This window comes from Lynx rufus, unplaced genomic scaffold, assembly GCF_022079265.1.
Source record: "Lynx rufus isolate CCGP_SWC_20201006 ecotype Redwood Valley unplaced genomic scaffold, mLynRuf1.p SCAF_3, whole genome shotgun sequence".
NCBI lineage: Eukaryota > Metazoa > Chordata > Mammalia > Carnivora > Felidae > Lynx > Lynx rufus.
Genome location: NW_025814845.1, coordinates 117,024,985 through 117,236,800, shown reverse-complemented (window position 1 = coordinate 117,236,800; position 211,816 = coordinate 117,024,985). Strand labels below are relative to the sequence as shown.

The window sequence follows — 211,816 nt, the reverse complement described above, 5'->3', positions numbered from 1 at the left end:
ATCACAGAGATGATTAAGATGGAACCATACGGAGCGCCTGGGTGGCTCAGTCCGTTGAGCGTCCGACTTTGGCTCAGGTCATGATCTCACGGTTCATGGGTTCGAGCCCCACGTCGGGGTCTGTGCTGACGGCTCAGAGGCTGGAGCCTGCTTCGGATTCTGTGTCTCCCTCTCTCTCTCTGCCCCTCCCCTGCTCATTCTCTGTTCTCTGTCTCTCAAAAATAAATAAACATTAAGACGGAAACATACGGGTGGACCCTAATCCAGTATGACCAACGTTCTCATAAGAAGAGGGAATTTGGACAGACTCCTACAGAGGGAAGATGATGTGAAGATGCGGGTAGAAGCTGGCCGCCTATCCGCCAAGGAGAGAAGCCACAGCAGAAGCCATCCCTGACGACACCCCGATCTTGGACTTCTAGCCCTCAGAATTGTGAGAAAGTACATACCTGTTGTTTGAGGCCCCCCGGTGTGTGGTGTTTTGTTACTACATTCACACAGATGGTAGACAACCCCGGCGAAGTGAGGCGCATGTTGCTGTGAATAGGCACAGGGACGGTTTCACAGAGGAGAAAGAAATGTGGGCCAGACATTTCAGCGCAAACCTCTGGGTGGAGATGACCACTGAGCAGCACCTTGAAGGAGGGCACAAGTGTCGTCTGAGTGAGAAAGAGAAAAGAGGATCTGCTCAGGGTGGAGGAGGAAAGCACAGGAAGACAGCTGGGGCTCTCAGGGTGCAAGACACTCTGCCCAAGTCTGCTGCTCTGGCCGGGTGCCCAGAGGGAAGGGGGGCCTGTGAGGAGCGGCGTGGGGGCAGCAGCGTCCACAGGGGATACCACCAGCTGGGGCCGGGGGCGCACTGGGGTCTCTGAGACGCCCTTACACAACAGCTGTCTCTGGCCTCTCAGAGAGAGGTGCCTTATGTGCTCACCAGGAGGTTTCCCATCTGTTCTCTTCCCTGTGAAAACCGACAGCCAGGATCCGCATGGCGCCTCTCCCTTTTGACCTTTTCCCATTTAGAGAATTGTTTGGTTTCTAGTCTCACTAGGACATAAGGCTTAAAAGTGAGTCCTGTCCACTAAAGCCTCTATTTGTAAGTCAGTCCAGCAGGGGGTAAAACTCCCCTACTTGAAAAGAGATGTCTTTGCCTCATCCGCACAATGACGGTAATTTTATGTGTCAACTTAGCTGGGCCCTGGTGTCCAGATATGTGATAAAACACGATTCTGGATGTTTCTGTGAGGCTGTCTTTGGCTGAGATTAAAATTTTAAATTGAAATTTGTGGACTTTGAGTAAAGTAGATTACCCTCTGTTTTGTGGGCAGGCCTCAACAGATCCGTTGAAGGCCTTAACAGAACAAAGACTGACTTCCCCCAAGTAAGAAGGAATTCTGCTAGCAGACTGAAAACTGCTATATTTCCCTGACTCTCCAACCTGCCGGCCTACTCTAGAGATTTTGGCATTACCAACTCCCCATAATCACGTGAACCTGTTCCTTAACATCAACCTCTCTCTCTCCATGTGTAAACACACATGCACACGCACACACACACACACACACACATACACACACACACACACCTCTTTCTCTCTCTCTCTCTCTCTCTCTTTCTCTTTCTCTCTCTGTTAGCTCTCATTCTGTGTAAAACCCTAATACACCAACCTCTCCTTGTGCCCAATGTCCCCCTCTGGTTATGAAGTTTAGGAAATCGCCACCGAAGGAGCTAACTGAACGTGTGGGAAACAAGGTCTGCTGAGCCAGCATGGTGTCATCCCTCTGAATGGTTCTGCAAAACCGTGGCACTGAGGTATGATGAAAGAGGAAAGGCCCTTCATCCTGATTTCCTGATGCTTGAATCAGCAGGTCATTTCTGAGAGCCAGTCTGGGGCCCAGGCCTTGGCTGGACCTACCTATGGACCACACAATACAAAGGGCCTGCTTCACTCAAGTCTTCTCAAGGGACAACACTCCTGAAATGCCTGAAGAATACAAGAAGCAAAAGGATCCCTCTCAAGGTGTGGTATGTCATGGGTCTAAGACAAGTCATGAGAGTGTGCTCCTGTGGGAAAGACCAATGGTCATGCAGGAGTGTGGAGGAAGGAGTGGGGAAGCAGAGGCTGCCTTCTTAGAAGAGTTGGCATCATGCTGTGTCTTGAATAACGGTGTCGGGACTATGTGGAGAAGAGCCAGAGAAGATCTTTGCTTGGTTGGGGAGGGAGGAGGCGGGGTGATGGCAAGAGCTTCCAAATGCCTGACTGCCAGGCAGCCAAAGCCTCAGGTGTGCCTGCTTTAAACTGTATTCAATTTCAAATTTAATATCTATTCCCATGAATTCCAATGTCCTATTCTGTGAAGCCCGTAACAAGGTATTCCACCTCGCGACCTAAAAAATTCAGAAGGAACATGGATGTAATACCAAAAACGTGGATTTCCTGATGCATAAATACATGAAGTTGGACCACAGTAGAAATTCTCCTTAAGAACGATAAGTGACTGAATGCAAAATACCCACTCTTCTAAGATGGTTTTTCTCTTCATAGGCAGTTTAGGCTTAAAAGCTACCACAGGGGAGACCTTCAGGTATGTTTTTCTGCCTGACCTTCGGAACTGGAGGAGGATTATTATGAGCTCTGTCCCGACCCTTAGCCCACGGCTTGGGCATCACAGGGCAGGACCACAGCTCAAGTTCCTGTATCATGTGACCTTCCCTACGCGATTCCCCCATCTCCTGGCTTTGCACTCTGACTCCTGATATAAAATCTCCCTCATGTGCTTTTTTGCTAGTCTACCAGCTTTCCTCCCTGGTTCTCCCTCAGTTCAGTTTGAGATTTTGGACTCTACTTTTCTTGATCCTGTCATTCTGCATAAGGGACAGCTACCTCCTTGCTGGCAGAGTGGAGCCGGAAACGCTAATGCTCACGTTTAGTTCTGTATACCTTTCCTCCAATCATAAGGATTCAGGTGCACATTCCTGTGGTTTTGAGTCATTCCTAGGACTGACCGTAAGAAAAGTGTGGAGCTGGGTGCTGGAAGGGGGGCAGTGAGGCAGGGAAAGTGGGACATTCCTGGGACCTTTGAGAGATGTTGCAGTAGCAAAGTGCAGGCAGTTCCTTCCCCTGAAACCCTGAGGTCTCTTGAATCCCTGACACACTGGTGACTCCTGTCCAGCATCTTCCAGGGCCCCCGAGCCAGTGGTATCAGGAGACACTGAAGGAAGGAAGGGGGTGGGGGCCTTGGGAGAGAGGGAGAGAGAACGACAGGCAATGTTGAAGAGCTTTGGCACTGAGAGATTACCAAGGAGAATCAGGATAGAGAGTTTTGTTTTTACATTTTTCTAGGGAATTACCAGGAAGTAGACCATTCCTGCTCTGTCAAGACAGAATATGACTGAAGGAGAGTGAGAAATGTGTCTTCCCAGTGATCAGATCTGTGCAAATATCAGCATGAGCAAGAACACCCATGGGTACACACGGAGAGAACCAGGCAGGCAGGATGGGGTATGGTTGGATGATGCCATCATGTAAATTATACCAAAGAGCAGTTTTCTTCTTAAAAAACAACAAAAAAAGGCATTTTCCATACTGGTAAAAATGTGGGAGTTGTTTGTTTCGGTTTTTACCATGAAAGAGAAGAAGAACTGCGACTTATATCTTGTAACTTCTGACTCTAATTCTTGGTATGATAAGACTGACAATAGCGGCATCCGTGTCTCTACTGGGAAGTCGTTGGGAAGGTAACAAAGTCCTGTACTCTTTCCTTTCCTTTCTTGTGATATTAGGGATGTGTTGCTCTGGATTAGGTAAAGGAAACTGCATGCTCATTAACTCTGGTCTCCAAGCCGCGATCTTGCTGGTTTGTGGAGCAGTGCTTCAGATTTAGGACCTGGGGTGCCTGGGTGGCTCAGTCGGTTAAGCGTCTGACTCTTGGTTTCAGCTCAGGTCATGATCTCACAGTTGTGGGTTCAAGCCCCACATAGGGGCTCACAGCTCGGAGCCTGTGCTGACAGCTCAGAGTCTGCTTGAGATTCTCTCTCTCCCTCTTTCTCGGCCCCTCCCCAACTGGCGTGCTCTCTAAATAAATAAATAAACTTTTAAAAAGTCAAAACTAAAAAAGATTTAGGACCTTAAATTGAAAGCAGAGACATGGTTCACAGCAATATTATTTACAATAGCCAAAAGGTATAAATAACTCAAATGTCCATCAGCAAATTTGGTATATACATACCGTAGATTATTATTCAGCCATTAAAAGGAAGAAAATCCTGACACATGCCACAACCTAGGGAAAGCTTGAAATATTATGCTGAGTGAAATAAGATAGGTATAAAAAGACAAAAGCTGTACGACTCTACTTAGATGAAGTAACCAGAATAATCAAATTCACAGAGACAGAAAGTGGAACAGTGGTTTCCAGGAGGTAGGAGCAGGGGAGAATTGTTGTCTAGTGGGTATAGACTTTTAGTTTAGGAAGACCAAAGATTCTGGAGGTGGATCGGAGTGGTGGTTGCACAACAGTGTGAATGCACATAATGCCATTAAACTGTATACTTAAAAATGCCTGACATGGTAAGTTTATGTTATGTGCATTTTTCCATAATAATAAAAAAAAATTTTAAGGCTTTAGAGTCCAGATGAACCTGAATTCAAATCTATGTCTACCATTGATGAGTGAGATGACCTGGATCACATTTTTTTAAGGCTGTGGGTTAGTTTCCTCATTTCTAAAATGGCAATAATAATACCCTTCACAATGTTATTGTAAGGGTAAATAGCACAACACGTGTAAAACCCTGAGCCGGGTTTTACATAGAAATGTCCGGTGAGCATTGCTTTATATTATTAGCTGTTCTCTGCCAGGAGAACTGAAACATCTAAGAGGAACTGGCAATGGGTTGCAATGCTCTGCTCTGCTTTGAGTTTGAGAAATAATCTACTAAGCTATGCAAATGTTCCTTCACAAACATTGGAGTTATTCTAAGAAGCAGGAGAAAACAGTTCCAAATCAGAAAGGGCTGGACACTTTGAGCAGGAAACTAGACACAGGAAAAAAGGAAACATATCTTAAAATGCAAATAAACATTACTTGCAATGATGCAAAGTGAACTTATAACCATCTCAGTGAAATGGAGAAATCCTGAAAAGCATCTAGCAAGCAAGAGTCGGTACATGGCAATTAGTTGCCCAGTGCCCTTTAACTTAGGCCCTGTTTAATGTCACCACTGATGGTCTGTTTAGTTAGTAGGCACTCCATTGTTTGAGTTTACAAAATGTGATATTTCTAAGCTCCTACAAGGCTGGCTTCTCTGTCCTACTTTCTCTCTAAGACCTTAAGTTACCCAAACATAGAAATTTTTTTTTGCTTTTTTGTAGATTAAGGTTCAGGAAAACAACCTTTTAGTTTTAGGGAGAGAATTCTGTTCTATTGTTGGTTACTCTGTAAGTGATTGTTTATTCCTGATGAATTTAATTTGACTGCCAGGAGTTACATTTGAGTAATAGGGAACTCTGCTTTTTATCTGTAATCATCCCTTTGACTACACCAGTCAATGTCCTGCCTTTGGCCTTTGCCACTATGCTAATAGCTCTCAGCTCCACCCTTGGTCTTGAACAAGCAGTAGCCCCATGTCCCCTGGGAGTTGCTATGGATGGATGGATGGATGGATGGATGGATATTCTACCATATATCAAACACAAGAGGATCCAAACTGAACCCACCCGTCTCTTTGCTAACCAGCCCACCCCTACAAGGCCTAGGTCTCCAGTTTCCAGGTGGGAAACCAGGACCGCAGCATATGACTGATGCACGGACCAGAGCACCTGGCAGAGGGGCCCATGGGGGGGCTGAAATCCAACCCGCGTCCACATGGGCGACTTTATCCCCTTATCACAAAATCCCAGGTCATAAGGGGCCTAAAGGACAATCGCAGATACCTTTGTCTGTGAAACCTTTCTCTTCTCTTTGTGTCACATCCAATTGGTTGCCAAGTCCTGGAAATTATACCTCCTCAGTAATTCCCACATCACTATTCTCTGAAAAGCCCTATTCAGGCCCTCAGTTCTTCCGGCCCTAGACACAAAGTTCTTAATTGAAGGGTATTGAAAGCACCTCTGGAGAATGTGAGTCAGTAGACGTGGAATGGGGCCCTGGGCTCTACAGGTGACTGGGATGCAAGCTCTGGTTGAAAATGACAGCGTCCAGCCTCTGCCCCCTCAGTCATCCCCAGCTCCCCCACCACGGTGGACCATTTAAAGACCATGGCCCAATTCATCTTCACTGTGGAGCTGACACCACTCTCTTGACCTTTAGGATGGAGTTTAGTATCACAGCAGTACTAAACCACATACTCTTCCCTCCCAAAGATCACAAAGGATGAGATTAGTGATGCAGTTGGAGAAAGTGTTTTTGTAATACTTTAATTAGGAACTTAAGTGATCTGTTTTCAGTTGGCCAGACATTTGTTACTGAAGCTTCTTTCTGTCCCTGCCATCACCATCCTCTGTCACCTGGACCCCTGAAATAACCTCTTACTGGTCTCCCTGCCTTCTGTTTTACTTCTTACAAGCCATTCTCTGCACCATAATTAATTAAACCATTCTGGATATAAATTCTAACAACCTCGTTTAAACTAACAACTAACAACTAACTTTGTTTAAACCTTTAAACTAGCAACTAACCTTGTTTAAAACCCTCCAGTGTTGGGAGTGCCTGGGTGGCTCAGTCAGTTAAGCCTCTGACTCTTGATTTCGGCTTGGGTCATGATCTCACAGTTTGTGAGTTCAAGCCCCACGTCAGGCTCCGCACTGACAGTGTGGAGCCTGCTTAGGATTCTCTCTCTCCCTTGCTCTCTGCCCCTCCCCACTCATGCTTTCTCTCTCTCTCTCTCAAAATAAATAAATAAATAAAAACTTTACAAACACGAAAACAAAAACCTTCCAGTGTTTTCCCAGTGCCTTGGGATAAAGTCTACTCCTAACAGGGCCTTCTCAGAGCTGACCCATGCTTAATCCCCCAGTGGCATTTTCCTCTTGTCCTATTGGCTCAAGAACTTGATGGAGTTATTTTAGGCCTTCAAGTGCTTCATGCTTCTTATCTCTGCATCTTTCAACACACCATCTCTCTACCTCAGACACTCTCTCTGACCTCCCCACCACCACCCCACACTTCCACCTGACTTACCAACCCTCAGCTTTCAGCTCTCAACCTTGAACGCTTGCCCACAAGTCCCTCCCTGACCTTCTTTCAGAAGTAGCATTTTTACAGCCTGCTCGGATGGCATCTCGTCTTGTATCATATTAATGGCTCCTTCAACACCTGTCTCCCCCAGTGGATGCAAACTCCTGGAGGGGAGCATCACCCATAAATTTATTGCCACCCTACTCCATGACTGAGGTTGACATGGCTAGTGGTGAATACATATTTACTAAAATAAAAGAGATCAGCAGAGATGTAAAATATGGTGGTTGTCTCTACCATGTGAATCAGTTAAAGGAAGAGTATTAACATACTTTAAGCCTTTCAGATGTGCTAGACATTTCTCTAGGGCCATAGAAAACAAAAGAATACGATGAGTTCTCTGAACTCCAGGAGCTGACAATTTCATGGAGGAAATCTATAGGTAAATGGTAATTATAATGCAATCTTTTTTTATGTTTATTTATTTATTTTGAGAGAGAGAAAGCAGGAGAGGGGCAACAAGAGAAGGAGAGAGAGAATCCCAAGCAGGCTCCAAGCCGTCGGCCAGAGCAGGATGCAGGGTTCAATCTAACGAACTGTGAGGCCATGATCTGAGCCGAAATCAAGAGTCGGACACTTAACCAAATGGGCCACTCAGACACCCCGGTAATTATAATGCAGTTCCAAGGTGACTTCAGTAGAGGTCATAAAAGTGCTTATAGTTATGCATATGAACCCTGAAAGAAGCAATGGTCTAACTGTCTAAAACAATGATTCTCGAAGATTGGCCCAAACTATTCTGTAGCTTTTGATTTTTATTCTTAAGGGCTGCCTGGGATCTTCACCCAGCTCAACTACTTTTTAGCCATGTAATTTGGAGTTAAGTTACCTGACTTACTGTGTCTCAGATTCATAATTCCTACCCGTACAAGATTAAGAAATTAATGAACTGAAGTATTTAGCTCAGTACTTTTCCACATAGTCAGGGCTCAAAAGTGTAAGTTTCATCATCATTATTATCAAGACTTGCTAGTTAGAGTAAGTCTCTGAGAATTAATAAAAGTCAGCATTTGTAGTAAAAATTATATTCTGCAGTTTACTAAACACTGTGATTCAGTAGACTGGTTGCTAGGCAATGCTTGTTACTATATCAAAGTTCCTAATGCCCATGCACCCCCACAGGATGGGATGGGATTCCTGCTGTTCTCAGGAGGCACATCTTGTCATCAGTGTTATTCTGACATGGTTATATTTTCTACTGTGGCTCTTTTTGTCCTTTTAGTCAAAAAGTTCAGCTTCCTTGCTATCCACACAGTTTATCATCACTTGTCTAATTAACTCATGTATTGTTAAGCAGTTGCATTGACATTTTGGGGGCTTATAACTTTCTAAAAATTATACTTTAAGATAGATATACAGCACATTTCAAATTTAAATGATTGTACTCCTATTGGAAACATTAATGGGTAGACAATCCTTCCACCTCCCTTTTCCCTATAAATTTTCATTCCTATTACTGAAATAACTAAATTATTTTACCAAGACAAAAATGAAGTGGACAATGTAGGTGGCCCAAAGGGTCTCTTGCATTTCTTGAATAGATCTGAGTCAAAAATCTTCAAAGTGAGAAATAAATGATTACACATACACACGTTCCCCTCCCCAATATGCTTAAAATAGTGTCCAGCACATAGAATGCACTGTATTATTATTATTATTATTATTACTATTATTATTTAGGAAAATATTTTTTGAACTTAAAAAAATTTTTTTAATGCTTATTTATTTTTGAGAGGGAGAGAGAAAGACACAGAGCATGAGCAGGAGAGAGGCAGAGAGAGAGAGACACAGAATCTGAAGCAGGCTCTAGGCCCTGAGCTGTCAACACAGAGCCCAGTGTGGGGCTCAAACTCATGAACAGTGAGATCAAGACCTGAACCGAAGTCGGGCGCTTCACCAAACCGAGCCACTCAGGTGCCCATGAACTTTTTTTTTTTTTTAAACTAATAGTGCCCTTCCAAAGGTGGGCTGAATAAAGACCCCAAAGATAACCAGGTCATAATCCCTGGAGTCTTTGAATATTACCTTATGAGGAAAAGGGGTCTTTGTCAATGGGGTTAAATTAAGGATCTTGTGATGGGGAGAGTACTGTGGATCATCCAGGTGGCCCTAAATGTGATCACAAGTGTTCTTCTAAGAAGAATCAGGGGAGGTTTGTAACAGAGAGAAAGGAGTTAGTGTGAGGGTGACAGAAACAGAGGGAGATTTGAAGATACTAAACTGAAAGCTTTGCAGAGAGGCGAAGGGTCCAGGAACCAAGAGATGCCAGAAGCCACCAGATACTGGAAAAGCCCGGGAAACAGTTCCTTCCCTAGAAACTCCAGAGAAAGCACAGCCACCTTCACTTTAGCCCAGAGAAACTGATTTTGAACTCCTGGCCACCGGAACTGTAAGAGAATAAATGCGTGATGGTTTAAACCACCATGTTGATGGTAATTTGTTATAAAAGCAGGCTTAGGAAACAAATACACGTTATTTTCTTTAAGTTAAATCTTTTTGAGGGGCGCCTGGGTGGCGCAGTTGGTTAAGCGTCCGACTTCAGCCAGGTCACGATCTCGCGGTCCGTGAGTTCGAGCCCCGCGTCAGGCTCTAGGCTGATGGCTCAGAGCCTGGAGCCTGTTTCCGATTCTGTGTCTCCCTCTCTCTCTGCCCCTCCCCCCGTTCATGCTCTGTCTCTCTCTGTCTCAAAAATAAATAAACGTTAAAAAAAATTTAAAAAAAAAATCTTTTTGAAAGATTATATTGTATCTTATATGTTATATTTTATTACATCTTACCAGAAACAACCACAAAACTTGAAAAATTAATGGAAGCACTATTGAGTTATAAAAAGAAAGTTCAGAACAGGCCTCAAGTTGGAAAACCATCTACTCTTTTTCTCTGTAAAGGTGCTAGAAATCTTTTGGAGAAAAAATTCTCAAATTTTACTAAATACTCTTTGGAGGGGTTAGGTGGAGGAGATCAATGCAATTGGTTACTCCAGGAGGCACATACATGTGTGTTTCTGAGATAAGACCAGTTACCTACTCTAGAAGGGTTTGATAGATTGCAAGTATTGCCTTTTCTTATTTCTAAAATTCCAGCTTTATTAAGGTATAATGTATGTATAAAACTGCAAGGTATTTACGATGTGAAGTGGAGATTTGAGGGGTGCCTGGGTGGTTCAGTCAGTTAAGTGACCGACTCTTGGTTTTGACTCAGGATCGTGATCTGGCAGTTCTCGAGTTTGAGCCCCGCATCGGGTCCTGTGCCGACAGTGCGGAACCTGCTTGTGATTCTCTCTCTCTTTCCCTCTCTCTCTGCCCCTTCCCTGCTTGCTCTATCTCTCAAAATAAAATAAATAAATAAATAATCTTCAAAACGGTTAAAAATAAATTAAAAAAACAAAGCGGGGATTTGATATATGTATGCATTGTGATAGGATTCGTCTCCTGCAGTTAATTACCACGTCCATTTACCGACATACTTATCATTTTCTTTCCTTGGTGAAAACTTTTAAGTTCTCTACTCTCAGCAAATTTCAACTTTATGATCACAGTGTTACCAACTATAGTTACCGTGCTTGACATTAGATCCTCAGATCTTATTCATCTGATAGCTGAAAGTTTGTCCCCCTTTATGACTTCTCCCTGTTTCCCCACCCCCAGTTTACGTCAACCACTTTTCTATTTTCTTGTAAAATACTTATATTCTATTATAAATGAAAATCATATACATCTAATATCTTCAAACTACTACTGCATCCCATCATCTCATTTGAAACACACAACACTAGACGCAGCAAAGAATGTACCCATTCTACAGATGAGAAATCCATTTTTACCAAACGCGGAAAAAGGGATGTGATGTGCATCACAGAGCTAGCAAGGAGAGCAGCTGAAAGTCTCCTTCCACTGAGACATTCAAAAAGGAAGGCGCAGGGACGCCTGGGTGGCTCAGTCGGTTAAGCGGCCGACTTCAGCTCGGGTCACGATCTCGCGGTCCGTGAGTTCCAGCCCCGCGTCGGGCTCTGGGCTGATGGCTCGGAGCCCGGAGCCTGTTTCCGATTCTGTGTCTCCCTCTCTCTCTGCCCCTCCCCTGTTCATGCTCTGTGTCTCTCTGTCTCAAAAATAAATAAAACGTTAAAAAATTAAAAAAAAAAAAAGGAAGGCACAAAACATGCATGTGTGGCTCCCTCAGCTGAGAATCCTTCCCAGAGCAGAAGAGCACCTGTTCTTACAGTGCATAGGAAGGAAGTGGAAGCACTTGACTGGGAGTGGGGTGGCAGGAGACAGATTTTTACTTCTGTGTTCTGAAGGTTGATGCAAATGAGGGAAAGCCTACAGAGCAGCCATAAAGCAAAATGGAGCCCTTCAGCTGGGCCACAGAGCCACCCCACTCTTGGGTCCCGCCTCCTCCGTCTGCACTCCAGCTGAAAACTGAACTGATGCGTGCCTTTTCTTTGTCCTGAGAAGCGACAGGGAACCAACCTTTATTGGCTGTATCCGTCTATGCTGACAGCTGGCGTGAGTGTTTTGACTTTGTTCTCAAGGACCAGTCCTCAGCATAGCAGCTGTTTGAAAATTCATGTGTGGAACTTGAAATACTAGTTTTGATAACCATTAGCATAGAAGAAAACCACAAAGTTGTGAAAAAAAATCCCTTAAGAGAGAAAAGCAGGCAAATGTAGGGTCAAATTACTGCAGGGTCGTGAAAAACAGTGACTGGGAAATGTCAGGGGATTCGGAGAGTACCCCGAAGCTCGGGGCCCTGAACTCTATTTTACGGTGCGGTGTATAGTGAGTTAAGCACCTGGTCTTTGAAGTCAGATAGTCTGAGTCCACCTAAATGTTCATTCATCCTAGCAAGATTGATTGTACCTACTGTGTGCCAGTCTCTGCATTCATGGTGCTCACATTCAGGTGGAGAAAGACAGATGACAAACAGATGAACAAGCAGATCTATAATTCCCTCTTCCAGTAAATAGTGCAGTTTTCTATTCCAGCTCCCTGGGAGACGAGTCAGGAAGGTAATGGGGCACATAGGACAGGGTCTGCTAGCCCATTGTGAGGGCTCCAGCGCTTACTCTGAATGAGATAGGAACCTATTGGTGGTTTTGAGCAGAGGCGTGATGCAGTCTAATATTTTAAGAGGATCGCTTTGGCTGCTGTGTGGACAACAAACTGAACAGACCTAGAGCAGAAGGAGGGAGCTCAATTAGGAGACCATTGCACTAATCTGGGTGGGAAGCAATGGTGATTAGGCGGGGAGGCAGCCTGGAGGTGGTAAGAAGTGGTTGGAGCCGGGACTTACTTTGATAACGGTAGAGAACAGGATTTGCTGACAGATTGGGCAGGAGGTGTGAGGAAAGGAAAGACCTGAAAAGTGACTCCAAGGTTTTGCCCTCAGGGATTAGAATAGAGTTGCCATTCATTGAAATGAGGAGGATAGCAGATTGGGGGGAAGGTGGGAGGGGGATCAGAGTTCACTTTTGGGTATGGCTCCAGTGACTTTGAGGAGACTGATAGATAGCCAAGCGGAGATATGTCAAGTTAGCAATTGGTCGTCACAACCTAGAGTTCAGGTCAGTAGTCCAGGCTGAAAAAAATAATTGCTAAAAGGAAAAATAGGGCAGAATTTAGAGATAAAGATCGATAAGGGTGGGAGATCCCACTTGTAGATAAGAGAGTTAAAGAAAACCCAAAGAGGTGCTGTTTGAACTGAGACCTGGATGGAAGGAGGGAGAAACCCATGTGTCACCTGAGGGAAGGAGAGTCCAGGTGGCGTAACCAGCGTGTGCTCAGGTGTCAAAGCACAGTGTGCTTGGCTTTTTTTAGCAAGAGCCAGAAGACCAGTGGGGTGATCAAGAGACCACCTGGCAAGGATACAAAATCAGAGAGGTAGGAAGAGATCATATCATGAGTTCAAGCCCTTGCTCAGCCACCTGTTACAAGTTTGACCTTTAACAAATCACTTAACTTCTCTAGTTCCATTTTCTTTATAAATAGAGGTGGTAATGGAACCAGCCCAGACAGGACCTTGAAAGGATTAAATGAGATAATGTTTATAAAGTGCTTAACACAGTGCCTGCAGCCTAGATTACATTTACAGGGTGTTTATACCTTTTTTTTTAATGTCCTACAGTATTTCCTGGAGGTACATAGGTACATCGGTTTTGGGATGAAGAATTTTGTCCCACCTGGAAGTTTAGATTTTGTCGTTGGTGTTTCACTCCTCGGTCTCCGTTCCACTGGTCCGGCTGGCAAAGATGCCTCTCTAGTAGCTCATCCTTGACAACCACAGCCACATATAGCATGTCAGCGTGGACAGGGAAGTCTGAAAGATCCACAGTCATTAACTTGAATGACGGATGGCTGGCTGCATATTCATCTAAACCCTCCAGCTTCTTAGCGGTAACCCTGGCTGTCCCTTCCATAAGCGGCCACACCAGGGCTGGCAAGACATCGAGTTAAGTCATCCCTCACCCACACTGGTTCTCACTAAGCACTCAGCAAGAAACCCAGTCACCTCTGGCCTCAACTGACAATATTAGCGTCCACCCAGAGTCAGTGTCCCTGGAAGTTCCTCCTACCCTTCTTCGAACCCTTCCTTCGGTTCTCCTGAGCTGCCATGGGAAGGGGACAGTTAGAACTCAGGTTTGCTATGGTTCAGTAAAAGCTATGCTGGGAAAATGCATTTTCTCTCATCAAATATAATCTAAAAACCCCACTATAATATTCTGGGTATGCCCTGATGCAAAAAGGATATGCAGGAAGAACAGAAATGGTTGAGGAAGGGAGAAAGAAAAGAGCCCAGAGAAAATGAATTTTTATTAAGTCTTACCTAACATTTGAGTCAATCATTCAGGAAGACATCAATCAGATAATATGCTAATGACTATAAGCTAGCCATGGGGTTACCACACATCCTCCACCATGCTTCATTGTGAACCACGGTTGTTCTTTGTCAGGAGAGTCTGACCATTGCACTTCCAGCAGTCAGTGAAAGAGAAGTGAAAACGAAGGAGGGTTGAGAACAAGTCAAGAGCATGTGGAGGTTGGGAGAAGCTGAAGGCGAACAACTCTCTGACTGTCAAGGCTAAACAAAGCTAGGCTCCAGTCAAAAGGGTAAGGGCAGACTTCATTCAATAATAACAATTGTAATAGAAAACAAAGTCCAGCATGAACTGAACTCAACTTGGCTGAAACGAAAGACAGGAGATCTTTTGAAGGCAGGAGGTGTTAAGGGAAAGACACTGAGGGTTGTAAAGGGAGTTGGTCCATGTGACCAGGCCATCCGCGTTCGTTCAATGGTGCTTATCCAGAGAAGAAACCGACTTCTCCTATGTTTATGACAAAAGGCATAAGTCTGAGCAAGGTGTGCGCCGGACTGCAGCAGAGAGTGACATTACCTCCTTGAATGTTTCCATTTCAAACAGACAGCTCTCAGGTCCTTGAAAAAAATCAGTTCCCAGTGGTAGAAGATTTATGTCTCAAAGGGGTAGAGAGAGGATTTATAATTAAAGTTGTCGAAAGTAACTGTTGTGTGAGGAAATTCAGTGGGCTGTCTGCCTATTACCAGTTTGGCCTGGAGCAAATGGTGAATTCTTTTGGCAGCACTGAACTTTCTCAAGCAGGCAGGCATCTTCAGGGGGACTACAGTCATCCTAGGGATATAGCCTTGAGCTGTTAGATACTATGCCAGTGTGTGTTCAAGTCTCTTCATGTGTGTGTGTGTGCATGCGTGTGTGTGTGTGTGTGTGTGTGTGTTTGCATGCCTAGAAGGCCAGGCAGGTGTGGGGAAGGAGGGAGTCTGCAGTTTTTATAGACCGAGTTTGAGGCTTAGTCCAGAAGTGAGCTCAGAGGAGCCTGACTAGACTTTGGTCAAGGTTTTTACTGTGATCCAGCCACAGAAAGTTTTCAAATGCCTTGATTTCTATCTCCTTAGGCCTATAGTTTTAGTCAATGGTTTTGTGAGGACATAAATGGATACTAAGCAGAAGGAAGAGATTAATCAAAAAGGGGAAAATGAGATGTAGGAAAAGAGGAACTTGCAGAAAGGTCCTCTGGCAGCTGGCCAGTTCTGTTGGGCGTGTGCTTTCAAGTCGGACTAAGTGATGAAATGTTGACTCCTTTTTGCAGCCTTTCCAGATCTGAGACTTTCCAGTAGATCTTTCAGTCTTTCACTCTACAGGGGAACAGAGCATAGTTCAGATAGATAGGGCGGCTCTAGTGCCCTCAAACAGTAATCCAAAGACTGGTGGACCCCCTGGAGTTTTGGCAATGGTTCTCCTAGACAGCTTTAGTTCCTTCCATTTCCCCCCCTTCTCACAGCTAAGAAAACTTGCTGAATATCAAACTGTCTCCATAAGTTCAAGGATTGTGGCATGGCCCAGGCTAAGGCACTGGAGGCCAGAACTGGAGCTGACCTGAGGCCACAATTAGGTCAGAAAGAAGTGAGCGAGAGCCCCATTCAAAACAAAGTCTGGGTAAAGAAAGCACGCAAGGAGGAACAGACAGCTGGGAAAATGGAAAAGATCTCCCTGGGTCTACTGTGTTGGAAGAAGAGGCATGGGATATGCCTAAGAGCCCGGAGGCTGGGAAGGAAGACTTTCTTTAAAAACCCAACAGCTGGGGGGGCGCCTGGGTGGCTCAGTCGGTTAAGCGTCTGACTTCGTTCGGTTCAGGTCATGTTCTCACAGTTTGAGCTCCACATTGGATCTGTGCTGACAGCAGGCGTGGAGCCTGCTTTGGACTCTGTGTCTCCCCCTCTCTCTGCCCCTCCCCCACTTGAGCCTTCTCTCTCTCTCTCTCTCTCCCTCCCTCCCACCTCCGTCCCTCTCTCTTTCAAAATAAAGAAACATAAAAAAAAAAAAAGCTCAACAGTAATCAAAGAGCTATTTGAAAGAAAAGCGGGATATTACCCAGTAAACTTTCTGAGTAACAAAACTTAGTCCTGCATGGATTTTTTTTTTTGACTCAGATTGCAGTTTTCATCCTCGCTAAAATATACACAAGGTCAACACAAACCAGTCTAGTCCCTTCTGAATCACTATTTCCCAAAGTGACTTCCATGGGATTCTAGTTGTGTGGAACACATCTAGGCACTACAGAATTTTCAAAGGTTCATGTGCATTGCAAATCTCTAGATAGAAGATAGATATGGTCTGCAATCTTCCCAAACTCTTTCTGAGATGTACTAGGAACTGTCAATCTAGAATTGTCAGAGGGCAAAAATTAAGCAAGAGCATTTATATGAGATCAAAGAATTGCAATTCAGGGTACATAGATTTGGGTAGCAACCCAAATAGTGTTCCATTAGGGAGCAAAAGTCAGAGGTTTTTTTAAATAAAAAGGAAATGCTTGTATACATTGTTTACAAAGAATTTTTGGTTGGTATTGGTGGCAGAAAGCTAATCTTGACTAAATATAATTGGTTGCCAAGGCTATCACTAAGCAAAATCTCTTACTGCAGCAAGTTATAGGTGTTCGGGTTGAGTCCTTGGAATATTTGTGGTTTGGGCCAGTTCAAAAGTTCACGGATCTACCAGTGAGAGTTTGCATAAGGCCCTTCTAATGACCACCCCACTCTATTTTAAAACCCCTTGACATAAATGACCTCATTTCATTTCACCTTTCAACGAACAAAGAACTAAGTACCTAGAATTAATATTCCAAGGATCACTTCTGAAGAAGTGATTATATGCATGTATAATCTCCCATTATTATCCTGTATTTTATATCCTTTCAATGAAGACAGTGTTCTAATTAACTGCAGTATGGAGAAACAGCCTCCTGAGAAAAATGTTGTAAAATATTTTCATCAATAAATTATTCCTTATGTATTAATTAGGATATGGGTTTAGTTGCTGTGATTGAAACCCAAGTTTATCTTTCTCTTGTGTAACAGTGTAGAGCTGGTGTGGCAGGGACACCAGCTATCTCAATGCTTAGCTATCTCTAGGACATTACCACCTATTGTCTCAGATGAACAGCATGTCCACATTCCAAAGAACAGGTTGGAGAAAAAGGATTTAAAGACATGTCCTAGAAGTAGGACACACTATTTCTCCGAATATCCTGTTGGCCAGTACTTGGTCTCTTGGGGGTTCTATTGCTGTAAAATAAGGGAATATTTCAATTATCTATTGCTATGTAAGAAACTACTCCAACACTCAGTGGCTTAAAACACAACAACTTTTTATTATCGCTCACAACCCTAAATTGAACGGGTGATTCTTCTGCTGATTGCCCATGTAATTGCAGTCAGACAATGGCCACAACTATAATGTCCAGCATGGCTTACTCATATCTGTGGCGCCCTGGCAGGGATAGCTGGAAGGCTGACTTCAGCTGACAAGCAGGGACAGCTGGACCTTTCTCTCCCAGTGTAGATTCAAGATCTCTCCCTTTCTACAAGGCCTTACCATGTGGTCTCTCCAGCAGAGCAACCAAACTTCTTAAATGGCCACACAGGGCCCCTCAAAGTGCAAAATTTTAAGTTCCAGACCTTCCTAAGGCATCGGCCCAGAACTGGTACAGTATCACCTCTAGTAACATTCTGTGGGTTACAACAAGTCATGGGCCCACCACAGATTCCAGGGGAGTAGAATGATAAGGGCATGGATACTGGGAGGCATGGTTCATTGGAGGTCACCACTGGAAGTGGTTATTGAGCGCATTAGCTTTCCAGGGCTGCCAAAACAAAGTACCACAAACTGCATGACTTAGAAAACAAAAACTTGGGCACCTGGGTGGCTCAATCTGCTGTGTCCAGCTCTGGATTTCAGCTCACGTCATGATCTCACGGTACATGAGTTTGAGCCCTACATCAGTGCCGGAGACCAGCTCCAGCAACCAGGGGTTCCCAAAGAATGAACGGCGTTGGCGAAAAAGTGAAAGTGTGGAGCCTACTTGGAATTCTCTCTCTCCCTCTCTCTCTCTGCCCCTCCCCAGCTCTCTCTCTCTCTCTCTCTCTCTCTCTCTCTCCGCCTCTCTCTCTCTCTCAAAGTAAATAAATAAACATTAAAAAGAAAATTAGGAAAAAAAAAAACCTACTGTCTCATGGCTCTGGAGACTAAAAGTCCAAAATCAAGATGTCAACCAGGTTGGCTCCCTCCTAGGGCTCTGAGGGGAGGCTCTGTTCCAGGCATCTCTCCTTGGCTTGTGGATGACTGTCTCCTCCCTAGGTCTCTTCATATCATCTTCCTCTGTATTTGTCTCCATGCACAAATCTCCACTTTTCCTAAGGGGACCAGTCATCAGATTAGGGCCCACTCTAATGACCTCATTTAAACTTGATTATCTCTGTAATGACCCTATCTCCAAATAAGGTCACATTCTGAGATCAGGATTCCCCCATATGAATTTGGGGGAGGACACACTTCAACCCACAGCACCAAAGAATAACTAATGGTTTTTGCCATACTCCATAATACATTAATAGTCTACCTCCCTAACAATGTGTTCATAATTATTTCCTCCTTGCATTGCTCTTTCTGTTATTTCTTGAAAAAAGAAGTCAGCCATTTGAATGTCTTCTCTATTTTTTGCAGTGTATGGTATATTATTATAAATCAAGATTGTCACTGCCACATAAAGTCGACGTCTCAAAAAAGGCAGGAATATCCGATTCTTACTTTGTTTCATCTTTTCTGTTAAACAAACTCATCCTCAGTTTGGAAGGGAGTAAGAGAACTTTTTTTTAAGATTGTATTTTTAAGTAATCTCTACACCCAATATGGGGCTCAAACTCACAACCCCAAGATCAAGAGTCACATGCTCTACCAACTGAGCAGCTGGTCACCCCAAGAGTCAGAGAAAATATTAACCTTAAAAAAAGGTGATAAATTTAAGAGAAAACCTCTAAATCAATCTTGTGCCCCAAAGGAATTAAGTTTCATCATTCTGAAAGAACATGTACAATGTAGAATAAATTATCCTGTTGCTATAGTTACTTGATTATATCAGGTCCACTTGAGCCAGTCACAGTGGGTGATGTGTCCGAAAGCAACATAAATCTAACTCCAAAAGTGAAGGTAGTTAACTTCTTGGGAGAGTGTCTTTGGTACAAGTACTTTTGAAAGCAAATGAGCAATAATCTGTTCAGCTACAGCACATGTTTTTATAACATAAATTAGCTCTTTTTTAATGTTTTTTGTTTATTTTGAGAGAGAGAGAGAGAGCGAGCAAGCAGGGCAGAAGGAGAGGGAGAGAGAGAATCCTAAGCAGGTTCCTCACTGTAAGCATGGAGTCTGACGTGGGGCTCAAACCCATGAACCATGAGATCATGCCCTGAGTCAAAATGAAGAGTTGGATTTAACTGACTGAGCCACTCAGGCACCCCTAACATAAATTAGCTCTTACATGATTGATAAATAGAATAATGATGTCAGTATAATGAGAGTGTGATGTTGGGTCATACACAATTTTTCCTAAGCAAAGAAAGCTGGAAGAGTGGAAATAGCATTAATAACTTTTTAGAAGAAAGACAAAAATGCTCAGATCAACAGTTGCACACAAGCCAGAGTCTTTTCAGCCCCATCAAACAAACAAATGATATCAGTGCCCACATCCTCCCTTCTTCCCCTGAGAGGGACATCCCCATCTTTGCATAGGTCTGGGGTTGTGACAGGTTACACTTCCTGTGTCCACCCTAAAGAAAGCCACCTTGCCTCAGAGCTTCACTTTTAGCTGCACTTTGATGGTGTTTTGGTGCATTTTAAATATCTCCTTTAGGTAGCCTCTAGCCTTGAAGATCTACCTTCCTGGATTGTTCATAGAACAATCTATGTAGCCAGACCAAACCTATATCAGAATAGGCTGAAGGTCAAGCCTGGAACAGGAGTGACTGAGGAGAGAAAGTTATTGTTTTTGTTACTGCTCTGGATATAAAGCTACATAGACTTTGAGTGATCTGCCCCGACCCACTTTTTCCCATAAGTGCCATTATTTGGGGAGCATGACTTTTCAGAAAATAAGATTTCTCATGAATGACTATATCTACTGCTATACACAAAATTGGCAATTCTTTTTGTTAAATGTTTTTATTATGTATTTTTGAAAGAGAAACAGAGTGCAAGCAGGGGAGGGGCAGAGAGAAGCGGGAGACACAGAATCCGAAGCAGGCTCCAAGCTCCGAGCTGTCAGCACAGAGCCCAATGTGGGGCTCGAACTCAACGAACCTCGAGATCATGACCTGAGCCGAAGTCGGACACTTAACTGACTGAGCCACCCAGAATGCCCCCAAAATGGCAATTCTACTAAAATTGCAATTGTATTTTGTATATGCCCCAGCATGTCTGCTTTTCAGAATGTATCTTTGAAAACTACTCTTATGTATACACAGGAAATATCTATGAAGACGGCCACTGAAGCATTGTTTGAAAGGGTATCAAATGTGGCAAGTAGACTAACTGTCCACCTCCCACTGGGGAAGTGCTTAAATAAAATGTAGTATATCCATACCATAGAATATTACACAACAATTTTTTTAACACAGCAGTAATATATGTAGACCTAGAAGGAGCTCCAAGACATAGTGTCATGTAAAACAAAATAAAAAACAAAAATAAAGCACACATAAAAATATTATGTATTTTCCACAGTTGCTTGTATACATATGTATATGTGTATGGACATATGTATGTGGGTTTATGTGTGTGTGTGTATATATACACACACACACATACACATGCATACATCCAAATACAGGAGATGAAAGATCTGGAAGAACACAATTATCTCTAAGGTGGAAAAGAATCAAAATGTGAAGATGTGGAGTGGTTCAGGGATGGTTTGGCTTCCTTATAGTTCAATATTTTTGGCAAAGAGACTATATTCTTATATACATTTGTTAATGTTTATTTATTTTTGAGAGACAGAGAGTCTGAGGAGGGGAGGGGCAGAGAGAGCCGGAGACACAGAATTTGAAGCAGGCTCCAGGCTCTGAGCTGTCAGCACAGAGCCTGACACGGAGCTTAAAGTCATGAGCCATGAGATCATGGCCTGAGCCAAAGTCAAACACTCAACCAACTGAGCCACCCAGGCACCCCTCTTTTTTATACTTTTAATAAAAATCCAAAGTTAAAAGGGAAGAGATGAAGCAGAATCCAGTGGCTAAAAGCACAAAGTTAGGGGCCAGATTGTGAGTTTGAGACTCAGATTCATAATGTTCTGCCCATGTGACCTCGAGCTGTATAGCTTCTCTGTGCCTTTGTTTCCTCAACAATAAAGTAGGAAAAGTAACTGTGCCTACCTTATAGGATTATTATAGAATTAAATTATTTTTAAACCACTTTAAAAAAAATAACTGGTGCACATTAAACATGTTTGTGAGTTATTTTTAAGTGTTTAAAATAATAGGTCAAAAATTTTTTTTTCAAAATATAAAGGAAAATAATACAGGATCTGTTGTGTGAGAGTCCTTGATATACAGTCATTGGGGGAGGGATAGGACATCACCACTCATGATGAGCTAAAAATCCTCTCATGTTTGACTTGTTCTTTTATTTCCTTCCAACCCCTTCCTCCTACCTGAATTTCCCTTTCTTGCCTTCTCCTATGGAGAGGGGTCTTTCCCCTACCTGGGCTCCTTTCCTTTGATATCTCCACTCAGTATTACAAAGGCCTGGTAGCCAAGGAACAAGCAAAGGACCTTCAGTAGGATAGAGGGGAGGGGAGGTATTGTAAATACATTTCAAGTTCTTTTTTCACCTTTTCTCACCTTTGACACACTAACAATCTTGTCTTTTCCAAGTGTGGTTGGCAGATGCCTCAATGCCAAAGGTACCAGAGCTGTTAATGGAGCTTCTGCAAATGCCAGAAGAAGCAATAGAAGTAAGTTCTTTCTAAGTCCTACCAACCTGCTGGGTGAGGTCACTGGAGTGCACAGAGAAGTGTGGGGGGAAAACAGAGCAGCCAGCTGAACTTCAGATGCACTCCACAGCCTTGTCCCAGGGAGGCTGCCATGCCTATCATCCGTCTCTCCATCCCTCTCCCTCCTCCTCCCTTCTCCCCCCCCCCTTTCTCTCTTTCTCTCTCTGTCATCTCCACCAGCCTGGTGGAAGGAGAAAGGGCACCCGGGGGCCTCCTCTACAGCAGCTGTTTGTAAAGAACAGGAGGATCCCTCTCCTGTCCCATCCTGCGTCCAAGTGAAGGTGATGTGCCTCAAATCCCTCCTGTCTGTTGCAAGGGGGTGAGCAAAGCAGGGAAAGAACACTGAGATGGAGAGAAAAGCCCGTTTTAGACCCTGCCTTACATTCCAACCCTTCCAGAGCACTGGTCCACTGGAAACAAACTAGCCATTGCCAGCAGTGTTCAGAAGCCATTTAGTTTAATCCTTCATGGGTATTTTTTCCTGATTTTTAGAGAATAATCTCACCTTATTTTGCATAATTATGTTTTACTACAGTACTTTTATATTTACAGGATATTAAGCTAATTTTTAGTCAGAAAATACTATATATATTTTAAGTGTTTATTTATTTTTGAGAGAGAGAGAGAGAGAGAGCAGGGAAGGGGCAGAGAGAGGGAGACAAAGGATCTGAAGTGGGTTCCCCACTGAAAGCAAAGAGCCTGATGTGAGGCTTGAACTCATGAATCATGAGATCATGACCTGAGCCGAAGTCTGATGCTTAACTGAGTCACCCAGATGCCCCAGAAAATACTATCTGTTTTTTTAAGTTTATTTTGAGAGAGAGAGGTAAGGAGGGAGGAGCAGAGAGAGGCAGAGAGAGAATCCCAAGCAAGCTCTGCTCTGAGCCCAGTTCTGGGCTCTATCTCACAAACCATGAGATCATGGCATGAGCCAAAAATCAGACACCTAACTGACTGAGCCACCCAGGTGTCCTTGTTAGAAAATACTGTTAATCTTAAGTATTATTTATGGTTTAACTTAATGGGGTACTTATTCTTTAACTTTTGTATGCAATCTGATTATCCTTACCAGTTTATTTAAAATGTTTATCTATTTTCACACTGGAAACAGAAAATGTCCTTAGAAAGGAACCGATACCAGTCACACTCCAAAACTGGGGATATACCATCTATATACGAGTTGGTCTTAAACAGGCTCTTTCGTAATTCAAAGAAGATCACCATAGCGATCTCAGTGAACACCTAACTATAGTTGGATGGGACACACTGAATGCTGTATTTTGAACCATCTGGGTCACTTAAGACACTCTCAATCAAGCATCCCCAAAGGAGATGCATGGAAACCATTCAAATGATTTTGCCATTTTGTTCCCAAGATCATTAATTTTCCATCTGGAGATTGGTCTACATGTCCAGGCCAACCCTGTAACGTAACAGGCTGGAGGTCAGTCCTGTAGAAGGGGTGGGCTGAGGAAAGAAACAGGCAGCAACATCAAAACAAAAATGGGGATGCGCATTCCTGATGATGGGTCTTTAGGTCATTGGCTTTTCAGGGCTGTCAAGCCAAGGACCTCACTCTTGAGATTGTCAAAGTGGCGAGGGACCTGAGCTGGCCCTGGAAGATGTGTCTAGCATCCACAGCCGTCATAGCTGACAATTTCTTCAAAGTTAAAGAGTCTTAGAAAGACTAGCAATTCATAAAGGAGAAGCATGAATGAATTTCTTTATATTTTATTTTTTAAAAAGATAGCTACCCTTACACTGGTTGTCTTCTCTTATGAGTCATCAGTGTTCTGATAATTAAAGGTAATTTTTTTTTTAATCTAAGAACTAGTACTGAAAATGGGCTTAAGTACAAACCCAACTCGTCAGTTTATAGGGATAAATACTTCATAAATATTTCGTTCGGTTTTATCTTCTTAAACTAGCCTTTTTTGCCATATTCATAAATCTTAATTTAAAGAATCCTCTAAGCAGATGGTGAAATAGAGATGTCTTTATTTAATGGGCCCTATCATTGGGCTTCAAGGTTTGGAGCACAAATAAAGAGTCCCCAAAACGTAATTTCTCTGAGCTAATGAGGTTTATTTTTGTTGTGTGTGCTACATATCATGGATACTCCCCTTGTCAAGATGCGGGTTGGTGACCTTTAGCTTGGGCAAGTCACAGCACTCTATAACACCCATTACTGAAGCCTTGATTTGTTCTTCAGAAACATCACAACAAGGGCAAGGCAACTCTCACCTTCCCACCCCTCCACCCCAACCCCAAAGGGGAAATGAAAGAGGAACACATACCCTGATGGAGTGGAGAAGGACCAGAGAGTGCATGCATGGCCCTACATGCAAATAGCTGTGTGTGCTGTGCAGTGACTGGCTTCAAATCAGTGTCCTAAAAACAAGGTATCTGTTCCCTCTCTTGGTTACTCAAGGCCAAGCAGTAAATGTACTTCCCAAACAAGATACCTGCCATTTCACCGAATTACAGTAACAGCTAACATTTCCTAAGCTTTTCCTAGGTGCCAAACACTGTTCACAGCATGCTATACGAGTCTCAAGAGAGGTTAAATAATTTGCCTAAGCTAGCCCAGCTCATAAGTGGTCTGGCTAGGATGTGAACGCCGGCACTGTGACTGTAGAACCAGACGTTTTTACTCTTTATATTCTCCCTCATTTAACTTCTCTTTACCTCAATGTCTTCAAAACGATAATAACAATACCTTATTATAAGGATGCTGTAAGGAAAATAAATAAATAAAACACCTGACACACTTTCTAGTACAGGGTAAAAGCTCAGTGAGTGTTAATTGCCAAGAACAGTAGATAATTTGCCCAAAGTCACAGGAGTAGGTAGCTGAACCAGGACCCCAGCCCGTGAGCCTGCTCCTGGAGTTCATTCTTCACACTGCCCACCCTGCCACTCCCAGCCAGTGACATCACGGGTGGAGTGCCCAGCACCCCACCTGGCACGAAACAAACACTCAGGAAATGTCATTTGTGTCCCTCTCCCACATCTCCCTCCTCCTCACTGAGGGATGAAACATGCATAGCACAGAAACACTCTTATTTAAGCTAATGACCAATCTTGAAAAGAGAAGCCTGATTCAAATTCCACCTCATACTTCCTTTCTCATGCTTACATAGATGACAAAAAGTACATGCGATATAAGTCACAATTTTTTTTAATTTTTTTTTTCAACGTTTATTTATTTTTGGGACAGAGAGAGGCAGAGCATGAACGGGGGAGGGGCAGAGAGAGAGGGAGACACAGAATCGGAAACAGGCTCCAGGCTCTGAGCCATCAGCCCAGAGCCCGACGCGGGGCTCGAACTCACGGACCGCGAGATCGTGACCTGGCTGAAGTCGGACGCTTAACCGACTGCGCCACCCAGGCGCCCCAGTCACAATTTTTTTTAATTAGTTAATTAATTCACTCATTCATTCATTTTTGAGAGAGAGAGCATGCGCTCAAGCAGAGGAGGGGCAGAGAGAGGAGAGAACGAATCCCACATAGGCTCCATGCCCAGTGCAGGGCTCGATCTCACGATTGTGAGATTGTGACCTCAGCTGAAATCAAGAGTCAGACAGTCAACCAACTGAGCCACCCAGGAGCCCCAGAAGACACAATTTTTAAAAATATATTGTATATTTGGCTTCATCTTGCTTCCCTATTGTCACCTTGCTTTGCTGTATTAAAACTACCAGGGTGGGGGCGCCTCGGTGGCTCAGTTGGTTGGGCGTCCGACTTCAGCTCGGGTCATGATCTCACACTCTGTGAGTTTGAGCCCCATGTCGGGCTTTGTGCTGACAGCTCATAGCCTGGAGCCAGCTTCAGATTCTGTGTCTCCCCCTTTCTCTGCCCCTCCCCTGCTCATGTTCTGTCTCTCTCTGTCTCAAAAATAAATAAAAACATTTTTAAAAATAAAAAAAAAAAAAACTACCGGGATGGAATGTATCCCTAGTTAGTCATGATGCATCATCTGCCTCGTGTCAAACAGAACGCTTAGATTACTCATATACTCACAGTTAACTACATTAGACACACTGCACATTTCATTGTGAAATGACAGCATCTACTGTAAGCATGAACATTCAAGTTTTAGTTATGAAGGAAGTTAGTAACCATGTAATAAGTATTTAGCAATAGTGTACTTCTAGTTTTTTCTCCTTCCACATATTGTGGAAGACAATCACCTGATTCTATCTTCTGATTTTCTCCCTGTGCTGGAGTCATCTTTAAAATCATAAGAAGGCACCTGGGTGGCTCAGTCAGTTAAGCATCCAACTCCTGATTTTGGCTCAGGTCATAATCCCAGGGTCGGGGGATTGAGCCCCGTGTCAGGCCCCCCATGTTGAGTGTGGAGTGTGGAGCCTGTTTGAGATTCTCCCTCTGCCCCTCTCCCCAGCTCACACATTCTCTCTCAAAAACAAATCAAATAAAACCAAATCATAAGGAAATCACTCTAGCCTTCTTGGCTTATCTACGTTGTGAATCGAACTTTAAATACATCCACAGAAAATTTTTAGCAGCTCAAAGTCTCCAGGAGAAAAATAACACATGGTTCTATTCTTCACCACTCTCTTATCTCTTGTCCCTCCTCCACTGCCACCTCCCTAGGTCAGTCGGGAAACATCTCTGGAGTTGTAATGATTTTCCTGGTGTCCACCATCCCCAGGACACCTGGACACCCCCTGCTGTCATATTTTAAGAATATGCATCTAGTGTAAAACCTGTTATCTGGTACGGCTTAGCACCCAAACACTTTGTTTCATGCATTGCACATACACCCATATGTACCGTAGACCCTTTGACCTCTTGAGAGGAGAGGCCATTTTGTTGGTTTGCATACACAGAGGCTATCCTGGTCCAGTATGTGGTAAACACCTATGAAATTCTTTAAATCATGAAAATATCCAGAGCCATGCGGCTCAGTATTGGTATTATGTTTATGAAACACAGTCCAGTTAGCAAAAGTAACGAAAAATAAATCGTATTTTTTACTCAAATATCTTGTAGGACATTAAAAGAAATCCAAACACGTTATCAACAGCAACACTTACTGAAACTCCCATTCTTCTCTTATTTGCTCTTTTCTCACCCACAGCTGCTCCAGTGCAGCTGTCCTTAAGCCCCTTTCCAGAAGAAGACACTCTGTCCACCTTTCAAGTACCCACTGTTTTTCTCTACTTCCTCAATAATTTACTATGTGGATGGATTTTGCCTCCAGTCCATCAAGAAGAAATCTTTCCATAGACAGGGAAACTGGGTTGAAAATGATAGAATTTGGGGCGTCTGGGTGGCTCAGTCAGCTAAGCGTCTGTCTTCAGCTCAGGTCATGATCTCACACTCTGAGTTCGAGCCCTGCATCGGGCTCTGACAGCCTGGAACCTGGAGCCTGGAGCCTTGAGCCTGCTTTGAGTTCTGTGTCTCCCTCTCTCTCTCTGCCCCTCCCCCACTTGTGGTCTCCCTCGCTCTCTCTCTCTCTCTCAAAAATAAACATTAATTTTTTTTAAAGAAAATGATAGAATTTTTATTAGGGTCCTGAAGAAGGGAGGAAATGTATAAACCCTCCTCCATTCCTAATTTTATCCCAACACAGTTATAATAATAAAAGAATTTCACCATCAATTCACGTGAAGAAGAGGGGGAGGGGAATGGAGATAAATCATTGCTCTTATAAATTCTCCAGTTACCAGTGCTTCTGAAATCCCATCATATTCTATTTCCATTTAAATGTATACATAATATGATATGTATGCATACGCATATGTATGACTGATACATGTACATGTAGCCTATGCAATAGAAAGTTTTTGTAGGTCTCAACTACAAAAGTTCTTTCATGTATGCATTTTCTTTGAAATCTTGCAGCCATTTAAATTTGGTATCATTGGCCAATTTAAAATGTAAGAGAACAAAATCATACTTTAAGTTAACCTACCCAAAGTCATACCTTAAATCAAGTGTCCTTTCACTATGCTTTGGCCTGTGGCTTTCATCCCATTGGTATGTTTATTTTAACTCTCTCTATTGAAATAAAACTAATGTTACAGGTATTGTGTCTTATCTTTTACACCTATTATGCTCATAAGTACTTCTTGAATTCTTAAGTATAATTAATCCTCAGGATTTGTGTACTATTCTACAGTATATCTGCCTACTTGAATACTGAATGCACCCTTTTACCCTGTTAATTCATTTTAACATGAATTAACATCTTTTCGGAAGTAGACTACATTGTGTTAAAGATGGAAAAGAATATCTCAGTAAAGAGTTATTTGTTCTCTTTGTATCAGTGGGAGAAAAATAGGAAAATCAGTCATGGTGTGCTAGCTGAATGAACATCTGAAATGTTCTAAAACTTGCCCGTCAAACTGACCAATTTCCTAGTTGATGAGAAGTGCTTTGTGGAAGCTAGAAAGGTATTGATATTTCACAGACCCTATACAAATAGCTGGTGTGGTTAGTGAGCTTCTTTAGCTGTGACTACTAAATACCAAACAAGAAGTCAATGTGGTCAAATGTTTTAAGCCAACTCAATGAAAAATATCAATCAAGCCAGTTATTTATTTGAATCAATTTGTTGTCAGATTAACAAGAAGGAGTTTGTCAAAATAGCTGATCCACATGCAAACTGAAAAAGTTGTTTGAAAGAGATTATCTCATTTACAACAAATATCCTTCTGTAAGTTGTTGACATTATTTTCAGGGCAAATATGGGGTTTGGCTAACATATATACTTTAAGCTTCATTAAAAGGCAGAAAGTTGACTCCATTCAGTTTTAGGAATAAAACCTCATTTTATGAAGTATTAATTTTTAAAAAGAAAACCATATATACTATTTGAATTGTTCACGGGGTCTGATTACCTGGACTATATTTCGTTAGATCAGTCTAACTTTTAGATACTATTGAATGCAGTGACTATTGACATAATTTTTTTCTAAGCCAGGAAACTATATTAGACTGAACTCAGTGCTATCCAAGTTTACAAGATGTTCTAGAGGGGGAAAAAACTGTGATTTATTTAATTATAAAAAGTAGAAATTTACCAAAGTCATCGCTGCCCTTTCTTATTCTCTAACAAAGTATGCAAATATTCCAGTTCTCAAACACTAAACATGTTGCAAATGCTGAAAAATGCCTGCCGTACACAAAATTCATTTGTCAGGGAAAGAAATCTAACTTCCCCAATTCACATTAAGATTTTCCAAATTCGTACAACTCGAATTCAACATTCAATTTGCTATAAATTCACAAGTTGCCTGGTTGACACCATTCAAAACAAAGTATCTTCATTATGCTCACATGATATAGTAGGTCAGACAGCAATTTTTTGTAGGGTGCAAAGTAATGCTTCTATCTGTGCTTTATTTAAATGCAATATTCTCTCATATATGCGTGCTTTAAGTTGGGCATATCATTGAAGTTGGCCATTGTCGAGGGAAGTCATTTTAAACAGAGGAAGGACCCGGAGGTTTGCTCTAGGTTTCTTCCCCTTGATTTTGCAACGCTTAGCTCTGGCTGCCAACTGGCCTATTTCACCACCACCCTCCCCACACATCCTCCCTGCCAGCTGCATCTTGGAGCTTTCCAGGGACCAGAGCCCACTGGAATAGTCAGGTTGGGTTACATTTTTTATTCTTTAGAGTTAAGAATGCTTTCCTTGAAAGAAGGTGTGCCCCAGATTTTAGAGCTAGCCCTAAACATACTCTGGGAGAAAAAGCCTCCTTTTTTGGAGCCAATATTTGCATTACTAAGTTTTGTTAGGAGTCTGATCTTTTTGGACAAAACACAGGAAATTCTTTTCATGCTGAAAATGGAATCTTTGCCTTATTTGCTATTTTCCACATAAGACCTCTACTACCTGTGTACCTCTTCCCTGTTTCCTGTGTTAAATATGTGCTTATCACCGTACACAGTAATTACAGGGACAGGTTCCAAATCTGTTTTGCAAATGTCCAAGTTTTCAAAAATTATGATAAAACATACTTTCTTCATAAAATTCAGTGTAGTAAAATTTTAAATTTACTACCCTCAGGGACATACTGCAATCTCAATTTCGAGAAGAGAACAATGAAGGTTAAAGGCAATACAGGCTTAGATGTCAGGCCACTGGTTATGCTCAGCCGCTAGCTAAGAGTTAATTTTCTCTGACACTTGGCTTCAGCAGGAAGACAAATCACTGCTTATCCTGTGCCTTCAGATCAAAACAGTAAACTTAAAATGCCTGAGGAGAAGAATGAGCCGTGTGTTTACACATCTATCAGCCAAACAAGATTGTGAATTCCAGGAGAGCAGACTCTGTGTCTTGTTTCCTGCGTGTAGAACTCGGCCTGCCTGAAGGTAAGGGGCAATAAATGGATGAATGAGTGAGCATTTACCCAGCTCTCGGGGTAAAGACCTCTCCCTTTCCCACTGTATTCTTACTGCTCCTACTGCAAAGGGGTCCTTGGGGTTTGCTTCCAGAAAGCAAACAGACAGGCAAGCAGGCAGGCACCTTTGTGCACTAAACCCTGAGTGAGGAATAATATCTAATATCGTATGTACAGAGTCCACCTTTAGTCCCAAGTCCAGTTTTCTCCAACTACCAGTTTAGCGAGGAGAAAGTTCTGGTTGCTGTGAACAGATGTCAGACTTGTTAGACACATTATCAAATTTGAACTGTTCAATTCCAAATGTATTTTTTAAAATGCCTGTGTGCCAGGCACTGTGCCAACTGGTTAGGAGACAAAAGTAAGTTATGAGAGAGAGAGAGAGGAGAAATTGAGAGAAAGAGAGAGACAGAGAGATGCCTGTAAGTAAGGGTTCAGAGCTGAGGGAGCCCAGAAGAGGGATACTAAGCCTATAGATCTGAAAGAGGCTTCCCGAAGGTGATGACTCTTCTGCTGAATGTCGAAAAGATGAGGTAGAATTATCAAAGCAAAGTCATGAAGAAAGAGAATCTCAAGCTGGGGACACACCTTGAGTAGAGGCGAAGAATCTGGAGTCAGCGCGAAGCAAGTAGATGTCAGCGACCAGCTCCTTATTGCCCGAGCTTAGAGTGTGAGGCTGGAATGTGGGGGACGAGGCTGACGGAGAGATAAGAACCCTCCTAGACTAGGCTGAGACTTCATTTGGAAAGCTGTGGTGAACCACTAAAGGACTATAAGGGCTAAACTCACTCATCTGAATTACTGTGTGTCCTCTGACTCTCCCTTTGACCTCTCTGTTTCCTCATCCTTCACCTCCGTGTATTTCTTATGCATGCTGAGTGTCCTTACCACGCTTCAAAAAGCACTATTAGCAGAAACATGGCCTGCTTAGGCAATCAAATTTTTCCCCCCAGAGCCTTTGTATATTATCATATGGAACAAGATCACTTCCAATGCAATATGGTTCACAGGCTAGACTGCTCTGATAAAATTGAGAACATTCACATGGAAGACGCCAAAGGCCTCAGTCATTACATTCAGATTTTATACTTAACAATTCACCTAATCCCATCAAAGAGGAGAAAAGAAAACAAATTTCACTCCAAAAAAAAAAAAAATGAGCAACGAAGTCTTTCAGGACACTGCTTTATTTTTTTATTTTTTATTTTAAAAATTTACATCCAAATTAGTTAGCATATAGTGAGACAATGATTTCAGGAGTAGATTCCTTAATGCCCCTTACCCATTTAGCCCATCTCCCCCCTCCCACAATCCCTCCAGCAACCCTCAGTTTGTTCTCCATATTTATGTCTCTTCTGTTTTGTCCCCCTCCCTGTTTTTATATTATTTTTGTTTCCCTTCCCTTACGTTCATCTGTTTTGTCTCTTAAAGTCCTCATATGAGTGAAGTCATATGATTTTTGTCTTTCTCTGACTAATTTCACTTAGCATAACACCCTCCAGTTCCATCCACGTAGTTGCAAATGGCAAGATTTCATTCTTTTTGATTGCCGAGTAATGCTCCATTGTATATATATACCACATCTTCTTTATCCATTCATCCATCGATGGACATTTGGGCTCTTTCCATACTTTGGCTATTGTTGATAGTGCTGCTATAAACATGGGGGTGCATGTGCCCCTTTGAAACAGCACACCTGTATCCCTTGGATAAATGCCTAGTAGTGCAATTGCTGGGTCATAGGGTAGTTCTATTTTTAGTTTTTTGAGGAACCTCCATACTGTTTTCCAGAGTGGCTGCACCAGCTTGCACTCCCAGACACTGCTTTAATTTATTTGTTGTAGATAATCTTGCATGTTCTGGAAACAGTGAAATAAGAGGTGTTTTATGATCATATGTCCCAGTTGATTCTTTGTAGACCCAGGATGATGGGAGAGAGGTATGTGGTGGTGAGAGAACATGGAGGCCACAGCAATATCAGCTTCAGAGTTAATGACCTACTTTTCTCCTATCTCTTGCTCCAGTTCTTACCTCCTCATCTGTTTCTCTTGGTGCTATCAGGAGCATAAATGAGGGCTTTGGGAAGTGTGAAAGGCGAGGCTGATTAAAAAATATGTAGGGGTGCCTGGGTGGCTCAGTCGGTTAAGCGTCTGACTTTGGCTCAGGTCATGATCTCGCAGTTCACGGGTTCGAGCCCTGTGTCGGACTTTGTGCTGACATCTCAGAGCCTGGAGTCTGCTTCAGATTCTGTATGCATCTCTCTCTCTGCCCTTCCCCAACTCTCAATCTCAAAAATAAATAAACATTAAAAAAATATGTAGATACTCTGAAGTTCACTTACCATGTGCTTTGGACTGAACTGTGTCCCTCCAAAATTCATATGTTGAAGCCCTTGCGTCCAATGTGACTGTATTTGGAGATAGGGCCTTTAAAGGGATAGTTAAGGGAGGATGTAAAAGGTGGGACCATGATGCATTGGACTGGTGTCCTTACAGGAAAAGAAAGAGACATGAGAGATATCTCTCTCTGTCTCCTCGTGCACGGAGACCATATGACCAGATAGCAAGAAAGTGGCTGCCTGCAAGCCAAGGAGAGAGATTTCACCAGAAACCAAACCTGCTGACACCCTGATTTGGACTTCTGGCCTCCAGAACTAGGATGAAATAAATGTCTGTTGTTTAAGCCATGCGGTCTGTGGTATTTTGTTATGGCGGCCTGAGTGGACTAATTCAACAGGGTTATCCCTACATTTCATGTAACCTCTGCCTTGCAAAATTCAGAGTCTGGCCCATGCTGGAGTAGACTGGGAATATACACACTTAGGTCCTTTTTCCGAAACAAACAAAAAAACAAAAAAAAAAAAGTCTTCTTTAAGTGTATAAGAAACACACATGGGCATAGTAAAATGTTCATATAATACATATGGGATTTGAGGACACTTAAATTCTGCTACTCATCCCAGACCCTCATTCCTGCACTCCTCCATCCCAGAGGCAACCACTGGAAAATATCACTGCTAACACACTAGAATATAGACAAATGAATAGACATAGATAACCGCTCTTTTTATAGAAGTTAGAACATGCTACATATAATGTCCTGAATCTTGTTTTTTTTTACTTATCAATATTTCATGTAAACTCATTTCATAATAGATATATCTGTAGAGGGGTTTCGTATTTTAAAAGTTATGATTTTTAAGAATATAGCACAATTTATATAACCTGTCTTCTGTTGACAGGACATTCAGGATTTTTTAATCTTTGTGCTTCAATACAAATAATACCACAACAAAATATTTGCACATTCATCTAAAATACATTCTTAGAAATGAGATTCTGGTTCAAAAATATTTGCATTTTTAGATGTTGTATGTTTATTTTATAGAAATTGCCAAATGCAAACATTCTTCTGACATCTGGAGACAGCAGGAGGCATTTAGTTGGCTCCCAGGCTGTACCTCTCCGTGACGTCATTATCAAAGGTCTTTCCTAAACAACCTGCATAGTCTAAATGCCATATGATTAACCTGAACTTGACCAAGGGAATCAACCTGGAATGCTAGGTCACAGAGGAAGTCACCTGATCTGCTGAGCAAACAGGCCTTCCCTCTGTTATTACTCATGCCTCTAGGACTCTTTCCTCTTCCAACCTGCTGCCACGTGAATTGCTGTAACTCAACTCTTCAGATTCTTCTCAGTTTCTACCTAGGAAGAGAAGACAAGGGGAATAAAAATTTAAGGACTGTGTTTCACTCCCACACCCTAGGGAACATGCTTAGTTTTCTTTAATAAGCCTTGGGGAGAGAAGATTATTTTCTTGAGAAAATGTTCAATGTATTCATTGGCACTTTGAACAGAGCTGGACTGCTTCAGAGGATCACACCAGTTTGGCTCACGTGAGTCAAAAGTATTTCAACTTTTTATTTTCTGTATTCCCTCTGTGGAGAAGGAAAGTGCTGAGAACCATTTGCACTAATAAACTCTTCCAAAAGACCTGAGAGCATGAGCATTTTCCCAAGTCTAGATATTTTCCCTCATACAAGTGGATCCCCTGGAGAAGTGACAAATAAACCCTGATCAAGTCTTACTAGATTCATGTGATGTTTTATTTTATTTAAAAAAAATTTTTTTTCATGTTGGGCTGCCTGCATGGCTCCATCGGTTGAGCATCCGACTTCAGCTCAAGTCATGATCTCATTGTTCATGAGTTCGAGCCCCATGCTGGGCTCTGTGCTGACAGCTCAGAGCCTGGAGCCTGCTTCCGATTCTGTGTCTCCTTCTCTCTCTGCCCCTCCTCCACTCATGCTGTCTCTCTCTCTCTCTCTCTCTCTCTCAAATTAAAATTTTTTTAATGTTTATTCATTTATTTTGAGAGAGAGAGAGAGAGAGAGAGAGTGCAAGGGGGGAGAGAGGAAGAGGGAGAGAGAGTTCCAGGCAGTCTCTTCTCTGTCAGCACAGAGCCTAATGCTGGGCTCGAATTCATGAACTGGGAGATCATGACCTGAGCAGAAGTCGGACACTCAACCAACTGAGCCACCCAGGTGCCCCTAGATTCATGTGTATGTTTTAAACCTTGATTTGGTGGTTTGAGGTACAGAAGCACCAGGGGATTTGTAGTTTACTAAAATAACCACACATTCTAGTCCATTCAACAATCCATAGGGGCCTTCCTGGGCTTTTGGAACATTTCTCCTTTTGCTAAAATTATTTTGCGTTTAATGTTACTTACCATTGGAAATAAACATCATCTGAAATGTCTTTGAGTGAAGTTAGTGGGGTTTTCTGATCCTTCAGCTTGAAGTGTCACCTCAGAGAATGCTAATGACCCTGACTTAAGGACACACAACACATGGCCTTCTCCCTCTTAATGCTTATCCCAGTACAATTTTATTTTATTTGTTGATTAATATTTAAATCCTACTTCCTATGAGCTTCTTGAGGGTATAATAGTATTTGATTTTCTTCAACATGCATCTAGTACGTCTTTGCTAACAGTTAGTAGATTCACACATTAGTTATAAGCAGAGTCCAATAGTGAATGCAGGATCATAAGGGTGATTTGGGGCCCAACGTAAAACTGAGAGGTGAGTTCAAATCATCTCTTAAATTAGAGAATGGTGTCAAAGAATGTATGAATCCAGGACTGAAAGCCCATTACCTAGATCTCACAAATATATATTTAAGTAAATCCGTGGTTTGTCTAAAAGAAATAGCCTCCTGCTAAAGTACCCTTGTTTGATCTATACCAGTGGTTCCCAGAAGTGTGGTCCCTGGTTCAACACCACTGGGAAACTTGCTGGGAATGCTCATTCTCGGGCCTCAGTCAGACCTACTGAATCAGAAATTCTGGAGGAGGGGCCTACCAGTCTCTTTTAATAAGTATCCAGGTGGTTTTGGCATACAAAAATTTGAGAATGACCTCAGTCATCTGTGTATCATCAGATAAGATACACAAATCTTATCACTTTCAAATGATAGAAGGAGGCAGACGCATGAAAACATGGAGTCTAGGTTTCTTGCTGGAAATGTAAACAAAAAATGAAAGAAAGAACTGGACCAAAGTCTGCACAGAATTTTTAGCTGTGTTCAACAGTTCAACAGTTCCCTGCCTTGGAGACAGCAGCCCCACCACATTTTCAGCCTCACTGACATCACTGTTTTTGTACAATCTCATTTAGGGCCTTGCCTATCTGCGTACAAAGCCCTGAAAAGTCCCTCTCATACCAAAGATGATCTGAGAATAATTGCACGACCTAAAAAAATTTATTGAGATAATAATATTGAGACAAATAATGTATACAAAATAATAGTGATAACAGTCAATATTGATAGAAAAGAAGTAGAATAGAATTAAGAGTGCAGGCTAGGTTTAAGTTGCTTGGTTTTGAATTTTGACTCTATCACTTCCTAGTTGCATGACTTTGATCAAGTTATTTCACTTTTTGTAGCTTTGTTTCCTCATTTATAACCAGGAGTTCAATAATAGTTTATTCAGTTCCTACTTCATATAGTCACTATGAGGATTAAGTGAAATAATATATATGGCCTTGGCACATGGTTCATGCTCAATAAATATTAACCATATAATATACAGAATGTGTACACACACACACACACACACACACACACACCCTGTCTTGCCCCCATGGCCTCCCCAGGTTGAATCCCAGTTAGTGCGACAGCAGAGCTCTTGCCGTAAGTTTAAAATATAACAGATGGCCCGGGGGTGGGGGTGGGTGTCGAGGCGCCTCGGTGGCTCAGTTGGCTGAGCGTCCGACTTCAGCTCAGGTCATGATCTTGCGATTCGTGATTTTGAGTCCCGTGTGGGGCTCTGTGCTGACAGCTCAGAGCCTGGAGCCTGTTTCGAATTCTTTGTCTCCCTCTCTCTCTGCCCCTCCCCTGCTCACACTCCGTATCTCCCTCTCTCTCAATAAAGAAACATAAAAAGAAAATAAAAATAAAAGGTCTAACAGACGGAGTGCCTGTGTGGCTCAGTCAGTTAAGCACCCGACTGTTGATTTTAGCTCAGGTCATTATCTCATGGTTTGTGAGTTCTAGCGCCATGTCAGGCTCTGTGCTGACAGCAAGGAGCCTGCCTGGGATTCTCTCTCTCCCTCTCTCCCTGCCCCTCCTCTGCTTATGCTCTCTCTCAAAATAAGTAAATAAACTAAAAAAAAAAAGGGAAAAAAAGGATATGACAGAAAGAGAACTGGGTGCTCTTTTGGGGAAACTATTAGCTTCAGTGAGAAGACATGCCCAGCCTGCTTTCCCTGCCCCCTCAGTAACACACATCATAACATGTTGAAGCAGGTGTAACCAGGAACTGTAGTCAATGTGTCTCTGGTGAGAAGGTGAACCTCCCAGAGGCAGAGAGGGGTCCAGAAATTTGTCTTCCCTTTCTCCCCCCACTACGCCATTATCAGTAAGAAATAAAAATTACCAGCAGGTCCAGAAGTGGTCCCGTGGCTGGGAGAAAAGAAGTCAGAAGGACGTGGAGTGACTCCGGGGTTGGGTATGGATCCAGCTACACCTTGGAGGTCACCAATGCCAAAGAGCTGAGCTGGTCCTGGCTGACAAAGTCTGGTGACTATCTGAGGGACTGCCCTGAGAAGAGGAAGAATGCTCAGATAACAAGCAGCCAGAAAGACAAATGTTCACTCTGACTCTCTTTGAGCTTTTTAAAATGTTTATTTTTGAGACAGACAGAAAGAGAGACAGAGTGCAAACAGGGGAGGGGCAGATAGACATGGAGACAGAATCCGAAGCAGGCTCCAGACTCTGAGCTGTCAGCACAGAACCCGTTGCTGAACTTGAACCCAGGAACCACAAGATCATGACCTGAGCCGAAGTCAGACGCTTAACCAACTGAGCCACCCAGGTGCCCCTCCCTGAGTCTCTTTGTATAGCGGCCCCTCAGCAAAGAGGGGGATCAACTCCATAACAGTACAATGTTGGCAAACCACATTTAACAAGACAAATCTATCATAACAAACAGGCTAGGGAAAAAAAAAAAACTATTAAGATGGCATTAAATGCCCATATTTTTTAGCTGTAAAAAGAGGTTCTAGAAGACATCTGTTTTCAAAATATGTCAGATTCATCAATGTGTGAAGCAGCTGTGCCAGTAGGTGACCCTTCTGTTTAGGAGACACTGTGTCTGCGTTGGCAGCAGCAGAGGAGAGGTTACCACAAATTTCACATAGGAATCCTGTATCCCTTGTAAAGGGGAAAATTTAGAATCACTCACATCGGCTGCTTCCCTTCCAAGTTGGAGCAAGATGCTGGGGTGATCAGCGAACGTTTCATACACTATCACGATCTTTCCAGGGCCAGGTCTGCACATACATATATAAGAAAGTGGAGCATGAAGAGATCTCTTTCCTCCACCCAGCCCTGTCCTTGCACACCGTAGGGGAAAGAGGCCCTAGTCACCTTCACTTTAACTCTGCATCGGGAATAAGCAACAAAGAAATCTTCCAAATACAGGTGCACAGCCATACTGTCTCAATATAGCACCTGGCTGTGGAAATAATGATGTCTCTTTGTCCACATATGCTTATATGCACAGATTGATATTTGAAAAGATGTTCCCCCAAAAAGCCAATTGTTATCTCTAAGTGGTGATATTTGGGGAAATTCTCCTTTCTCTTTTATACTTCTCTATCATGCTCAGTTTTTAGAAAAAACATTTATCATGTTTATAATCTGAAAAATGAAGCTATTTTAATCTTGGGGGAAAACATTATTGTGTGTGTTGAAAGCCTAAAATGTAATAAAAGTGCAGAGTCACATTACTATGTTGCACCCTAAAAACATAGTGAAAGGCACTTTCATGCAAACATAATAGATGAGGTTGTGAAGAAGTATGCACTGTCCATGCTGCTGGGGGGAAGAAGTGGGTACAATCTTCCTGGGGAATAATTTGCCAATGTGTGTCAAGAGCATTAAAAAGGTGCATTCTAGAAGGTCCAGAAATTCTACTTAGGAATCTATATTAAGAAAATAGTTAAGGGGAGCCTCAGGGATGGCTCAGTTGATTAAGCGTCCGACTCTTGATTTCAGCAAGGTCATGATCTCACAGTTCATGAATTCAAGCCCCATATTGGGCTCTGCACTGACAGCAGGGAGTCTGCTTGGGATTTTCTCTCTCTCTCTCTCTCTCTCTTTCTCTTTATCTTTCTCTCTCAAAATAAATGAATGAACAAAAAATAAATAAACAAATATGCAAAGACATATAATTAAACATGTTCATCACAGATCTTATAATATTTTATTTTTTAATTTCTTTACCATTTATTTATTTTTGAAAGACAGAGAGAGACAGAGCAGGAGCAGGGGGAGGGCCAGAAAGAGGAGAAACACAGAATCTGAAGCAGGCTCCAGGATCTGAGCTATAAGCACAGATCCCAATGTGGGGCTTGAACTCATGAACCTTGAGATCAAGACCTGAGCAGAAGTCAGATGCTTAACCAACTGAACCACCCAGGTGCCCCTGTTTATAATATTTTAAAGATGCAAATAATTATGGCAGCTGAGTTAAATAAATGAAGGTACATCACATAATTAAATAATATGCAGTTAATGAAAGTAATGATATAAATGTACATTTTTTAAATATCTGGGGACGTGTTCACAATATTGTTATGAACAAAAGCAAGACATAAAAATTTGCCTGTAGTGTGAACCCATTTCTGTTTAAAAAGAAAAACACACTACATAACCTGTATACTTACATTCTTTTCTTTCAGCTTATCTGTTTTGTCTAATTTTTCTACAATCAACATGATTTACTTGTGTGATTAGAAGTTAAATAGCAAGAGGAATATTAATCGAAAATGTTCAAATTTATAAAATAGTTTATGTGATCTCCTTTACACACACACACACAGACACACACACACACACACATTTTATTATACTGATGGTTACTCATTCCAGGTTTTAATAAAGCCTATACATGATCTGGTACCAGCTTCAAGGATAGCCATAAAAATATTTTTAGAGTTGGCTTAATCAAATGTAATCTCTAATATAGTACTGTTTCATTTAACCACCAACCAGCTGTCTTTATCTACAATTCTGTGATTTTCTATTGGCACATCTGAGATAGATTTTCTCATTTCTTTCAAAAGTTTTCTTAATTGAGACTTCATGTTAAAATCCAAGGGTCACAGTTTGTAGGGAAGGTTGCATTCAAAAGGTACATATTTTAGTATTTTAAATATGTGCCTCCCATTTCGGTATTCTTAGGTGAGTGAGGGCTGGTTCTGTATAAAGGAAGAAAGAAGAAATTAGGTTTTAAAAAGTTTCATTCAGGGACAGAATGTCTAAGCTTCCAATTTGATTGACTGAGTCATTCCCATTAAAAGCAAACTGTAATTTTCATTGGAATAGAAATCAGTGTGATTTAACACATCCCTTTTTATGGAAGATTGCATTTCACAGCCTATAAGAAGATCACAAGTGACAAAAAAAAAAAAAGCAAAATTCTCACCAGCACAATTTTATCATGAAAATGCCTATTTAGGTCTATATTTTATACAAGAAATCAAAGACGTCATTGAAGGGCAATACATTCTGTTAAAGAAACCTCAGTGATAAACGCCTGACGAGAGTATTAAGAGCCTTGGGGACAAATAAAGAGTGAGTTATTTTTTTGACTTTTCCCCAATTCTGATAAAGATAGCTCAACAGCCAGCTCTCGTGCTTATTTTTTAAGAATTAAGTGATCTGAATTATTTCTCCCTTGGTCCAGAGAATAAGTTTGCTTTCCCAGTTAATGTTTTATACCTACAGTTTTTCAAAGATTTGCAGTGTTCAGATTATTTTCTGTTTTATAATCTGTGGTCTGAAGCTCTGAGAGGCTGAAAATTAAGAGGTAAAGGGTTTAAATATAGTTGATAATTTGGGAGTTTGAGTGATACGTTGTTGTTTGGTGTTAGTAATGATGCCTAGATATCCCTCTTTCTTTTAAATCATTTAGTCAAATATATGAAAATGATTTAAAGATTTGAGATTCAAGATAGAATATAGTATTTCTCTTGTAAGAATGCTGTCAGTATAATAAAAAGACAGTTCTCTTATTTGAAAAGGAAACTGCAGGGGTGCCTGGGTGGCTTAGTCAGTTAAGTGTCCAACTTCAGCTCAGGTCATGATCTCACAGTTCATGAGTTCAAGTCCCATGTCAGGCTCTGTGCTGACAGCTGAGGGCCTGGAGCCTGCTTTGGATTCTGTGTCTTCCTCTCTCTCTGCCCCTCCCGAGCTCACGCTCTGTCTCTCTGTCTCAAAAATAAATAAACATTAAAAAGGAAAAGAAAAGTGCATTTTTCCCTTGAATTTTTGAATTAGAGAATCTGTGTAAAATTGACCATCTTTTTTTTTTTTCATAACATTCATGTGTGTGAATCAAAGTATTTTATTTCAAAAAGATCATTAAAAATATTAGTTCTTATCCTCAGAGGAAAATAGTTGTATTCCTCTACTTAAAAAAAGAAAAGCCATGGGGTGCCTGGGTGGCTCAGTCGGTTGAGTGTCCAACTTCGGCTCAGGTCATGATCTCAGGGTTTGTGGGTTTGAGCCCCGTGTCAGGCTGTGGGCTGTCAGCTCAGAGCCTGGAGCCTGCTTCGGATTCTGTGACTCCCTCTCTCCCTCTGCCCCTCCCCCACTCATGCTCTGTCTCTCTCTGCCTCTCAAAAATAAAGAAACATAATCAACAAATTTTTTTAAAAGAAAAGCTTACTTATTAGGTTTATAGGCACATGAGTAATTCAGAAAAAAACACTATTATTGCCGATATCAATGTTCCAGTCTGCTTTTTACTTATATTCACGTGTTTGATACTAATATTTGTGTTGATTTAAAAAATCCTGTTGATGGTGGGGTTTTTTGCGTGTTTTTAACAAGCAAAAAAATGGACAAATTAGTCATTGTCAAAAGACCAGCGTGACTGTGGGGAAAAAACCATCATCCTTAAAAGGAAAGAGGAGGCTATTTCACAATCTTCAGAACACACAGCTATATACCAGATTAAAGAGTGTTTGCCTTTTTGATATGGCTGCTTGGCTTACACAAAACAGGGGAGATGTCAGACATTTCCCAGCTAATGGAGTAATCGAAGGCCAAGTAATGTGTCAATGCTCAGTGACTGATTTTACAATAAAAATGAACCTACAGTGAGACTTTGTGAAGTATCAGTTTCATTAGATATGCCCACATACATAGCTGCCATGTCTTGGTAATCTCACCAAATGGCAGCCAGTCATAGGCTGGGCAGCAACCTAGTCCTTGGATAAAGAGATAAGGTGAGCCAATCCATTTCCCTCTCATGAATTAGAGCTCTGAAATACCTAAAGATTTTAGTTAATGGTGGGAGCTATGGCTTGAAAGCAATGACAAAAGATGGAACCAGAGAAACTTTCGTGAGCCACATACATGCTTAAGTTATAAGAAACAGAAACCATGGGTGAGGAGGGGACACTGGTCAGTGAAAAGAATATACTAAAATGTGTAAAGAAAAGCAGAGATTCAGAGACAGACAGAAGGCGAGTGGTCGAGCAAGCAAGAGAGGGGTTGGTCCCAGAGCTTCTCGAAGGTTTCTTGTACTAGTTTAGTCTATGTGAACCCTTGCAATAACATCTTCCTTCCTTCCTTCCTTCCTTCCTTCCTTCCTTCCTTCCTTCCTTCCCTCCTTCCTTCCCTCCCTCCCTCCTTCCCTCTTCCTTCCTTCCTTCCTTCCTTCCTTCCCTCCTTCCCTCCTTCCCTCCCTCCCTCCTTCCCTCTTCCTTCCTTCCTTCTTTCCTTCCTTCCTCTCTCCCCCCCTTCTTTTCTCTGGTAAATTAAATTATCAAAAGGGTCAAACCACTAGTAGGCTTTAGAAGAAAACAAAACAAAACAAAGTATGTTACATTCATGCAATATAACATTACAAACAAGAGGATATAGTCTTAAGAAAACAAATTGTCTGTAGCAGGTTACCTAGTGGAACTCTGTTGTCCAGGTTTGTCCACAGCCCTCTCACCTTATTTTGGTAATAGATCTTTGATTTTCCTTTGGGGACTATCCCACACCCACTGACCTGTCACCTCTGCCACCACCTGTCCAGGCTGGGCATGAGACTCAGTTCTAGCCAATCAGTGGATCCTGATACTCAGACCACAGTCATAGATAGATAATAGCCATGACAGCATTATATAATTTTGAATCACTTTAATTCTAAAGAAAAATGTGACAAATAATGTGTGGAGAAAGAAGGAAAAGGTGCAGTTAAGATTTGGGGGCTTATATAATAGCAAAAAATAGAGACCTAAATAAAAGACCAACTTCCAAACTCTGCTATTAATTACCTAAGTGACCTGAGTCAAGCCCTTCCCTTCTCTGAGCTTCAGTTTCCTTGTTCATGGTATGAGGAGTTCAACGCAACTGTAATCAGGGTCTCTTTTCCTTCCTAAATCTCTAAGCCTTTCTTAAATTTAGAAATTCAGCAGTCAAGTCCGCACCTCCACTTTGGGCATTTTCAGAAGTGCAGGTGCTACGCCTTGGTTTATGACAATGATCTTTTCACAGTCTTGGCCCTCAGGGAACTTGCAATGGATGATTTTGAAGTAGGCCAAAAATCTCCCTTCCCTTCCCTGCGGTCTAAGCTTTTGACCTTATCATTCCCAACCATTAAAACTTGTCCTCTTTAATGACAGTTAATCAGGAAACGAATCTCTGTGACACCTTGCTTCATTTTTTTCTCCCCTGGAGACTTCCTGTCTTCTTCCCTTTCTTCATTCCAGGAACACTGATACATTTGACAGAGGTCATCGGGCCACATGGAAAGAAATGATGTTTTATTCATAATTGATCTACAGAGCGTCTCAGAATTCAAAAGGTGGACCGATCCACTAAATGGAGGCAGGGTAGTTCTATTACAGATTCGAGGTATTTTGAAGGATCTTCCTCCTCAATGTGCAGCATATATAAGGATGGTCTTGGCTATGTTCAGCCACTTAAAGTTGAAAGAACCCAACTGTGGCTTCTGTATCATCAATTAGCTCTATTACTTGCAGACTAGACATTCAGGTGACTGGTTGATCTAGTTTTTCCAGCTGGATTAGCAGCTCAGATCCAGTGTGAAGGTCTCTTCAGATATCAAAGCTACTGTAAAGTCTTGGATCTTTGAAGCAATGATTACCCTTCTTTAACCCAACCAGTAACCCTTCTTTCTACCTCCCTGGACACTAGAAATTCCAAATACCCTACTGCAGCTCCTGCCCTTCCAGGTTGGATAAGGAAAGTACGGGCACTTAAAAAATGGTTCCTGTTAACATGTTACTTTTAGCTAGGAGACTAGGGGAGTAGTTGGCACTTTCTTACTCCCCTGGGTGAATTCTCTCTGCAGAAACTAGAACCAAATTTATTACTGACTTGCCCACTCTTGGGGCTGCTAGAATTGGGAGGTGAGAGGGTGTGGGCAGAAATACAGTGCTCAAGACTCTACAGTATTTCCAAGGGTGGTGCAAATCCCTAGAAGGCAAAATGAAGCATTTATTTGTAGGGGCGAGGACAGGGGGGAAAATACACCACTGTGAAGATGAAAAGCAGAAAATGTGGAAACAGTGTAGGAATGAGGGGGTAAGAAGTTCCAAAGACAAATTTACTACCCTCACAATTTTGTTTCAATCAGATCTACCCACTAAGCAGTAAACTCATTGATTGCTCCAAGGGGTGGGGGGCATAAGAACCTTATCTGGGTTGACTTTTCCAAGTGGGGAAGGGGAGAGTAGGAGATCTCAGTGAGACACAAAGACTGTGGTATCATTTACCCCTACCTTACCTAGGCATCTGTTGAATGCTTTTCTTCCTTAAGTGGTTTGAGACAATCCTTGGACTTAAAACCAATGAGAATGAATTGAATGTTAAAAATACCCACTTCACTGAGGAAGTGATTGGATTAATTAGATTCTCTTTGTGTTATTTTTAGTTCTGGTATATTTGATTGTCTTTTTTTTTTTTTTAAACAAAGCTACACTTTAGCAAGTGAGCAGTTGGCAGTATGAGATGAGTGAACTGCCATAAACTCTTTGTAGCTTCCCTGATTCTTTGCAATGCCTGCCACTACAGGTTATCACAATTCATTATAATAATAGAAACCCCTATTTCCTGGAAAGAATGTGCTCTCTTTTTTTTCAATTTTTAAAATGTTTATTTATATTTGAGAGAGAGAGAGAGAGAGAGAGAGAGAGAGAGAGAATGAGTGGGGGAGGAGCAGAGAGAGATGGAAACAGAATCTGAAGCAGGCTCCAGGCTCGGAGCTGTCAGCACAGTGCCCGATGTAGGTAGGGCTCAAACTCATGAGCCCTGAGATCATGACCTGAGTCGAAGTCGGATGCTTAATGGACTGAGCCACCCAGGTGCCCCAAGAATGTGTTCTCTTACAAGAAACTAGAAAATAGTTAAGGACTTAAATTTTTTTCTCCTTTTGGTGTCGAATCTTGCTCTCAAAACAAGTTTTTGTAAATTTGTTTTGGTTTTTATTGTTAATTTTACATTTAATCTTCATGAAGGCAAGGATTTTTATATGGTTTGTTCACTTCTTATCCCCAGGGCCTACAGTATAGTAGGCATTCAATAACTACATGTCGAATGAATGAGTGAGTGAATGAACCCATGAATCATAAGTAAATAGCACTTTGGTACCTATCAATACAGAATGCTAAGCTAGGGTTAGGGTTAGGGTAGAGCTATCAAGTCACAACTTTGAGCAGTATGATGACGACATTCTAAAAGACAATATGAAGGCACTTAGACTTTTAAAAAATGCTAATTACACAAAATGAAGGAATTTTTATGGAAGCACTTCAAAACATTAGAAGTTATATAAATATATTATTAAACTTTTGCATATGTATGATTTGCAGTCTTAATGTTTATTGTGTTTGACTTGCAATTGATTCTACTAGTAAAGGCGATGTGCTATGGCCAAAGATACCAAGTGAGATTTTCGAGTCTCTGTTAAATATGTGAAGTTTGCACAAATACCTAGAGGTCTGGTATGTTTCCTGAAGAGGCAGAAGATCAGGCGATGTGATAAGGTAAAGAGACACTTCCATTCCATCAGAGTTCACTGGGGAGGAAACCAACAGCACAGAGGCGGCCTGTGTTAAAATGGCTGGGATACATTCACTTTGCCATTTGAAGGAATTCAGCAGTACAGACGAGAGCTACATAAGGAAAAAGCTCAAGTCCACACAAGAAAGTCTTATCTGAATGCTTTGCTCACTTGGAAAAGAAGAAGTCTAGGACTGTCCAACTTCCACAACAAAGCAGAGCTTTGGTAAATTCCCATCATCTAGGAAGTAGAGCCTCTTTTTGCTAAACTAGCTATCTGCAGATCTCCTAGGTGTAAAAAAGAGTGAAAAAAGGTCACCAGATATATAGGTAGATGGGCTGTGATCACAGGTCTTGAAGTATTGGGGGAATGCAAAAACCATCTAGCGATAAAGCTTGTCTTTGTTGGGGGTGGGGGGGGGCGTCTGGGTGGCTCAGTCGGTTAAGCTGGTCTTTGTTGTGTCTCTGAATTCAATGATTAAAAAAAATTTTTTTTATTCCATCTATTAAATGTGAATATATCCGTGAATTCTGGCATTCCTGGTCCTCGGAGCTCCAAATGCCTGAAATAGGAACGGCTGTAGTGTGAATTAGTTGGCCTAAGCTCTTGGGCTGCTTCCAACTTCGCTACTGCTCATGCCCCACAGGTCAAGGAAAGAAGTGATGTAATGCACTTAGCTGGGCCACTTTAATTACAATGCAATGGGGAGGAGGAGGGGTTACAGGCGGTGACAAGTTTAGCGCATGACTTGCCCTGGGATGCAGGAAACAAAAACACGGACAACCATTGGCTGCGTCCACTTCCGACCCGGTATCTAGCTCCAAGTCTGGAACCTTGAAACACTTATTTCCTGGGAAGAGGGGTGGCGCTAGCCCACAGAGCGTCAACCATAAACATACAGCACACACACACACACACACACACACACACACACACGGAGGCTGGCAGCGTCCTCCCCGCTGAGATGGGCGTGGGGCCGAGCGCTTGGCCCACGGTCCCCAGAAGGTTCCCCCAAAGCCCGCCACAGCAGCCGGGCTCAGCGCTCGGAGCCCGCGGAGGACCCGCGTCCGCGGAAACTGGTGTCACTCGGGCCCGCTCTAAGTGAGCCGCGCTGGCGTCATTCATTCGCAGTGTCCGGAGCGTCCTTCCAGCTGCAAGCGGGGCTTCGCCGCAGGTGCGAGTGGCCCCGACGCGGAGCGTTACCGCGCGGTGACCTCGAGGGCGCGGAGCGGCTAGAGACTGAGGAGATCTGGAGCTCGGCTAGGTGCTGCTGTAGCAGCCGCGCCCCAGCCCAGCTTGGCGCTCGCCGCGGGGCCGTGTCGGCTGCAGGCTCCCGCAGCCCTGCTCGCCGCCGCCGAGCCGGATCCCGGGACTGAGCGCCACCACTTCCTCCTCCTCCCGCTCCTCTTCCTCCTCCTCCTCCTCCTCCCGCTCCTCGCGCTGCCGTGGGCCGGAGCCGGGCTGCGGGGCGGCGGGCCTGGGCGTCTGCGGCCGCGGGCTCGCGGGGGGCGGCGCCGCCGCGGGGAGGATGCTGCTCGCCGCACCCGCGTCCTCGCCGTCCTCCCCGGCCGCCCGCGGGGGCTTTGTTGTGGCCCGGCCTCCGCGGACCTCCGCCTGGTGAAGTCGCTCTTCGCCGCCGCACCTAGCGGGCGGGAGGGCGCGCGTGTGCCCGGGAGTGCGCGCCTGTGCGCGCCGGTGTGTGCAGGACCTGACCCGCGGGCCCATTGTGCGTCCGCCCGCGGCGCCCGGGAACATGTGGGTGAACCCCGAAGAGGTGCTGCTGGCCAACGCGCTGTGGATCACGGAGAGGGCCAACCCCTACTTCATCCTGCAGCGGAGGAAGGGGCACGCGGGCGATGGAGGCGGCGGCGGCGGACTAGCGGGTAAGGACCGGCGGCCAGTCCCTGCGGGAGGGGCCGGGAGCGCTGCGGCGCCGCCCGAGGCCCTAGGCTGCGGGCGCCCGGGACGCCGCCCGGTCCCCCGGGGCCGGGCGACCCGCCCCACTTTGGTGAGCGGAAGACCTCAGGAGTCCTGATTTTTCAGTCTGTGAAAGAGATGATTCTTCTCTGACCCTGTCAGGCTATGGGGCCCTTCGAGTACCGGGTGCCCCCTAGGTGGGTGATGTTGATGAGATTGGAGGTGGGGGAGGGTGGGGGGAGCAGCCCTTACGAATTAAATGCAGCACTTCTTCCTACCTCCCCACCCTCCTTAAAAATTATCGTTTTATATATGGGCAAGAGAGGCAAAAGATGGTTCATTTTGACTTCATTCTCTTTACTGATCATGGCAGGATCAGGTATAAAATGCTCTTTTGTTTTCAGGGAAGCAATCAGTAAGAGACTGGTGTGGTCATTTCCTAGATTAGTTATGACTGAAGAGAATGAATAAGGAAAAAGGATATTGTTGTTGTTGTTGCACCTAATAAGACCTAAGAAAGCAAGTTACCTGATTGTGAAACGAATTAGCGCTATAACTGCATTTTAACTAGTTTAACTCAGTCACTTACCCGAACCCCCTCACAAGGTGTTATTAATGCCTTATCATTTCGGGATTATAAAATCAGACCAATATCCCAAGTAGTGCCCTATTAGAAAGGTCTTCGTTATTGACTCACGAGTTTGCTTGCTGGGAGATGACCATTAATCTTGAACTCATACCATACTGGAGAAATTGGACCTTCCCCTCCCTATGGTGATTAGAGCGAAGAGAACTGGGATACTTTTTACAGTGAAGAAGTTAGTTGGAGAAATAGAAGGGAGAGGTTTAACCAGGAAAGAGATTGCAGAAAAGAGATGAACCTTGACCTCTTCAGAGTCCAAAATCTATCACCCTCTGGGAGTTTGCATGCTAGCTAAATTGTGGCTTTCAAAATGCCGTGCTATGAACTAAAAATTCTCGATGTGGTACGTATTTAGTTGAGATTGTAGTTTACAGGCTGGTTTTCTCAAGATTAAAATTCAAGTGGCACATTTTATGGCATATATTGGTTTGAAGGATCTTGCTAGTATATGGTATGGCCTATGGCTAACCTGATTTTTCTATACATTTTCTGCCATGAAAGAGAAGGCAATATGCAGAGCTCCAGACCCTGTTCTGGAAATTCTGATTAGTGGCCTAGAATCAGAATTTTCCAGTTCATTTTGTAGAAGTTGTCTAACTATATACGCTAATATGTAGCTTGCATATCTAAAACTGGGATCAGCTCAGATTGTCCTTTTTTAAACCTAAAACAACAATATAAAGTAGATAGTTTATTATATTAACAAAGAACATTTCCTACCTGAGGCTAACTGTCCTACGCCGTGTAACTACTGTGTAGTATTTATTTTCTAGAGTCATTTGCAATAGATTATGAAAGATTCGGAGACGCAGAACCTTCTTTTCCTAGTTAATATTTTTATTATGTTCCTACTGACTCTTAGAGCTATAAGTAACCATAGCCTGCTTGGAATCTCATTATTGATAACTCACTTCAGAAAGAAAGTTACATCTTTTTAATTGGAAAATTGTCATTATTGCACTTACTTCAAGAATAATTGAGATTATCATCATGAGTAAAAATATTACTGCCAACTAAGGCTCTTTTCAACTAACATAGGAAAAATGTCTGCTCTGATAGATTGGTGCCACGTTAAAGGTAGCAGGGACATTTTAGAAATCCTTGTACTATGTGTAGTATATTTGGATCCTAATGTGAGTTCCTTCATGCATTCATTAACGTACTAAATCATTTAACAAATATTTGTTGGTAGTGCCTGAAGTGCCAGTGTCAAGAAGCTCACAGCCTTGTGGAGTAGACAAGTGTTTATAAAATAATCATAAAAATTCATATAAAATTGCCAATCCACAGGGTCCCAGCAGAAAGCAGAATCAAACCTAGTTCAGATGAAGAGTTTCTTGAAAAGACAACTTAGAAAGGTGGGGGCAGGGTCACCAGAACCAGTGAAAGACACAGTGGTGGGGGGGTGTTACCATCCTAGGCGGCAGGAATGAGGTTCCTGGAAGCCTTATGAGCTGGAGCCAGGCAGGAGGAGCTTTGGGCCTCTGGAGACACAGCCTCCCCAGAAACACAGAGCACAGCAAAAAGGAAGTGGAAAGGACATGCCTGATTTCTCTCCTCTTACCCTGCCAGCTCCTGCCATTGCCTTTCATCAGTAGAACCCAAGAGAAGCCAGGTGGATAGGATGTCCTGGTGATCTAGTCCCAAGGGATCAGCCTCCCAGGGATGGATCTGGGAGGTGGGGGCAGACTGAGAATGACCAGTACTAACATCGAAAGGAGAGGAGCATGATGTTGGTCACTCCACTCAGAAAAAGAGGATGGGAATGGGAGCAAGGCAAGTTTCCCTGAAGAAGTGACACTTGAGCTGAGAACTGAAGAAAGAAAAAAATTAGCCTGTGAGGAGCGAGGGAAGACCAAGTGTTGGGCATCAATTATCGGAAATTTTCTGGAGGATCTCAGGACCATTATATAGTGTGCATTATCTGGGCCAGTGCACCATTGTCCAGTCCTTAAATGGATGATGGTCATAGGATGATGAGGGGGAAACTTGCTCAGGAGGAGATGGCCAGGAGTGCTCAGTGGTCCACAGTCCTTGGTAAGATAGTAGTGCAAAAGCTATAAAAAATAATGGGTCATAGTGAAGACACTTGCTTTTTTTTTTTTTTTAAGTTTACTTATTTATTTTGAGAGAGAGAGGGAGAGAGAACCAGTGGGGGAGGGGCAGAGAGAGGGAAAGAAGAATCCCAAGCAGGCTCCATGCTGTCAGCTGCTGGGCTTGATCTCATGACGGTGAGATCATGACCTGAGCTGAAATCAAGAGTCAGACACTTAACTGAGTCATCCAGCGCTCTGCTTTTTTTTTTTTTTTTTTAATTAAGCTATTTTCTTCCCAAATTCCAGGCAATATACATAGGTTCTCAGGCAAAGAAGGTTTTTTTTTTTTTAATTTTTTTTTTAACGTTTATTCATTTTTGAGACAGGGAGAGACAGCATGAATGGGGGAGGGTCAGAGAGAGAGGGAGACACAGAATCTGAAACAGGCTCCAGGCTTTGAGCTGTCCGCACAGAGCCTGACGCGGGGCTCGAACTCACGGACCATGAGATCATGACCTGAGCCGAAGTTGGATGCTTAACCGACTGAGCCACCCAGGCACCCCCAAAGAAGTTTTTTTATTGTAGATGCATTCGATGTATTTATTTAACCTCCTCTGAGATTTCATACGTATACAGAAAAGTACACAAAATAAAAGATGCGGAGTGCAATAATTTATCACAAAGTGACACCTTGCAACTAATTCCAGGATAATAAATAGAACATTGAGCCAGAAGCTCCTCCTTGTAACCCTCTCCCATTCACTACTCACCCTCTCCTAAAGAGAAAAAAAACAAAAAACAAAAACCCACTATACTTGTGTTTTGTGGTAAACACTTTAGTGCTTTTCTTTAGAGTTTTTGGTTGTTGTTTTTTTGGGTAAAGAACATATCTCTTTAAATACATATTTTGGTTTTGCCTGTTTTTTTGAGCAAGGGATGAATATAATCAGAGTGTGTATTCATGTGTCTGGATTCTTTGTTCAGCATTGTGTTTGTGATATTTACAAATGTTGTTGCTTGTGGCTGTAGTTTATCTTTCTGTGCTATACAGAAAACTATTATATGAGTATACCGCAATCATTTGTTCATATTTATCCACTGTGTTGTTGGTGGACCTTGGAATGATCTGTTTTGGGGCATTGAAGGTAAGGTAGCTCTGATCTTTCTTGTGGGTGTTTCTGATGCCTGTGGGCATACATTTCTTTTTGGTCTGTCCACAGGAGAGTAATTGCTAGCTTATAGGTTATGTGTATCTTTAACTTTAGCGGATAATACCAAACTGTTTTCCAAAGTAGTTGTACCAATATACTCCCACCAGCAGCATATGAGAATTTCCCTGGCTCCGTATCCTTGCCAACATTGCGAGTCTTTGTAATTTTACCTTTCTGGTGGTTTTGTAGTGATACCACTTACTTTTTCGTGACTAATGAGGTTGAGCACCTTTTTGCATTAATTGGCCATTTGAAATAGTCTGTGACATGCCTGTTCAAGTCTTTTGCCCAATTTTCAATTGGATTGTTTGTCTTTTTCCTACTGATTGTAGGTATTTTTAAAAAATATATTCTGAAGATGAGTTCATAGTTGGTTATCCATGTGGCAGAATCTTCATTTGTTGCTTGCCTGTTTACTCTCTTAAGGATGATTGAAGGTTCTTAATTTTAATATCCAAATTCTTTATAGGTTCCATTTCCTTTATGGTTAGTGTTTTATTATGTCTTGTTCAATAAGTCTTTTTCCAGATTGAGGTTATAAATGTATTATCTTCTAGAAACTTTTCAGTTTTAACTCTTACACTTATTTATTTTTGAGAAAGACATTTATTTATTTTTGAGAGAGACCTGCGCGTGTGTGCACGTGTGTGCATGAGTGGGGGGAGAGCCAGAGAGAGAGGACACAGAATCTGAAGCAGGCTCCAGGCTCTGAGCTGTCAGTTGTCAGCACAGAGCTGGTCTTAGGGCTCTAACTTGTGAACCATGAGGTCATGACTTGAGCCAAAGTTGGACGCTTAACCGAGTGAGTCACCCAGGTGCCCCTAACCCCTACATTTATATTTACGATTCACTGGGAATTAATTTTTGCATATTGTGTGAGATAGTGGTCAAGGTTTATTTTTTTTAAATGTGTATGGACATCCAGTTGCCCCAGCATGATTTATTGGTAAGTCTATTCTGTTTCCACTGCTCTGTAAAGCTACTTTGGTCATGACTCAATGCTCACACATGTGACAATTGATTTGCTTGGGCACTCTAGTCTGTTCTTTTTGTCTACTAGAATATTCTTGCACCAGTACCACACTTTAGTTTTATAATAAGAGTTTATATTCATTTGATCAAGTACTCTTGTTCCTTTTATTTTTTAAGAGTTTCTTGGCTATCTTTGTCTTTTACATTTACACAACATCTTAGAATCAACTTATTAAAGTTCCACCAAAACAAAACAACAACAGCAACAAAGATTTAAACTGTTGGGATTTCAATTGTAGTTGCATTGTGTCTATCAATAAATTTGGGCAAAATTAATATCTTTATAATATCAAGTCTTCTGGTCCATGAACATGGTATGTTCTTCTATTTATTTAGGTCCTTTAAAATTTCTCTCGATGTTTCATAGTTTTCTGTGTAGAGGGATTACACATATTTTGTTAGATTTATTAGTAGATATTTCATATTTTTTCACCTATTATATATTGTATCTTTTTAAAATTTCATTTTCAAGGGAGCCTGGGTGACTCAGTCAGTTAAGTGTCCAACTTCGGCTCAGGTCAGGATCTCATGGTTTGTGAGCTCGAGCCCTGCGTCAGGCTCTGTGCTATCCACTTACGTAGAGCCTGGAGTCTGCTTAGAATTCTGTGCCTCCCTCTCTCTCTGCCCATCCCCCACTTGTGCTCTGTCTCTCTCTGTCTCTGTCTCTGTCTCTCTCTCTCTCTCTCTCTCAAAAATAAATAATAAGCATTAAAAACAAATTTTAAATTTCATTTTCTAATTCTTTTTTGTTGACCTCTAGAAATATAGTTGTTGTGGTTTTCTATTGACCTTGTATCCAGAACTTAGCTAACTTATGAAATGAATTATAGTAATGTATCTGTAGATTCTTTTGCATTTTCCACATACACAATCATATCCTCTAAGAATATTGAGTTTTATTTTTTTCTAATTTTTATGCTTTTACAATTTTTTTCTAAGCTTTTTTTGTACAGGCAAATTATATAGTGTTGAATAATGTGTTGATTGTACATGTCCCCTTCTTTTTCCAGGTCTCAAAAGAAAGACTCAACATATGGTGGTTTTGTAGATATTTTTTTTTCACTTTAAGGGAGTTCTTATTTCTCTTTTGCCAAAAATTTTTAACTAAATATGGATGATGAATTTTTTCAAATGCTTTCCTACATCTGTTGAGGCAACCATATGATTTTTCTCTTTTATTCTGTTAGTGTAGTGACTTACATTAATTGACTTCCAAGTGCTTAACCAAATTTGCATATATAAAAATAATCCAGCTTGGCTGTGATATATTATCTTTTTTATGTGTTTATTAGTGTCACTTGCTCACCTTTTATTTAGGAATTTTGCATCCTTATGAATTGGTAGTATTGGCCTGTAATTTTTCTTTTTCATAACATTCTTGTCAAATTTGGTATCACCATTATACTAGTTTTAAAAAATAAGTTGGAGAGAGCTCACTTTGTTCAATTTTCTACAGATGTTTGTGTGATAGCAGTATTATTTCATCCTGACATGTTTGGCAACATTCTCTGGTGAGGCAATCCAGCCTTGAACTTTTATTCATGGGTTTGTTGAATGGTATGACAACTATTCAAATAATTTAAAATTTTCTTTTATTGTCAGTTTTATAATCTATTTCTAGGACTTATCTTTTTCATCAGGATTTTCAAATATGTTGGCATAAATTTGTGAATAATATTCCCATAATTTTAGTGTCTGTAGGATATACAGTGGTATATATTTTAGATGTGCATTTTATAAATAACAGAGTTGATTTTTTTTCCCTAATCCTGCTTGAAAATTTTTGCCTCCTAATTGGATTATTTAGTCAATGTACATGTGACTTGGGTTTAACTCTACTATCTCATTAAGTGCTTTCTTTTTTTTTTTTTTTTTTTTTTTCTCTATTTTTTCTTCCTTGCCTTTCGGTAGGATATGGGATTTTTTTTTTTTTTAATGATTACATTTTTAAGCCTCTATTAGCTAGAAGAAGCTTTATATTCATTTCACTATTCTTATAGTGGTTACTCTGGAGATTTTAATGCATTCTTGATTTATCAAAGTATATTGTTCATTGGTACTTTCATTTTATTTTATTTTTTTAAATTGGTACTTTTAATCTTTTCCCAGATAACACAGTAACAAAAGGGTACTTTAACTCCATTTATCCCCTGACCCCCAACTTATATGCTATTGTTTTAATATATTTTAATTCCTTATATATTTTAACACTAGAACATATAATTACTACTATTTTTATTACTACTACTACTATTTTTATTATTATTTTTTAATGTTTATTTACTTTTGAGGGAGAGAGAAAGAGCATGAGCATGGGATGGGCAGAGAGTGAGGGAGACAGAGAACTGCAAGCAAGCTGTCAGTGCAGAGCCCTATGTGGGGCTCGAACTCATGAACCTGAGGTCATGACCTGAGCGGAAATCAAGAGTCTGATGCTTAACCCACTGAGCCACCCAGGTGCCCCAATTACTACTATTTTTAAAAGTCTCTATTCAGTTACATTTCCACATACGTTTACAGTTGTTTTGTACTTTCTTCTTCCATTTTTGTGTTCTTTTCTGGAATCATTTTTCTACTGTCTGAAAAAAGTCCTTTTCTGTTTCTCTTAGTGAGACCCTGCTCCTGAGAAATTTTCTGTTTTTTATGTCTGAAAATGTCTTCATCCTACTTTCATTCCTGAAGGATGTTTGTGTTTTGAATGGTTGGCAGTAATATTTTTGTAAGCAAGGTTAAGGTATTGTCTGATTTACCATTTACTATGTTAATTTGCTTCTGACTTTCTACATGTTTAAGATAGTGTTCAGATTTACCATTTTATTTACTTCTGGTTTACTATGTATTTATTTATTTATTTAGGAGTAAACTGTCACTCTGAATTGTTATTCCTTTGTAGGTAATAGTAACATGTCTTTTTCTCCAGCTGCCTTTAAGGTTTTCTCTTTGATTTTGGTTTTCTGAGGTTTTACTATGATCCAGCTATTTGTGAATTTTTAAAAATCCTGCTTGGTGTAAAGGACTTGTTTCAATGGTTTTGTAAACTTTGCATCCACTGTTGCTGTAAATATTGCTTTTCCCTCATTCACTTCGTCTTCTTTTCTGGCACACCCATTACATGTATATCAGATCTTCTCATTGTATCTTCTATGTCTGTTACCTTCTGATTTTTACTTGCTTCACTTTGGTTATTTTCTTTTGGTCTGTGTTTTTTTTTTTTTAATTTTTTTTTTTTCAACGTTTATTTATTTTTGGGACAGAGAGAGACACAGCATGAACGGGGGAGGGGCAGAGAGAGAGGGAGACACAGAATCGGAAACAGGCTCCAGGCTCTGAGCCATCAGCCCAGAGCCTGACGCGGGGCTCGAACTCACGGACCGCGAGATCGTGACCTGGCTGAAGTCGGACGCTTAACCGACTGCGCCACCCAGGCGCCCCTGGTCTGTGTTTTAATGTTCGATCTCTTTAACTACATTTAAAGCCTGTTAAGCCTGCCCATTCTGAATAACTTTTTCAATTCTAAAATTTCCATTTCACTAATTTTTATAAATTCCAGTTATATATCAAAACTCAACATTTTTAAAAATCTGTCTTAGGCATGGCTAGCATAGTTATTTTATAGTCTCTGTTCACTCCAATATCTTGAGCCCAAGTGGGTTTGTTCTGTTGTCTCTTGTTTCTCCCGGTTTTTGCTCATGCTGTTATGTCATCCTGTGTACCTGGCTACTTTTGATTATGTACTGGACATTGTACTTCTACTTTGCAGAAGTAATCTGAAGTAGAAGATGATATAGGAGAGAATTTTTTTTTTCCTGCCAATTGCAAATCCAACTCACATTAGTTTTAGGTATTGATATGCTTCAAAGCTGAGCTTTACCCTGAGTGGTTTTGCCTACTTAGATTCACACTTATGATTAGGTTGTAGGTCTTGAAGGTCCCAAAGCAAAGAGACTGGAGCATCATTGCTTCCCTACCTGTTTGACACTGATTCCTGTCCTTGTCTTCATATTCTCTGATTCTGTTAAAAGCACATCCTGACTTTCAGCCACTCCGTAGCCCTTTCTCGAAGAGGCAAATGCCTCCCAAAATAAGAGCTGCCAAAATAGAGCTCTTCTCTCTGAGCTGTTCTCTTTTCTAAGTGAAGTCATTTCTATTTTTTTAATTCTTTGATATTTTAAAGTGTATTTTATCCCTTTTGTATAGGCCTCAGTAGCAAATTACCTTACATACCATTTAAGATGGCTGCTATTATTATCCCCATTTTATAGAAAAAAGAAAGTAAGATGTTAGAGAGATTGCATGACTTGCCATGGGTCTCACAGCTAATAAATTAAGGGCCTATTAGATTTTGTATTTATTTATTTTTCTTTACAAGACTATAGTAGTGTGGACTATCCTTATTTTCCTTACTATCCTCCTTGAGAATCTATTAAAAGCTATTGACTCTATCTCCAGAAAAATGAAAACACCCCCAAAATTTTCAGGAATTCCGGGATCCCTGGCAAATTAAGACCATACATGCTTCCGGTTGGAGGATGTCACCAAGAGATCAACGCAATTTCTCATCATACGCAATCAGAAGTGTAATATCCACCATAAGCTATTCTGTCAGAAATGTGTTTGAGTACCAGCTGTTTGGAGGGCTGAACTTTATAAAGATACACAAGAAGGAAAAGGCAGGATTCTCTTGCTGAGCCCTTCATTACTAACCTAGTGATCAAACCTGTATGAATAAATTTGGGAGAGCTAAGAACAGAGGCATGGAGATGATATTAGTGCAGACCAGGGCTCTCAGATTGTTTCCATTGGCGATTCAGCACTAGACTGTCCAGGAATTGGACTTTTTGCATCACATGAAGACCTTTACAACTAGGGAAATGCTCCATTTGCTAACCGATAAAGGAAACCAGATTGTCACCCAAAAATATGCCTCTTTGACTTAGAAATTATTTTGAGCTGGAAGCAATTAAGAAGCAGTAAACATGGAAAAAGCTCTCCCTTTTCTGCCTAAAGGCGGGAAATAAATTCTCCTTTACCTACTCTTATCAGCCCAGAGAGGCACCAGAGGAATCTGTCAACAAACCTTGTTAAACTAACCCTTATCTTTCTATCTAGTTAAGGAAAATGAGGACGATCTAGCTCTAATTGCATTACTCCTAGCCAAAACCCCTTTTTCTTGTCAATGTTTCACAAAGTATTGTTTCTTTGACTAAAGGGTATCAAAGCTTCCTGCTCTGGCCACTTCTTTATTTCTTTATTTTCTTAGGGTTTTTTTGTTTTGTTTTTGTTTTTTAAGTTTATTTATTTTTGAGGGAGAGAGGGAGAGGGCACAAGCCTGTGATCAGGGGAGGGGCAGAGAGAGAATCCCAAGCAGGCTGCTCTGCACCATCATTGCGGAGCCCCATGCAGCGCTTGAACCCAAAAACCAATAGATCATGACCTGAGCTAAAACCAAGAGTCAGAGGCTTAACCGACTGAGCCACCCAGGCACCCCTTTTTATTCTCTTATGAAGGCCTCCTTGTACATGCACAAATTCAGTAAAATTGGTGTTTTTCTCCTGTTATCGTCATCAGTTTGGTTTTCAGATCCAGCCAGTGATCCTAAGAGAGTCAAGGAAAATTTTTCCTCCCCTACATGAACAAAGAACTCCCAGTGGTGAGAGAAATAATGCTCTTTAAGCCCTCACCTAACAGGTGCCTGCTTTTAGGGTAAATGCTTTCACCTTGCTAATTTGTAAGTACTGTGTCGACAAAGTTACTGGTTCCAAGCAGCAGTAGACGTTTTTCTTTGTGGATTAATTATACATAAGCAAGTAAAACTTGTTTTAGTTCCTAACGAAGTTTAATGTCGTAACTGGTGATTCTGTGTTGGGATGGGCAGTCCTCTATAGTGATGTATGGGGTTGGCTCATAATACATAACAAGTGCTACTAGCAAGGAGCTTGATTAGACAAAAGCAGATATTTCTTGCTTGTTCCATGAATTCTTCCCCATCTACTTGTTATTACGAACTTTAAGAGCATTTCATCACAGAATGATTTAATCACCCATTCCAGTTTGTCCTGAGACTTTACCCTATTCTGCAAAGAAGTTGAAGAGTGAATGCATGTAATTTACGTAGGATTTGAGGTGGCTTTTGAGGTGGTCTTCTGGGTTTTTGTAAACTGGTCTGAAAGGGTACTGGGGGTGGCACCTGGCTGGCTCAGTGAGAAGAACGGGTGATTCCTGATCTCTGGGTCATGAGTGTGAGGCGCACATTAGGGGCAGAGATTACTTATATAGATAGATAAATGAATAAACTTTAAAAAAAAAAAAGGTAGAGAGGGGAATATTTATTCCAAGATTCCTTTCATAAATTTACAGGGTTGTGACTGACCTCCTGTTCTAGGGACACTGAATATACTTTCCGCTTTGCTGTCTTGTACAGGATTCCCACTTTATGAAGAGATCAGGTTCTTTTTTTTTTTAATGTAATTTTTTGTGGTTGTTGTTGATTTTAATTTAAATCCAAGTTAGTTAACATACAGTGTAATAATGATTTCAGAAATAGAATTTAGTGATTCATCACATATAACACCCAGTGCTCATCCCAACAAGTGCCCTCCTTAATGCCCATTGCCCATTTAGCTCTTACCCCCACCCAGCACCCCACCAGCAACCCTCAGTTTGTTCTATGTCAGAGTCTCTTATGGTTTGTCTCCCTCTCCATTTTTGTCTTATTTTTCCTTCCCTTCCCCTGTGTTCATATGTTTTGTTTCTTAACTTCCACATTTGAGTGAAATCATATGATATTTGTCTTTCTCTGACTCATTTCGCTTAGCATAATACCCTCTAGGTCCATCTCTGTTGTTGCAAATGGCAAGATTTCATTCTTTTTGATCATGGAGTAGTATTCCATGATATATACACCATATCTTCTTTATCCATTCATCAGTTGATGGACATTTGGGCTCTTTCCATACTTTGACTATTGTCGATAGCACTACTATAAACTTTGGGGTGCAAGTACCCCTTCAAATCTGTATTTTTGTATCCTTTGGGTAAATACCTAGTAGTGCAATTGCTGGGTCATAGGGTGGTTCTGTTTTTAAGTTTTGAGGCGCCTCCGTACTGTTTTCCAGAGTGGCTGCACTAGTTTGCCTTGACATCAGCAGTGCAAAAGCGTTCCTCTTTGAAGAGATGCGGTTCTACATTGTGGGATGGTTCCTATGCTGGCCCACAAAAGCCTGTTTTGTCCTTTGGAACTAGGCAGCTTACACCAACGGCTGTGGTAGGTAGCACCTTGAGTTCTGGGTCTTGGAGACTAAAGGCCAGGCAGGCTTCAAGGCGCAGTGGAGCGTAAGGAATGCCACAGGCAAGTTAGAAAACCACCAGGATTGCTCTTTGCACAACTTCTTTGTGTTCACTACCTGCCTGACTGGGCGTTGGTCTTTTCCAGTCCTTCCCTGGGGAAGTAGACCACAGGGTTCAAATCCCAGCCCCATCTATTATCAAGAGATATGATTTGGGAAGTTTCTCTTCCTTTCTGAGCTTGATTTCCTTATATAAGATGGTTTAATAATCCTTTAGCGTCTGTTAAGAAGATTCTATGAGTTAAGTTATGTAAAGTACAGGAAGCATAAAGAGCCATTCATAGATGATGGCCCATCATTGTTCTACCCCTGCGATGATCTCCAGTAGGTGTTAGAAGGCGGCTGACTGGGAACTAATTCACACCAGTGTGTGAGCTGCTGAAGAGTCTGCAGTTTACAGAGACATTACATTTTTCAAAGGGTGCTGTTAAAGCAAATGGATAACTGTCTGATATTTAGGCCACTTAAAAAGGTTAAGGCATAGTCAGGGTTTTTGGAAGATGGTAATTTTTTTTTGAAAAGGTAATTTGTGATCGGCAACTTTAAATTGTTTCTACATGCCGGCCTTTTTTCCTCCCTCTCTCTCCCCCTTCCCTTCATGGACAGGCACATTTTAAGAGCTCTGCCAGGAAGCCTAGTACTGTCTCCCACCCTTCTCCCTCTCTCTGTCCTTCTTCCCTCCTCTCTCCTTGCACAAATGATTCTCTCTGACAGTCTAGGGACAAGACTGGGGTGGGAGGCAGAGAGGAGCCATCTTTTCTCTTTATATGTATATATAGTTGATTAGTTAACCAGGAATTTGTAATTTAGAAACGTGGGTTCTAATGGTTAAACCAGAGAGAATGGTGAAGAAGTCCTTAACCTACTTTCCTCATTGTTTTCCCTTCCTGTCAGATGTATATGCATTCTAGAGAGCTCAGAGGATAGGCCAGTCATTTTTAAAGGTGTTCTGAAATTGCCACTGGCTTCTAGCTTGCTTCAAATCTCCTTTCACACTTCTGCTGTTAGGTTATTTACCTGTCCTTTCAATAGAGCTAGATTTCCTAGTGTGAGATCCATTCAAGGAATCCATTAAGGTTCTTCTGACTCTCCTCTGGAGATCTGCATTAGAAACTGTCATTTAGATGAATCAACTGTTTCACTCTGTGTGGGTCCTAGAAGCACAAAGGTAGGTGGGTGACTGTCTAGTCCAAGAGTTGAGGCCTGTGAAATGCACTCTCCCTCTCAGCTGCATTGTTCACAGCCTCGCTGGGCAAGTATAAGTACTTGCTGGAGGGAAGGTCAATTCCAACTTTAAGGACCAGATCTCTGTTTACACTCTGAACAACAAAAAGTGAACTCTGTTGATCTCATTTAGTTTTCTTCTAGATTACCTGCGTGTAATACTTCTTAATAAGGAAAACTATTTACATCGCAATAGTACCAATGACTTTTTTAAAGCTTTGTGTTAACCTAGGAAACAAGGTAGTCTTTAATAAAAATAAGCAGGATTTAACAGACTTATATTTGGACTCTTTAATTAAAGCATAAAAAGAAGAAATCATGAATTCATTTACTGTCTTTCATTCCACTGGCATTTTATAACATTTACTTATCTATTCCTATAGTAAATAATATAAAATACACTATTTCTTTTTTTTTTTTTAATTTTTTTTTCAACGTTTATTTATTTTTGGGACAGAGAGAGACAGAGTATGAACGGGGGAGGGGCAGAGAGAGAGGGAGACACAGGATCGGAAACAGGCTCCAGGCTCCGAGCCATCAGCCCAGAGCCTGACGCGGGCCTTGAACTCACGGACCGCGAGATCGTGACCTGGCTGAAGTCGGACGCTTAACCGACTGCGCCACCCAGGCGCCCCTAAAATACACTATTTCTAAAAACATCTTCATAAGATTTCAGAGCTTCGTGGTCTAAAGCTAAATTTCAAAGCATTGTTATTGTGGTCATGCTTTTTAATTAACACTTGATTCATATATATTTTTTATTAATTTTACAAATGTCATAAAATTTAAAGGCAGAGAAGCTAATATTCGCTGAAATCCTTCTGTGGTTTAGGCATTCTGCTGAGAACTTCACTGTATGTCACAAATTTGATTTTCGTAGCAACCCCGTAGGTTAGATATTCCCTCTATGATAGATGAGGAAACTGAATGCTTTGAGAAGTTAAGTATCTTACTTGAGGAACCCTGCTACTAACAGAGCTTGGATTTGTACTTGAGTTTGGTTGAATTTGGAAAGGGAGAAGGGAGATAATAAAAAAGGAGAGAGGAGGCTGAAAATGGAATGCATCCTTTGGAAAGCTAAAGGAGCCAGCCCCGGTCTTAGATATACAGTGTTGAGTGTGGAAATGAAGGGAACAGGTGGAGCAAGGCTGCACTCCTGGGTTGTGACATCACTGCCTAGCAGCTCTCAAGGGTTATGCTTAAGTGACTGTGTATACCTGGGTGGGAAGCCAAACATCAGCTCTGGATTTTCCTTTGGAAAAAGGTTTCCAAACTTTTCTCATTTCCATTTTTCTTGTCAGCTGTCTTTGGGACAACAATATGGAGCCGTCCGTTCCAGGTTGTACAGTCAAGAAACATTGAACCTTTGGGTGGAGGACCAGACAAGGGCAGAGCCTGTTTATATGAATGAATATTCCGCAAAGACCAGTATCCATGTTGACTGTGAATGAGGTCAATCTCAAAACAAATTATGGCCACCAAGGAGGAAAAATGTGAACTTGACATACAGCATTGGCTTTTTGTTAATGTAATTTGTGTCAAATGTCATAAAGAGTTTCTTTATTTAGTATCTACTTTTCTCTTTGTGGATATCAAAATATTACGGAGTTTTTTTATAGGATAATACTCCTCAGCCTTTTTCTTGTCTTTTAGAGACACTTAAGCTGGTGGGGATTTCAGGAGGTCCTTGAATGGCCGGAAATCATATACTAAACTTATGGAATTCATTAGGAATGTGTATTTTTCTAGGGCTGAGGCTCCACCAGTTCCATTAGCTACTCAAAATGATTGTGAATCAAATAAATGAAGAGCTAATACCCTAGAGTCTTGCCTTTCTCAACGGTGAATTTTGCACCAAAGCAATTTTCAGAAACATATTGTTGTTGCTTATACCAGCAATACTATAAAGTGTAAGAAGCCTTATGCCATTTCCAGGTAATTCTGTTGCTACATATTGTTTAAGCAATAGTAATACATCACTGTCTTTGAATACAGTGTTTAAAATGCTGGTGTTCCTTTTACTCTGATCCCGATACCCCGGTGTGGGACCCTTCAACTATAGCTCTCAGTGTCTCCTGGTGGGGAAGACCCGAGGGGTGGGTGTGTGGCGTGGGGGAGGGGGCAGAGAGGGAGGGTGCTGGCCGTTCCTTCCCTGTAGATGCTCCTGTCAGGCAGCCCTGTCTGGGATGCTCCGTAATGTGGGGCACACAGGTCTCACAGATAACTCCCCTGTTTTTCCCTTATGAATTCTCCTTCTCTACAGGTGAGTGGAGAGAGGAATGGAGTCTAAATACAGAACAGTGAGTTGACATTTCCCTTTCGCTCTCTAAAACTCAGCTATCAGCCTGTCGTTGTGCAGATCTGAGCAGATGGCATGGCTAATCATTACAGACCTTGCACTCCAGTTCACTTAACTGCCAGAAGGCTGATCCTCAGAATAAGAACTGCAAACCCCTCTTTCTTCCTATTTCCTGCAAGATAGGAAGCTGTTTTGCAGCTGGACCACCTCTTGTCTCTCAGTCACGTCCTGAGATTATTGCCTGACTGTAACCTGTGATCTTTAGGAAGAGGGTGCCATCCGCCCTCTGACTTTAACCATTTATCTGCTCTCTTCTGTTTATCTGAGCCCCCTGTCACCTTCCTCCTCACTCTATCGGGGATAAAAGCCTCTTTCCCCTCTTCTGGCAACCCCATCTTCGTGGCACATTCCATGGAGCTTCATAAAGGCCTCATGTCATTTTGTTTTTGAAAAGATTCACACATTATAAAATGCAAGTTTCTTTTTGAAGCCCTGCTAATTTTGTCTATATGATGCTAACCTCAGGATGTGTTTGACCAAACAAACACCCTATGATTTTTCCACAACTAAAATAACTTAGGCTGTACCCTTGATAGGAGTATCTGTAATGTGCTGTGTTCTGTCTCCCCTTTCTTAGCGCCAGTAGAAACTTTGGGTAGTAGAGGGCACCTCTTTACTCTTTTCGTGTTTTGTGGACATTTCAGTTTGTCACTGGGACTGTATACAATTGGATGTTACAGCTTTGCTGAACTTTAGCATGTGTGTTTTTAGAAGCCTCTTGCAGGTTTCAATTTCTGATGTGTTTATAACCCACATTTTCAAAGTTTAGAGGAAGAGCACAGGATTGTTAAAGTCTTTAGACGAATACTTTCTTTTCCTTGTTCTTATTCACTAACTAGATCCTTGTCTTAAAGGATCCCTAGGGGCGCCTGGGTGGCTCAGTCGGTTAAGCGGCCGACTTCGGCTCAGGTCATGATCTCGCGGTCCGTGACTTCAAGCCCCGCGTCGGGCTCTGTGCTGACAGCTCAGAGCCTGGAGCCCGTTTCAGATTTTGTGTCTCCCTCTCTCTGACCCTCCCCCGTTCATGCTCTGTCTCTCTCTGTCTCAAAAATAAATAAACGTTAAAAAAAATTTTTTTTAAAAAAAAGGATCCCTAATGAGGAATGGGAGAAGAATGGGAGAGAGTATTTTCAAAAAGCTTAGGAAATGAGGATAATCATCTCTGAAAGGGCCTTGGAAATGTCTTTCAAATAGAATGTAAATGTCACAGAGAATATCTCTCCCGATTGAGATTGTTTATGGCACAAAGAAAGAATTTGATAAAAAGAAATTCTGTATCTATCATTTGTTGTGAATTATATCTGTAGCATAAGAGTTTCAACATTTTTGGTGGTTGCTATCTGAAAGGGATTTCTGGAATGGAAGGAGACCCAGCAGTGCTGTCTCTTAAATGTGTGGCCATGATTCTTAACTTCTTTGGGACTGTTTTCCATCTGAAAATGGGGATGATCCCCCCCTAACCACCTCACATGTTCATTGTGAGGGCCAAATGAGAAACTGAAAGTGCCTTGGAAGCCAAAAGCACTGGTCAATTTTAATAGGTTATCGGGATTTTGTATTTCCAAGGAAGTCCTCTCTTACCGAAGTATCCTTCATCATCTCAGCCAAATCAGGGAAACTGCAGCGGTGGTATCGCGTATCTCCTGGCAAGCCATCAGCTAGCATAGCGACAGCATGCTGACCAATTAAAAACAGCGCACAAATAAGACAGGCTTGCCCACAAGAGCACACGTTCATTTGAAAGAAGGAAGGAAAGGGAGGGAGGAAAGAAGAGAAGAGAAAGGAAAAAGAAAAGAAAAGAAAATGTCTGCTTTCAGTAACTGGGATGGCAAATTGTCAGTCCCTTTACTTTTTCAATTTTTTTTTTTAACGTTCATTTATTTTTGAGAGAGACAGAGGGTGGCGGGGGGAGGGGCAGAGAGAGAGGGAGACACAGGATCCAAAACTGGCTCCAGGCTCTGAGCTGTCAGCACAGAGCCTGATGTGGGGCTTGAACCCAGGAACTGTGAGATTATGACCTGAGCTGAAGTCTGGCACTTAACAGACTGAGCCACCCAGGCGTCCCAGGCCATTTACTTTTTTTTTTTTTTTTTTTAATTTTTTTTTTTTTTTCAACGTTTATTTATTTTTGGGACAGAGAGAGACAGAGCATGAACGGGGGAGGGGCAGAGAGAGAGGGAGACACAGAATCGGACACAGGCTCCAGGCTCTGAGCGGTCAGCCCAGAGCCCGACGCGGGGCTCGAACTCACGGACCGCGAGATCGTGACCTGGCTGAAGTCGGACGCTTAACCGACTGCGCCACCCAGGCGCCCCTGCAGGCCATTTACTTTTTAAATCTAAGTGAAACTGGCCGACTATTCCTTATTTCCTTGAGAGTAGATAGTACATTATTTTCACATCACACACTCCGTGATGCATTTCCATGTACCTGGTTATGATTTCATTCTGGGACAGTCAAAGTGGGAAATGGAGAGGAAGCCTGCCTATGCGTTCTTAGGTGGTCCTTTGTTCAGGTTGCCTAGGTACAATCAGGGAGAGTCTGGGTTTATGGAAATGAATGTGTAAATGCACGTAGGAAGAATTTAATATTATTTAGTTTAAAGTTGTTGAGTTGTTTGCTGAAATTTGACAGCGAAAATGAAGATCCAGGCATTAAGAGATATCAAACTTCGAATCTCTGCAAAACCCCAGAAGGATCTAGGAAACATCTCTCAGAAAGAGAAATTTCTCTGGGAAGACTTTTTGTTTTCCCAGGCAAGTCTGATCTTGACACCAGCTAAATAAAGGAGGGATTAGTACCTGGATGTTTAATAACTCCTGGCATTTTAATTATTTTTTAAAGTTTATTCATTTATTTTGAGAGAGAGAATGAGCATGCCCCTAGGAGTAGGAGGAGGGCCAGAGAGAGAGAGAGAGAGAGAGAGAGAGAGAGAGAATCCCAAGCAGGCTCCACACTGTCAACACAGAGTTCGACCTGGGGCTTGATCTCATGTACTGTGAGATCAGGACCTGAGCTGAAATCAAGAGTCAGAGGCTTAACCAACTGAGCCACCCAGGCACCCCTAACTCCTGGCATTTTAAACTCCAATAATGATTCTTGAAGGGGAGTGAGAAAGGAGGGAAAGGATACTGCCTATACAGTAAAGGTCAGTTTTTAAAATGTTAAACACTTCAGAATATTCTCTGTTGCACAAAGAAATTTTTCCCCAATATTTTGAAACATATAGCCCTCTCAGCCTGTTTTTTTGTTTTTCCAGCTTTAATAGAGATGTAGTTTATGATTATCGAGACACATTTCATTACTGTGAATAACGATTGTAGTTTTTTCTGAGTGCAAGGTGGTAAGTGGAAACTGGCCTCGTCCCCAGTGTCAGGGAGACAGTGAGTGATGGGACCGGGGCAGATTGGCGAGTCTGTACCCTGTCCAGATAGCTAGCCACAGGCTGTTATTTACACTGGCAGTTGTAGTGTACAATTTCACCATGATGCCTATTATTATAATTTACAAATAGATGCTGTTGGTTGGAATGTGCCAGTAAGAATGTTCGTTCCCTGCTATTTATTCAGCAGCTTTGAAATTTACTCCAAAGTGTTGCTGATTCAAATAATCACACTTTCCATAGAAAATCTGGTTTCCTGGTAACAGTGAGGGAATTCTGGGGCTTGGGGGAGGGTTATGTCCTATGATATGAACAGCTCTGGAAAGACTTGAATTCTGTATCAAAACCAGTTTTAACTGGTGATGGTGTTACCTGACCAAGATGCGATTTTATTTCAGCTAATGAAATAAACACTTAATGAGTTGAGATGGGAACTGAGCAATGTTTTGTTTAGAACTTGGGGGTCATGAGTGAATAAACAATAACAATGTCCTAATTGGGAAAGGTGTTCTGATTTCCCAAAGACCTTCTTGTATTTGAGACATCTTATATTAGTGTCTAGGCACAACACATTTGCATAACTGAATAAATTTGTAGCTGTACAAAGATACCTGTTAGTGTTTGGTTTTCTTTCCAAACAAGACCTATGAGAAGTGTCTAACAAGGATAAGCCATTGACCATGGAGACTTGCTGTCCTGGAAGTCAGCTGGAAAAGATTAAGGTATAATCTACCCCATGCCCCTAAGTCCCATTCCCCTTTAATAACTTAGAGCCCATTACTTATTATACATTATTCATACATTCGTCAGTGCTCTTTTGAGTTTATATTTTCAACTGGTACTCCCCTTAGGGACAATGGTGTAGTGTTTAAGAGTATGGGCTTGTGTTTAAGAGGATGGCTTTGGAGCTGCTTCCTAGGCCGGGCCTTGTGCACTTAGCAAAAGGTGTCCCTTCGGAGCTGTGTTGCTGGGAAGGCACAGCAGCCCCCTCCCCCCCCCCCGCCCCCCCCCCCCCCACCCAGGGCAGAGCTGGGGCTAGACTTCAGCACCACCCATTCCTCTTATCCCGATCCCTGTTTGCAATGCATACATTGCTCAGAGACATAGAACTGCCCTGCACTTGAGTTTGAAATCCACTTCTCACTTCCAAGCTGGTGTGATTTGGGAAAAATTGCATTTCCCTGCCTCAGTCTTCTCATCTTGAAAATAAGGGTAAAAGTAGTACTTGCAGTGGGGTTGTTTACATTTATGAATGGAAAGCATTGAGGACGGCACTCGGAACCTAGCAAGAGCACAGCAAGTCATGGCTGTGGTTAAGAGGAGTTACAGAATGGGGAATGAGGATGGGGGGCTTCACCCCATGGCACTCAACTCCATTCATTAGTAGATGGTTTCCATTACCAGGAAGAAATGGAAGCTCAAAGCAGCCATGTTTCTTGCTGGATTCAGCCTTGAGCTCCAGAGCACCAGTTAAGAAACATTTTCGCTTCATGGTGTAGTGCAAAGAGAGGTTTTGGAATAAGAAGTAAACTTGGCTTTGTGGCCCGATGCTGCCAATTTCAATTTTTTCATACAGGTATGAGGTGAGAAAGAGAACCGCTCTTCGGGATTTTCACTAAGATCAGACGAATTGTGAATCTGGATGCACTGAGGTACTTGGGAGATGTCTAGCTTGGTTTTGTTTTGCTGTGAGGTTGGTTGCACTGGGTTTTAGACCGGGTCGTCTTCCACGAAACAGGCGCCAGCTTGCAAACCATTTATTTATCCTCTTATAAATCAATCACTCTGGTGATTTCAAAGGCTTGGTTTTTGTTTTCGTTTTTTTTTTTTTTTTTTTTTTTAATGGGTTAGTCAGAAAGAAATGTCTGGATTTGGGCAGTGAGACTCCTCATAATAATTCATGATCCTAATAATAATAATGACAATGCGTCATACCAGTTGAATACTTACTGAGAGTCTGGCACTCTTTTTTTGACCATCACAACAACCCCCAGAGTATCACTTACCATTATCCCTACTTTTTGGTGGAGGGGATTGAGCCTAAGGTCACTCAGCCAGTCAGTGCTTGAGCTGGGGGTATGTGAACCCAGGCCTTGAGTCCACCTGCTGGAACACCCTGCAGCCCACCTCCTTTTCCCTTTGCATTTCTGGAACCTCAAAAGCAAGTTTAAATGGCCCCATGGTCTGGGTAAGAATGTGGCTGGCCCTCTTTGGATCAAGGATAGCTGTCATTTAGCTGGAGTTCATTGAGGACAGGCAAGTACTGCTTGATTGATAGTTTAGAAAAGCAGTTCAAAGCCTATTCAGGGTGGACAGTGATTGTTTCACTGCCTGTCTGCAGTGTTCTCCGTTGTGGGGTGGAGAGTACCCATCATTCGCATTTGCCACCTGTGGTGCTCGGCTCCTTACCGTTGTGTGTTGCTGGCTGTCTTTGGTGTGCAAGCAAGATGCATGTCCTATTTCTTGTTGATGTCTCAGGTAGACAGTGCCATCAGATCCATTATTTGTCAAGGTATCTAACATTTGATTTTGCCCGATTCCAACAGCTCAGAGTGGAGGCCTTCTTCCTGACCAGCTGCCCTTGTTCTCACAGTGGCCAGCTCGCACACACCAGGCTGTAGGAGAGGCGTTAATTGTCAGAGTGGTCTGATGAGGAAGAGCCACTCATGAGAGACCTAAGGAGCCTTGCTAATCAAGTCAAGAATTGAACACTCAGGGGCTCCTGGGTGGCTCAGTCGGTTAAACATCCGACTTCAGCTCAGGTCATGATAGTACAGTTTGTGGGTTCGAGCCCTGCCTCAGGCTCTATGCTGACAGTTTTAGAGCCTGGAGCTTGCTTCAGATTCTGTGTCTCCCTCTCTCTCTCTTCGCCCCTCCCCCCCCCCAAAATAAATAAACATTTAAAAAATTTAAAATAAATATTTAAAAAAGAATAGAACACTCAGACAAAGCCTTTTAGTGCCTCCACTAAGAGTGGGATTAAAGGGTGAAGCTCTGTGAAGTTATGGGAAGAGACCAAGTGGGTGAATGTTTTTTTCTGTCGAAAGTACCCAGGAGTCTATCTGGAGGAAGACATAATCTCTGCCGCTCATGAACACAGATTTTTGGCCCCATAGAGGTCACAACAAAGTGTCTGGGCAAGTCAGTGATGTTATCCCTCCAAAACAGAGTGCTTGCTCAAATCCCAAATGAAATAATTGCTCAAAAGAGACACTTTTCCGAAGGAACATGCTAAAGGATAAAATCCTATTGCATCATTCTTTTTTTTTTTTTTTTATTCTACTTTGAAAACCAGGAGGAAGGAAAAGTACAGCTTTTTCCATAGGATAGAAGTTATCACCTTCCCTGGTGCCTTCCGTGGGTCCTTGGCTGTTGTGATGGACAAGATGAAATAGGGAATATGGTTGAATGCATATTCCACATGCGTATTTCCAAATCATCTGAATCTTCTGGCAATAGTTAAATCTCATTAAAACCGGGAATTTGTTCAAATCATGCATATCCCTAACATCTTACGGGGAGAGCAAATTAGCTCTCACCCTCGTTGCTTTTATAAGGGCTTTACTTTCAGAAATCCCCTGAGGTGGTTTCACTGTGTGGTCTCTGTTGTCAACAGAGAGAGCCAGGAGGCTGCCAGTTAATGGCACTTCCATAGCTATGGTGAATGAGGACTGTGACATAGAGAAAATGCAAGAAGGAGGAAGGTACAAAGGGGAACAAAGCAGTGCCAGCAGAATCTGGTATGGAACCCAGAATGGCAGTAAACACTCCCATTTATTTGCATTACATATGCCTAAATTTTCATTAGAGGAAACAGATTCCCACCTTTTCTAAAATGGTAACTTAATCGAATTTAATTTGGCAGAACTTTGGCAGAACTGTTAACTTTCTCCCCATTTAAAGTAAAATAAATAAATACAAACCTTCATGTAGCTCAGAAACTGCCTGAACTCGAGAGAAACTTGTTTCCTTTCCCTCTTAGATTGGATGGTGGCCAACATTCCGGACTGATGTTGAACTTGGTATGAAAAGAATGTGCCTGAAGTATATAGCCAGTGACCTTTATAAGCACTGTACCATTTAATGGCAAAGTGTTTACCACCTTACATTCTTTATTAACTTAAGTCCAGTAAAATCTACTTGTTTTAGCTTTAGTCTTGGTGACCGGCCAAATGTCAGACTGACCTCCCTGTAATGTACCTGCAAATGCTTTACAAATAAATGCACACGAAGGCTCTAAAAATGGTACTGTATCAGAAAACTATAATAAAGAACATTGTATGTGGAGTAAGATTCTAATTAGAAAAAGGGAATAAATATATACTAGAGATATAAAGGAGAGGTCAGCTGATGTCTCAGGTGGAGTCTACCAGCACGTGATACTTGGATGAGCTCTTTTTTGCCTTTTCCCTGTTTTTACTCTCTGCTAATTCATCACTCATTCATTCATTTATTCATCCATTCACTCACTCATTCATCCATCAAACAGGTATGAGGTGCTTACCACATGTTAGGCACTGAAGATGGAAAACTATATGACGTCATCCCTACCCTTGAGGGACTGGATTCAGCAGAAAACTGCACAGATGTTTAATGCTGAAATCAGTTTCTTGGTTTCGGTTCAGACTTAATGAGGGAGACTTGGAAATGCAGATTGAAATGTATGTGCCCTCTATGGAGATTTGTTATTTGTACTAAAGGGGGATTATGTCAGGGATCATCCACACTCTCATCCTAGCCCATAGGTGGTTTGAGACTTTGCCCCAGGCTGGAATTTGGAAACCCGGAAGTGGGTGCCAGAATGTGGCCAGGCTGTTCCACAGCTGTGGACAGTGACACAAAGAGGGCATCGAAGGTGAAGGCAGACTCAGGGGCCAGAGCCTGACCCCTCAGAGGCTTGAAAATCAGGGCGGAGTCTTCAACTGGAGCGAGGAATAGAGGCACCATCTCTCAGACACAGGAACTGAATACAGTTGTGATGTTCACTCTCAGCCTGAGTTCTCTCCATAATTTTTAAATTTGATATTTTCATCTTTATTGTGATGTTAAAAATTAGTAGTACGAATAAAATAATCTTAGTAAGTTTATTCTGCGTTACTGGAGTGACCACCTTCTGACTGACACCAATTTTAATGCTCAAGCAGCACTTGGATTTATGTCTGTGATAATTCCATACCAGTGTTTTAAGCCATTGAGAAAAGTGGCAGAGGAGTTTTATACATTTAACCGGAAGAAGGTCAGATGATTTGACAACACACTGCACAAATGTTTCCTGAATTCGAGGAGAGAAAAATGGTGGTAGCATCACCACATTGTGTAACAAAAGGTAATGAATGCAGTATGGTGAATTCCCCGAGGACCTGTATGGTATTCCTGATCCAAATGGCAGTTTAACTCAAACAGATAAACCTCAGCTTTCCATTATAATGTAGTTATTTTAGATTTTTATTTGTTCTGTAATTTTCCTGTATTTAATTTGGAAATACCTTTTGGTTTTAGAACCGTAAATGAGCTTTCAGGGTAAAAAGTTTATACTTGGTTCTGTGCTTGTATGTCTGTGAGTAATGCCATTTTAAGAAAAGGCACTATTGGAGATGAGTGTGTGTGAGAATCTTTTCACTTTTAAGGTCCATGTTTGGGAAACCATATAAGACAGGAAGAGACTGCAAATGATGACTTTTAGTGGCTTTCCCTCAGGCATCCCCTAATTCTTGAGGTTATTTATTAACGTTCTCAGTAAAGAACATCTTCAACACAGCCGAGAAGACATGTCTTAAAATTTAAATAAGTTTTGGGGGCGCCTGGGTGCCTCAGTTGGTTAAGCATCTGACTTTGGCTCAGGTCATGATCTCACGGTTTTTGAGTACAAGCCCCACATCAGACTCTGTGCTGACAGCTCAGATCCTGGACCTTGCTTCAGATTCTGTGTCTCCCTCTCTCTCTGCCCCTCCCCTACTTGTGCTCTGTCTCTCTCTTTTCTCTCAATAAATGTTAAAAAAAATTTTTTTAAATAAAATGTAAATACATTTTGAATAATAATACATTTCTTTGATTTGAAGATCCAAAGATATTAAAAGGTATACAGTGCAGTATTTCTCAGCCCTGTTACTCCCTCTTGGTGACCACTGTATTCATGTTTTGTGTATCTTCCCCAGATCCTTTTTTGCATATACAAGCAAACACTGGTATATAGCTTTAGCCCACCCTTCCTTCAACTCCTTGTACAGAAAGGTTTTTCTGCACCTTACTCTTTTCAGTGAACAGTGTATCTTCCTATATCGGGGCACAGAATGTCGCCATTCTTTTTTATGGCTGCCTATTATTCCATTATATGGCAAACCCATCATTTATTTAACCATTCCCCTATGAACAGACCTTTATGTTGTTTTCAGACATTTACTATAAAACTAATGCTCCAATAAATAACCTTGTAAATGTTATTTAGCCGAGTGAAACTTACCTGTGGAGTAGAGACCAAGAGGTGAAATTCAGGGCCATTGGGTACATGCATTTGGAATTGTGATACGTGTTGCCAAATCACACTCCCTTTGGGTTTTACTGAGTCACACTCTCCTAAGCAGTGTATGAAGAGTGCCTGTTTTCCCAGTCTTGTTATAAAGAGAATGTGTTACCAAACTTTGGATTCTTGCCATTCTGATAAATGAAAATAGTATCTCAGTATGTTTTTGATTTGCATTTCTCCTATAAGTGATGTTGAACATTTTTCATATATTTATAACCTATTTCTAGTTCCTCTTCTATAAACTGTCTGTTATTGTTCTTCGCTCGCTTTCTATTGGGCGGCTGCTCTTTTTCTTACCGACATTTAGGAACTATTTATATAGTAAGGACGTGGGCTCTTTGTGATCTGAGTTGCATCTTTTTTTTTTTTTTTTCTGTCTGTCTTTTGACTTAACTTAGGGTATTTTTGCCATGTAGAAATGTGGGGTTTTTTTAAAAATGGTCTCTGGATTGTGAATCATAGTTAGAAAGGCTTCCTACTCCCAAACTCAAAGGGAGTTTTGAAAAGACCTTCAAAAATATGTGCTCACCAGGGCTGATTCGGTCACCTCTCTGGGCTACATCAGAGCCAGGTGACGATGGCACTTCCTGTGGCACTTCTTATGTCATTCCTGTCTATTGCAGAGCTTCAGGGAGCTGAAGCTGGACAAGGATATTTCAGTTGCCTATTGAACCAGTGATAGACCCACTCCCTCCTTAGCCTGTATCCTGTTTCTTTTTCTTAGCACTTTTTGAGAGAGTGGTAAGAGAGAAGGGTAGAGCAGAAATGGCCAGCTGACCCTGGAAACTGCACAGTGACCTTGCATTAATCGGGCCTGTTTGGTCGTATTTCACAGATATAACATCACTTGCTATTTTGGTGACTTTTATTATCTTAAATTTTTTTTCAGAAAGTAATGTTGCCTATACAGGTGAAAGACAGCATTTTGATCATTAAATTTGACATTTTTGTGGAGCCTGTATGTTAAAACGTTCTCATCTCAATAATTCTGAAAGCCCGTCCAGATTGGAAGGAAGCTGTCAAAGACTGGGACGTAATGATATAAATCAGTTAGTTTGAGGCTGGGTCTGTTGGTGATGCCTTCTTCACAGTAAGTCTTTGCAGGAAGGCCATGATGATTAAGTTGTGGCACATGGACATCCTTTTATTTATGTCAGTCACCCAGGGTCTTGAGAAGAAGAGCTGAGAGTACACAGCATATAAGGGGTAATTACTAGGACATATTAGACTTCGTAATTCAAGATACCATAATCACTCAGACACAGCAAGGCCTTTCTCACTGGAAAGGACTCTAATGAGTAGGTACTGTGCTTTCCATCATGCAATCTAATTTGATGGTCTAAGAAAAAAAGGAAAGCTCACCCCCTCCCAAAGGAAGTTGAAAGAAATAAAGAGGAGAGAGGAAAGCAGGGATGAGGGGAGGCATGAAAGATGATAAGAGAGAGCCCAAAGAGTAATTAGCCATAATTCAATGAACAGGGAGGAGAATTGCTGGCGAAATCCAATGCTGTGAGAAGGAAAGAAGGAGAGAAGGAAAGAATGGGATTCAGAGGCACACCTTGGAGAGGATGAGAATGACATTTCAGACAAAGTGGTGATGAGAGTCTTTTCAAAGTAATAGTAAAAAAAAAAAAAAAAAAAAAAAAAAGAAAACCACCAAATAAATAACAGCAGCATGGAGCGGAGAATAGTCATTTAATTGTTTTAATAATAGCTGAAGACCGAAAGGTTTACAGTGGCATCACTTATAAGAATTATCACTAGACCAGAATCATAGTGTTGTTATTTACCACATTAGTTAGTCCCCACTAACCAAAGGCTTAATTAAGAGCAGTATAGCCTTGCCATGATAGCCCCACACCAGACATCTGGTAAGTCAGTGTGTAAACGTTTGCTGGGTGAATGAATGATTGAATTGATAAATGAATGATCTGTTTGTGGCATGCTTAGTGTGACCTAAGTTCAGACTGAGTAAAAATATTTATAGCTTTGGCTTTATTATGATAGTAATTTATCTGTTCGTAGAACCAGGTGGAAAGGTTAATGGAAAGGATTTCAGTAAACACACTCAATGCAGTTTATATTTCCACTGCTCCTATATTTCTGAGGATTTGTGTATTTTATAGGAAATGAGTAGAGTTGAAAAATGATCAGTGATCGATGGAATTTCTCAAATGACCAAATACGTGTTTTAGTCACGGCATTTGTGATCACTTCGGCAAACAGTAATTGGTTCATATGCCCATGTAATATTGTAATACTTTCCTTGATTTCATGTCATTTGGAGTGGTTCTGATTGCTGAACTTGGCCTGAGTAAACTTTTTCTCATCCCCCAGAGGTCCCCTGCTTCTGTGGATTGAGCATCAGTTATTACTTCCATTGATTGAAAAACAGGCCCTGTGGGAATCCACACAGGGAGGGATAAATCCTGGGTTGGTGATGGAATAAGCCAGCCCTGAGAAAATGGAGCTAGACATTTGGGACCACTGAGGCAAGGCATGTTTCTGAGAAAGTCTCAGCAAAAGGCAGTTGGTTAAGACCTAGGCAGAGATGAGCAGGTGTTAGCAAGTAGGAAGGCTGTGTAAGGGAATGGAGATATTGGGCAAGACACCAAGACAGGCATTCAGCCACTGGAGAATAATTCTAAGCACTGAGTCAAAATGATCTGGGTATTAATAGAACCAGCAGGAAGATGAGGGTTCCTCAGGTACTCCTTGTCACAACACAGAGACTGCAACCAAGTACCAGTGTTCCATGTTCCTCCACTTTGGGATTTAGGAAGATGGAGAGAGAGGAAGGAGCACTGCAGTCTCACAGGCTTGGTTGGAAGCTAAATCAGGGCCAGTAACAGGCTAACCAGTTCTCTAAGCTGGCTCACAGTTTCCAAGACAATGCCTGTTGTATTTCATCTTGACTGTGAATCATCTTTATATATGAAAATTTCTAACAGTTACACAAGTGGGAGTTAAGGAGAATACCACAGTTTTTATAGATGGTCAGTTAAGAAAATAATGGAAATGGTAAGGATGCTATAGGATCTAAAGTACATAAGGACTGAGACAAGGTTGAGTTTTCTAGAAGCTAGAGAAAGTTCTTATTATTACCCTTTTTATTTGTACTGTTTCCTTCTGAGCATCCTCAACTCCCTTAAAGAAATTCTAGAAGCTGATGCAGTGTAACTACCACAGGCTTTGGAATCCTCCTGCCCGAGGACCAGTGACTGGAGCTGTCACCTAAGCTGTATGCCCACTGGGCAAGTTGCTTCAGTTTTTGTGAGCCGCACTGTTTTCATCCATCAGAAAGAGATGACACATAAAGATATACATACATAAGGGGCACCTGGGTGGCTCAGCCGGTTGGGCATCCAACTTCAGCTCGGGTCACGGTCTCGCAGTTCGTGGGTTCGAGCCCTGTGACAGGCTCTGTGCTGACAGCTCAGAGCCTGAAGCCTGCTTCAAATTCTGTGTCTCCTCCTCTCTCTGCCCCTCCCATGCTCATGCTCTGTCTCGCTCTCTCAATAATAAATAAACGCAAAAAAAAATTTTTTTTAAAGATATACATACATACATGGCATAGGATGTTCTGAGGTAATTAAACTAGAAAATGCATAAAGTAATTAGGACAGCAGCTGGCATATGGTCACCACCGTTAGCCATTATTGGTGATATTTGGTTGTTTCAGGGGTTCATTGGAATAATATACATATGCCTGGCATAGATAGCAATTTTCATTTCATTTCCCCAACGAGAGTATCAATAGGCTTCTGTTTATGTGGACTGTGTTCCCCAGACCCTTAGGATCTCTAGAGACTTCCCCACCCGTTGGGTCTAGGTATTTGTTGCTAGTTAGGTGCCAGGGAAATTCTGGAAACTTCCTTTGAAGGCTGGCTGAGCTATAGTGAGGACATGAATTCCAGACAGAAAGCACCTTCTAGGAACCAGAAAAGGAGCTGTGTTTGCTGATGGGACCACGGTGGCTCCCCTCTGGTTGCACACACGAGGAGCTGGTGTAGGGCCCCACTACAAGGGTCCATCTTCCCTTCTGGAGAGAAAACAGAAAATACTAAACTTGTGAGGGCCAAACTTGCCACTAGCGTTGGAGACCTATGGGTCACCTTGGAAACCAGCTCTTCAAAGGCTAGCCCCCCTGGGAGAGAGTGGGTCAAGGAGTGTTGCCCCCCGATGGAAATAAAAACAGCTGAGAATTTACCACCTTCCCCGCGGTGGCCAGTATTATCGTCCAAGTAATGCAGTGCTATTGGCTTTCCCTTGCTGCACAGGGCAGTCCATGGCCCTTGTTAACCTGTGCAGGGGAAGCAGCACAATGGACTCACTTGAACAGTTAACAGATCTTGGCTCTGTCTCTTGATCTCTCTGAGCCCCCATTTCCTCTTCTGTGAAATGGGGATAAGACTTGCTAGGGGTTCAAAAGGATTAAAGAGGTGATTCTGTATATAAGGAAAGTTATTGATATAAAAGAAGGGGGCTTGATAAATCTCCTCATAAAAAGTTTCCTAATTTGTCTTCTGGCTTCTGTTCCCCCTTTCTCAACTGCTGCACACTGCCCTCAGAGGGACTTCTAAGCAACAGTTGTAACTCCAGCTCAGAAACCGTCCTGGGTAAAATAAAGTCCAAACGGTGCAGCGCAGGGCTGCCCAACCACAATCTGGTCTCTCTATTCCAAACCTTATGGCCTCTCCCCAAGCATGCCACATGCCTTCCCTGTTGGCTGGGCTACCTTAGCACACACTTCAGCAACTGCAGTAGGTCCTGTTATTGAACACTTAACAAAGTGCCAGCTGCTGTGTGTTTCTTACGCATTATGTCCTTTAATCCTTACCACAGCCCTGTGAGAAAGACACTATTATGTTCACCGTCTGGGTAAATAAATTGTGATTTTTACAAATTATATGCCTCGCATCCATCCTGACCCTAGGATTTAGTCAAACTAGGATTCCATGCAGGTTCTCCATGCTGGCCAGCTGGCCGCTTATTTATGTATTTATTTATTTAAGATATAATCGACATAGAACATTATATTAATTTCGAATATACAACATAATGATTCGATATTTGTACATGTTGCGGTCTGATCACTGCAATAAGTCAACATCTTCCACACAATTACAAGAAATTAAAAAAAATGTTTTTAATGTTTATTTTTGAGCGAGCGAGCACAAGCAGGGGAGGGCAGAGAGAGATGGGAACAGAGGATTGAAGTGGGCTTTGTGCTGATGGCAGTGTGTCCAACATGGGGCTCAAACTCAAAAACCATGAGATGATGACCTGAGCTGAAGTCGGATGCTCAACCCACTGAGCCACCCAGGCACCCCATGAAAAATTCTTTTCTTATGATGTGAACTTTCAAGGTCTACTTTTCTTAACAATTTTTATCTCACTGCTCTTAAGTCCTACCTTCTACCAAAGCCCAACCTCAGAACACTGTTCAAAACTGTCTCTTGCATGAGCACCCCAGCCCTGGGCAATCGCCCCTATGGCATCTGTTATACGTATCCTTGAACTAACTGAGCAAATTGTCATTTTAATAGTTATTGTTTGCATGGGCTGCTCCTGTCTTGGCAGCCAGATCCTATTTTCCTCTAAGACAGCAGAGATTATATTTCCATTGCCCAGAAAAGTGTCCTTCCCACAGTTGCTCAGTGTCTGTTTCATGAGGATAAGGATGAAAACCCACATCTCCAGGACTGAGACCATATTTATTCCTTCACCTTTTCTGTTTTTTAATTTATATTAAATTTAATTAATTACCTAATTTTAAGTTTGTATGTAAATTCGAGTTCATTAACATGTAGTGTAATATTGGTTTCAGGAGTAGAATTTAGTGATTCATCACTTAGGTACAGCACCCAGTGCTCAACACAAGTGTCCTCCTTAATGCCCATCACCCATCTAGCCCATCCCCCCCCACCTCCCTCCATCAACCCTCAGTTTGTTCTCTATTGTTAAGAGACTCATGGTTTGTCTCCCTCCCTATTTTTCCCTTCCCCTACGTTCATCTGTTTTGTTTCTTAAATTCGACATATGAGTGAAATCATATGATATTTGTCCTTCTTGACTGACTTATTTCACTTAACATAATACACTCCAATTACATCGACGTTGTTGTAGACGGCAAGATTTCATTCTTTTTGATGGTTGGGTAATATTCCATTGGGTACCACATCTTTATTCATTCATTGATGGACATTTGGGATCTTTCCATAATTTGGCTATTGTTGATAGTGCTGCTGTAAACATGTGCTCCTTTGAATCAGTATTTTTGTATCTTTTGGGTAAATACCTGGTAGTGCAATTGCTGGGTCATAGAATACTTCTATTTTCAACTTTCTGAGGAACCTCCATACTGTTTCCTAGAGTGGCTGCACCAGTTTGCGTTCCCACCAGCAGTGTAAGAAGGTTCCCCTTTCTCTGCCTCCTCGCCAACATCTGTTGTTTCTTGTGTTGTTAATTTTAGCCATTCTGACAGGTTCTTCACCTTTACTAGACAGTAATAACCATGGTGACTACTTACTAAGATTCAAAATATAACCTTGGCGAGCACTTTTTCGTCTAGTGCTCAGTCTCTCTCTCTGTAATACAAGAAGATGGAAATGTATGACTAAAAGCTTCTCTCTTGCTCTAAAATTAAATATTATTTCAAAAAAAATCTAGAAAACAAAATGCAAGATACTCTGAAATTTATGAAGCACTTCCATACACAGTGTCATCTGATTTTTCCCAACAACCCTGGGAGACAAATTATCTCTGACATAGTAGCAGGAAACTATGGCTCGGAGAGGCTAAGTGACCTTTCTCAGGCCACACAGCTCCTGAGTGGGGAGGTGGGAACTTAAATCCACTGCGTGTGATTACTTTGCACAACACAGGGTGGGCCTTACCATGTCAGAAACATTCCTATTCCATCAAGGAAGTAGGCCAGTACAAATATCTAAATCTCTCCCTTGGATTCCTGGGTACTCTCCAAGATTTAAGTTAAAGGAACTGAGTTTTTATAAGGGGTTTTCCTGATGATCTTTTTGAAAATTATTTGAAAGAGGCATGTTGGTAATTTCCTAATTGTCTGGCTTGCTCATGTGAAAGTATTCCGTCAAACTGGTTATTTATTCATTGGACTCTCTGGCTAGGGGGGCAGGAGGCCTGAGACCTGGGCACCAGTTATATGGGGTGACCCTGGCTCACTTTTCCTGAGCGTCCATTCAGAAGAGTAAGAAAAGGATCAGAGATACCAACACTTTTACAAAAAGGTTGTTTTTTTTTGGTCCTAATAAAAATTTCCCAAGAACTAGCATAAAGAGAAGCAAAGATCAGGGCGCCTGGGTGGCTCAGTCGGTTAAGCATCCGACTTTAGCTCAGGTCATGATCTCACGGTTCGTGGGTTTGAGCCTTGCTTCCTGCTCTGTGCTGACAGCTCAGAGCCTGGAGCCTGCTTCAGATTCTGTGTCTCCCTCTCTGTCTGACCCTCCCCTGCTCACGGTCTGTCTGTCTCTCAAAATGAATAAACGTTAAAATTTTAAAAATTTAAAAAAAAAAGAGAGAAACAAAGATCAGGCAAAAGTCACGTGAGTCACCTCCCAATGTACAAATTTCGGTGTATTTTTCTTATAAAAAGAGAAATACATATATCGCATTTAAGTAAACTAAAGCATGTTTGGTACAACTTTACAGGCAAACTGTGGGAAAAACTGCATACTATTAGCTCAATTGAATGATGTCAGTATGCACTGAGATTAAATGTATAGGAATTTTGTAGTGTAAGCCTTGTATACTTTGTTTCATCTAATACAAAGCTTTTCACCTATTTTCATATCATAGCACACTTTGAAAATGGTGGTATTTGCAGGTTACACAAGGGAAGACCCCATTCAGCTCCACTAAGGGCTGAGGAATCCATATGCCTCTCCAGTTCTGAACGTGTATTTCAACACCAAACTCCAGTGGTATGATGTGTCTTCCAAAAAAACCCTCAAGAGAATGGCCTTTCTGTATATTCAGTAAAACTCTGAAAATGAAAAAAAGCAAAAAACCCCACAAACAACAGCAACAGCAAACATTTGTCACCATCTCCTGGCCTAGGAGACAGAGAATTATGGAGTGGGGACCTGGAAACCCAGAACCTTGCTTTCTGTCTCTCCTAGATGGCACTGTGTTGCACACAGTGGAAACCGTGAGTGCACGAAACACGCCTCTCCCAAGTGCGTAATCTTCACGATGTGACTGAGCTGTGGAAAGCATCTGTTTTCCTAGTCTGTGTTCTAGATTTCAGAGGCCTTGGCCCTCGACCAGTGGCGGAACAGTTCTGCAGCCAGGAAGGGCTGGGATGTGATGCCTCACTGTGCCCGAGCTTCTCAGCAGAGCATTTGCTTCAGCTTATTGTGCCCGGGACTGTCCCTGCGCTAGTGATTACAGCTGACACGCTGTTGGGAGATGAATTTGAGAGTCATCCATTGTCACAATGGGCATAGGGAAGTCATATCTAAAAAGATAAGGGATGGTGAATTAGCCATCAGAGAACAATCACTGGCATTCTTGAATCGTTTGTGTGGTAGCTACGAAAAAGAAGGCTGCTGAAATTTGAAGAAGCATCTTAAATATTGTTATTTTATAACTGATAATTTATTTTTATTAAAAATTTATTTATTTATTTATTTATTTATTTAGTTATTTATTTATTTATTTTGAGAGAGACAGAGACAACACGAGAGGGGAGGGGCAGAGAGAGAGGGAGAGAGAGAGAGAGAGAGAGAGAGAGAGAGTCCCAAGCAGGCTCTGAGCTGTCAGCACGGAGCCCGACGTGGGGCTCGAACCCACAGACCATGAGATCATGACCTGAGCCAAAACCAAGAGTCGGACCCTTAACCGACAGAGCCACCAAGTGCCCCTATAACTGATAATTAAAAAAAACAAAAAACAAACCAAAAAACCTTAGGCTTTTTCTCTATCCCTCTCTTTCTATTTCTCTCTCTCTCAAACAAATGACAGAAAGGAAAGTTGGGACAAAAATCTTCTGCTTATATCTTCTGGATCAGGGAACATAAGGTGATTCTGTACAGAATCATGATGTTTAGCATAACCACCTGAAAGAGTAAAATTTCTGTGTTTATTCAAAGAGTATATTGCCTGAGAAACATTGGCATAAAAAGAATTCTTGCATGTGATTATCTTTTTTAAAAGTTTTAAAATATTGGAGCGCCTGGCTGGCTCAGTCAGTCAAGCTTCTGACTTCGGCTCAGGTCATGATCTCACGGTCTGTGGGTTTGAGCCCTGCATCGGGCTCTGTGCTGACAGCTCAGAGCCTGGAGCCTGCTTCTGATTCTATGTCTCCCTCTCTGTCTGTTCCTCCCTCACTCATGCTCTGTCTCTCAAAAAATAAATAAACATTAAAAAAATTTTTTTTAAGTTTTAAAATATTTATCTTGATGTAGTCTTATTCTTTCATTGCATCATTGTGTTTCATTAAATCCAAAGATAGAAACCAAACTTTCAGAGGTCATTTCAGAACCCAACTACTCTAAACTCAGTTTAAATGAGTCTTATTTCAACGAGCATAATATAGTATGTGTGTGTGCAATATATGTATGTGTGTGTATGTCATTCCTGCTTACAGATGGAGGTACGTGTAAAAGATATAATTCAGGGTGACAGAAACATAACAAGACCTTTATTATTTTAATTTCCCCATTTATTAGTAAAACAATAATATAAAGAGTAATGGATAAATATAAATAAATAAAATTAAGTAAAAAAATAATACAAAAAATAATTTCCCCACCTTTCATCTTTGTTCGTCACTCTCTACTTGAGGATAGATGAGGCAGTGGCACTGCTGGTGTCATGCTGTTGATAGTCCTACTGCTCTGTGTCTCTTGTGTGATGACATTGTTAATAACATGAAAAAAGAACCGTTTCTTGGAAGTGACTTTGAAATCACTTTGCAAAGGAATGCTCCCCCTACCTCAGTATACTGCCTTTGCTATTACCAGTGATCCCTTTTTCCATCCATTATCAGTATTTTCCCAAAGAACTTATAGGCTATTTCTAGGCCATACCTGAGCTATTATTTCTTAGGAAATCTCACTTGGATCTAATGTATTCCATAAGGGACTCATCTGTATATGCAGGTCTTTCATATATACTGAAAAACACAGGGGCGCCTGGGTGGCGCAGTCGGTTGAGCATCTGACTTTGGCTTGGTCATGACTTTGCAGTTTGTGGGTTCGAGCCCCACATCGGCTTGCTGCTGTCAGTGCAGAGCCCACTTTGGGTCTGTCCCCCTCTCTGTCTGCTCCTCCCCCCACTTGATACTCTCTCAAAAATCAAAAATAAAAATAAAAGGAAAGGACATGGTGTTATAACGGGCAACTTGACAAAATAAGGGTGTTACTTGCTGCTCTACACCTGGCTTTGCAAAGCCACACCATATTTGGTCATTTCTGCCTTGTTTACTTTCTCCAGTTGTTGGTGCCACGATAGTCTCTGTTATTTTCAGGTCCTTCCAGCTCAGTTTTCTCTTTAAAGCTTTATCTGGGCCATAGGTGAAAGTCGCTCTCACTGGATGTGTCACAGATTAGCTTTGCTCTGTGAATATCCCTTAGTCTTATTCAGGTGCGTTAAGGCTGAGCTAGGACTGTAATTCTTCTGAGGAGGGAAGGTAAGTGGAGGTGCGTGCCTTCAAGGTGATACAGTCAGACCAAATTCCCGCTCACGAAGCTGGGCTGCTCCTGGGTCTCCCGGCTGTAGGCAGCATGATTGTTTTAATTACAGTTGCATAGCTGCTATTTTTATCTGTTTTGGAATTTGGGGATGCAGGGCTAGAAAGCATGTTATTACTTGGCCGTTGCTGCCTTAGTACTTTGTTACATAGCACTTGTCTTGCTGTAGGAGAAGGGAATGTTTACTCAGTTCATCTTAGATGAGCACGGTTAGCTAGGGTTTTCGTTGGGCTATTTGGGTTGCAAGGAACTCAGGTTACCTCTAGTACCTGGTGTTCGTAGCCAGGACACACAGGAACCGGAACCAGGCTTGGAGAGCTGACAGGAAGCCAAGGGCAGTGGGGGAAGTGGCTCGGCTCCTCCCCTCCCCGCTGCCAGGGATCCCGTGCTGCTCCTCTGCCTTCTCCTCTTCTCTCTTCTTGCCCACGGCTGGCTCTCTTGACCTCTGCTTTACATCTTTTCTTTACCTCGGTCTTTCCGCTTTCCTGTCATCTGGCTTGTGTGCTACATACTCTTTTCATGAAATCCTTTCATCTTCCACTTCTGTAGCCACTTGGCTTTTCTCTTGGCGTTTCTCAGCTCACGCTCCCTTGAAGAGGTTGTGATTGCCTGCCTCATTTTTCACTCTAGGCTACCTTTGAGTCCTGTGTGTTAGCATCAACCAGAGTCCCTGGTGAAAGACAGCCTTGTCTTGTGGCAGTCTTGTTCTCCACCCCCATGCCTGGCATGCCAAGAGTGACTAATTCTTAGGGTAGCCAAGAGTCCATTGCAGAAAGTAGCAGGAGCGGCTTGGTTACATAGTTTCATCTTGAATAATATCTTAGAGCAGGATATTCGTTGTGATATTTTGTTGTAACTTTATTAGTTCTTGTATCATTTCCTTATTAGAATCCATGAACAAGAGTACAGGTTTATAGAGTTCCAAGAGCATAAAAATTACTTCTAAAGACACAGTTAAGAGTCAAAAGAGTCTGATTGCTTCCTGGTGGGGTGTCTCGCCATATCAATGTCGTTTCCCAGAAGTAACCATTATTAACAGTTTAATGTACGTCCTATTCCAGACATTTCTGATGTAGAGATAGCCTCTTTCTTTGCCTTGCTTATATATAACCAAAGGCTTACATACAACCCAACTGTGGGTATTTACAGTCATAAGGAAGACTCCGTAATGAAAGTAGCAAAACTAATTTCATTCATTTAATGTCTGTAGTTTTTATTTGGGGAATATAAACTCCTGACATAAGCTAGTTGTTAAACACGCAGTCCCCACAATTGAGTTAAGCAAAATGGTGCTGTGTGGTTGAATATGTGTCAATTTACAGTATTGATGCACTTCATGTACTAGAGGGGAAAAAGGAACTTTAAAAAATTTTCTAAAAGATAAAGGCCAGGCCCCTCTCGATCAAAGTGTGTTTTTGAGGATGCCACTCATTTAGATATTGCCCCTACCTGTCCTATTGCGTTCTGGCAACAAAATTACTAACCTGTGGCTTTATGAAATGAAGTAGCAGCTTTGTTATAAACACAGTAACCACGTATTTACTTAACGCTATTACCTCTGAGTAAAAATGCCCAGAGTAGAAGGTTGGAAGTAATTGAGATAAAACATTTTTTACATCATAAAAGTATTGAATGTACATTAGAGAAACTGTATTCTGTTTGGAATACAGAAACAAGGAAAATTATTTTACTCACCAATATGTTAATTTTAGTCTTTAAAAATAATGCATGTTATGTTTTATAATATGGTAATGTTATATTTTGCTGGGAATCATATGGGACAAAAATTATAGTTTTGTGCTCTTCACATAACATACTCGATAGGTTTCACCAGGTCATTAAATAATCACTTGAGGGCATGATTTTAAATGTCTGTGGGGCACCTGGGTGGCTCAGTCAGTTGAACGTCCAATTCTTGATTTAAGCTCAGGTCATGATCCCAGTGTCATGGGATTGAGCCCTCAGTCGGGCTCCATCTTGAGCATGGAATCTGCTTAAGATTCTCTTTCTCTCCCTCTGCCTCTCTCCCTCGCTCACGCAGTCTCTCTCTCTCTCAAATAATAATAATAAAAAAATGTCTATCACTGCGTAGATGTACTATGATTTCTTTAGACATACTAGGTCATTACCTAAATGTAATTTAAAATTCATAATTGCCCCTATTTCATGATTTCCTTCATTGTGGAGAAGGGGGTCTCATGAACTAGAAGAAGGGTTGGCAGTGGTCTTGGGGCAGTATGTGGCCCATCCAGTAGAAGATGTCTGAGGGGCATCACCCCCAGGTTTCCCCAAGGTCATTGATGTGGCTTATCTCTTAGGGACTGTGGGCTTCACAGTGATGAACTGCTCCCACCAGCACCAAAAAGGCCCCTCTGTCTTCACTCTGCAGGCTGACATTGGCCAGCCCTGAGCCATCAGGTTCAGGTTTTCATACCTGCCTCTACAGACCAGATTAGAACGAAGACAACTTCCTCTGGCATATATGGAAGCAGCTGTAAATGTAACAAAAATGCATCTACCTTCCTCTTCCTGGGTTGAGGGCTCGTTTGAGGAATCCGAGCACACAGGTGCCTAGAGTATTTTCTGAATAAATTCAGTTCATTGTCCTCATATGTCTGTATCAGAGCAAACCTGAGTCCCTGATAAAAGTCTGAGAATAACAGGCTTGTCCGTAGGGATGAGATCACCACACATTTCGGGGGTCAGGGCCAGCCTCCTGGGCATGTGGCCTGTGCTGTTGCACAGGAACCTGCATCTAAAAGGGCTCCAGGCTTGGATTAATGTTCTACTAGTTGTCTTGAAATTCTTAAGATTTTTTTAGGTTAATTTATTTATTTTGAGAGGGAGACAGAGACGGGGAGGGGCAGAGAGAGAGAGGGAGAGAGAATCCCCAGCAGGCTCTGCACAGTCAGCATTGAGTCTGCTTTGGGGCTCTCTCCCACGACCCAGCGATCATGACCTGAGCCAAAATTGAGGGTCAGATGCTCAACTGACTGAGCCACCCAGGCACCCCTTAAGACCTTTTGAGCAAGGTCCTCCTTCCTTCCTTCCCGCCCCCTTCCGCCAGAGAGCCCTGCAAATTATGTAGCTGGTCCTAACTGGTGTGCTAGGTAATGTATTAAAATAGTTTAATGATTCCTTCTCAGACATGGCCCCAAAGAGAAGGGAAAATCAATCCCAACTGCCCTTTTTGTAGGAGGAGGTGCATGTGACTTTAAGAGACGGGCCTACAGGGTGAAATGGAGCAGGTCCTGGAAGACGTGGCCTTCAAGGGCGCTTGGTAGATTTGAAGGGCACGTACTACCTGGCTATATGACCAAGTCTCTGCTGAGGAAACGCTCTTCAGACTTCAGTTTTCTGCAGTTACTTCAGGCGTAAGGCAGCTTGTGCTTTATCTTCTGTGATGGAAAATGTGAAAGTCATGGCTTCTTTCTCTCCCTTGGAGCCCTAACTTTCTGCGTGCAGTAGTTTTCCCCTTGTCTGGGGCATACACGTTCTAAGACCCTCAGTGGATGCCTCATACTGCGGATGGTACTGAACCCCATGTATACTGTTTTTTCCTACACATACATACCTGTGATAAAGTTTAATTTATAAATTAGGCACAGTAAGAAATCAGCAACAATTACTACCAGTAAAATAGAACAATTATAACCATACCCTGTAATAGAAGGGGTGTGAATGTGGTTTCTCTCACTTAAGATACGTTATGGTGCTGCACTCACCTTCTCCCTGGGATGATGTGTGATGATGCGATGCCTGCGTGACCAGGAGAAATGACGTGGAAGACACAGGCATTGTGACGTAGCATTAGGCTTCTGATGATCTATGGTCAGAAGAAGGTCATCTGCTTCCGAAGGCAGTTGACTGGGGGTAACTGAAACCAAGGCGAATGAAACCACAGGATAAGGGGGACTACTGTACTTACATGGACATGAATGTCAAAGACCTTGCAATCCCGAATTCCTTTGCTGTACTACAGAGGGAGTGCTCTGCCTCTCTGAGCTCTGTCTTTCTGCCCCCTAAGCCTCCTCCTCCTTGGTAAGAGTTGTGTCAGGGTCTCCTACAATTCCTCTAATGCAGGAGTGCAGATTTTCCATACTTCAAACCGGTGCCCTTGGGATGAATACACGATGAAAACCTCATGCCTCCCCCCATTCATGTATTCTTGCCTTCAGTTGAGAAAGGATTTTTGTTGAGTTTCATTTTAGTTTGCGGTGGGTAAACAATTATTTTAATTTCCCAAATGAAAATGTATACCGTAGAATCGAATGTGCTCTTTAAAAGTATACGCATGATTCTAATAAACATAGTCCTGAGAAAATTACTGCCCTCAAGCCTTATCTTCCTGAATGTAGCGCCGTTTTAGGTACTGGTTTGCAACCTGTTTGTTACCACTGCCTTGAGCTACAGAATAGAAATTGAAATTAAGCATTTAGAAATCCAGAGCAAGTTGTTGAATTAAATTATTAAAAAATCGGAGGCTTGTTTGTGTCTTCTTTCATATTCTGTAGCTATGTTTTAGTATTTCACACGCACCATATCTTACAAAAATATCAGTCTATAACAGATTGGAGACTAAAAACAAACTGATTCTTGACCACAAATAGTTTGAGAAGTACTCTCCTAATTGACAGAGCGGCAGTATATTTCCTGGACCACCAGACTTCTCATTACTTCCGTCTTTCCACAAATGGTGACAAACCCCCGTGTTAGTGTGTGTGTGAGTGTGGTCTGTGTGTAAGATGGGCTCTCTCTCCCCTCAAGAGAGAGGCATTGTCGTAAGGCAGCCGTGATGCATGTGTGGCTGGGATGGTGTCATGAGAGACGGCTGTTGAAGTTGAGACAGTTGTGGGTGGCCTTTTCAAACCAACAACAGTGGTTTGAACTGGGTTGAGAAACCATTTTTACCTAACCATGCTAGAAGGGTTAGAAAATACGCACTACTAGAAAATAAAAACATGCCCAGACTGTTCTGCACCAAAGGTAGAATCCCAGCATTGAGAATGGTCTCTCCCTTTTAGCCAGTAGGATCCATACTTGAGAACGCCTTTTATACTCATTGAGGTTATAAAACTGAGAAAACTCCTTGCCTCCATATCCAGCCCCAGCCATCTCTCCCAACAAACCTGCGTCCCTCAGCTCCTTACAGAACACAGACATGGCTCGCATGTCTCTCAGAGATACTGTAGCTGGTCTGCAGGAGCCCATGTGTACCTTCTCATTGTTTATGGTGACACTATGAACTCGGGTGTATTTATAACCACGGAGCTGACCCCTCACCTGCCAATGCCAGCATCCCCCCTGCACGGCTGTGCGCACACCAGTGTTCCTAATCTCTTACCTGGTCCCCTGGCCAGGGTGGGGTGCGAACAAATTGTTTACCAGTCTGTGGGTGGGTGCAAGAGTTTACACTGGTTAAACTTCGGGGTAATTTCTTGGTTTTTTGGCAACAACTGCCAGTCTCTGGATTGGTTTCCTTTGCAAAGGAAGAGAGTAGGAAGACTTGTCCTTTCCCTAAATATCTCTGCTTTTGGTCCATCGTAGTGCCAGATAAATCTCAATATTCATTAAAAAGTGCCCCATTACTTCAGAAATTAGAGTAGTTGATCTCCCATGATACAAAGCTTAACTGGGAGCTTGATCGGTATTGCCTCACACTCTCCGAAGTGAGTTTTCCAACCTTTTCTCAAGTGTTGGTCTCCTTTCGGTGAATCATTCTTGGGCAGTTTTAATTATTTAAGGCCAATTGGCCAGAACTTATTATATCAGGACTTACTTACTGTAGGCTTCGGGAATTCAAGATCAACAAGGCTGTGCCTGCCCTCAAGGAGCTCACAGTGGGAGGAAACTACAAGCAAGATTCATTAGGAGACATGTAAAAAACTATGGTGTGGCTGGAGTTTATAACTGTCAGCAGCTGCTTCTGGGTGTTACTGTCTAATCACTTTCTGCCTAATATCATGTACCCTCTATAAGTACTGAGACTTACAGGGGATATACCAATAATGCCTTGGGAGCAGCTGATAGGAAGAGGTGGAAACTTTCCATGGGAGTGATGCAAAGAGGTTTGCAAATGTGACCTCACTTTCTCCATTTATATAGAATATATATATGAAGAAGTAAGTCCAAGTGTACTGCCTCTCAGGTTTTAGGGAGATCAGTGTATATTTGGTGAAATGAATCGATCAGCGTATATATTAGTGGAAGCCTCAAAATGGTAAACTGTGAATTTCTGAACTGGGTCGCCAGCAAAATTCAGCTCAGTGGGAAAAGCAAATAGCTTACAGAACAGGACACCAGAATGGTCAATAAAGAGGCAAAGATACTCAAACTGATTGGTAATCAGAAAAATGCAAATTTAAACAACAAATGGGGGCGCCTGAGTGGCTCAGTCAGTTAATCCTCCAACTCTTGATTTTGGTTCAGGTCATGATCTTCTGGTTTGTGAGACTGAGCCCTGCATCGGGCTCCATGCTGACAGCACTGAGCCTGCTTGGGATTCTATCTCAATGCTGCTCTCCCACTCAAGAGCCCTCGCTACCCCCCCTCACCTCAATAAATAAACATTTAAAAAAATGTTTTAAACAACAAATGGGTACTATTTCTCAGCCTTGAGACTGATAAAAATTTTAAAAAAACAACTGATAATACCAAGTGTTGGGGCCATTATGGAGAAACACATTCTCTTGCTTTCCTTGTAAGAGTAAATTGGCAATCAGTTTGGACAGCAGTTTTGCAATATTTAGTAAGGTTTAAAGGTACACTTACCCTGTGACCCAAGAATTCCATTCTAAAATGTTTTCACATGCTTAAAGCATCATATACAAAAAAAATTATTGCAATGTCTGTTATAGGGGAAAAATTGGAAATAAACCCAAATGTCCTTTTTTAGGAGAAAGAGTAACTTACAGTTTATTTATACAGTGAATATTACACAACATTTAAAATGGATGAATTGGATTTACAAGTATAACCTGGGTAAATTTTATAATCATATTATTGAGTGAAAACAATAGGTTGCCAAACAGTATCTACTCTTTATCATTAATGTAAAAAGTAAAATGCATATCAGTGTTAAATGTGCATTCATGTACATACACTTGGTACAATAAAAGTATAAGGACCTGGATGGGAAGAATACAAAACAACTTGACAGTGGTGAAGGAGAGAGGGAAGTAGAATCAAGGAGGCACAAAGAGACCTTTGTTGTGTGTGTTACACTTTCTTTGTTTAAAAAAATGAGAGAAGAAGGGGCGCCTTGGTGGCTTGGTCGGTTAAGCGTCCGACTTCAGCTCAGGTCATGATCTCGTGGTTCGTGGGTTTGAGCCCCGCATCGGGCTCTGTGCTGACAGCTCAGAGCCTGGAGCCTGTTTCAGATTCTGTGTCTCCCTCTCTCTGCCCCTCCCCTGTTCATGCTCTGTGTCTCTCTCTCTCAAAAATAAATAAACATTAAAAAAAAAAAAAAGAAAGAAGATAGGGACAAATGTTAAAGTCAGAGTAGTGGTGCATGCATTTGTAATTTCCTGTACTCTTCTGTGGTTTTGAAATATTTCATTAACAAATAGTGCGTAGGGCATATGGGGCACTCTCTGAGAAGGTACTATTATTGTTTCTGCACCAGGAGCCCATGCCCCTGAGTTTTCTGCTGCCATGATCTTTGTAGACTTCTGACTGTCTGTATGGCTAAGGGGGTAGAGGGAGACTGAATAAGCTTTAAGATCCTGTCCATTTTAACATTGTTATTCCAAGATCATCAGTAGATGATTGATTGTTGTCATGGCCATATTCCTACATGTCCGGCACTCTCCGGGCACAGAACCAGGGCAAGCGATGACTCTGTGTGTCACACACCCTCCAGTGCCCACAGCCAGATGGGAAACCTAAATATACCAATTTTGTTGTGTTTTCTGAATCCCCTTGAAACCAGCATTTTTATGTTATGAGATGCCCCAGAACTAATATAAATAGGTAGATGTGGGAAAGAGTTATTTTGAGGGCCATAATTTGATTTAGTTATCTCAGGCGATCAATGATTGTTTAACACCAGAAATAGTTGACTAGAACAGCTGCTAAAACAATGCTTTGTGTGGGAAATGATAAAAGGTTCAGTATTTTGACAGCCATTTCGGAGGTATGAATAATACGACTTCTAAGAAAATCCTGATTGCTGGGTTGGTTTGGGGGGATTTTGAGTGTGTGTGGGGGGGGTTGGATTCTCTAGATAAGATTTCCCATCTCCTAGTATTCTGCATGGAGAGTGGGTATAGGAGGAATGTTTTCCCTCTCCCAGAGTCTTGACTCTATATCAGTAGGGTTTAGGCAGCACAGCAATAAATTACTGTTTAGGTTTTTTAAAAATACCTAACTCATCCATTCATCAAATGTGTATTCAGGGCTTACCGTGCTTCAAGCAAAGTTCAGGACCTAGGAGTCAGAAAGAGTCTGTTAGATTCCGCCATAAGGGGCTCCGTCTGGAAAGAGGAGGAAAAGTAGAACAAGGCAAAATGTGCAAGTAATTTTAAATAAATTCAATAGGTACTACAGAAACAGAACTTGGAGGGGGATGAGGGATAGAAAGAGGTGGCGTTAAATAATTGGGAGTTTGTCATTTGAGGTGGTGGGAGGTAAGGATTGACAGACAAGCACAACATTCCAAATAGACGGCAAATTCTAGTCAGTGTTACAAAGTGACAGAGTGGAAGAGTGTATTTATTGATTCAACTCTTAATGTGGAAGAGTGTATTTATTGATTCAACTGGCCAACTGCATGCCTCAATTCACAGTATTGCTTTCTGTCTGGATATCCGGTACCTTAAATTTTCACAGAATTTTCACGGCAGTTTTCTGATTGTATATGTGCCTAATGTGAGTATTACCATATTATACTGTCTGCCGTTAACTTTTAAAATATTTCAGCATGGGACCCCTGGCTAGCTCAGTCAGAAGAGCATATGACTCTTGATCTTGGGGTCATGAGTTCGAGCCCCACAGGGGGTGTAGAGATTACTTAAATAAATAAAACTTTAAAAAATAAAATATTTCAGCATGAACCATATGTAGGTATTAGTTTTCATCTAAGTCTTAGTGGAAGCTGGTGGTGCCAGTTGTTTTTTTTAAATTTTTTTTAACATTTACTCATTTTTGAGAGAGATAGACAGAGCATGAGCAGAGGAGGGGCAGAGAGAGAGGGAGACACAGAATCAGAAGCAGGCTCCAGGCTCTGAGCTGTCAGCACAGAGCCCGACGTGGGGCTTGAACTCACAGGCTGTGAGATCATGACCTGAGCCGAAGTTGGATGCTCGACCAACTGAGCCACCCAAGTGCCCCTGGTGGGAGTTTGTCACAACTGGTTGGTGCCAGTTGTGAGTGCACACTCAGTGTTAGTGAGCTGGCATGTAATCAGAAGCCCTCACCCTGGAGAATCTTCTTTATTTTTTTAAAAAATTTTTTTTTCAACGTTTATTTTTATTTTTGGGACAGAGAGAGACAGAGCATGAACGGGGGAGGGGCAGAGAGAGAGGGAGACACAGAATCGGAAACAGGCTCCAGGCTCCGAGCCATCAGCCCAGAGCCCGACGCGGGGCTCGAACTCCCGGACCGCGAGATCGTGACCTGGCTGAAGTCGGACGCTTAACCGACTGCGCCACCCAGGCGCCCCTGGAGAATCTTCTTTAAACAACACAGTTTTCTTTATCTCTGAGTGACACTAGAGGTTTTGTTAATTAGAGTAATGGATATTGCAGATGAATTTTAATCGGGGATATTTGTGGTGGTGAAGATGAGTGGGATCAGGTTGAACCTTTACAGAGACCTTCCTTCCTGTGTGTTACAGAATATAAAAATCTAGTGAGACATTAAGGATGGGGAAACTGAGGCTCGGGGAGGCTGAGTGTGAGAGTTGGGTGATGGCAGGGCCAAGACTGAAGAATTCCAGAACCAGGACTGTCTCTGTTGGCTGCTCTGCTCAGTGAGGTGTGCTTGCCCTTGGGAGAATCTTTATCTGTGATGACACTCTTTTAGGGGCTCATTAAACCAAGGCTAATCCTTGACTGAATTCCCTAACCCCAGACTGAAGTGTGTGTTCTTTAGAACCAACGTAGGTGACATTTCCAGTATTGGGGGAGTTTCATTTCTTTTAGATTCAAGAAAAGTAAAGTATTACAAACACTCAGTTATGAGCGATGTATTTGTATTTCTAGCTCACATTGAAGGGAATCCAGTTTAGCTGGCATTCTTTTCTGCTTTTCCTATTAATATACCCTTCCATCTGCAGATAATCGAAAAGTAATTAGAGCTCTTCGCAGTAAATCCATGTCATATTAAAGAAAACAAAAATGCAACACATGTGTGGCATTATGTGGAAATTTACCCCGTGGAAAACTACAGGCTGTCGGGATTTTATTTTTAATGTATGTTATACAGTCCAGATCAAACAAATGAATTAATTTCCACTCTAGTGAAGGATTGTTTTTCCTGGTGTGTTTAGGTGGCTATGGTCACTGTGGTTTGGAGTGAGCCTAAACAGGTTCCTGTCCTTGGACAAAGACCAAGGACCACTATAGGACTTGCCTACGGTTAGTCTCCCATAGGCCTCTTGACTAATAACCCTGGGGCAGGAAGGCAAGTGCTAGTATGATCACTTTACAACGGAGGCAGTCAAAACAACAAGAAGTTAGGGCATGTTCACACCACGGAACTGGCTATAACAGAGTCAGGGTCAGAGCTAAGCTCTTCTGAACACTGGGTGACTGCACAGTGGCTCTGTCCGTGACCCCAGGCTGCCAGAGCAGAAGGAAGTGAATTTCAGTGGTGTGGTGCACATCAGAGAATTCGATATGGTTGGAACCGAACCTCAAGACATTAATAGAAGACGACACATCAAGACATACTGGCGGTGACGGTTTCAGAAGAACTTCTGGTTCAGATTCCGCAGAAGTTTATGCAAAGCCTGCTATGGGTCAGGTTCATGCTTCTGGGAGGCTACTTATTTTCAACAGTAGCAGAGCAAGGGAGCCTGGACCTTTAGCCTCCCCCTCTAAGCCTTGACCACCATCAGTGCTACTCCAAACCATTTTCAGTAAACATGCCATCTAAGGATAAGTCGAATTAAACAAAGGAATGTCTTGGCAAGTTCTAGACCAGGTTTCTTAAGCCCTTATTCTATTCTGCCTCTTGCCCCTAAATCCTATTATATTTTGTCTTATTACCAGAGCAATCTTGTAGTTGTGATATTGTCTCCATTGTATCATTGAGAAAATCAAGCCATTGAAAATAAAATGCCTTGCCTTAAGATGAAAACTAGTCAGAGTTTCTAGTTGATTCTTCTGAGTCCAAGTCCTGCTGTGTGCTGATTTCCATCTGACCTTGGAATAATTCCGGGCATTTACTTTATAGGGATATTTTGGAGTCATCTTGCCAAGTAAGGGATCTAGTTTATTTGACTTTGTGGAGTTTGTGTGTGTGTCCATGTTATTTTAGAATAGTGGAGAAAACGTTTAGTGCCTAATCCCAGCTTAGGATAGATAAAAGAGGCACACTTTCCTGGAGGGGAGAGTTGGAGGAATGGTGGTTTTAAGATAGACTTGCACTTCTAGCGAGAGAGAATGCACGCACGCACACGCACGCACATGCACACACACGCACGCACATGCACGCACGCGCTGCAATCCAAGAGTCTGGTGCTTGGGGCACCTGGTGGCTCAGTCAGTTGAGCTTCTGACTTCGGCTCAGGTCATAATCTCACGGTTCGTGAGTTCAAGCCTCGAATGAGGCTCTCTGTTGTCAGCACAGAGCCTGCTTCAGATCCTCTGTCCCCCTCTCTCTCTGCCCCTCCCCTGCTCTCACATGCTCTCTCTCTTGCTCTCAAAAATAAATAACCTTAAAAAAGAGTTGGAGGCTTAACCGACTGAGCCACACAGGTTCCCCAAGGTGCTGCCTCTTCTTAAGTGAGCAGCAGCATATTGGGTATTTGCATTTCTCACAAATAAAAAGGTAAAATCATGTGTTGGCTATTCAGTCTTCCTGGACAGACTTGGATGATGTGGGCAAGTTTCCCCCAGGGCCCGGACAGATCAGTGAGGTTCCTGACCCACAGAATTCTACTGTATGTTACCAGGATGCCTTCCTGGCATTGTTTGCCTTTCCAATCATTTTAATGTTTGATGTGACAAATGGCAAAGGACTCTGCCACTGCGATGGGAACTGAGATGAGAAAATGCTTGTTTCACAGCCCTTGTTCACTCCTGAACAAGTGTTAAGACTCTGTTTGGCCTTCTTTCCTCCTAGATTATAAATACCTTAAGGACTCTCTGTCTTATTATGTTTTGTGCCCACAGAGTTTGCTTTGAACGTAGTAGGTACTGATTTGATGGTTGCTGAGCTGAACTATACTTTTCCAATATGAAGAAAAGTGGGGCAGATTAAAATAATATGTAGGCCAGCCTGACACAGTAACTCAGATAGACATGACTAGTTCCTGGCCTTGGCAAGTTACTCAAATTAAGACTGGGTTTCTTAGGTGGAGAGAGAGAGAAAATAATGCACATTGGGTCTCATGTAGGTAGAGCAGAGACACCAACATGTAAATGCTTAATACCTTACTTATTTTTATTTTAAATAGGCATTTATGAATACCAGCTTATGCAGACTGAGCTACCAGCTTTGCTAGCCTTCGCTTGCTTTTGAAACCAGCAGACTGCCTTCCAGCCTGTGCTGTTTCTCTTGGTGATTGTTGGAACAAGTCACGTAGAGCCGACATCAGAATGTTTAAGATGAACATTTTGTCACGGCGGGGTGCGACAGGAGAGGGGTTGTCGAGAAGGGTTGTAGAGGAAGACCATTGGGAGGTCCAGCCGAAGGGGTGTGTTGACACTGCCTCTGGGAATTTGGGGAAGCCCTGGGGAAACCCTTAAGCATTTTTCTGCCTTCTCCACCCTCAGGCCTTCTCGTGGGTACCCTTGATGTCGTGCTGGACTCCAGTGCCCGGGTGGCTCCTTACCGAATCCTGTACCAGACTCCTGACTCTTTGGTCTATTGGACCATCGCCTGTGGTAAGTAGTGATATTCAGAAATACCGAGAAACCTCATGATTCGTAACTTTCGGCCAGAGAGGAAGGAGCCTTTATTTGGGAATGCAGTCTCTTGGTGTTTTAGGGTAATAACCATAGCCATTTCGGCAGATGAACCCCAAATCTCAATGGCTTAATGCAGGAGCGGTTTCTTTCTCACTCTGGTGAAGTCTTGTGTGGATCTTGTGGCCTCCTCCATCCGCAGTGACACAAAGCCTCCATAGGAGGACAACTTAGAAGGGGAAAGAGGGAGGTAGAGGCACACCTGCATTTAACTTCCTTGGCCCAGACGTGTCACACACCACCTCCACTCACACTCCGTTGGCTTGAACCAGTCACACGACTCCAACCTAACTCCATGGGCAGCTGGGAAACGAAGAGAAACACGTGAAACACCTGAGTGTACTAAGTGATACACGCATATCCTAGCACAGTGCTTCCTCCTTGGGTAGGGATCAATTCTTTTTCCTGATGATAATCTGGAATAATGTCCTGTGTTTAAAATGGTGGTCAACAGCTCTGCCATTGTTGGATCTCTCACAAGAATGTTTCATCCAAAGTGGCCAAGGTTTTATAGTTATTCGTTTGCGTTATTTACAAATAACCATAGGAAAAGCAAGGCCACAGAACCTTTTTCTTTTCATTTTTTACTGCCACTTGGTTTTTATTATTATTAATAATAAACTTTATATTTATTTTATTTTTATTATTTTATTATTATTATTTTTTAATTTACATCCAAATTAGCATATCGTGCAACAATGATTTCAGGAGTAGATTCCTTAGTGCCCCTTACCCATTTAGCCCATCCCCCCTCCCACACCCCCTCCAGTAACCCTCTGTTTGTTCTCCATGTTTATGAGTCTCTTCTGTTTTGTCCCCCTCCCTGTTTTTATATTATTTTTGTTTCCCTTCCCTTATGTTCATCTGTTTTGTCTCTTAAAGTCTTCATATGAGTGAAGTCATATGACACTTGTCTTTCTCTGACTAATTTCACTTAGCATAATACCCTCCCCTTCCATCCAGGTAGCTGTAAATGGCAAGATTTCATTCTTTTTGATTGCCGAGCTATACTCCATTGTATATGTACACCACGTCTTCTTTATCCATTCATCCGTCGATGGACATTTGGGCTCTTTCCATACTTTGGCTATTGTGGATAGTGCTGCTATAAACATTGGGGTGCATGTGTCCCTTCGAAACAGCACACCTGTATCCCTTGTATAAATACCTAGTGGTGCAACTGCTGGGTTGTAGGGTAGTTCTATTTTTAATCTTTTGAGGAACCTCCATACTGTCTTCCAGAGTGGCTGCACCAGCTTGCATTCCCAACAACAATGCAAGAGAGATCCTCTTTCTCCACATCTTCGCCAACATCTGTTGTTGCCTGAGTTGTCAATGTGAGCCATTCTGACAGGTGTAAGGTGGTATCTCATTGTGGTTTTGATTTGTGTTTCCCTGATGATGAGTGAAGTTGAGCATTTTTTCATGTGTCAGTTGGCCATCTGGATGTCTTCTTTGGAGAAGTGTCTGTTCATGTCTTTTGCCCATTTCTTCACTGGATTATTTGTTTTTTAGATGTTGAGTTTGATAAGTTCTTTATAGATTTTGGATACTAGCCCTTTATCTGCTATGTCATTTGCAAATATCCTCTCCCATTCTGTAGGTTGCCTTTTAGTTTTGCTGATTGTTTCCTTTGCTGTGCAGAAGCTTTTTATTTTGATGAGGTCCCAGTAGTTCATTTTTGCTTTTGTTTCCCTTGCCTCGAGAGACGTGTTGAGTAAGAAGTTGCTGCGGCCAAGATCAAAGAGGTTTTTGCCTGCTTTCTCCACTAGGATTTTGATGGCTTCCTGTCTTATGTTTAGGTCTTTCATCTACGTTGAGTTTATTTTTGTGTATGGTGTATGAAAGTGGTCCAGGTTCATTTTTCTTCATGTCGCTGTCCAGTTTTCCCAGCACCACTTGCTGAAGAGACTGTCTTTATTCCATTGGATAGTCTTTCCTGCTTTGTCAAAGATGAGTTAGCCACACGTTTGTGGGTCCATTTCTAGGTTCTCTATTCTGTCCCATTGATCTGAGTGTCTGTTCTTATGCCAATACCATACTGTCTTGATGATTGCAGCTTTCTAGTGTAGCTTGAAGTCCAGGATTGTGATGCCTCCTTTGGTTTTCTTTTTCAAGGTTGCTTTGGCTATTTGGGGTCTTTTCTGGTTCAATTCAAATTAGACTTTATTTTTTAGAACAGTTTTAGATTTATAGAAAAATTGAGTAGATAGTTCAGAGAGCACCTATCTGCCCTTCACACACATTGTTTCCTTTATTATTAACATCTTACTGTGGTACATTTGTTTTAGCTAATGAGCTCATATTGATACACTATTACTAAACAAAATCCATAGCTTATTTAGATTTCCTTAGTTTTTTTTAAAAATTTTTTAAGTTTATTTTTATTTTTTTGAGAGAGACATAGCAAGTGAGGGAGGGGCAGAGAGAGAGAGCGGGAGACAGAAACCCAAACAGGCTCCATGCTGTCAGCACAGAGCTGATTGCAAGGCTCAGACTCATGAACCATGAGATCATGACCTGAACTGAAGTCGAGTCAGACGTTTAACCGACTGAGCCACCCAGGCACCCCTTGATTCCCTTAGTTTTTACTTAATGTCCTTTTTCTGTTCCAAGATCCTATCCAGGATACTATATTTTGTTGTCATGTCTCTTTAGGTTCTTCTTGGCTGTGGAAGTTTCTCAGGCTTTCCTTGTTTTTGATGACCCTGCCACTTTCAAAGGATACTAGTCAGGTATATTATAGAAGGTCCCTCTATTGGAATTTGATGTTTTTCTCATGATTAAGCTGAGGTGATGGATTTTTGCTGAGGAACATCACAGAGATAAAGTGCTATTTTTATCACATTATGTCAAGCAAGGGTACCTATTGTCAGTGTATGACTGACGATGTTTTCTTTGATCACCCAGCGGAAGTAGTGTTTTTTTGGGTTTCTCCACTGTTAAGTTACTATTTTTTCCTCCTCTCCATGCTGTATACTCTCAGGGAGGAAGTCACTATGCACAGCCCACCCTTAAGGAGTGGGGAATTTTAATTTATTCAATTATTTTTATCAGTATGGAATCATATATATTAATTGTATACTTCGGGGAAGTCTAGTACCACTTTATTTTGTTGCTCAAATCATTCTAGCTTTGGCCATTGGGAGCTTTTTCAGTTGACTTTGTTCAGTCTTTGAACTGATCTCTACTCAGTAGGAAGTGCTGTGCTCGGATCTAAAGATACAGAAATAATTAGATCCGGTCTCTGCTCTTGAGAACATAAGTAAATATTCAGTTATAGCCCAGTGTGAACCAGTACCACACGCTGCCAGTTGATTGCAGGGTGCCCAACTAAAGTCAGGAATCTCAGCTGGCCTTTTACATAGGTAGGGGAAATGATCTGGGTGTGAGCCCCAGCTGCTGGAAGGCTCCAGTGCTCTATTCATGCTCCCTCAAGGATTTAATGGTACCTGAAATTCTAACATTGTAGTGTTGTATCCCTTTCAAGTTACTCTGGTTAAGATGCAAACAGCCCCATGAGACATGATGGAATTAATCAGTCATTTATGCATTCTGGTGAATGAAGGAATGGCATCAGGGTGCAGGGCATGGAGAAAACCACCTAGGGGTGAAGGGTGGGGATTGGAGTGAGAGGAAGGAGATAAAGGCTAAAGGAAGAGGGAAGCTGGGACCCTGAAGAAGACAGACTTACCAGTGTAACCCAGGCTCCTGTAAGTTAACATTCCAGCCATCTGTGCCATTTATTCAATACAAAAGGGAAGAACCCAATAGCTACTGTAGAGTGGGGAATGCCCTGGGGTGGTTGGTGAGGAAAGTGTCACATTTAGTTGGCAAACATTCTAGAATCCTGTTAAAATAGACATTGTAGCCAGCAAGTGAAGAAATAAAAAGAAAGGGAATTAGAAATCAGACAGAACCACTAAACTACTTGACTTAACAAGTGTGTGCAAAGGACACTTTCACACATTCTCTTTCACCTTCCAGCCTAGCACTTGTGCCCAGAGGCTTTTGAGATCCTTTGGAGCCTGGAGCTCCTTAGAGCTCTCCTATCTGCCTTTCTAGTGCTCTAGGTGCCTGCCCTTCCCAGGTCAGTGTGCTTTTACACTTCGATGAGCTGCTGGTTTGTGCCTCATGACTCTTCTTTTCCTGCCCTCTCAGCCTTAACCCTTTTTTTTTGTTTTGTTTTGTTTTGCCTGTTACCTGACAGTACTACTCTTCAGTTTGTTTCTGGGACTTTGCCATTCTACGAAGCACATGCTTCTGTGAAAGCTCATGTGGGAAAGAGCCCAGAGTTACAAAGCTGAATTGTTCCTGAATTATTTGCCAAAACAAGGCTAAGGAACACTAGGCAGTAAATGCTGATGGCATAACTTATACCACAAAGAGATGTACTTTCATTTTCCCAGTAAGTAATGCCTGTCACAACTGTATGATCTCATTATCATAAACCCAGAACAGTTTTAGCTTTTGTATGTATTGATTACCCATAGAGAGAGCTCCAGAATTTCCTTGTGGAAGACTCCACGGAAGTGACAACCACCGTGAAAGTCCCATTCACCCATTAGCCCTTCTTATCGATTTCCGTTTAAAACCCAAATTGAGTGCTCGCTTCGGCAGCACATATACTAAAACCCAAATTGCTGGCTCCCTTTCAGGAGAGGATTTTGAGAGCGGAAGCTGCCAGCTTTCAGATTTCTCTGATATGCTGACCTTCTGGTTTGTAATTTTAGTGTTATTTTTTGTAAACTACAGAGTTGGTACTGGTGAGACAGTATGTCAAGAGCTTTTTAATTTGCTTCAATTTCTTGAGTCTTTGCTGTAGGGAGAAGCTTCAGCAGAAAACTGGGTGAGTCTAACTCACTGCCCTGTAGAACCCATAGCATTACAAAACCTTGTGTGCCATGCACCTTGTGAACCTTCAACATGTCAATTGAATTGAAGGAAGCATCTACTGTCAGAGTCTTGACGTAGACTACTTTCTATAGAAGAGCAGTGGTAAATCCTATTCGTTTGACTTGCCTTTCACTTGAGCCACAAAGAGCCAGGCAGAAGGAGTCTTATGGGCCTAGTCTCACTTGCTCCCAATATAATAATCACCTGGCCCTTGGCGATAATATGATCCATAAAGAAGAATGGGAAAAAAAAGCAGGAGTTATTTGGTAAAACACTATTTTCGTATGCTTCTTCTAATCTTTTAACAGTTGTATCCAGATTGGTTTGAAGAAATTGATGCTTTACATTTCCTTGAGACCTTTAATTGGGAAGGAGAGCCAAAAACCTTCCTAATAATGGCCGTGTCTTTTCACTACTGCCCAAAATGAAGCCACCATTCTCTTTGGTTGATATTCCATCACACCATCAATTGTAGCTTGCTGAAGTGCGTTTTGCTCAGTGGTTTATGCAGTGAATTATACCTTTTGCGATCTCTAAGATCATAAAGAAAGCAGTATCCTAGGGATTTGGACAGCCAGCTTTGTTGAGCTCATTATATTCTGACAGTCGCCCCCCACTCCCCACCAGTCAGTTGACTGACTGTTTTGCACCTGAGACTCTCACAGGGCGCTAAACAGCTATAGGTCTTCCCCCAGCAGCTAGAGTTTTGGACTTGGTGCCCCAGAGGCAGGAGAGAGCCTAGTTCTCTCTGTCCTCCTTGGCCTTAAGTGGATTTAAGTAGAAGGCAACCCATTTGGCTTTCCCCATTAGAAGAACTAGAGAAGGTTCTAACAGTAAGAAGGGTTATACAACCTCAGTGAAAATACAGACACATAAAAATGGTGGTATTTCCAAGGACGTTGTCTACAGAGGAAGTCTGGGACCGCCAAGAAGAGCAACAAACAGAAAGAAAGAAAGAAGGAGCTGTTGACAGTTCCCTCTAGATACATCTGACCTTCCAGCAGGACTGATAAAGGAAACAGGGTGGAGGATGTGTGTTTGATGGGCATTTCACAGATGACACAGCCCTGCATGCTGCCTTGATTTGGCTGCCTATTGATTTAGTTTCTCTTTTCTTTACCATCCCAGAATTTCATCTGGGCCTAGATGTTCATTCAGAACTAAGTCTTTGCTGTAAGAGAAGCTTTTTCAGAACTGAAAGATATTTTAGCTGCCATCTTGTCTAACATCTTTATTTTAATAGGATAGAGGCAAGGGGAATCGCCCAGGTTCACAATGCTAGCTGTAGCTGGTTAGTGCAGAGCTGAGACCAAGTTCTCAGCTCTCCCCCTTCCCAGCCTAGCAACACCATCCTGGCTTTTATGATTAAACATTCTTTTAGTCAGCAACTGGTAAGACCCAGAGTTTAATTAAAGATTGCTAATTCTGTTTCTGCCATTTCTCTACAATTGATAGAGAAAATGTGGGGGTAATTTAGTTGCCATCCACATGAGGTACACGTAGTGTGGAAGTTGCTATTTTATAATCCTTTCTTGGTCTGTGTACCTCAAGAACTACTCTCGTATCCTTGGGAACATAGCAGCTTAAAAAAAAAAGAACTTCCTTTTTTTCTTTAAGCAATACATGTTCATTGCAGGAAATTAGAAAATATAGAATAAGAAAAAAGAATAAAAATTTGAAAACAGTACCACCTTCCAAATCACCTTTCAGACTTTGTGTGTGTGTGTGTGTGTCTATACATACACTTACATAGGTATATTTGTGCATACATACATCTATGTATATAGACTTTCCACATTAATAAAACCTATTTCTCTAATGTGAGTTTTAATAGGTAGATAATATTTTATTGTGCATGTAACATAATTTATCTAACTGACACAGTATTATTGGAAATGTGGGTCTTTCCCCCCCTAATGTTAATTGCATGTTGAACAGCCTTAATCAGTATCCTCTGAAAAAAATCTTTTCACATTCCTTTAATTATCACTTGAGGATAAATTTATAGAAATAGTTATGCTGAGCCAAAAAAACCACACATATCTGTAAGGCTTTTAGTATTTCTAGCTTGATTGCCTTCCAGAAAGATAGCCGTTTACATTCTTTCCATCAGAGTGGGAGAGGACCTTGGCACTTAAGTGAAAAAGTAAAATAAGGACATCAATCACTGATTCTTATAGTCAAGGCTGGATGAGTTACCTGGGTTTCTCTTTTGTCAAAGTGTTATGAAGCTATGAGCATATTGTTGTGACCGGTAAGAGATTATAAACAGAGTTATATGAGAAGCTTACAGGGGCTCCTGGGCAGTTCAGTCAGTTAAATATCTGACTTCGGCTCAGGTCATGATCTTGTGTTTCATGAGTTCAAGCCCCACATCGGGCTCTGTGCTGACACCTCAGAGCCTGGAGCCTGCTTCCAGTTCTATGTCTCCTTCTCTCTCTGCCCCTCCCTTGCTCACACTCTGTACCTCTCTCTCAAAAATAAATAAACATTTAAAAAATATGTTAAAAAAATAAGAAGTGGGGCGCCTGGGTGGCTCAGTCAGTTAAGCGTCTGACTTTGGCCCAGGTCATGATCTCGCAGCCTATGAGTTCTGTGCGGACAGCTCAGAGCCTGGAGCCTGCTTCAGATTCTGTGTCCCCCCCCCCTCTCTGCCCTTCCCCCCGCTCACACTCTGTCTGTCTCTCTCTCAAAAATGAATAAATGTGAAAAAAAAAAGCTTACAATAGTTCCACAAGGAGTTCTATGCATGCCTTACTTCAATAATGTGTACACTTTGCAATCCAAACAGAATGATGCCATGGCCAGAGAGATTTCTGCTGAGTGCATGTTAGTCAGGCAAGGGTTAAACAGCTGATGTCTTAGTGCCCTGACATCGGACTTTCAAAATATCTTCTCCATCACAAGTCAAGATGAGATCTTTATGTTCTGCTACTTAGAGTGGCAAAGGCGACTGTTTATTTAGTGCTTTGTATTTTCTTGACCTGTGCTAAGGACTTCACATGCCTGTATTATCTTCTTTGATTCCAGCACAAACCAGTGTGGCAGGTGTTGTTACCTGTGTATTACAGATGAGGTGTTTGACGCACAGAGAAATGAGCTAATTTACCTACGATCCCAAAGTCAGTATGTGTGCTTTTGAAACCAGGTGTACTTTTTTGACATCAAAGTCTGTGTTCTGCTCCATGATATGGTTTTGGCTCCCCGATAACCAGGCTTCTTATTATTCCAGATAATCCAACCTCAGTCATACTTACCGCACTTAAACATAGGTTTTGCATCACAAGGAAATGTCTGCTGGATATCTATCCGTAGGGCCTTAGCCTTTGTTCTTAATCCTCAGAGGCCAGATCTGATAGAATCCATTTGTGGGTCCCTCTTAATGCTTTTTCCTTTTTATTTCCAGTAGTCTTTATGTGCTTTAAGATACATTTAAAGCTAGATGAGAGTTTAGGCTAGGATGATTTTGTATTTTTCATCATCTTAAATAATGTTTACATTTTGCCCAGGTATATGCACAGGGCCTGTGACTAGTATTCTTAAAAACAAAACAAAACAAAACAAAACATAAACAAAACTCTACTCTGAATGATAAAGATTCCCACTTTTCCAAAATTAATTTCTCGGTAACCTTAAGCCCATCAAGTGTCAATGTAGTTTTTATTACTGCAGAATGATTTAACTTGGGTTAACTTGGATTTCCTGAAGGGTTCTCATTCTCGACACCGGCTTTCTTTGTTGTTCCAGCTGAATGTACAGTCAGGTCAGCTTGTTTTTCTTGCTGTATCTCTGTAAATGAAGCCTTTTCCAGAAAATCGACAGCCAAGCCCTTCCTTTCTTATTCTGAGTGTCCAGCACATTCTGCTCAAACTGCTAGGTAAATAGACCTGTCCCTATTCACAATCATGGCACAAGAGCTTCGTGTCATCTCACCTTAAAAAATAACAAAAGAAAAGTCCCAACATCTTAAATATTGCAGCCCTTGTATTTAGTTTCTTGAGAAATGAAAGAGCTATTTCTAAGGAACATTTAGGATTGCAACATGGTGTTGTTGGAGTTTCGCTCCTTCCTAAAGAGTGGTCTGCCAGAGTGACAGTTGTTCCCAAACTGTTGGCAGGGCATTTGCTCTGTGATCTCTGAGATGTAATGTGGACTCTTTGTTCTGGAGTGAGAAGTGGACAGAAATGGATACCTGATTTCAGAAATACTTTTTATCAGACTGGCATCTTCAGAATCTGTTTTGTCTGCTGGGTCAGGAAATCAGGCTCTGCTTTATAGGTGTTGTCATACTTTTAGACTGTAGAACATGGAGCCCTGAACCCCTGTCTTCATTTACCCTTTGTGAATTTAGCAAAGCGTTCAGAGAATATGGTGCTTTTGTCTAGTAAGCAGTAAATGTAAAAGGTGTATTTCATTACTCACCCTGGAAAGTATCCGTTGGGTACAGATAAGTATCCATAGTTAATTCCTGAAACTACCATTGGCTGATGGCTTTCTTTTCTCCACTAATACATGAGACTTTCTTTTCTCCACTAGTATATGGTGATGATGGTTTCATATAATGGTACACAAGGTTGTTTCTTATCTAGAGCTCAGTCTTCTGGAACTTGGGAGTCTTAGATGTAGATGTAGTCAGAAGAAACCTCCAGAACCTGTTTGGTAGTACAGAAGCAGGCCCATGGCACTGAATAAGCTGAAAGAGCTGCAAGACCTAAAGATGTTGAGATGTGCGGCGTCAGTTCCTCAGTGAGTGGCTCATTCTAGAAGGCCAGCCTTTTCATGTGTCACTGAGAAGTGTGGGAGAAACAACAGGAGATGGAGAGCGGGACAGAAATAGCACAAGCAGCAGCAGTGGGGAGGGCAGTGATGGTAACTGAAGATAGAAATGTGGGGATTCACATCCTGAGCAGCAAGAAGTGTAGAGAAGAGCCAGTGGTGCAAATGGCGTTAGGTGGTAGAAGGTATAAGTTATGGAAATGTTGGGTGGGACAACGGGGTGGAGAACAGGAGGTCTTGGGACAGCAGAGAAGGCAATAGGTGGGGAAACAATGTGTATAGTAAATCTGAACTTCACATGAGAGCAGGCGCATTCAGGGTGGTATGGCCATAGATTGTAAATCTGAACACGAATACAGGAGCGGTCAGATGGTTATTGGTAGATGGGAATCGGCCATAATGTTTTCGTATTATATCCATGAGAGTTGGAAGCATGAGTGAATGTGTGTTGAATGAGTGCATGCATGCGTACGCCACCTTTACCGTGTGTGTGTTGGGAATGGGGTGGGTGTATGGGTGTACTTACAGGAATATGTACACAAAGAACACTTTGAAGGCAGCATGTACAAAGCTGAAGGCACACCTGTTCTGTCCTAGGTCTCATAGCTGATGGACTTCTCTATCCAGGATAACTGAGGATTGGTGGGGTTGAACTGAGGTTGGGTTCCACAGCCAGTCTAACAGGGCGTGTAAAGTCAAGTGTCTGATGTGACTACTTGGTCAAAGGCAGAGCACGGTGAGATACGAGTCAACAGCCAGACCACATGGAAACCTGCCTGTGGAAGGCATATCTGCAGTCGACAGAGGCAGGGGCAGAAGAGAGGCAAGATCAGACAGACGCTGGGGAACTGTGCCCGATGGGTCTGCAGGACCTCGGCAGACTCATGGGCCTCCAGGACTGACGCTGTCCTAAGGTGCATACATCTGACAGTGCAAACCAGCACAGATGGCCAGGGTGGAGGGCTCATGGCAGGCATTTACCGGGCTCTCTCTGTATATCACAGCCAGTTATAGCTGGTGATGCTAGTAACCTGTTTACAGACGAGGAAGGACACAGTATATTTTAGAAAATTATCTAATGACTATTTAAAATTTTAAAGTCTCAAATGTTCTTCTTTAAGATGTATTTTTGAGAGAGAGAGAGAGAGGGAGAGAGAGAGAGTGCACAAGCAGGGGAGGGGCAGGGAGAGAGGAAGACACAGAATCCACAGCAGGCTCCAGGCTCAAAGCTGTCAGCACAGAGCTGGATGCAGGGCTCGAACTCGTGAACCGTGAGATCATGACCTGAGCTGAAGTTGGACGCTTGACTGAGCCATCCAGGCTCCCCTGAAATCAAAAATGTTTTAAAGCTCTCTGGTAAACTATAGAATAACCCATTACCTAAATATTCCAAATGGGCATTCTTCTTTGCATCTGAAAAAATATTTCCTCCTTTCCAAAGTATGTCTGTGGACATTATTCTTTGGGATTTTTACAGCATTGCCCTGAAATCGGTAAGCGTTTGTTGTGGTTTTTGTTGCTGTTGTTCATTCATCTCCATTTCACAGATTAAACAGACTGTCTAAAGTGATCCAACCGGCTAGTGGCAGAGGGAGGGGGGCCCAGGTGTTCTGAGTTCTAGCTCTCGCCATAACGACATAGTACAGAATCATCAATTGCCCTCGCATGTGGTTGACTATGACCCCAAACGAGTGAGCCAGGGAAAATGCCCACAGGGAGCTATAATCTGTTCTCTCATGTTTTCACAGGACTGCCTCTCCACTAAGAAATCTGCTTTTCACCCTCTACGTCAGCATTCTGTGAAGGCAGTTTTGGTGTTTAAAGTAAAAGAAAATGAACTTGGGTTTTGTTTTGTTTTGCCTCTCCTTAAATAGTGGGTCTGAAACCTCTCAAACCTGCCTCATTCTCAAAGAGATTTTAGTTTTCCTCCTACAGTTCTGGTATCATTGTAGGCGCATTCGTGTCTCCCTTCCTTGTCAGGAGTCAGAATGAGATTCTGAGATACCTTGAGTTACTGGTGACAGAGAATAAAGAGGGAAGACACTATTAAGAAATCACATAAAAGGAAGCTTGGAAATTGAAAGAGATGCCAGGAGGTTGGATCAGTGGAGTCACAAAATCATTCCTTAATTCTGGAATGAGCAGTGCATACGATTTATATATATGGCATATGAATGATTTATAAAACATTGTTTTTCTGCAAGATCGTTAACAATCCCAGGGCAAGAATAAAAGGGGAGGGGATTTAGTCCAGTGTCTTTACAGCCACATCCTGACAGCCTCTGTGTTATGCCCTGCAGTTGTGAGCAGAGAAGTGCCCGTTACATAGGCTACGGGCTAGGATTGTTTAAATGTGGAGGTTGCCAGGCGAGGTGACTTAACGCTTCTTATTCCCTACCCGCGTGTAGACACTTGGTCGGAGGCTGTGAGGATGACCTCATCCCATTACATTTCAAGGCAGCTGTGCCCGTGAGAGCCAGGCGGCTGTTCCCTAGCGATAGTCCATTTTCACATCTCATTCATAATTGAAGTGAGTGGGGATAATTTTTGCCCATTATAGGAGGTGGTTACATCAGACCTCCAGTGGCATACCAAAGCTCTCATTATTGCAGCTTAACAAAAGTAACCTAGTCTCCTAGCAAGATCTACGTCACTCTGTGAAGTGCAGGTTCTAGGAGGGAGAAAAATGGAAGATAGTGCTCAAGTCCCAATCCATAAAAGTGAACGGGAGAGATGCTGCTACCTTCTACGTGGAAACGGTGTGCGAAAAGTGTCTGAACTCACCTGGTCAGACTTGACTATAACACAGTACTTACTCTTGGGTTTTCACATCGCTACTTGTCCTCTGCGTCTCCTCTGAAGAGGAGAAAGCAGTTAAATGCAGTTGTCTCCTTTAGTGACATTGCATATTGATGAATTGAGCCCGTTTACATATCTTTTAAATTCCGAAAATTCTGTTATCATCTTTACATTCATACAGGTGGTTCCAGAAAAGAAATCACCGAACACTGGGAATGGCTTGAGCAGAATCTGCTGCAGACACTCTCCATCTTTGAAAACGAGAATGATATCACCACATTTGTGAGAGGAAAAATACAGGTAGTGGGTTGTCTGTTTTGTTTAGTTTTAACTTTTAATTGGAAATAATTTCAAACTTACGGAAAAGTTGTGAAAATAAGAATTGTGTAAAGCCACACCTGTAGACCATCTGCATATTCTCCTGTTGTTAACATTTTACCCAGCTACATTATCGTGTGAGTGCTCATTTACTTTCTATTTGAGAGGAATTTCCTCCAAATACCTCACTGTGTATTTCTAAGAATGTTCTATTGAATAATAACACTGCAGTTATCACCCACAATAAATTTAACATTAACATCATACTTTTTTTTTTATTTTTTTTATTTTTTGTATATATGAAATTTATTGACCAATTGGTTTCCATACAACACCCAGTGCTCATCCCAAAAGGTGCCCTCCTCAATGCCCATCACCCACCCGCCCCTCCCTCCCACCCCCCATTAACCCTCAGTTTGTTCTCAGTTTTTAACAGTCTCTTATGCTTTGGCTGTCTCCCACTCTAACCTCTCTTTTTTTTTTTTTTTCCTTCCCCTCCCCCATGGGTTCCTGTTAAGTTTCTCAGGATCCACATAAGAGTGAAACCATATGGTATCTGTCTTTCTCTGTATGGCTTATTTCACTTAGCATCACACTCTCCAGTTCCATCCACGTTGCTACAAAAGGCCATATTTCATTTTTTCTCATTGCCACGTAGTATTCCATTGTGTATATAAACCACAATTTCTTTATCCATTCATCAGTTGATGGACATTTAGGCTCTTTCCATAATTTGGCTATTGTTGACAGTGCTGCTATGAACATTGGGGTACAAGTGCCCCTATGCATCAGTACTCCTGTATCCCTTGGATAAATTCCTAGCAGTGCTATTGCTGGGTCATAAGGTAGGTCTATTTTTAATTTTCTGAGGAACCTCCACACTGCTTTCCAGAGCGGCTGCACCAATTTGCATTCCCACCAACAGTGCAAGAGGGTTCCCGTTTCTCCACATCCTCTCCAGCATCTATAGTCTCCTGATTTGTTCATTTTGGCCACTCTGACTGGCGTGAGGTGATACCTGAGTGTGGTTTTGATTTGTATTTCCCTGATAAGGAGTGACGCTGAACATCTTTTCATGTGCCTGTTGGCCATCCGGATGTCTTCTTTAGAGAAGTGTCTATTCATGTTTTCTGCCCATTTCTTCACTGGGTTATTTGTTTTTCGGGTGTGGAGTTTGGTGAGCTCTTTATAGATTTTAGATACTAGCCCTTTGTCCGATATGTCATTTGCAAATATCTTTTCCCATTCCGTCGGTTGCCTTTTAGTTTTGTTGGTTGTTTCCTTTGCTGTGCAGAAGCTTTTTATCTTCATAAGGTCCCAGTAATTCACTTTTGCTTTTAATTCCCTTGCCTTTGGGGATGTGTCGAGTAAGAGATTGCTACGGCTGAGGTCAGAGAGGTCTTTTCCTGCTTTCTCTTCTAAGGTTTTGATGGTTTCCTGTCTCACATTTAGGTCCTTCATCCATTTTGAGTTTATTTTTGTGAATGGTGTGAGAAAGTGGTCTAGTTTCAACCTTCTGCATGTTGCTGTCCAGTTCTCCCAGCACCATTTGTTAAAAAGGCTGTCTTTTTTCCATTGGATGTTCTTTCCTGCTTTGTCAAAGATGAGTTGGCCATACGTTTGTGGGTCTAGTTCTGGGGTTTCTATTCTATTCCATTGGTCTGTGTGTCTGTTTTTGTGCCAATACCATGCTGTCTTGATGATGACAGCTTTGTAGTAGAGGCTAAAGTCTGGGATTGTGATGCCTCCTGCTTTGGTCTTCTTCTTCAAAATTCCTTTGGCTATTCGGGGCCTTTTGTGGTTCCATATGAATTTTAGGATTGCTTGTTCTAGTTTCGAGAAGAATGCTGGTGCAATTTTGATTGGGATTGCAGTGAATGTGTAGATAGCTTTGGGTAGTATTGACATTTTGACAATATTGATTTTTCCAATCCATGAGCAGGGAATGTCTTTCCATTTCTTTAAATCTTCTTCAATTACCTTCATAAGCTTTCTATAGTTTTCAGCATACAGATCCTTTACATCTTTGGTTAGATTTATTCCTAGGTATTTTATGCTTCTTGGTGCAATTGTGAATGGGATCAGTTTCTTTATTTGTCTTTCTGTGGCTTCATTGTTAGTGTATAAGAATGCAACTGATTTCTGTACATTGATTTTGTATCCTGCAACTTTGCTGAATTCATGTATCAGTTCTAGCAGACTTTTGGTGGAGTCTATCGGATTTTCCATGTATAATATCATGTCATCTGCAAAAAGCGAAAGCTTGACTTCATCTTTGCCAATTTTGATGCCTTTGATTTCCTTTTGTTGTCTGATTGCTGATGCTAGAACTTCCAGCACTATGTTAAACAACAGCGGTGAGAGTGGGCATCCCTGTCGTGTTCCTGATCTCAGGGAAAAAGCTCTCAGTTTTTCCCCGTTGAGGATGATGTTAGCTGTGGGCTTTTCATAAATGGCTTTTATGATCTTTAAGTATGTTCCTTCTATCCCGACTTTCTCAAGGGTTTTTATTAAGAAAGGGTGCTGGATTTTGTCAAAGGCCTTTTCTGCATCGATTGACAGGATCATATGGTTCTTCTCTTTTTTTTTGTTAATGTGATGTATCACGTTGATTGATTTGCGAATGTTGAACCAGCCCTGCATCCCAGGAATGAATCCCACTTGATCATGGTGAATAATTCTTTTTATATGCTGTTGAATTCGATTTGCTAGTATCTTATTGAGAATTTTTGCATCCATATTCATCAGGGAACATCATACCTTAATATTTGGCACATATTCCAATTTTGTTAATTGACCCAATGTACAACATTTTTTTCTTTTCAGTCCAGCACAAGATCTAGTTTAGGAAGCTGTTGAGTTGGTTTTCGTCTGTTGTCTTCTTCAATCTGAACATTTCTATAGCCTTTCTCTGTCTTTTATGACATTCATGATTTTAAGTATAAGTTCTGGTTTTTTTAATGGGATGTTTTTCATTTTGGGTTTTGTCAGATATTTCCTATGATTTGATTCTGATTATGTATTCCCAGGTGGAACACTTCATAAGTGATCTTATGTGCTTTTAAGAGTATCAGTTCTGGGGACACATGATACCCATCTCCCCTTGTTGGGCGATATAACCCCAGCCAGGTGTTACCTACCCAGTTTCTCCACTGTAGAGTTACTAATTTTGCCTCTTCAAATAATAAACAATTTGAACTTTTCTGTAGGAAAATATTTTAAGGCTACACAAATATCCTATTCTTTATCAAAATTTCCCCATGATTTAGTGAGGAATCATCCCTTGACGATTTTTTTTTGTCTGAACCAATCTTTGCTGTGATGTTTTTACAAACTGATAATTTTCCAACTCCAGCATTCTCTATAAGAATGCTATTCTACTATAAGCAAGGGCTCTCTCATCATTTATTTATCTATTTGTTTTGGTATCGACTCATGGATTCCTGTTTTTCGGTTAATGTTTCATTACTGGGCTTAATTATTTTGGTACCCACACTATCCCAGGTTTAGCTAGAGGAAACACCTACAGATTGCCTCCTTTGTCCTTGTGACATGTCCCTGTTGCTTTTTTGAGCACTTCTTTACTTCTGCTATAGCAGGATGTCCTAGACCCCTCTGTACTTTCTCCGTCCCAGTCCTGGAATCAGCCATTTGTTTCTGTTCGCTTTCAGTTTCAGGCCCTATCTCCTTTCCCGCATAGTTTAATATTATTTTTTGCATGCAGAAAATTTTAACTTGCTTCTGAAAGTTTAAATTCCTCAAAATGTTACTCCCTTCTGCAGTCTTGCTATCCTGTTTTCCCCAACCCCTTGCAATTAACCAACCTCATTGTTATCGGGCCTATGCTTCCTGTGTTTCTTTTTGTGAAAAGAGGCTGGTATATGTTTTGTTTTGTTTTTTAATTTCTCTTTAATTCTTACACATGTATATATGCTCCTTTGCATTTGCTCTTTTCAGTCAGTAACTCTTGGGTAACACCTCATATCAGTTCATAGAGAGTATCCACATGTTGTGTGTGATTATTTGTTATTTAAAAAACATTTTGATAGTTTGGTTTTTATGTTGAAATATTATTAATTTTTAGATTTACAGAAGAACTGTAAAGATAGGACAGAGAATTCCCATAGACCCTACCACTCAGCTTCCATTAATATTAATATCTTCTATAACCATAGTATATTTATCAAAACTAAGAAATGAACATTAATGCAATATTGCTAACTAAAGGCTTAATTTGGATTTTACCAGTTTTGCCATTTCATGTCCTTTTTTATTCCATGATCCAATCCAGGTTCCCATGTTGCATTTAGTGCCTAATTCTTTTTTTTTTTTTTCAACGTTTTTTATTTATTTTTGGGACAGAGAGAGACAGAGCATGAACGGGGGGAGGGGCAGAGAGAGAGGGAGACACAGAATCGGAAACAGGCTCCAGGCTCTGAGCCATCAGCCCAGAGCCCGACGCGGGGCTCGAACTCACGGACCGCGAGATCGTGACCTGGCTGAAGTCGAACGCTTAACCGACTGCGCCACCCAGGCGCCCCCATGTGCCTAATTCTTTTTAATGGGTGCATATTATGTGTGTACGTACCGTAGAGAACACAGCACTCTCTTATGCTCGAACATTTAAGTGGTTTACGATATTTTATAATTATACTTATCTGTCTACATATACACACATACACACAAATATACAGTATATGCATGAATTATACTTCATGCATATAGTAATAAACATGTATGTATATATGCATGTGTATTTTTGTATTGTAGGGATGTATCTTTAAGATAAACTGGTAGAATAGAAAATGCATGTAGAAAATGCTGAGTATTACCAAATGCCCCCTCCCCCCGCTACAGAAATTGTAACCTTTTACATTCCCAGTGGCTTGTAGGGGAATGCCTGTTTCCCCACAGGATAATCCACCCACAGGTAGATTATCAAGCTTTTGAGTTTTTGTCAATCTGATGGGAGAAAAATATTTTAGTGTTGTTTTAATTTGTATTTACCTCACTTATAAGTGAAGTTGAACATCTCAGGTATTTAATGGCCATTTTTATATAGTTGTAGATTGTCTGCTGGTGTCTTTTGCCTATTTTTCTATGGGACTTTGGTCTTATTTTTCTTTCATTTTTAAAAGTTCTTTTATATAAAAGCCATTAGCCTTTTGTCGGTGATATTTTCTCTGAATTTGTCATTTGTCTTTTGACTTTGCTCATGATAGTTTTTGCCATGGGACGCTTAAATGTTTTATTTAGTCAAGATTAGAAATTCTTTCCAGATTTTTAGTCGTAGTTAGAAAGCCTTTCTTTATACCCAGATTAAGGAAGAATTCTAGGAAGTGATCTGATAGTTTGCTTCTCATTAAAATTCCACAGGATGGTCAATTTCTGTTTGATTTCTTCTCCTTCACTAAACTTTTACATGAGCAAGTAGTAATTTCATAATCTGAAAAAGAAGTGGAATTTCATTGCTGTTTAGGGTCTAATGTTGTGGAAGGAGAGAACTGAATTTTACCTGGACCACATAAAATTAGAGAGGGCTAAGTAGCACAAAAACACATACAACTCATCACCCTCTCCCTTTCTCCCTCCCTTTGCCCCTCAAGATGGATATTTATCACTGCTTCAAGACAGCTGATTTCAGTTCATTTCTACTCTGTTGTAATTAAAGAGACTAGACACGTAATGAAGAGGGTAAAAATGAGAGCAAGGGGGACATTGGAAAGGTTAGTTTGAAGCTGGGAGGAGGTGAGAGCTTCCAAACAAAAAAGGGGTTCCTGAGTAATGGAGAGTTGTGTTACTGATAAAACCCATCTGATTTTATAACTTCTTCATTTCATTTCTGAGTCATGTACTGACCTTCTGGGAAGTAATGTAAATGGAGAGAGTGTGAGTTTCCTCATTTGACTGCATCATAGGGGGCAGCGACTGGTGCCGGAAAGGGCTTGAGGCCTCTTTCCCATCCAGGAGCCACTACTGAGGTTCTCCATTACAATTTCCTAGTCCTCCCTCAGATGGCATGTCTTTGGATGATAGATACAAATAAAGAGCTATAGGAGGAAACTGAAACTTAGAAGTGACAATAGCCAGGAGGAAAACAAAAACAAACGTGAAAAAACAAAAAATAAAACAAGAACCAATTATGTCAAATAGCTGTTCTTCTCACTGTTTGTATTACACCCAAAATGTCACATTTAGTTCCCCTGAAACCAATTATGAAGAAGGAATTGCTATTAACGCAATTATGTGTGAAAGAATGTCATTCATGTGCAAATGAATGGTTTAAGCATTCCCAGTTGTCCAGTAATGAAGGGAACCAACAAATTTATTTGTTTTGAGATTTAATTAACTTTTATAAATTATAAATATAATAATTAACTACAGAGGCAGCCATAATCCAAACCCATAGAGTGTATTTCTTTCTAGATTTCTGGAGTGCATTTTATCATAATAGTAGTCTTACCGTACTATACAGTTTTGTATCATGTCTTTGTTTCCTTGACTGGTATTGTTATATAATTTTTAGTTGTTGTTTTAGTAATGGCATATCATCCCACTATTGACCTTACAATTCCTCTCTTTCTAGAAGTCTCCCTAGCTTCTAGGCCAAGGGGAACAGACACAAACAGTAATATAATGCAGTGAACACTGTGTTCATATAAGGTTTCTTATAGTTTTTCTTTCCTTTGGGATAGATTACAAAATGTTGGTTACTGAGTTAGTATACACATTTTTAATGGACCTTACTAGAGATTATCAGTGTATTGGAATCCCTGTGTAATTTGCTTACTTTTCAACAATCTGGTTGTTTAAATGGTTTTGCAAAGTTAATAGGTCTTGTTTTAATTTTCTGTCTTTGATTGATTATGAGGTTGGACTTTTTCTATGTTTGCTAAGTTAGTTTTCCTTTTTGTGAATTCTCTGTCAGTGTCCTTTGCATATTTAAATTTATATTGGACCTCCCAAGTATTTGGATTATATGTGGGGTTGTTGCCTGGAATCAGGGCAACCAATTGTATGTTATGTAGAGCCTGTAGAACATAAAAGAAGGAGAGGGGCGCCTGGGTGGCTCAGTCGGTTGAGCATCCGACTTTGGCTCAGGTCATGATCTCACAGCTCGTGAGTTCAAGCCCCGCGTCAGGCTCTTTGCTGACAGCTCAGAGTCTGGAGCCTGCTTCAGATTCTATATCTCCCTCTCTCTCTGCCCCTAACCCACTCGCATTCTGTCTCTGTCTTTCTCAAAAATAAATAAACGTTAAAAAAATTTTTTTTAATAAATTAAAAAAATGAAGGAGATATTCCATCCCTTTGTTCCATCATCCAGTCCACCTGGCTAAAAAATTATAGCAAACTAAGGAGAGGTTCTTCATTCTGGATCCTCTCTTCTCTTAAAGGTGGGGAAGTTGGGAGTTGAACCTTAATAGGGACTATTACCTTTACTCTTGAAATTACTTGGCAAGGCCTGTTCTGTTGACATTAGTGTGTTAGGCCCTGGAGTGTTTCAGAGTATTGTTTCTCAATTCAGTAGCCTCATAAATTCTCTCATAAATTTAGATGAGCATTCTAAAAGTGTGGTATTTAGTAGATCTTGGATAATGTAGTTTGAATATTTTTCCACTCAAAAAAAGGGTATCATTTGGTTTGTTATACATCACTTCCTTCTAATAGTCTCCTTATTCTGACTTTAGGTCCAAGCCCTGCTAAGTGGTCCAGGAAAGAGCAAGTATTAGCCCACTTAAGGGTCTCCAAGCTTACTCTCAGTCTATTGGCCATCAGGATTGCCTAGGAACCTGACTGCTAGTAGTTATTAGTGGGTTCCCATTCAGTCACTTTTATTTATTTATTCGTTTATTTCTTCTTATATAAAAATTTTCGATCCCCCTCTAAAGGCACTGATAACTTGAAATATCACACAAGCTGTAGGTGTATTTGCCAACTGGGAAAGGCTTTTCCATCCTTCTTCTGAACTGGCTACTTCTTCCCACCCAGAGGTTCAGTGCCCTCATGCCACCTCATGGTTGTCTCAAGTTCCCTAATAGAGCATGCTACCAAAGCCCGCTCATCCCCAAAATAGCTTTAGTTCAAAATGGATCTTCCCTGGTCTCCATCAAAGCCAACCATCTCTATTCTTTCCATGTAGAAGTAGCTTTGAGAAAAGTAGAGCTTGACCTTTGGGATGGCTCTATCATGGTGAGCTAGGAAAAGCAGTAGAACTTGCAAAATCTTTACATCTTCACATTTGGAAAATAAAACTATGGGCTTCATCCTAAGTGAACGTAATAACATGATTAGCACCAACAAACAGATACGCAGATCTATATTGTCATTTCAAAATCTTTTAGTATGCAGATGCTCCTTGGTAACTGGCTTAGAATTTGGGGGTTGCCTTCGAAAATAATTGATCAATTTTAAAGAAAATTCTAGCATTAGAAATTGTTCTCTTCTTTCCTCTCCAATATCTATAGCATACAGAAAAAAGCAGCCCCAGTCGTATTAATACTGGCTGCATGCTTTGTTTTATCCTCGCTTAGGGCATCATTGCAGAGTATAACAAGATCAACGATGTGAAGGAAGATGATGACACGGAGAAGTTTAAAGAAGCCATCGTGAAATTCCACAGGCTGTTTGGGATGCCCGAGGAAGAGAAGCTCGTCAACTATTATTCTTGTAGCTACTGGAAGGGGAAGGTCCCCCGTCAGGGTTGGATGTACCTCAGTATTAACCACCTTTGCTTTTACTCTTTCCTTATGGGAAGGGAAGGTGAGTTGTCTAGAATTTCAGGGGGAAGCTTGGGAGAGTCTGCTGAGGTTCACCCTGAACTCATAAACCACATCAAAGTGCCAAAAATAGGTCTGTAGTTATGACTGGGTCAACGCTGTGTTTTAACTATTTAACAAGTGAAGTCAATTATTTTTGTCTAATATTTGTAAACAAAAATGGTTATTAAGTAATAAAGATCCACCAAAGTTATAATTAATGCAGTTGACGTGAACTTAAATCCATAATGCTTATGAACTCAGAATTTATGTGGTTTGAGTTTGTCTCTTAAGCAAACAAAATAGTAATGAATACGGGCATGCAAGCTCAAAGGAAAGGAGTGCACCGAGATTGGGGGTTGGGTTGTGAGGCTGAAGGATCCTCAGGGGCTTTGAAGGAGCCAGGTGTTGACCAGCCTTGTTCCCTGTGCTCAGCCAAGCTGGTAATCCGGTGGGTGGACATCACACAGCTTGAGAAGAATGCCACACTGCTTCTCCCTGATGTGATCAAAGTGAGCACGAGGTCCAGCGAACATTTCTTCTCTGTATTTCTCAACATCAATGAGACTTTCAAGTTAATGGAGCAGCTCGCCAACATAGCCATGAGGCAACTTTTAGACAACGAGGGATTTGAACAAGATAGATCCCTGCCCAAACTGAAAAAGAAGTCTCCTAAAAAAGTGTCGGCTCTAAAACGGTAGGTGACAGAGACAGAGTCTTACACGCTTTAGAAAAAAGAAACCCTTACATTCTTTTATGAAATTTAACCTTTTCTTAACCACTTCAAGGGTTCTCAAGACTTTTCTGGGTATTGATACAGAACTGAAAGAGACTGTCTGAAGCAGTCACAGTTCAGTGAGTGAAGCAGACAGCCAGCTTTGGCACAAAGTGACGGGAACTCTTCCGGTCCTATGGGCGGTGCGCCATGGGCACACCCACCGGGAGATGGGGCAGGGTGGTGGAAAAGGCCCTCAATGGAGGCTGCTTGGAGTGGACTCTCAGGAGGTAGTAGAAGTTGCCTATGTAGATTTAGTAGGATGGATATTTCAGGCAGAGGGAATAACCTGATGCAGGAATCACAAGGGAAGAGCATAGAGGGAAGTGAGTCCATTAATATCTGGAAAGTGGCAGGTCATGGGATGAGGAGAGGCTGCAGAGAAGCCTGGAAGTCTGGATGGGGGAGTGGGGCTAGAGAGAAGGCAAGGAAAAAGTCGGTGCTCTCAAGTGTGAGTGTATGCATTGGAATTGTCCTGGACCGAGATGGGGAATGAGAGAGGGAGAGCATGTCTAAGGGATGGGAGAGCTCAGTTTTGATCATGTTGAGTTGCCTGCAGAGCATCACATTGGAGATTGGTCCAGTAACACATATGGAATTGGAAATCGCTGGCATATAGCTGGCAATTGGGACCTGACAAGAGATCACTGCAATTAAGATGCCTGGTGATTTGAAACGTGTTTCAGTGGAGTGGTTGTGGGTGAATGGTGTTACTGTGGTGGATTGAATAGCAGATGGAAGGCAAGAAGCGGGAATTAGGCAAGTGTAGACTTGCTTTTTCAAGAAATGCAATGGGAAAGGAGGGGGTTGCTCTGATAGAACATAAAAGATTTGAATATAGGATAGCCTGGGATGAGTTTGTGGTGAGGGTAGCTGCAGGGAAGGAGGGAGCACAGAGCTACAGCTGTAAGAAAACCAGTTATTTTAATAGTGACATCTGAAAGGGCCTGGAAAAAGATGCTTATGTGTGCAGATGCCTCTCCCTCTGAAATGGAAAGGAAGTAAGAATAGGTGAGGATGGAGGTAATTTGCAAGTAGAAGGGAGGAGGGTATGGGAGGAGGGGAGCTCCTCTTTGCTATGTGAAGCCAGAAACTCCACCACCCAGAGGTTGAGGCGGCATAGAAGTTTGACAGGAGAGGTTTGAACCACCGACCGACATGATGAGCAGGAAAAAGGAAAAAAGATTGTAGTCAAAGAGGACCGAGCTGAGGTTGGAAACTCTGGTTGTCGGAGAGGTGGGTTGTTCCTGTGTCTCAGGCAATTTTGTTGTCTTTTTAGGACAGACAGTGATAGCCAGCAGATTCATGAGGCTGGTTTGCATTCTCATTAGGTCTTTCTTAAAAGGTAAAGCCCAGAAAGTGGCTCTGGATAAATACAAATGGAATAATCTTGTTAGACATTATTGTATTCCTTTGGAAAAAGAATGGATTTCCTATCCAGGCCTAGTTTTCCTAAGATTCTTGAACATTTATAGATATTGATTGTAAAACGACTACACAAGGGACCTAAATATATCAAAGTAATTATATTACACTTTTGAGTCATAGGTTGGAGTTAGCTCCAGTAGAAAGCCAAGAAGGTAGGGATACGTCTGGCGAGATCGAGGGGCGGAGAGATGGGTTGGGGAACGTCCACTGACACGTCCTTGAGAAGGAACGGAAACCTTGCTCTTGCGTGAGGTGACACTGTTCCTGCCTTCCAGCGATCTTGATGCCAGGGCAAAGAGTGAGAGATACCGTGCACTTTTCCGACTGCCGAAAGATGAAAAATTAGACGGCCACACAGACTGCACCCTCTGGACTCCATTCAACAAAATGCACATTTTGGGGCAGATGTTTGTGTCCACAAATTACATCTGCTTTACCAGCAAGGAGGAGAACCTGTGTAGCCTCATCATCCCACTCCGCGAGGTAGGTGTCAGCGGGAAATGGAGCTCTTAGGAGCTGCATTTGTAATACTCTTCTGTGTGAACCAGGAATGTTGTTTTTACCAGCATTTCGTTGGCTTTTAACCATAGGTGAATGCTCATAAGTCTTTGGTGGCACCTGCCACGCCCTTTTGTGTGTTGTCATTGCTCTCAGTGACCTGTAAGAGCTTTTCTTCCTAGAAAAGGCAGCCTAGAGTTTTAAGATGGAGATTGTACTATTATTATTCAGGTGTGATGAGGCCAGACCCATCAGATGGCTTGTTGGACTCACAGTCCCTCTAGGAGAGGCCATGGGGGCACATTGGGAAGCACACACTTGGTCCGCAGGCAGAGGGAGCTGTGAAAATGTGGGCAAGAGCCTTTCCTTTAGGGTGCCTGGGTGGCTCTATCGGTGAAGTGTCCAACTTTGGCTTCAGGTCATGATCTCAAGATTCATGAATTAGAGCCCTGCATTGGGGTCTGCACTGACAGTGTGGAGCCTGCTTGAGATTCTCTCTTTCCCTCTCTCTCTCTGCTTTGCCTCCATTCTCACTTTTTCTCTGCCCCTTCCCTGCTGTCACTCTTTCTCTCTCTCTTTCTCTCTCTCTCTGTCAAAATAAATAAACTTAAAAAAAAAGGGGTGCCTGGGTGGCGCAGTCGGTTAAGCGTCTGACTTCAGCCAGGTCACGATCTCATGGTCCGTGGGTTTGAGCCCCGCGTCGGGCTCTGGGCTGATGGCTCGGAGCCTGGAGCCTGTTTCCGATTCTGTGTCTCCCTCTCTCTCTGCCCCTCCCCCGTTCATGCTCTGTCTCTCTCTGTCCCAAAAATAAATAAACGTTGAAAAAAAAAATTTTAAATTTAAAAAAAAAAAAAAAAAGCCTTTACTGTTATTTCCATGGGAAGAGACAGGCAAGGCAGAGTAAACAGGTTTAAGATTGGCTAATCGGAATAATTTCAGCAGGCTGTGGGGCATAGGGGTTGTCCCTAGTTATCTGGTGTCTGGCCCCCCCAGTGATGAGGACAGGGATAGTGACCTTGAGTGTGAGAGCTGAATTAAATAAAGGAGGTGGGTGGGAAGTGTGGGCTCTGGATGGTTGGTTTGCACAGGAATGACCTGCTTATAGGTGAGTCTTTTATTATCCCTTGGAGCTTGCTAACTCTGGGAAGATGGTCCTCCCAGGGCTAGCAAGGCCCAGGATGTCAAAGCATCAGATATAGGAACGAAATGTAGTTACTACAACCTGCTCACAGCCTGAGAGCAGCTTGGTCACAAGGAAACGGTCTAGATTGTCTAGATTGTGAATCAGAAAGCCAAGTGTTCACTTCTGATCTGTCAGTTGCCCACAGTAGAATCTCCGCAGTTGCTGGCCACAGAGGCAGATTCCTGAACCCGCCCTACATCTGAATCTCTGCAGGTTTAGGAATCTGTATTTTAATAAAGTCCCAGGCTGGTCCTCATGCACAGTGAAGGCATTGTGCATTCTTACTCTCTACACATTCTTACTGTATCTGGGGAGGAGGTGGGTCCTGTCATGTCTTCACGGAGGTAGATTGTTCTGTTACTTGTATGGAAATCTTGCCAGGAGGTTTGGAGTTAAGAAGGAACTCCATGTTAGGCTGTTGGAGGCTGGAAGTCTTACAGTCTTTTTTTTTTTTTAATTTTTTTTTTTAACGTTTATTTATTTTTGAGACAGAGAGAGACAGAGCATGAACAGGGGAGGGGCAGAGAGAGAGGGAGACACAGAATCTGAAACAGGCTCCAGGCTCTGAGCGGTCAGCAGAGAGCCCGATGCGGGGCTCGAACTCACAGACCGTGAGATCATGACCTGAGCGGAAGTCGGACGCTTAACCGACCAAGCCACCCAGGCACCCCTCTTACAGTCTTAAAGTTGTCCTGGTAACAACTTCAACACGCCCTGTTACTTTTCTAGAAGTTAAGGTGGTTAGAAGCTTTGATTATATAATTAAGATTCACCCTTTGAGATTCCCTAGAGTAAAGGATTCAAGTTTCCCTCTGCCTTCTTTTCTTAAAAAAAAAAAAAAAAAAAAAAAATTATGTAAGCAGATTTATTTTCTGGTTTTTTTTTTTTTTCTTCTTGTTTTAAGAATAATTCACGGGATGCCTGGGTGGCTTAGTCAGTTAAGTGTTTGACTTCGGCTCAAGTCATGATCTCCTGGTCTGTGAGTTCAAGCCCCACATCGGGCTCTGTGCTGACAGCTCAGAACCTGGAGCCTGCTTCGGATTCTGTGTCTCCCTCTCTCTCTGCCCCTCCCGTGCTTGCTCTCTCTCTCTCTCTCTCTCTCTCTCAAAAACAAACAAATAAAAACAGTAACAAAAAAACAACCAAAAAACATTTTAAAAAAGAATAATTCACTATCATCACAGAAAATTTGTGAAAGTATATACAAAAAGAAAACAAAATTCACCCTTAGTTCCATCCGTCAAAGATAGCCACTATTAATCTGCTGTACGGCTTCCCAGGCTTTTTCTGTACTTTGCTGTGTATATGTCATTTATATTATTAAGGCATAAAACATAGAGAATTTTTATTTTTTACCTATTTCCCTTAATACTGAGTATATATTAAACTTTTCCCCATATTATTACTCTTTTACAGTGTAATTTTTAACAACTGCATATTATTCCATTAAATGTATATATAAAGCTTATTTGCTCAGTTCCCTGTGGTTGGACCCTTGTATTGTTTTCATTGTCTCCCAATCATGTGTATAATTTTCCTTAAAGTATGAATTATAAATTCCTAAAAGCTGAATTGGTGGATCAAAAAGAATGCAAAATGTTAGGCAGTTGTCAAATCTAGTTCTCCTTCTCATAATATGAGCTAACTGGTATTATAACACTTTTTGAGGCCAGGATATGTTATGGGGGCAATTCTGAGACAGATAATTCAACAAGTACTGACACTTGGCCCTGGAATGGATTTCATAACATTTCCCAGTAAATGTACCTTCTTTGCCATAGGCTGTCATTAAACTTAATTTTCTTCCTCAAGTACTACCTACAAGCAAGTTACCTGCACCAGCAGGTTCTTTCTTCAAGAAAGAAACCCATTCCAGGATTAAGGATGTGTAGTTGTGAATCTGAGGGAGTCATCGCTCTGTTTATCCAGAGGAGGATGCAGTGGAGGAGGTCATAAGCTGCTGTCAATATGTCCGCTCTCCTGTTCACCACCTCCAGCTGGCTCTGTTTACCCTTCAGTGCAATATACAGTACAATAGTGAGAGTTCAGGGCACCTGAGAGAATGGGGATTGATATTCTCAGCCCATCTTCTGTTTGCTTGTTTTCCCTAACAGGTGGTGGAGCAGAGATACTTCAGTTATATTTCAGGGTAAATCGGAGGAGGAGCGACAGTGGGCGTAGCATTGAGGAATAAAGCACGTTGTGGTTGGTGGATGCAACTTTAAAGAACTAGCTCAATGAAACAGCAGTGACCTTCCCCTTAACCTGATGAATCTCCAAGATAGAATAATGATAGACCCCAATCCTGACTAGTGGGAGAAGCAAAGGACTTAATGTAATTTTTACTACCTTTAGGTAACCTTAATGACAGAAAAATGATGGTGTGGGCCCCCTACCCTCCACCCTCTACCACGTACATGGGGTCTGTCTGAGCAGACAGAACTGAGTTAAGCTGATCTATGAGCAGCAGTCTCCATGGGAACATTACATCCTGCTTGAAATGGAAACTTTTAGGATTGTATAAACTAGGAATTATTGTTCCATTTGATTTTTTAAAAATAAGCCAAAATATTGACTGAATATTGTTAACATATATTTGACATATAGACTTAAGGTAGACCAAATTGACACAGAATCATGGAATCATGTTACTACAGATTTTGAAGAAATGACTGAGGCAGCAAAGCAGGAAGGTAGAGTGAACCAATTAGGTTCCTCATTAGATGGAGATTCCAGACGAAGTCTCCCTTTTTTTAATTATAAATTACCTTGCAAATAGTATATATTAAACATGAAGCTTTGATTAAATTCCAGTCTATTTTATAACCCAATTGGTAAGACAAACGTGTCTCATTAAACTAGAATACTAAAATGTAGCTGTTACCCTTTCCTTTGTCGCAAAGCTTATGGGATAGGATTCTACCAGAAATCATTTGTCAGCAAAAAAATATTTTGTAGTGCATGTGAGTATTCATATGTTTTATGTGGGAGCTTCTTGGTTGTTTCTGTGTTCATCTAGCTAAAGGTCTTTCCACTTTGACTTCATCAAGATTCACATGGCTATCTAGGTTTTAGGTATGGAACTTGAACCTTTATTTCCCTTGGCATGTATCATTTAGTCTGAGACATCTGGTGACCCAAAGAATCAAAAAAAAATTTATGAGAAAAGGAGTTTTTATAGGTCTTTTAAAAATAGGTATTATTTAACATGTTTTAAGTGCCATGGGAAAATCCTTCTCATGGTAAAGAAATTGTTTTTCCCATTTCTGCAGGTTTTTTGCATTAGGAAAAAAAAACACTTTAGGTGCAACTCCATGTATTTGGGATTCCTTTAAAATATATAAGTATATATCCAACTATATGTATTTATAAAATCTGAGAGTAGAAGTCAGGTTCTGCAGTTTTCCCTCCCTGGAGTTGTACCCATTTTGCACTTGGGATGGTGCAGCTTTTCAGGCAACTGCAGCAGGTTTCTTAGCCTTGACGGGGGAAAAGATTTTAAAGTTCTGCTTTGGGGAGAATGTATTTAACATGAAAATGTTGATAAAGAAGTTACAGTTGAACCTGTCTAGACTACTCACAGGTGGAAGTGAAGAGGGGAAGCGAAATTGAACTTTAAGTATTATAGTCAGAGCTGCTGTAAATAAACCATTTATCTAGGGCTCGCTTTGAGATCTTTTTCCCTAATGTGCTAAAGAAAAATAGTTTTTTAAAAAAAATTAATGTTTATTTTTGAGAGAGCCCGAGTGGGGGTGGGACAGAGAGAGAGGTGGAGACACAGAATCCGAAGCAGGCTCCAGTCTCTGAGCTGTCTGCACAGAGCCTGATGCAGGGCTCAAACCCTCGAGCCATGAGATCATGACGTGAGCCGAAGTCGGATACTTAACTGACTGAGCCACCCAGGTGCCCCAGAAAAAAATGTTTAATGTTTACTTTTGAGGGAGAGAGAGCATGCTGCATGTGAGTGAGGAAGGGGCAGAGTGGAGGAGGACAAAGGATCCGAAGCAGGCTCTGTGCGGACAGCGGAGAGCCTGACGCAGGGCTCAAACTCACAAACTATGAGATCATGACCTGAGCCAAAGTCGGAAGCTTAACTGACTGAGCCGCCCAGGTGCCCCTAAAGAAAAATATTTTAATGCATTTGTCTTACTTTCCAGGTGAGGGAAATCCTATTATAAGGCACCAAATGCATGTCTTCAGTTCAGAGCTAAAACAGATGTCCTTCTTTCCTACTTGTCTCCTGATGTGGTAGATTCATTTCACCACACACATGCGCACACACACACAGAGTCAGCCAGTGCAGGCAGATAGGGTTGCAGTTAAGCTGTTTACATCATGTCTGTTCAGAATGGAGCCTTTAAAAGTTTCAAGTGGAAAGAGAGGAGGGATGCAAAGCTCTGGAATTCCAATGAGATGTTTGAAAGGTTGGCAGCATTTTGAAAGCCATCCCAACATTAATCTTGGCAAAAAAGCACAAGTATCACGGGTTGTTTCTGTCTCTTATGGATGATGCAGCAGCCAGAAGTCGGCTCCTTTATGGCTTCGTTAAATTTTAATGAAAATCAAGGAGTTTCTTTGCAACACGTCTTCTAAAGCTTGGCCCTATCGACGCCTGGCCCACGGCGTCGAAAGGGCCAAGCTCTGTTGGGGGCCAGCTGCCCTGTGCACTGCAGGGTGTTTAGCGGCATCCCTGACTTCTACCTGTTAGATGCCACTGGTACCCTCCACTGTGGCAACCGGAAATGCCTCTAGATGTTGCCAAATGTCTCCCAGATAACAAAATCACTCCCAGTGTAGAACTGCTGATTTGGAAAGACCAGCAAGACAATTCCAGCTTCTGATAAGAGCTCCAGTTTGATTTGTTATGAACTATTTTATTTTACTGGAACAGAGTCAAAGACTCTCATTCTGCCTCAGTAAAATACAGGTGGTTCCTCCAGAATATGAAGTGTTGTGTTCCTTGTTTCGTGCTGCTCAGAGGCTACTGCTGGGTGATCCCTGGAAAGTAATGCTTTGTTTCATGTTTCATGTTTCTTTTCAGGTGACAATTGTGGAAAAGGCAGACAGCTCCAGCGTACTCCCCAGCCCTTTATCCATCAGCACCAGGAACAGGATGACCTTCCTATTTGCCAATTTGAAAGATAGAGACTTTCTAGTGCAGAGGATCTCTGATTTCCTGCAACAGACGACCTCCAAAATCTACTCGGACAAAGAGTTTGCAGGCAGCTACAACAGTTCAGATGATGAGGTCTGTGGGAGACGCCTGAGGGTATTTGCCTTCATCCTGCTCTGCCCCAGAATGTTCCCTTCCTCATCTGTTCTGTTTGATCTGCAAGCTCTGCAGCTGTGCTAAGATAAGGCTCCTCCCCTGATGCCCAGGGCAGTATCTGAGCAATAACTCATTTGAATCCCATGGAGTTTGTATTTGGGATCCCAGAGCTGGACAGCCTTGTAGATCATCTGGTCTAACCTGCCTATTTTATAGTTGAAGAAATCATTGAGTGATGTGTCTTGTTTACACAGCAAGTGGCTCTGGTCCATATAGTGACATTATCGGGAACGCACAGAGGTCACTAAATAAAGTCTCAAATCTGAAATGCAACATCGTGATGATGATTTTATTCTGATAAAAAATACCTATTGTGTCCCTTTTGAATTAGGCCCTGGACCAACATCCAGGGAAATTGGCAGCTAAAACATAATTGTAAAGATGGTGACCTCACAAGGAACATCCCTGCCCCTGTCTACCCGGTCTGAGCTCATGTGGGCATGAGGAGGCGGTCCCTCTGTCAATAAGCAGTTGATTCAGCCCCATCATGCTTTGCCTGCATGCTAATCGGAGGCTAACGGTCAACCAGTTTGTTGCAAAAATGCATCGGAAATTAGATGAAACGTGTTTTCAGCACTGAAGCTCTGTGTTCTGTGACCCACAAACCTGCTAATCCCCGCCAAAATGCTGCCTTACTGCCTTCCTCCTGCGTCTTCACACAGCAAGAACCATTTTGGGAACCATGATGTAGCTGTTGGTGTCTGTACAGAGGACACTGAAGAAGTAGCTTCTACGTCTGTCCCTTTCATTGTCTGTCCCTCTCTGCATCGGCAGGTGTATTCTCGGCCCAGCAGCCTTGTCTCCTCCAGCCCTCAGAGAAGCACGAGCTCCGAGGCCGATGGAGAGCGCCAGTTCAACCTGAACGGCAACAGCGTTCCCACAGCCACGCAGACCCTGATGACCATGTATCGGCGGCGGTCCCCCGAGGAATTCAACCCGAAGTTGGTGGGTGCCTCCTGCCCTTGCCTGAAACTTTTCTATATTAGAGCAATAACATTTAAAAATACTTGTAATCTAAGTAAACTGATAAATATTTCCGTAAAGAAACATTTTCCTAGAAGCGCAGCAGATTTTTATCTAAATCTCTCATTCGATTGTAGAACAGCTTCTTCAAAGAAGGAGATGAGTTGTAGAGTTACAGGTGACATTTGTTTTTATCTCGTCTTGAGTGTTTAAGTCAGCCAACAAATAAGTACGTAATCTCTCAGCCCATGTTTAAAAAACGTCAGCTCACTTTCACTCGGAGGTGTACATATAAAGCCATAAAGACAATTCGCATTCTGCTGACCTGTTTCACGTAAGTGGAATTCTGATTCTGGTCTAGAAAGCTTCGAGGCAGGACCAGAGGCTGTGGTTCAGGTGTCCAATTAGGGAAGGACTGCAGAGAATCTGAGTTCTTTGTTCTCCTGAGTTCTGTCCAGAACAGAACCACTCCATTCACCAGGGGAGATGTTCTGACCTTCCATCCAACTTCTCCTGTCTGTCCCCGACATGCTTTGGCACATAGTCATGTTTCATTATCCCTTTCAGGCCAAAGAGTTTTTGAAGGAGCAAGCTTGGAAGATTCACTTTGCCGAGTATGGGCAAGGTATCTGCATGTACCGCACAGAAAAGACCCGGGAGCTGGTGTTGAAGGGCATCCCGGAGAGCATGCGGGGGGACCTCTGGCTGCTACTGTCAGGTATGGACAGGCGTGGGGGGCGAGGCGTACTGGCCCCAGGGTGTGCAGGACCTCAGCGCGCCCCTTCTGCCTTCCCTCATGCACCTGGGCTCTTTTCAGATATGCAGTCCTCCAGTTCAGCACTAAATCCCCTTTCCTTCCCAAAGTGTTGAAGTCCCTCGATAAAAACACAGGACGCATATACACCTGCCCAGATATTGAAGCCCCCATCCCCCAAATCCGCATAACCTCTTCCATCACTTCACTAATGCTATTTAGAAGAAGAGAGATCCTGAAGGGTAAGAGTATGATTCTTTGTGATTTTTGAAGTCCTTGTTCCTTTCCCAGCTGTGTCCACTTCGTTGAAAATGGGTAAGTGTGGCACACGCTCAGAGCCCTCATTAAGGTGGGGAGAGGGAGGAATGAGAAAGCCTCGGGCTTGGTTTCTGCCACCTCCTGCATTTGCTGGTTATCACATGGAGATGCGAAGGGGAGGCCAGAACGTGCACTAGAACTGAAGGCCCACCCAGGTCACACTTACACTCCAAGCTGGAGATGCCAGGAAGGACAGAAGGGGGTTGTCATGGACCTTTGGGTCCCCCTCCAGGCTCCTGCCCAGACACAGCCCTGTGGGGTCAGACCTTTGAGCCCTGCTGGAGACCAGAGGTTCTTCAGCTAGGCCTGTCATACCTTCCTCCCAGCCGAAAGCATCTAGGGGTCTGTTCTGTCATGAACATCCAGGGCGTTTTTTTGTTGTCACCACTCTTTGTAAATCAGGTGCTTTACCTGGTTAGAGGCCTGAAATGTAATTGTTTTAAATAAGCTTATTTGAATATTTGTATATGAAACTAAGATGGTCTGACACGAGTGCCATTATCAAAACCTTTTATTTTAAAAATAACATTAAAATTAGAAGAAAAGTTACCAGACTTACAGGACAGCCTTAAATAAACAAACAAACAGGTTGTAGCTCTTTCTAAAAGTAAATACAAATGGTAATTGCCCGTAATGAGATGTATTAACATCTCAGCAGTTGGGGGATAGAATCCTGAAAAATAATTGGCTTTATGTGTTTCATGTAAAACTAGTTTGTTCTATCCTCGTTCATATGGCTTTTTCGTTGTCCTTCAGTAGACCAGCCTTAGCTCCTCATTTAGAAATCCAAATTTGAGGGGCGCCTGGGTAGCTCAGCGGTTAAGCGTCCGACTTTGGCTCAGGTCATGATCTCGCGGTTTGTGGGTTCGAGCCCCACGTCGGGCTCTGTGCTGACAGCTCGGAGACTGAAGCCTGCTTCAGATTCTGTGTCTCTCCATCTCTTGGCCCCTCCCCTGCTCATGCTCTGTGTCTCTCTGTCTCTCAATAATAAATAAATGTTAAAAAAATTAAAAGAAAAAAAAAAAGAAATCCAAATTTGAGTCAAATGATCTCTGATTACACAAATCCAGACCAAGAAGAGCCTTCCTGTCCGGTTTTCTGTCTTCCTTGTGTCTGGTGAACTAGTCACCTCCACAACTTGATTCAGATCGTTGACATTGTAAATACAAAATTTCTTTTTCATCCTCGTTCAAATCAGAAGTTACTTACAGCCACATTTTTGATGAAAACAAAGCTCAAAGTCAGCACCAAGAAACAGTACACAGTGGTACACAAGCACAGTTGCAGAGACGCATCTAGAGTTAGATCCAGTGTTTTCTTTAATGGTGATGGAGGCCCGAGGGTGGAGCAGGCTCCCTGCTGCCTCTGTTGGGTAGACAGCAGCCCCTGTTTCCATCCAGCTCCCTGGAGGTGGGGTGCATGTGAAGCCAGCCCACCCATGGGGAGAGCCCAGCTTCTGGTAGGGGAGCCTTGCCTGGGTGCTGCCCTGCTCCTCGTGACTCTCAGGGCCATCGTACCAGGACCTGGCTCAGTGTATCCTGTGAAGTGAAGTGCAGGCCAGAGGGTAAGATATCTTTGCAAATCTCCCTTGAGAACAAAGCAAAAGCCAGTGTTAAGTTGCTGTCAACCAGACTGCCTTATCCAGGGTAAGTGTGAGTGGGAAGCCTGTCTCCCCGGGTGACTGTCATTGACAAGGCCCAGGCCATCCCAAGGGCTCTAATTTCTAATCAATGAAATACAGATCAGTCTGTCCTGTGTTGTAGTGTGTGTATGTGTGTTTAACATGTGCGTGTGTGTGTGTGTGTGGGGAGAGAGAGAGAGAGAGAGAGAGGGAATTTATAATTACCTAAGTTGTATTTAAGTAGATTTTGATTTAGATATTCTCATATAGGGCTTTCTGTCTTTAAGAATCTTAAAATGCAAGGATCTCAAACCAGTGATCCTCAACTCATTTCTTCATCCTCATCCCAACCACCTGGGAAACTCCCACCCATGAGGGTGGCTCACTGCTAGGAATGCCCACCCCACCCACCCCCCTGCACTTCTCCAAACCCCTCCACATGCTGTAGCACCTCCTCCTACTCTTCAGTATGGCTGTTTGGACTCTTCAACGCTTATGCTTCAGCAAGCAGCGTGTAGACTCGTTTTGAGAGACAAAACTTCCCTTTTCAAGTGAAATCTTAAGGAAAACCCCAATAAAGTACCAGCAAAGCTGCTCTGGTTGAGGGAGGGCTGAGACGGGGAGGCTTCGGCTTACTCTTCCCCTAAGTGGCTCCCCAGGATTGTTCTTGGAAGTTCTGTGGAACACAGATTTTTCGCTTGCAAGCCCCTGCCTCGGGAGCTCTTTGAGCCCACGTCTGTGGGATGTCATTGTTATTTCGCAAGTGTCCTTGGAGCGGTGAGGAACGTGAAGGGGTTCAGTTGGGAAGCCATGTCTGCAGACCGAGGGCAGGGCTTGCACTTTTGGACGTTGTATCTGTTGGGTATTTCCTAGGTGCAATCAATGAGAAGGCCACACACCCTGGGTACTATGAAGATCTAGTGGAGAAGTCCATGGGCAAGTATAATCTCGCCACGGAGGAGATCGAGAGGGATTTACACCGCTCCCTTCCAGAACATCCAGCTTTCCAGAATGAGATGGGCATTGCTGCTCTACGGAGAGTCTTAACAGCTTACGCTTTTCGAAATCCTAATATAGGATATTGCCAGGTAAATGACACAGATGGTTTAGTTTTTTTTTTTTTTTAATTGTTTATTAACCAGTAAGTAAGTGAGAAGAAGAAAGAAGAATGGTTAACTTCTAGAACCATCCCTGCACCTAAGTTTCTTGGCCTCAGCACTGTAGACATTGTGGACTGGATAATTCTTTGTGCTTTGTAGGATGTAGGATGTTTAATAACATTCCCGTTTAATAACACATTTAATCACATCCACCCACTAAATGCTAGTAGAACCCCCTAGTTGGGACAACCAAAATGTCTTTACGCATTGCTGAATACCCCCTGGGGAGCAAAATCTCCCTGAGTTGAGGCCACTCCACTGAGCAGAGGAGCCAGGAGATAAGGATGCCCTTTCTGGATCCAACACCATGTAGCTGGGTGACCTTGGAAAGTCGCTTCTGATTACTCTCTGAGCCACCCCTCATCCCTCCCTGAGGTAAAAGAGAGCATGCCTGAGCACCAGGCCTGTGATTCTGGATTCTCGGTTCCACAGTGCTCCTACTTTGCATCCTAGGTAATAACGTCCTTGAGAATAGAACTCTTTTATGCTATGATTATATTTTAATACACACTAAAATAAATGTCTAATCCTCTATTTAAAAAATGTTGCCCCCATACCAACTAAAATTATCTCTTGTACTAGGACATATACCACAATTTGAAAAGCTCCAAGATTATATGTCTTTAGACTTAAAGGCCATATATTCAGAGAGGCCTTCCCTGACCATCCAGCTAAAAGCTAAAGCAAATCTGGGCTTGCTTTGACAGCACATATACTAAAATTGGAGTGATACAGAGAAGATTTGCATGGCCTATCGCATGGATGACACACAAATTTATGAAGCGTTCCGTATTTTTGTGGGAGATAGAGGCTTCCAGTTATGGAATGAATAAGCCACAGGAATAAAAGACACAGCGTAAGGAATGTAGTCAGTAATATTGTAATAGCAATGTATCAATGTATCTGTAGGGACAGATGGCAACTACACTTGTGAACATAACATAATGTATAAACCTGTGTCAACGGTACTCCAAAAAGATGTGAAAAGAAATCATAACCAAATACAACCTTTAATATGTTGACAAATACTTCAAACTTGCCCCAAATCCAGAAAGATGGTATAATGTATTTTTTACTAAATGACTGCTTAACACAAAAATACATAAATAGATAAATGCTAAAGTAGGCTTAATTCCTCTACACACACACACACACACACACACACACACACACACACACACACAGTACAGGTCTTCCTGTACTGCATTACTTTACCGTTTTGATAGCACTTCATTTAAATATACTCCCAAATTGGTTAATTAATGTTTACATCTTTATTCTGTCTCTCTGACATCAACATTTAAGCCCTGTGAAACTTGTCACCGCTGTGTCCTCCCCTCCTACCCATCCCCCAATACTTAGTCTAGAGCCTGTTATAAAGCAGACCCTCAGACTTACCTTGACTAAATGCCTAAGGAACCAACCGTGATGTACTAGAATCGTCAGGTTAATTCTCAAGTGAAGTTTTAATAATGATTTCACTTGGGAAAATATTAAGACTTACAAGAAAAAGCCTATTAGACCCAAATTCCTTTTTTGGTATGCATGTTGTAGAAGTCTGATGAACGATTACTGGTTTGTAGATCAAAAGATGTACCGGACTTAGTTGGCTTCTACAATTACAGAATTCATATTTATCTTTTGATCTTCCTCTTTTTAATTAAGAGGACTATTAAAATAGTTGAGCCTTGAGTGGTTATGAGCTATGTGATAATATCTTTTAATAAAGTAGGTTCCTTTGGAGTCTAAATCACTGTTACATATCACTACCGTCCTTATCCAGATGGAAATAGTGGGTGAGGACGCCAAATTTGAAAGGTTTTATTGTTCTCAGAGGAGAGCCTCAGGCCATGTGTACTTGGTTATAGAAACCATTATGGAACATTAAAAAGGAAACATTTACCTCATGAATTAAGGATTGAAAACACTGAGTTTTCACAGGTTAACAAGCTTTGTCAAACAGCCTTTGGGCAAAGTTTTTGCATAAGGGCTTGCCTGTGTGCAGGGGCTCAGTCCTTGGTGAATATTAGTGTTCATAAAGACCTTTAACGGTTACCAGATCAAGGACTAAAGGTTTGTACATTTTTAAAGGGTTCTAAATAATATAAGCAAAACAAAACTTTGGAATAATATGTGTGTCTAGCTTGCAGAGCCTTTAAATGTTTATTATCTGGCCTTTTGCTGAAAAAGTTTGCTGGCCCTGTGAGACAAACTCAGTAATTTTCTTTAGGTCAGCAAGATTTCTTATGCTAACGTGTATGATGTATTTAAAATACATTTGACAACAGCCTTTTTCATGCCTTTAGGCCATGAATATTGTCACATCAGTGCTGCTGCTTTATGCCAAAGAGGAGGAAGCTTTCTGGCTGCTAGTGGCTTTGTGTGAACGCATGCTTCCCGATTACTACAACACCAGAGTTGTTGGTATGTGCGGGATGTAGTTAACATTTTGACCCACGGCTCCCACGAAGGTGTTTCTAGAGCCAAGATACCGGCTAGAACACCATTTCCAGTCACCATTAGCCAAAAGAATTTTAGACAACTCCAGTTTCCCAAAATGGGAGTGAGAGGGCTTGAATTAATATAAGATTGTACACAAAGGAGCCCCGTGGAGCGTAAGAGAATATGCATGTATCACTGTTACAGGAATTATTTTAGAAAACATTTGATGTGGGTGTCACTCTGTGGCATGTGTGAACTGCACCAAACATGTCAGCTGTCAATCAACCTGAAAAGATTTGGCAAAAAATGTTTTCATGAAAAGGATGCCATCTGTGGAGAACAGAAATATGCAAAAAAAAGAAAAAAGATCATATAAAAATGTATGCAAAACTAAGTTGCTGCAGTTTTTTTCAGAACTGGTTTCATGGCAAAGCAAACAATGACTGTAAGCATTTAAACAGATTATTACTGTTACTCCTTATAATCCTCTCACGTGTTAGACATTCCCTTTAGCAGGACAAGCTTTTTGTTGCTAGTGTAGTAAATTGTATGCCTTATGTGCTCTTCATTTCTAAACCTTTTCATACTGATTCATTGATTTTGATTCATTGGAAAAATTCTCCAGAAACGCCAGTAAGTTGATAATGAGTGTGTACAACTGGAATGCTTTTTTTTAGATTTTTTTTTTTTTTTAAGTAATCTGTACACCCAGTGTTAGGATCGAACTTACAGCTCCAAGATCAACATGCTTTACCAATAAGCCAGCCAGGTGCTCCTAGAATGCTATTGAGCTTAAAAAACACTCATTTAAGGGGCACCTGGGTGGCTCAGTGGGTTAAGCTACTGACTCTGGATTTCAGCCCAGGTCATGATCTCATGGTTCATGGGCAGAGCCCTATGTTGGGCTCTGTGCTGACAGTGAGGAGCCTTCTGGGGATTCTCTGTTTCCCCCTCTCTCTGCCCCTCCCCACTGTGCTCCGCACCCCCCCCCACCGCCTCTCTCAAATAAACTTAAAAAAATAAAAAAATAACCTCTCACTAAAATCAACAACTCATTTGTGGGGACTGTGCATCCAGAAAAGCATTTTGTTTTTTTATTTTTTTAATTTTTTTATTTAAAAAAAATTTTTTTAAGGTTTATTCATTTTTCAGAGATGGAGAGAGACAGAGTGTGAGTGAGGGAGGGGCAGAGAGAGAGGGAGACACAGAATCTGAAACAGGCTCCAGGCTCCTAGCTGTCAGCACAGAGCCTTACACGAGGCTCGAACTCAGGAATGGCAAGATCATGACCTGAGCCGAAGTCGGACGGATGCTCAACCGACTGAGCCACCCAGGCGCCCCAAAGCAACTTGTTTTTTAAATGAGTTTGCCAGGAAACGGAGCTACTTAGATATACATTTCATGCCTAGCCGAATAATTATATATCATGAAAACTTTCTAAACTGACTTATCCAACAACCCTTACCATTGTGTTACTGCCCTTTTGTGGTAGGGAAGCAGGACAGGAAGACTCTGGAAAGAGAAGAAACACCCAGAACTAATCTGCTGACTGAGCTATGTTGACACCTTGGTCTAATAACTTAGTACCTGGTAACATGGTAGCAGCAGAACAGTTAGAGAAGGGAGCTGAGTTCCGTCCCCGCAGCAATTGTGAGCTGGATTATTTTAGTCAAGTCATTTGATTGGGTTCTTGGGTGAGAAGGTGCAGCGGGTTCACCTGCGACCCTTTGTGCCCACCTCCGCTGCAGGCGCGCTGGTCGACCAGGGTGTCTTCGAGGAACTGGCGCGAGACTATGTCCCGCAGCTCTACGACTGCATGCAGGACCTGGGCGTGATTTCTACCATCTCCCTGTCTTGGTTTCTCACGCTCTTTCTCAGCGTGATGCCCTTTGAGAGTGCGGTTGTGGTTGTGGACTGTTTCTTCTATGAAGGAATCAAGGTGATATTCCAGTTGGCCCTGGCCGTGCTGGATGCAAATGTGGACAAACTGTTGAGCTGCAAGGACGACGGGGAGGCCATGACCGTTTTGGGAAGGTAACAGACCAAGCCTCACTTTGAAAACCCCTCCGGTTCCTTCTCTGAACTTGCCTTCTCTCTTTCCCCTTGGTTTCGTGAGTCTTACTTGGCTCAGTGCAGCATAATGCCCACTTCTGTCTGTGGCTGAGGATTCATTTTCATAGGCTGCATCTTTAGAAGTTAGGAAGACTTTATTCTGTTCTTAAGGAAATACTTAAGATGAAGTATGCTTTAAAATGAAGAGTTTGCAGAAAACAGAGAACTGTAATAGGAGAACTCCAAATTAGCCTCCGGTGACTTCTGATTCCTTTCTTTGTCCAGGTATTTAGACAGTGTGACCAATAAAGACAGCACTCTGCCTCCCATCCCTCACCTCCACTCCCTGCTCAGTGATGACGTGGAACCCTACCCTGAAGTGGACATCTTCAGACTCATCAGAACTTCCTATGAGGTGGGTCTCGTTCCCTACCTGAGTGGTACAGTGCTCTGAGAGTGCAGAGGGAGACACTGATGTGTGGCACCCACTTCCATTGCTAACCACAGATATACGTGCTTCCTTTCACCTTCTGAGAACTAATTGCCAAAGCAAGCAGCTGCCTTCCAGCTGACGGCTTTGACTTTCAGAGATAGGGACTGAACGGGGCCATGGCCCCTGCTGGCTCTAATGCCATAGAGCAGATGGCATGACAAGCTCTTGCCCCCTGGTTCTTTGCCATGCCCACCCTGAAGCCTGATCAAAGTAGCAGCTCAGATTCAGCTCTGGGTGTCTTGAGGAGGGGCTTCGAGAGCAAGCATGCTAAAGTCAACCTGCACACACTGATGAACTCTCTATTCTCATGCCAAGACTCTCAGGTCTTCTCTAACGAGAACAAGCCAATTCTCTTCAGTTCAAGACACATGGAATAGCCTGTACCATCCTAGAGATGAACCAGAGTCCTGGTATTTCTCTCAAATAGCTTGACCTGGCTGGGGAGGATGCTTTTTGGTTCATGAGGACCCTGGATCTGGCCCTGAATCTCAGAATAGAACTAATGAGCTTCTAGGAGTGAAGGAACCAGTGTTATGTGCTTCGTAGTGTTTGGTGGTTTGTGGATCCCCAGTGACTCAGTGCCCATAATACCTAATGGTTTCTTCATTTCCTGATCCTTGGCTGTGCAAATTTTATAGAGATGATCATTAAGAAAGAGCATGAATATTCTGCTGAGCACAGTACTCACGGATATCTTGGGAATGTATGACTATGATTTTCAGCATTACAACTAGTAACAGCCTGGATTAAGGGACAAATAGCAAGGGACAAGCTGAGGTCAGAAAGCCTCTCTTGAAGAGAATAAAAAATTTGGTGCTTTAAAACATAATTGGTATAGATCCAGAAATCTTTTCAGAAACATATGCCCTTTCACTCATAAAGGGGACAAGACTGGTAATTTGTTATTTTTAAAAAACTTCATTGACACTCAATATGTGTTGAGAACAAAACATTTTTTGTGTCTTTTAGAATCATTAAAGTAATGCACGTTTATTTTTAAAAATGTAGAAACTATGGAAAAATAAACTATATTCTATCAGCTATACTTACTATATTTCCCTCAAGTAGATTTTTATATTTGTAATACGCACTTAAAAAAATAAGTCTCTACTAAAAAGTGCTTTGTAACATCCCATTTTTCACTTAAAATATACCATGAGCACTCTCTAATATATTATTATTTAAAGTCATAATTTTAATAGATTCTTAATATTTTGTTTAATGAGGTACCAAAATTTATTTAACTGGTCACTTTCATTGTACATTTACTTTGGTTGCTTCCAAATTTTCAATATTTTATGGCAAACTTCTATGCTATTACATACATATATGAAGAGTTTGCAGAAAACAGAGAACTGTAACAGGAGAACTCCAAATTAGCCTCCAGTGACTTCTGATTCCTTTCTTTGTCCAGGTATTTAGACAGTGTGACCAATAAAGACAGCACTCTTTATTTATATATATTCACACATACGATATATCCTATATTGTGTGATAAACTTGTATGCAAATATCACATCTCTGATTATTTTCTTAGAGTCCTTTCTGAGGAATAGATCTATAGCAATAGATCAAAAAGTATGAATTATTTCCAAGCTCATAGCATACACTGTCCAATTTCCATGAAGATTGACCTGATTTATATTTCTGCTAGTAGAGATTAAGGATGAGTATTTCACCTCAGTCTCTCCAAAACTGGTTATTATCATAACGAAATAAAAAAACATCACTGCCTCAGGACTTTGGGATAATACTCTGTTGGAAATTTTGGATGATTATTTTTCTAGAAAAAGAGCCCATGTAATTAAAGGCAATAGTTATTATTATAGCTGTGAGTTGTTTTTCTAAAAGGCATCCCCTGAAACCTTTATTGTTAAGAAAATTCTGGACCAGAGTAATAAAGCTTAGTATGTGGAAACTTAGCTTTATTCTTCACAGCAGATAAGCTAACATCATGCTGAGGTCAGCACTTGACCCATTTTTAATGGGAAAGAAAAGAGAACGGAGACAAGACCAAGGGCTGGTTTCCATTTACATCCTGTCTGGCTGATCGCTAATGGTGGCCCTTTGGCTGCCAAACATCCTGTCGCAGGAGACAGCAGCAGTTTCCTTCCTCTGCCTGGACAGACAGCCCCTTTTATTTATGCCAATGCCTGTATTACCTGGTCTTTTGATGCATAATGACTGGTTTTTTGTTTTTCGTTTTTCATGTCACTGCACCGCTCATAAGTTTCCAATGGCTCCCCAGTGCCTTACAAATCAGCCTAAAGAGACCACCACAAACTCTTGCCCATCTCCCTTTTCCCCTCCTAACCATTAGATTGGTGGTTCTCAATCTTACCTGTGCGTTAAAACCACTTACAACTTTTTTCCATGTCAAGCTTTTAAAAACATAAATTCCCAGGCTCCAACCCAGACCAGTTAAATCTGTATCTCCGTCATGAGGCCTACAAACTAAGTATTTTTTGAAAGTCGCCCAGAGGGTTCCAGTGCCCGGGGAGGGCTGAGCATCACTGCCCTAGATGCAGAATGGGGCCACTAGTCTCAGAAGCTGGTTATAACCTGGTTTGAACTCAGGCAGGACACCAGTTTTCTAAGGCATGCAACACATTTATCTCTGTGCTTCAGGATAATTAGCCAGTAAAATGGAAAGGTAGGAGGAATACTGAAAGTACCTTCAGCTTTAAGATTCCATCAAGGCCTAATCCAGGTTGCTGGAGGTTGGTTTGATATTGTTGAAATTTCTCCTGATGAGTGGAGATAACTTTATTCATAAACACCTCATGGAGCAATTCTTGTTCATTATAAGTTCTCCCAAGACCCTCTCTGAAGGAACTGTGTAGACAGTTTTCTTCTGGGTGGGCCCTGTGTGTGAGGCTCTGCAGTTTTGCAGGGTTACACAGAAGTAAAAGACAAAGCCCTAGCCTTCAGGTTTTATTCGTAGACCAAGATGTCCCTCCTCGAAAGCACAGGGACACACGAATACAGGACCTTATGGCAGGCGCACGACCACCACAGAGCTTCTTCATGTTCAATGTGACCCAACCCGGTGGGTTTAATCTGAGAGAAGCTAGCTAATAGAAAAGGATGTGGCTAGGGACACCTGAGTGGCTCAGTTGGTTGAGCATCCGACTTCGGCTTAGGTCATGATCTCGAGGTTTGTGAGTTCGAGCGCCACATCGGGCTCTGTGCTGTCACCCTGTCAGCGCAGAACCTACTTCCCATCCTCTGTCCCCCTCTCTCTGCCCCTCCCCTGCTTGTGCTGTCTCCAAAATAAATAAATAAATATAGAAAGAGAGAGAAAGAGAGAGAGAAAGAGAGGGAAGGAAAGAGAAAGAAAGAAAGAAAGAAAGAAAGAAAGAAAGAAAGAAAGAAAGAAAGAAAAAGAGAAAGAAAGAAAGAAAAAGAAAGAAAGAAAGAAGGAAAGAAAGAAAAGAAGGAAAGAAGGAAAAGAAGGAAAGAAGGAAAGAAAAGGATGTGGCTACTAAAACACAGGGAGAAGTTTGCGCGGGACAGGCAGTTATGTGTTAGGCTTATTGCTGATGACCACAAAAGGTACCGTTCACTGAGAGCCTGCCCTGTGTGAGGCAGGGTGACGAATACTTCATAGACAAACCCACCAGGTACCAGTTAACCCATTTTAAGGTAAAATTGTAAGTTGAGAGAGGTTGAGCTAGGTTTTCCAAGCCACACAGCTAGAAAGTGACTCCCTAGCATTAAAGCCTGGGCCAGTGGGGTTAGTCTGGATAGAATGGAGATGGAATTGTAAATATACTGGTGAACATGAGGTCAGTGGTCCAGTAGAGACTGGTTCGCGGGGAGTCTTGAAAGCACTGATTGATTTGCAAGGCACTCAACAGCACCTTGGAAGCTGAGGGGAGTTTTTCTTTAAGTACATTATTTCTGCTCCCTATGCAATAAATTGAACTGGGGAGAGCTGAAGGAATAGACCAGCAAAGAAGATACTACAGTTGTGTCAGTGAGGGAAGACCCAGGAGATACAAGAAACGCCATTGATCCATTTATTTATTTTTTTTTTAAACGTTTATTTATTTTTGAGACAGGGAGAGACAGAGCATGAACAGGGGAGGGTCAGAGAGAGGGAGACACAGAATCCAAAGCAGGCTCCAGGCTCTGAGCTGTCAGCACAGAGCCTGACGCGGGGCTAGAACTCACGGACCGCGAGATCATGACCTGAGCCGAAGTCGACCGCTTAACTGACTGAGCCACCCAGGCGCCCCTCCATTTATTGAAAAAATCTTTAAAGATGTTATGGGTGCCTGGGTGGCTCAGTCAGTTAAGAGTCCAACTTCGGCTCAGGTCATGATCTCGCGGTTGGTGAGTTCAAGCCCCACGTCGGGCTCTGTGCTGACAGCATAGAGCCTGGAGCCTGCTTCGGATACTGTGTCTCCCTCTTTCTCCGCCCTTACCCCATTCATGGTCTCTCTCTCTTGACCTCTCTCTCTCTCGACCTCTCTCTCTCAAAAATAAATAAACATTAAAAAATAATGTTATAAGTGCCTATCTCTTGCCAGGCATCATGCTCGGCCTTGGCGATACGTTATCAACAACTGGTGTGAATGTTTTTCTTTCTTGATCTTTAATGTATAGATATTTTCAAGCACAGTAGACACTCAGAGGATAACCTGATGCATTTCCATTAACTCATCACCCAGTCCCAACAATTATCAACATTTTTCTGATCTCTTTCATCTAAGTCACTTTTTTTTTTTCCTGGAGTATTTTCAGGCAAACTCTAGACAGCATATTATCTCACTTGTAAACCCTTGATTATGCATCTCTAATAGGAAGACAGTTGGGGCTTGACATTTTTTGCTAATCTACAGCTTTTAATTCCAAGTTTAATTTTTAAATTTTTTTTTTCAACGTTTTTTATTTATTTTTGGGACAGAGAGAGACAGAGCATGAACGGGGGAGGGGCAGAGAGAGAGGGAGACACAGAATCGGAAACAGGCTCCAGGCTCCGAGCCATCAGCCCAGAGCCTGACGCGGGGCTCGAACTCACGGACCGCGAGATCGTGACCTGGCTGAAGTCGGACGCTTAACCGACTGCGCCACCCAGGCGCCCCTCCAAGTTTAATTTTTAAAAAGTTGTTCTTTCCTCCAAAAAGTAATGCAGACCTCTCAATTAGTGATCACCAGTTGTTAGTGGTACCTTAGTTACATATAACGTTAGGACATTTTGCCTGATCTTTAGACATGTGCTCTTTTCCTCCTTTTGCCAACATTACTATTGGTAATAACAGCTACCGTACTACAACCCAAAGAGGCAGGAATTATTTTCCCTTATTTTGCTGATAAGGAAGCTGAGGGACATCAGGTTTCATGAAATCTCTGTGGAATTTGAGACTGGCATCCATATCTGACTATGAAACTGTATGCTTTCTGTAATATCAAGCTGTCCAAAGCATGTCTCCTGTATAGAGGCCAAACTGTAGAATAATGGTGTGTTTTTATTTTTTTTAACGTATTTATTTATTTGGAGTGAGGGAGTGAGAGCACAAGAGTGAGTGGGGGAGGGGCAGAGAGAGAGAGAATCCCAGGCAAGCTCCGCACGGTCAGTGTAGAGCCCCGATGCTGGGCTCAAACTCACAAATCAGGAGATCATGACCGGAGCCAAAGTCGGGTGCTTGGCTGAGTGAGCCACCCAGGTGCCCCAACGGTGTATTTTTAAAGAAGATGCTCTAGAGTGGGTGACAAGCACACATGACTGCATGTGAGACAGACACCGAGTGGGAGGGGGGTGAAGGAGTGGGGAAACGTGGCCTCGGGGCACTAGATGGTAAGGTCCCTCTTGGTGGCGAGCCAGCCTCTTTGCCACTGGAGATGAGGAACCATTGTTGCCAGACCTTTTGATTGTTCAAGAACTTGGAGGTCTTGATTTTATTTGAATTGTCCTAATTTTCAAAATACACTTTAGGCCAAACAATACATGCCATGAGCCTCCCAACCCAATGGCTGCCTCTTTATAATTTCTGCAACTTTTAAAATAAATTCTAGGGAAATATATAACGATACAGAGCATTGTGCTTTGACTTTTCCATGCCCTATGAGAATTAGTGATCACCAGCCTGAGAATCAGGTTGTATTTTTATGCCCCTTTTACAAATCATAGAACTCAGAGAGGTTAAGTAACCTGTCCAAGGTTTCCCAGTATGTTGGAGCTGAGATTCAGATCTCATATCTGTTTATCTCTACTGCTACTCACCATTTCTTATGTTTTAATTAGCATGTTCAAACTACAGCTAATAATTAGTTCACATGGGATATTTTACACTGAAGCTGACTGAAATGTTATTTTGTAAACATTTTCCTCATGTGACAATGGCTTTTCTAGACCTTTATGCTAGGCAAAACTTTAAAACTTTGTGAGGAACACAAATTTGGTTATAAAACATGGGCCTGCTTTCTGACAAGAGTTAGGAAGGTGTTGCCTGGATATTAATCTTGTCATGAATAGAGACTTCTTTAATGATCAGAGGACCCCTGGAGAGACACTCATTCAGCAAACTTAGGACACCAACAAGCAAACAACTCACACTGACTTCATGTCCTGGTTCCTTCTTCTCTTCTCCCTCCTCACCCTCCTCTTTCCTCCACGGGAACACCTCTGCCCCACCCAACACACAAGCACCCGGGACAGACAGATGCGGTCATGGCAGAGAGCAGGGCAGAATCTGGGGGAAGTATTCCTTCAGCAGTTTGAGAAATCTCTCACCCAGCCCTTGGTCTCAGCACCCCCCCACAACTTTCTGCTACTTTTTCAAAGTCCAGAGACTCACTCACATCCCATCAGTTTCTCTTTTCTCCCCCAACCCACTCTTCCAAGGCACCACCTTAGGCGTTTGGAGATTTGGGGAGATTTCTGACCACAGAAAGGACCCTCAGGTGTGAATCATGCTCAGTCCTCTGGATACAGCCCCATTCTGTATCCCAGGAAAATGAGTACCCCAGAAAATAAGAAACATTTAAAGGGCACTTTTGAGCATAATGTCAATGGGATACCCTTACTGAAAAACAGACGCTGTAGAGTTTGGATTTTAGAAACGGTGCCTTCTTTTTGTTTCAATAAATTTCCTTGTGGTAGGCAGATTCGTTCAGATCATCCCATCCCTTACTTAGGACTTAAGGCCTAAACTGTTTTATGTTGCCCCCCCCCTTTTTTAAGCCTCAGCATTTAAATTTTTTTTTTTCAACGTTTATTTATTTTTGGGACAGAGAGAGACAGAGCATGAACGGGGGAGGGGCAGAGAGAGAGGGAGACACAGAATCGGAAACAGGCTCCAGGCTCTGAGCCATCAGCCCAGAGCCCGACGCGGGGCTCGAACTCACGGACCGCGAGATCGTGACCTGGCTGAAGTCGGACGCTTAACCGACTGCGCCACCCAGGCGCCCCTTAAGCCTCAGCATTTAAATATTTCTAGTTCTCTCTGGAGGATTTAGAAAGGAGGAGCCTTCTGAACTTGATGGAGCCTGGCCCTTGTGGTCTCTCTGTAAAATCTGTATTTGTTCTCCATCGTCCCTGTCTTCCCAGCAACACAGGGGATGAACGAATCACAGGAGGCTGCCCAGCATGGAGAAGGGAGCTCTTGTCCACTCAGGAATGATGGTGGGGGTGGGAGAGGCCAGAGAACATGCACTGGGAACTTGAGACAAACTGGTCCCCACATCATTCCTTTTCCCGAGCTGTTCTCCTTGTCTCAAGTCTGTGTGGTGAGAACTGGAACGCAGGAGGGGTGAAGTGGTATGAAATGAAGGGCCGAATACCTAGTTCTTAGCTGGTATCAGCAAGGCCAGGGGAGTGGGGCAAAGAAGCAAAAAGAGGATGCTGTGCCTGCATTGAAAATGCTTCTCAGCTCCTAAAGACATCAGAGATTAGGTTGGAAAATTAGAAACAGCTCACAGAAACATTCAGATAAAAATTGAGTTGGAGAAGAGATGTAAATGAGATGGATAATTTTGTTTATTGTTTAAGGAAGGGTAGGTTTTAGAAAATTGAGATAATCTTAGGCTCCCTCACTCGCATCACTAAATTCTATTTGTTAGAAAAAGTATTGTCGTTATGTTAGTGAATTAGTTCTTTTCATGGAACTGAAATGTGCAATGCCTGGGAAGAAGTGTTACACCCAGGCTTTGCCCTTGTTTTGGGTAATGGAAAATGTTGGCTCCGGGATGTACCGAGCCACCTTTTTAGTTTGCCCTATATTTAGTATTTCATTCTGTCAGAGCCCCTGCAAAAGGTGGGAGAAAGGGGGATTAGGGGAGAGAGAGAGGGACTCAGTCATTCTCATTGCTCATTTTCATTTAGACATCCTCCAGGCAGGAACTCAGAGTCCATGGTTTCCTTTTAGGTTGCGACTGTTTGCTTCAGATGGAAGGGTCATTGTGTTTCCATTGTGTTCTGTCTGTTACCAGTCCCAGAGGTCTGGCCGAGGGAGGGTCCTGCCTAGCAAACAGCAGGATCCATTTCTAGTTGAGGAACAGATGTTAATTCAGTATAGACATACAAGGCTTCTTGAAGGTCAGGCTAGGAAATAACTCTTTCTTTAGCAATCTGCAAAGATTATCAAGCCAATGTTTAATATTAGTGACTACTGTCAGTTCTTTATATTAATACATCTATCTTGTTCTAACCACAGTTCTACAAGGACAGTTTTGGTGTCTCATTTACAGAGAAATAAAGTGAGGTTCAGAAGACTCAACTGAATTGCATAGACTCGCAACGGCAAAGAACATGAATTTGAATAAAATTTTGTCTACCTCCAAAATCTATGCTCTGATCTACCCAGAGATGGGAGAGAGCTTCTTGTTGGATAGAATGGTGGGTGGTGGAGTTATGGAGCTGGTGTCTGGGCCTCAGACTTGCACCTGTGGAACTCTGAGTCACTTATTTAACCTCTCTGAACCTTGGTTTTCCCATCTGTAAAATGGAAGTAATGGTGCCAACTCACAAAGTCATGATAAGGAGCCAATGACACAATTGTAGGTTCAATAAAATTTAGTTTTCTTCTGTTTTACAACTAATGCTTTCTCATTGTTGTGAATCAAAGGCATATATATTTTGGCTCAATTTGAAGTAAATCCAGTTCTCTGTCTTTCTTTTTTTAATGTTTTGTTTTTTTTTAGTGTTTTTATTTATTTTTGAAGGAGAGAGAGACTGAGCACAAGTTGGGAAGGGGCAGAGAGAGGAGACACAGAATCTGAAACAGGCTCCAGGCTCTGAGCTGTCAGCACAGAGCCCGATGCCGGGCTCCAACTCACAAACTGTGAGATAATGACCTGAGCCGAAGTCGGACGCTCAACCGACTGAGCCACCCAGGCGCCCCAATCCAGTTCTCTGTCTGTAGCCTGTACTTTGCAATGAATGCTTTACCAGCTCTGTGGGCTTGGGCAAGTTAGTGTTTTTGTTAAACTTCTGTTTCCTTGTGTCTGAAATGGGGAGAAGAGCACTTCCTTCCTGGTATTATCATGAGAATTCGATGTATTCAGCAAATATTTGTTGAGCATTTAGTAAATCAGCACTGTCCTCCACTCCAGTGGACACAGTCTCTGCTCTCATAGTAAGTGGGGGGGGGGGGGGCGGTAGGCGATAGGTATAATAAGTAAAACCCAAACATAAGGTAAAATGGTAAATTCAGTTTCTTCTATGTATCAGGATTGTGTCTCCATAAATCTTGCAGACTGTGTGCTTTAGCAGATTTCTCAGAAACACCAATATTGCTCCTTTCCAGAAATTTGGAACCATCCGGGCAGACTTGATTGAGCAGATGAGATTCAAACAGAGACTAAAGGTGATCCAGACACTGGAGGATACTACGAAACGGAATGTGGTAAGTCCTTTGAAAAATAGTGGATGGCCTTCTTTCTCCATAAATTCCTGCTTCACAGACTGAGATGATTTAAAAGAAGAAAATCAGGGACTTTCCCAATATAACATCTTTGAGATTGTGAAATTAATTGTGTCTACCTTCTTAAAGGTCCGAACAATTGTGACAGAAACTTCCTTTACCATTGATGAGCTAGAAGAACTTTATGCTCTTTTCAAGGTGAGTTCTTTTTTATTAATGTCTATTTACTTTTGAGAGAGAGAAAGAGAGAGAGAGAAGCAGAAGGAGAGGGGGGGAAGGGCAGAGAGAGAGATGGAATCACAGAATCCAAAGCAGGCTCCAGGCTTTGCTGACAGCTCAGAACCATGAACCGTGAGATCATGACCTGAGCCGAAGTCGGATATTTAACTGACTGAGCCACCCACATGCCCCTCAAGGTGAGTTTTAAAGTTAAATGCATGTACATCCAGGGGAATAAAAGAGTTCACTGTAATGATTCAATTAGTTCTAGATTTTTTTTTAATATTTATGTATTTTGAGAGAGAGAGCACGAGCAGAGGAGGGGCAGAGAGAGAGGGGGACAGAGGATCTGAAGCAGGCTCTGTGCTGACAGCAAGAGAGCCTGATGCGGGGCTCGAACCCACGAACTGTGAGATTATGACCTGAGCCACAGCTGGGCACTTAACTGACTGATCTACCCAGGTGCCCCATTTCTGTTAAATTGTTAAGGGACAGCATGAGTGTCGACATGCATAAATATGAAGATAGAGCTGAGAGTATAAAAATGGAGTGCTTCGGGGCACCTGGGTGGCTCAGTCGGTTGAGCATCTGACTTCAGCTCAGGTCATGATCTCACAGTTTGTGTTTTCAAGCCCCGTGTCAGGCTCGCTGCTGTCAGCGCGGAGCCCGCTTTGGATCCTCTGTCACCCTCTCTCTCTGCCCCCCTCCTGGGCATGCATGCTCTCTCCTCTCTCTCTCTCAAAAATAAACACTTTTTTTACAAATGGAGTGCTTCATATGAAAAATAAGCATTTTCTCTTAACTGACTTAAGCTGATGTTTTAGCGCTGTTCCACTCCATATATATTTTAGCTATTTCCTTGGTCCTAACAAAATACGGTATTACTTTATAACACTCATTGGAATGATGGCAGTTGAATTTAAAGTCTCCCTGAAATTATTGTACGTTATAATGTCTTACAAGAAGCTGTATTAAAGCACCCTCAGAGCTTTCCTGTATTAAGCTATGTTAAAACACACTGAAAAAGAGATATGTAACCAGAATAAGAATAAAGCTGTTCATATGCGTAAGGAAAAGCCTAACTGGTTAAAGTTCTGTGATTTTCATTCCATAATTCAGCCCATACCAATCTTGATCCTGAATAAGAAGACATTTTATTAGTAAATAAAGCGATGTAGAATTTTTTTCTTCTAGAAAAAATACTTTTAACCATCGCTATCAACCTCATAGGTAAAAATGTGGCCACTTTGGAGAAACTTTGAAAAGATGTCTTTTATGCTGATGCCAACTTTATCCTGATCTCTAATTGGGTAGCTTCTTGTATGTTCCCCTTTTATTGCCAGAAATAACATGACTATTTGGAGACCTGCAAACATAGTACAGCAGGGAGCATTAAGGGACAAAGGTCTGGGTTGAACACTAACAGATCTTAGAATCAGAGGATGTGATAGCTGGGAATGTTTTCACTAATATCCCCACTTGCTTGTTAGCTACTAAAGAGCACCACCATTATTTTCTGTTTGTTTGTTTTACTGGTGCCTACTACAGTGTCTGTCCCTGGCAGGTGCTCTAAACATGTGTATTGAATACATGGGTAAGTTAGTGGTCAGTGGTCCATAGCTGGTTAATGATGCCCTTCGTGTATCCCAGCAGCATGACCAGCAGAGTGGACATCACCCCCCCACCAGCCTCTATTCTGCACTTGATGGTGAGGTCTTTATAGTATGCCAGCCCATTCATATTTTATTCATACGCCATAACTAACTGCTCAGTGTAAGTTGGTTATTCATACGAAAAGGGCCCCTCTTGGTTTCATAAAGGAAAAATACAGTGATCCAACTTGGATCAAAACCAAAGATACAATGATCCAATTAAGATCAGATTTTGAAGAGATGCTGAAGACCAGAAGAAATCCGCTTTACAGGGTGGCGGGTAAGATTTGGGGTAACCGAGCAGAAGTGGGAGTAGCAGCCAGAGGCAGCAAGACCATGAACAGATAGCAGGAAGGGCACTGACATTAGGAAGAGGAGGCTGCTTTGGGGGGACACCAGGGAAGGGAGGGCCAGAGCTGGTTGTGCGGAAGTCCGGGACCCAGAAACTGCCGAAGCCTGGGCACGTCTGCACCGGTTGTGTCATTCGCACCTGAACAAAGCAAACTCTTCTTTTACTCCAAAGTCCTGCCCTGAGGCTGTGTTGACAAACAGGAACTCCCCCAATCTACCATGCACCCTGAGAAAGAACCTGAGACTCGGTGTCAGGAGTCAGAAGGAGCCTCAGGAGATACCGTGGAACCCAAGATAAAAACTTCATTATGGACTCTCTTTTTTTGAGTCTTCTGAACCCTTTCATTGGCTTTAAATCATTTGAATGAACATTGAGGCATTGCTATGTGTCAGACACCTTGCCAGACTTCTTAGTCCTTTAAAAAGCCAATTTTGGGGAGCAGGGGGTGGGGAGGGGTTCCTGCATATACAAAGGAAAGATGCATCCCCTCTGGAGGAGCTTATAAACTTGGCAAACTACTAAGTCCTAAACCTGAAACTAACGTAACATTGTGTGTCAACGATACTCAAAACAAAACAAAAACTTGGAGGAAAAGGGTGAAAGGCTGCCACCTTGAGGCACATTTGATGGCAAATGTAGTTCAGGGCCCCATTGCCCTAATTTCTCTTGAACTCTCTAAATTATTCCTTTGGGGGGCGCCTGGGTGGCGCAGTCGGTTAAGCGTCCGACTTCAGCCAGGTCACGATCTTGCGGTCTGTGAGTTCGAGCCCCGCGTCGGGCTCTGGGCTGATGGCTCAGAGCCTGGAGCCTGTTTCCGATTCTGTGTCTCCCTCTCTCTCTGCCCCTCCCCCGTTCATGCTCTGTCTCTCTCTGTCCCAAAAATAAATAAACGTTGAAAAAAAAAAATTTATAAAAAAAATAAATTATTCCTTTGGTCCTTTTTGGATGTCTGGGCCCCTAGTCCCCCCATGATGGAGTGTGGGGGCTATCAAGGAACTGGCTTGTCTTTTCCTGATGTTTGTGAGCACTGTCAAAGTGCCTGGACTCACATTCCAGCCTGGTTCCAGAGTAATTTGCAAGCTTTAGTTAGGAGGAAATGCCTGAGGCAACCTTTATCCAGGAAGTAGCTCAGGCGAAGAGGACCCCTCCCAGGGATGTATTACCAAGGCCATCCCACCCACTGAGGGCTGCTGGCATCACTTTAGGGCTTGATCCTTGCAGGCTCTCTGACCTCAGCCCCACCTGCCTGCCTTGAACATCCCCCCACTCTGACCTTACTACTACAGCCCAGGAATGCATTCCCAAACCCCCGTGAACTCTGACCCACTTCCTTTATTCTCCCAAGGCTGCATTGCAAAAACCTGCCTTTGGTTCTGCACTCCACCTCTTCTTCCCCCTCTCTTGCCTACCCCCATTCTTCTCTTTTAGTTTGTTCCCTGTGATTCCCAGTAAACAATTGTGATCAAGACATTTGGGCTTTGTTCCTTTCTAAGAGCAAAACTACTACTATACCCACTACTGACTCCCCCCTTACACAGCTCCTAAGCTAGGGGAAAGATCTGTTTCGAAAGTGCTCTTTTTCTACTGCAATATTTATACATTACTGTAGTGAGATACTCAGACAGTACAATGGGGAATAAAGTAAAAATAAAGTCCTCCTTTTCACGCCCCTCCCATCTCCCCCATTTACCATCCAGAGCTAACTGTAAATGTCTGGGGGAAGGGTGTCCTTCTGGGCCTTTCTATTACAAGTTTTATCTTTGTAGTCTTCCTAGAATGGGTGCACATATCTACCAGGATCAATATGACTTCATGAATAAGAGGCTGCCTTGTTTCCAAGGACAGAAACAGGAAGCTTTTTGTTGTTTCCAGATCTCTATTCTCCTCACCATAGTGGTTCCTACTCAGAATTTTCCTAGAGCTATTTTCAGATGCGTGAAATAAGAAAACCACACATTTTAGCTTGAATACTGTGACTATGATATTTATGTAATTTCAGTAACCAAGAGGAAAGGGGTCTTTGGGACACTAAACTAGGAATTCAGAAACCCCAAATGTCATGATGCTTCTGCCCTGAGTACGCAGTTGATGACCTCTTGAGAGCCCCTCAGCCTCTGGGCTTTCTCATCCTCACCTAGAAAACAAGCTGGTCAGATTGCCTAAATTACAGATCCTTTCATTTAATTTTTTTAATAAATATTTTTGTTTATTTTTATGGGTTTTTTTTTTTTTCTTAAACGTGTGTCAGTGTGTAAAGGGGAAACGAGTAGGGGTAGAGGCAGGGGATGTGGGGGGGGTTTTTTTCACCTACCTCCAGTAACTGAGCTGGACCTTTCATGCCGGATGTAACCTGCAGAGGTGGTTGCCATGGAGTTGGTGGGGGTGGTCCAGTGGAGATGGGTGTAGAACGAGAAGACAGGGAGCCCTAAGACCAGAGCTCCTGCCCCAGGAGACACACACAGGTGGATCGAAAAGGCTTTTTGCAAACGTGAGGCGGGACTTTTCCTTCCCGGCACTTGCCGTGAGATCGCATCCCCAGTAATCCTCTTTTTTTCTTTAACTTTTCAGGCAGAGCATCTAACCAGCTGCTACTGGGGTGGGAGCAGCAATGCTCTGGACCGGCACGACCCCAGCCTGCCTTACCTGGAACAATATCGCATTGACTTTGAGCAGTTCAAGGGGATGTTTGCTCTTCTCTTTCCCTGGGCCTGCGGAACTCACTCTGAAGTATTGGCCTCCCGCCTCTTCCAGTTGTTGGATGAAAATGGAGATTCTCTGATTAACTTCCGAGAGTTTGTCTCCGGCCTGAGTAAGCATGGGATGTTACTTCATGAATTGGGAAGGGATGACAGGGCAGCAACAGCCACCCCGTTCCTGGTGGTCCTCAGTGCTGCCCTCCGGGCCACAGCCCCGCACTGCCTCCAAGGGTTTAGAGGGTAGAGCGTCTCATTTTAAGGTTTGCAAACTGATGGTAAAATTCATTTAAATGAGCGGATATACTATATGATTAAAGCATTCGACACTAGTTAGTCCTCAGCACAAGTTAAAATACGTTATCGGAGAATGTGCAAGACAATAAAATGCCAACTTACACACTGAAACCACAGGCCGTGATACCTTTACAAGAATATTTGAGTGGATTGTTCTTCTTTGACACAAAGTATATTTATATTATGTATCACAAAATGTTATAAAAACCTTTCGTGATGTTTTTAATAAAGGGCTGAAGAAACCTCAGCAGTTCTGCGGTCTCAGTGGAGGTCTTTTCTCTCCATCTGGGCTGGAGGAAGGACCGGCTGTCCTGAGAAAGCACACCCACACCTCACAAACAGCACGTGGTTTCTGCCCGTCAGCCTCACTGCCTGACCATTATTCTGTGTTAGCAGGACCACCCTATGTCCTTTAGAACTCTTGCTCCCTTCATGATGGAGCAGAAAGGCTACAGGGTAGTAGAGCTTGGCCCACCAGACATTGAGGTTGTGGATGTAGGACGTGTTATGCCAGTGGGTCAGAATGAGACAAGGAGAAGGAAAAAAAAAGCTCATTCTAATTGTGCCACTCTGTGACCGTGGGCCAGGTACTTTATTTATTCATTTTTTGATGTATAAAAAATTATTTATTTATTTATTTTGAGAGAGAGCAGGGGAGGGGCAAAGAGAGAGAGAGAATCCCAAGCAGGCTCTGTGCTGTCAGCACAGAGCCTGATGCAGGGCTTGATCTTAAGAACCATGAGATCATGACCTGAGCCCAAATCAAGAGTTGGAGGCTTCACCTGACTGAGCCACCTAGGCGTCCGTCCCCAGGTCATGTACTTTAAAACGACATGCCCTAAGAAAGATGAAGGGGTCAGGCACAGAGCCAATGATGACTCCAAAAAGTGCTCTAAATCTTTAAGAATAATGACTAGGGCTTAAAGGCCGAGGGAAACTGATGGTTTTTAAAAAGGCAAAGGGGAGGGGCGCCTAGGTGACTCAGTCAGTTAAGCGTCCAACTTTTGGCTCTGGTCATGATCTCACAGTTCCTGAGTTCCAGCATCAGGCTGTGTGCTACCAGCACAGAGCCTGCTCAGGATTCTCTCCCTCTCTCTCTGCCCCTCTCCTGCTCACACTCTCTCTCTTTCTCACAATAAATAAGTAAAAATAAAAAATAAATTAAAAAAATCCTGCTCAGGATTCTCTCCCTCTCTCTCTGCCCCTCTCCTGCTCACACTCTCTCTCTTTCTCACAATAAATAAGTAAATATAAAAAGACAAAGGGGTGTAGATGAAGTGCACTTAGGAAGGAAAAAATTATTTGTATAAAGCACTCACATATATGCTTAAAAGGGAAGGGGGACATGGAAGAACTAGCCTTTCTTTAGTGCAGACACTACTCAGATGCTTTAGAATTTGTATTTTATCGCTAAATCCAAACAGTAGCCTTTTGAGGAGATACTAATGACAGCTGATATTTATACAGCATTTACTCTGCTGCGGGCACTGCGCTCATGTTTACATGCATTCAATTTACCTAAGACACACAACTACGAAATTGAAGTTTGAACCCAGGCACTTCAGGGGCCCACTTTGTGCTCTTACTATTATGCTTTATTACCCACGTGCTTACTCTTATTAGCCCCTTTTTTGGCTAAAGACATGAAAGCTCAGAAAAGTTAAATAACTTGCTGGGACATTAGTTTCTAGCGAGTCAATACTTACCTGTTATTGGACTGAACTACACAGTTAGTACATGCTGGGCCCAGGATTGAGAGAAGGGCTGTCTGTCTCAACGATTCATCCTTTTCTTGCTACTCGATGCTGAGGACAGCAAGCAGGATATTTCTTAGGAAGGAGGAGGTATTAATTTTTAATTATACAAGTAACATATAAGTACATCCCCCGCTTTTTTAAACAGTGAAAAACAATCCAGGCAAGGCTAAAGACCCCTTTATCCCTCTCCTAATCTTTTCTGCCCCAAGGTAACTACTTATTGCCAGATGGGTGGCTTTCATCAAATCCAAAGGGGATTTATAAAAATTATCTTTGGACAAGATTAAGGAGGAGGAAAAAGAAACCAGTGCTGCATTAGAAAAGTGATAGAATTTAATAGAAGTATTTAATTGACTTAAGTTCAGGTGACTCCAGTAAGGAAAATACTCTTCAAAATCTTCAAGAAAGGAAAGAGAGGCTTGGAGTCCAGGATAGTGAAAACACTGAAAAAGAGTATTTAGGGTTCTCAAAAGACAGTTGAGTTCTTGAGCAAAGTATGCCTTGCTCCAGATACTGGGAGAATGCTCAGAGCTGTTGTCACTCTGTGGGACAATTATTATGGAGATAGACAAGCAGACCAGAAAAGAGAAATTCTGTTCAGGTTTTAAAAACTAAAAAACAGGGGCGACTGGGTGGCTCAGTCGGTTGGGCGTCCGACTTCGGCTCAGGCCATGATCTTGCGGTCCGTGAGTTCGAGCCCCACGTCGGGCTCTGTGCTGACAGCTCGGAGCCTGGAGCCTGTTTCAGATTCTGTGTCTCCCTCTCTCTCTGACCCTCCCCCGTTCATGCTCTGTCTCTGTCTCAAAAATAAATAAACGTTAAAGAAAAAAATTTTTAAAAACTAAAAAACGGATTCTGGAAAAGATGATATCAATCCCCAGGAAGTTCCCTTTAGAAATTCATGAACAGATGGTCTATGTGGAATTAGAAATAAGGGATTACTATCAGAAGCCACAAATGAACTGTATCTCCTTTTCCAATCGTGTTGCTGAAAGGCGGGCTCTAAATATGTCATACGTGTCCTGATGTAGCTGGTCATTTGACAGATAACTTGTTATAAATGGAAAAGGTAGGAAGGAGTATATAGAAGTTGCTGATTAGGTAACTGGCTGAACACTGCCCCCAAAATATGATGGTTAATGAGTCCGTTTCAACTGAGGGTTCTCTGGTACTTTGGGTTTGATATTTGACCTCTGATTTTTCCTTCATTTGCAAATGAGTAACTGTCAGGATAAAATGACTTTGAATAGAATTCTTGGAACAGTGCCTGACTTAAAAAGGGTTTAATGACAGACATTTATTAATTATTTGCTTTGTGTTAAATCTCGTGCTAACTGCTTTCCACGTGTGTGTCACTTTTCTTCTCACAATAATTTTACGAGATAGAATTGTCTGTCATTACTTTCATGATTAGTATTAGTTGGTGTGCAGACATCTTGGAGTTTAGTTAACCACGTGGTCAATATGAAACTCCAGAGTGAAAGAGTATAAAAAATTGAATGTAAACTCAGGCCATATTAGTGGAAAAGTCAAAAACAGCTCCACTATTCTCTGAAGTAGATAAGAGTCTTCTGGGACTCTCTCTCCAGAGAGATATTGATTGATGAGTTGACACATAAAGTGGATGTGAGTAAAAATGGGGAAGGCTATACAAATCATGTTATGAGAAAGTGGAAAAATTTGGAGAGGGCACGATAAACTTGCCTTGAAAAGATAAGCTTGAAGGAGACAGGTGAGTTGTCCTCAAAATCTGAAGGTTGTTGTATTGAGGCAACAGACCTATTCTGTTTGGCTTTAACGAGTAGAATAAGGGAAAGAAGAGCAGTTCCAAACCTTTTTTTGAGTCGTGGACTCTTTGAGATCTAATAAGGACTTTGGACATTTTCTTCCCCTCAAAATGACATGTGCACATAGAGACAAATTTTCTATTTTATGGGTTTTGTGGACTTTCTGAAGTTGAGATTGCAGGTTAAGGATCCTGAGACTAAAACAAAAATTGCAGAAGGACTTTCAGTAGTTAGAGAATACATCTGCAGAACGGAATGCATCTGGTGGTGATGACCTCTCCGTCTCTGAAAGTGTTCAAGCAGGTGCTAGATCCCTGTCTTTCGTCAGTGTGTGAAGGGAGATGCCTGCATTTAGTGGACACCCCTGCTGTTTCTGGCAACCCAGATTCTGCAATTCCTCTTTCCCCAAAGCTGACTAATCTTCAACTGGCTGCTCTAAGACTAGATATTTGTGAAGGATTTTCTGATTCCAATACGTATAGACTTTAAAAGAAAAGTAACAGTGTTCTTTTGATTGAAGGGATGGTGATATGATGGCAGACAGATGAGGATGAATCAAACTGAAGAAATATTTAGGAGAACCCCAAAACGACTAACAGGGATTTCTACAATGAATAATTGGAAGCGATCTCAAACATGTTTCGAGATTATTTCTGAATTCTGTTTGAGTGTTGAAACCCAGTTAAATGGGTTTTCTTATGAATAACACATTTATTATGTTCCAGGCACTATTCTAAGTGTTTCATACATGTTAATACATTTAATTCTCACATTCCTTTGATCCTGATGTCAAGACCACTGGTAGAATCTTGTGTTTATTATTACACAGGGGAAACTGAGGTACAGAGAGATTAACTCTCCCAAGGGCAAATAGTAAGTACAAAGGAATTGAACCCAGGCATCTGGGTTCCAGAGCTCTTAACCCAAATATGTCCTGACCAGACCTTTTGTCACCTAATGTCTTTATTTCAGTTTGCAAAAAGTAGACTTTTTAGGGGAATGCTAAGCTGAGAGGCATCACTACCACACATGATACATTTCACATTGTATTTATATGATTCTAGGTGCTGCATGCCATGGGGACCTCACAGAGAAACTCAAACTCCTGTACAAAATGCATGTCTTGCCTGGTAAGTGAGCCACACAGAGGAGCCCATGTATTTGTGACCATGACCTGGTTTGAAAGTTCTTTTTTTGATATACAAAATCACTCACTGGTCACTAAGCATGAACTGAATAGTAATTACCTGCATAGGTTCCTGCATCAGTATGTGCTTGATTCCATGGTCATTTACCTGTCTGAGGTATGAGTTATAATAGAAAAGAGCAGACATCTGCAAGAGAAAGAACAAATAACATTTGGTAACTCACGAGATACAAAGGTTGCAAAAGAGGAGAACGTAGGACCTGAGATTTTGAGTTTAGAAGGAGTCATTTTAACACTGACAGAAACAAGTGGGCAAGATGGAGAGGTTTTGAGTTCAGGTTTTAAAAGGTTGGTCTATAGCTTGGATATATCTAGCAAACACTAAAAAAAAAAAAAAAAAAGGATTGACATTAAGGATAGAGATAGGGTAAAATTGTAGATTTGAGAATTATCTTTAATTGTATACAGTTTCCTAAAATTTGGTTTGTAAGGCAGCATTTCACAGAATTTAGGACAGTCTCGTAAAAAGGAAGAGGCAAAGGGACACTTCAGTGTGGAGTTGTTAAAAAGGAAGGTGGAGTGAAAAAATGGAATGAGCCCCCCACACCCCTCATGAGGCTATAGAGGCCGTTGGCATTCAGGGCCCCCAGTAATGTGCCCCCTCTCCACCTTGGTACCTCCAGCTCCTCGTCCTCCCCCATGTCACTTCTTTAACAATTAAAGCACACTTTCCTTGAGTCACCGCCCCGCCAATACGAGAATGACCTCTCCTCCCCTCTCTAGAGCCATCCTCTGATCAAGATGAGCCAGATTCTGCTTTTGAAGCAACTCAATACTTCTTTGAAGACATCACCCCAGAATGCACACATGGTAAGTGACTTTCCTCCCCATAGGTACAGTATTTCTTTTCTACAGAGCCCTCTTGTTACTAGAAAAAGTTGCCTCAAAGCTAGTCAGTCAAAGAAGTATATGAATTCAGTTGCCTAATACATTACTTTCTTTTCAGATTTGTGAAGTCAAGCAGCCAACAACTAGGGAGTGGGTACTTTGCCCACTGAAGGGAGCATGCACACTGTGTCCCACTGGCTTAGAGAAAACATGACCCCTAGAGCGATATATTTTGTTCCCCTTTCCCTACTGTAGTCAGGCTCATTAAGAACATCATCCTGTTATTATTCTGCTATCCAGAATCAGGACATTTATGTCAGAAAGAGTTCTCTTATATCTGTATGTAAGAGATACACAGTCTCTGTAATAGGTGTCAGTAAACTTCAGCCCAGGGGCCAAATGTGGCCCGGGGTCTGTTTGTACAGCCTGCGAACTCAGAAAGGGTTTTACAGGGGCGCCTGGGTGGCTCAGTCGGTTAAGCGTCCCACTTCAGCTCAGGTCACGATCTCGCGGTCCGTGAGTTCGAGCCCCGCATCGGGCTCTGGGCTGATGGCTCAGAGCCTGGAGCCTGCTTCTGATTCTGTGTCTCCCTCTCTCTCTGCCCCTCCCCGTTCATGCTCTGTCTCTCTCTGTCTCAAAAATAAATTTAAAAAAGTTAAAAAAAAAAAAAGAAAGAGTTTTACATTTTTAAATGGATTTGAAGAAATCAAAAGTAGAATGATATTTCATGATATAGGAAAATTATATGAAATTTAAACTTGAGTGCCTATAAAGTTTTATTGGAACACTGCCAAGCTATTCATTTATGTATTGCCTCTGGCTACTTTCGTGCTATGGGTGGTAGAACTGAGTAGTTGAGACAGAGGCAGTGTGGGCTGCAAAACCTGTGAAATATTTACTGTCCAGTCTTTTATGAAAAAAAAAAAAGGGGGTTAATTCTGCTTTATGTAGGTATGGGTATTAGGTCTACATAGACATGGTTCAACTCATTGTATACAATGAGATACACAGACGGTGTCTGTCTTGTATGAATCTAGGCAACATCTCTCAGTAGCTATCGCAGTGACTTCTCTACCTTCTCATTCATCATTACTGCAGCTTCATGACTTCACCCAAGTTCAAAAGTAAACATGGGCTGCTTCTGGGTCCTTTTGCCTCTTAAATCTTATCATTCCAAAATAAACACAGTTTAGACCAGCTTTTTTTTTTTAATTGGAAGTTTTAACTTACAGTGTTGTATTAGTTTCAGCTGTGTGACATGACTCAACAATTCTATACATTACTCAGGGCTCATCACGATATATGTGGTCACCATATGTCACCAAATAACATTAGTATGATTGAGTAGAAAGGGGTGAGCCAGACCCAGTCTTATTACTATTGGCAATACAAGTTGAGGGTAGGATCTTTGGACGGAATGCCACTCTGTATATTGTTACCTAGGTGAGCTCAGGTAGGTTCTGGCATCTCTGAGCCTCAGTTTCCTTTTGTGGAAAATGGAGGTGATAGCTGGCATATTGGGTATAGTATGGATTTAATGAGCTGACATAGTCAGGCTTTTTTAGCATAGTGCCTTAGCATATCTTACAATATTCCTAACTTTGTTTGCAATAGTTTTTTGGCTGCAAAATGTTAGCCATATCTTTGTTAGTAAACACTCATTTCAGAAAAGGATTCACTTATTTCAGAATGCTTCAGGAATGGTCACATGCTAATAGGATTTAATAATCATTAAAAGTTGCTTTAAAAAAAAATGTTTTTCTAACTCCCAAATCACTATTGCTTTGTGTTGAAATTTTAAAAATACAGTTATAATATATATATATATATATATATATATATATATATATATATATATAAAATAAGCTAGGGACGCCTCGGTGGTGCAGTCAGTTAAGCGTCCGACTTCAGCCAGGTCACGATCTCGCGGTCCGTGAGTTCGAGCCCCGCGTCAGGCTCTGGGCTGATGGCTCAGAGCCTGGAGCCTGTTTCCGATTCTGTGTCTCCCTCTCTCTCTGCCCCTCCCCCATTCATGCTCTCTCTCTGTCCCAAAAATAAATAAACGTTGAAAAAAAAATTTTTTTTAAATAAAATAAAATAAGCTAAAGATAAAGCTTACAATTTTGTAATACAAAGATAACAGTATCCTGGGATACTTTTGTCATGTTTATTCATATAACATATGTAATTATGATAATATATGCATATATATAAAATGGGGACCAAATTGCCTATACAATTTTGTATCCTACTATTTTTGTTTAAAATCCCGTGAGCATGCTACCATGTCATTAAACATCCTGTGAAAACCTGGTTTTTATTTATTTGTTTTTAATTTTTTTTAATGTTTATTTTTGAGGGGAGTGGGGGGCAGAGAGAGGGGGACACAGAATCCGAAGCAAGCGCCAGGCTCTGCTTGCAGTAGAAGGGGCCCCCCTGAAACCAGGCGCCCCCCTGAAAGCCTGGTTTTTAAATGTCTGTACAATATCTGTTGCATGAACTTAACCGTACTTTAAAATATTTTTGAATATCTACTTGTTTCCTAAGTCATTTTCAACATTAAGAGGAGAAGAATTTCTCAATGACATATAGTACATTGTTCTCACTCTGTCTTAAAAGCTGCTGAGATTAACCTGACGCTGAATTCAGTGAAGGTCACATATCTGGCAAGCCAGCCACCTTTTGGATGATTGAAGATGTGCTGGAATGCATTTGGACAGCTGACAAACTGAATGGGAAGTGGGAGGGGGAGTTTTATACCTCTCCCTTTTGAAGTCTTTATGTGCCCTGTAATGTCCTGTTTTTAGAAGAAAAAGGAACACAGTTAAAAGTGGTTTCCTTGAAAGTCATATATTTTTTTAAATTTATTAACTTTGAAGAAGAGAGAGAGGGAGAATGAGTGGGGGAGAGGCAAGAGAGATGGAGAGAGAGAATCCGAAACAGGCTCTGCTCTGTCAGTGCAGAATACATTGCAGGGCTCGACCCCCACAAACCATGAGATCATGATCTGAGCCGAAATCAAGAGTCGGAAGCTTAACTGACTGAGCCACCCAGGAGCCTCAACAAGTCATAGTTTTGAAATACCATATTATGAATGTAAAGGAATTTTGTAGCATATCACATTTTTTGGTTTTCTTTTTTAAAAAGTGGGTTCTTTATCTTTTGCAGAGCCTGGCAGAAAACCAGTCTCATGAATGCAAAGTTAAGATGATGATATAACAGAGAGGGTAGGGAAATCATTCATTGGACCAACACCACCATTTTTTAAGAAGGGAAGACTACACGACATCGTTTCTTAAATTCCTAGTTCTACACTGAACCCTGTTTGTGAAAAATAATTCTGGGGGAATCCACTACTGAGAAATAGGGTTGTCAGATAAGAGAAGGAACACCAGTAAAATCTGAATTCGAGACTAGCGAAACATCATTTGTTTAGCACAAGTATGTTCCATGTGATATTTAGGACTCACTTACACCAGAATATTATTTACCTATCTCAAATTCAGATTTAACTCAGTTTACTGGGTTTTGGCTTTGGTTTTCTTTGTTTTGCTAAATCGGGCAGCCATACCTGAAGGTTTTCCTGTTTTCTACTGCAAATGCTGAGTCTGTGGGTGTATTATATAACCTTGTACTTTTCTTTCTTCCGCACATTTCTTGGCAGTGGTGGGGCTGGATAGCAGGAGGAAACACGGTGCGGAGGATGGCTTTGTGACAGTGAGTCTGCAGCCAGACAGAGGTATACATCTCCTCTTCCGCATGTTTGCCTCATGCTGGGTGAACGCTTGTTTCTGGCCCTTTGAACACTTACTTCCTGACATTTGGGTTTTAGGGAAGAGGGCAAATTCTCAAGAAAATCGCAATTATCTAAGACTCTGGACTCCGGAAAATAAATCCAAATCAAAGAATGCAAAGGATCTACCCAAATTGAATCAGGTAAGTGTCTAACATTTCAGTTTCTTCATTTTGAACCTTGAAGATGTTTTCCAAGTCATAGAAAAATGTAGACTACGTACCCCTGAAAGATAATGGTAACTCAATAAAAAAATAAAAAATGAATTAATAAAAGGGGATGCCTTGCCTGGGTGGCTCAGTCAGTTGAGCCTCACGGCTCAGGTCATGATCCCGAGATCATGGGATCGAGCCCCACGTCAGGCTCCATGCTGAGTGTGGAGCCTACTTGGGATCCTGTTTCTCTCTCTCTCTCTCCCTCTGCCCCTCTCCCCCACTTGTGCATGCCCTCTCTCTCTCTAACTAAAAAATAAAATTAATTAATTAATTAAAAGATAATGGTAACTTGGGGTGTTCAATTAAGATCTGTTTGGATCTAGTCTGTGCATGTTTTCATGCATCAAAAATATGTTCAATCGTGAGGAGGTGACCCACCCCTTCAGAGAAAATGCAAATCACAAAATACTCAGTTCTTAGAGTGTACACATTCTCATTTCAGTTATTAAAAATACTCTCAGATACTCAGAAGACATGCTCATGCTGTTTTCAAATGACCGTGCTCGGCTATAAAGATGTCTGACACATTTTTTCCTTAAAAAGCTGAGTTGTAGTGAGGCAGAGGAAACAATATAAATAATACAACCCAGGATGAAACTGTTGTCTCTTAACAGGAGAGCAGATGAATCACGTGGGTGGGGAGTAGAAGGCATCACTCCTGCCCACGACACCAGCAAATGTGAGAGAGGGGATTTGAGCTAACCTGGGGCTGCACGCTGAAGAGTGTAGACATGAAATGGGATGAGGTCTGGGATTTACTTACAGTACTTGAACAGAGGATAAAAGAGTTGGTGAAGCAGCTAACCGTAGGACAATCTTTCTAGACTCTGGGTGCCAGCTACGTGAAGGCTCATTATTTCATCCTTTCTACTTTCATGGATGTTGGAAATTCTTCAAATTAAAAAGAATGGAAACATGAGTGAAGAGACTTTATTTTTTCAGGTTCATTTATTTAGTTTGAGATGGGGGGGATGGGCAGAGAGAGAAGAGAGAATCCCAAGCAGGCTCCACACAGTCAGTGCAGAGCCCGATGCGGGGCTCAAACTCAGGAACAGTGAGTTGATGACCTGAGCCAAAATCAAGAGTTGGCACTTAACCGACTAAGCCACCCAGGCACCCCAAGTGAAGAGACTTTAAACAGTAGCCAGTTGGTTCTACGTAGAGGACTTTTCAGAGTCTTTCAGGAGCCCTGTTATTAAATGGCTTCACAGTCCGCTTCAGTCCTGCCTCTGTGCTTCCAACGAGATGGTCCCATCCTCTGTGTTTTTCCCGATCACTTTTTAGGGGCAGTTTATTGAGCTGTGCAAGACCATGTATAACATGTTCAGCGAAGACCCCAACGAGCAGGAGCTGTACCACGCCACGGCTGCGGTGACCAGCCTCCTCCTGGAGATCGGGGAAGTCGGCAAGCTCTTTGTCACCCAGCCTGCCAAGGAGGGCGGGAGCGGGGGCAGCGGGCCCTCCTGCAACGCGGCCATCCCTGGCGCGCTGTTCCCCAAGAAAGGGCCCGGCCAGTCTTACGTGGTGGAGGCTGTTGAGCCCCTCCCGGCCGGCTTGGCGGTGGAGGGTGAGGAACACTCCCTGGGAGGGCAGTTGGAGGACATCAAGCTGGAGGACTCCTCTCCCCGGGACCACGGGGCCTGCTCCTCCATGCTGATTTCCGATGACGACACCAAGGACGACAGCTCCATGTCCTCGTACTCGGTGCTGAGTGCCGGCTCCCACGAGGAGGACAAGTTGCACTGTGAGGACATCGGGGAGGACACCGTCCTGGTGCGCAGCGGCCAGGGCACGGCGGCCCTGCCCCGGAGCACCAGCCTGGACCGGGACTGGGCCATCACCTTCGAGCAGTTCCTGGCCTCCCTCCTGACTGAGCCGGCCCTGGTGAAGTACTTTGACAAGCCCGTGTGCATGATGGCCAGGATCACCAGTGCAAAAAACATCCGGATGATGGGCAAGCCCCTCACTTCGGCCAGTGACTATGAGATCTCCGCCATGTCAGGCTGACCCCTGCGCCTTCTCTGGGGACCGGGAGGGGAGGGAGGGTTTTTTTTTTAATGTTCCGTGTTGGGCTTTCTTTCTTCCTTTTAAATTAAATATTTATTAGTACCCGGCTTGAAGCCTAGTGTTTTCATAATATAATACAATGAAAACTGTTGGAGAACTATTTAAACACCTCGACGTAGGTACAGTACACTGTCTTAGGGGAGGGGATTGAACAGAATACAGTTAATTCAGTGAATTCCAAAAAAGATTAATCTGTCCGTGATATGTGTGTATTTTAACTTCTGAATCTTGCTGTTGAGCTGTGTACATGGTTAAAAAAATAGTGCTGTTTAACGCTAAATAAGGCAGCAGCCTTTTGTGTCTTTGGGCTTTTTAGATAAAACTAGAGCCGTCAGGAAAATGAAATGCCACAAACACAAAAATGTTCCTCAAAGGAAAAGGCATTGTTGGCGGGGGTAAGTCCTATACCATTTTAGGTGGAGGGTGCATTAGAAATATTTTTTAAGATTTGAAATATATTTCATAAAAGTCCTCTATTCAGAAATCATATTCAACAGATGTCTCCTTTCAAGGGGAAAATATTTGAGGCTCTAAACAATTATGAATTTTCACATGATGCCAGAATAACACTTCCAGTTGATCAGTTTGGACCAATACTGGACCAACTTTGCATTAAAAAAACTGTTGTGATTATTTAAGTCAGTGGGCCAGAATTCAGGGAAAATGAACAGTCTTTTGTTACAGAGAATCTGAAAATGACAACAAAGATAACCGAGGGCTCAGGATGTTTTTTTTTTTTTTTTTAAAGAGTAAAAGTACTGATGCTTCTGATACTGGATCTTCAGCTTCTTGTTACTCATTGCAAATAAAGCAAAAACTAAAACCGATAAACTTTACCATTGCTATACTGTGCATAGGTTCAAGAAATTAAACTACGTATCTTCTATGACCATCTTTCCCGTTAAATCGATGTCAAGTAGAGATCATGTAAAGTAAAAAACAAAATCTGCAAGATAACGTACCTGAATGTTTTAAAGCAGAACTTGTCACTTTATTAAAAGAATAGTATGCTCTATCTATTTCCTGAATGGATGTGGAAATGAAAACTAGCACACCTGCACTTTGGATTCTTGCTTTTTTTTTTTTTTTTTTTTTTTTTTTTACTCTCACAGTTTTGCCTTTTACAGATGTTGAAGGTTTTTTCTCCTTATTGTTGACTTCATCATCGCGGTCACATTTTCTTTGCTGATTCAGAGTGTCCCTTTCGACACATTCCTTTATTATGCATTGTGGTTTTTTTTGAGCTGTTGCTGCTGTTTCTTATTTTGTTTACAGAATGATTTTTAAACTGTCAAATGAAGTAGTGTTAACCTCAAGTAGGACAAATGTGAACAAATAAAATACATCAGATATTCAGATCCGGCTTTTATTTCAGTGCTTGAGTTCCTGCCCAAGGCAATAACGTTATTCTTTTGACAACTTTGCAGGGGAAATTATATTTAGGCAACCATTTTGACTAAGTAAACCAACACTTAGAGGCAAATATTTTCAGATAAAAAAGACCGTGTGTCGTGGTGTGCATATGAATGGGTGTATTTAAAATAAGGAAGTGAATGTGTATCAGTTACCTAATTATTTAACTTATTCTTCGGAAGTGATAAAAAAGTGAAAATCATTAGTACACTGTAATACCATTTGGTATGTATCTAGTTGGGTAGCTAGTCATTGATTTGATTTGACTTTTTTTTAATATTTTTATTTTATTTTTGAAAGAGAGAGAGACAGAGTGCGAGTGGGGGAGGGACAGAGAGAGCGGGAGACGGGAGACGCGGAATCCTAAGCAAGCTCCAGGCTCTGAGCTGTCAGCACAGAGCCCAATGCGGAGCTCACACTCACGGACCATGAGGTCATGACCTGAGCTGAAGTCCGAAGCTTAACGGACCGGACCGAGCCACCCAGGCTCTTCAATTTGATTTGACTTTAAGGTTGTTCCGCATTATTCCATCATGTGTTTAACTGTAAAATCCTATTCTCTTAACCACCTCTACCTTGCCAATATCAATGATGGATCTGGGAGGGGAACAGGCACGCGTTTAAATGCATAGCCCCAGGTAAACAGGAGGAGTCAGAACGTTCCATTGTTACTGAGAAAGGGACTGTGACTCAGCAGCGTATGTATTACCCTGAAAGCATGTCTCTGAGGCTGTGTTGTCATCTTGCCCCCCTCCGTTCAAACACATCATAGTGCTCTCACAGCGGAACTATACTTACTACACAGCGGAACTATACTTACTACACAGCGGAACTATACTTACTACGTAAAGGCCATTCTTAAGTCTGTTTGCTTCCGTAGGCTGCACGCGGAGGAGTCCTGAGCCTGTGAGTTGATTATTTCCAGCTTAGTCTGTGAGACAAATGGGCCTGTCACCTCATCCTCTTAGCCTCCAGAAGGCGGTCAGTGCCTTTCAAAGAGCATTTTCTGAGAAAAGATTAAAGTTCTGTCTTCTTTTTAATGGGTGTGTTATGTCTTTTTAGTATCTCCATGGATTCTCTTGATTTCAATTTATTGTAATTTACTATCTCTGTATGGTCCCTTTTGATCTAGCTCTGTGATGATTAGCTTCCCAGGCTAATAATCGTTACACCATCCAGATGGTGGCTCTCGTGTATATCCTAATAGACTCGAACTGGCATCCCTGTGAGCTTTTAGCTACAGAGCTCGGGTCTTGGCCACCATATGTTTTTACATATGAAAGCTCAAAAGAAAAAGCTACTGCCAGGGGAAAGGAAGAAACCTTTTGGAGCCTGGATGCTAGGGAAGTGGGTGTGCCAGAGAAACCACAGATCCAGCCCGGGTGTCGTCCCATCCAGCATTACTTCAAGTCTGATTCTGGAATGGAGGGGGGACAAACTGTGGAAGTGCCACAGAGGGAGCCACAGGCAATGGGAAGGCTCCTGTGTCAACAGTGTCCTCGTCTCCCACTGAGGCATGCAATCTGGGAACCATGGCTGCCAGGCAGAGGGCCGCCGTCTGTAAGTCCTTGTCACAGCAAGTAGGAAAGGTAGCTAGACATCTCCTCACTTTCCTGTCCCCAGAGTTTGGATAGCAGCCCCCTAGTCTTGGGCTGGTCTCTGACTGAAGCTTTGTCTAGGGGGTCTAAGCTTAGAGCTACCTGGGGCACCTGGGTGGCCCAGTCAATTGAGCATCTGACTTCGGCTCAGGTCATGATCTCACAGTTTGTGGGTTGGAGCCCCTCGTCAGCTGTCAGCACAGAGCCTGCTTCGGATCTTCTGTCCCCCTGTGTCTCCATCCCTCCCCTGCTCCTGCTTGTGCTCTCTCAAAAATAAATAAAACATTAAAAAAATTAAAAATAATAAACTTAGAGCTACTTTAGCTCTTGAATCTAACAGAGTGAAACTCCTGGGGAGCGCGTTGACAGCTGCCACATTTCCAATCCCTCTGGCTGCTCTGAATGTGAATTCTTCACTACGTATCCCATAAGAAGGCTCTTTCGTGACGGCATCGACTTCTAACCTGAACAGAGTAGCAGTTGATGTGGTGAGTACAAAGTATTTCACACTATTTTCTGCTTGAAGATGACTCTTTACATAATGTTTAGGGCCCCATGCCTTCTGTTGAGCATTTTCTTGACAGTCTAATTCTTTAAAAGGAAAGCTCGGGGAGCCAGACAAAGGAATTGAGAGCTAGGCACAGTGTGAGTACAGAAGACTTGGATCAGGGTTCTCTGCCTGTGGGCTCTGTTAAAATGCCAGGCTGCCAGGAGGCGGGTCAGCTCAGCCGCCAGAAGCAGATGACTCAAGGCCAAACTATAGATTGTGAGGGCTTCCTGGATCCACAGCTGCTTCCTCTCCTCACCCTTCACAGAGAGGCCAAGAACTCTGCAAACCCAAATCCTGTAACTCTTCTTAGAATACTTCAAGGGCGAGTATCAGCTAGACTGATGCCACATCCTAGGACTGGGCTGGAGGCAATCTTGAGCCCTAGAATAGGTCTAGCAAATTCACTTATTTCATGGATATGGCCTACCTACTGGGTGCCAGATACTGTTTCAGGCTCTTGGGGTACAGCAGCAAATGACACGGATCAAAAATTCCTGTCCCTAAGAGAAACTTCCGCTCTGATAAGGGAGATAAGCAAGATAAATGCCATCGATGCTATATGTTAGTGACGCAGGCAATCAAAATGAAGCAAAGGAGCAGGGCTTGAAAGGCTGGGGTGCTCAGGGAAGACCTCACGGAGGTGACTTGTGAGTAAAAGCGGAGGGAGCGAGCCGTGCAGTTATCTGAGGGGAGAGCTTTTCACACTAAAGGAACCCCAAGTACAAAGGCCCCTAAAGTGAGAGGCTGCCTGGCAAGTTTGAAGCAGAGCGAGGCAGCTGTGGATGAACAGAGGGAAGACGCTAACAATGAGGCAGAGATAACGGGGAAGCAGATCTCACAGGATCTAGGAGGTCAACGAAAAGGCTTCGGCTCTTAATGCCGAGTGAGATGGAGTGGCCTAAAGAGTCAGGAGCTAGGGAGGCACGTTCTGACTTAGATTTTAAGAGTAATTCTGGGGGCACCTGGGTGGCTCAGTCAGTTAAGTATCCGACTCTTGATCAGGGCTCAAGTCATGATCTCAAGGTTCATGAGTATTGAGCCCCACGTCGGGCTCCACACGGACAGTGCGAATTGGAATGCTTGGGAATCTCTCCTCTCCCTCTCTCTCTTCCCACCCCCCCCAAATAAATAAATAAACAAAAGAAAAGGAATAATTCTGAGCCTGCTGTTGAGAATAATGGTAGAAACACAGCAACAGAAAGGGGCAGACCAGTTAAGAGATCAGGGTCCTAACTGGGGTAAGAGTTGGTCAGGACTGTTTCCTCCACCCTCGCTCCATCCTCACTCTAGGCCCGAACTAGAATAAGGGCACATCCACCACGCTCTTGTGGTCCAAGAAGTCCCAGGCCAAGTCAGACTCAAATGGAGGGAAGCCAGACCCTATCTGTCGGTGAGAGGCGTGTCAAAGAATTGTGCCCCCTTTTGCTCTGTCACATCTACCAGCCTGGGTTTTCCTGAGTCTTCTCCAGCGTTTACCAAACAGCATCCACATGACAGATTTCCTGTCTGCCCCCATTTTTACCACCACTCGGGGAACCTCAGCATCTATAGAGAGAACCCAGCAAACACTCCAACCTCGATTTCTGTGGCTTTTCATCCCCCGTTACGCCTCAGAGATATGAATGAACCTCCCAACTCTCCAGCTGTGTTGCACCCACCGCACCTGCCCATGGCACTCTCAGTCTTCTAACCCTCAATTTGCCATGTCTCTCTCTGAGTTTCCTCATCAGATCCCATCCCCTGGTCGTCTCTTCAACCGCTGTCTTCCCAGCTCTCTCACTTCCGCTTGTCCTCACCTTCTGTGGCTCCCACTTGTGGTGGCCTCTCTGTAATCCACAAATCTTGAATCATTACAAGCATCTGCCTTCTTCAGTCGCATCTTGGCGGCTGAGTAGCAGGGGCTTCCAGGGCAGGGGGGGAGTTCACGATACATAGATTTGTGCTGCTACAATTTTATGTTTGTCTTCAGGTGAGTCTGGAATGACAAGTCAACAATCCCTTTCCACATCCCTGATCCAATCCTCCTTATCCCAACATAAGCTATTTGAATTCTTGACTCCTTTCTTAAAGTCCCCTAACCCCACTCCTACCCCCTCTTAGGTAAAAAATTTGATTCACAGAGATAACCAGTGCTATCAGCTGCAACTCTCCACTTTTAGCCCCTCAAGTACAAATGAATGTGTACCCACGATCTACTTTGCTCTGTCCTCCATCTTGAAGAATATTTGGCATCTTTTCATCTCTTTTTTCATCAACATCTTCACAATGGATTTCTTGGCCTTAGGTTGTGAGAATGTTTACTCCATTCCTCAACTCTGTTACCTACTCTGATTACTGACTTATCAACTGCGTTACAGTCAAACATCACGAAAGAGCAGTGTAATCTTCCGCCTCCATATCTTCATTCCCAACCTAACTTCCCTTCACTTTAGTAGGACGCGGTGACTCACCACTGAAGCTGCTTCTGCCGAGGGCACCAGTGATTGCCTAGACTCCTGAATCCAATAGATGCTTTCTGGTACTTACTGCCTCTTTCTATGACATTTTGATCTGGTGACATTCCCACATTAAAATTCCCTCCTCCCTTGCACTGTGAAACCAGTGTTTTCCAGATTCCCTTTTCCCTCTCACCAAAGTCTCCATCAAGTATCCAAGCCTGCCTCCCTTTGCTGTCCCATCATGGGTACCACAAGGATCTGGCTAAGGTTGTCTCCACTGCGTGCCCTGAAGGAGCTCCCCGACCTCAGTTGTTTCGACTCCTGTCTGTCTGCTGCTGACTCCCGAAGGTTACTTCAGCTCAAGCTTCTCTCCTGAACTTTCGTTCAACAAGTATGTATTGAATGGCTTGGGTATTCCAAGTTTTGTCCATTCTCTCATTTCCTGAATGTACCAGAAGCACCTTGAAAGTAGACTTGCTATTTTCTTTCTATGACATATTCCCCTTTGCTATCCCTTAGCTTAATGACATTAATACCTGTCCAGTACCTGAAGCCAAAAATGGGAGTCGTCTTCGATTCCTTCTGATAGCATATGACCCACATCCAGTTACCAAGACCTATCCATTTTTTTCTAAACATCTCTTAATCTGTGTTCCTCTGTCTGTTCCCAGTTATACAATCAGTCTAGCCTTGTACTTGTTGATAGGTTTAAGAGGGTTTTATTAGGCTCATATTAATATTTGATGTACCCTCATCCCTCTGAACGATACTTTTTTTTAAAAATAGGTTGTGCATAAACAAAAGTAGCAAACCAACTACCTGTCACATGACACGAGAAACTCTATTGCTTTGTAGTTAAAAGAACAGAGCATGTCCAGTCTTTGGTGGATCGAGCAGGCTCTTGGCACCTTGTCTTTTCTTGACACCTTTGCACAATATCTAATGGTCAAGCTTTATGCCCAAAAGTGTGACCCAAAAAGGAACTCAGAGGTCACTGATGCTCTGATGAAAGGCTAAGTATGGATGTATCGTCCCTGACCATGGCAACACCAATGCAGCTTTCCTTAATTGGGTCTGTTTTTTCTTAATAACTGGAAGGCAGTTATTCAAAACAGCCCTTTGGCTATTGGTCAGACTGAGTATGACATAATTACTCTTCCAATCCTTGGCAAGCAAGAAAAAAGTGATCAAGTCTGTAAATTCATGATGTTTGTGACAAGCGTCTGAAAGAACAAAGTTGGCTGGATTGTGGCCACTTTATTTTTCTGCCTCTAGTCTTCCTTCATACCTCCAGTTACTCTTTTACGCTGCTGTTACATGATCTTTCTAAAACTTCAGTGTGATCATATTCCCCTCTCATCCCAACTTCCTACAGGAAAATAAACAAGCATATAGGAATGTTCATGTTCTGTCACTGCCTGTACACCTGTAGACCAAGTTGTCAGCATTCATTGGTATTCTGAGAGGTGAGGGACCTAAAATACAGCAGTTATTACGGTTTGTTCATTTTCCCCACCGGCTGGTTTTGGTACATTATTTACAGCATCCTTTGTCAAAATCTGTGAACGACTTGTGCTATCTCAACCCCTCCCTCAACTGCTGCCACATCTTTAGGTCTAGAGTGAGAGGTAAAGGAGAGTGTTGACTTTTGAAGTGTTGGAAGTGAAAGGGAGCTTGGTATAAAATAGTATGTGGTTAATATGACATTTCATCAGAAGCCAAAAATGGAGTCTTAGCATCAGATATTTGGACATCAGTCTTGTATAATTTGTATTGAAAATCCAGGTATCCCCAGTGTGATAGACCATGGTTATCTCTTCTCACCATGAGAAGTGAAGAACTATACATCATAACAAGGGGGGAAATTGAGAAATAATACCTGAATTCACTGGGTCCTTCTTGAAATAAGCCAAAGAAATCCTCAGTGAAGCTGAGAAGATACTTGAAAGAATTCGTGAAAAAAATAAAAGTATAAAATGTCTCAGGATGGGGCACGGGGTGGGGGGTGATTTCCTCAGCTGCTGGTCTCATAAAGAAGATGCAACACGCAATAAGGGAATTTGCAAATGCCCGCTGTGGAGGAGTTAACAGGGGTATGTAAGTTGACTTCCTAAAAGACTGAAGCAACATATAAAATTTAAACTCCTTTGAAAGTGAAGTATTACATAAAATAGCTTTAATAATATACCCAGGTTGGCATGGAGATTTCAGAATCTCCTTTGAAAATCCTCCTCCTTTCTGAATAGGGAGGAGCCAAAGGGAGGATTTTCGTAGAGCAAGTTGTCTCCAGTGGCTTTACCAGGTTCAGGGCAGGGCAGGGGGCAGGGGGGTGTTGCTGTTAAGAAAATAATGACTGGAAGTCCCCAGGCTGCAATGCCATCACCACCTTGTCCACCATGGCTCAGTCTGGAATCCTGAGTAAGCAATGCTGACCTGGACAGTGACAAGGCCAGGAAAAGATTCAGACTGTCTGGAAGATAACAGATTCACACATTTCTCCAGCAAAATGTTTACAGTGTGCTGAGATTTCTTGAAAAATGACACTTGGCAGAAAGACTTCCAGTGAGCTTAGCCTTCAACTTTGTTAAATTTAAACTCTCTACATGCTACAGTAAAGAAGTCTCCAACAAACATTAGTGCATCTGCATGGACATCACATAATAATACTTAAATATTTTGTTTGCTTTTTACAAACAAGTAATACACAGATGCAACAATCAAAAACGAATACACATACTGAACAATAGAAAATTATGTGGAAAGGAAGTCTTCCTTTATTAGCCCCTCAACTCCTACTTCCTACATGGGGGTAAGCATTCTTGGTAGATTGAAGCTCATTGGTTCTATAAATTTATATACACATCTGTGTACAGGCGTTTGTTTTTTTTTTTTTTAATTTTTTTTTTCAACGTTTTTTATTTATTTTTGGGACAGAGAGAGACAGAGCATGAACGGGGGAGGGGCAGAGAGAGAGGGAGACACAGAATTGGAAACAGGCTCCAGGCTCTGAGCCATCAGCCCAGAGCCTGACGCGGGGCTCGAACTCACGGACCGCGAGATCGCGACCTGGCTGAAGTCGGACGCTCAACCGACTGCGCCACCCAGGCGCCCCCAGGCGTTTTTTAAAAAACAAAAATGAGATCAGATTATAGTCATTCTGTGATTCCATTTTTTATCACCTAAGTGTCAGGGAGATGTTTTCATGTTGGGATATACAGATACTACCTCATTTATTTTATATTTTTAAATTTTTTGAGGTTTATTTATTTTTGAGACAGAGAGAGAGTGGGGGAGGGGCAGAGAGAAAGGGAGAGAGAGAGAGAGAGAGAAAGAGAATCCCAAGTAGGCTCTTCGCTGCCAGTGCAGAGCTGTGAGATCACAACCTGAGCTGAAACCAAGAGTTGGATGCTTAACTGAGCCACCCAGCACCCCTACTTCATTTATTTTAATGGCAGCACAATATTCCATAGAAACAGAATATCCCATGCCATACCCACCTTCCCGCTCCCAGGTGATGGGCTTTTACTATGGTAGAGTCTTCTTATTATAAACATTATAGTAGCAAAAATCATTATAAAGACATTTGGAGCATATATAAGAATATTTCTTTGGGATAGAATTGACAGAGTAAAATGTCCATTTAAAATTGTAACAAATACTGCCAAATCACCTTTCAAAATAATCTACTTGCTTACACTTCCATCAACAGCCAGTGCTCTCCTCTCACAGCCTTCAATGACTGTGAAGTTAACAACCTTTTAATTTGTATTATTCTGATCAGTGAAAGAGAATATTTGATTTTTTTTATGTTTATTTTTGAGAGAGAGAGAGAGAGAGAGAGACAGATGTGAGCGGGGGAGGGGCAGAAAGAGAGGGAGACACAGAATCTGAAGCAGGTTCCAGGCTCTGAGCTGTCAGCACAGAGACTGACGCCGGCCTTGCTTGAACTCACCAACTGCGAGATCATGACCTGAACCAAAGTCGGACGCTTGACTGAACCACCCAGGTGCCCCAAGATGATATTTCATCTTAAGTTGAATTTTTCTCATAATAAGGATGTTGAATATTTTTTTAAATGTTTACTGGTCCTTTAGATTTCTTTTGCATTTGTCTTCTAATCTTTGGTGTCTTGTGTTCTACAATAGTGGGTAATTTTCATGACATCAGGTCTGCTTTTAAATATGGCTTCTGTTTTTGTTTCTCTAGTTCTTACATGCCTTTCACTATGGCAACAACAGGAGAGTAAAAGGAAAGAAAAAGAGCAGCTTATTAAGTATAGTGAATTGATCCACCTTCCCTGAAGGCTTGTGACTTACCAAATGTGAGACGTTTCAATGGTATTCTTAAGACCCACTATATTTGCCACAGAGCAGACTTGATGCAAAGCCTCTAGTTACACCTGTTCAGTTGCATCTCACATACTCTAGTTAATATCTGTTCTGTTACATCCCACTAGAGGGTAATGGGCTAAAGATGTATGTTTCCTGTGACTAAAGTTGAGGCTCACATTTAATACATTTTGGTAAAAGTTTTACTTCTCCAGTCAAAACTGAAAGGATAACATTTCCCCTTACTGCTCAAGACAATTGGGGCAGAAAAAGACCAGGGAGTTTGAATGCAAGTGTAACTGAAAGGATATTATCAATAAGAGCTTGACAGAAGCATCGGCTTCAGGCAGCACTCCGCAGACAATGCACCGTATTCTGTTATGAACACAGGAAGCCAAAGGATCAAAGGGAGACAAGATTGAATAGAAGGTAGATGATGCCTTCATGATGCGAACATTACCTGACATTGCATATTTCCACAGCATTTTATTTTTGCTCGAAATGTAATTTCCTCTTGGGTTCATGGCCTTAAGCTGGCAAAATCTCCCTTTACAGCCCTGCCAGTGCCAGCCTGTCTCAAGGGGCACAGAGTTCGTCCTCCACAGCCAGTGTGTTCTGGCACCTCTCTTCAGGAGCTGTCCTGGGACCCAGGTGACCCCCTGGTGGCCTCCCCTGACAAACACAGTGGGCGGAAGCCAGTTTTCTGTACAAGAGCCAGTACTAAAGTCGTGTACCAAAGCACGAGCTAGGTTGGATGACTCTTCAACCTTTGGAAGATCTTCCACCCCCCAAGTTCCCTTTGCTCTGTTGCACACTTTTTATTTTCTCTGCAAAGGAGGCAACCTCAGGTGCTCTTCTAAAAGCTCCTTTAAATGCATGAAACGTCTGAAGAAACTTAAAGGCCAGGATGATCTCAGTTAATGAGACAGCCATTTCAGGATTCAAAGGTGCTCCTTTAAAAATAATAAAGCCTCAACCTTTTCAGAGGGATCGATGCAGGGTCGGCCTTCAGCATGAAAGCTCACAGACGGGGCGCCTGGGTGGCGCAGTCGGTTAAGCGTCCGACTTCAGCCAGGTCACGATCTCGCGGTCCGTGAGTTCAAGCCCCGCGTCGGGCTCTGGGCTGATGGCTCAGAGCCTGGAGCCTGTTTCCGATTCTGTGTCTCCCTCTCTCTCTGCCCCTCGCCCGTTCATGCTCTGTCTCTCTCTGTCCCAAAAATAAATAAACGTTGAAAAAAAAAAAAAATTTAATAAAAAAAAAAAAAAAAAAAAAAAAAGAAAGCTCACAGACAGCAGCAGCACCAGCAGACAAGCCGGGTAACGTTCTTTCCCAAATTTGGCAAGAAGGAGACAGGAAGACAGAGCATGCACACATACATACGTGTGCGCGTATGTGAGAGGATATATGAGCTCACTGAGTAAAATAGCCATGCCAAGTTCCAAACCATCAAGGATCAAGGTGGCTAACCCCCATAGAAATGTCCAGTTCTATTTCTGATTGGCATCCCTAGCTGTGAGGAGCAGGGACGTGGCAGCGTGGAGAGCCAGGAGGCAGCAGGTGGGGCAACCGCATGCTAACGCTCCCCCATGTTTTCTACCGCGCTCCTGTCCCCGTGCATGGAGTGAGACTTTGGAAATGAGAAGGGATACTATTTCCCAGTGTAAAGTCTAGAACCTGAGAGTTTGAGGGGTGTGGGGGGGGGTGGGGGTTGGGGAGAATAAAAGGCCAGGGAGTTGGCCAGCAGAGGACAGATCAGTGGAGTCACCTCTTCTGGGAATAAACATCCTCCCCACACACACATCTCTGCCCTTTCCAAATCCACCCCCTTCTCTCTCTCCTTTCCCTCCCTTCCCACTAAACTCTTGCGAGCAAAAAACTAACCTGGAGATTTTAGTGACCCCTTTGGTTCCTAAGAGGCAGAAAGGAAGAGATTCAGTAAAACCGCTCAGAGAAGCTAAACCTGTGGGCTGACTCTACCCCTGGCATTCGTCCTTCCTATGTCTGTATTTAAAAATATATACTATTTACTGTAATACAGTCTGAAATACCATGAATCAGAGAGCCAACTGTGGTCGAGTACTGCCCTCAGACATGGACATTTGGTGCCTTGTCTTAAGCCCCACGCTTTAGTGGTTCTGGCTTTGTCCACCCAATCAGGCTGTATGGCTCCTGAAATACCACTTCAGAAGAACCACGGAGACTACTCAGTGAAGCTTCATTGCCCTCACCCTGTACGCCACATTCCAGAACCAGGCCCCGTTATTCCCTCCCCAAAGAGTCCTGAGCCCCTGCCGGGGCCTGCCCGGCCTTCCTCCCACCCCCCTGAGAGCGGATCCATATATCCTAGATCTGGGATCCTAGAGCAGAAGGGTGCCGGTGAGTCGCCTGTTGGGAGGAATGTTTATGGAGCCTCAGTGTAAAAGTTGGGATGTCACGCCACGTGCATAAGGCCACTCGGGGTGAGATATGGAGCGGGTGATAAGACAAGGGGGTGGGCTTAAGGCATTCATGCATATTCTTGCCTCACCCAAAAATGATTACAGTGAGCCAGCTTGGGTTAACAATCTTTCTTCAAAATGGAACCATAATGACTTACTCATTACTATGAAATCAATTTATAAAGGAACCATTAGACCATAACACGAGGCATAAGCAGGCTCAAAGAATAAAAATGAATCTGACAGTCTTCAGTTTCAAACTTGTTTCATTTCCAGACAGCTAAAGAAACTCTAAGAGCTTCAGACATTTTGCAATTTGTCAAAACACACGTTGGGTACAAATATTAATAGTCAGGGTTTCCCTTTGAGAACTGCCAGTATTTCACAGCGCTTTTCTAATTTTTATTTATTTGTTTATTTATTTATTTATTTATTTATTGAGAAAGAGAGAGACAGAGGGTGAGTGAGGGAGGGGCAGAGAGAGAGGGAGACACAGAATCCAAAGCAGGCTCCAGGCTCTGAGCTGTCAACACAGAGCCTGACACGGGGTTCAAACCCATGAACCGTGCGTGAGATCATGACCTGAGCTGAAGACGGATGCTCAACCGACTGAACCATCCAGGCACCCCACACAGTGCTTTTCTCCCTGGTGGGAGATCCCCCAGGCAGCCTCTCCTTGGGATATTTATGTCCTGAGTGATTTTCCTTAGCACACACTAGACAGATGGGGGTGTCAGTTATCCTCTTTCTGGGACTACAGGCCACCTCGTCCCCAAGAAACATTAGAATTCATTTTCTAATGGACATGTAAACCTGTCTGCTGCTTCTTACTATTTACAGTAAAAAGAATCCCCTTTGTTTTTAGCTGGCAGTCAAAATTCCTCAATTTGTACAAATGACATTAAAATGTAAGTTTATGGCTGCAGAATACGGTCCAGTCCAGTTGTTTACATACAGATTTTTATTTAGAATGTTTCACATATGTGGGGCACCTGGGTGGCTCAGTTGGTTAAGCTTCCCACTTCGGCTCAGGTCATGATCTCACAGCTTGTGAGTTCAAGCCCCACATCGGGCTCTGTGCTGGCAGGTCAGAGCATGGAACCTGCTTCGGATTCTGTGTCTCCCTCTCTCTCTGCCCCTTCTCCACTCACACTCCGTCTCTCTCTCAAAAATAAATAAACATTTAAAAAAAATTTTTTTAAATGCTTCATATATGCAAACAAAACATTCAAGCATAATAATGCTTGAATAATAATAATGTAGCTTAATAATGACTTTCTAATACCTTAAAGATAAAGCAGCGGCCCACCGTTCTTTACTCTTCTTAAAGAATGTTACTGAGGACTTCTGCTTCTAGGTAAGATGGGCCAGCTGTGCCTGAACAACTAGCACAGCTGGGTTAAACACCAAAAACCAAAAAAAAAAAAAAAAAAGACATAAAAACAAAGCTGTCTGAAAGCAGCTAGGACTTCAGGGACCAAAGTCCTAGAAAGAAGAAATACGCACGGAGCCAATCCCAACATTCTGTTCAGCTTTCCCCCGTAAGGAATTAGTCAATTACTTATCGGCGGAGGGCAAAACGTGATGGCAAAGAGGAAAGGTGCTGAATAAAGCCTTTAGTAGGGTCTTGAGGCTGGAGAGACAAAAACAGGAATGCAGGAGTGACAAGGCAGCAAGGACATGAGGGGCCCAAATTCTGGAGAGAATGTTAGCAAAGAGAAGTAAACTCTACATGGAACACTCCTCTCCCTTCAAGGCTTCTGCTCATTGCTAAGCAGCGTATCAAGAAGCTGAGCAGAATTTCAGGCATCCTCGTTGAACAGGGAGCTAAAAGCCAGGGAGTTCAAGTGGAAATCCCAGAAAGAGTTTTAAAACTCAGCCAGAGTTGCCACACCATTTGGAGCCTGAGTATCATGGCCTCCCACCTGCCGTCCTCCCTAATGAGGTTCAGAAACAGGGGGGTAGCCATCTGCCTCAGGGGCACACGCTCGTCCAGCCAGCGCTCATAAAGGCCCCCTGGTTCCCTTGGCAGTGCCCCGGTCCAGCAAGGTCACGAGGCACTCACATAGCTGCTGGGAAGGCTGTGAGGAAACCCGGGCCTTCTGCAGGTTTCCAGGAAGAGTGAGGGGCCGCTAGCTCCCTAAACCCCCTCAGCACTTGAGTCTTCCTGGGCTTTCGTTTGCCCTGGTGTGCCACTACTAACGTGTCCACTGGTCATGCATATCTGGCTTGGCCTCATCTGCTGCTTTGCCGTTCTTTCCCTCCAACGTTTTGGCAGAAGGATTTGTATTTGTTAATAGCTCTTAGCTTTTGCCTGTAGCCATAATAACAGCTTCCGTTTACTGTGTCGATGCTGTGTTGCCCATAGCCCTAGCCCTACGTGCAGTATATTATTTCTAATTCTTATACTCATCTCTCAAGGCAAGTCTTTATTATTCCCACTTGACGGAAGGGTAAACTAAGGAACTTGCTCAGTCCTGTATAGTAAGTGAATAGTAAGCCAAGATTCAAAATCGAGCCTTTCTGACTCCAAAGCCCCCAACCCTCCAACTCTCGCACAATGCCTCTCCTGTCATCCTGAGGTCACTGCTGAGAGCCCAGCCTCACGCCTTAGAATCCTAGGGATTTGCCTGGCCTGGGGGTGAAGGTGGTGCTCGCCCGGTGCAGGACCCTTCACTCTACACTTCTCAGCTCGGCCCGGGCAACCCTTCCCCACAGGAGAAGGGGCCCTCACAAGCAGGCTAGCTGCAGCACTGGGGAAGGAAGAGGGTCTGGGGTGCTCAGTGACAGACACGGGGTACCTGTTATTTCCTTCTCCTAACCAGTTTCTTAGGATCGGGTCTACACTTGTGATCACTCCCAAATTACAGGTACCTACTCAAAACTTTATGAACAGTCATTTGAAGCAAACTCCTTGAAATATTTTCTGCACTCAGCAACAGAGCCACTGTTCTCGCTCCTTCCACCTTCTACGTCGCCGGTCACTCCTGCTCAGTCTCCTTTGCTGGTTCCCCAACATCTTGATGTCCACATGTTGATGTGTCCCAGGACTTGGATTTGGGTCCTCTTCTCTTCTCCATCTGCACTCACTCTAAGTGGTCTCATTAAGTCCTGTGTTTTATTTTTTTTTTAATTTTTTTTTAACATTTATTTATTTTTGAGACAGAGAGAGATAGAGCATGAACGGGGGAGGGTCAGAGAGAGAGGGGGACACAGAATCTGAAACAGGCTCCAGGCTCTGAGCTGTCAGCACAGAGCCCGACACGGGGCTCGAACCCAGGAACTGCGAGATCGTGACCTGAGCTGAAGTCAGACGCTTAGCCGACTGAGCCACCCAGGCTCCCCAGTCCTGTGTTTTAAATATCATCTGGATATTAATGAGCCTCCCCTGACCCCAGAATCATACACTCAATTGCTTGATTGAAATGACTTGGATGTCTTTTTTTTTTTAAGTTTATTTATTTATTTATTTATTTAGAGAGAGATGCGGGGGCAGGGGGAAGGGGTGGAGAGAGAGGGACAGAGAATCCCAAGCAGGCTCTGCTCTGTCAGCACAGAGCCTGCTGTGGGGCTCGATCCCACAAACCATGAGATGACGTCAAGAATCGGATGCTCAACAGACTGAGCTACCCAGGTGCCCCTGAAATGACTTGGATATCTCATAGATTATAAACTCAACAAGTCCAAAGCTGAATTCAGTATTTCACCCACTCCCTCAAATCTGCTCCTTCCACATTAGCTCCATTCCTCCAATGGCTCAGGCCAGATTATCTTGGAATTATTCTTGACTTCTCTCTTTCAGCCACATGCTATATGAAATATGTCACAGAATCCTATCAGGTGTGGTCTAACCATTTCCACTGCTGCTGCCCTAGTCTAGACCACTACCAAACTTACTTGCATTCTGTAAAAGTCTCCTAACTGGTCTTTTTACTATAATCATTGTTATACTATAGGCGTTCTTTTTGAAATGTAAGCTACATCACTTCTATTCTCAAATGTTCAGTAACCTCCCACCATGCTAATAATTCCAGGGGTTCATCATGGCATAAATGATCCAGTCTTGGCAGCTGCTCTAACCCAATACTTATGCTCTAACACATCCACCTTGTTCCCTCTGCTTCAGACATGTTGATCTCTTTGCTATTGCTTAAATATGTGATCAAATTCTTGCCACAGGGCCTTTGCACTTGTTTTGCCCTCTACCTAGAGCACATTTCTGTCAGTTATCAGCATGGCTTGTTTTCCTTCTGATCTCTGTTCAAATCCTACCTTATTAATGATGTCTTTCTTGAGTACTATGTCAAAAACAACAGTCCCCAATCATTCTGTGTCCTCTTATTCTGCTTTAGTTTTCTTCGTAGCACCTATTATCACCTGATATTATCAATGTCTTTATTTGCTTCTTATCTCTATTCTTTCCCCTACCCAACATAATTCCAAGGAAGCAAGTATACTGCTTTATCCTCTGGGCTTAGAATAGCTCTTGAATCGTAAACATATTGAAAAGTATTTGTTAACTAAGCGAAATATACATATCGAGCCCCTATACGTACAAAGCACTATGCTTAAAGGATGAAGGAAATATGAAATAAACAAACAGATATGACAAAATCCTGTGCTAAATGGATTTATACTCTAATCATAATGTCTAAAAAGATGAATGGGTTAGATACATTTTTAAATCATACAAGGGAGTGAAAACAGCAAGTGACTCCCAAGGCATCATATTCATTTATGTAATTTTTGGGTCCAGCCCCAGAGGATGACCTACATTACCAGGGTTGCAGCCAGGTGAGGGCAGGGCAGGCTGGGGGAGGCGTTATCCTAAATCCCCACCCAGGAGCGTGGTGGAGTGTGGAGATCCCTGCAAGCCCAGAAGAGATGAAATATCACAAGTTACTTTTCCCACGCTTTTTCAGCTCCCCCTGGACCACTATACTCCCGACCAGTGACAATGCTACAGGTGGGAAATGCATTGCATGATTTGTTTGTTTTTTTAATGAGTTGAATTTTCACTAAAGGAGGCAAGCTTAAATTCTCAAAAATCACAGTGTATAACTCTTGTAAAATTCAGACATATAATTTACAGGGCAGAGGATTCCTCTGAGGAAACGTGGAACCTAGACATTTGAATGTACTAAAAAGGAATGATTTTTCCTACCTTTCTGAGCCTACGGTTATCTTTTTCTTTTCGTTATAGCCATGTTAACAGAAAACTCTATAGTTCATGAATTGCTCATAATAGCAAGTCTAAGCACTCATTTCCAGGTCAGTAGCTCCCACATATAGAAAAATTATGATTTACCTTAGTAAAAGTTTTGGTTGGTACTTAAAGGAGTGGTTGAATTTTTTTTTAATGTTTATTTATTTTTGAGAGGGAGAGACAGAGTGTGAGCAGGGAAGGGGCAGAGAGAGAAGGAGACACAGAATCCAAAGCAGGCTCCAGGCTCTGAGCTGTCAGCACAGAGCCCGATATGGGTTTGAACCCACAAACCGTGAGATTACGACCAGAGCCGAAGTCAGACGCTCAACCGACTGAGCCACCCAGGTGCCCCAAGGAGTGGTTGAAATTTAAAGGACTAAATCTTTTAGTTGATTAAAATTAAGAGCATACGTGACAAAGTCTATAAGCAACAGATCTGGATTCCAAAAGAACTTAGAAACCAAAAGAACCCAATCCATTGAAGAAGATCAGAGTCAAGAACCTCTGAAATACTCATTCACTGCCAATTATTAAAGGTAATCCACTCAAGGGTTGGTTTTTTAAAATGATTTTGAGTGGGGTGCCTAGGTGGCTCAGTTGGTTGGGCAACCGACTTCGGCTCAGGTCATGATCTCGTGATTTGTGAGTTCGAGCCCTGCATCAGGCTCTGTGCTGACAGCTCAGAGCCTGGAGCTTACTTCAGATTCTGTGCCTCCCCCTCTCTACCCCTCCCCTGCTCACTCTCTGTCTCTCAATAATAAATAAACGTTAAAAAATAAAATAAAATCATTTTGAGTGTATTTTTTATTTACATACCGTAAACTGCCATCTTTCTGGTATACAGTTCTAGGAGTTGTGACAAATTCATGGAGTTGTACAACCATCATCACTATAATTATGGTTCAGTGGAGCTCTACCTCTCGCCCAAAACTCTCTCATTTAACCTGTTTATAGGCAAACCCTTCCCCCCAGCCCTAGGAACCACTGATCTCTTCTCCTTTTCTAGAGTACTGCCTTTTCTAGAATGTTATAGCAAGAGAGTCAGATGGACAATGCGTAGCCTTTGAGATGGGCTTCTTTCACTTACACTAATTCATTTAAAATTCATACATGTTGTTTTTACTGCTATGTGGTGTTTCACTACACGAGTACAACAACACAGCCTGTCCATTCACCAATCGACTTTCCTGGCCCTCTGTGTTTGTAGTCTCTGATGATCTAATACGGCTCTAGAGACTAAACTTATTGATTAAATACTATCCTTTGTACATTTTATGTCTACTCTTGTAAAAATCATTTTTGTGATGGGGCGCCTGGGTGGTTCAGTCGGTTAAGCAGCCAACTTCGGCTCAGGTCATGATCTCATGGTTTGCGGGTTCGAGCCCCACATCAGGCTCTGTGCTGACACCTCAGAGCCCAGAGCCTGTTTCAGATTCTGTGACCCCCCCCTCTACCCCTCCCCCACTTGTGCTCTCTCTCTCTCTCTCTCTCTCTCTCAAAAATAAATAAACATTAAAACATTTTTTTAATCACTTTCATGTTCAGTTTTATAACCATGTTTACAACATGTAAATCTACATTTAACTGGCTGTACCGCCCCTGCCAGTCCTTCCATGTTCCAACTTCTCCATTTTTTTTAATTGGCAAAAATATCAAAATCATTTGTGCTGACAGCTTGGAGCCCCGCCGGAGACTGCTTCAGATTCTGTCTCCCTTTCTCTCTGCCCCTCCCCCACTCGTGCTCTGTCTCTCTGTCTCTCTTTCTCTCTCAAAAAATAAATTAAAAAAATTTTTTAATTAAAAAAAATCAAAATCTTGATATCATGATATCAAAGTCATCAGGAAATCTCAGGTTAACATAAATAAGTATAAAAAGTATCTAGTTATTAACATAAATAACAAATATTAACATTCAATAAAATTTCAATCAACGTAAACCTTAATACGGCCAAGTGTATGCAATTTTATTCTGTGTTTGTCTTAAAAACAAATTTGTGGATAACTTTCTTGGATAAGGTAATACTTTTTTTGGAATGAACAAAGTATCCCGAATGACACTTTTTGAATAGATGGAAGCTTCATGAGGAACTTCACTTCAATAAACTTTGAGTATGAAAACCCCAATTACCACTATAGCATGAATGCCAATTCATTCATCTAAGTAAGCATTTTTATATGGTTTGAATTATCCTTTTCTGGATATTCTATAGTTTTTCCTGTTTTTGAATGCAAAATATTTACTCTTGCCCTCCATCTATTTAAACATAACAAACTTTCGGGTTTTTGTCTTGTTTTAATGTTTATTTATTTTAAGAGAGAGAGAGAGCACACACGCAAGAGCTGGGGAGGGGCAGAGAGAGAGAGGAAGAGACAGAATCCCAAGGAGGCTCTGCACTGTCAGCACAGAGCCCAACACGGGGCTCGATCTCACAAATGTGAGATCACAACCTAAGCTGAAACCAAGAGTCAGATGCTTAACTGACAGAGCCACCCTGGGGCCCCCTGAACTCTTTGATTTGTTTTAACATGGCAATCTATTAATGATCTGGTTTTCCATTTGTTCAAGATCATGGACTTTAAATGAGATAAGCTGCATTTAAAGCTAGTTAGACAGACATTCAATGTCTGTTTAATTTACTTTATGAAAGCTAAACTAGTAAACTGTAAAAATAATAAAGCTACTGATAATATACACACAAGGGATGTTCATCTCAATACAGGCTGGAGTCCATACTACTAGAAAAAAATATTATTATTTGAAATAATAAAAAAGTGCCCAGTTTACAAGAAATAGGTAATAAACGAGGGAGGATTACAGTGTAGAATCACATCCAAAATGAAACTATGGACAGGCTCATCTATATTGAAAACTATCTTAGTCCTCTGTCCCAGAGTAACAACTTTTGCCCAGCAGATTACAAAAGTCATATAGATGAAAGTCATCACATAATAGAAAAGATATGGACAAAAGCAGAGTTGTGTGAATTCAGGCTTTGATAGACAGGTAGCTGGATCTTCCAAAAGAAGTACAGGCAATTGCAAAACAAATTAAAGTTGCTGTAAGAAAATGAAGTCTGTTTAATGAATATATGGATGCTTGGTGGTTTTTAGATAAATCTAAGTAATAAACAAAACAATTTACTAATTTAAAAAAAGCCACAAGTAAAGGTAGTAATCCAAACAGACAGCTCTTTAATAACTCAGTGCATGGAAATACAAAATCTTGAAACAGGATATGATGGATAAGTCACCAAAAGTGAAAGATTGATGAATGCTACTGAAATGCACAATGTTCCGTAACACACGGGTGTTTTCTTACATTCCTATCAGAAGATTTTCATAATATTTTCCCAAATGTAATTTCAAAAACACCAGGCAGCTATCATCTGGGGATGGTTGGACGACTGGTGCTTAAAATTCTGGTGCCCAGGAAACACACGCCTTTTGTTAAACTTCAGAAGTCCTGCTGAAATACGTATGCATGTGGTACTATTATGCTTTATTTTCTATGTCCTGACTTCTCCAGCAGGGATTTCTAACCCCCAGTGGCATTTCTTGGTTAATAGTGACTTGATTTCTGTTCTTCCACTACTTATTCTCTTACTTGTCTCTGTACAGCTTGATGTTGCCACACTGGAAAGCTGTGGACGGTTAAGGCACCAAACCTGTGGGCTCCTCCCTGAGCAAAGATGGCCTGGGGATTCCTAACGCGGCTGTCTGTCTGCAGGGCAGGAGCTGTGGCAGAGGAGATCGCTCGCCCACCTGCACGCAGGTGGTGGAGGCAGGGAGCGAGCGCCTGCTACCTGGTCCTGCAGCATTGGGGGACAGGATGCCAGACTAGGCATGGGGCCAGGAAGCCCTCCTCTGACCAGGGTCCGTTCCTTGTTCTGCGAGCAGTTCAGGTAAGCCAAGGCCGCAGGCAGCCTCTTCCAGCTTCTTTCTTGGGCTCTTAATTTTGATCCATCCCTCCATGAGCTGGCCTACTTGTTCAAGTAATTTATACCTGAGTATCTGGATGTTTCTGAGCTTTCCATACCTTATGATTGGATCACTATTCTCTTTTTGTCATGTTTATTATCTCTCTAATCAGCTTTATTTTCCTGTCCGATGTTCTCTGCATTCGGGAAGTTTTCTGGTTTGTTCTCAAATCACTGTTAAATTCTAGTAGTGAGTGCCTTGCGGATGTTGGCAAATTCACTTCTGATGCAACTTCATTTCTGATTCCCGTTCCTTTCTGCACGTCTGGCAGAAAATTTATTCTTCGTTATTCTGGGCTGCATCCTGGGGTCGTGCTGTGGATCTTACAGTGTCAAGAGTGGGAGAAGAGTTTTTTCCTTGCTTGTCTCCACACTTTTCACGCCCACACCTGGGGCAGGTAAAACTCTCTGAAGCTGCTTTTCTTTCCTGGGGATTGGTGGGGGGCAGGAGGAGGGGGCAGTCCACTGGGTCCCATTGTTCTTGGAAGCCATCCTGCCTCTAACCAAACACCCTCTTCCTTTCTGGGACTTGAGTTCCCGGACACAAAAGCTGGGAAGAAAGTCTTTTCAGGGCAATGTGTCCATTCCACTAATTTGTTTCTACCTCTAAAGCAGTAAGTGTAAAGCCAGCTACCCACTTGAATGAGATGAAGTTAAAAGGAAAAATACAGGAAGGGGAAAAAAACCCATAAAATAATATTTTGAAACATTAAGTAGCCCTATGCAAATTCTGTGTATTCTTTCCACCAGATCAGATTTCCATTTGGCTATTGAAATTTTGATTTCTCTGCCTTTCTTTCTTAGCTCTCGCGGGTCCCTTTTCTTCCTGATTCGCCTGCCTCTCATCCTCTTTTAATATTTCCCTTGGCATGATTTCTCATGGGACTTTCTGCTTCTTTGGGACTTTCTGCTTCTTTTTTCAAAATTCATATCTTCTTTACATCTTTAAAAAAATTTTTTTAACGTTTATTTATGTTTTTTTTTTTTTTGAGAGAGAGAGAAAGAGTGCAAATGGGGGAGGGGCAGAGAGAGAGGGAGACACAGAATCCAAAGCAGGCTCCAGTCTCTGAGCTGTCAGCACAGAGCCTGAAGCAGGGCTTGAACTCACAAACTGTGAGATCCCACGCTTAACTGACAGAGCCACCCAAGCGCCCCCCCACCACATCCTTTTTAATAGGCCATGAAATTTGTCTTACATTTTCTTCCAGCTCCTTGAAGAGGGAAGTTCTCTTTGCCACCATGCTTCCTCTTTGTTTTTCTATTTATTCCTTTTTAACCCAACGGTGACATCTAAGCTCAAGGTTTGCCAAAAGAGCCCTCTGCAGGGGCGGCTGGGAGGCTCAGTCGGCTTAACCACCCAGTTTTGGCGCAGGTCATGATCTCACAGTTAGTGAAACGGAATCCTGCGAGGTGCTCTGCGCTGACAGCTCGGAGCCTGCTTGGGATTCTTTCCCTCTCTCTCTGTCCCTCCCCAACTTGCATGCACGCACGCTCTCTCTCTCTCTCTCTCTCAAAATAAATAAACTTAAAAAAAAAGTCCTCTGCAGCTTATCACTGGCACCTGTTATGGGTTGTGTTATGTCCCTCTCCCACCAAATTCATATGTTAAAAAATGTAACCCCAAGTACCTCAGAATGTGACTTTATTTGGGAATAGGGTTGCTGCAGATGTAATTAGTTAAATTAATTAATTAATTAATTAATGACGAGGTCATTAGGCAACATGGATGAAGCTGGAAGACAATTATGCTAAATGAAATAAGTCAGACACAGAAAGGAAAAAAATCTGAGGAGTACCTGGGCCGCTCAGTTGGTTAAACATCCAACTCTTGATTTTGGCTCAGGTCATGATCTCATGATTCATGAGATGGAGTCCTGGATGGGGCTCTGAGCTGAGAGTGTGGAGCCTGCTTGGGATTCTCTCTCCCTCTCTCACTGCCTCTCCCTCCCTCTCTCAAAATAAGTAAACTTTTTTTTTAAAGGGTACAAAGTTATAGTTCTGTAGGAGGAATAAGTCTAGATGTCTAATGGACAGCATGATGTAGTTAATCATACTGTATCAAATACTGGAAATTTGCTAATAGTGGATGTCAGGTGCTGTCTCCACAACAAAAGAAAAAAATGGTAACGATGTGGGGAGATGCATATGTTATTAGCTTAACTTAGTAATCATTTCACTATGTATATGTACATGCACACCTCATTTTATTGCACTTTGCTTTATTATGCTTCACAGACACTGCATTTTTTACAAACTGAAGGTTCGTGGCAACTCTGTGTCCCCATTTTTCCAATGACATTTGCTCACTTTGTGTTTCTGTGTCACATTTTGGTAATTCTTGCAATATTACAAACTTTTGATTATTATATGTGTAATGATGATCTGTGATTGCTGATTACAACTTGCTAAACGCTCAGACGATGTTTAACGTCTTTTAGCAATAAAATATTTTAAAATTAAGTTATGCACATTAATTTTTTAGACATAATACGATTGCACATTTAGTAGACTACAGTATAAACATACTTTTTATATGCACTGGAAAACCAAGAAATTACTTTGACTAGCTTTATTGTGACATTCTCTTCATTGTAGTGTCTGAGACCCAACTCAAAACATCTCCGAATTATGCCTGTTTATCGATTATCATGTCATACACCTTAAATATATACAATTGTTATAGATGAAAAAAAAAAGATAAGGTCATTAGGGTGGGCCCTAATCCATAGGACTGGTGTCCTTATAAAAAGACATACACACACACAAGGAGAACACCACATAAAGGTGAACAGAGACTGGCAGCAAACCAGCAGAAGGTAGGCAAGAGGCGTGGAACAGATTCTTCCTCGGGGTCCTCAAGACATCTGCCCCAAAGCCACATAAATGTATCTAAAACACAAAACTAACTTTGTCCCTCCCGTGTTTAAAACCTCCTCATTACTTAGAAGAGCCTCCCAGAGTTGCGCTGCCTCCTTAGGCTCAAGTCTGGTCTCTTGCCTCCCCCTGCCTTGCCTTTTATGATCCCAAAATACCAATAAGCTTTTATTTATCCAAACTTACTATGCTGTTCCTTGGTTCCATGTCTTGGCTGTGTGGTCCCTTGTGACCAGCATGACCTTGCTCTCCACACCTCTTGCCCGGATAATTCCTACTCACTCTCTAAGAGTTGGATTCATCTGCATCATCTTCCGGAAGCCCCCCACATGCCCACAGTCTGCGTCAGATACCCTTCTCTTCTGCTCTCTGATCACCTGAGTACATCTCTAACACTGCACCTAGCATATTATATCACGATCATTATTAGTGTGTCCATCTCCCCAAACTTCAGCACAGTGCATGCAGCAAGTGCACAATAAATGCATGTGGAATCACATTCGCTGCATAAACAAGTAGAATGATAGAACAGCTAGAATGGGAGAAGAGCTCCACCCAATGAATAGATACCCCCAAATGCCAATCCTCTTCATACCCTATCAGGAAATACTGAGGGACGCCTGGGTTGCTCAGTCGGTTAAGCGTCAGGCTTTGGCTCAGGTCATGGAACACGTGAGCTTTGGCTCACAGTTCGTGAGTTAGAGTCCCAAGTGGGGCTCTGTGCTGACAGCTCAGAGCCTGGAGCCTGCGTTGGATTCCCTCTCTCTCTCTACCTCTTCCCCATTCATGCTCTGCCTCTTTGTCTCTCAAAAATAAACAAAAAAAAAAAAAAAGAAGTACTAAAAAAGAGTTTAGCACAGGATCTAAACAAAGAGGGAGCACCTGCAAAGGGAAAGGGCTAGAAACATGAAATAGAGCACAATGCTAAGAGTCTACTTCTAAGTAGACTAAACTCCAAGAGAGTGACTTCATTATGAAATTTAGCTGGGCAAAGAAACCCTCCAGGAGAGTGATCAAAAGGTCATTCTACGGATCACAGGAAAATAATGCAGAAAAGACTTTGTTTTCTTATCTGTGAAATTTGGACATCTTATTTTATTTTTTTTAAGATTAAAAAAAATTTTTTAGCATTTATTTATTTTTAAGAGACAGAGGGAAAGGGAGAGCGTGAGCAGAAGAGGGGCAGAGAGAGAGGGAGACACAGAATCTGAAGCAGGCTCCAGGCTCTGAGTTGTCAGCACAGAGCCTGACTCGGGCCTTGAACTCATGAACTGCGAGATCATGACTTGAGTCAAAGTCGGCTGCTTAACCGGCCACCCAAGTGTCCCTTAAGAATTTTTTTTAATGTTTATTTATTTGAGAGAGAGACAGAGAGACAGAGAGACAGAGAGAGAGAGAGAGCAGGGTAGGGGCAGGGAGAGAAGGGGATAGAGGATCCAAAGCGGGCTCTGTGCTGGTAGCAGAGATAACTCACAAACTGTGAGATCATGACCTGAGCTGAAGTTGACACTTAACCAACTGAGCCACTCAGGCACCCCAGAAATTTAGACATTTATAAATCAGTCGCTTATGTCTTTCCAAACAGTCATTCTGACTACACAAGTAAAATGTAAAAGAGAGAACTTGTATGGAATTTTAAGCACACAAATACATTTGCACATGACAAAGAGTGCATATAGTCAGATGTTTCCCCCATCTTTTTGCCTCCAGACCCAGCACCTTGGGCACGTCAGGTGTGGGAGACCGCATTCCGTGGGGAGATTCTCCACTGCCTGCCCCTTTGGCATCTTACCCAGCACATTCAAACAACAATGTGAAAATAGTTCAAGGTAGTCATTTCTTTACTTTGCCTGGCTCCATCATGCTGTAGATGAAATAAATCCAACCTTTAATTTTTAGTGTCAGGCTACATCTTTCTCAGACAGCTTGCCACACAGGGGCTGCAGTGGGACATTTCACAGTCTGGCCAAGAAGGCCTCCTGGACGTCTCTGACTTGGGAGCAGTGTTGGAAACAGGCAAACTGAAGCAACAACCACAGACATCACCGAGAAGGCTTCCAGGGTAACCTCAGTTAGTCTTTGCTCCTTCCCCCCGTGTCCATTTCACATTCACACTAGGGCTGCAATCCTTGACCTTTAGCCAAGTCCTCTCCGCCAGGCAGGATGCATCGCTCTGACATTTCCATTGGTCTGGGAGATTAGGGGAGGGAGAGGATCCTGGAACAGGGCCATGACCTCTAACCTGGCAACCATGTCCTCATCACAACAGAGCCCAGCAGCCCCTACACCCTGGGAGCCTCAAGGCTGGCTCTCAGCTGGAATGGCCCCATTTCACCTTCATGCCACTCCTGGCTGCCCTCCACCAAGAGATCTGGGTCCCAGTCCTGCTTCCCCTACGTAATAACTGCATCCCAGGATGGGTCACAGAATCTGGAACTCAAGTTCTCAGAGTGTGAAGGGACTTGTACACCTTTCAGTAAAACTGTTAGTTGAATGGGGCGCCTGGGTGGCTCAGTCGGTTGAGCATCTGACTTCGGCTCAGGTCATGATCTTGCGGTCCATGAGTTCAAGACCCACGTCGGGCTCTGTGTTGACAGCTCAGAGCCTGGAGCCTGCTTCAGATTCTGTGTCTCCCTCTCTCTCTGACCCTCCCCCGTTCATGCTCTGTCTCTCTCTGCCTCAAAAATAAATAAACGTTAAAAAAAATTTAAAAAAACCAAAAAACTGTTAGTTGAATGCTTTGGTTCCTTACAACAACCTGAAAAATGGTCATCCAAACTGCATTAATAAAATATAATTGTAATGATCATTTATTATGCCTTTTCTAGGTGCCCCTCTATAGTTATTGTGCTAAAATCTTACTAGTATTATTTAATTACATCCTCACAATATCACGATAGCTGCAATTTTTAAAAAATTTTTTTAATGTTTATTTATTTTTGAGAGAGACAGAGGCAGAGTGTGAGTGGGTGAAAGGCAGAGAGAGAGGGAGACACAGAATCTGAAGTAGGCTCCAGGCCCCGAGCTGTCAGCACAGAACCAGACACGGGGCTCGAACTCACAAACCACGAGATCATGACCTGAGCCGAAGTTGGACGCTTAACCAACTGAGCCACCCAGGCGCCCCACTATAACTGCACTTATGACTGCCATCCCTATTTTACACACAGGAAAACAGGTGTAAAGAGACTAAACAAATAAATGTTTCATGAAATGAAATAAAGTGATTTTAAAAGTAGAAGTGTTGCAATGTTTATTCTTTTCTTTATAAATCCCCTCATCATGTATACAAACCAAGTAAAGGATATATATTCCATATGACTTTTTTGAAACTTTTTATATGATTTATTAAGAAAATATATGAGTATACCTAGGCATTCTACATCTTTAAAGCATAGGAAAACTACCTAGAACCAAATATCTGTAGTGATGCAAACTCCTTACCCAAAATAGCAACACATTCTATCTCCCATCACATTGACTAGTAGAATATTTTTTACGCTTACCTAAAATATGCTTACCAGTACTCTCCCTACCTCGGCACTAATGCTCTTCCCTAATTGTGTACAGAACAAATCTCACCTGTCCACCGCATATGCCTCCAAGTATCTGAGGACAGGAATGTCCTATTCTCCAAGTCACCTCTTCCTCTTCATTCTCTGGTCCCTCCGCTGGGCCTCAATCCCTGTAAATCAAATGTTTCTAAATCTCATATATCACCTTCTCCACCTCTTCCACCAGCTCTTCCTGAAGATGAAATGAAATAAAGTGATTTTATTTTATTTATTTTTTTAATGTTTATTTATTTTTGAGAGAGAGAGAGCGAGACAGAGTGCTAGCAGGGGAGGGGCGGAGGGAGAGGGAGACACAGAGTCTGAAACAGGCTCCAGGCTCTGAGATGTCAGCACAGACCTTACGTGAGGCTCGAACTTGGGAATGGCAAGATCATGACCTGAGCCAAAGTCAGGTGCTCAACCAACTGAGCCACCCAGGCGCCCTTGAATTAAAGTGATTTTAAAAGTAGAAGTGTTGCAATGTTTACTCTTTGTAAATCCCTTCATCATGTATACAAACCAAGTAAAGGATATATATTTCACATGACTTCTTTGAAACTTTTTATATAATTTATTAAGAAAATATATAAGTATACCTCGCCATTCTACATTTTCAAAGCATAGGAAAATATCATGTCATAAATATATTGGGAAGGCAGTTTGGGTATCATATAATGACAGAGGGTTTGGGGCTCAGACAGACCCTAAGTGTACCATTCAGTGGTTACATGACCTAGGAGAACATTCTAAACCACTCTAAGCCTCTGAGTTTCCTCATCCATGACGTGGAACAACAGTAGTACATTTTTCAAAGGGCCGAGATGAGGAGTAGGTGTGTTAAACTTCAAAAAGTGTTTAGAACAGTGTCCAGTACTTGTTATAGGCTATGTAAATATTTGTTATGTGCATGAAGTGGATAAATCTTTCATAGGCTTACGACAGTTATGTGCAGCTGGTGCTAAGCACAAAGAGTGATCCATTAATAAGAATAACCTCATGTGGGCACCTGGGTGGCTCAGTCAGTTAAGTGTCTGAATTGGGCTCAGGTCATGATTTCACGGTTTGGAAGTTCAAGCCCCACATCGGGCTCTTTGCTGCCAGCTTGGAGCCTGGAACCTGCTTCGGATTCTGTGTCTCCCTCTCTCTCTGCCCCTCCCCCACTCACGCTCTGTCTATCTCAAAAATAAACATAAAAAAAAAAGAGAATAAACTTATGACACAAGAATAGTCATTGTAAAAGTGAAGAATATGAGTTCAGAGAAGTCATTTGTCCACGCTCACTCAGCCAGGAAGTATCTTAGCTAGAATTTGCACATGGGCTTGTTTCTCTTAAATGACTGTGCTATGAAAACAGAATATTTTCTCCTTTAACACACAGTTTGATAGTCTCTCTCTTTGGGCTGGGCTGGACTAAGAGAACCCCTTCCTGCCCTCTCCCTACTTTCCCAATTCCTAAGTGCAGTCTCTCCTTCCATTTACGTATCGCTGCATACAGGTGGACACCTATGGGTCACTAATATGCATGATTCTTCTGACAAACCCAGGTGAGACAAACTGATGTAGGTACCCCCACTACTTTGCTCTTACAAATATTAGACTGCGGTAAGCATCATCCTATATATGGCTATTTCACATTTTGGCTAATTATTTTAGGGAAGGTATCCAGAAGAAGAATCATTAGATCAAAGGACATGGATGTTGTCTTTGCTCATTGCATACTGCCAAACTGTTTTCTAAAAGAACTATGCAAATTTATAATGCTGTCATTAATATAGTACTGATATTATAATTATCATGTTTTTACCTTCACAGTTTGTAATTAACTCATTATTTATGTATATTTATAAGATTAAATTTATAATATGAAAATATACATGTCAATGTGGTAATAATTATAATTTTGGTAGAGACAGGGTATTAATTTATTAGGTGAAAAAGGTACATTACTTTATCAATGACATTAAATATATCACCTCTATTTTTAAAATTTGTATTTCTTTTTTTATGAATCATCTCTTCTGTCATTTGCACAGTTATCTATAGAACTACAACACAGTGTTTCCTATTGGTGGTTAGTGACAGAATTATGGGAAAGTGTAGAACAGTATTCAAATGCACAGCATTATCTTTTTTTATGTAATATAGAGACATTTGTTCAGTGATTCCTGATTGGCCACAGCTTGAGCAAGTACAGTTGTAAATGTTGCTCTAAATTTTCAAAAAGGAAATAGGAATTTAGTACGTTAAGAACTCGCTGCCATTCCTTAACCACGTCATAAAAGGGCTGTTACCCTTGGTCACACTGACCTATTCTTCACCTCTTCTTCTTTGTGCCAGAAAAGTCTGACCTTGGGGACGCCACCCTCTACCCTACTGTTCTCTCCGACCTGAGGCAAACTTTCTCCTACTTCCTTCCAAGGGCCTCTCAGAAGGGGTGAGTTGTGAGCTGGGGACTAACCAGCGGATAGCAGATGTTCACTAGAGTCACCAAGGAAAAGTGTCCCCCTCTTAGACACTTAGTCACACTATACTGAACATTCTCGATCTCTGCTTAGCCATCAGCCTCAACCTAATGACTCCACCACAACATACTCCCTAAGATGACCGATAGTGTTAGAGCCAAATTCAATAGGCTTTTCTTCACTTTTGTCCTCTTTTGACACATCTTCTAAATTTCATGCTAGTCGAGACCCCACCCTTCCTTAAATTATATTCTCTAATATCATGGCTCCATGACTGGACACACTACGAATTTTACCTTTGACAAGACCATTCTTCCCAGACCATAACTCTGGGTACCCCTACCACTTGGCCCAATCCTGTTGTACTCACTCCCATTTAAAGCGTACCCTTTCTCATTGCATCCATATTGCTGTCTCCCAAATACCTCCCAGCTCTGATTTCTTGCTCTTTTAGTATGTTATATGTAGTTTTCTATGGTAGCTTTTTACCTATGATAAACACTCTTCTCTTCAAATAATTCCAAGACTTTAAAAGTTAATCTCATCTTCTTGCCCCTAAAATCACCTCTCCTTCCCAACTGTCTCATGACAATCAGCTGGCACCATCACTGAGCCTACTACCCATGCTCTTTTATTTTTTTAATGTTTATCATATTATTTTTGAGAGAGAAAGAGACAGAGTGCAAACAGGGGAGAGGCAGAGGGAGACAGAGACACTGAATCTGAAGCAGGCTACAGGTTCTAAGTTGTCAGCATAGAGCCTGAAGTGGGGCTCGAACCCACAAGCACGGCCCAGGGGGACGCCCCGGCCAGGTCCACCCCCCAGTCTGCAGGGGTGAAATCATGACCTGACTTGAAGTCGGATGCTTAACCGACTGAGCTACCCAGGTTCTCCACTACTATCCATGTTCTTAGAGTCATCTCTGAAAAATCTTTGACTCTATATCAAACCATTCACAAAGCTGTATTGTCTACCATATCAAATACAACATGTACAATCTGTAAAGAACTGCACAGGCATGAAGTGATAACATGAACACACATTTGGAATAGACTCTCAGGATCAGCCCTCAGCTGGCCATGTTTGGCTTCCACATTTTCATCTTTTACCAACTTCATCCCTGCCTCTCTCCTTCTTCCCATCACCCATTTTTCTCACGCAGGTCAACAGAACACATCCCCATACATTCACCCTGCTTTCCCCAAGTCTTTGCCTTTGTATATGCCACCTACTTGCCTCAACTGCTCTTTATTTCAGCAGGTGTTTGCAGAGGAGGAAAACCACTGTCTTCTTCTCCTGTTTATTCAGAGCCCACCCTACCTTTACCATTGGCTTCCTCAACATCTCTCAGCCATGTCCTCTCTTGGAAGTCCTCTAGAAAGGCTTTTCACACAGGGCACACAACCTGTTCCTACAGAGTATTTGGAAACCGTTCTCTAGGGGCTCTGTATCCTATTTTCCCTACTCTTGAACCGAAAGAATAAATGAATGCTCACAATACAGCTTTGCACAGGGTAGGAGTAGGAACAAAGACACATTGCAACATTTAATTTATCACTGTAGGTAAGCTAGCAACAGATTTCCCACCTGGGATGTCTCTGGAACCATATTTTACTAGAAGGAAGCAAAAGTGGGAGTCCAGATGACCAAGCCAGATCAGAAGAACTGCCCCTTGGAGCCAAGGGATCTGCCGGTGTCATTTCCACCGCCCTGTCCTAGGAAAGGAAAGTAAAAGGAGCAAGTTATATCTCGCTTCATAGAGTGCATTAGCAATTTACTATTTGCTTTCTAGAATGTCAGTGATCTCATTTGACAATCTCTGCAAAAAGCGTTCAAACGAAACACTTTATTTCTTTTTAAAATTCAAGGTGTTCTTGGTTCCTGCCTTGGATTTTCCCGGGTCTGGATTTGGTGGTTGGAAAGAAGAAAGGAGGATGAAAAGTTAAAAAGACAGGAAAGGAAGCCGAGAGGATGCCTGCAAGGTTCCCAGGGTGCCCGAAGGATACAAGGGGCGCTCCACTCTTGCTTGGGTGAATTCCCACTCTGCAGGACCTTTTACCAGAGTCCCCGAGATCGCGCTTGTTTAGGAAGCCCGCACCTGCTCCCGGCCCCAGCTGGGACCAGGGCTGGTCCCTGCTGCGGTGCGCCCTCCCTCGGAAGTGCCGGACGCAGGGCGCAGGGCGCAGAAGGCTAGGTGCGCGGCGACTGCTTTCGGGGTGAAAGCCGGCTCTCCAGGCGCGCGGCGAGGATGCGGGTGGGAGGGACTTGGCGTCCCAGGGCACGCCCCAGCCAGGTCCACCCCCGGTCTGCGGAGACCTGGCGAGCCGCAGCCCCCGAGCGGCTGCCTATATAAGTCACCCGGCGCTGGCAGGGCGCACAGGAGCTTCCAGCCAGCGAGCCTTGGTCCTCCCCGGCGCGAGGGCGGGAAGACGAGAGGTGCGCCCGGTTCCACCTGCAGCCACTGCCCGCGCGCCGCCCAAGCTGCGAGCGTCCCCCGCCTCTCTGAAGTCAGGAAGCCGGTTTGCTGTCCCAGCGAGACAGGGGAAGAGAGGCAGGGAGAAATTCCACCTTGCGGGGGCCCGAGTCCTTCGTCCTTGCGCCCGCTCGTCGCTCCGCAATTTGAGCGAAGATGGTGGGCCTGACAGCCTCGGACGTGCCCCCGACCATGGCGGTCAAGATCTTCTCTGCTGGCGTGGCGGCCTGTGTGGCGGATGTGATCACCTTCCCGCTGGACACGGCCAAAGTCCGGCTACAGGTAGCGAGCGAGATGGGGACGTGTCTCAAGGAGAGGGAGGACAAATATTCTGTGCGTCCCTTTGACAAGCGCTTTGGTTTAACCACCCCTTCTCAAGGCAGGGCCGTCGGCCCCTTAACAAATGGTGCGGCATTGTCACAGCACTGGATGCATTAGGGTGGGAAACTGGAATGCTTTGAGAGTAACGGAAGAACCACAAGAAGCCACGGAAGACAGGTTGACCATGTCTGCTGCCAAAGCCCCCAAAGTTAGGGTGTATTAAGTGTTCTAACGGCTAACAATACCAGCCTCTCCCAGTTTACAAGCCAGGCTCTTTGCCTTCCTTAATTTGGAGGGGTCACATTCGCATCTGCTGCTTAGGGGTCCTGGAGAATTTATACAGGGAGGGTGGGAATGTTCAAAATGTGCATTATAGCTGATCTCTCTGCATATATACATAGCTAGAGAGATACAGAGATATATAGGGAGACGTTGCTGAAAAGGGAAAAGGAACTGAAAATAGGAACACAGCCGGAAAAATCTTGGCTTAAAGTTTCTCCTCCACCGAGGACCACCTATGGCCAGTCTTCGTTCTTTCCTCACCAGTTAGGATCCCCTTACTCAATTTTAACTTCGCTCTGACCTGTCCTTTCTCATTTCCAGATCCAAGGCGAATGCCAGACCTCCAGCACCATTAAGTACAGAGGTGTCCTGGGAACAATCACCACTCTGGCAAAAACAGAAGGGCCGATGAAACTCTATAGTGGGCTGCCTGCTGGCCTCCAGAGACAAATAAGCTTTGCCTCTCTTAGGATCGGCCTCTATGACACCGTCCAGGAGTTCTTCAGCGCGAGGGAAGAAAGTAAGCAGGGAACATTCCTGGGAAGGACAGATAGAAAGACATGTGAACCCAGCTCTGGTCAAGCAATGTTACATGCAGGGTAGTGGTCCTCATAGCAAATTGTCAAGGAAGCATCCAATATTAGCTTGGTACTCACCGTTCATGGAAAGAAAAGTGTGCAAAATCCAGTTTTCAGATGCAGATTTATACTTGTAAAAATCACCCGGTGGATCCTAGATATTTGGGGCCTCATTTGGATATCCATCTGGAGAAGATGGATGGGCTGCAAAATAACATTTAAGTCAAAGTTCTCCAAACAGTGAAGTCTCTCAGGAACACCAGTGGAGCTTGTTAAAACTCCCAAGTGCTGAGGACTGCCTTGTCCTCCGAATCTGAATTGCTCAGGTTGGGACCAGGGAATCTATGTTCTCACAAGTTTCTTGGAAATTTTGGCATGCAGCAAACTTGAAAACCTTTGGTCTGAAAGGAAGAAAATCAGACCTCATGAGGAGAGTTGAGAGGACAGGAAACAACTCGTTTCCTTTAAGAGTTTCCTTGTCAGGTCTCCAGTGTTAGAGAAGACCAGAGAACCGAGTCAGGTGCAGCGGTGAGGAAGGACTACAGTGGACTTAAGCTTGCCAATTTAAAAGATGGTTATCTATTGTATGTTCAGCTCCTAGACAAGCATGATGAGAAAAGAGTACAATCATACAGTTAGGAAAAGAATTGCTGTACTTCCTATATGCAGGTTAGTATGTTAAGTGCTGAATTGATATTATTTTAACTGACACAGTGACTCTATGAGGTAGATGTTATTGTCTCTATTTTACAGATTAGGAAACAGAATGACTGAGAAAGCCCTTGATGAGTAAATGTTTTTGATCCATACTTTAATTATGGGAATGAGCATGGGGGTGGGGGTGGGAGAGGAGGGCTCCAAGACTATTTATAGTTGATTAAATAATATCTGTCTTGAGTAACTTAGGCTAAAAGATTTCAAAATTTTATATCAAAAATCACTTTTTTTCACTTCTTTTTGTTGTTGTTGTTCCCTTTGTAACCCTTCATAGCCTGATACCACTTGACATCCCATACGGGGGCCATTTGCCCACTTGGGATTTTCCTAAGACCTCGAAGTCCAATAATTAACATCACCATTGATGAGAGGAAGGTTAAGCCTCCCTGGTGACTGGTGCCTCCTCCCAGTTGGGATATACAGAAAAAGAGACCCAAATATAGGAAAGAACTAAGTATTGTGTTTCTTGGTGCTTCAAAGTCTTTATTTTTTAAAAAATTCTAGTCAACTTTGAGGTTTCTAGCCTATAGTGATTTAGCACATACTTAGTGCATGATCATCACAAGCATTGGGGAAATAGAAAAGATATAAAGATAGAATAATACTAACTACTAAAATTAAAAAGACAGAGTTGCATTCTGGGTCTTGGTTTTTTGTTTTGTTTTTTGTTTTTTTTTTAATTTTTGCTTGATAAATATTTTTTCTCTCTGAATAGCAACAGCTGGTTTAGGAAGCAAGATCTCAGCTGGTCTAACGACTGGAGGAGTAGCAGTATTCATAGGGCAACCCACAGAGGTCGTGAAGGTCAGACTTCAAGCACAGAGCCATCTGCATGGTCTCAAACCCCGATACACCGGGACTTACAACGCTTACAGAATTATAGCAACAACGGAAGGCCTGACAGGCCTTTGGAAAGGTAACTGACTTTAAGGTGAATTTTATAATTATTAAAACACATGTATTCAATTACCACTTTATCGTATACTGGAGATATTAAACATTTTCTTCTTTTCAGGGACTACTCCCAATCTGACGAGAAATGTCATCATCAATTGTACAGAAATAGTTACATATGATCTAATGAAGGAGGCCCTCGTGAAAAACAAACTACTAGCAGGTAACTTCCTATTGTAGATAACAACCAGGTCTGCACATTTACAATTTCATCCTGGAGCTTCTCCAGCCACATTGTACTAAACCCCCTAATTGTAACAGTTCTCTCTTTTAAAAAATTAAGTAATTTTGAACATTAGATATAACTTTTTTTAAATGATTATTTTTGAGAGAGAGAGAGAGAAAGAGAGACAGAGTAAGAGCAGGGAGGGGCAGAGAGAGAGGGAGACATAGAATCTGAAGCAGGCTCCAGGCTCCGAGCTGTCAGCAGAGGGCCCAATGCAGGGCTTGAACTCAGGAACCTTGAGATCATGACCTGAGATGAAGTCAGATGCTTCACCGACTGAGCCACCCAGGTGGCCCCATTAGATAGAGTTTTTAAGGAAAAAAGTAGGGGGGGGGGGTGGAGCACCTGGGTGGCTCAGTCAGTTGAACGTCCAACTTCGGCTCAGGTCATGATCTCACTGCTCATGAGTTTGAGCCCCGTGTCCGGATCTGTGCTGATAGCTTGGACCCTGGAGCCTGCTTCAGATTCTGTGTCTCCCTCTCTCTCTGTACCTCCCCTGCTCATGCTCTGTCTCTCTCTCTCTCTCAAATATAAAATAAAATAAAATCAATTAAAAAAAACCCAAACTCTAAATATTAGATGTTTTGCTACAACAAAAAGAAAATGCAACTATATTCTTAATCAGCATTATTCTCATTTAATACTAATATATGGGACTTTGTTGGCATCTTATTCTTTATATAGCATAATTCAGAAGGTGAGTCCATCCCACACTATATCCAAATGAGCTGGTTAAATAAGGAGCTCATCAGTGTTTTTATCTAAAATGTAGTACCATTGGATAGGTTCCTAAAATATTCTAACAGGTTCTGTAAGGATCTGATAGAGAACTGAAAACTAGAAGCTTCTTCCAAAAGTCTGATGCTGACTTGTCTCATTGGTCCGTTTTAGATGACCTACCCTGCCACTTTGTGTCAGCTCTCATCGCCGGATTTTGCACAACTGTTCTGTCCTCTCCAGTGGATGTGGTAAAAACCAGATTTGTTAATTCTCCACCAGGACAGTACACAAGTGTGCCCAGCTGTGCAATTACAATGCTCACTAAAGAAGGACCACTGGCTTTTTTCAAAGGGTAGGATATGGTCTTCTCTATCTGTAATGCTGTGTTCACAGTATCTATGTGTTTTGGGGAGCTGTCTTGTCCAAATAGTTGACATATAGCTGACCAGCCTTTGTCTATGCAGTATACTTAGTATCTATTTTTCCTTGCCATAAGTATCTCCAATCCTCCAACACTGGGCCAGAACATTAAAAACTGTGATATTAAAATTTTCTCAGCCTTGATCAGAAGCTCACTTAAAATCAGTGACCTCTCACTTGGTCCCAGTCTATTGGAAACATAGATGGGATTTTGCCTGATCGGGACTAGAGAACTATAAAGTGGAGAGAAAGTGTAATAGAGGAGTAAGAGAAAATAGGATGTGATTTTTACTATTTAAATTTTTTAAAAATATTTTTTAATTTCAAGTTTTTATTTTAATTCCAGTTAATGTACAGTGTTCTATTAGTCTCAGGTGTAAATATAGTGATTCAACACTTTTACTTTATTTTTAAAAAATTTTTTTTAATGTTTATTTATTTTTGAGACAGAGAGAGACAGAGCATGAACGGGGGAGGGTCAGAGAGAGGGAGACACAGAATCGGAAACAGGCTCCAGGCTCCGAGCCATCAGCACAAAGCCCGACGCGGGGCTCGAACTCACGGACCGCGAGATCATGACCTGAGCCGAAGTCGGCCGCTTAACCGACTGAGCCACCCAGGCGCCCCTAAACACTTCCATACATCACCCAGCGCTCATCACAAGAGCCCTCCTTCTCCCCTATCACATTTTTAACCCATCCTCCACCCGCCTTCTGGTAACCATCAGTTTGTTCTCTATAGTTAAGGGTCTGTTTCTTGGTTTGTCTTTGTCTTATTTTTTTCCCTTTGCTTTTTTGTTTCTTAAATTCCACTTATGAGTGAAACCATATGGTATTTATCTTTCTCTGACTGACTTGTTTCCCATAGCATTATACTCTCTAGCTCCATCCATGTCATTGCAAATGGCAAGATTTCATTCTTTTCATGGCTGAGTAATATTCCATTGTGTGTGTGTGTGTGTGTGTGTGTGTGTGTGTGTGTGTACCACATATTTATCCATTCATCTATCCATGAACACTTTGGCTGCTTCCATATCTTGGCAATTGTAAATAATGCCACTATAAACACAAGGATGCATGTATCCCTTTGAATTAGCTTTCTTATATTTGGGTAAATATCCAGTAGTGCGATAGCTGGAATTTTCACTATTGTGACTTGATGGACTCAGATTTTTAGATTGTATTAAAGTAAAAGTAGAGAAAAATCATTGCCACTGACCTGGAAAAGTGATGCAGAAAATGGTGTGGCTTAGATAATTATTATACTCACCTAGAAACTAGTATCGTGTAGATCCCATTTCCCATTAAGCAATATTATATTGGAAACTACCTTCCTAAGAAAATAGAGTATGAACTAATTTATGGATATACTTCATAAGGACTAAACTAGTGATAATATAACAACATTCTATAACCCTTTAAAATTGTAAGGCAATGCCTCAAACCTTATCAAAAGCATAGATGCACCAATCACATTATCCACAAGGTTCCAATTCACCATAATCAGCACTTATATGTTAATACAAATGAAATACATTACAAAATTAATTTAGAATGGATATATAAGTTATCAACCATTAACCATTTCTTTTTTTTTTTTTTTTTCAACGTTTATTTATTTTTGGGACAGAGAGACAGAGCATGAACGGGGGAGGGCCAGAGAGAGAGAGAGACACAGAATGGGAAACAGGCTCCAGGCTCTGAGCCATCAGCCCAGAGCCCGACGCGGGGCTCGAACTCACGGACCGCGAGATCGTGACCTGGCTGAAGTCGGACGCTTAACCGACTGCGCCACCCAGGCGCCCCAACCATTTAACAATATATTTTTTTTTAATTTAAAACCTTTTGGGGATACATGTGACAACAAGGATGAAGCCTGAAAACATTACGCTAAATAAATTGAGCCAGCCCCAGAAGGACAAATGTTGTGTAATTTCACATATATGAGGCATCTAGAGTAGTCAGATTCATAGAGACAGAAGTGAATGTGGTTAGCAGAGGCTGGGGGAGGTAGGAGCATAGGGAATTCTTGTTTAATATGTACAGTTTCAGTTAGGGATGACCAAAAGGTTCTGGAGATGGGCAGTGGTTGCTCACAATGTACTTAATGCTACTGAACTACACACTTAAAATGGTAAAATGGTAGACTTATGAACATTTAAAATATGTAATTAAAATATGCACACACACACACACACACACACACACACACATCCATCCAGGAGTCAGAAGAAATGTATTGAGACCTAAACAAAACAAAACAAAAAACAAAACCACACACAAAAACCTTGGGGGTCTGATTTTTATAGGCCAGATCTCTTTAAAAAATCTACCCAAGGCAGATTTAACTGATGACATCTTTTTCTGGAATATCTCATTGCTGCAAACAGGCATTTGAAGTCAATCATTTGGTCTGCACAGTTTGACATAATTCTTAAACATAACACATACACACACACACACACACACACACACACACACAAAACCCACAAAAAGCAAAACCAAAAAATGCACTTAGTCTCTTGACAGTTTAAGGACAAGAATTGCCAAGATCTGGACAGCACGAATTTCTTCACTCTGGAAAATGGTCGGTCCACTTATCACTTTTTCTTTGCTTTCTCCTTTTCCTCTTTCAACAGTTTCTATCTCCCATCCAGAAAGCAGAGCAAAACAAAGCAGAACTTTCCCCACCCCTCAAAAAAGGGGAGTTATTGGAAAATGCCCCTTCAGGAACGAGACATGCTTTGGAGGGAGTGAAGGCTGTGTATGTATGTGTCTAGATGTGAGCACCTCGGTTTTGTTGTTTTGAAGAAGTTTTAGACAATATTATTTTAGGTGCACAGTAGGGAAGGGTGAAAAATAGCTACCTTTAAGTGCCTTTATTTGAGAAGAGTGGCACAGTGAGAAGCATAAGCTGTCTGTGCCGCAATAACTTTAAGAATTCTAACAAACTCAGAGAATGGTGATGTGCACTTTCCTAGATTTGTACCTTCCTTCTTGCGACTCGGATCCTGGAACGTCATTATGTTTGTGTGCTTTGAACAGCTGAAACGGGAACTGATGAAGTCAAGGCAGACCATGGACTGTGCCACATAATCGTCTTCAGGAAAAGGATGTAACACAATGGTGGGAATCTGTGCTGACTGACCAGATAATTAAAAGCCAAAACAAACAGAACCTACTCATTTTATTTCACCCTAAAAAGATAGAGGAATACTAATTGAATTTTGGACTTTTTAAAGAAAAAATTGTATTTATTTCTTGTGACTTTTATTCTCAGTGTTTTAAGAGGGAGTGTTTTAAAGAAAAAATTGTATTTATTTCTTGTGACTTTTATTCTCCGTGTTTTAAGAGGGAGAAAACAAAACACTCAGTATGCACCCTGGCAAATGCAGTGTCCGGATAAATGACTGAATCTGCCTATTTGGGGAGGGCTGGGGTCTTACGATTGGATATGAAGAACTTTAATATGTTTTAATTATAATTCAGGTCGCCAGAAGAGGCAAATGGAGCGGTGCATTTTAGGTTTATAAATATTTAATGTTTCCTTTTAACTTATTAACCCAGTTGTAAGTTAATATATTCAATAAAGGACCGTTAATACCTTTAAAGGTTTGCCGTTTTGGACCTATATCTGAATCTAAGACTAGGTGCAGTTCACCTGGACTACAAAGTGGTCCAATAACAAGTGAAGGTCTTTAGAACCAATAGGCAGAAACTTACTTTAAATGTAATTATTAGTTTTTTTTTTTTAATTTTTAGAGTCTATATTTTACGGCACTTTTAACAACTTCTAATCTAAGTCACTATAATCATTTGGGCCTATTGTTATTAGAATCGTGGTGTCGGGGCACCTGGGTGGCTCAGTCAGTTGAGCGTCTGACTTTGGCTCAAGTCATGACCTCATGGTTTGTGAGTTCAAGCCCCATGTCAGGCTCTGTGCTGACAGCTCAGAGCCTGGAGCCTGCTTCAGATTCTGTGTCTCCCTTTCTTTCTGCTCCACCCTCCCCTTCTCTCTCTCTCTCTCTCTCTCTGTCTCTCTCAAAAATAAATAAACATTAAAAAAATTTTTAGAATCATGGTATCTATCCCAGAGTTACAGAATTTTTGAGCCAGAAGGTACCTTTGGTTAGATACAGGAACAGTCTTAGATTTCTACTGGGATAAAAATGAATCTTCATGGCATCTTTCCAGCAAAGCTAAATTCATTATTAACACCTGCAGTAACCTTTTTTCATGCCTACAAACTGAGTGCCGAAGAGACAGGGAAAGAATAAACAAGAGATTTACAAAGTATAAGGCATGGTCCAAGCTTGTTTTCAACCCCAAACAAGTAATGACACAAGGTCCAGGAAGCCCACAGGCTGTCAGGCAGCATTCTATTTGTTTTTATCGGCTCCATTCTATCTACTGTTGTCTTTTTCCCCTTAACTTTATGAGGTTTTTCCCTGGTGCTTATTTCCCCTGTTGTTACCTGCAAAAGTGTCTTGTAGCAAATGTCTTCAATATCCCACACCCATCACCCTGCTCTTACCACTTTAGCACACATGGGCCTGACTTCCTATTGTCATGTCAGCACCTCTACAGGGTCTTCTGGCCATCAGAGCCATCTTTGCACACCTGTGCACGGCATGCTAGAAGTGCAGGGAAAATAACACACCCCTGGGAGGCCCTTGCCCAATAACTGATGGGAGTTGGTGTATAAATACTTCAGTCCCCTTATCCTCAGATGGAGTCACCCCTCATCCTCATCCAAGGGCTCAGAATCCAGTTACACACAGTGTTATTTTACTTAATACAAAATACCCTTAATGGGAGGACTTCAGTTCCCTCCCTCGGTTCCCCACTCCCTTACCAGCACTTCCTGGGATCACCTCCCAAATGAATGACACTTCTTTATCTCTAGGTCTGATTCTGGGGGAATCCAAATGAAAGATCACCACCTTACAGCTGCATATTTCTGTCAAGGATTAGGAAGAAAACATAAAACTTCGTTTCTTTGCTGAAATCTTGCTCAGGCAATAGGCAGTAGTAACAAGATGCTGCCCTTTGACCAAACTGTAATCAGGCTCCTCTGAGCCGTGTTTTCCCAAGAAGTGCCATTGTTAGGCATGTCTTCAAGAGCTCAGTTTTAGCAAAAAATCAGGCTGAATAGGTTTAGCCAGAATCCCTCATCCTTGATAAATGATCACCCTCGATAGTTGATCAAATTCCTCCTCTACCATTGATATCTGATCAATTCTCTTGGATTTTCTATGTACATATATCACTTATGAATAGTCACTTTTCTTTCTTTCCATCCACTTGTCTTACAGCACCAGGTGGGATTTATAGCACAACTTTGAACAGATGTGCTGTGACAATTTGGATTACTCGTCAAATGTTCACTCCTTACCCCTTCCTAATAGAGTATATTTCGCTGTTTCATTGATGTTGGACTTGTCCATGTGACCTGCTAGATGACCAAGCGAACATTGGTGGACATGATGTTAGCAAAGGCCTGAAATACCTTTGAGCCACTGGGCTTGTTGTTTCTGTGCTTCTGCTGCACCGTATAAAGAGCATACCTCAGGTAGCCCACTGGTCCCAGACGCACAAGTCACATGGAGCTGACAAGAAGCAAACCCACGACCTATGTTTAAGGCCAGCTGAATCCAGCTGGGATTAGCAAAGCTGCCTGGTTGGCCTACCCATGTGTGAGGAGGAAATGCTTTTTTGTATGCCCCTAAGATTTTTGTATGATTGGTTGTTATGCATTGTTCCTGTGGCAAAAGCTGACTGATACAAGTGGTGACACCCTTTCTTATTTCTGATCTAGACATTTTACCGTTAAATATATTTGCTAGGGTTTATTTTATAAAGACACATTTTGTAAAATTAAGGTAACCCCTATTTCTCATTTGCTATGTTTTTAACATGAATGGATGTCGAGTTTTTATCAAATGCTTTTCCTGCGACTTTTAAGATCATCATGTGATTTTCAAATATTAACGTGGTAAATTTCATTAATTTTATTCTGGGAATTAACCCAACTGAGCTATAATTGATCACACATTAAAACAGCATATCTATATGCAGTTCATTATTTATTATGTAATATATGAAATTCAATATATTTCTGGATTTCAGTGTGCTTCTATTTTATTTAGGATTACTGCATCCAAAGTGACATGAGCATATAATTATTCTTTTTTGTTCTGTCCTGGTTGGGTTGAGTCATCAAGATTATGATAGTCTCATGAATTATAGGGTGTCCACCCTTCATTATTTAGAAAAGATTATGAAAATTGTTACCATTTTATTGTTAAATGTGTTAACTCACCAGTGCAAGCTACATGGAACTGTAGGTTTTTTAATGGAAAGGTTTTTAATTACTGAATCCATTTAATAGTGCTAGGACTTTTTGATTCCCTATTTCTTTTTGTACAGTTTTGTTTTGGTAAGTTATATTTTTCTAGAAATGTTTATATCCCATCTCAATTTTCAAATTTTTGAGGTTATCCTCAATACATTTTCTTTCCAATATTTGCAGGATCTGTAGTGATGTTTCACACTCAATTCTTGGTATCATTATTTGTTTTCTTCCTTATTCTTTAAAATTTTTAAAAATTTTTACTTCAGAGAGAGAGGAAGTATGAACAGGTGGCAGGGAGAGAGAGAAAGAGAGAGAATCCCAAGCAGGCTACATACTCAGCACAGAGCCCGACATCGGGCTCCATCCCACGACCCTGGGATCACAACCTGAGCTGAATTTATGAGTTGGATGCTTAACTGACCTGAGCCAGCTGGGCGCCCCCCTTATTCTTTATTTATCTCACCAAGGTTAATAAGTATTATTAGTCTTTCCAGGCAACAGATTTTTACTTTTGTTGATTCTATTGTATGCATTTCTATTCCATGCATCTAAGCTCTGACCTTTAATATCTCCTTCTTTATTTTCTTTACATTTATTTTGATCTTCGCCAAACTCCTTGAGATGACTGCTTTGTCTTTAATTTTCAGCCACTTTTTTCTAATACATACATTTTAAAGCTATAATTAGTATTAGCTTTAATAAAGTTCATTTGCTGAATCCAACCAGTTCCATATGTAGTATTTTTGTTTAGTTCAAAATGATACACACACACAGGAATGCTCTGCAGCTGTAAATAAATAGAATAAGGAAGCTATGTATTAATATAAAAATGTATCTAAGATACACTGTAAAGTTAAGAAAAGCACACTGTAGTGCAGTATGAATTATTCCTATCCTTTGTAAGAATGGGGGGTGGGAGTGGTAGCTTCTTTTCCTTTTTTTCCAGCTCTTTTCTGGTCTCATAACCAATTGTTGTTACCCAATAACATCTTAAATAGGTAATTAGTGGATGAGTTAGTCACAAAAATAAAAATTTTCTGTGTATTCTGATTTACCCTATAGGAACATGATTAAAGGGTTAAATAAGGAAGTCACTGTTTCATGAACATAAATGGCTTAAGTAAGGGATGGGGAGGATAGGAAGAGACAGAAGGATTAGCAGAGCGGCTTGTAACAATTTTGACACACTTTTTTATTTGTTCACAACATTCTGAACAAAATGACATCACATTTAAACTATTGCTTTTACATAGGAAGTTAATTGTTTTATCCAAAGTAGACAAAAATCGATTTCTTTAAGTTGACAACCAGCACTTTTTCCCCCAGGGAAAGCCACTGCTTATTTTTTTAATACATTAACAGAACCACAGAATTGCCCTATAATTAAAAAAAGAAAGAAGGAAAAAAAAAAGGATTGCCCTATAATAGTTAGGTCTTACCTGAACTACATTCAAACTTTTTCTTGTCAAAAGGTGAAGCCAGAAAAAAAGAACCAGCTCACTCATGATTTCTCTCAGATGTTTAATAAGTCCCTTCGTCTTTGTTAAAAATCTGCTTGTGCGGAGAGGTTCATAAACGTGAAAATGGAAAGGAAGCCTCCCCAGACTTGTTCAGAGAGAAGTTAGGTGGACCCTTTATCCTGAGAAAATAGCTGCTGGCCCCTGATCATTAATTCTAAACATTATTGCCCTCCAAGCCAAACTTCTCTTCTGTGCCATGATAGTGTGTAATCTTTTCTGCTCTGGAAACGAGAATTCCACTTTCCACTCATGTAATGCTGCTCCTTTGAGCAAATCTTTGACCAAGTTCTATTTCGCTGAATGCAAAGGGGAGAAACAGTATTTAAACAATTATTAATACTGGAATAAAAATGAAGAGTACATATATTTTTCACATAGAAAAATACATACAAATCCAAGTAGCTGTTAAAGTAGAAAAAAAATCAGGATGGGCATTTTTTAAGAAAAAGATCCTGTTTTCTAAACTGGTGCCAGTAAGACACTGATTTTTATATCTAACTATATCACCATATTTATATACAAAGAGAGGCTGATCTAGGTTCACTGACATACTGATATCCCCTGATTCTCCCATTTCCCTAAAGATTGTCTTTCAGAACATACTTGAACTACGACCAGTATAATTCTATTTTTACACCATTCTTGTCACTGGCACGCTCTCTTTGATCTGGCATATACAAAAATTGATTTTAACATCGATTCACGTTTCTGATGCTAAAACAAACATAATTTTCCTGCTACTTCAATTCTATCACTACTTTGGTATTTTATTCATTATTACAGAAACAGGGAAGATTCTAAACATGGATTTTAAGACTACATAAAATTCTAACACACATATGCTGAAAGCAAGGAAAAATAGGACAGGAGACACAATTATATTTTTTCATGTATGTCACTATGTTACATTCTAATTTACAAGTGGGGACGCTTAGCTTGGCTTCCAGACTATCAAACTTTAGAATTTATTGGTATCTTTTAGACCAATTCACTACAGAGCTTCTGAAATGGTTATTGAGTACCTGAAGCAAAAGCAGGACAGTATCTATATTGTACAAACAGTGATGGATTTAAAGAACATATTACTGACCAAACTTTCAAATGACATTCTCAAAACATTATTACAAAGTGTTCTTCCTCCATAGAAGGTGAAAAACTTGATTACTTTAAAAAGTTTTCCCTTCCATACATACTTGTGTCATTCTTTATTAAGCATACTGACAAAGGTTTAAATCAGTCCAAGACCTCAGCTGTTGAAAGATTAAAATATAAAGGTAAGAATTTTCAGCATAAACATTAAAAGACTAACAGAATTGCTTTCCATGTAATAGTAAACACTATAAAATGAGCTTTAATGGTTAGCACCTGATCCTTACCAGGATTTTGCTACATCTCCTAGAACTGCAGAGCTAGCAACTAATGCACTGAAAGCATAAAGAAAAAATTGAGATGATCCCAGGGTTTAGAAGTCTCCTACAAGAAACCAATTTTAAATGCCTGTGATATGGAGACACTAAAC

General features: G+C 42.2%; 2 protein-coding genes, 1 long non-coding RNA gene and 1 other non-coding gene across 5 annotated transcripts; all 4 read left to right on the top strand.

The window, feature by feature from the left end:
• The first annotated feature begins 1,897 nt into the window (after window positions 1-1,897).
• On the top strand, window positions 1,898-33,120 carry LOC124520562 (uncharacterized). Of its 2 annotated transcripts, none has more exons than XR_006964340.1 (4): window positions 1,898-2,017; window positions 21,972-22,051; window positions 30,297-30,436; window positions 32,961-33,120. It is a non-coding gene; the product is annotated as an uncharacterized LOC124520562 (long non-coding RNA). The 2 variants fall into 2 exon arrangements; XR_006964341.1 differs by lacking the exon at window positions 1,898-2,017 and adding an exon at window positions 14,093-14,341.
• A 14,552-nt stretch (window positions 33,121-47,672) lies between these two features.
• TBC1D9 (TBC1 domain family member 9) lies at window positions 47,673-166,248 on the top strand. Its single transcript, XM_047090910.1, has 21 exons — window positions 47,673-47,942; window positions 97,404-97,514; window positions 110,248-110,366; window positions 118,916-119,144; window positions 119,576-119,837; window positions 121,619-121,826; window positions 128,066-128,272; window positions 129,128-129,298; window positions 129,884-130,034; window positions 132,883-133,097; window positions 135,476-135,593; window positions 137,360-137,645; window positions 137,949-138,078; window positions 147,909-148,007; window positions 148,155-148,223; window positions 152,817-153,057; window positions 157,847-157,912; window positions 158,713-158,799; window positions 162,482-162,556; window positions 162,650-162,753; window positions 164,110-166,248. The coding sequence occupies exons 1-21, from the start codon at window positions 47,813-47,815 to the stop codon at window positions 164,830-164,832; spliced, it is 3,801 nt and encodes a 1,266-aa protein (XP_046946866.1). The 5' UTR covers window positions 47,673-47,812; the 3' UTR covers window positions 164,833-166,248.
• Window positions 133,865-133,966, top strand: LOC124521406 (U6 spliceosomal RNA). The gene has a single exon (XR_006964501.1). It is a non-coding gene; the product is annotated as a U6 spliceosomal RNA (small nuclear RNA).
• A 20,348-nt stretch (window positions 166,249-186,596) lies between the features above and the next one.
• UCP1 (uncoupling protein 1) lies at window positions 186,597-206,236 on the top strand. Its single transcript, XM_047091459.1, has 7 exons — window positions 186,597-186,766; window positions 197,601-198,487; window positions 199,130-199,328; window positions 200,819-201,019; window positions 201,119-201,220; window positions 202,175-202,355; window positions 205,404-206,236. The coding sequence occupies exons 2-7, from the start codon at window positions 198,362-198,364 to the stop codon at window positions 205,516-205,518; spliced, it is 924 nt and encodes a 307-aa protein (XP_046947415.1). The 5' UTR covers window positions 186,597-186,766; window positions 197,601-198,361; the 3' UTR covers window positions 205,519-206,236.
• Window positions 206,237-211,816: the final 5,580 nt, after the last annotated feature.

Coding starts and splice junctions, on each gene's coding strand:
- UCP1 (XM_047091459.1), top strand. CDS start 198,362: ATGGTGGGCCTGACAGCCTCGGACGTGCCCCCGACCATGGCGGTCAAG. Junction 198,488..199,129: donor CGGCCAAAGTCCGGCTACAG/GTAGCGAGCGAG, acceptor TCTCATTTCCAG/ATCCAAGGCGAATGCCAGAC. Junction 199,329..200,818: donor CTTCAGCGCGAGGGAAGAAA/GTAAGCAGGGAA, acceptor CTCTCTGAATAG/CAACAGCTGGTTTAGGAAGC.
- TBC1D9 (XM_047090910.1), top strand. CDS start 47,813: ATGTGGGTGAACCCCGAAGAGGTGCTGCTGGCCAACGCGCTGTGGATC. Junction 130,035..132,882: donor CCTCTGGCTGCTACTGTCAG/GTATGGACAGGC, acceptor GGTATTTCCTAG/GTGCAATCAATGAGAAGGCC. Junction 137,646..137,948: donor GCCATGACCGTTTTGGGAAG/GTAACAGACCAA, acceptor TTCTTTGTCCAG/GTATTTAGACAGTGTGACCA.